The 288358-nt window shown below is 44.1% G+C and overlaps 10 protein-coding genes across 29 annotated transcripts; 6 read left to right on the forward strand and 4 right to left on the reverse strand.

Annotated features, from left to right (window-relative positions):
• Positions 1–1827: 1827 nt before the first annotated feature.
• On the forward strand, positions 1828–19672 carry THEMIS2 (thymocyte selection associated family member 2). Its single transcript, XM_060275719.2, has 6 exons — positions 1828–2033; positions 8032–8172; positions 12267–12497; positions 13998–15028; positions 16883–17054; positions 19549–19672. The coding sequence occupies exons 1-6, from the start codon at positions 1940–1942 to the stop codon at positions 19647–19649; spliced, it is 1770 nt and encodes a 589-aa protein (XP_060131702.1). The 5' UTR covers positions 1828–1939; the 3' UTR covers positions 19650–19672.
• Positions 19673–20932: 1260 nt separating this feature from the next.
• Positions 20933–30188, reverse strand: RPA2 (replication protein A2). The gene is made up of 9 exons (XM_035117965.3): positions 30066–30188; positions 28099–28190; positions 26242–26343; positions 25822–25935; positions 25173–25247; positions 23351–23464; positions 22934–23047; positions 21681–21775; positions 20933–21583 (listed from the first exon to the last, which is right to left on the reverse strand). Exons 1-9 carry the CDS (start codon positions 30082–30084, stop codon positions 21499–21501), a joined length of 810 nt encoding a protein of 269 aa, XP_034973856.1. The 5' UTR covers positions 30085–30188; the 3' UTR covers positions 20933–21498.
• A 9227-nt stretch (positions 30189–39415) lies between these two features.
• On the forward strand, positions 39416–52929 carry SMPDL3B (sphingomyelin phosphodiesterase acid like 3B). Of its 2 annotated transcripts, none has more exons than XM_035116880.3 (8): positions 39416–39624; positions 41560–41773; positions 42526–42623; positions 43727–43870; positions 45187–45359; positions 46876–47056; positions 48525–48658; positions 50390–52929. In XM_035116880.3, the coding sequence occupies exons 1-8, from the start codon at positions 39564–39566 to the stop codon at positions 50858–50860; spliced, it is 1476 nt and encodes a 491-aa protein (XP_034972771.1). In that variant the 5' UTR covers positions 39416–39563; the 3' UTR covers positions 50861–52929. The 2 variants fall into 2 exon arrangements, with proteins under 2 accessions (XP_034972771.1, XP_034972770.1); XM_035116879.3 differs by having other exon boundaries at positions 41557–41773; positions 50390–51341.
• Positions 52930–53912: 983 nt separating this feature from the next.
• On the forward strand, positions 53913–60123 carry XKR8 (XK related 8). The gene is made up of 3 exons (XM_035116878.3): positions 53913–55058; positions 56002–56192; positions 57838–60123. The coding sequence occupies exons 1-3, from the start codon at positions 54736–54738 to the stop codon at positions 58608–58610; spliced, it is 1287 nt and encodes a 428-aa protein (XP_034972769.2). The 5' UTR covers positions 53913–54735; the 3' UTR covers positions 58611–60123.
• Positions 60124–65215: 5092 nt separating this feature from the next.
• EYA3 (EYA transcriptional coactivator and phosphatase 3) lies at positions 65216–121585 on the reverse strand. 12 transcript variants are annotated; one of them, XM_035116872.3, is made up of 19 exons: positions 118679–118816; positions 100290–100384; positions 99575–100175; positions 96647–96690; positions 94584–94663; positions 92317–92383; positions 90459–90601; positions 86834–86971; positions 78335–78420; positions 77936–78119; positions 76638–76777; positions 75301–75384; positions 74009–74098; positions 73642–73700; positions 72776–72933; positions 71335–71449; positions 69266–69387; positions 68415–68515; positions 65216–67513 (listed from the first exon to the last, which is right to left on the reverse strand). In XM_035116872.3, exons 4-19 carry the CDS (start codon positions 96688–96690, stop codon positions 67433–67435), a joined length of 1692 nt encoding a protein of 563 aa, XP_034972763.2. In that variant the 5' UTR covers positions 99575–100175; positions 100290–100384; positions 118679–118816; the 3' UTR covers positions 65216–67432. The 12 variants fall into 12 exon arrangements, with proteins under 12 accessions (XP_034972763.2, XP_088527229.1, XP_088527230.1 ...); XM_088671103.1 differs by lacking the exon at positions 99575–100175 and adding an exon at positions 101495–101556 and having other exon boundaries at positions 118679–118806; XM_088671104.1 differs by lacking the exons at positions 99575–100175; positions 118679–118816 and adding exons at positions 101495–101556; positions 105611–105688.
• A 1589-nt stretch (positions 121586–123174) lies between these two features.
• PTAFR (platelet activating factor receptor) lies at positions 123175–139598 on the reverse strand. 2 transcript variants are annotated; one of them, XM_035116876.3, is made up of 3 exons: positions 139434–139598; positions 134159–134324; positions 123175–126079 (listed from the first exon to the last, which is right to left on the reverse strand). In XM_035116876.3, the coding sequence occupies exon 3, from the start codon at positions 126032–126034 to the stop codon at positions 124976–124978; it is 1059 nt and encodes a 352-aa protein (XP_034972767.2). In that variant the 5' UTR covers positions 126035–126079; positions 134159–134324; positions 139434–139598; the 3' UTR covers positions 123175–124975. The 2 variants fall into 2 exon arrangements, with proteins under 2 accessions (XP_034972767.2, XP_034972768.2); XM_035116877.3 differs by lacking the exon at positions 139434–139598 and adding an exon at positions 134457–134718.
• Positions 139599–145787: 6189 nt separating this feature from the next.
• DNAJC8 (DnaJ heat shock protein family (Hsp40) member C8) lies at positions 145788–161166 on the reverse strand. The gene is made up of 9 exons (XM_035120293.3): positions 161072–161166; positions 157513–157614; positions 155334–155390; positions 153876–153942; positions 153556–153650; positions 151691–151762; positions 150539–150630; positions 147317–147392; positions 145788–146569 (listed from the first exon to the last, which is right to left on the reverse strand). The coding sequence occupies exons 1-9, from the start codon at positions 161138–161140 to the stop codon at positions 146447–146449; spliced, it is 753 nt and encodes a 250-aa protein (XP_034976184.1). The 5' UTR covers positions 161141–161166; the 3' UTR covers positions 145788–146446.
• A 7428-nt stretch (positions 161167–168594) lies between these two features.
• On the forward strand, positions 168595–171221 carry ATP5IF1 (ATP synthase inhibitory factor subunit 1). The gene is made up of 3 exons (XM_035120890.3): positions 168595–168696; positions 168834–168946; positions 170961–171221. The coding sequence occupies exons 1-3, from the start codon at positions 168604–168606 to the stop codon at positions 171100–171102; spliced, it is 348 nt and encodes a 115-aa protein (XP_034976781.1). The 5' UTR covers positions 168595–168603; the 3' UTR covers positions 171103–171221.
• Positions 171222–176690: 5469 nt separating this feature from the next.
• HNRNPR (heterogeneous nuclear ribonucleoprotein R) lies at positions 176691–202135 on the forward strand. 6 transcript variants are annotated; one of them, XM_088671113.1, is made up of 11 exons: positions 176691–176778; positions 184086–184254; positions 186247–186365; positions 186855–186962; positions 188218–188331; positions 192341–192517; positions 194142–194277; positions 197176–197381; positions 198779–198928; positions 200564–200685; positions 200849–202135. In XM_088671113.1, exons 2-11 carry the CDS (start codon positions 184098–184100, stop codon positions 201456–201458), a joined length of 1899 nt encoding a protein of 632 aa, XP_088527239.1. In that variant the 5' UTR covers positions 176691–176778; positions 184086–184097; the 3' UTR covers positions 201459–202135. The 6 variants fall into 6 exon arrangements, with proteins under 6 accessions (XP_088527239.1, XP_060131701.1, XP_034974461.1 ...); XM_060275718.2 differs by having other exon boundaries at positions 176691–176774; XM_035118570.3 differs by having other exon boundaries at positions 176691–176774; positions 184089–184254.
• Positions 202136–266543: 64408 nt separating this feature from the next.
• HTR1D (5-hydroxytryptamine receptor 1D) lies at positions 266544–281364 on the forward strand. Of its 2 annotated transcripts, XM_088671114.1 has the most exons (4): positions 266545–267470; positions 276015–276056; positions 276560–276685; positions 279179–281364. In XM_088671114.1, the coding sequence occupies exon 4, from the start codon at positions 279315–279317 to the stop codon at positions 280446–280448; it is 1134 nt and encodes a 377-aa protein (XP_088527240.1). In that variant the 5' UTR covers positions 266545–267470; positions 276015–276056; positions 276560–276685; positions 279179–279314; the 3' UTR covers positions 280449–281364. The 2 variants fall into 2 exon arrangements, with proteins under 2 accessions (XP_034975504.1, XP_088527240.1); XM_035119613.3 differs by lacking the exon at positions 276015–276056 and having other exon boundaries at positions 266544–267470.
• The last annotated feature ends 6994 nt before the right edge of the window (positions 281365–288358 follow it).

Here is a 288358-nt window from a genome sequence, read left to right on the forward strand (position 1 = left end):
GGACCAGAGCACACCAGGCACTCCTGTCTTCATGTGTGCATATGTTTTGATTTTAAAGCTAAAGATTCCAACTGATTAATATTTCCTTCAGGTTAAGTATTTGTTGTTCTGAGCCTGCAGATCACTTCATCCTCTAGGACAGGCATCCCCAAACTGGGGCCCTCCAGATGTTTTGGCCTACAACTCCCATGATCTCTAGCTAAGAGGACCAGTGGTCAGGGATGGTGGGAATTGTAGTCCAAAACATCTGGAGGACCGAAGTTTGGGGATGCCTGCTCTAGGGAGTATTTGTTGTTTGAAAAGGTGCCTTGAGTGCATTTCTAAACATGACTTAGGTTGCATATGCACCATACATTTAAAGCACATCTCCCCCCACCCCAGTGTAAGGGGGAGAAGCATCATGAAGTTGAGGGGGAGAGTAGCCCTTCTTGCAGTGGTTTAGCAAGGCTTGGGGTGAGGGGGAATGACCTGTAAAGGGAGGGGGTTGGTCATCTGTAGGGGGAAGGGCAAAAGGGGAGGTGGGGTTAGCGAGAAGGGGAAACAGCCCCTAGTAACTGTATACCAGCATAAAAACCTTGCTAGATGTGCAAATGTTGGTTTGCAGCCAATGTGAACATAGGAAACTGCCTTATATCAGGTCAAGGCATTGGGCCACCCAGATGAAGATTGGCTCCTCTATAGGGGTGGAATGATCTGTCAATTTCAGTTCTCTTAATTTCTCATTTTTATGAATGTTGAATTCAGTTCTCCACATTTCTGCAGCAATTTTTTTTAAAAAAGACTTCATGTAAATTCTCCAGGACGTTAGTGCAGATTTCTCCTGATCAACACATTTTTGCATGCTGCTTTGATTAATGTACAGTACACAGTTTTGCAAGCAATTTCTCCTCCTAATAGATTGCATTCTTGTGTGTTACTCTCCACCACAGTATATACATTTGTATACATACTGTCCCCTAATAATATGCCTGTTTGTAAGCATTGTTTGGTTGGAAGAACTGCGTTGCAAAATTTGGATGGGTGTGGATTTTGAAAGGTGGCTGGCTGTGTTTCAGTTCTCTGGTTGTTTTTGTAAGGCGTGAGTTTCATAGACCTGCCTTTAAAAGTGAACTGAATCGAATTTCTCCCCTATCCCCGCTCCTCTGTGATTTCCCAAGGTCAGGCAGAAAACATCTTCCCCATCAGCTGCTACCTGATTCTTTTAACTGGAGAAACCAGGGACTGAATCTTGAACTTTCTGCACCCAAAGCAGACATGCGCTCTACCACTACATCATGATCCCGCCCTGAATCTGAGAACTTCCTAGTGCAAAACTGTGCGTTTCCTGCATGCCTGCTTCAAAAAGTGGAGGTGCAAAAGCACTCTTCTGCCACTTCCAACGGGGCGGTTTTGGTGGGTGATGTTGCCCTGTGTGCCCACTCACATCCATCCCATACATTTAAAGCACACTTCTACAGTCATGGTTCCCCAAAAAAATATCCTGGGAACTTTGCAAAAGGTGCTAACCTCACAGATCTACCATTTCCAACACGCTTAACAAACAACAGTTCCCAGGATTCCTCATGGCTGCTAACGTGATATAGGTAATAGTGCTTTAACTGTAGGCTGTGAACATGTCCCATGCCACCCAGGGACTGCATTATGATTTCCTGTCAGACTCAACTACAGTACTTTAAATGGCAATTTGGCCACCAGTAGCATAAGCTCAGGTGACACAGCCCATTTTTGTGGTGCACAATAAGCCACTACCTCTTGTCTGCGTTGCACTTCTTGTTAAGTGCCGAGCATTAAACCCAATCTTGGGAAGGCTACCCTTTTAAGACCACCCTTAAAAGAGGAAGTGAAAATCACAGCTGAACATCCACATACGCAGCACAGCTGTCCTGCAGAGCAGCAGAGTCTCCCACACACTGCAGCAGCACTGCCTGCAACAGGAGTTATGGATTCTGTTTCCTTCCACCAGTACATCTGCGATCTGGATCTTTGCTCCTTGCCTAGAGTGGTGAAGATCTGCTCTGGAGTCTACTTCCAAGGTGAGCATCACTGACTGATTCTCTCTTTGCCGCCAGCAGATTCATCCTAAAGTTGGGAGGCAGGAGGTGAAGACAAGCAAGGGAGCTATTTGAGCACGCTGATTGTAATTACGGCAAAGCTTGAGCTGCAATCTTAAGATTGGCCTGGGATGAGAGTCTTGTTCTTGGCAGGACGGCATAAGGCCAGCAAGCCCCTGGTGTCCCCCCCCCCCACCCTGACTTAGCCCTCCAAGTTCCGGTGCAAGTGTACCTGGCTGCTTCCCCTCTGCACAGACCTTCCCAAAGCTGTTACGATATGCCAGGATTGATTTGCATAGCCGTTGCGGGTGAGATGGCTGGTGTTCAGTGTTTGGGGAAGCAATGACTGTGTTGCTCACTGTGAAAGAGTTGTACGTGAGGACTCCTTTCACAACGATGTCAAAGTGGGGAAGTGGGAACAAGAGACGTTGCTGATCTCCCACCCTGCTTTTGGACTTGCCGAAGGCATCAAAGTATACCTTGAAATATTTGTTGCTGGCAAGCAAAATTGGGAGAAGGCTGTTGCTTTTGTGTGGCCTGTTTGTTGGCTTGCCAGAGGCATTTGGTTAGCCGTTGTGAAGAACAGAATGGTGGACTAGGGGGTGGCCAACTCCCAAGAGACTGAGATCTACTCACAGAGTTAAAAACTGGTGGTGATCTACCCCCTTTTGGGGGGTTCAGGTCAAAGTTGTTGAGCTTTTTTTTATGAAGGAAAGCCCTGTTTTTGTAGGGGTTCAGATCACAGTTGTTGAGCTTCTTTTAGGGAGGAGGAAAGCCACATTTTTAGGGGGTGCCGGGCAAAAATGTTGAGCTTTTTTTCAGGGGAGCCAAAGTTGTTGAGCCTCTTTGGGAGGGACACAGTGATCTGCCAGTGATCTACCACAGACTTCCAGTGTTCTACCGGTAGATCGCGATCTACCTGTTGGACATGCCTGGACTAGGTGAACCTTTCTTCTGGCTTCTGAGGGCTCTTCTTACCTTATGTGACTTGAGCAAGGCTGTTCCTGGATGTGATCAGAAGCCATGGTGCAGCATTTATGCAACTCATTTACTTGGAGGGATGGAAGGTTGTTAATTAATAGAGCTCTATTGCTAGCACTATAGAACAGGGGTCCCCAAGCCTTTTCCTTCCACGGACCACTTGCCATGGGCTGGCTAGATGCAGAGGAGGTGGTGGGAGGCAGCAACTGGGGGGAACCCCCAAGGGAAGAAGGCTCAGAGCCCAGGAATTGGTGGTGGGATGACAATGAGTGGCCAGAGAAAGAAGAGGGAGCCGACTGGGAGGAGGAGGTGTCGGAAGCTGAAGAGGTAACAGGGTTTAGTGAACAGAAAGAGTCTGTGACAGAGAGCAGTTCAGAATCAGAGGCAGAAGTGGAGGCTGGAGAGGAGGGCAATGAGTCAGGCTGGTTAAGAAGCTGGATCTTGAAGTGGCATGACATTATTTGATTTGATTTGTTTTATTTCTATGCCACTTTTCATTCACATAAATTGCAAAGTGGCTTACAAACAATAACATAATAGAACATCACAAATACAACACAAATCATATAAAATAATTAACAAATCATCAGTAAAACAATTACCGTCTATAAAACACTATTAACAAAACAACTAAAAAAAGCTAAACAGCACAATTACAACATTCAGAATGCACTAGCAGGGGTCCCCAAACTAAGGCCCAGGGGCCGGATGTGGCCCAATCACCTTCTAAATCCGACTCGCGGACGGTCCGGGAATCAGCATGTTTTACAGGAGTAGAATGTGTCCTTTTATTTAAAATGCATCTCTGGGTTATTTGTGGAGCATAGGAATTTGTTCATTTTTCTTCCTCTTCAAAATATAGTTTGCCCCCCTCCCAAGGTCTGAGGGACCCTGCTGAAAAAGTTTGCTGACCCCTGCACTACAGCATTCATAATCTACAAAACAATATTAACATTAACATAATAGCAACTAAAAAATAAGCTTAAGTTTTGTTGAATTCACACCCCCACACTCCCCACCCCCATGACTAATAATCTTCCACTCTATTCAGTTCGTGAAAAGACATCTGCAGATAATGCTCCTAGGGTTGGTTGGTGGGGGAAGGCAGGTGGAAAAACCCATTGCCAGATGGCCAGCACAAAGTCTTTCTCCTCCACATTTCAGGCTGTATATGTATACTAGGTAGAAAAATGGTGTTAAGACACCAAAAGCATCCAGTGAGCTTCTGCATGAACATTGCATTCTGGTGCCACAATTTGGGAAGAGGAGAATGAGCAACCTTTTAAAAAGATATATGTAATGATAATCTTCTTATCCTCAAAGTTTTATTGGAGTAAATTTGGAAAGTGAAATAAAACATTAAGAGATGGCTAAGATGGTGTTAAGAGGCTGTTTCGACTGAATAAAAGTTTTGCTATTATGACCAATGTTGTTAAGACACCTTTATAATTGACACAATTTTTAAAAATGAAAGTTTCTGTGTCACAACAATCACATGTGCATCAGTGTTTTGGAGAAAGTAAGAAAAATAAGAGCGTGAAGAAAGAAGCCTGTTTTCAACAAATATGTGTGAGCCTAGAGTGTGTGGGGATTCTAAGTGTATATTAGATTTGATTTGATTTTTAAATGGTGTGCGTTTGTGGCATGCATGTTATTTGAAACTGCTGCTCAGGGTTCCGCTTTATTGTTTCCTGCTGACTTGTTTACTTTGCCTGCTTTTTTATCAGAGCCTTTATCCGATCCTCCAGACCTTTGTGCTGAATGTGGATAGGGCTAAAGCAGAGATTGCCCATGATTGCCTTGCTGATGTTGCTGGACTACACTTCCCATCATCCCAGACCACTGGTCATGCTGGTTGTGGATGATGGGAGCTGTAGTCCAACAATCTCTGGAGGGCACTTCATTGACTATCCCTGGTCTAAAGTGGTACTCACGTGCGGAGACGTCGAGAGCAGGGCTTTGCTTCCCCACTTCATTCTCTCACACGTTGATCCAGCCAGGGCCTCTGTGTTGTCTCCTGCATTGAATCCTGTTTTATCTGTATGGGTGGGTAAATCTGTCAATTTTGGTTTCCCTCAGTTCTCTGTCTCTCTCTTTTTTTTCTTTTCATTCTTAAGTTCAGTCCTTCAAAGATCCAAATTGGTTTGAGATTTAACTTCTTTATTTTAAGTCCTTATGAAAATCATCAGCATTTTAGTGTGAATTTCTCCTATTCTACACAATAGTATGTCACTTTGCCCAATATGCACATTTTTGCAAAGCAATTTCTCCTTATACAATGCATTTTTGGATGTAATCGTCACTAATATGCACACTTCACCCATATGCTGCCTTGCGGGACCTCTTCGGGAAGAGAAAAGGCTAAGGAGTAAACCCTACTCAAATCCAGAATGGAGTCCCTAAGATGGCTGGATGGTGTCTGTACGCCTCCTTCAGCAACTTCTGCAGCCAGATTGGTGCTGCATCAGCAAGGCTGGGGGGGGGGTCATGTTGTCGAGGCAGCCCAGGACCTCCATATACACTGCCCAGATGTGTGCCTTGCAGAGTTCACTTTGGTTCTGCTAATGCAACATAAACAAAGTGAGAGGCAGATGTTACTGGTCTCTGCAGCCACGGCAAGCGCTGCGATTCTCCACTGATTTCACCTCGCCCCTGGAGGCAACACTCCATTGTATTTCCAGACAGATTCTAACAACCCATATGCATTTTTGCAAACATTACACGGCTGAAGAACTGCATTGCAATATTCTGTGAAGTATGCATTTCGAAAAAGGGCTGTTTCAGTTTTTGTATTGTTTCAAACACTGCAAATGTGCTAGTATGCATTTCAGATTATTTCTCCCCCATCCCTAATTGCATTAGGCTTTTTCTTTCTTTGGCCTGAGCATGGAAGCTATTGAGGGAAGCTATAAAGCAGAAGGGCTAAACTACACATATTGCGTCAGAGAAATTGAAAAGTGGGAACTGCTGCTGTTACCGGGAAGACAAAATAGATTGGGTATGGGAAATCAGGAAGTTCTCCTGGCAGATTGCAGAGCCTTGGGTTAAAGAAGGGCAAAGCTAAGCAGAACCCTTCACAGTAGCTTGTATGGGGGGGCAGCAGGGGGCTGGTTTTATTTCAGGCCCAGTGGGCTTCCCCTTTCTCTCCCTTACTAAAAGACAGCAGGAAATGGCATGAAGTGTGTGCATTGAAGAATGCTCAGAATAGAGAATACCAACTTGAGGATGGCATGTATACAAATTATGAACATGCAAATTGGAAAGGCTAAAAGAATCATAAAGAACTTGGAGGGTTTTAAACACACACACACACACACACACACACACACACACACACCCCAAGCAGTGTACAAATTTTATGAAATAGAGTGTGTGTGTGTGTGTGTGTGTGTGTGTGTGTGTGTGTGAGAGAGAGAGAGAGAGAGAGAGAGAGAGAGAGAGAGAGAGAGAGAGACATCTGCAAATGACTCAGATTTCATGACTCAGATTTAATTGGTCTCATGCAGGAGTCAGCAAACTTTTTCAGCAGGGGGCTGGTCCACTGTCCCTCAGACCTTGGGGAGGGGCAGACTATATGGGGGGGGGGGTAAACGAATTCCTATGCCCCACAAATAACCCAGAGATGCATTTTAAATAAAAGCACACATTCTACTCATGTAAAAACACACTGATTCCTGGACCATCTGTGGACTGGATTGAGAAGGCGGTTGGGCCAGATCCGGCCCCCGGGCCTTAGTTTGCCTACCCATGGTCTCATGCAGGGGTCAGCAAACTTTTTCAGCAGGGGGCCGGTCCACTGTCCCTTAGACCTTGTGGGGGGCCGGACTATATTTTGAAGAAAAAAATATGAACGAATTCCTATGCCCCACAAATAACCCAGAGATGCATTTTAAATAAAAGGACACATTTTGCTCATGTAAAAACACCAGGCAGGCCCCACAAATAACCCAGAGATGCATTTTAAATAAAAGGACACATTCTACTCATGTAAAAACATGCTGATTCCCAGACCGACCAGGGGCCGGATTGAGAAGGCAATTGGGCCGCATCCGGCCCCCGGGCCTTAGTTTGGGAACCCCTGCATGCTTTCAGGGATCATTTCCATAGTACCAAGCTAGGGAAGTCTACTTCAAAGCAATGGGGCCCATGACTGGTGGTTGGGGAAAAGGATATTGAGCAAAATGGGGCAAGGAAGAATGGAAAAAAAGAGATCTGAGAAAGAGTGGAAAGGTGTTGTGCTGGTTTTAGTCACTGGATTCTGGTCTGTTAGGGCAAGGGAGCACTGCCCCACTGACCCGAGTCATTGCCCACCTGTGTGGCTTTTTACTTCTATCCAATCCTGAATCTTGAGGCTGGCTCTGAGTCAGACACACACCTGTGCCTCCCCTTCCCTCATTTGGATTCTGCATGCACTTGATGAAGCAGATGTAGGCTACCTCTTTTCCAAGGGGCATTAAAAAGAGGAAGAAAGAATGCTATTTGAACAGATTCGTTTCCCACCCTCCCTCCCAAACAGGTACAAGGAACCTGTAAGGAAAAGTTGCTTTATGTCTCCCTACTTTACAGAGGACAGCCCTCAATTTAAAGGAGTCCTTTATTGAAAGGATAATAATAATAATAATAATAATAATAATAATAATAATAATAATCTGATTTAATAATAATAATAGTACTTAGTACAGTATTTGTAGAATGTTTTTCATTATTTTTTAAAATCTTTACAGCATCCCTGTAAGGTAGGACAATACTGTTATTCCCAACATTAGAGAAAAGAGAGGGGGCTCCCAAAACTGAGAGACAACAGCTCATCAAAGTCCCTCCCTGGATTTGGACTAGGAGCACTACAGCTCTGGTCCTACACTCTACCCACTAGACCATATTGTATTTTATAATCAGTTGTTGTTGTTATTTATGTTTTTACCATATTGTCTTTTTAACCACCCTGCTAGCAGTTTGTCTTCCTGTATATATACTAACTAAAGACCTCCACTTTATCCAGGATCTGTTTATGAAGTCTCTGGCAATGAATGCTGCTTATCAACAGGAGATCTGATGAAAATTATTGATATTCAGCTGCAGAACATCTCCTGCAAGAATGTGGAGAATGGGCACATATATGAGCTGCCGCTGGATTTTAAAGGTATGTGCATTGTTTGCTTGTTTGATTAAATTTCTACTCTGTCCTTCAGCTGAAAGTTCCCATGCTCTCAAGGCAGTTTACAATACAAAAAAGTGTTCTCTGCCCTTTTTAGTAGTGCCCACAGTGGAATTTTCACAGATCGCCTCCTGCACACTGAGATGAAACTATTTCCAGTGTGGGTCTAGCATGTGAACCTTCCTGCATGACTGGGGGGGATTTTTTAACGTTTCCTTTTACAGTGGACTTCTGTGTGGAACACATGACTCGTAAGCCTCTTCTGCTTCCTGTCTCACCTTATATAACGTAACATATATGATGTCATATATAATGTCAGGTGTTTTGGGCAGGTAGGCATGGTTTGGCTGAAATGGCATTTTGTTTAGTTAGTTATGACAGCATTTATAAAACCGCCCTCTTGTAGAATATTGAGGCTGTGTACAGCAATACAAAAACACCTTTTAAAAGCATGTTGGAAGCCGCCCAGAGTGGCTGGGGAAACCCAGCCAGATGGGCAGGGTATAAATAAATTATTATTATTATTATTATTATTAGCAATATGGAACAGTTATGAAAATGACTGGCTACTCAAGAAAATCTTAAACAAGGGCATAGTCCTGTCAGCAGGAAAAAGGAGTTTTCAAGAGACATCTTGAAGACTAAGGCAAGGATAGAAATTTAGTGACTCAGAAGGAAGGCACATATTAAGAGAACAGACATCAGGAAATGACTTGGCAGAAACAGTATCGAGACAGAGAAGAGGGACACGGGACTAGTGACACCAAATACTGTACCTGAATTCTGGTTAAGACAAGCTGCGGCTCTATAATGTGGGCAACAGCTGCCATCACTGCTCTGGTTGACCTCAGTGGATTTATATCCCACTGATATTATTATTATTATTATTATTATTATTATTATTATTATTATTATTATTATTATTATTGGTGGCCAGTGCAGATGTCTTAGCAGAGGTGTTGCATGCTGTCAGCCATCTGCCCTGATCTAGCTGTTGCACTCTGCCATACACTGGGCCGTAGTTCAGCGGTAAAGCTTTGCATTCAGGCCCCCATTTTCATCCCTGGCATCTCCAGGCCAAAGGACCGGGGCTTCTGGCACCATTAACTCTCTCCTCTTCAAACAATATGAATCACGTGGAAACAGAAGAGCATGGCACTTCCCCCGCCCCCAAGGAGTGAATATGTCACCTGTAAGAGCAGGATTTGCCAGTGGTATAAGCTTGGGGGTTTAGAAGACAAGGCAGGACCTGGCCCACAATCACTTTGTTAGACCAGGCTCAGGCTGCATATACACACCATACATTTAAGGCAAATAATATTAGGAGTTGTAATTTGTTGAGGGTGCTGGGACCAGGAGTAATTACAATTCCCACAATTCTCTGGAGGAAGCAATGTACTTTAAATGTACACTGGGCCCCTCCTGATGACCTGTTTATTCAGCATTCAATGTGATGTCCTTGCACAGAGTTTATACTTGGACACGGGTGCCGACATGCCCTACTTCCACTGGTGAGAGGCACTATTTAGTGGGCTGTTGCTGGGGCCTGACACCCACCCCCCACCCCCTCCAACTTTATTTTCTTAACCCTCCGTTTTGTGCAGGTTCGATATATCAGAAAACCTGTTTCCCCAAAATAATTGTTTCTCACTCACAGGTAAGCAAATAGTTGCAGTCATGCCCACAAGGGACTCGTTTCTAGAACTTAGGGAGGGTGGGCTACTGGTGGGAACAGGCACAACATGATGATGATGATGATGCTGCAGCAGCAGCAGCAGCAGCAGCAGCTTTATGCAAGTCTGGTTTGTCAGAAAACTTATACCCTATTAAAAAATTGGTCTACCTGCATGCACGGCCACAATGGACATTAGGTTCCTGGAATAGGGAGGGTGAGGAAGTACAGTACTAATTGTGGGAAGGAGACAAGAACACAGTGTGTGAATTCATCCCATCAAGAATCACCCACAAGTGTGAATGTGGGATACTGAGATACGAGTTCAACTGAAAGTGCTTGTGTGTGGGTGATGGTGCACAAAAGCCCATATGAAGCACATGTGAATTAACGCTTTGGCGTGTACACAGCTCTTGCCTTGTATTTTATTTTTTTGCTTTAGACTGAAACCATCAAGAAAAAGCTTGTAATGAAAGTTGGCATATAAAGGGCTGTCATGTGTCCTGCTTTACACTGAACAGTGCCAGGAACAGATGGGGCAGGACTCTCCTCCTGACACTGCCATCGCTGCTGCTGACCTGATGAGGCAAGGCAATGGTGAGGTTGGGGCAGTGCAGACCACCAGCCATACCTGCCAAGTTTTAGCCTGAGAAATAAGGGACCGGAAGTAGCAGACTGGAAGTAGCGCTGCCACCATTTTGGAACTGGGCGGAGCATGCTCAGAAGTGACTTTTGATGCTGCTGTGCCCAGTTCCAAAATGGCCACCGCGCCAGAATAAACCGGGGGAAAAATCGTTTTTTCGGCTTGGAACAGCTGGAAAAACGGGGGTTTCCCGGGGAATACGGGAGACTTGGCAGCTATGCCACCAGTGGAAGCACCCAACCAGTGGCGGAGGAACCCTCTCTGGCACCTGGGGCAGTGCAGCCTGTACGGACTGCACATGTGTGGCATCCCACGCGTGCGGACTCCATACGGGATGCCGCACATGCGCAGACTGTACGGGCTGCCTCTCACGCGCGGCAGCTGTACAGGCGGCATCCCATATGGACGGCGAGAGAGAGCGGCAGCCTGTATGGACGTCGTGCCTTCGGCCGCTCTAGAGCTGGGGGGAGGCAGGGGCCATCTTGTGGCCCCTCCCAGAGTGACACCCAAGGCAGCCTGCCCCCTCCGCCCCCCTTCCTACACTACTGCACCCAACTAGCTCTGCTGCTGCACCAGCCCTGCCTGCAACCTCGCCAGCAACCTCCTGCCCAGTCCAGGTAACCTGGCGTCAGGCAGGTGGCCACGACTCACCACACTGGCCATTCCTTTCTTTGAAGGGCTGTTCAGTCCAAGACTAGTTTAAAAATAAAGAGCCCTATGAAGAGAGGGCAGCATATACTGTGTGAATTGAAAATATGAATAATTATCCTTGGGATCGCCTGGAATGTGGTTAAAGACTCCTCAAATTACGGTATGGTCATCAGAGAAGCTGTCTTATTAGCGGCTGGAAACATGTCAATACACTTTTGAGTTATGACGCAGCTTTAATTCAGAGTCCGACATGGAGGAGACTATGCTGGCTCGAGATTAGTCAAAGGGGGGGAAGAGAGCCATAAATAAGACAATGGATGTGTGTTTATAGTTTTGATTTGGCAATTCTCCCCCTGGAAAGGCTATCTCGAGAAGCGATCTGGAGCGAAATACTACAGGAGTGTAAAGATCTGATTTATGGTGACTGCTCAAAGATGGCTGTTGCCGGCTGAGAGAAGGATTCTTGGACAGACTTGGCAAGATACCAGCGTGCGAAGAGATAGTGTTAATTTATAGAGGAATCATAGGCATAAATTCACGCAGATATATTTTGGTCAAACTTGCTTGCCTGAGAAAACTCAGGGGCTTGAAAGAAGATGAAAGGACTTTAATAGATTATTGGACAAGATCTGGACATTATTGATTAGAAAGCAGTGACAAGAGGAGGAAGGAACTTTCTGAGTCTGAAGCATGGGAAGTCAATTTTAAATTTGTATAATTTGGCAGCAGATTTGGATTAATTGTTTAAATGAAATTTGTATAATTTGTATAACTTGAGAATGAATTAGATGTTAAAATTGGAAAATCTAATAAAAATGTTTATTAAAAAAAGAAAAAAGAAGAGAGGGCAGCAGGCTTGGAGTTGCCCTTAGACAGAGTAGCTGCATGAGCCACCTGGTCTTTCCTGCTTTGGTGAGATCATACTGTATTCCTATTAAAGCAATAGGAATTACTTATACTGTAATTTGGCTTCTGTACATATAAATTAGCATATGAAGTTGTTATGCAAATTGGTGTCCTCTCCTCCACCCCCCCCCCTGGCAATTTGCAGGTGGCCCCTCTCAGGATATAGCTACTTAAAATAACAACTTTAATTTTGCATACCCCTCCCAGGTCTTTTTCAGCCCAGTTCAGAACTGCCGCGTGGAGCACAGAGGAAATCTTTCTCTCGGGGCTCTCCCTTCCCCAAGGACAAGTTTTTGGACTGCCAACAGCCACAGCGCTACACGATCCAGGAGGTCCTGCGGTCAGCAGTTATGCGGCAGAAGAGGCTAACCTGCCCGGAAATTGGCAAGAGTGAGGTCCAGCTCTACCCAACGTATAAAGTGAAAGCAATAATGCATTGTAAGTATAGACTGAGCTGCGGCTTCCTCAAGGCTGGGAAGACATGGTGGAGGGAAGAGCGTGATTCAAGGCGAGGTGCATGTGTACACATCTGCCAAATGTCTGCTCGGGGAACATACTTCCTGGTAGAGCGCCTGCTTTGCACACAGGATGTTCCAGGTTCAGACCCTGATATCTCCCTGCTTAAAGAATCTGATAGCAGGTGGTGATGGGAAAGCCCATGCCATTTAGGGGTTACAAAAATGGTAGCTGTGTGAAATTCAGTTCAGTTCCACCCTGAAAGGCAAACCTATCTAACTAGCACTCTCTGAAGAAGTAGGCAAACTGAAACACAACTGTCCTTCACACTGAAATTCAATAGGATTATTGAATAGGATTATTTGCCTATGCAACTGAAACCCCTTCTATACCCCCTAAATCTGTTCTGGGGGTTCCCCAACACACTGGAACGTATTTGGAGTGGGCAAAGAGAGAAGAGAGGGGACGTCCCACTACACTAGCAATTGTTGCACTGATGGCACATGGCAGAATACTGCCCAGTTTTCATGTCTCATCCTTTTAAAATAGAAGCCTGTGTGGTGCAAGGGAAGGGCTTTCGCCCATACAAAGCTCCTCCTGCCCCTGAAACTGCTACTGCATTTGGCACAGGAGGAAAGCTGCTGCAGTATGAAATCAAAACAGGGTTGGTAAACTGTGGCTCTCCAGATCTTGTTGGAATACAACTCCCATCAGCCCCAGCCAGCATGGCCAAGGGTCAAAGATGATGGGAGCTGTAGTCCGGCAACATCTGACCAGTTGCACAGGTTCTCCAGTCCTGAGTTAACGCTGCAGCCAGATTGTGGAACTGATTCCTTGCAATTTGCTTCTTTCTTGTGGCACTGCTAAGCCACCCTTGCCACAAAAGGATTTTATTTTCCCCGTGGAGGCATCAGACTGATGCCACTCTTTCCCCTTCCCTGCCCCCAATCCTTCATTTACACATTACCTCTTTGAGGTGTTTTATTCTGCCCTTCGCAACTGACTAAAACAACCTTACATTAGTAACACACTTTAAAAAAAATACTATCAAAACACACAAGAGGCACAGATAAAACAATAAATGGCAGGGGGAGAAAGCAGCAAAACAAGGAACTCAATAGAACAGTAAACTGGGCAAAGGGCGACAGCAGGAAACATCATTAAAGCAGTTGATAGGGAAACTGCGGCCCTCCAGTGATGGCAGTTAAAGTCCTGCAGGAGGGAGACAGGTTTACTACCTCTACATTAATGGTTTGAGATCAAGATTGGCTATCTGTGGAGTCTAGATGATAATGACGGCAACAGGTAGAAATGCCCAGGAGTTCCATTAAAATAAAATAAAAGTTAAGTCCTCTCTCCCTTAAGCCTCCCACCCAACTTTCAAAGACAGCTTCCACATGATTTCTCAACTGATGGGCAGGTTCCTGTTTGTGAGAATCTTTGCCAGGGCTCTTAATGACCATGTGGTGCTTATTTCCCCAGTTCGAAATGACGTTGTGCAGATCAACTCTACCCTGGATGTAGAGGTGGTCGACGTCACCAAGGAGTCCCAGCACATCCACTTTATTAAGCCGCTGATGCTCAGCGAGGTCCTGGCAATGGAGAAAGCGCTGCCAGTGGAGGCCGAGATCCTCGAGGCCCCAGAGAGCCTGCCGGTCTTCCAGAGTGACTGGTTCTCCCACCTACAGAAGGGCTGCCAGATTCACATCCACAGCAAGTCCTCGGCATGGAGGGTCCTGGCCTCTTCTCGCAAAGGCAAGACCCGGACCTGCTACTTCCTCCTCTCCAGCAGCTACGAAGGCCGCTTTCGCCGATGCCCACGCAGATTTAGCTGCACTTCGGAGCTGGCCCTCAGTTTAGCCACAGGCAAGAAACTGCAGGTCGTCGTCACCAAGGACTGTGAGAGCAGCGAAGGGGAATTTCCTTTGTTCAGTGTAGGAGACCGGCTAGAGGTGCTGTGGGTCGCGAGAGCCAGCAACCCTTCAGCCATGGACATGCTTGTGTGCTGCAGGGACAATGGAGATGAGGACAGAGAGCAAATCCATCTGCCCCTGTTCTTGGAAGCTGGCTTCGTAGAGGATGTCCGTGACAGCAGGAAATATACCATCTCTGAGGCAGTGGAGCACCTGCAGCTGCCCTGTGAGGTCAAGGTGCTTAGTACTGACTGTGCCTCAGATCCTCTAGGCTGCTCCTCTGTCCTGACCCTGGAGACCAGGATCGACTTGCAATTTCTCACTATCAGCCTGGCTAAGGAGCCAGCTCTCACCTTTGACATTCCTCCACAGTGGTTGGACATGTCTCTCTTCTTCACTGGAGGGCCAGCGAAGGCCACTCCTCCCACTTCCAGTCCCGCGGTGGAAGAGTTGACAGAGGCCTTTTATTATCATTTGCTAAAGATACTGCCCAGCAATGCATCAGCACCTCCGAGACCTCCAAAGCGAAAGGACTCCAAGTGCAACATGGACCTCAGAAAGGCCAAAGGAGGAGAGAAGAATGCAGCAGAAACATCCAAGGTAATAAGGAATACAGGAGAATTAGAGAAATATAGCAGGGGCAGGATGTGTTCGTGCAAAGCATTAAATACTAGGACTGGAATGGTTTAGTCAACTACAGTGGTACCTTGGTTTAAGAACAGCTTAGTTTATGAACAACTTGCATGAAGAACGCTGCAAACCCGGTAGTAGGTGTTTTGGTTTGTGAACTTTGCCTTGGAATAAGAACATGTTTCGCTTCCTGTTGAGTGTGTTCCATTTGTAAACTGAGTCCCCCGCTGCTATGGGAAAGCACGCCTTGGAATAAGAACGCTTTGGTTTAAGAATGGACTTCCGGAACGGATTAAGTTCGTAAACCAAGTACCACTGTAATGGATTTTCCAAAAATTCACTGATGAAAGAGGTGCCACTGCTTAATAAGCCAGCAAGTTTTTAAGCAAAGAATACTTATTTGTATTTTGTGGCCTTAAAAGTTTATAGATTGCAGGTATCTTAGAAGAAGCATTCTTTCATTCGGGAATGCTTCTTCTAAAATCGTGTCTGCTATGACACATGTAAACATAATCTAAAAATGAATAAAGATAACCCTCAGTCGTTCAGAACCGGTTTCATCATATTGAAAGGTTGGGAAAGCCGAATTGCGTGCTGTCCCTAGGAGCAGACAAAATAATACTGATTTAAGGGCAGAACTATCTCCAAACCTAGTTGTGTCTCCCAACAAGTAGTGCCTTTTGATTCCCCTCTTCCATGTGTTCAATTTCTGAATACCTTTTAAAAAATTGTATAGGTGGCCCATTTCATGACTTTGATGCACGAGTTGAATGAATGATTAATTCCTAACACAAGATGCTAACTTTGCATGCATGGAACTAATCACAATTGTGCTCGCCCCCCTGCCACCCACTGATTCATTGATTGGGCATGGATGTAATTTTTCCAGTGAATTAAGAAAGCAAAAGGAATGCTAGCAAATCATTGGCCATGCAGGTCTGAGTTGCCAACTTGACAAAATAAGATGAAATGTTTATGTTATTTATCTCAGATGTTGAGGGTATAGCTGAGTAGACAGAAGGTGGCAAGGAAGAGCACCATCTGGTTAAGACTTAGAATAATGGAATCATACAATCATAGAACCATAGAGTTGGAAGGGACAAAGAGAGATAAACTAGTCCAACCCCCCCCCCCAAAAAAAAACAATGCAGGAATCTCAACTAAAGCATTCATGACAATGTTCACCCAACCTCTGCTTAAAAACCTCCAAGGAAGGAGAGTCCACAACTTCCCAAGGGAGACCGTTCCACTGTCTTAACAGCGCTTACACTCAGAAAGTTCTTTCTGACTTTCTGGCAGTCAGAGGAGATGGCAGCGTAGATGGCCATGCCCCCACTCAACACAATAAACAGAAATGGTCCAACAAGTTATATAAAGTAATAACTTCAACCCCTGTAAGACCATTTGAAATCCAGGAAGTAATACACATTACTATCTTAAGCATCCACCTCTGATAAGACCATTCAGTTAAGTGCAAAATTAACTACCTACACAGGAGCCCCACCACCTTGCTCTGAGTCAGACACCCACTTCCCACTTCAGCACTCTAGGCAGGTACTTTCCACCAAATCCAGCTCTGCCAACTATTAACACACTGCTTAAAGATTCTTCTTAGCCTGCTAGACTCTGGTTATTTACTGTGCAGTAGCTTATCCCACTGGCTTCTGAAGTGAGCAGCTTAGTAATCAAATCGTTAAGTTTCCTTCTTAAAGACAGAAGTTTAGGTCTGGGTTTGGACTAAGTTTGTTAAGCTGGTCTTAGCATCTTCAGATAGAAGTTGCCTTCAGTGCGGGGAAAAATACTTGTTCTGTTTTCCTGTATCAGTTACCTTCTGGCAAGTCAAGCAGCACATCGAGAGAGCCTGCAAAACTTCACTTCTCTGGACCTAAGCAAACAGGCGCAAGTGGGAGTGTTCTGAACAATCTTAATGAGTACACCATGGAATGCGAATGTCAAAGATTCCAGGAGTGTTCTAAACCCGGGAAACAAACCACAGGTATAATTACTTTTTGCTTGTGAACAACTAGCAGCAGGGGTGGGGAACCTTGTTCAGCCCAAGGGCCAAAGGAAAAAGTGGGTGAAGCAATGAATACTTTGTAAAATACGTAAGCTAGTTTCTACATACATCCCTCTCTGTTCTCCATCCAAGAAAGCAAGAGTCATTTATCAGGGTTCAAGGGTACATTCCAGCCAAGCAAAAACACTCAAGGGCATGTGAAGCTAGCCTAGAGAGGGCTGTGGCATGGGTAGATTCCCCAGAGCCAGACAGTACGGCTTAGAGGGCTGCATTTGGCCCCTGGACCTGAGGTTCTCCAGCTCTGTATTAGTGAAGGCACTGAACATATCAAACCAATCAAATTCACCTTAGATCTCCCAAATCATTAGTTCAGTATTCTCTGGAAAGGGGAGCAAACAGGCTAAGTGGGAAAGGGACCATAACTCAGTGAAAAGAGCATATGCTCTTGTCAATCCCGGTTAAAAGGTAAAGGTAAAGGGACCCCTGACCATTAGGTCCAGTAGCAGACAACTCTGGGGTTGTGGCGCTCATCTCGCTTTATTGGCCGAGGAAGCCGACATACAGCTTCCAGGTCATGTGGCCAGCATGACTAAGCCACTTCTGGAGAACCAGGGCAGCGCACAGAAACACTATTTACCTTCCCACCAGAGCAGTACCTATTTATCTACTTGCACTTTGACGTGCTTTCGAACTGCTAGGTTGCCAGGAGCAGGGACCGAACAACAGGAGCTCACCCCGTCACGGGGATTCGAACCGCCGACCTTCTGATTGGCAAGCCCCAGGCTCTGTGGTTTAACCCAGTGCCACCCGTGTCCCATCAATCCCAGTTAGCTCCAGTTAAAAGATCACACAGCAGATGATGTGAAAGACCTTAGTCAGAATACATGGATTGGGAGCACAGGGATGCAGTTTGCCAGACTAGCATAGGAGATGTTGAGAGAATGAGGATAAGTCAAAGAAGAGGCTGAATGCTAGTACTTTTAATGATAAATATATTTGCAAGACTGAATCAATTAGATATGCAAATGCTTTAGAAGTTGAACCTATGAAATCAGAACATTGCGTCCAATAAATTATGAAAAGGATGGACAAATAGTCTGACCTGATGTAAGCACACACCTTAGCAAGTAAACTGTTCCAATTGCACCTATATTCAATAAGGGGAAACCTTGTGCATCAGGAAGAGATTAGAATGGAGTTTTTAATTATAATGTAGTTTAGCAACAAGGACTCCTAGAAATTAAGGGAATTAACAGTAGAGGTTTCCACCTGCAAGTCCCTGGACATCAACACTAGGACAACAGAATAAGTAGATAAAAATGATTTGCATTAATTGCATGACTCTCTTCATTGTTTTGATGGTAGAGCATGGGACATAGCCTGAAAGAGACTGGCCTTCAGATTTTTGCTGAGGCAACATCCTTCTTCACCTGCCTGTGTTATAAAATGAGGTAATTCACCTAAACCAGGCATCCCCAAACTCCGGCCCTCCAGATGTTTTGGACTACAATTCCCATCTTCCCCAACCACTGGTCCTGTTAGCTAGGGATCATGGGAGTTGTAGGCCAAAACATCTGGAGGGCCGCAGTTTGGGGATGCCTGACCTAAACGTATGCTGACCTGGGCTCCTTGCAGGGAATACTGAGTGAAGTTCCTGCTGCAGGAATCTGAAGGCCTAAATTCATGCTGGGTGTGCAGGTGTCAAACTCATTCTTTTAGGCTCATATGGCAAGTGATCCTTATACAGTGATACCTCGGTTTATGAACACCTCGGTTTATGAATTTTCGGTTTATGAACGCCGCGGACCCATCTGGAACGGATTAATTCACTTTCCATTACTTTTAATGGGAAAGTTCGCTTCAGTTTATGAACGCTTCAGTTTATGAACAGACTTCCGGAACCAATTACACCCATGTTTCAGTTTATGAACGCTTCAGTTTAAGTACTCCGCGGACCCGTCTGGAACGGATTAATCCACTTTCCATTACTTTCAATGGGAAAGTTCACTTCAGTTTATGAACGGTTACTCCGCGGACCGTCTGGAACGGATTAATCCACTTTCCATTACTTTCAATGGGAAAGTTCGCTTCAGTTTATGAACAGACTTCCGGAACCAATTGTGTTCATAAACCGAGGTACCACTGTATGCCTCTTTAAATCATGATCCAAGGACTTCCTGTCTTAACTGCCAACTAGCTAGGCTAGGCAAGACACAACCTTTTTCTACAGTGGTGCCTCCTTTGTGAAAATCTCACCTGACTCATCAAACAATCCTATTGTGCAGTTAATGCGGTACACTTGAGAATATAAATTGCCCTGCAATGACTTTTTTATATTTTCTTATGCTGCCTTCAGTAAATTGTTGCTTGATTTGAAATGTGTATTATTATTTTTATTATTTATGCTACCTTTCAGAATGCAAAAGTAGCAAAGTGGGATATAATAAAAAAAATTACACGAATTATTTTTCAGGCACAGCTTTCAGTGATGATTCGGATCATGACTATGAAGAAATTAACAATGAGGTTTATGGAATGACTTCCAAACTGCGAAGAACTGTTATTAAACATTGAGATACCTGTCTACAAAGCCACAATCCTAGGCTACATCTTTCCTTCCCTACTTCCATGGTCAGAGCCCTGTTCAGGAATGAGGAGAATTCTGTATTTTTAAGCAAACAGATCTACTTTGCACTTCCTGGACTAATACACCAATCAGAATGTCACACTGCACTTTGCTGAATTTATGCACCCTGAGCTCCAATGCGTACTTAAATATACACGTTCTTAAAAATTCAGAGGCTGATGCAGAAATGGGTTAAGAATGGACTTGCGAAAGAACACTTCTGAAATTACACCAGAAACAGATTTGTCCATCCCTAGGCCAGTATAACAAGCTGCTGGTTCTTTTCCCATTATTTTTGCCCAGCAGCAGCAGCCTTGCTTTTGAACCCAGGGCCAGGAGAGACTGTGTACGACTGTAATTAGCACTTCTAAGCCCCAAACTGGCAGGCCATGACAACTATCTCCACCCTGAAGAAAGCACAACGTATGAAATGTGGTCTTTAGAGCCTTGCATGTGCCCTTATGCTTTATGGTGGAGCCTGACCTAAAGGAAGTCGGGTTCCAAAAGTCACCAGCGCTGCAAGGAATCAACATTACCAAACACCCCCCCCCCCCGCAGGGTGAAGAAACTGCAATCTCATTTCAGGAGACTTAGCTTTGGCAACAAAGAGGGTTTTTAAGAGTACAATACTGCTGCCTGTCCCCACCCTTACAGTAAAACGAGGTTCTGAAGTTAGGCTAGAAGCAACCATGCCAAACACAATGCAGTACATAGAAACTATAAGGGGTCCCTCCTATCTGCGCTGCCAGACTCCCTTGGAGATGACATATTTCTGGGGCCTAAGAGCTACCATTAAAAAAAAGTGCTGAAGCATAAAATGATATGGGTCTGCAATTCAAATGAAGCTGGGTTTTTTATCATTTTGTTTTAACAAGATGTACTGGTACCAGTTACACAAATATGTTGCGGGTTTCAATGTAAGACTTCTGCCTATTTCAAAACTGCACAGTTGCATTTGCTAGTGTATTGACAACGGTCTATTTTTTAGCATAACTAAAATGCAAGTGGTGGTTAAATTTTGAGGGTTGGGTGACTTTTAAAAAAAATGTCACTGAACTACTTTTTATGCCACACTAAAAAAAAGGCCTAGCTTTAAGGCCTTATCAGTACTGCAGTAAAATATGGATTGCAGAGTCCCCCAGAAAGAAAAGGTCCCCACCCCTGTGTTAGCTACGGTATATATTGTAATTGCATAATCAAATATTCTCAACAAAAGAAAAAGAAACACTGATGCAAAATAAAAATAGCTTTATTGAGATAGGAAATGTTTCTTGAAAAAAGGCTACTTGGCATTCACAGTGCAGTGGGGAACAGATGTGTTCAGAATTTAAAAATATATAACAACTCTAAGCATTTTTCTTCTACCTATAGAGAAATCTGACGTGCCATTTCCAAACCATGGCAACCAGTTGAGGGTCACAGCTGGGTGGAGTTATCACTTCCAAAATTGCCCAAAATATAATATGAGCAAAGACTTATGAGTTTGTATGCTCTTACCATCAAGCCCATTTTTCTCTTCTGAAATACATGTACTTGCGTGTGTATCCTTATACTATTATTAATTTGTGCACTATTTATGTCTATCTAGAATAGTATGTTCACCATCAACAGATAAAGATACTACCTTCTATAGATGTACAGCTTGTTGTCACTTCTGCATTATAATCTGATGGTTGATCTGGGCAGAAACCACTCATTCCATAATAATCAAATTCAAAGGACACTTCAGCTCAGTTCAGATATGATGATCTTGGTCTAATAGTTTACTAGACGAAGGTATTATATCTAAACAAAGCATTAATCGGCATCTGTAGATTTAAAGTGCTCATCATCGATAGTGGAATAGATATGTCCCTCGCTGCTAAGAAATTCAACAGCTTTCCTGGAAAAGAGAACAAGACATAAAAGATCCAATTGGAAAATTGAGATCACTGGGTAAGTTCTCCTTTCAAAAGCCTAGGCTGCTTATATATACGTACTTCAGTGTTGGCAGATTAATACTACGCAACTGGGACTGCAGATCCTGAAGACTTATCCCCTCAGCAGATGTGGAGCTTTTAATCAAATTCAGAATCTTGAACAGAAAGAAATTAAACAGTGTTACCCAAACACAAATAGCAGTGCAGTATAGACTTACAAGACGAATATGCCATCTGCTTTAAGAAACACGTTCAATGCACATCATAATTATAATATGGAATGTTATTCCTCCTGTTGTCAGGATGAACATAACTGCTGAAATTCTAAACAGAGGTGTAGCAAAAGCAAATCAACTTTCAGCAGTGGAATATACTAAATTTAACTGATAATAAAGAGGTTAAACTACTACTGACGAAAACTACTTGCACATTTTTAGAGAGCAATTCAAGGCCTTCCTGTTCAGGAAGGTCTTTAGCAAGCTATGATCCAAACGGGATTTTATTCTGATATGATTCTTTTTGTACTATGATGGATGGTTTGGTATTTCATACTATTACTGTGTGTTTGTCACTGTCACATCAAATTACAACATTTTAGCTGATCATGTTCTTTTTATTTAGCTGCCTTGATTATTAACAAAAAGACAAAATAGAAACGATCAAAAATAAGTGTTGGAAATATGTATTTTTAAAAAATAATTTTGCAACAACAATTGGGGCATTTTGACAGAATTAATAATTCACATGCAGCTTTCTGTACTGGATCTCAGGGGAAGAACACAGCAAGAAGTGTCTTTACTCTACCCTAGCAATGTTTGCACACAAAAAGAAGAAGCAAGGCCCTAGCTTATGTGAATCTCCCCTGCTGCAATTCAGTTCGTTCTTAAGTTTTGGTTTTGCCATTCAGGCAAGTTACCCACTTTTTAAACAGCCAGCTGTCACTCCTAGAAGGCTGATTTAGTGTTTTATGTTGTTTGAGATCTAATGTTAGTCTAACTTGTGAGTAGACCTACTGAAAGGCCTATTCTTAGTATGGCTAGCATTGGTTATCACCCACTGCATTTATGACCTGACTGCATGGCAAATTCCCAAAGTACAATAAATTGTGCGCATGAGAGAAACTCAGAAGAGGCTGCCTCTGCAGATATAGGGGCTGAAAGCAATGGGTTCAAAGCTAGGAGTTTGTACTCTCATTAGAAAAGGCATCAAAAGTGACCCAACTCCTAAGACCTCAGACAAAGCAGTCACTGGAAGACCGAGAGACAAGGAATCTGACACTCTGCCCAGAATTGTCCTGTCATCCTTATGCATACCTGAGTCTGGTGTGCTGTGAGCCCACTCACTGGCAAGGCACCATTTCCTCCATAACTTGACGTGTTGCCCATCCCCATCAAACCAAGTGGTTGCGGCATCTTCATTGACATTGGCTAAGATACATGGAAAAGGAACAACCACCAACTTTGGTTAGTATATAATACTACAGGTGTGAAATTAGAAGTTTTAGAACTGGGGAAAACATGTGACAGGCAACTGCAAGATTCTAAAGGATAGTGATGTTGAGAGGTTCCTCTGTGCCACTGAAAAAGACCCAAGCCCGCCCTGGCTGTGCTAGTGCAAACCTCCTGCTTGCTAACACTTTCTGCGCTGCTCATTTTTCTTCACCAATCAAATGTTTCGAAGTTGTTTGCCCTCTGTGAAAAGGCTAGTGTGCACCTCGTTTCTACATGTACCATGTTGCCTTTTCTGAGGATCATATGGGCATTTACGACTTCAAGCAGGTGTGTGGTAAATTCGTTCATATCTTCAAGTGGCAGGATCTTGAATGCAACCAGGCTCTTCTTGTTCTATGATAAAGAAAACAAATGACATCTCATTGAACAGTTATTGCCCATGTATTATTTATTTATTTATTTATTTTATTTATTTATTTATTTATTTATTTATTTATTTCCTGCCTTTCTCCTGACAGGGACTCAAGGCAGCTTACGGATAAAATGTTAGCTTCTAATTTTTTTACGTTAGTGATAGGGGAAAACAAACTTTTTAAAAAAATGCAAATGTGCTCCCTGCTAAGTGGCATCTTAAAACAATGGCCGAGTGCATTTTCCTAATTATGTTCATGATCTTAAGAAACTTCCACTCTCCCTTTTAAAGTCAAAGTTCAAATTTTCAGTGTTTGGATGACTAGCCCCACATCTTAAAGAGCCTTCTGCATCCAAGAATACATTAGTAAATGAACCACTCCTAATCAGCATTTTCAAAGAATTACCATATTTTTCGCTCCATAACACGCACTTTTTTCCTCCGAAAAAGCAAGGGGAAATGTCTGTGAGTCTTACGGAGCGAATGCATGGTCCCTGGAGCCGAATTGCCCAGGGGCGAAAGGCAGATTGTGTGTTGTTTTTTTAAGAAAGAGCTGGAGGCTAACAAGAGGAAGAGTGTTGAAAGGACCTGCTCAGCAGCTGATTGCAAGAGATCGGGAGGGAGATAAGGGAGCTAGCTCCCGCCCCGTCCCCTTGCCCAGGCCTCAATTGTTGTCTGCAGAGGGAGGCTGCTTGTTTCCCCAGCAACATGTGACTGGCTGATTAGATTATCTGTCTGGAAACTGTAGAAATGGGTCCCTTTCCTTTCCTAGAGAAGCTGCAGAACTGTGAGTTGAACCCCATAAAAACAGGATTTTTTCCCCCTGTGCAAAGTAAGCTCAACAACTTTGAGCTGATCCTCAAAAATGGAGCTTTCCCCCTTTGCAAAAAGATGCCCAACTGTGAGCTGAGCACCCCAAAAAAACAGGGCTTTTCCCATTTGCAAAAAAGCTGCACATCTTTGAGCTGATCCTCAAAAAAATGGAGCTTTCCCCCTTTGCAAAAAAGATGCCCAACTGTGAGCTGAGCACCCCAAAAAAACAGGGCTTTTCCCATTTGCAAAAAAGCTGCACATCTTTGAGCTGATCCTCAAAAAAATGGAGCTTTCCCCCTTTGCAAAAGAAGCTTCCTCAAATATTTAATGGGGGGGGGGGCAAAGACACCTAGGTCTCTAGGAGTTGGCTACTATGCCTAGGACAATTCAAGAAAGCAAAATCTTTTTTTCCTTGTTTTCCTCCTATAAAAACTAGGTGCGTCCTATGGTCAGGTGCGTCCTATGGAGCGAAAAATGTGATATTATGAGTTTGATACATCATGCATTTATGAAAGTCATATTCTCTCTCTCTATGGAATATCGTTTTCACATATGCCAAATCCACTCATTCTGACACTATATTTTATACAGAGGTGAATAAAATGGAGGGGTGTATATTAGGCTTGGAAGCATGTTTCCCATCTCAGTGAACCTAGAGAGAGTACTAATAAACTAAATATAACCCAATACCCAACAGAGGAGGAACACATTTCAAATTAAGGATCAAGGACTGATTTCATAGGAGCACAGACCCTTCCTACTTAAGTAATTAATAGTCACACACAAAATGAACAGGACTCTTTATTGCAAGGATTAGTCCTTTTGGTGTGTGGGAGGGAAGAGTGGTATTAGTAATGGATAATCTTATCTTCTTACCTGGAAAGATCGCAGATGGCCTAGAACTTTCACATAGGTTTGAGGAGGCACCACAACATTCTCACTACCTGCCTCCTGTATAATAAAATTGAGAATAGAATGGTGGTTTCTTGGCCTTTACCAGCAATTTGGTAATCAAACTTGAGAAAAGTGTTTTAACAACCATCATATATAATACATGGAACAATATGGACAAAGCCATTCAAAACACAATTTTTCACTTTTCCATAATTATGGCACAGTTAGAGAGATGACAATAGTTTGCATAGTCCAATCAGAAGGGCTCCTCTTGTTTTTATGACTGCTTCCCTACAAGTTTTTCTGCTGCAATGTGTACAAGCAAGAATAAATCATTGCCTGATCACCTGTGGAACAATCATGGGCAGGGACTGGAAAGACACTAGGCCAAATTAAAAAATTATGCACCAAATGAAGTCAAATTCTGTTCAACTTGCATTAATAATTCAATCAAGCAAATTTGAACTATTTAGCTATTTTAAATTATGTATTCTACTTCTGCTACACAAGAAAAGGAGGGAGAGGTAAGATGCCAGGCAAGTCTCCTACCACCAAGTCTCCCCAGTTCTAGTTGGGCACTCTAACTATAACATTATGCTGGCTCTCTTAGTTTAGACAAACTGATATTTACATCTGCGTCGACCCACTGCCTGACATCCATCGGGGCTGCGGTCATGTCATCCACTTTGTAGAGAATGTTTGTTGGTGCTTTTTCTGCTTGCCTGATTATGCCAACAATAATGACCTGCAGAGAAACAGATGACATTTTTTACTGACACAACCTCTAGCTTCAAGTTGTATCACAAGCTTAGAAACTATCTCAAGAGCATTTAGTTAAATACTGTAACATTCTATATATTATTAACTACTGCCCACAAATCTATCCACCCCAAATGAATAATAGGTTGCCACAACCAGCAGAGATGTCTCATGATTGAGAAGAATGCTCGATTTAAGGAAGCAGGTAGGGAAATTCTGAGGAGTACTTTAGTAAAACAATCCAGGTGGCACATGACAGATTTCCTTAATCCCAGAACAATTTACATCTTACCTGCGAAAGCTCAACATCTCGGACCCTGAAAGCATCATCTACCTGTTCAGCAGAAAGTAACTGTGACACTGTACAGGGAACAATATTTTGTGATCTTGACCTCTGCAACGACAATATTTTAAAATGTTCATCTTCAGGAACTTGCTCTTTGAAAAGAAAAATATATATTGCAGAGTTCAATTAACAAGTTTTGTTGCAGCTTGAAAAAAAAATATGCACAGAACAGCAAGAATGCTTAGAGGAAGAAATGAGAAAATTTTATAAAAAATAAGCAAGAGTAGTAAAGGTGTTCTAATTAATTATCATTGTACTGCTATGGACCACTGCAAACAATTAAAATGAATGCATAACGAACTACAAAGCCTGTAAACAATTCCTTAAATATGATCCACAGATAAACCGCCACCAATAGAAATCACAGTTTTACCTCTTTCCTCATAAATTAAGACTGCCATTATCAAGTTTAAATGTTAAAATTTCAATTTCTAGCTTTGAGAGAATGGGATTTTTGTGGTGCTATTACTGTATAACTGTTATACACCAAGAAGCCAACTATTAAAACCTGCACAGAAAATAAACATGCTAATGAGTCATGAGGACCAGAACAGCAAAACTGGCCCACACATTTTGCTGCCCGAGGCAAAGAACAAGATGGTGCCCTACCCCATTCCAAATATAACCAATCAGACTAGCAATTGACTCTTACCAACAGTGGTGATGGAACAATGTCTGCACCACTATACCCAAGGGCAATAGGTTAGCTTAGGGGCAGGGAGGATAAAAATCAACGATTTTTTTTTAAAAAAAAAATTAAAAATCGGATTTTTTGAAATAAAATGCTTTTTGAGGAAAATATATTACCATCCAAAGGTTATTCCATCATGAAATAAAGATTAGTTTTTTAATTATGTAGAATAAGGTTGTATATGTTTAATTTTTTGGTAAATAAATTCCATTAATCCATTCACAATGTCATGCTCTTCCAGAGGTTTTTGTAAGATTGGGCAGTTTCTCTGCCTGCAAGATATTATCACAGATGCTTGGTTTACTTTTGCAGTTCTCAAAACTGAATTTGACTCAGCAGAGATCACATGCCTCTTCTTCACAGCAAAAATGTTATAACATGAACAGAGTTGAGAAAAAGACCTTAATCCTATTGTTCTACAAACCTATGAATACAGAATCAACCCCTCCAGTGCTAAGTTTCAAGAAGTTCAGTGAATAGAATACAGTAGAAACAATATTTTTCTGATTGTTTGGAGTGGACAGTATTTAAGTTTTTCATGTGTAGGCTGGGCTGACAGTCTTTAAGTTTCTTAAAATATATATATATTGTTTTTGTTTAGCCAAATTACTTAACAAACATGGATGTTTGTTTAAGCAAATAACATATGCTGTAATGTTATTGTTTCAGTTGAACAAATCTATTTAAATTGTTATTATTAAGGTAATGATTATTTTTCTCCTTCCTAAGTACAACAGAAAAGTTGTCCAAATACAGTACCGTATGAATGATTAACCTATTAAACTGGGGATAAAAAAACTAATTTGAAAAGTTGTTATTCTAAAAATCTTCATCTACCAGCATATTAAAGTTATACCAGCAAGAATTAGTCTTTATGTAGAAAACTATGATTTAAATCAAGCCTTACTGACTAGTGATTTAAATAGTGATTTAAATCAAATCCACCCTGCTTAGGGGCAGCAAATTCAGTTGTGATCCAAACATTATTTCTGTAACAAAGTGCATTTCATTCTATGAAACCAATATGACGACTCTTTGAGAAGGGAAGCAAATAATAATAATAAAATTTCAAATGTGTAACAGTCCTCACTTGTTACAGACAAGTTACATACCGATTTTCTTTCACCTTGGGTTGCTGAAGGTGATGCAAACCCTCCAGGTGATTGTGTATATCCACTACCACCATAACTATTGTCATAGCCACCTGGGAATGAGATCAGAATAAAATTAAGTTGCAGAGCTATTTTCACACTGTTAGGTCCCTGGACTTAAAAAGAGCAAAAGTCATCCAAGTGAATGGAGCAAAATCTATAAAAGAAGTTATAGAACACTTTAGGGAGAGTTGTGAGACACAAGGATCCTAGAAGCAATTAGTTGCAGCTTCCAAGAAACCCAAAAGAAGCCCACCACACTGTCCTGGTTCACTGATAATGATAAGCCATGGTCAGAAATAAACCACAGCTAAGCTGCATGGCCAGAGGCAGGTGACAAAACACCTGAGCAGAAGGGAAAGAGTTGGAGGCACGACCCACCAGTCATTTTAACCCACACCTCTGTCTTTGAGGATCACCCACAACACTCTCTTCCACACCCAAATACTTTACACACAGAGCTGCCCTCTCCCCACTTTGATACACCTTTTACCTCCATTTCCCCAATTAATTAAAATTCAATAAAATCATAGAGCTGGAAGGGACCCAAGGGTCATCTAGTCCAACCCCCCACAATGCTGGAATCTTAGCTAAAGCATCCATACAGATGGTCATCCAACCTCTGCTTAAAACCTGCAAGAAAGGAGAGTTCATACAATTTAATTCAAGTGATGATGAGAGTCCTACTGTGACATGGGGCGGTGACTGGATGGTTTATTGTCTTCCCCACTTCCCTCAACTTTGCCTGGCAAAGCTAAGCCAGCAGGTGCAGGAACTGAAAAGTGCCTCAAAAGTGTATGGAAGAAGGCAACCGAGGAAGAGGCCTCATCCAGAGTCATGCCATTAAGCCACCTAACTCAGTACAGCTCGCACTGACTGGCAACAGCAGCTCTCCCAGGTTTCAAGGCAGGGGACCTCTCCCAGCCCTACCTTGGAGGTGGCCAGAGACTGAACGTGGGACCTTCTGCACATCATAGCCTTTCCCCAAAGCCATCTCCCTACCTCACAGGCATAGCCACCCAGCTACTGCCAACGGAAACGAAAAGGCCCCTTTGGCCCTCCCGTCCCAGCACCAAGCATGCTGCAGTGTCAGTGGCCAGCTTCTCCAACAGTACAGCCCTCACCACTGCTCTCTGTAATGCGGGACATGCATTGGTGCTTTCTCTGGGCGAGAATCTAGCAACCCTGCCTAGTGGTTAGGGCAGCCCTGCATAGTCAAATGCTTTAAGCAGCCCCTTGGCAACTCGGTCGAGCCATGTTGAGTCTTTTACCCCAATGCACCTGCTCCTGTACCAATATTTGTGTACCTTTCCACCCCACTTTTACACTCTTCCCATTATGTTAAATGACTTCTCCAATAAAGAGTCTTCGTTCTTCCAGCAACCTTGTGACTCAATATCACTAGTTATCTGTGTTGCTCAACGTTTAACAGCTTGTTCCTTCTAGGATTAATAATGCAATTAATATTAATGCAATTAAAACAATACAATCTTAAAGACAAAGACAACGGAGACGGGAAGCTGCTGCACAAAGGGTTGTTTTTGTTTTGTTTTTGGTGGGGGAGGGAAGAGGCCTCCTAAAATGTGGGGACGCTGCCTACTAGTTTACCCATGATAGCCAGCCTTGGCTCAAGGGTACTGGCGCGCCGCCCCAAAACTGCCCCCCCTCTATGGACGCCGTAGCCAAGAGGGGGGGACAGGCCCCAAATCATTTTTTTAAATAACTCAATGAGGCAAGGCACGTCGAGGAGACTTGGACTGACTCCCAAACTCTGGGCTTGGAGAAGCGGGGCCCGAGGGCAGCAGAGGGAGGAGGATCCCGGAAACCCCCACCCCGGGAAAGAAGCTCCGCGACGTTCCTTGGCGCCAGCCGCCTTCGCGGAACCGGGGGTCTCCCCACAAGCACGCGCACCGCACACAGCCGCTCACCGGCACCGCCGAGCCACATGCCGCGAGGAGGAGGAGGAGGAGGAGCAGCGCGCGCCAAGAGGGACCGTTGCGGGAAAGCGGGTCCACGAGCTCTTCTCCCTCACCAAGCTCTTCCTCTCTCTCGCCCCGCCCCACCCTGAGCGCGCCAAACGAGCGCTCAGGATAGGCCAGCCTCCTCAAGCTGACCCGAGCGGGCCAATCGAGGAAAGGCAAAGGGGAGGTACTCGCGGGGGCGGGCCCTGTTGGAGCGCCGCGCGCGAAGCCTTGGGAGTATAGAGGGAAAGGGCTCGCGGAGAAGCGCGACGCTGTAGGTTCTCGTGCGAACGCCAAGGCTGGGTGATTCGGCTGGCGATGGCGGCGGGCTAAAGCTGTCCAAATCGGTGGCTGCCTCTTATGCGCACGCTAAAGTAATATTAAAGAACACCCCCAACCCAGATATATCTATGCAGTGTTTTTTCTCTCTCTGGGGGTACGCAGGGGTACGCATACACCAAAACATTTTGTGAATCTTTGTACTTTAGTCCATTTACTGTATTTTATTTTTCCCAATTTGAACTAAAAATTATGGTTTTCTTGAGTCAAAATGAAAGCACCCCTAAACATTTTTAAAGAAATAAAAAAAATCACTGTATCTACGTATATTAAAGCATGCTCCAAAGGGGGAAAAGTCAATATTAAAATACAGAAGATTAAAGGAATTGAAGACATCAAAACTATCCGAGCAAATCTATGTGTGTAATGCATAGATTGTTAATGGTTGCTGAGAGTTCTTAGAAGACCCCTATCCCCCCCCCACTAAGCTACAGTTCTCAGAATGGTTTAACAGACAATCCCTTTCCCCAGGGAACTGGGAATTGTATACTGTATATGTATGGTGAATTCTCCTTACCCTACAAGTGCCTTTTTGTAAAGGCTTCTTTTAAGAATGACTGCTTTCAGAGGCCATGAAGTCTACCAATAAGGGCAGTGCTATTTTTCTTCTAGAAAAAGAAGTGCTGGAACTCACCAGTTCAAATACTGTGCATGTATCGCCCAAGTCACCAGTGAAGCTCTTAACCATGCCAGTAGGTTACGATCAATAGCTAGTTCCCAGCTTGGCAGCCAATATAGATGGCAATGTTTTTTCTGTATCAGTGCAGGCTTGTCTGTTAGGCCAAATTGGGCACTGCCCCACCAACCCCAGTCTGCATCCAGCCCACCTCCACCTGCCTATCTACAACTAACCCAGAGGGTAGTAGCAGTTCCTGCCCACTTCCTCTTCCTTAATTTCATTATTATACCAGAGAGGAGGAGAGGGACGAAACTGGGATTAATCAGCTCTGTCTCTCATTGGCTCTGGGGCCACATACTGTTGGGCTCTACCAGCCACACTGGGCATATTATATCTTGTACTGTACATTAAATTTCCTCCTATGCATGACTATTCAAGCAGCAGGGGCCCTGCCCTTTCTCTTTTTCCATCTAGCCACTCCACCACCTTAGTACCACACAGTATTGTCTTTCTGGTGCCAGACAAAAGATTCACACACACATCCCAACTTCTTTAGGTGTTTAAAAGGCGCAGTCCTATACATATTGTTTACTCAAAAGTAAATGTCATTGAGTTTGATTACCCTTCCAGGTGAAAGATTGCACACCCACAATCTGTTGATTCTTTTATGTTGCTATGATCACTACGGCCCCAAATAACCTTTAATGGGAGTGAGTCCCATTGAACTCAGTGAGATTTACTTCTGAGTAGACATATGTCGTCCCCTTCTCCTAGTGCCCTCAATCTTTCCCAACATCAGGGTCTTTTCCAAGGATTCTTCTCTTCTCATGAGGTGGCCAAAGTATTGGAGCCTCAGCTTCACGATCTGTCCTTCCAGGGAGCACTCAGGGCTGATTTCCTTCAGAATGGATAGGTTTGATCTTCTTGCAGTCCATGGGACTCTCAAGAGTCTCCTCCAGCACCATAATTCAAAAGCATCAATTCTTCGGCGATCAGCCTTCTTTATGGTCCAGCTCTCACTTCCATACATCACTACTGGGAAAACCATAGCTTGGTTGGACATAGGTTGGACAGTGTTCTCGAAGCTACGAACATGAGTTTGACCAAACTGCAGAAGGCAGTGCAAGACAGGAGTGCCTGGCGTGCTATGGTCCATGGGGTCACGAAGAGTCGGACACGACTAAACGACTAAACAACAACAGACATATGTAGAACTGTTAGTGTTTATTATCAATTATTGTTCTTTTAAATTTTATTAATTTTATTCTGTTTTTATTTTATTATACTAGCTTTGTTATATTATCCTTTTATTTAAAAAAATAGAATTTGAAGTGTGATATGTAAATAATCTAAAATAAATAAATACGCATGTATACATCTCATTTTTCAAGGTGGCATTTATAGCATTCCCAGGCTCTCCACTATAGCACTGGCAAGGTCCAAACCTGCGGAATTTCAGGAATGCAGGTGCATCATATGCCTTCAGACCATCGCTCACCACAAATTTCAATGTAGGGGTGGGTGGGAGTTAGAAAGTTGCATTTGCACAACTCATAGCTGCCAAGTTTTCCCTTTTCTCATGAGGAAGCCTATTCAGCATAAGGGAATTTCCCTTTAAAAAAGGGATAACTTGGCAGCTATGACAACTGCACTCCACCCTGAGACTGCATTGGACTGATTGGCATGAGGCTTTATGACTCAAGAAATGTATGTGAGTAGAGTTTCTTGGAGCGCCTTTGCTTCTCCATTCAAACAAGCCAGGATTCAGCTATTAGCTATAGGTTTCCATTGCATTGCATTGCAAACTTAGATACTACGGTTAACGTCTGGCAAGCAAGTGGTGATATGAAACAATTGTATAGAGTCTTGTGGCTCTTTAAAAATTAACAAAATCTATTATGGCATGGCCCAGCTTTTGTGGGCTACAGTCCACCTCATCAGATGCATGAAGTGTTATCCTGGGGTGGAACTATAATCAGTAGGCTGTCTCCAGGGTTTGTCCTTTTCAGTGCAGACCCACTGAAATCAATCAACATGGCTGGCTTAAGTCCGTTCATTTCAATAGATCTACTCTGAGTAGTGTTCAGAGGTAAATGAAATTCAGAAAAGCACAGATAGTGATCATTACATACCGTAGTTAACAGCGGTAATTCACAAAGCTGTTGTTAACGTAGTTGTCCTCCTGATGTTGACAAACCAAGTAACACATATGAAGTGCTGAAACTCCTTTGTCTAGGTTCGGTCCACAAGTCAATCGAGCCTCCTGATTCAGTAGTTTCACTTTGCAGCCTCCTTTAGGAATTCCTTTGTTCCAGAATCGCCACTTTAAGACCACTTACGGAGTGTCCTGGGAGAATGAAATGTCTCCCACACTGCTTTTTTGGATATTATATATTTTTATTTATTAAATTTATATCCCACCCTGCCTCCCAAAAGGAGCCCAGGACAGCAAACAGTTCTGTAATTACACACACACACACACACACACACACACACACAATAAAATCTTATTTTAAACACCTGAAAGCTATTTAAAACATCTTAAAACACCTATATACAGCACAATAAAACATCTAATGCAGGCATGTCAAACCTGCGGCCCTCCAGATGTTTTGGACTACAATTCCCATCTTCCCCAACCACTGGTCCTGCTAGCTAGGGATCATGGGAGTTGTAGGCCAAAACATCTGGAGGGCCGCAGGTTTGACATGCCTGCTCTAATGCAAATTTGGGAACAGATGCATCCAAATCATCTGCCTGGGTCTGCCAAAAACAAAAGTTTTCAGCAGGTGTCTAGAAGAGTACAATAATGATGCCTGCCTTATATCAATGGGCAGGGAGTTTCAAAGTACAGGAACTGCTTCAATCGACTTCTTATAAACTTGCCAGATATTGTTATTCTCCCTGTTTCTTTTTATTGTTGTCTTCATAACAACCATGTAAGCAATAAACAGTAAGCATTAACTAGGTTGGGTACAATAACAACTACTAGATACCCCAGTCTCTTGCCTGCCGGTGAAGTTCACCCGAACTTGCACATTCTCGATGTAGAAGGGAAGGGTCACAAAGCTTGAACTTCTACTCTCTGCCAAGCCAAGCTGGCCTTGTTAATGTTTGTGTCAAGAAATTAGAACTGAGCCAACTCTGCTCTGCTGGGTCAGCAGTGTATTTCAGCAACTGAAGCCCCAGAGTAGGAGATTCTAAAGCGACACTACTTGAGCGCTGTTATGTACTGAGCTGAATCCTAGAACAATAGGATTCAGAAACAGCGGGAGCTACCCAATCCAACTCCAGGTGGAAGTGAATCCGCAACCTGATTGGCCTGCTGGAGCAGCCAATCAGGCGGCGGGCAGAAGTGAATCTGCTACCTGATTGGCCTGTAGGAGCAGCCAATCAGGCTGCAGGCAGAAGTCAATCCACAATATAATTGGCCCACAGGTGTAGCCCTGAAGTAGCCAATCACGCAAGGCCCATTGTGTAAATAATGTATATAAGCAGATGGTTTTGGGAAAAGAGCCATTCTTCTTCTCCTCTTCTCCTTGATGACTATGAGCTGAATAAAGAGCATGAAATTCACTCTCGACTCCGAGTACATTTCACTGGCGACGAGGATGGGATCCTGCTGAGCTGACCGCCACCACGCACTGCACCGCAGCACCGCCACCTGCTGCACCGCTGCATCGCACCGTGCATCCAGGCTTCAGCTCCAGGACCCAAGGAACCCAGAATGGCAACCGACAGCAGCTTCTCGCCATTCAAACCAGCATCAGGAGACTGGGAAGGGTACGCTGCCCGTTTCAACTTCCTCCTGCAAGCGAAAGAAGTCACCAACGATGCCATGAAGAGGGCGACATTCTTCAGCGTCTGTGGAGAGGAGACGTTTGAAATCGCCCGGGCTCTCCTTGCACCTAGAGATGTCGCTACCGTCTCGTACAAAACAATAATGGAACGGCTGAAGGAGCACTTCTCACCACAGCCCTCGGTGGTAGCTTGCCGAAATGCCTTCTACGCAAAGTGGCAAGCCCCGGGGGAAACCATAACTGGGTTTGTGACCTCCCTCCGCCAAGCCGCCCGGCTATGCAACTTCTCAGAGTTGGAGAACATGCTTCGTGACCGCCTCGTCGGTGGCCTGAGGGACGAGATGTTGCAACGACGCCTCTACGCTAAAAAAGACCTCACGTTCCAGATTGCTCTGGAGGAAGCCCTGGCAACCGAAGCCGCCGAGAGGTCAACGCAAGAGGCACGACCGGCCCCGCCATCCCAACCGAGGGTCTACCACGAAGACCTCACCGACGAATCCGAATCTGACAGGGAGGAAGTACACCGAGTACAGCGGCGCACTCAAGCAGCACACACACCACAGCAGCCTCGACGAGAAGGAGGGAACTGTGCAAGCTGCGGGGAGAACCACGAGAGGAGGACCTGTCGTTTCCGCAACGCAGAGTGCAGGCAGTGCAGAAAATTGGGACACATCGCCCGGGTGTGTCGGGCTCGACTCACCCGTCGACAAGCATCAGATGACCGACCCAGGAGCCCCAGGTCACATGGCACCATGCACCAAGGCAACTCGACGGAGATCACGGACTACCAGGTATTCCAGTTGCCCCATCCCAGCACAGAGAAAATTTATATAGAGGTACAGATAGAGGGAGCCCCATGCCGCATGGAGCTGGACACGGGTTCAACTCTATCCATAATCTCGGCCCGAACATTAAGGGAACTGTGCCCTAATGGGGGTCCCAAACTAAGGCCGGCCCCATTCACCCTCCGGGACTTCCAGAAACGTAAGGTCCCTACAATGGGGGTGGGGACCTTCAGGGTGCAATATCGAGGGCGAAAGCAACAATTGGACTTGCTGGTAGTTAAGGGCCCCTACGTTAGCTTACTGGGACTGGCATGGTTTGGACCTCTGGGGCTAGCCGTTACCGGGGTGAACCGCACTAGCTTACAAGTGGACGTGGACGCCATATGCAAAGAGTTTCCAGGGGTTTTCGATGGGGCATTGGGACGATATACAGGACCCCCCATTGCCCTACAGCTAGACCCCGCTGTACGACCCATCAGGCACAAGGCCCGCCGGGTCCCGTTCGCCCTGAAACCCCGCATAGACGAGGAATTGGACCGACTCGTGGAGCAAGGAGTGCTGGAGCCGGTGCCCAACGCCCCCTGGGAAACTCCAATTGTCACACCCGTCAAGCCTAACGGTTCGGTCCGCATCTGTGCAGACTACAAATGCACCATAAACAAGGCTCTCACGGCCCATGCATACCCAGTGCCAGTGGTCAGCCATGTCCTCGCCACCCTGGCTGGGTCAAAAATCTTTGGCAAACTGGACTTGGCCCAAGCGTATCAACAGTTGCCTGTGGACGAAGCCACAGCAGAGGCTCAGACGATTGTGACGCACAGAGGGGCATTCAGAGTAAAGCGGCTGCAATTTGGCGTTAGCGTGGCACCAGGCATATTCCAGAATCTAATGGACTCTCTCCTTAAAGGGATTCCTGGCGTCACCCCCTTCTTCGATGATGTACTGATCGCCGGGCCCACACCAGAGGAATTTGAGGACCGCCTCCGCTCCGTCCTGCACCGTTTCCAGACGGCGGGCCTCAAGGTGAAGCGGGAAAAGTGTTTACTGGGAGTGCCGCAGGTGGACTTTCTGGGATTTAAGGTGGACGCAGAAGGGGTCCATCCAACCGGTGACAAGGTACGGGCCATTTGTGAGGCCCCAGCGCCCAAGAGCAAGCCCGAACTTCAGTCATTCTTGGGACTATTGAACTTTTACCATGCCTTTCTTCCGCATAAGGCAGCGGTAGCGGAGCCCCTACACAGACTCCTAGATAAAAGGGCCCCTTGGGTGTGGGGCCAGCGACAAAGGGCCGCATTCCAGGCAGTCAAGGACTTGCTTGTCTCGAACTCGGTCTTGGCACACTTCGACGAGAGGCTGCCAGTGGTGCTGGCATGCGACGCCTCTCCCTATGGCATCGGCGCTGTCCTGGGACACCAACTCCCAGATGGAAGAGAGGTGCCGGTGGCATACTTCTCCCAGACGCTTGCTGCAGCCGAACGAAACTACTCACAGATTGACAAGGAGGGTCTGGCAATCGTGAAGGGCGTAAAAAAATTCCATGATTTCTTGTACGGGCGGCCCTTTACCATAGTGACTGACCACAAGCCGTTGCTTGGCCTGTTTGCCCCCGAGAAGCAGACCCCCCAAGTGTTGTCTCCACGTGTCCTCAGGTGGTCAATTTTCCTTGCCGGCTACCAGTATGCACTAATCCACCGCCCTGGGAAGGCGATGGGCCACGCAGACGCCCTCAGCAGGCTACCACTACCAGAAACAGGCCCCGACCCAGCGCCTGCGCAAGAGGTTATGACCCTGGAGCTGCTTCCCGACCGACCCATTCAGGCACAAGAAGTTGCGCACCATTCCACAAAAGATAGGGTCATCTCCCGGGTCCTGGACTGGGTGTGGCGAGGATGGCCCAGCAGCAGCCCCGGGCCAGAATTCGCTGGCTACACAAACCGCAAACATGAACTGTCGGCCCACAAGGGGTGCCTGTTATGGGGAAGCAGGGTTGTTGTTCCCCAGCCCCTCCGCAAAAGGGTCCTCACAGCCCTACACGAGACACACCCAGGGGTAGTGAGGATGAAGGCCCTTGCCAGGAGTTATGTGTGGTGGCCGGGGATTGACAGAGAGATAGAGGCCTGGGTCCAACACTGCCAGACCTGCCAAGAATCCCGCCCGGATCCCCCAAGGGCCCCAGTCCAGCCCTGGGAGTCCGCCCGACATCCATGGTCACGCTTGCACGTGGACTTCGCTGGACCCTTCCAGGGAAAAACATTCTTCATAGTGGTGGATTCCTACACCAAATGGCTGGAGGTCGCACTGGTACCGTCCACTTCTACGGCGGCAGCCATCCGGGTACTACGTAAGCTTTTTGCAACCCACGGGCTCCCTGACACCCTCGTCTCGGACAATGGAACCGCATTCACGTCAGAGGAGTTCCAGACCTTCACAGCGCAGAACGCCATCCGCCACATCCGCTCAGCACCATTCCACCCTGCCACCAATGGCCAAGCGGAGCGCATGGTGCGGACCACCAAGGACAGCCTCCGCCGCATGACACAAGGGGACTGGGAATACCGCCTTGCCGCATTTCTTCTAGCACAGCACAGCACCCCAAGCACAACGACGGGCCGGAGCCCAGCTGAACTACTAATGGGCCGGCGCCTTGCAACTAGACTGGACCGACTTCACCCCGACAGAGCTCAGGATGAGGTAGTGGTGGGGAAAGGCAGGAACCCCCGGACATTTGTGGCCCAGGACGCAGTGTACGCAAAGAATTTTGGGGCAGGCCCAGCATGGGTACCCGCCACAGTCACCAAGGTGACCGGTCCCGTGTCGTACGAGGTACTAACGGAAGGGGGGCAATGTTGGCGCCGCCACTGCGACCAGCTACGGCGACGATTCCCAGGAGGAACCCGGGAGGAGAGCGGGACAGAGGGGTCCCAAGGGGACAGCAGGGCAGTGAGGCCTGTAGAGCGAGAGGGGTGGGCAGGGGAAGCAGAAGCAGAAGCAGTAGGCACAGAGGGGCGCCCCGAGGCTGGAAGGACACCGGAACCAGAGCCACAACCTAGTGGTTCAGTGGCGCCAGACCAGACAGCCCCGGCACAGCCAGCAGCCTCGGAACACGAGCCAGAACCAGAACCCCTGACCAAGGAACACCCCAGGCCACAACGCACACGGAGGCGGCCAGCAGACCTTGGGGACTACGAATGCAACTTCCCGGGCAGGACTGGAACTTAGAGGGGAGGGGTGTTATGTACTGAGCTGAATCCTAGAACAATAGGATTCAGAAACAGCGGGAGCTACCCAATCCAACTCCAGGTGGAAGTGAATCCGCAACCTGATTGGCCTGCTGGAGCAGCCAATCAGGCGGCGGGCAGAAGTGAATCTGCTACCTGATTGGCCTGTAGGAGCAGCCAATCAGGCTGCAGGCAGAAGTCAATCCACAATATAATTGGCCCACAGGTGTAGCCCTGAAGTAGCCAATCACGCAAGGCCCATTGTGTAAATAATGTATATAAGCAGATGGTTTTGGGAAAAGAGCCATTCTTCTTCTCCTCTTCTCCTTGATGACTATGAGCTGAATAAAGAGCATGAAATTCACTCTCGACTCCGAGTACATTTCAAGCGCTTTTGGAGAGTTCCTTTGTAAGATGAGAGCAGGACCAACTACCAGCTAGCCAGCTGCCTTCTTCGGTGTCCTAGCATACACCTTTGGTAAAAGCCTGCAAGCCTCACACCCTTAAAAAAAAAGTATTACAACCCCTCTGCTAAACAGGAAGATGCAGTTCTGAATCAGAGCAGAGTTGCTGCAACAGCAAAAGGAGCCTGTGAGTCAGAGATCTGATAGAGGCAAGCCAAGCCTGAATTGGAACTGGCTAACTTTCCCCAAAGCTACGACTACAGGCGTGGAACTTCAGCCAGGGATCGCTGGCAGCGAAAGATGGATCTTTTGGGAGTCCTGTTGCTCTTGATGCACTGCAGAGCCACAACCGCTGCCTCAGGTAACTTACCCTTTTTGCTGCACAAGTTGGTTGAGAGGAAACAACTCAGCAGTGGGGGTTTAAGGGAAGAAGGTAGGTTGTTTGTTACACAGTTAGGCTGGACAGCCATGGCACTAGCTCATGGTTGCACAGAGCCAACCTATGAGGTTTTGCTGCTTGAGACCAAAGATCAGGTTGTGTCTCCTACCCCCATGTTTTGTGTAGAGATGGAGGGGGGGTGGAATTTGGTTTTGTTTGCGTTTTAATGAGAAATTGCCCAGTTCCCACTACCTCAAACTCACAAGTGAACTGAAACACAATTATCTTTTGAAATTCACACGCATCTGAATTTTACAATGCAGTTCTCCAACCCAATTCTGTATACAGTGGTACCTCGGGTTACAAACGCTTTGGGTTACAAACTCCACTAACCCGGAAGTAGTACCTTGGGTTGAGAACTTTGTCCCAGGGAATCGCGTGGTGGCGGCATGGCGGCAGCAGGAGGCCCCATTAGTGAAAGCACGCCTCGGGTTAAGAACGGACCTCCGGAACGAATTAAGTTCGTAACCCAAGGTACCACTGCACTGCATAAATATGCATCTGTTAGGGGAATGTGTGTATTCAAATGCATACATTAGTGAAAATAGCTTACAAAAATGTATTAATTTGGGGGAAATTGCTTGCAGAAATCTGTATATGAATCAAACCTGTGTAGATTAAAATTGTTTTAAATTCAGATAATTTATCATGGCCAAAGTTGATGGACATTGGATCCCTAACAGCATCAGAAGGGCGACAGGTCCCCCACCCCTAGTGTAGCAGCTAGTCTATTTCTTTTAATTGCTGTGTTGTTTTATTAAGGATTGGTTTATTGCATATTTTAATTATGGATGTTTATGTTTTAATGCATGTGTAACAGGGCTTTTAAAACTACCGTATTTAGAAGCCTATCATGGCATGATATATGCATTAATAAATAATAATAGTTTGCCCTCTGTACTTTGGTCTTCTTTCAGCAGATCTTGCAGAGGAAGGAGCTACAACTTGCTCCTTCCTCTGCAACTCAAAAGTTCCTCCCCTCCCCAGAACAGCTGATGGGGAGGGGAAGGATCTAGAGCAGGGGTCTCCAAACTAAGGTTCGGGGGCCAGATGTGGCCCAATCGCCTTCTAAATCCAGCCCACAGACGGTCCGGGAACCAGCATGTTTTTACATGAGTAGAATGTGTCCTTTTATTTAAAATGCATCTCTGGGTTATTTGTGGGGCATAGGAATTCATTCATATATTTTTTCCAAAATATAGTCCGGCCCCCCACAAGGTCTGAGGGACAGAGGACCGGCCCACAGCTGAAAAAGTTTGCTGACCCCTGATCTAGAGGGCTGGATGAAATCTGGTTGTGGGCTGTATAGGGCCCAGGAGTGCATACTCCTGCTCTGGATTTCACTAAGCACTTTCTAAAGCAAAAGCGGAACCATTTCATGAGGCTATCAATGGCTGGATCTACACTAATTAAAAAACGCTATACAAGCTCTCAGTGGAAAATCCTATTGGCAACAAATAACTGCTCTGTTTATAATGTGGTTGTTTGTTGTTTAGCCGTTTAGTCGTGTCCGACTCTTCGTGACCCCATGGACCAGAGCACGCCAGGCACCCCTGTCTTCCACTGCCTCCCGCAGTTTGGTCAGACTCATGTTCGTAGCTTCGGCGAGTGTAGCTGAGTCCAATGGCAAGCTATTAATCCTGATGGCAATATTCTGCCTCCACTGTTGGAGGCAGTAGGCTCCTGAATACCAGTTTCTGGAAATCATGGTGCAAAGTTCGGCTGTTGCTCTCAGGTCCCACAAGCACTTGGTTGCCCCTGTGAGAACAAGATGCTGGACTAGATGGGCCACTGGCGTGATCTTGCAGGGCTCTTGGGTCCCTTTTTTTTAAAAAAAAATCCTTTTGTCCTTAGCAGGTTATTTTTGGCACATCACAGACCTTCATCTGGACCCGCAGTACAAAGTGAGCTCAGACCCCTTGAAGGTGTGCCCATCTGCTGGCGCCCAACCAGTGGCCAATCCAGGGGCTTGGGGAAATTACTTGTGTGATGCTCCGTGGATTCTTGTCAACTCTTCTGTTTATGCTATGAAGCAGGTCCTCCCGAACCCAGACTTCCTTCTCTGGACTGGGTAAGGAAGCGCTTGTGCATTGTTGTCTTTTGCCGTGAACACAACAAATGCGACTTTCTTCTTTGCCACTTTATTCCCCACTCAGTTTGGCCAACCTTTGTATAAGCCAGGTGTGGGGATCCTTTGCCCTTCCAGATGTTGCTGAATTGCAACTCCCACCACTTTAACTCCCGCTTTAAACAGGCATGGCTTCCCCACAAAAAAAAAATCCTGGGAACTGTAATTTGTTAAGGGTGCAGAGAATTGTTAGGAGGCCCATATTCCTCTCACAGAGCTACAATGGTCAGAGTTCCTTGTGAAGAGGGATTGTTAAGCTGCTCTGAGAATTGTAGCTCTGTGAGGGAACTAGGGGTCTCCTAACAACTTTGTCCACCCTTAACAAACTACAGGCCCCAGAATTCTTTGGGGGAATCCATGACTGTTTAGAGTAGTGTCATTGTGCTTTAAATGTATGGTGGGAATGTGGCCTATTAGTTATGATGACTACATATTACCTTCAGGTATTACCAGTTGCTGGGGCTTATGAGTGGAGGAGCCCTCACCACCTGCTTATGGGCTTCCTGTAGGCATCTGTTTGGCAACAGAATAGACAAAATAAATTTAAAAAATAAAATAAAATAATGTTGGACCAGATGGGCCTTTGGGTTCATCTTTTGCTCTTGATTTATTAACTCTTCTACGTCTATCCAGGGATTTTACTTTTCCCAGTATCTTTGTCCCCGAACCAAATAGTATTTTGTGCTGTTTTCCAGAGACGACACTCCTCATGTACCTGATGAGAAACTGGGTGAAGATACTGTGCTGGAGATAATTGAAAAGCTAACCAACCTGATCAAACATGTATTTCCAGGTAGGGTGTGCCAGAACAATTGGGAAGTAAGAAGCCTGTGCCCAAAAAATAATAATCCAGAAACAGAAGCAATGGGTTTTCAATTGCAGGAAGGAAGATTTAAGGCTGGCGAATGTCTTCAGTCTCCTGTGTGTTTCAACAATGGAGCCAAACTGTGGAATGTAGTTCCTTGAAGAGTGTCAAGAACAGGCAGGGCTGACCCCATAAGTGTAGGTAGGGTTGTGTATTCTGTATTAGTAAAATTAATAAATTCAATACCAAATGATTCTATGATCCAGGTAGTTTTTTTTACAGGGGGAGGCACCTTTTTTTCTGTAGTGGTCTGCAATTCCTTTATAGGTAATCTGTTGCAGGTTGGCAGAGCCAAAAGTGAGTTGAGCCAGAGTAGGTCAAAGATCACCTGCAGCCCCAGGGCTCCTCCTTGACCACGCCTGTTTTACATAATGATATTTAGATCCCAGCTTGCTCCCATTAATTTCTTCCCACATCGGAGTGACAAGCAGGATATATGTAAGCCTTTCTTGCTGCACTCTTTCCTCACTTCCTGTAGCATAGCCGTGGCTCAGCTGAGTCGTCATGTCAAACCATGGTTTGTGCTAACCATTGTTATGAACCCATGTCGTGGTCTGAGCCTGCAGGCTCAGAGCTGCTTGTCTGCTTTCTTGTTCCATCTGCTCAGCCCCTTGCTTCAGAAGTTTATAAATGCAGTCCTGTGTCCAGGGTGCTCTTAATGGCCCTTAACCATGAATTCAGACAGATCTGTAAACCACGGTTGGCCCAAATTGTGATTTGTAAGCCAGCTTCAAACCATGGCTTGATATGCTGGTTTGGCAGCCCTCACACAAGCTGCCATTTGCCAGCTAAATCAAGTAGATACTGTATAGTGTTTGCCTCTGTTGCATTCTGCCTGACATTATGATTTTAGGACAATGTTGCAATGTTAATTGTTGTAAGCGACAACAAATCAGGTTCCAGTTAGTGATGCTAGTGCCAGCATTGAGTTGTTTGTTCTGCAGTCACCTCCAGCCTGTCTGGATGCAAAAACTCTTCTCTTCCTCTGCCTCTAAACCCACTGCACTGTTGTTTTCTTGTATCCCTTCCAGAAACTCAGGTCTATCCTGCAATGGGCAACCATGACTTCCACCCCAAAAATCAATTTCCAGTTAAAGAGAACAGGATCTACAATGAAACTGCAGACCTGTGGAGCTACTGGCTCAGCAACAGCTCTGTGCAAACATTCAGAGCAGGTGCGTGCTAGATCCAGTTGAGAAACTGATGCGGGTCATGGGAGGTTGAAGAGGGATCCAGTAGGCCGAAATGAAATGCATCCATCTGTGCAGGTGAGAAGAAAACTGAAAGATCACAAGCAGGGGGATGTCAGAAGCTGCTTTGTATCAGGCCAGATTATTGCCTGTCTAGCACAGTATGGTCTTCCCAAACTTCCCCAGGGCTTCCCAAACTTGGGTCTCCAGCTGTTTTTGGACTGCAGTTCCCACTATCTCTGACCACTGCTCCTGCTAGCAAGGGATGATGGGAGCTATCCAAAACAGCTGGCGACCCAAGTTTGGGAAACTCTGGTCTTCTCTGATTGCAAATGGTTTGGCATGATATTTATCTTCACCTGCTACCTGATCCTTTTAACTGAAGATGTCAGAGAAGTGTTGTAGCTCCATGGTAGAGCAGACCTGCTTTGCACACAGGAGGCCCCTAAGTTAAATTTCTAGCATCTCCAGGTACCGTAGGCCTCCTGGGAAAACCTCCAGATCTGAAATCTCAGATTGCCATTGCCAGTCTCTGTAGAAATACTGAGCCAGATGTGCCAATAGACTGATTTCAAATAAGGCAGCCTCCTACGGTATGTGTATGATTGAACCTGGCACCTTCTGCATGCAAAGGTCTGTGCAGCATTGAGCTATCACAGTTTTAATTCCATCATTTTTTTGTCCTGGTGGGAACAGGCCTGTTCTGGGTTGGACTACAATTCCTTTCATCCTTGAGCATTGCCTATGTTTACTGGGGCTAATGGGACATGGAGTCCAACAGCAGCCGGAGCACCACAGGTTCTCCATCCCTGAAAATCTAGAGCAGTGTTTCCCAAACTTGGGTCTCCAGCTGTTTTTTTGGACTACAACTTCCACCAGCCCTAGGTAGGTCAGGGATCATGGGAATTGTAGTCCAAAACAGTTGGGTACCCAAGTTTGGGAAACACTGATCTAGAGGGTAGCTTATCTTCGGTTCTGTATAGCTTCCATCTCTTTGTTTTGTGACTGATTCAGTTGGTTAGTATCTATTTGACAGTTCAGTAAGGCAAGGTGTTGGAAATTCTGTTCACTTGTTATAGACATGTGCTAATTGGTCCATTCTTCAAAAGAGAGATTGCTGGCTTTTCAGCAAAAGGAAGAATGAAAAAAGGCATTAGCTAAAAGAGTTCCAACATTATTTAGGGGAAGCCAATGCTGATTAAAGTGATCTGGTACTGCTTTAAATGTATAGTGCAAATGAGATAGCATGGGGAACACAATCGACCACAATGGATGGAACTGTGTTACTGGTTGTTTTGCAGGTGCTTTCTACAGTCAGATGCTATCTGGTCTTGGCCCACCAAGGCGAATGATTGTCCTCAACACAAACTTGTACTATGACAGTAATAATCAAACCAGCAGCCTGGAAGATCCAGGAGGCCAGTTCCTTTGGCTGGAAGACACGTTGACCAAGGCAGCAGAAGCAGGAGAAAAGGTTCCTTAAACCTGCCTTATTGTTTATGGACTAATAAGCTTACCCAGTTGAAAGCTGCATGACTGGTGAAGGCTTTACTACAGATTGGTCACAGAAACAGTATCAGAGTTTTTTTTGGGGGGGGGACAAGGTTGCATGATATCAGGTATTATGGACTGGGGTCAAGGGAAAGTATTAGGTGAAATGAAGCAGGCACCATTCTACTGGGCTGTGACATATATTCGGTAAAATCTGTGTGAAATATGAATTTCCATCACAGATACTTAGCACTGTGGCATGTGTCCGCCGTAGCGAGGCTGGCTCCAGGTTTCAGGGGTCTGTGAGCAAAATGACCTCTTAGTGGGCCCACCTGTCTGTTTGTGGGCCCTCTCAGGTTTATCTGGCGAGGGCAGGTGCCAGCACTTGAAGGAATACTACAGGCAAGGGCAGGTGGTTGTGTTTTGTCTCATCGTTATTTCCCACAATGCCTTGGAGTGGTGCTACTGCAGGGCATTGTGGGAGATGAATATGGTAGCTAGACTCAGCCAATCAGCAGAGCTTCTTGTGCTGAGGCGGCCATTTTTATAACAGAGGACCAAGGTAGGTGTAGCAGTAGGTCTTGTTTGGAGTGCCGATAGCTCCCCAAGGATGTCAGGTGTATTTTAGATAAACTGCTTTGAGATTTCTACTGTTGTTGTTTAGTCATTTAGTCATGTCTGACTCTTCGTGACCCCATGGACCAGAGCACGCCAGGCACTCCTGTCTTCCACTGTCTCCCGCAGTTTCGTCAGACTCAGTAGCTTTGAGAACACTGTCTAACCATCTCGTCCTCTGTCGTCCCCTTCTCCATGTGCCCTCAATCTTTCCCAACATCGGTGTCTTTTCCAGGGAGTCTTCTCTTCTCATGAGGTGGCCAAAGTATTGGAGCCTCAGCTTCAGGATCTGTCCTTCCAGTGAGCACTCAGGGCTGATTTCCTAAAGAATGGATAGGTTTGATCTTCTTGCAGTCCATGGGACTCTCAAGAGCAGGCATCCCCAAACTTCGGCCCTCCAGATGTTTTGGACTACAATTCCCATCTTCCCCGACCACTGGTCCTGTTAGCTAGGGATCATGGGAGTTGTAGGCCAAAACATCTGGAGGGCCGCAGTTTGGGGATGCCTGCTCAAGAGTCTCCTCCAGCACCATAATTCAAAAGCATCAATTCTTCGGCGATCAGCCTTCTTTATGGTCCAGCTCTCACTTCCATACACTTTCCACTACTGGGAAAACCATAGCTTTAACTATGCAGACCTTTGTCGGCAAGGTTATGTCTCTGCTTTTTAAGATGCTGTCTAGGTTTGTCATCGCTTTCATAGTAAAGCCGATCACTATATTTCCCATTGCACAGATGAGGCACTGAGGCTGGGAGGTTATTTATTAACCTATAGCTACCTGGTGGGTATTTGGGCTGTACACAAATGTATTGCCAAGCAGGCCCGACTGCCCTGTCCACTTGGACTTCAGCATGTTTTCCTCCTTCTCTCCTTCTCTTTACAGGTCTATATTATTGGGCACGTCCCTCCTGGCTTCTTTGAAAAGAAACGGGGCAAGCCTTGGTTCCGAGAACACTTTAACCAGAGATATACCGAAATAATTCAGAAGCATCATGGAGTGATCGTGGCACAGTTCTTTGGGCATCATCACACTGATAGCTTTAGGATGTTTTACAGTAACACAGGTACATCCCCCCCCCCCTGGTGCCATAGGAAGGGCCATAGCTCAGTGGTAGAGCATCTGGCTTGCCTGCAGAGGGTCCCAGGTTCAATCCTCGGCATATCCATATAGGACTTTGAGAGACTCCCATATGAAACCTTGGTGGGCCACTACCAGTCAGTGTAGGCAATACTGAGCTAGATAGACCAATGGTCTGACTCAATATACAGCAGCTTCCTATGCCTACAAGTTCAGAAATCCACTGTAGGCTGTCAGGTTGCTTTTACACTGCTTTTCAATAGAACCAGGACTGGGCTGGCATCAAAGGTCCAGCATGGTTTGGTGAAAGTCTGCTGTCCCCCCTTGGATCTGCTCCTTCTTTTCACCATTTTCTTTTCATTTATTTTATTTGTATTCCGCTTAACTGCAAATGAAACCTCTAAGCGGCTTACAAAAAAAATCAAATGATAACATATACATCAGAATAATCAGTATCAGCCAAAGTTAGAAGCAAGTTTTTAAAAATTCAAAATATAATTAAAACCAGCAGTTTAAAAAGTACAAATGATATTAATAATTTAATGACATTCCATGGACATTGCTATTGTGTTTTAAGCTGGAAGTGAAATAGCAACTCTGCTTCCGGACATCTGTAAACAAAAACAAAAACAACCTCTGTAACAAACTGGGCACTCCAGCCACAGATGCTGGAGAGGGCCAATTTTCTTTGGGACTGAAAAGGGTTAAATACTCCACCAAGCATGATAGCCCCACACAGCAGAGAGGGCAGAATGAATATAAGACAGTATTACTTGGGAATGAAAGGGTTAAGGTGATAGAGTTGTTTTGGAAAGAGGAGTAAAGGTAAAGGGACCCCTGACCATTAGGTCCAGTCGTGGATGACTCTGGGGTTGTGGTGCTCTTCTCGCTTTACTGGCTGAGGGAGCCAGTGTACAGCTTCCAGGTCATGTGGCCAGCATGACAAAGCAGCTTCTGGCGAACCAGAACAGCACACAGAAACGCCATTTACCTTCCCGCCAGAACGGTACCTATTTATCTACTTGCCCTTTTACGTGCTTTCGAACTGCTAGGTTGGCAGGAAGAGGAGTGGTAGACCATAAAGAAGGAAATGCCTACAGCACTATCTCTACAGGCAATTAACCCCCTGTATAGGCTGAAACAGCTGTACAATGGGGTTGTCTACACTTGGCAGAAATGGTTGCAGTTCTTCCATTGTGTAATAAAATGAAGTTGGAGCTCTGAGCAGGGAATACATGGCAGGAGGATCACTATATCCTGCTGCTACCTCATTAAGAGTGACCAGAACATGCCTGTTCCACCCCAAATACTCAGTTGTTGGAAAGCAGTCTAATTTAAGTTTAATATTGCCTTTTCTGGCAGTGCAAGACAGGAGTGCCTGGCGTGCTATGGTCCATGGGGTCACGAAGAGTCGGACACGACTAAACGACTAAACAAATTGCCTTTTCTTCCAGGTTCTCCCATCAGCGTCATGTTTTTAGCTCCAGGAGTAACACCATGGAAAACAACCTTACCGGGCGTGCACAATGGGGCCAACAACCCTGGCATCCGGGTCTTCACCTATGACCGTGACACCCTGCTGGTGAAGGTAGGGGGCACCGTCGTTTGCTTGCATTTGTCTCTAGTAAAGCAAGTGCTCATGTCGAGGGCGACATGAGGCCATGGAGGGAGAGCATTCTGGCAGAGTTATTAATCCTGCCCAGTAAAGACGAGAGAAGTGGATCAGCCTTCTGCAGAGATTGGCTGTGACTATCTTTGCCCTGGACTGCATTACATAGTGCCAACAAGGCAGTAGATGCCATGAAGACAGCCACAGCTGGCAAAGTCCTGCTCATGTGGGCTTTTATTTACCTTGTTTCTTGCATTAAAATGCTTAAGCCATTGTTTTTAATTACCTGTTTTTAAAAATGCACCTGCATGTTGCAGCAGACACCATCTTAGAAGAGGTAGTTGGCGTGTATATGTTCATTGAGCGAGACAGAGACAGGGAGATTTTTTATTGTATTTTATTGTAAAACATTTTAAAACAATAATGGCAGCCAGCTGTTGGTTTTTTTAGCATAAAGAACATACAAAGCAGCTTAGGATAAATAATAATAATAATAATAATAATAATAATAATAATAATAATAATAAATATATTTATACCCCCCATCTGGCTGGGTTTCCCCAACCACTCTGGGCGGCTTCCAACAGAAATATTAAAATACACTAATTTCTTAAAGATTAAAAGCTTCCCTAAACAGGGCTGCCTTCAGATGTCTTCTAAAAAGCCATGCTGCGCAGGCAGCGGCGCCGGAGCGATCTCCACGCCTCAGCGCCAGGGCGCCCGACCTGCTCGAGACTGCCCTGATCAAGGAGACAGGTGATTGGTTTCACTCATCCAAGCAGCCTGTCTACATCCTCGGAGGTAACAGATTGAAACTGATCCCATGCAATTTGACTAGACAGGAGTCTAGCACTCCCTCACCCTGGTCCTGCTCCCACAGTGGAGTCTACCTCTTCCTGAATCTGAGCGACTTTATCTGCAAAAAACTTTGCAAAATCATTGCAGGAGATCATGTGGCCCAAGCTGGGCCCCGATGGAGCAGGTGGTTCTGCTAAATTGCGAACCACATGAAAGAGTCTCCTGCTGCTGTTTTCTGCAGATGCAATAGAGGCGGTGAAGAAAGTCTTCTTCGCCGTCGCTACCACCACTTGGTAGGCTCAACATTGAGCTCTAACCCGTGTCCAGTCAGCTTCAGAAGGAGTTATCCGCCACCGGCGCTCTAGCCATCTCAGCGATTGTTTCATTGCCCTCAGATCCATGGAAAACCATGGAGCTGTCCGAGCTCCATGCAATCGGAGAGGGCTTTTCGGAGCCAGACAGTCAATAGCCCTGGTTAACTCCACATTCCAGCGGGCCACCAGGGAATCGGCTGAAAGGCCATCAACATGGGATAAAGCATCCCCTACCACTCTCTGGAAACCATTTGGATCCATTAAGTGGCGGGGGCGGACCATCCGAATTGGTCCCACCTCCCTGCAGAGGGGAAGGGTGGCTTTTGTTGTCATTTGTTTTTTGCAAGACTAACCCTAGTCCCTATAGTTCAGTAAGCCCTTCCAAAAGTTTCCATGAGTCTGGGGCGGGGAATACCTTTTCTAAAACAATGCCTGCTCATTGTATACGTTCTTGTGTTTTAAAGAGTTCTGCATTAGAAAACTAATTTACTGCCTGATTAATCTGCTGCACCGTTTTAGTCAGTCAAAATAAGTTAAAACCAAATGCTTCGTTCCTAGCACCCACCTTTGACTCACAGTGTCCTCTCTTCCATTTCAGGATATGGTAACTTATTATTTAAACCTCACACATGCTAACATGGGGGCCCCTGAATGGGAGAAAGAGTACAGCCTGACAGAAGCTTTCCAGGTCCCAGATGGTTCCGTCCGCTCCATGCAGCTGCTGGTGGAGAAGCTTGAGAAAGACCAAAGCCACTTACAGAAATACTACCGGTATAACTCAGTTCAATACGACCTTTCGGACTGTGACGACGCCTGCCAGACCGACCACATCTGTGCCATCAGGGAGGTCGATTTTGCAAAATACCACCAGTGTATTCAAGCCAGAAGTGCTGCAGCAGTGCCTTCAATCCCAGGGTTGGGTCTTCTGTTGTTTTGCTGCGTGATGGGGCTTGTTACTCAGTCTAGGCCTTTGAGAGCCTTGAATGAACCAAGATATGAGCATGGGCACCCGGCTTCTACACAGAAAAAGCACAGGATGCAACGACTGCCACAGGCCTCAGCATCCTAAGGAGATCACCCTTCTTGGGGTTTGGGTTTGTTTCGCTTTGGCAAACCTAGGCTTGAAAGTATGCATACAAATGGCTGGCTATTGTAGCTCACCTCCTTGCATGGGCTCTTGGACTGTCTGAGCACAGGATTATGACAACATCATTCCAGCATCAGGCAAGATCATTTTAGCAGAATAAGAAACAAAGCTTAGCGTGGTCTCCTCTCGCAAGGAGTTCCCAAAGGAGTTTTCCAACTGGGGGAATGGGCAGTAAAATGGCAAATGGAATTCAATGTAAACCAAGTGTAAAATGATGCACAGTGGGGCAAAAAATGTCTAATTTCACATGAATGCTTTTTTGCTCTGAACTGGCACTGAACAAGTGCTTGGGTCATAGTAGATAGCTCGATGAAGATGTCCTTGACCCAATCTGCAGCAGCTTGGGGGGGGGGGGAGTGAATTCCATGCAAGGGGTCATTAGGAAATAAAATTGCCAATATTATACTGTTGTCATACAAGTCTTGTGGTGTGACTGCCACTTGGAACGCTGCCTGGGGAAAGTTTGGAAAAGAGGAACTGAAATGATCACGGGAATGGATCTACGGTTACAGTATTTGGGGCTTTTTGGTTTAGAGAGAAGAGAAATAAGAGGTGACATGACAAAGGTGAATAAAACTATGCATAGTTGGGGGGGAGTGGGGGAAAAGGAAGAGAGGGGGGGGGACATCCAATGATGCTGAATGTTGGAAGATAACAGAAATAACTTCTTCACACAACTGTGTGATTTGCTCCCAGAAGATGTAGTGATGGCCACTAATGTGGATGACTTAAAAAAGAAGATTAGATGAACTCGTGAGTGATAAGGCTATCAATATCTACTAGCCAGAATGGCTATGTTCTACTTCCACGGTTTGGGGTGATACACCTCTGAATGCCAGTTGCTGGAAAACACAAGCGAGAAGAGTTGCTGTTGAACTCAGGCTTCACACAGGCATTTGGCTGGCCACTGTTAGAACAGTCTGCTGGATTAGATGGGTCTTGGCCAATCTAGCAGGGTTCTTATATTCTTAAATTTTTATGTGGGACACCTGTTTACTCTGTGGGGAGTATACTATGGTTCCCAGGATTTGGGGTGGGCAGGGAAGCTATGTGCATTAAGCCCAAGATGATGACCAAATATATGTCCTGAAGCGCCTAACAAAATTTGAGCTGCTGTGTCCTGTACTATCATTTGAAGTTTCTGAATACTTTTAATTCCTCTGGCCTTGAAATTATGCTGTGCACAACTATTCATCTGTTCCCTATTTATTTGTTTTTCCTGGATAACTAGATAATATCCTCTCCTAGCAGGCCCATAACACCATTAAGTCCAAAGTCTAAAATAACCTAATTGCACCACTGCCTTTGCAACAGGGGTGGGGAACTGCGTCTGCCTGGTGGGCTGGATTCTTATCTTTCCCTGCCCAGGCCAGGTTTGGCATATGGGTGGAGCTGCCCATCTGTAAATCACCTGGCGTCATGATTCCAGGTGACCTGTTTTTGTCCTCTGTGGTATGTGGTGCTTTGAAGCCCTGGCAAAAGAAACCTCCAGGCTTTAAGGCTGTATTCACACCGTACATTTAAAGAACATTTAAAGCACACAACTTCCCCCAAAGAATTCTGGGAATTGTAGTCTGCTAAGGGTGCTGAGGATTATAGTGAACTATGGTTCTCATGATTCTTGGAAGGGATGTGCTTTGAATTGGTCACTGTTCAGACCAGTATGCTGGACAAGTTGGGCCATTGGCCTGAACAAAAAAAAACACTTATTATGTTATGTTATCTTGTTCTAATGGTGTGTATGTAACTAACCTGGGAGTAGTCGGAACACAAGGAACAAGAGTGTGTAAGAAAATAAAATGCACATCTCCAAAAGCTAAATATTATTCTTTTTAGCAATGTCTGTAATATATATGAAAATCTGTATTTGTCTGGTAATTGAAACTAAGAAAACAAATACAAAGTAGAACAAGCGATGTCCTTGTTTCTAGGGAATGTATCAAGAGTGATTGGAACAGTTTGAATACAGGATGAATACCTTTTTGGTGTTACTTTCTGCTTTTACTTTACCCATGTGCTGCCTACTTTTCTAAGGGGTATATAATGTGATAGAAGGGTGTGGCATACAATGTAAAGGGGAATGTGCCACAGATTTTTTAAATAAAAAATTGATTCATTACTCTCTAATAACGAATGTAGTTGGTAAGTGCAAACACAAATGCAACCAAATCGGAACCATGAAGGAACAAGAGGGAGGTATCCAAATGCTCGTCACAGAGACTGCACGTTTAAAGTCCAAGCCACAGGGTATGTATTGTGACATCTTACCACATAGGCTTTTGCCTTCAGCTGTTTCCAAACCAGAGGAAGGGTTTTTCCTGCAGACAGAGCAGTGTAGCAATTAAACATTTGGGATTAGGACCCCAGAGACCCCAGGTTTCAAATGCCTCCTGGGTGACATTGATAAGCACTGCGGTATGGCTAGTCACATTTGATACCATACACACACACATATAACATTCAAGGAGTCTGTACACACGTGCTGGTGTTAATCTTTTCGCCTAAGCTGCCTCGCAGGGCTGTTATGAGGATAAAGCATGAAGGTATTGAGTATATGGGATAGCTCAGTTGGGTAGAGCATGAGACTCATAATCTCAGGGTTGTGGTTTTGAGCCCCACATGGGGCAAAAGATTCCTGCATTGCAGGGGGTTGGACTAGATGATCCCCGTGGTCCCTTCCAACTCTACAATTCTTTGAGTTTCCATGTACGCTACCCTCCGTAAAATCAAAATATATACTTAGAAAAAGTAGGGGGGGGGAATCATTGACGTTTCGTTCCAAGTACTGTACAACTTGATTTTTATTGCATTTTATTTTTTAGAGGTTGTAGCAATAATCTTTCTACAACCTCTAAAAAATAAAATGCAATAAAAATGAAGATATGCACATGAATGGGTCACATAACGGAATCTCAGCTAACGGAGCCATGACTTATCCATTTTTAGCTTGGTGTGTGTGATTTCCCCAAGGCCAGTTGCACAAGAACCAGCAAAGCAACCGACGTCTATTCAAGGCTAGACGGCGAGTGGGGCCCTGGAGAGAGAAGAAGGCCTGCCCTCTTGCTGGGCGGGTGATGGGCGTGCTCTGTCCCGCTTGCTATGCTGCCTCCCCGCCCAAGGAGGCTCGGCTCGGTTCGGCCCGGCCCAAGGAGGGCTTGGAAGCCGGTAGGAGGTGGAGGGAAACAGCCCGCTCCGTCTTGCAAAAGTTTCTGGTGGGCCTGCAGCGCGGGAAGAGACCAAAAGAGGAGGAGGAGGAAGGCGGGGTGACGGTGCCATGGAGATCGGCCGGCGACCAACCCAGAGCGAATCCCTTTCCGTCGTCGAGGAAGGAAGGATCCCGCGGGATCCAGGACTGAGGAGGAGGAGAACTGGGGAGCATGTAGGGTCAGCTAGTCGCGGGGAAGCAGTCGGAGGAGGCGGAGCAGGCCGGACATAGCGGCTCAGAGAGACGCCCTCGGAAGAGTCCAGGAAGGAAGGATTTCTTGGAAGTTGTAGGGGATTTTTTTTTAAATAAAGGGGGGGGTTGTCCCTGGAAAGACCCTTTTCCTGGACTCTATACCTCCCCCAAAAGAGACGACTGGGAGGGAGACCACCCACGTGAAAGGAGGAGACATTAAGCAAGCCTTAGTTAAGTTGCTCTCACTTCATTTTAGAATTTTTTTTGATGCAATTGAGGTGGGGGACCGGTGTCCCTTTTCTAGTGAATAGCAGCAGCGAGGTTGCAGCCCGCACACACACCCCGCCGGGGTTGGCACTAGAGGCTGCAGACCCACTTTGGACCTGTTGGCCCCAAAACCATGGCATGGTCCGGCTGTGGTCCCAGCTGCAACGCACCTTGGCCACCTCGCTACCGTTATTGGGACCTAGCCTTTGCCTTGATGGGCACGGCTGCATTTCTGGTGGACCTGGGCGCTGACGCATGGGTGGCCGCCAGCTACTTGAAGGCTGGGGACTACCACTGGGGTGGGCTGGTGTTGGGGCTGTTGGCTTTGTCGTCGCTGGCAACGCAGTTCTTCAGCTGCGCCTGGTACTGGAGTGACCCCCCAGAGCTGATGGAAGCACTGCCCACACGGCGGACCCTCCTTGTGTTACACATCCTACAGCTGGGCTACCTGTACAGGTAAGGACAATCAGGGATGCTGTGTCCCTTGCTGCAAGGTACTCGGGGAGCAAGTACCATGAAGTTCTGTGATCGGATGTGGGAGTCCTCTTTTCCTAGGACCAAAGCCCCCCGCCCCTCATTTAGGTCTGTTTTTAATTTATGGAACCCAGCAAAATAATCTGTGATTCTATACCAACATAAGTTTGGAGACTGGGCTACGCAAGGAGGATTGATCTTACCTCCTAGAATGTAGGGTGATTAGAGTGTTAATCAGACAAATACTACAAGTAAAATATTGGCAGGTGAGGCCTGCAACAAAATGCTGCAGTGTGGCGTGTCCTGCTCTGTGTTCCAGACAATTAGCTTTCCTTTCCTTCCCTGCCCAGTTTCCATTTCCCCCCAACAGTCAATCAGCATTCCATGCTCACTGAGTGTGATCATCCTTATTTAACTTATGTGGATAATAATAATAATAATTGTAGTTTTTATATGCCACCCATCTGACTGGATTGCCTCAGATCAAAAACCCTGAGAGTTGTTTTCACCTATGCAAATGTGTGTGTTTTTTTAAAAACCTTGGGATTCCCTTGAGTCTGCTGATAGCTCATACTTTTGTGTGGGTAGTGTCATTCCAAGGAAACTGAACCGTAGGTAAGTGTCTTGAATCTCTCGCTGCTTGAATCTCTCATCGCTCAGAGATTGGGGTGGCATGCAACATTTATTGCATTCTTATGGCCCGCCCTTCTCACGAAGATATTTCCTGTTTATTAGCCTCACAACAACCTTATGAGGTAGGTGAGGCAGAGAGAGAGAGAGAGAGAGACTACCCCAGGGTCACTCTACTGTATGGTTTGGGGCCTCGTGAGGATTTGAGCTGGAACAACAGCCTACCCGCCACCCCCACATTTGCTCTCCTTCATGAGCCACCCTAAGAATTTTGTGTTGCCTTCCCTTTGCGCAGGTGTTTCTATGTTCTGAAGGTGGGCTTCCGCGTGTGCCGGACGAAAGCAGACAAAGATATCGCTTATGCTGTTTTCCTGTCGCATGACATCAGCTTCTTGCGCCTCTTTGAGACCTTCCTGGAAAGTGCCCCTCAGCTTGTCCTGGGGCTCTACATTATCCTATGCACAAAGAAAGCAGAGATATTTCAGGGTGAGTGTCCGTCTAGAAGGGCGCAGGGTAAAGGACTGGTTTGTTTGGTTCCAGAAGTTTCCTTGTGTGGTTTGTGTAGCTCGTTTCAGTTTAAATCCAATAAAAAGACAAGAAAAGCCTTGTTGGATCAGGCTATTAAGTTCCCACTGGTCCAGCATCCAATCTCGCAGTGAGCAACCAGGTGCCTGTCTCAAACCATGGCCCAAGACATTTTGCTAGCTGAGGCGAAGAAGAAGATGGGTCTCTCCCATTTCATGTAGCTGGAGGAAAACAACGAACTGAGGGCAACAGACTAGTGTTTAAAGCCCTAAATGGCTCTGCCCCCCAATATCTGAAAGATTGCCTTCTTTCCTCTCAGATGTTAAGATCAGCAGAGAGTGAGCGCCCTCTTAGTAGTTCCTCCACCCTCTGGAGTTTGTGGTGGCTTAGTGGCAAGAGAGGGCATTCTCTGTGGCGGCCCCTGAGTTGTGGCATTCCCTCCCTGCAGAGGTGTGTTTGGCACCTTCATTATGCAGCTTTTGGCACTCGAGATGTATATTTTAGGACCCACCGTAATTGTGGTTCTGATTTGTTTTTAAATTGTTTTTACTGTTATATTTTATGTCATTATGGCCTGCGCTGAGACCTTATGGTGAAGGGCAGGTATTAAACCTAACAATGTATTTATTTAAAGATAAACAAATAAACAAAAACATTCCAATGAGGTCACCCCCACCCCCACCCACCCTGCTTTAACACCCCAACCCACTCTGCTGGGGGCAACCCAAGGCATTTTGCTGAGGCAGAGGACAAGGTGGCATCTCCCATTCCTTGTGGAGAAGCTGGATGGGTGGGCAGCTGAAGATTACTTCACCCCTGAGGGCAACAGACCAGTTTAAAAGGTACAGAGAAAATAGGACTACCCCAGGTGACTTGTATATATCACATGCACTAATAGCAAAATTATTAGTATTTATTAAATTTATATGCCGCCCTTCATAGGAAGATCAGAGGGTGGTTTACAGTAGAAAAAAACACAAAATGCATAACATAACAACAACAACAGCACCTCACTAATCCACCCCCCCAAAGGCTATTTTAAAGGCCATAAACATGCATTTGTTAGCCATTATTTTTGGCTACTTCTGCTAGTTCACACTGTCTATGAGATAAGGGCAGCATATTCTATTCTCTTCCATCTTATTTTTTTTTATCTTCACAACCACCCTGCAAGATGGGTCAGACTGAGAGACAGTTACCGACCCAACATCACATAGTTTGGTTCAGGGCACTAAAAACCTGCCCCAAGACTACAGGAGGTTATGGAAGTGGCCGTCTGTCATGGATGCTTTCGTTGAGATTCCTGCATTGCAGGGGGGTGGACTAGATGACCCACAGGTACCCCTTCCAGCTCTACAATTCTGTGGTTTTGTAAGTGCCCTCTGTACACTTTGTCACCCGCCCTGGCATCTCAGATATCGCCCATATAGTTTCAAATGCATGCTTTCAGTCTTAAGGACTGGCATCTTACTATTTTTACATGCAACTTGAGAATGTCAGCAGGCTGCATGTTCTTCCTAGTAGCACCAATGCCTGTCTTTGTGTTGGTCTCTTCCTCAGGCTGTTCCTTGTGCCTACTGCTCTCTCTCCCCTCCTCTCATTTCAGTACTTGGGATTTGCACCTCTTTCCTGTGTATCGCCTGGGCCCTCTTGGACTATCACCAAACCCTGCGCAGCTTCTTGCGGGAGAAGCACAAGCTGGGCCGCCGGTCCTCCACCATCTACTTCCTTTGGAACTTCCTGTTGGTGTGCCCTCGCATTCTGTGCCTGGCGCTCTTCGTGGTGGTCTTCCCGAACTACATTTCCCTCCATTTCCTGGCGGTCTGGTCTGCCATGTTTCTCTGGGTCACGTTGCAAGGTACAGACTTCATGGAATGCGCCGCCTTCGAGTGGCCTTATCGGGCTGTGGTGGCCGTCATTCTCTACTTCTGCTGGTTCAATGTGGCCGAGGGGAAGACATGCTACCGTTCTGCAATCTACTACACATTCCTCTTGGTTGACAGCGCCATCCTTGCTGTCTCATGGCTCTGGAACACCCTTCCCTTGAACTACGACTCCCACCATGTGGCCCATGCGCTCTACGCAGCCCTGCCCTGCTACGTAGCCGGGATCCTTTTGAGAAGCGTCTACTACAAATGTTTGCACCCTACTTTGCAGGCTGCAGTCCCGGTCACTGGTGATGAAATAGACAATAGAGAGCCAGCCGGCAAAGGCGTGCCAGCTTTCCGGCAGCTGGTTGTACGAGGTCATGGTGACCAAGAGGCTATACGGGGACATGTCAACCGTCGGGCATATGGACTTGCACAAAGCTTCTTTGCTGGCTCTTCAGAGATTGCACAGCATCAAGGAAATGGGACTCTTGGGGACAGCTGTTTGTGAGCCCAGCTATATGTTGTGTCCCACGTGGCCAAGACTTATTACTAGAGAGGCGAGAGGAGTTCTGGGGTGTGTGTGTGTACCCATATTTTGGTCTGTACCTGTCAAGATGACCCCAGGCCTGCCTTTGAACATTATTTTTTTAATGTAAGAGTATTTTCTAGCTTTGCAGGGACATCATACAGGGCAGTGGGATTGGAGGGGAGATGGTTGATCGCATCACCGTCGTTTATTTTTCCCATATGGTGTCCCTCTTACGGCTGGGGTAGACAACACGTTGCTCTCCAGATGTTATTAATCCCAGCAAACATGGCCAACAGAAGGAGTGATGGGAGTTGTAGCCAGCAACATCTCAAGGGCACTACGTTGGCTATCCCCGCTCTAAGGAATTCATGTCATCACATGCTGATCTTCACAGGAGTGTTGTTGGCCTCATTGCAACTCATGTATCACCTGGGTGGGGGCACAGGTACATGTTAAAGCTGCCTCCAGGATCACCAGCATGGGCTAAGCCTAGAAGATGAGGCCTGGAATGTGGTTTCCATGCTTCTTGGCCAGAGGTGGGTAACCTGTGGCCCACCAGATGTTTCTGGATTACAACTCTCAGCATCCTTGGCCATGCTGGCTGGAGCTGATGAGAGTTGGAGTCCACCAAAAACAAGACTGCTACAGGTTGCATCCACCCTTGCAGATGTTCATTTCAGATACAGGTTATGGTTGCTACAGCCCTTGGCGCACTCTTAGAAAAATGCACCCCATCCTGGGTTTTTTAAATCTCCTGTGACACCCCATATTGACTTGGAAGAGTTGTATGTGTGCAAGGCATCCCTCAACCTGTATACCTGTTGCATTCTTCATTGTGGCATTAAAGGAGAGGAAACTTTACAAGGGAAGACTGTGGCGCTGACCTCCTCGCTGTAGCCAATAGGCTTTATTTTGTCTTCAGGAGACAGCTCAAATAATTCTGTAAGCTTCATTGCTTTAGCTGTCCCTTGATTGAGTCAGGTGCTATCTATGCAAGATCATCTTAGCCATCCCTTGTTGGGCAACTGACACAGGATCCTAGAACCTGAACCTTGTTAGGCCATAGTTAATTAGTTTATAATGCACTTTTGGAGACTTTTATTCATTCCCTTGCTGTTTCCTCTCTCTTGTTCTGTTCTGACGTTCTTGTCCCATTGAGTGACTTAAACCCTTAGCTTCAATGAAGCTTCTACTTGCTGCTGGCTTTATGTCACCAAATGGCCCATTCTCAGAGCCTGTTCCATGAACAGCCTTACAAACTGGCACACCAGTCCCAGGTTCTTCTTTATAGGAGCCACAAACATGTGCCCCACATTTCTAGGTGGAATTGTTCTCCCTCCCCACTCACTTGATGTAGTTAAAGATAAAATGCTTCCGGTGTTGTTACAGCAATGTGTTTCAGATGTTCAAATTGTTGAGCCTGATTATTGTTATTAAAAAAAACCCCTGATCTAGGGCTCAAGTGCAAACAAATTTTTATTCAACTGGCACATTAATAGTCTCCTGTATTTTCTTTTTCGAGTGAAAGCAGCTGTGGGAGGCTGCAGGTTTGAGTGGAGGGATGGGGGGAGGGATAGTGAAAAAGAGAGAAAGCGGCTGCTTAATCCTTTCCTCTTCAGCTGTTTTTCTTCTCAAACTTTATCCCAACCTGCTTTTTCACTCATAGGGGAAAGGATATGAGTATTGTGCCACTGAACCTCCCTCTCGCATTCCTTCCCCCAGGTCACAGCCTCCTGCAACTATTTTTCATTAAAAATTGGATGTGCCCTTCCTGCATAACTTCAGCCATATTCCCGAGTTATTTGGGTATAAAGGGCACTCACATGTTGAAGTTGGAGCAGGGCTGTGTTGTGGTCCCACCCTCAACATAACATCCCCGGGGTAGCCCCCTACTCCCATGTCCTTGCAATCAACACAGTTGATTGATTGGCAAAGGAACCCTTATGCATGAACACCTGCTCGTGTTTAGTGGGTTGGTTTCAAGACACCCGTGCGCTGGGAGTGGGTGGATGGGGGGTTAATCTGGGGGTGCGCCATCAGGAGCAGGGGGCAAGCAGCACAGTCCCATTCCTTACCCACTGGAATGCCCAACGCATGAGCAGAGCTGTTGAGTTGGGCCTTCAGTTTAAAGCGAAAGGAGCCCAAACCCAAAGCATGCTAATTTGAAGGATTTTGAAGTGCTTCCACAAACCACAGTTTGAGTAGGCTTCCGTCTTCCTCCGTTCCTTAGGTAGCTGCCGGGTTTAGTGGATTTTCTTCAATTAGCCGCACCAGTTGTGAGATGTTTGACATGAGATTTATGGCCCTTGGGGCAGAACAGCAGCAGCCCACAAAAGTGGAGTCCACAGGCCTATAAATCACGCAGGCTTCTAGAGAGGCGTTCCCTTGCCTTTGCTTTACACATGCGCAGAAATGAAGCCACATAAGCAGAAGAGCAAAAGTAACTTCACAGGGACAGGCTTGAGGAAGAACAAAGCCATAGATTCCTCTATCAGCAAATTCCTCCACTTCTTCACAGACATCACAACTCTTTTACAACACCCAACACTGTCTTCATGCTTTGTTTTACTGCCTGTACACCTTAGGCTATCTAGGGATATGTACAGCAACACTTTTTCCACCATACAGGGATGACTTATTTTTATTTTAACTGGGAGCCCCACTAAAGCATTTCCCGCTACCCATTCATTCTCTCTGCTTTCAGTCACGTACAGCATGCATTAAATTGGCTGTATTACAATTGAATCCCTGCTTGCCTAACAGTGGTTCACCCAAATCGGCTGACACCATTTTCTTGTGGGTAGTGCTGTTTTGGCTATGTGAAGGCTCCATAATTGCAGAATGACTTCACCGTTAGTCTGTGCAGAATGTGGAGGGAATGAGCAGAGAATATTTTCTCTCAGAATACCAGAGCATGGGGTCTTCCTGTCATAAGAACATCAGATGAGGCCTTGCTGAGTCAGACCAGAGGCTGGCCTGTACTTACTTTTATCTGTCCTGAATCTTCCAACCTTTGGATGTCCATGAATTCTGGTGTCACGAGAGGGAGAAAAACTCCTCTCTATCTTATGCGGCTTAGGACCCTCGTACCTACGGGACCGCCTCTCCCGGTATGCCCCGCAGAGGACATTACGGTCCACAAATAATAACATATTGGAGATCCCGAGTCACAAGGTGGCTAGGCTGGCCTCGACCAGGACCAGGGCCTTCTCAGTACTGGCCCCGACCTGGTGGAACGCTCTGTCCCAGGAGACTAGGGCCCTGCGGGATTTGTCATCTTTTCGTAGGGCCTGCAAGACAGAGCTGTTTCGTTTGGCCTTCGGACTGACGCAGTCTGACCCCACGGTTACCCTCCCCTAAGGTTTTATTTATAATGGTTTTATCTTATTCGTAGATTTTTAATTTTAAAATTGAATTTTAACATTGTATTATTCTGTTGTTTTAACTGAAATGTTTCTTTTATATTTGTGTTGATATTATTTGTTGTTAGCCGCCCTGAGCCCGGTCTTGACTGGGAAGGGCGGGGTATAAATAAACATTATTATTATTATTATTATTATTATTATTATTATTATTATTATTATCCACTGTCTCCATGAAGGGAAGGCCACCAGCCAGTCACAAGCCCAATAGCATTCTGTCACTCCTGCCATTAAGCTGCCGCAGATCTAAAATACTAGAGAGAATGGAAACTTCTGACAGGAAGTTTGCTTCACACTGTGCATATACAGTAGAGCTTTATGGAAATCGTGCCTTGTCTCCAAAAGAGGAAGAAACCTTTTAATAGGACCTTCCTCTCTCCAGCTTTTCAACCCAACCGCAGTGTGATATAATATAGAATGTGCACCTGAGTTATCAAGTTCTTTGTGCAAATCAACAGTAGGTGATGCTGTCTGCTGCAAAGAACACACCCCGGGGAAACTTTATTACGCCTAAGAAGAATGAACTTGCCCTTTTCTCCCAGCACTTAGGCAGATGAATTCTTGAGGTCCTCATCTGCTCTGATAGTAAAGAGTCCTTAGATGAGTCATTTGAAAACAGACAAATGCCTATTTGTTTCAATTCAGCCAGCAAATGGTATTCCACAATTGGGTCATGCAAGATAAGGCTTTTTATCCTTATTCTGTTTGATTGAATTTGCATTATTGCTGGTGCCCTGAGCACCACTGAGTGGAACAGCAGGGTCCATAAATAGTTAACACAAAAGCCAATCAACCAGTTGAAAGCCCCTAGCATGATATCGTGAGCCTGTGGCACAGCTCATATAGGTTAGCACACTTAAGGGCTAAACTCCAGTTTCTATTAGCCATGTGTTTCAGCAAGTGTGCTTAACCTGGCTACTTTTATGTTGGAGCAAAAGCATTCCTGAGCTGAACCGGGACCTCGAACAGATTTCCTATTGAAACTCTCCTTCCCTCCCAGCTGTTTTTCCTGTACTTTCCTGCCCCGCCCAAGAAATTTGTTTGCTTCTGCTTTAAAACGAAACATCCAGAATAAACATGTGACTTAACGTCATGAATTTGACCTGAAAGATGGGGCCACTTTTGCAAACTTTTAAGCCCCAAAATGCAGTAGCAGCAGCCACTCATATAATCTGGGAGAGGCTGATGTTTTTTTTAAAGGCCTGGGAAACAAAGAACCTTATATGCCAAGAAGAAGGTAGGCCCAGGACAAGCCACTCCTGGCAGGCAATTCTAGAGTTGCTGCTCGCAGCACCTCAGTTCAGTGAGGGCATCTGATGAAGAATCTCCCAACAATCTCAGGAAATGGGCAGGCAGATGCAGAGATAGAAAGTACTCCCAAGCTCCTCCCTGAAAAGTGTCAATGTTGAAATAATACACGTTGGTTAGTGGGCGCAGCACATGGCATCTACATGGCATTACTGGGAACACTCCTTTTCCTTTGAAGCCGGGTCACCTGTGCTCATTTCTCAGGGTAGAGCAGCTCTCCTTCAAAGGAATTTTAAACCACTGCTCTAAATATTTTAGAGGCGGGGAGACATGTTGGCTTGGCGTGACTAATTGCTAAAAAAATGCAATGCAACTTTGCTATGAGGCTATGGACTGACAAGATTAGGAGTTCCTTACGTTTTGATTGTGAGCCCCACTAGTCTGGCTGTGCTTCGTATTTCGGGATTATCAGCCTCCTCCATGTCATACTGGTGGCAGCCGTTTCTCTGGGCTCGCAGGTCTCTGCATCGCGGCAGATAAGAGCTCTGACCCAAGGGCTCTGTCTGCCAGCCATGCTTTCCTTGGGCTGTCCCTTGCATTAAAACTACCCAGAGCATATGCATGTAACAGGAGCCACGTCTCACCAAGGGGATGTGGGGAACTGGTGGCCCTCCAGATGCTGTTGTTGGACCCCCCCAACTCCCATCAGCTCCAGCCAGGATGGTCAATAGGGATGATAGGAGCTGTAGTCTGGCAATATATGGAGGGCCACACATTACCCGTCCATGATGCACACTGTTTTGAGCAAATTGCAGGCAGTACAGGCCACAAACATTTGAGCTAAGGGCCACATTGATCCAGGGATAAGCTGGGGGTGGGGCATGTCAAAGTGGCCAACTTAGCCTTTTAAAAATAAAGGTTGTTGAGGTGAGGGTTAGGTGACACAAAGAGCTTATTATGGAATCACAGCAGGGGGGTGGTCAGTAAAAAAAGCGAGAGGATAAGGTCAAATTTTGGGGACCCACAAACAATCTTTTGGCATCATAGTATTACCTATGGGGTCTGTCATTAAATAAAATTTAAAAATAGGAAGAAAATATTGGGGGAGGGCACTTATCAGTGTCAATAAAAATGTTTTAAAGCCTTCCCTTCAAGTGGAAAATGTTTTGGAGGATCATGGCATCAAAGTGGGGGGAACCATAAAACCAGTATGGGGAAATGGGGGGGGGGGGGTAGGGAGCATAGGGGAGTTTTCCCCCCTTTCTAAAAAGGAATGACAAAATTTTGGAAGGGCACAAAAAAAATATCTCTTGGGCGTCTGGCTATATAAACAGTATGGCTTATAATTAACAAGGCTTGCAGCTTGCATGTGAGGTAAAAAGTCTCAATACATATGAATCCACACACACCAATTTTCCTTGCACCGAGTGTGAGCTTGGATCGAGTTTTCAGAAAGCAGGAATAGAACAACGGTTTTTTTATATAGAAAATAAAGACTTTATTTTTCCAGTTCACAAGGACAGTTCCCATTACACAGAACATGATGCTTGAGGAAACCGACAACCGTTAATGCCTTCTAATCATAACCATAAGCACAGCTGATGCCAATTCTGGACACCTGCAGGACTCTGAGGGTGAATTAGCATTTCTTATCTACACCAGCGCATGCAGTTGCCTCTGGTGCTTGGTGGGATTCAGACTGCAATGGAAACACAGGCAGAATTGCAGCTGAGAACACAAGACGCCCAAGCTCACTGCAGGGACGTAAAGGATGCGGAGAGCCCACGATTGCATTAGAAGGGAACTGGCTGATGCTTGAATGCTGAACAGTGAGAAAGAGTAGGAAGGGACAAGGAGCCAGTTTCCAAATACTGTATGAAGACCCAAGAGAAACGCAGCCAGTGAGTTCAATGATAACAAGAGCCAGGACAATCTTTATTAACGTTAACACAGAAAATGTACCATCCCCTGAGTGGGTTAGGAAACATCAGAGAGGACACTATATAAATATTGATATCTGATGCAAAAACAAAGCTTCACACACGTCAGCCAAAGGTCTTCTGAAATCTTGAAGGCATTCGAAACAGTTTCGCCAAGTAAAACAAAACTCAGGGCAACAGCGGTCAGTTTCCTGGTGGCTTAACAAATCCCTGCCCACTACACTTTCTGCAAACACTATCGTTAAATTAAATGGGGGCCGGGCAAGGTATTCCTCTACACAGTTGCTGACATATCCAAGAGTTGTAATGGAAGTTAAGGCACAGAGTTGATTCCAAAGTCAAGCACAGCCCACACCGATTCAGTAGGAGATGAATCAGAAACGGCTGCTCGGCTAGTGACCTTTCTGGCCTTCACAAAGGAGTAAAAAATTCGCAGAAAGCTGGAATTACAAGAACAGGGTCTTCTTTAGAAGTGAGTTTCCTTTCTGAGGGAGTGGGATGCATTTTCATCCCAAAAAATACTGTTATGTTGCCTTCTGTAAGCTTGCAATAAACATCAGGAAACAGCAGCTTTCTGGCACCCTGTACGGCTTTTTCTGTGGTGTATGTTCCTTTGCAAAATCTACCCATCTAGTATACACTATGTTCTTGCAGGGAAAGAAAACACAATGCTGCCTACCTAGCAAGAACTTATTCTCCGCCTGCTGGTATGAATGGAACTATGAGTCCCTACGGTGCCTGCCTTACTATTTAAGGAGTATGCAGATAAAGCACTGTCTGGTGGGTGATCAGCAGTAGGTACTGCACGGTACCAAATGCAATGGGGACTTTTCTTGGGAGATGAGTCTTTGACTGGGACTAAAAAACAAATGCATCTGCACCTGTCAAAGCCAGAAGCAATGAACTTGGCAGGGTCCCTAGCTTCAGCAACCCATTTTGGAATTCTGAATATTAAGTGGCATATGGTTGAAATAAAAAATAATGAAATAAATTGTTGGAGGTTCCCCCTTGAAACTTTCGGGGGTTTCCACCCCTATAGCCATTAGCATTTTGCACTTTCTGCTCTGCAAGTGAGTACAGGTGTACTCTCTTTCACTAAGCCAGTGCTTGAACCTGACACTATGGTAACTATCTCCTATTCTGAATTAAAGAAATGATTCACAGACCTGCAAGTTGCCAGACACTCCATTCTGCCCAACTCGCCCCCCCCCCCAGCACAAAAAAACTGCAGAGAAAAAACTGCATGCTTGATGCAAATGAGGAGGCTACAGTTCCTGCCAAGCTGGAATATTGCGTGCAAATTTGGCAGATCACACTAAAGTATTTGCAAAGGAGGTGTTTTCCTAGCTGGATTTTCTCTGCTGGCTGGGCAGCTCCCATCATTTCACACTGTGCTGCCTCTTGAGAAATCCTGCTTCTACTTATGCAAGTCAGCTGTCAAAAAGAAGGAAGAAATGGTGTCTTTCCCTTTTCTGTCACTCAGGTAATCTGACCTCACCTGCATCTAAATGTCATGCTGCTGTTTGGGAGTGGAGAGACAGAGAGACAGGTTCTTCAGACGAACTAGCCCCAGCCACCCCTTCTTGGTGTCAGGCACTGAGGGGATGGCTGCCTATAATCAGTACCCCAGCAGACACTGGGAGAACTTCCTCCACCCTCTCAACACAGAGAATTGTTTTGTGGCCTTTCCATGAAAATCTACAGCCCTTTCTGGCTTTGCAGGAAGGGAAATGTTTCTGGGCCCCTTTCTGTAAAAAAATAAACAATCAGTTCACTTCTCTTTATGTTCTGAAAGCTTGAGAGAGAGGCCTGGAGGTGACAAAGTACTCTACAAAAAAAAACAAAAAAGAAAAACCACAACCCACTGTTTTTTTCCTTTCCTTTTTTTTTTTAAAGAAAATGCATAATATTATACTACCAAAGGTTGCACAGTGGGTTAGGTCTGTACTGCTGGAGATTCCTAGCCAGGATGCTCTGTTTTGGGTCTCCTCCTCAAATTCCCGTCGCCCAAACGCAGACAGCAGTGAAAGGCTTGGGTGGCTCTCCTGGGGAAAACGACGCTGTGGCGCCTCCTACTGTACACTTCCGTTAGCTACATTGCTTTGTCTGGATGAAAAGGGAAGTCCCCAAGTCTGCTCTTGCCAAGATGGGGCTGTCGGGAGCTGTGCCGGACTGCCTGCTGCTCAGCTCCTCACAGAAAGTCCAGTTCGAGGGCCTGGTGGAGCGACACCAGATCGGCGTGATTTGTGATTCTCCAGAAGGGCATGTTGTGCTGCAAGACAAAAGAGGAATGGGTAGTACTCTGCAGGAATGGGTAGTACTCTGCAGGAGATGAGTGAACGCAGGCCTCACCCGTGAGGAAATGAAAAAAGAGTTAGGAAAGGTTAACAGGCAACCAGCCAATGTTGCTATTTTCAGAAGCGAAGCACACAGTTGACAGCAGCTGCTAAAGTACAGCTAGGCCACCCTACCTAGAGAAGGTGAGGCTTTCCCTGGGAGCATGTTCGAAATCCCCTTTGACACTGAGGTCCAGCTCTGAGGGCCTTCTGGTGGTTCCCTCACTGCGAGAAGTGAGGTTACAGGGAACCAGGCAGAGGGCCTTCTCAGTAGTGGCACCCGCCCTGTGGAATGCCCTCCCATCAGATGTCAAAGAGATAAACAACTAGCTGACTTTTATCCTGTTTTTAATATTCTGTTGGGAGCCGCCCAAAGTGGCTGGGGAAACCCAGCCAGATGGGCAGGGTATAAATAAAAAAATGTTGTTGTTGTTGTTGTTGTTGTTGTTGTTGTTGTTGTTGTTTATAAATAAAAACCGTTGTTGTTGTTGTTGTTGTTGTTGTTGTCGTCGTCGTCGTCGTCGTCGTCGTCGTCGTCGTCACCATCATCATCTGTGGAGCCACCCTCCCACCTTCTGAAGATCTCCATTTGGATATGCTGGGTCATCCACAGACACCCCAGGCAACCTCCAACAGAGAAATGAAATATACGCAACAAAAAAGAGGGCAAAGGATGCCCAAGGATGCTATGGCTGTGTTGTCTCTAAGCCAAACAGGCTCTGGCCATTTGGCAGCGCCTGCAGGAGGAAGGGAAGCAATGGGTTATTGTGGGGGTCCAAAAAGGGAGCCTGCTCTTCTCAGGAAGGGTGCTGCAAGACAAACGTAGTCAACAGTCACCTGTTTGGCTGCCATCTCTTCATCACGCCCATCTCCGATCACCACATATGTCACCTTCTTCCCAAACCGAGAGATAATCCTTTCAAAACAGCTCTCTTTACCTGTCAAGAGATTACAAACACACTTGTGCTTATGGTCAAAGGAAAGGTACAGGCCCCAGTGGGGCTGGGCTGGCATCAGTATGTGGTACCTGTGGACAGCTGTCTGGGCCCCAGCACCATGGCAGATCTCACTCCTCCCTTGAAAGGCTCAGCAACCTTTGGCTCGTCTCCAAATTGTTTCCATTCCTGCTGTTCACTACAAGATCTCTGTAATTTAGAATGCCTGAGCTTGCTTTTTTCCTATTCCCTCCCAGTTCTTTCTTTTTGCATTGTGTCTCTTAGTGAGACAGTGAGAAGGCAGGGGCTGTCTTCTCACTGATTTTTGCAAGCCATTCTGGAAGCCCTGTTTGGTGGAAGGGCAGGATAAAAATGCCAATACTACTAATGACCTTTGCAAATTGATCAACATTGTATGACACTTAAGAGACCTTGTTTAAGAAATAAACTGTAATAAATAAATAAAATTATGTAGCTGATAGGAGTACTAAAGCCCAGTTTATCCACCCACTATAAAGACTGTAACAGTATCTGAGAGCACAGCTTTGCTCCAAAAGGCTTTGAGCCAACACAGGTATTTTAAGGAGTCACGCAGAAAGTAGAACATGTGCTGCAGGGGTTGCTTTAATGCACTGAAGTCTCCCCCTCTTTCCAGGGGAGGTTGTACAAACCCAGGTTGTACAAAAGGGCCGTCTCCCTACCGCCACCCAAGACAACTGCCAAAGATAGTTGGAATTTGATGTCACCACCTACCTATTTTTGTTGCGCTATAAATATTTTCAATTGGGAACACGTCACCTAATCCATACAGCAGAACTTTGGCCAGAGCCGGCACCAGCTGAGTAGTCGTTATCAGAACATTCACACAATTCTTTCTAGAAGGTGGCAAGAGAAATGGGTCAGGGAGAGGAGCTTGCTTATACAAAGTTGAAAAAAGGTGGGATGCTGCCGGGCTCATATTTGCAAGCACTAATGGAAGGAACAAGAAATGACATGAAACTCAAGACTGGATCCTCCCCTTTCATGCATTACAGCAGGCATCCCCAAACTTTGGCCCTCCAGATGTTTTGGACTACAATTCCCATCTTCCCCGACCACTGGTCCTGTTAGCTAGGGATCATGGGAGTTGCAGGCCAAAACATCTGGAGGGCCGCAGTTTGGGGATGCCTGCATTACAGTATTTGTTATTCTTTGTACCTCTCATCCATATTTCAAGTGACCCTTGTTCTTTGGGGCTGACATTTGCAATGGTTCAGTGTTAAGGGTGGTTTTGGCTTCCAGTTATTCAAATGGTAATATTGTGAAAAGGGACACGTACAGAGCCTAGGGCTTGCGGATCAGAAGGTCGAATCCCCGCGACGGGGTGAGCTCCTGTTGTTCAGTCCCAGCTCCTGCCAACCTACAGGTCGAAAGCACGTCAAAGTGCAAGTAGATAAATAGGTACCGCTCTGACGAGAAGGTAAATGGCGTTTCCGTGTGCTGCCACTAAAGTGAGATGAGCGCCGCAACCCCAGAGTCGTCCGCGACTGGACTTAATGGTCTGGGGCCCTTTTTTAATATTGTGAAGCAGCAAATTAATTACAAAGAGTTTGCATGATAATGCACTACAGATCCATTTGAAACAATTAAATTAAGCACATAAAAATGCAGAGATAAAATCATGTTTAATATCTAGATGGGTATATCCAGTGCTTTTTTTTCAGGGGGTACTTAGGGGTATGCAGTACCTCTTTTGTTGTTGTTAAAAAGTGTGGTACTTACTGTAACAACTTCATAGCTTTGTACTGGCACCCATTTTTCCAGAAAAAAGCACTGGGTATATCTATATGTGTGTCTCTCGATCTAGCTAAATCTAAATATGTGTGTGTGGTGTATTTCTTTTAAATTTTTATATACCAGTCTGTTTCACTTGATTTCAGCATAGTGCTGAAGGCACGCATGGCAAACCCTCACCGTGATCAACTCCCACTCGGAAACCTATGTCCCCACTGTGGAAGGACGTGTGGATCCACAATTGGCCTCCACAGTCACTTACGGACTCATTGTTAAAACCGTGTTTATGGAAGACAATCTTACTCGGCTACAATGATCGCCAAAGAAGAAGAAGAGGAAGAGGAAGAGGAAGAGGAAGAGGAAGAGGAAGAGGAAGAAGAAGAAGAAGAAGAAGAAGAAGAAGAAGAAGAAGAAGACCTAAGCAGGGCACTGAAATTGCCCTCCTTCACTTCTGATGATGGGGCAACTGGCAAAAGGTATCAACGGATTACATTATTAAACACATAATAGGAAGCAGCTTGCTGGGTGGGGGCAGCAGTGCATATGCACTGGCAGAGCCAATCCAATACTCCTGCTGGTGCTTTTGCACTGTGCTAATCCCCCCACCTCACCCCTCTCCTCCTGTGTAAGCAATAATGACCCACCCACCAGGAAGCAAGTGTAGCAACGCCACTCTACTCAGTGAGCTGCTTCTGCATGTAATATAATATTGTGTGCATGTAGCATGTATTGCAATCAATAAAAATAATAATCTAACCTGACAAATGCATATTTCCTGTAAGTTTTAATGAGATGCAAATTATCCCATTTCGCTTGCCCACCTCCCCTGGCCTTTAAGTCTTTGATTGAATGAAAGGCAATGCAGCCGTGTGTTTGGGTACCTAGGCACAAGGATCTCCACTGAAACACTGTAGTTGCATCATAATTCAGACAAGATATTTCTACCCAATAGCATACAAGACAAATCACTGTAAAAATGCATAGCATGCACCACACTGCACTAGAACTGTAAATACGGCAGCTGGCAGAGCAGACACTTATCTCCATACCTTGACTGGATGAGCAGCAGGGACTTTAATGCTGTTCCCAACCAGGAATCTGTTAACATTTCTATGTCTTCCCTTAATCTCTGCAAAGCCTCCTTCTTTTCTGGGCCGAGAAGGGCTGCAGAATGCACACAAATTACATTTGTCAGAAAGCAGAAACGTAAGTATATCAAGTAACGGGTTGTATCCAAACTAAGTTCTGCTCAGAGAAGACCCACTGAAATTAATGGACCTAAGTTAGCCATTAATTTAAATAGATCTGCGTATGACTCACATTGGATACAACCCTATGTTACTGGCGCAATCAGAGCAAAGGCTTTGTGATTTCTGGATTCACTTCATTTGGAAGTGTTTCAGTACAGAAATGACATTATAAAAACGTCAAATGAAACATTTTCAACCCCAACATTTATTCATTTTAGAATTTATAGGTTGTTTTTCTGCGCTCAAGATGGTTTGCAAATGGTTACATATAAAACATTCCACATTGCACAAAAACAATCTTGCTCTCCATTCATGGAACTCATTTTTTAATTGGCCTCTCACAGATACATTTATGCTAAAATACAGGGATAAATAACCTATTGTAAAAACGTGAAAGGTCTCTGAGGGACACTTTTAATATTTAATAGATTATTTTAATATTCTGTTGGAAGCCACCCAGAGTGACTGGGGAAACCCAGCCAGATGAGCGGGGTATAAGTAATATATTATTATTATTATTATTATTATTATTATTATTATTATTATTATTATTATTATTGCCCTCTTCAGGCATTTCACCAGTGTGGGAATAGGTACTTTTTTAAAAATAAAACGGGGGATTTCACAGACATGGATTAGCTATCTCTTTTGCCTTCAATATGTCTTTCAGTTCCAGTCAATTCAGATGTCAAACTGTTAAGACAATCCAGTTTATCCAGTTTGGACAAAATGCTAAGCTGCAGTTTAGCATTATGAGGATGAGCTGCTGCAAACCTCGGGCCCCCATGTGCACGACTACAAGAAGTCTGCAATCTTTCCCTGATGTTTTAGATTAACCACAGCTACCTATGTTGTCCAAACTTGACAAACTGAGGTTAATTTTCACTATTGTTTGTTGAAAGAAGCCTACTTCAAACCATATTTTAAAGGGCCAGATCAGTTTAGCAAACCATAGATAAAATTAATCAGAGTTTGGTGTTTGGATGACATACTAAACTGTGGTTAATCAAAAACAGAAGCCCTGGAGTAGTGGGATGCAAGTCCCAGGCTCAGTGCAACTTGTCCTCATAACACTAAACCCTCCCTTAGCATTATATGTGAACCAAGCCAGTTACTACAATTTTCAGGGTTGGTTGGCTGATTGTGGCCCCACCTCTCCAACACGGAAGAGCTTAACAACGTCAGCATAGTGCCTATACCCTCAGGTTGCAGCAGGAACATGGATGCTGCTCACACTCACCTACTACGTTGCTTTTGTATTTGTCATAGACCTCGCGCACCTTCCGATAGCGGAAAGCCAGCTTCCTCATCCAATCCACTCCACCCTGGACTCCCGCTGAACCATGATTGGCGTTATTTCCTGAGCCACTGAAGCCATCCGTGGAAAAATTGTAGTTGCTGAGACAGAAAATGTTGTTTTTGTATTACACCTACTGGCAACTTCTACCTGCATCCTTGTTGGGTGGATGATTCAAGTCCTCTTGCATAACCCACAGCAGATCTCCCTGCACATGAAAATACTCAGCTCCATTCCCTGCTGATCTGCTGCTCAGAAACCTGAATACCAGTTCTAATTAGACTTTGTGTACTGAGGGTCTGATCACTGGAGGCCTTATCATTATCACCAGATCAGGGCAGGTCCACCCTGAGATCTACAGGCACAGGGCGGTATACAAATTTAATAAATAAAATAAATATAAATATATTGGGCTCAGTTTCCTCTGGAATCTTAAGTCCCGATAGCTGGGGGAAATGTGGGGTTCTTCATGGACAGGTTACCCTGGAATCTCTGTTAGCAAGTATTGTTTCTTGAGCTGCTTTCAGAAATGCCCCTATTCAAGAGGTCTATAAAGGAGAGACAGCAGCTCAGTGGTAGAGCAGATGTTATGCATGCAGTTCCAGTTCTAATACTTGGTGCCTCCAGGTTTTTTTTTAAAAAGTCTCAGGTTGCAGGTGAAGGGGGGGGGAGGCAGGAAGTCATTGTGACTGCTTCCTAGGTAGGGTGGACAAAAAGCCACCTGTTTGAAAGTCCCATAAAAACACTGTAAGGGGTCCTTTCTGTTGCCACATTTTAGACCTTGGAAGCAACCAATACAAATGTATCACCTTAAATCTTGCCCATTGTCATCTGATGCAACGTCTTCCACATGAACTTGGTCACACTCCTGCAATGAGAGAAAAATAAGTTTAGGAAGCTTCCTTATATACCAAGTTGCAGGGGGTTGGACTAGATGGCCCTTGGGGTCCCTTCCAACTCTACAATTCTGTGATTCTGAGTCAGACTTTGTGTCCATCCAGCCCAGTTATTGTCTGCCCCGTCAATAGGGAACTTGCCACTCTCCTAATGTTGCTAGACTCCAACTCCCAGCAGCCCCAGCCAGAATAGCTAGCAGCAAGGCATTATAGGAACTGTAGTCCAATAACCTTTGGAAAGTTCATGCATTAAAACTGGAATTTGGAAGAGAAAACATACCTCTAAGTCATTGAAAAATAAGTGTGTGTCGGCAACTTCAAAAATCATTTCTTCCATGGTCAAACCAGAGCTAATCACTAGAGTTGGATCCTAGAAGTTAGAATGGAAAAGAGAAAGAGGCCAGTATTAAACTGCATTAAAGTAAAATGGAATATTTTAGAACATGAAGCTCATTCCACAAGGTGTGACCAGAAAGATCGGTGAATGGTCACAGAAATCAGACAGTGAGAAATATCCGAACATACAATTGGCATCGGAAACCCACAAAATGCTCACAATTGTGTACGGAGATGAAGCTGTAACTCGAAAGACAGCGTTATGAGTGGTTTAAGTGTTTTCATGAAGGGTGGCAAGCCATCGAAGATGACCCTCGGTCTGGCAGACCGTCGACGAGCAGAACGGCGGCAAATGTCAACAGAGTTCATGAGTTATTGATGTGGGATCGGTGTTTGTCCGTCCAAATGATGGCGGAAGAATTGCATATTCCGTGTGAAATCGTTACTGAGGTTACTGAGTTGTCCCACCCTCCATATTCTCCCGACCCGGCCCCACTGAATTTCTTTCTTTTTCCAAAACTGAAATCTGCACTGAAATGGTGCAGATTTTCCAGCATTTCACACGCCCAAGCTGCTGTGACGAGGGAACAGAAAGCAGTATGAAAAGAGGACTTCTCCAGAAGTTTCAAACAGTTCTACAAATGTTGTCAATGGTACATTGTATCAGAGGGGGCCCACTTTGAAGGCCTATAAGGTGTGTATGTTCGAATATATTTCGTTGTCTGATTTCTGTGACCATTCACCAAACTTTTCAGTCACACCTTGTATTCAGAGCTGTCACTCAATGAAAGATACCCTACAGTGCACTCTTATGCATGTCCATGTAAATCCCAGCAAGTTCAATGGGACTTACTCCCAGGTCTATGGGACTGCAGCCATAGGCTTACCTAGGAGTAAGGCCAAGTCTGAAGCAGGGAAACCAAAAAGGAGAGAAAATGAGTGTGGATCTAAGGCATGTAAAAAAACGCTGATTCCCGGACCATCTGCGGGTTGGATTTAGAAGGCGACTGGGCCGGATCTGGCCCCGGGCCTTATTTGCCTACCCATGATCTAAGGGCATCCCATCTCTGTTACAGGGCCAGATAAAAAGTTTCTCATATTTCCTTCTGAGCACTATCCCTGATTCACTGCTACTAGAGTGCACACTTACTAGATTTGCAATTAGTATTTATTAGCTCAGAGCAAAGAGATCAAACAATTCAGAAGTTTTGCAGTAAAAGCAAAAACAGTAGTTACCTTCCCATATTTCTGGGCATATGATCCTGTTAGAAGAGAATGAAATATTATGATGGTCTCATCCAAGTCCCATAGGAACACTCGCTGAAGAAGAAAGGACAAACAGTCGAGGTTAGTTGCTTTTGTTCAACTGCCTAGCCTAGAAAGTCTCCCCACCTCCATTTTAGAAGCTTAAAGAGGACACCATAGATTAAGTGCTTTTGAAAAAGAATCTTAAATGTTGCCAAGGGGCGATCACCCAATGAAGCTCTACAATAGGAGATTCAGCAGAGTCAAAAAGAAGTGCTTCACACAACACATACACTATGGACTTACTTGCCACAAGGTAAAATATTTGCTACCAACTTGGACACCTTTAAAATGGGATTGGACAAATTCATGAAGAATAAGGCTACTAGTCATGGTGGCTATGTATTACATCCAGTTTCGGAGATAGCATGGCTCTGAATCCCAGTTTGTTGGAGAGGGCTATTGTGCTCATGTCCTGCTTGGGGGCAAATGGTCGGCCTTTGAGAGAACAGTATTCGGAACTAGACAGGCCTTTGATCCGAATCAGCAGGGCTTTTCTTATGTCCCTGTGAGGGTTTTGTGTCTTCTGTGCAGGAATGATGATCGATGACACTGCATCATGAATGTATAAATATGTTTATTAAGAGACACTGTCAAGGACTCTGGGGCTTGAAGTCAGAGGCTGAGGCCTACCATAGTAAACCACTGTGAGCTGGGGTGTGACCAAGTTACAAAGCTCTTTTCAGTTGCAGAAGGTAACATGTGTGGGAGAACATCAGCTCCTCTGACTGGCAGGCAGAATGCTGCTTTTCAATTGGCTAAAAAGTAGACGCCTGCCCTCTGCCTTTGCTTGGTCAGCAGAGTACCTTTACTGGGAGGTTTCTTTCATCACCACAGATGACTTCCAAGTCCTTCTAGTGCTACCATTTTGAAGTGGGATGAGTCTATAAGTTACTTACCGCCACTAAGCAGACAAGATAAAACCACACATTTTCTATTGGCAGTAATTTAGTTTTACATACTTCCATTTACATTTGTACAACTTCTATTTTATTTCATTTTAGCCATTTCAATATTTGTTAAGAGTAAGAATCACTTCTTTTTAAAGGGGCAATGTGTGATTTGCCAAGGAATTTCAGCATTCTAAGTTTGTATATGTTGTAGTTTAGTTGTGTCCAACTAACCTATCCTGTCTTACTTTTATATTGCTTTGCAATGGTCTATGGACTAGAAACACAGAAGTTTGAACTGATCTACAATACCAAACACACTGTTAAAGCTAGGGAGGGAAGGAGGGAGGGAATGTGTGATAATAGCTGGACACTAACTTCAAGCTCGTTATCCTGTGGTGAAGAAGCGTCTGCTTTCCTCTTCCCTCTGTTTTTCCCAGTCACGTTTTTCCTGGACTGCTCCTCTACATCTTTACTAGCTGTCGCTCTCAGCAATGATGGACTTGTAGATGGGTCTCCTGGAAAAAAGGGACAGCACAGACTCGTTATTTTATGCCTCAATATACCAACCCTCAATACATTGCATTTCTACAGCAGCTGGTGTAACATAAAGAATAGAACAGTGCAGAGTAATAAACATGGCACCCAAAACAACAAAGGAGGCAGCAGTATAACACACCTGGGAGTGATACATTTGTAGGTGATACGAAACATTTGTAGGTGATACAAAACATCAATGAGTTTTAAAAAGTCACAGTAGGCACCAGACCAGTATCCCAAATGTGAATCTCTCCCCACCCGCCATGTTTCAAATGGTGGAGAAACCAGCTAGAAGAGGGTCTTTGCAGGTGTGGCCTAAGTGTTCAGGCAGGTTGAGGTGAGATAGGTATTCCTTCAAGTATCTGTGTTTCAATCTGTATAGGCCTTTAGCTGTATAGGCCTTTAGATTTAATTCATGCTCTGGGTGCCCCTTTATTAGGGAGCAATCCTATGTGTCTCTGGTACATCTGGATGGCAATTCATTGGCTACTTGATGGAATTCACCGGTGTAAGATGTGCGGACGGCCACTCGCTTGGATGGCTTTAAAAGGGGATTAGACGAATTTGTGGTGGAGAAGGTGACCAATGCCTGCAAGTCACGGTGTCTGTATGCTACCCCCAGAATCAGAGGCTGCATGCTTCTGAATAACTGGTTCCTGGGTTCCGCAAGCAGAATAGTGATTTGCCCTTATGCTCTGCTTATGGGCTTTCCATGGACGCCTGGCTGACCACTGTGTGAAGCAGGAATCTGGATGCACTGCAGGGGGTTGGACTAGATGACCCTTGGGGTCCTTTCCATCTCTACAATTCTATAACTGTATGAAGAATATGTATGCCACCTTGTATACCTTGGGGGAAAGGTGTGATGTGCAAACAATTAAAAGATAAAGTGGAAGTTGAGACCTTCTGGGACTGAGGGTTGGGGCAGAAGGCAATCGGTAGAATAGCAAAAAGATAATTTCCCAGCGATAAAAGCCAAGTGCATTAACCAGACCAAGGTGCACTAAGACACAGCTCATGGTATAGGCGAGTCCTCCACTGTTTCACCCCAATATGCACACACATAAGCATTTCCATACAAGCAGCATGAACACATGGGGCAATCTGAAATCGTTATCCTTTTTCCATCATATTACCAGAGGAATGTCTCTGCGCTGTCTGAGTAGGCACCATGGCATTTGGTTTTTCAGAAGGATACGTGGTTGTTGCTAAGGTGGGACTCTCTGTGCTGCTGTCTGCTGGTGCTACAATTCCAAAGCTTGAACTGGAGTAATATGGCTGGTATTGACTTTGGCCAAGAATTGTATATGTAGGATACTCCTATTCAAAAATAAGAGGGAAAGGGACAACAAAACAAAATAAGTCTTATTGAACGTAGTGGTGTCCTACTTCCAAGTAAACATGGCTTACTATTGCACTGTTAGCATTCAAGCATACAGTCTGAAAAATAACAAAAGCTTTCTATCATTCAAAAATGAAAAGCATGGAGTAAAAAAAGTTTGATGCAGGCTTATTTCTATGGGAGGAAACCATACCTGTTGAGAGATGCTGGCTACTGTTGATGCTGAAATATTGACAGCAGGTGAGGTGGTGGAAACTGAGTTGGCGTTGGTACTTGAAGCTGTAAAAATCAAGCAGATGGCTATGTGTCAATCTGTTGGAAGTGCAAGCAGCAAGCCAAATGGCATTGGAGCAGGGAAACTGCAGTGCTGGCATTCTTAGCGTCAACTGTGCTTTCCTTAATCAAAGGTGGAGTTTGCAAAGACTGAGCAACAATGCTGCCCCACAGACATCCTTTTGCTAAACAGGATGGAAGTGTCCTCAGTTCTGGAAACAAGGCTTTTAGATTCTGCCAGATAGTTGTTGTTGTTGTTTTATTTTTTTAAAAAACCTACATGAAAAAGATTGTTCCTTCCATACATAAAAGCCGGGAAACTATAACTTCAACTGCACATTATTACTAACAACAGACTAAGTTATCTGCATTTACCTTTCAGGAAAACCAGTGTGAAAAATTAACCAACATATTGGTTTCAAGTGGTCCCAAGTGTGAATAACACTGTCTGGATCCAACCTAATCAATCATCATCTTCATCACTATAGAGAACTATGGTTGGATTGGAGCCAAAATAAGGCTACTGAATATGGATAGGATTGGAGCCAAAATAAGGCTACTGAAGAACATGCAAGTGATATCAGCGTGCTCCAGGGAAATCAGAGGTTTACAGAAACACAAGTCTTTATTAAAAAGAAGCAAAACCAGAAACAGCTCAAGGAGGACTGAGAACACTCAATAGTCTCAGAATGCTAAGTGTCAGCTGGAAAAGAAAAAAGGAAAGGCGAATAGATATTTGGAAAAAAATAAATTGAAGCAGATTCCAGAGGATAAAAGGAAGAAATTAAATGCCTTAGTGACGATACAAGAAATTCAAAATGCCATAAAAAGAATGAAACAAGGAAAGTCCCCAGGACCTGATGGGCTTTCAGCTAAATATTATAAGACTTTGAGTGGACAACTAACGCCGGTACTGGTAGAAGTGATGAATAGTATTTTAAAAGGAGGGAAGATTCCAAATACGTGGAAAGAGGCATATATAACATTAATTCCGAAGCAGGATACAGATGGCCTAGATGTCAAGAACTACAGACCAATATCGTTGTTGAATAATGACTATAAGCTTTTTGCTGATATTCTAGCAAACAGAGTTAAAGGGATTTTGAACGAGATAATCCATAAAGATCAAGCAGGATTCCTTCCTGGTCGACAGTTGAAAGACAATGTGAGACATATTATTGATATAATAGACTACCTGGAGACCAGGATCGATAAGCCTGCGGTGCTGATGTTTATTGATGCAGAAAAAGCTTTTGATAATATTTCTTGGCAGTTTATGAAGAAGACTTTGGAATTGATGAGAGTGGGGGGTCTTTTTATGAATGGAATTGATGCAATATATTCAGAACAAAAAGCAAGACTGATTGTAAATAATGTGTTAACAGATTATTTTGATATAACAAAAGGTACCAGGCAAGGCTGTCCACTCTCACCGTTATTATTCATTACGGTCCTGGAGGTACTTTTAATTAGATTGAGAGAAAGATCAGAAATTAGAGGTGTAAAAGTAGGTGCAAAAGAATTTAAATTGAAAGCCTTTGCGGATGATCTGGTTTTGACATTAGAAAATCCAGAGGAATCTGTTGCAGATGTGTTAAGCGAAATAGAGGAATTTGCACGTTTGGCAGGTTTTAAACTGAATAGAGTGAAAACGAAAATGGTGGTTAAAAATATGCAGAAGGAGAATAAAGAAGAATTACAGAGAAAATGTGGACTGATGATAGTAAAGAAAGTTAAATATTTAGGAATATGGTTGACAGCAAAAAATATAAATTTATTTAATGATAATTACGAACCTATGTGGAAAGAAGGATCTGGAGACTTGGAACAGATTGAAGTTGTCATTTTATGGAAGAATCGCAATGATTAAAATGATGTTATTCTTATTTCAGACAATTCCAATAATTAAGGGGACAGGACAATTCAGAGAGTAGCAGAGAGTAATTTCAAGATTCATCTGGCAAGGGAAGAAACCCAGGATCAAGTTTAAACTTCTAGTGGATAAAAAAGAAAGAGGTGGATTCTCTGTGCCAGATTTAAGACTATACTATGAAGCGTCCTGTCTCTGTTGGTTAAAAGAATGGATAACATTGGAAAATACTGATCTTTTAGATTTAGAAGGTTATGACAACAGATTCGGTTGGCATGCTTATCTCTGGTATGAGAAAGTTAGAGCACATAGAAGTTTCACAAATCATGTATTTAAAAGAGCATTATATGAAGTGTGGGAAAGAAATAAAGCGCTGTTGGAAAGAAAAACCCCATGGTGGATCTCGCCAGTGGAGGTTCTAACTGTTAAAAAATTAAATATGGAAGGGAGGAGAATCACATATGAAGATATTTTGATGAAATCAGATAAAGGATGGAAATTGAAAACATATGATGAAATCAGAGAAGGGTTAACAGGTTGGTTGCAATATCACCAAGTTAATTACGGTATGTTTTGTTGAAAGATAAAAAAGTAGGATTTGAAGACAAATGGTCCAAATTCCAGACAGAATTGATGGGAGGCAGAGTGAAATTGCTGTCAAAAATGTATAATCTTTTGTTAGAATGGTATACTAAAGACAAAATGACTAAAGAAGTGATGATAAAATGGGCAAAAGATTTTGGGCACAATATTGAGTATGACACGTGGTTGAAATTATGGAATGAAACAATGAAATTTACCGCATGTACCGCCCTGAAAGAAAATGTTATGAAAATGATGTATAGATGGTATTTAACACCAGTAAAATTATCCAAGATGTATAGGATAAGTAGTAGAGTATGCTGGAAATGTAAAAAGAAAGATGGACAATTTTATCATATGTGGTGGTCATGTGAGATAGTGAAAAGATTTTGGGAAAACTTATATAACGAGTTGAAAAAAATGTTTAAATATACTTTCACCAAAAAACCCGAGACATTTTTGTTGGGAGTAATGGGAGACGAGATTGCTAAGGGGGATCAGAGACTTTTTATGTATGCCACAACCGTGGCGAGAACTTTATTATCCCAAAAATGGAAAACACAAGAGGTTCCAACTATTGAGGAGTGGCAGACAAAAATGATTATGTTGAACTGGCAAAGTTGACCTGTGCGATCCGAAATCAGGGAGAGACAAAGTTCCAGAGAGAGTGGTGTAAATTTATTGACTATATGGAGAAAAACTGTACAATTATAAAGACACTTGCAGGACTAAAATAAATCCTACGAATTGAGAGCGAAGTTATAAGGAACTGTGAGATAAGTCTAAAACAACAAAGCCATGTGAAGGGAGGGAGGGAGGTCTCAGCTCGTAAGAGTAAAAAAGAGATGAGATGAAAAGGTTATGATGAGGATAATTGGTTTAATTGTTGTGTGTTTGTGTATGATGTTTTGTTTTGTTTTTGTAATGTGTAATTGGAAAATGAATAAAAAATTATTTTAAAAGAAAAAGGAAAAAGGAAAGGCAAGGGGAGTGGAAAGAAGTATCATAGAGCAGCTTCCTGGCTAGAAATAATAATAATAATAATAATAATAATAATAATAATAATAATTTGTTGATCTTCTTAAAAACTAACGCAAACACATAATTAGGCATGGTAAAGCCGACTGAAATCAAGGGGTTTACGCATGCCTCACTCTATGCCATATTTAAGCCTGGGTGCTGTGCAAATTCTCTTTGCAAGAGAATTTCCATATTAAACAAACTGGCCATGAGCTGAATGTGAGAGGGGGCTCTGTTACATGCCACAGCTGAACAGCAGCCATGACCTCCCTGCCAACTGGAGGCCCCTCCAACAGAACTGGAGGCCCCTCGACTGTCTTCGAGTCCAGTATTGGACCAATTCGATCAGATACTCCCTGCCAATGTAGACAGATTCCTCCGAGCTGGAAGGCCCACCACCTGCCCCCTTGACCCGTGCCCATCTTGGCTGATTAGAGCGTGTCCAGATGAGGTACGGGCCCCCCTGGGTGAGATCATCAACTTGTCCCTTGGCACAGGGACTTTCTTTTAGATTTGTCAGCAGCCTTCGATATGGTCGATCACGAACTTTTAGACCACCGCCTTGCCGACGTGGGGATTCAGGGCACAGTCCTGCAAGGCGCAATCCTTTCCCCGATGCTTTTTAATATCTTTATGCGCACCCTTGCCCAGATTGTCCGGAGTTTGGGGCTGGGTTGTCATCAATATGCTGATGACACCCAGATCTATCTGTTGATGGATGGCCTTGGCCCCAGACACACTGACCAGGTGCTTGGAAGTCGTGGCTGGATGACTATGTGGGAGCCGACTGAAGCTAAATCCTTCGAAGACAGAGGTCCTCTGGCTGGGTCGAGACAACTTGGGGCTGGGGGGCCAACTCCCATCTCTTACAGGGGCTCAATTAGTGCCAGCGCCTTCTGTCAAGAGCTTGGGTGTAACCTTCGACGCCTCCCTTTCCATGGAGGCACAGGTTGCATCCACAGCAAAGGTGGCATTTTTCCATCTCCGCCGTATCAAGCAGTTGGTCCCTTACCTCTCTCGCCCTGATCTGGCCACAGTGATCCATGCAACGGTCACCTCCAGGCTTCATTATTGTAACTCGCTTTACGCGGGGCTGCCCTTGAAGCTGACCCAGAAACTCCAGCGGGTGCAGAATGCCGCGGTAAGGCTCCTAACGGGGTCGCGGCTACGGGATCACATTCATCCAGTGCTTTACCAGCTGCACTGGCTCACGGTGGAGTACAGGATCAGGTTTAAGGTGCTGGTTTTGACCTTTAAAGCCCTATGCGGCTTGGGACCCTCGTATCTACGGGACTGCCTCTCCTGGTATGCCCCGCGGAGGACCTTAAGGTCCACAAACAACAATATTCTGGAGATCCCAAGCCATAAGGTGGCTAGATTGGCCTCTACTAGGGCCAGGGATTTTTCAGTATTGGCCCCAACTTGGTAGAACGCTCTTTCACAGGAGACCAGGGCCCTGCGGGATTTGTCATCTTTCAGCAGGGCCTGCAACACAGAGCTGTTCCGCCTGGCCTTTGGGTTGGACTTAGTCTGACCCCTGCGTTTTTCCTCCCTCATGGCTTGAATTTGACTACTCAAAATGAGGCTGCATTTTAAATTTTAATACTGTATTTTAATCTGTATTTTAATTAATTGCTTTTTATGTTTTACTGTAATTTTATTGGTGTGAGCCGCCCTGAGCCCGGTTCCGACTGGGGAGGGCGGGGTATAAATAAAAATTTATTATTATTATTATTAATATAGAGATGCTCTTAATGGAGTTGAAGCAAACAATTTAATCCCCCAGAGTGAATGACCTACTTCATCAAAGGCAATAGAAAATTACTTAATTTGAGGAAATCAGCTACATTAGCATTTGAAATCCTTCTGGGAGCTCCTTCCAGATTGTGTGCCTCTTGCTTTATAGTAGACTGTTTGTCTGATAAGCAGAAAGCTCTCAAAGCTAGTCCCCCCCCCCCCAGTGATGCTGTATTGCAGCTTACAATTCTTAATGCAACTGACAAAAAGAAAAGAAAAAGAAAGGTGCACTTAGGGATGACAGCATGCTGTTGTTTTCAGTCCAGATCTACCAGCTGCTTGGCTGTGGCTCTCCTCATCTTGCTTATGTGATATTGTTTTTGATCAATAAGCCTGCTATGCGTCACAAGGACATAAGATCTGGATGAAAAACACCAAATCTATCCCAGCAGTCTGCATTTCCATCTTATGGGCAAGCGGTTTGGTCTGCATTTCTTCCAAGGTCTGCTCAGTGATACCAAAAGTGAGTTTTTGAAATTCATGTACCCATAGTACACACAATGTGCCAGAGTCGAGGTTTGGTTTCTTGTTTTGGAGACAGCTGCATACTGGTAACCAGAACATTAAGATCACACTCTTCACTGCTGGGTTTTTTTTAATGAACCCCAAACCCTGTGAAATATGAGGATTCACACAAGGCCAGCTGGGTGAATACTAGATGTTTTCGAGCACAAAACAGAAGTTATTATACCTACTTGAATGTGCTATAAAATTAAGCGTTACTTCAAAATCAAATGTAGAGAGGCAGTATGATTCTGTTCATTTATATAAAATCTGGTTAGGGTCAAACTATATTTTACATTAGTTTAAATGCAGGCTTTTTGCACGCAAATGGCCAGTGTGAGGGGCCCAGTCCAAACAGGTGGGGGGGGGGAGCCTTGTGCCTGCAATTTACAGTGGAAAGAAAAACTCCCATTTACTAGAATGGGAGCACTTTTTCTTATACAAACTGCAGTGTGGGACCTGCTCCTCCCACCCCCACCCCTCCAAATCCAGTTCAGGAATATATAAAGGCAAAGAGTTAAAAAAATAAATTTCTTTCCCACTCCATGCTAGGGTGCTGACCTGGATCAGGGCCCCCACAGTGTGTGTGTGTGGGGGGGGGGGGGAATACCCTATACTTAAAAGAACAGAGATGTAACTAACATTAACATGTTCATTGGCTCCTAGCTTTAGTAGCTTGAGACCAGCAGCCCTCTTCCAGCTGAAGAGGAAGGAGGTGGCCAATTTGTATTCTAATTCAGGCACCCCCAAACTTGGCTCTCCAGATGTTTTGGGGCTACAACTCCCATCATCCCTAGCTAACAGGACCAGTGTTTAGGGATGATGGGAATTGTAGTGCCAAAACATCTGGAGGGCCAAGTTTGGGGGTGCCTGTTCTAATTGAACTGTTTGGAGTGCAACAAACCATGATTCCCAGTCTGAATAATAATACTAAGCCAGGGATAATTGTTTATTTCCCCTAAACATTTGCAGGGAGGAGCAAAGCAAACCCAAATTGATGAGTTCATGGTAATACGGAATATTGTGACATGCGAACAAGGTCAGTATTGGGGTGGAGCATAAACCATCACATGCAAATGTGGATGGGAACAGGTCACTTGCTGCATGTGTAACAGTTAAAACAGTTGTGTTTAGCAGCTCTAACAACATGGGGAGCTAATCATCTGTAAGTGAAATGAGCGTTAACCATATTCCCACCACAATCTGAGCAGGGGTGTAGCAAGGGGGTGCAATGGGAGCGGGCTGCCCTGGGTGCCGCCCTGGAGGGGGGTGACACTCGGGGTGCTGCTCGCGCAGCAGCCTATACAGCCGCCATGCACAAGCAGCAGCCCGTAAGGCCACTGCGCACGCGTGGGATGCCGCACATGCACAGTCCGTACGGGATGCCACTGGTGCATGGCAGCTGTAGTAGGCTGCAGCATGAGAGCCGCAGCCTGTAAGGCTATGGGGTGCCGCCACGTACCAGCGGCAACCCGTACGGACTGCGCATGTGTGGCATCCCACGCGTGCGCAGTCCGTACGGGCTGCCAAATATGCACGCAGTGGCCTTACATACGGTGGACGGAGGCACCCTGTACAGACTGCGCATGTGCGGCACCCCGTACGGAGTGTGCACGTGTGGGGTGCCGCACAGGCGCTGCACCGGGTACCGCCTGGGCTTGGTACGCCACTGAATCTGAGGAAGCAGCAAGTGGCTTAACTTGAGTCAGCCAAATACAGCATGAATGGGCTTTGGGCCCAGATACTCTCTGTTCTTCCCCCTTCCTTTGTGCACTCTGAGTCCCTGGCTTGCTTCCTGATTCACAACAATCAGAATTTGTTGTTACATCCAAACTGGCTAAGCTAAATGCCAACATAAAACAGATGGCCTGCAAACCATGGTTGGAACAGAGTTTCCAATTCTAGCTGAGAGGTAAATCGTGCTTTGCAGCAGTACTGGTAGCTACAGTTTGTTTAATTCAGAGGCAACAAGATACTATGGTTACTGCAAATCAGGCCATGAAGGAGGGAACTGGAGTGCATATGCAGCCATTGGCCACAAAATAAGCAGCTTGTAGGAGATTCTTCCCTGTCAAAAAGTACTCTTAACTGCCAGTTGACCAGGACTGCAGCAGTGTGGGGAGAAAGGACACGTTGATCTCTCTCACTAGCTAGAACAAGAGCTGTTGAATAGCCATTTTCTTTCTTAATTGTTGCAATCTGCCACAGAGACCATTTGATCAACAGGCGGGGTACAAATCTTTAAAATAAAGAAAGTAATAGTTGGTAGCTCTTAACAGCTAGGCCCCTATGCATTTTGATAGCTTAAGCCCAGTGATATTGGAAAACGAACACAGACATGCTGAACAGTGGCATGCATTTGATTTCTGTAACCCATTCCTCCCTTTCCCGAGCAGTCACCCTCCTGCGTCTGTGAGAGTTTCAGAAGCACGGCACAGTGAAATTCTCCTGTTACAGACAGCAGATCTTGGCAAATCAGTGAAAAAGGAAGGCTAATGGCAAGGTGGGAGGGATGGAGGGAACCATGACTCACAAAGCACAGAGAAGCATGCACAAAACAAAGACAAAACGTGCTGGCCTCTTCGCGGTTTCTAAACCGGGTTACAGGGAAGAGGTACGTAGATAAAAAACCATGCTGACCTTTACCTTGAATAGGATAAGAATAATGTGCTGGGCTGGATTGGCTTGTGGTTAACCCTGTAGTGCAGGTAAGAACACTGTGCTGACTTGGAGATGGAGTCTGAATTAAACCACTCTCAGGTTTCATACCTGGCCACAGTGCACCTGAATCAGATAAATTGCACCAGTTACAAACAAAATTGGTGGTGGTCAAGCCAGGCTTCCCACCGAGATCCTTTTTGCCTCCGAGTACAAGTGACAAAACCCATCACCTAAATATGGAAGGTGGTTAATGTGCAAATTTTGAGGCACAAGCCTAGAGAAAACAGCAAAGAGGAAGAAGATGGGGAGAAAAGCTAGCCAAAATTAAAAGAGGGAGAAGAGGTGTGGTAAGGTTAATTTCCAAGCCTTTGCAGGGGGAGAAATGTCCTGGCGTTTCTAATGAAACTCTTACTGGACTGATGTTAAGGAGCTGATCATCACCCTTTCAATTCCTGCACAGCACTACAGGGAGCTGGTTGTGTGGAGGATAATGTTACCAGCATTTGTTTCCGTTCTGAACTGTTTCTCTGGCACACTATTCACAGGAATATTCCACTGACACGTTCAATGATAATTACTGCATGATGCATTTAAGATCAATTACCAAGAATATACATGAGAGATAACACAAGAGAACAGCACACACACTTGATGAAATCAATTTGAAAAAAGGTATTTATTTTGCTCAAACTATCCTCTTGTCACGTACAAGAGCAGCTAGACCCGACTCTCTGCTACTGTGCTCATCTATAATCTTTTATCTATTGTCAACTACGTTTAAAATGACCCAGATCCGAGGTAACTATTCATTTGTCAGACCTTATCAGGTGTGTTGGGTAGAGAGGGAGACCACAGATCACTTTGTGCTTTGCACAGAGAAGATCCCAGGTATATTCCCTGGCATTAAACAGATCAAGTAGCAGTTAATGGGAAAGATCCTTCTCTGGAGAGATCCTGGAGAGCCACTGGCCATAATCACATGTGGCAATAAGCCAGATAACAATGACCAACATCCCAGGGAATCTGCGATGATTTCTGAGGCCTAATTTACAAAGCTGGTAAAAGGCACTCCTAGCTACCAGACACCTCCAGTGACAGAGCTTGATCTAAAAGTACCCCCAGACTATGTACCTGCCCTTGAGGATTCAAACTGAGCTTATTAGTCCCGATCAAGCCCAACACTGCATCCAGACACTGGTCCATGGCTTTCATAACCACTCCTGATGTTACAGAGAAATAGAGTTGGCTACCATCAACATACTGATGACACCTCACTCCTAATGACCGCTCCCAACATCTTAATATAGATTTAAAATAGCACCAGAGATACCATAATGTCCCGCAGCATCCCATAGCTCAAGGGCTAGGGGCCCAAGAAACACTCATCCAATACTGACTTCTGGAAAGAAGGTTAGAACTGCAGAACAGTGCCCCAATACCCAAGGTTGATGATATCAAAAGCTGATGAGAGATTGGGCTGAAACAGCAGGGACACTTCTCATCTTTTCCTGATAAAGGTCATCCATCCTGATTCACTCCTAAAGCCAGATCTGAACCCAGACTAGAAGGGGTTTAGATAATTCATAACCTCCAAGAATGCCTGAATTCTATTGTCATTTCTTTCTGTCTCAGAGTGTGCCTCTGAGGGTGTGGTCAAACTGCTGTGTTAGCACCAAAGGCTGCAAGCCTGCGCAGTGTCTATGGAAGTCTTGGGCACTAGACGACAAGACCCCCTCTTGGCCTCACTGAGGTAGTCCCAAGGATAGCAGCTTGGCTGCAGGAGTTGCCAGAAGAAGGCATACAAGGAGGCATCCAACTGCCTTAGGGACTCTACTCTGGATTTGTGCAGAGTTTACTCCTTGGCCTTTTCTTCTCTTGAATATATACCGCAAGGCAGCATAAGTTTAGGATCAGAGTTTTCCTTCTCCTAGATGGGCTACCTTCCTAGGTTGATAAGCCCTATCTGTGTTACTTTCTTGAGTACTGTGCCCCAAAAGAGGGTATTTAAGACTAAGCGGTAGTTGTTAAATAATCGGTTGGTTTTTTCCAAGAGAGGCTGCACCGCTTCCTCCTTAAAGGCAGCAGGCATCACCTCTTTATGCAAAGATCAATTTGTCACACTCTGGACCCATCCAGTTACAGTATGCCCCTTCACGCTGGCTAGCTTTAATCAGCCATGAAGGTTTGAGAGAGAATGTGGCTGGGCATAAACTTGCATGTCACTGGGTTGCAAAAACTGAAAATGATCCCGCAAAACAAGGCTTGATGGAACATTAGAAACCTGACTTGGAGCTGTGACAACCATGGCATCAAACTAACTATGGAGATGGATGACTTTGACCTCAAAGTGCTCATCACAGTGGGTCTCCCAAGGGTTCTGGGCTCTGCCTAAAGTTATAAATGTCAACAGCCAATGGGCCACTCTGAAGAGCTCCACTGGATGCTTACTTGAGGAGAAGATGAAGGCAGCAAAGTACGCTTTTACACCTTTGCTGCTTTCACCACAACCCACACTCCAGATGTCATCTGGCTTGTTTCTTAACAAGCAGCTCTCCAGTATACCAGGAGGCCAGTATACCAGGAGGCCAAACGCATTCTGCAGCACCAGAGACTCAGGAGCAATCATATCAATGCCATTCCACATCTTGCCATTCCAATGGAAAGCGAGAGCCTGGGAAGTATCACCAGCATCGAGAAAGGAGTATCAAGAACTCCATCAGAATCCAGAAGTATCCGGGATTGGGCCATCTTAATTGGTTCTCCACTCCTGTGGGGGGAAACTGGTACCATTAGCCCAAACTTCATCAAAAAGTGTCACAGAACCAGCTACCCACCTTATTTCCAGGCCACGAAACCTGCCACCAAGGGCAAAACCCAAACTGAGGGTGTACCCTTCACTATGTACTAGGTCGAAGACATCTTGAGACAGCTCCGTGGCTGACATTGAGGTCATGAAGTCTTGAGCCAGACCACTGAGAACAGCTTCAGCATGGATGTTGCAGTTACGCAGGACAATACTCCCAGGTTTCTCTAAAACCATGCCAGAGACCTCCTATATCAGTTTGGTAAAGAAGGCTGCTGGACAGCAGGTTGGGTGGTACTATCACAACAGTAACAGTACAGATAGTGCCCAGGTGAATTTCACCAAAGAAATTTTAAAAACTGCCATCAAATTACTGGAAAAGTTTCTGTGAGCAGCTTGGTAATCCATTATGATAAAGAGTGAGTACACTAGGGTTAACACACCCACACCCAAAATTAAGAATGCCAGATAGCTTTAGAAAATGCATGATGCTTTCACATTCAATAATTCAGGCAATGAAGCAAGTACAGTTTCTTATGTAAGACTCGTGTGTCAGCCATTCCAGAAACATGTGTGGCTTCTTGCATTATATATGTAAGAAGAGTTGCTGTTGCACTCAGGTCCTGCTTGTGAGTTTACCCTGGCATCTCGTTGGACATGGTGAGGAGGAGGAGGAGGAGGAGGCTGGACTAGATGGGCCTTTGGCCTGATCCACAGCAGGGCTCCTCTTAGGTTCTTATGAAGGAAAATAGTAATTTACATACAAAGTTTTACAAAACACCTTTTACTGTAAGAACTCTGGCTTACCAAAAGGAGGTAGTCCATAGGCTTGGGTTGTCTGAGGATAAACAGCATATGTCTGCGACTGCTGCAGTGCTTGGTACTGAGTCTGACCAGAATAAGAGGCCATCGTTTCCGATACAGGTACAGAAAGAATATGTGCATATGGCCTGGTTTAAAAAAAAAGAAAAATGTTGCCATTAAGGGATGTTAATAAGTAACTAGGCAATAGGGTTAGGTAAGGAAGGGAGTGAAGAGTTTCCCACTCCCAAGCTCAATCTGTCTATACTCCCTATAGTAGTATTACAGCAGAACGAGAGAGTCTGCTTGGGGTACATGGAATTGCCTCCCCTTCCTGGCTTCCTCCTGATAGCACAAGGCTGCCACAGGCTGCACACTTGCTCCTTTGGGGAGAGAGAGGAAACTGTTCCTCGTTTCAAAGCAACCTCGTCACAGCCAGGGAACTCAGGAGACAATGCTCATCTCTTATGACAGGCACGTCCAACACTGAGGAGGTTGTGATCTGTAATTCAGTACCAAAAACTGGCAGTGATCTACCACCCTCCAAAGTCATTAAACAAACAAACAAACAAATCTTTATTTCACAGTCAGAGCGTGCAGGGCTCTTCTCCCCCCCCCCCCAAAAGCAGCCCATTCTCTGAGATGACAGTCAGAGCACGCAGGGTCTCTCTCTCTCTCTCTCTCTCTCTCTCTCTCTCTCTCTCTCTCTCTCACACACACACACACACACACACACACACACACACACACACCATCCTCACTCACTCCACCTCCAGCTTTCCCTAACTGTTGCGTTAAAATGCAGCTGATGTCGTGTCAGCATCCCCAAGCCCTTACTCCACCTCTCTTTCCACTACTGTTGTGCGTTAAAGCCTTTCCCTCGCTCAAACTCATGGAGCGCTAAGGGGGCTTTCCCCATGTTTTGTTCTTTGCCTCCCTCGCTGTTTGTGGAGGGGGGCGGCTCCTTTCTTATTTATTTATTTGCTTTTGAACTAGCGGGTGAGCAGGCAAGGAGCTCTTTGTTCCCTGCCTCCCCCCATCCAGTTTGTCAAACATGCAGGCAATGCAGAGGGGGCAGCAAGGAAGGAAGGAAGGCAAGCCAGCTTTGGAAGGAGACTCAGCTGGAGGAGGAGGAACTCAGTCTTACATGAGACTGGCAGCAGCGGCTGCTGCTGCGTCTGGCTGCAGAGAAAGGCTTTCCTTTCTCAGCCTGCAATCAACAAAAATCAGTCTGCAGTCCCTGAGTTGATCACGATCAACGTCTTGGGCATGGGGGTCTTATGAGATTCATGGTCTCCTGTCTATTGCTCAAGTTGAGGCTTCTGGGGTGTATACACCCTCTAAAAGACAGGAGCATGTGGTCTCCAGAGTGCTACGTGCACTTCTGTCACACAGAAGGTGTACACAACAGGCAATGGAGGAAAATATATTTCTAGGTGCAATGCGTTCGCCCTCACAATTTAACAAGTATTTCTGACAGGGGAAGAAGGACTGTATGGTGTGCATTTTTTAAGGTAAACTCTTCCAAGGAGGGGGGAAAGGGCAGGGCAGGCCCATGGCTGACTGCTCCCCATTCCCCATGTGAGCACACAATCCTTTTCATTGCAAGGAGATGGTCTCTCCTGCCATTTAAAGTATTCTTTAGCTATGGGCAAAGTTGCTACTGATCTGAGACTGAACGCTGTGTTGTCAACGTAAAGTGTCTTAAGACAAAAACTGGGCCCACATCCCTTCACCTAGTAGTAGTATGTTGTGAAAACTGGGCCCACATTCCTTCACCTAGTAGTAGTATGTTGTGAAAGTGGAACCCTATTGAACACTATGGAGAAACAAACCATTAGTTGAGCCGAACTATTCAACTTACTTTGCAGAATACATCTGTGAGGTATATTCATTTGATGACCTTGAGATGTAATCAGTGCATGGCATAACTGGAAAATATATAGAGATCAATAAGTACATGTAAATTATTTAAGAGAACAATCATTTTGAACATAGCAGCGCAAACATCACAAAGTTGTAATGTTCATCGTTGTATTTAGAAGACATATGCATTCCAGTATAAGCGGGAGTTTTCACCCTCCTCTCTCATGAGGGAATAAGGAGACGAGGGGAGCAGTGCTAGAGCCTTGCTGTGACTCATTCACAATCTTCTAATGGCTTAGAAGGCATCTGGGTCCACCAGATGCTGTTGGACTCAACTCCCCTCAGACCCAGTCAGCATGGCTAATGGTCAGAGATGATGGGGCTTGTAGTCGAGCAACAGATACATGGCGAAAGGGTCTCCACTCCTGGGTTAAATGATTCTCTGAACTAGGCCAATATGGGAGAATTATTAAGCCAGAGAAGCATTACATAGAAAAGAAGGAATCACAGCAAGAGCTAATTCTAGCTGTGAAAATGTGTGTAGCAGCTCACTAAAATGAGCTACTTTGCCCAAGCTTTATGCCAGAGGAGGGTATTCAAGGACAGCTGTATGGTTACTTCCACGTGTTCTGCATGCTGTGCTTACAGAAGTAACTGTATACTCCTCCGAGAATACCCTCCTCCTATATTACACAGTGCTTATCTATAAGCAGGCAAGTCAGCAGGCAGTAGGGGTAAGTCCTAGAAATTACTTGTACAACTGCTTTGTATGATTAGAAGTCTTCAATATGCTACCATACACCCTTTTCCTTTTTGGGGCTGAGTATACACCATACATTTAAAGCACATCCCCCCCCCCAAGAATCCTGGGAACTGTGGTTTCTCTAGCACAGAGCTGCAATTCTCAGCACTACAATCTACAGTTCCCAGAATTCTTGGCGTGTATGTAGCCTTAGAGTCCTATGGCTCTTTTCCTATGTTAGGGAGAGAACAATCTGGCTAGTGTGATCGCATAGCACTTCAGTGATAGTATCTGAAACTCAGCACTTTCTCCCCAAGCTACCAGTTTGCAACTATACTTGCTATGGGGATGCTGTGCCCAGGACAAGATCCTTCCCTATAGGTTACCTAAAGTTTGGGTGGGTTTACTATAATTAGTTGTGTCCCATAGGAAGCTGCCTTGTTCTAAAGTCAGACTAAAGCCCATTAAGCTCAATATTATCACCGCTGATGGACTGTAGCTCTGTAGAGTTTCAGGCAGGATTCTTTCTCAGCCCTAACCTGGAGAAACCAGGGTCTGAACCTGAAAAACGTGTGCTCTACCACTCAGCTACAGCCCTTCCCACCACTGCCTTTAAGCTATGAGCAGTAGTCTCTTGGTTAGATACCCAGGTTAGGACCAAATGCCAGCTATGGCTGAACCAGCAGGAGAGAGCAAAAGGCAGTTTTGGTATGCTTCACCTGACAATGTATTGACTGTCACCAGAATGATCCAGTCAAACAATTAAAGGAGCAGAGAGATTTGAGAGAATACTGTGGTGGACAGCCCTTCTTAAGAAACAGAGTTAGCAGCTCATGGCTTTCGTTTTCAATATTAGCATCCTAAGTTCTCTCCTGTTGCAGCAGCCTCTTGATATCCTGGCTCAGCAGCCCCACGCGAACAATGGTGTGGGTGCCAACGTTATGCCAAACCTTCGCTTTACAAACCATGATTAGTGTTATGCCTGAATTTAGCCTTTGACAGACCTAGGAGATCTTCAGCCAGATGCTTTTACATCCCCAAGTGCATGAGGCAATGGGGCAAATACTACCCCCATCTAGTTCCTTTGTGGTTACAGAACAGAGAAAATAAAATTACGGGGAAGGGGCTGTAGCTCAGTGGTAGAGCATCTGCTCTGCCTGCAGAAGGTCCCAGGTTCAATCCCTGAAATCTTAAGAGTAGCCTAGACAATATTCAGTATATTGTCAGCATAGACAATATTGAGCCAAACGATCCGACTCAATATAAGGCAGCACCCTATGTTTCTATGACAGAGAGAGGTAGTACATTCCCTTCCCCATTTGGTTTCACTGACAGGCGAGTTCAAAGGAATAGCTTAATGCTATTCTGTGTGTGTGTGTGTGTGTGTGTGTGTGTGTGTGTGTGTGTGTCTAGATTCTCCTCAGAAACCTAAGGACTAAGTTCTAAGGACTTGTATATACAATTCAGGCACACAAACTTACCCAGTTCTTCTACTCAACTATAAAGATAAAGAAGCCACTTACTTTCATTGGACATGGACAGGTTTGAGCCAAGGCTTGAGGATTCAGGTTTCTGATCGCTATCGTCTGTGCTGTTCACTTGCCTGAAAGGATCAATAAGAAACAGGCGCTGTTGCTTATCTCTGCAGTACAGAAGCACTGGCTCAATTTCAACATCAGGTCAAAATATAGCTTGCTCTCTAAGCACAGTTAAGAAGACAAACCAGAAGGGATGAATCACTGCAAACTGAGTGTGGTGCCCTGCACAAATGGAGCTCCACTTGCACAAGGTGCCTCCACCCAATTTTGGGTTAACACTTCTCCTCTGATCGTCCCACATGGCCCATCCCACACCATGCAGGAGGATCTCATACCATCTAGAAAGAATTGAGGGGTGCGTGTTCGGGGGGGGGGAGTCCCTCTCCATGTTCTTCATTCCATCCCCAGTTTTCACAATTGAAACCGTTGTTAAGTTAAATATTCCTTATCCCAGTTCAAGACAGAGAGCCATGTTTAAAGCTGCAGTTCTGTGTGTGCAATGGAACTTCTTCCTCGCCTGTCCCCACAGCCACCCTCCACCCATCCATTTTGTGTTGTGTCTTTTAGACCTTGTTTTTAATCTGTGCACAGTGCTTAGTGGACATGAGGTGCTTCAGACATGATGATGATGATGGTGGTGGTGATACATTTTTATTAGCACAATGTACAGCCATGGTTTTATCCCTAAACAAAAGTTTTTGTAATATTTGGTAGGTTGTGGACTCTCCTTCCTTGGAGGTTTTTAAGCAGAGGTTGGATGGCCATCTGTCATGGATGCTTTAGCTGAGATTCCTGCATTGCAGGGGTTAGACTAGATGACCCCATGGGTCCCTTCTATCTCTATGATTCTATGAAAACATGTGCTTTAACTGGGATCTAGTAATCATTTGCCCACAGCTGAAAATTGTGTATGAAGCTTAATTGTAGCAAGTATGTTTTCCTAGTGAGAGGGTACACATATTTTCCCTTAACTAAAATTACTGAAATGACTATAAAAACTCCAATTTAGAGATGGGAAGGGTCACAGTAATAGAGCAACTGCTTGGCATGCGGAAACTCCTGGCTTTGATGCCTGAAGTGCTGGGGTGCCATTGCCAGGCAGCGTAGACAATACTAAGCTAGATAAACCAATGATCTGCCTTGGTAGAAGACTACTTTCTATGTTCTTATGTGTTGTTAGAGGCATTATTTGCACTCGATGTAATATGGAATTTGGGGGTTTCCCAGCTGCTAAGTAAAGTAATGCTTTCAATAATTTTCTTGAATGCTACATTACACACAAAAAGCATGTGGGATATAACATGCAGTGGGATCCTACAAACAGTTACGCAGGAGCTATCTGAAAAACATCATTTATTGTTATGAGAATGTGGAATTGCAAGCCTAAAGTGTTCATGGCTCCCTCTTCCCTCCCCCTGTGTGGGCAGAGACTGAAAACTTCCTACAGTTTGAAACAAACCACAGTTTTCCAATTCCGAATATGGGGAACTGTGGTTTGTGCAAACTATAGTTAGGATGCAAACTAGGATCAAACCATGGTGCAATATTCTGATTTTTTCAAACCAGCCTCCCATACTCAAATAAAATAGAAAGCTGCACTTCCTTGCAATCTCTTCCTCTTTCATGCAAAGAGGAAAGGGAGGTGGGGTGCACTAGCCTGAGGCTCAGAGATTCATAGACTCATAATAACCAACTAGGCTTTTTCTTGTACTGGGGCACTATACTCAATGGGACTTCTCCCCTCTCTGGATTTGGCTCCAATCCCTACTTCATGAAAGCCTTGAAAACAAATGGCTCTTTTTAAAGTTCCTGGTCACATCTGTGAAATGTTAATAACATTTAATATTAACATTTAATAAATGTTAATAACCTTTCACAGGGTTGTTGTAAAGATTAGTCAAGCAAGATTTGTAATGTCCAGCAGATACTAAAACGATGTACAAAGAAAAATATAAACAGAGTAATAGCTCTTTCTTTTAAACAAAATATACAAAACCCCCACAGAAATCTGACAAGTGCAGTTAAAAACAAATTCAAGAATGACATACCTTAACAGCTGTTCGCCTGATTCCTGCATCTTGGCTTTTTTCATCTGCAAAGAGGAATATATTCAGTGATATCAGGTTAGCCATGTCATTAATACAACAAAAATACTACAAAGAAAGGGCTGCATGCTGCTGGTAGTAAATCAATATATTTATGTTTGCCTAAATAGTGTAAGAGTCACAAAGGTTTGTCTCAAACATTACGGGGAACCACGATTAAGAAAGCAGCCAAAGTACCCTAGAGCTATTATCCAAAATATCTAGTTTTCATAAATTGGTTTTTCCTATTTTGTAAATATGGTGAGGAATATGTTAAAAACAGGATCTCCCATCCAAGTTTAGAGCTACTGGACCCTAACAAAGTGAGGCATATATGAGTAGTTTTACCCTCTTCTAGTGCCCTTACTGCCCTTTTCGCTTGTTGGTTTTCTTAGAATTTTGTAGATTCACACCTTCCTTGAGAGTTTTTGCCTGCCTGGGATATACTGTGATCAGGCCTTTTGCTTGCCACAATGGAGGACAGAGAAAGGTGTGAGAATGTGTTAAAACTTGCCTATTGCCTGAGGTAAAATTTACATTGCTCCACCCGCTTTTGCCTCTGCCACTACTAGCATGTGGCCTCCAAAAAGGGAATGTGGCCCTGAAAACAGTTCCCCACCCATGCCATTAATTATAGCTTGCCAATTCAGACTTCACGTTAGGACCCATGCTCAGGGGAATCAGCCAAAGTGAGCCTGTATCGTCTGCTTCTACCTTTCTCCTCTCTCTAGGGAAGTGACAACGAAAGACCAGACTCACATCTGGAAAGATCTGCCAATGCTTTGCCATTAAGCCGTGGGCTCTAACAAGTGCAGATAAGAAATTTTAATTTTCCTGCAAACCTGGCATGTGGCACACGTCTACAGCACTTGTAATAAGATCACTTAGCACGTTTTAACGATAGCCATCTGTGCTGAAATAACACTGGGAAGCGACATTAAATTATCAAGTCTGGGTTACTATGTCAATAAGAGGATACAATCTAACCTTTAATTTAGAGCACTTATATAAATGTTGCGCACAGCGCAGCCTAGAGGAGCAAGCGGAGCCTTTGTTTTCTTCCATCTTTCAGCCAAAACAGAACTAGCCACTTGAAGCTGATTTTAGTATAAAAAATTTCCTTCCTCAAATGCACCTCACTTGGGCAAGGGCCACAACTCAGTGGGAGAGGATCTGCCTTGCATGCAGAAGGTCCTAGGTTCAATCTCCAGCATTGGGTTAGGCATGCCCCCTGCCTGAAACTGCTGCCTATCGGTGTAGACAATAGGGACCAAAGTTCTGACTTGGTGTAAGGCAGTTTCTTGTGTTGAAACCACTGGAAGCCCAACAGTTTCCATGATCTGCTAACTCCCTACTGCAAATATTCTGAAAGCTGGAACTTTTTCAGTGAAAGTTTATCTTGTAAATCACCCTGCAATATTTGGATGAAGGGTGGTATGTTGTTGTTGTTGTTGTTGTTGTTGTTGTTGTTGTTGTTAAGGTGGTGGCGGCAGAAAAGCTAGCAATATTTTTCAGGGGGGATGCATACATTTTATGGCAAACAGGAGATTCAGTGGTAGCTGAAGAAGTTTGCCAAAAAGTGAAGAATGTCAATACATTACATGGTGTAAGGAAACATGACAATCTGGTGATCATTTGTTGTTGTTGTTGTTGTTGTTGTTACTGCTGCTGCTGCTGTTGTTGTTGCCATTGCATTAGATATGCTTTTATAACAGCAAGTCACTTTGAGACATTTTTGTCGTAAGTGGCAAATAAATGTAATAAGTAGTAGTAGTAGTAGTAGTACTCACTGAAGGATAGAAGATTTACATGTGAAAGCTCACAGTGTTAAATTGCTTTATTACTTAGTGTTAACATCTATTACTTTATTACTAATTGTTAAATTACTTTATGACTTTACTGAAAAGTGTTTGATAGCCACCTTTGTACCACATAAACTGCTTTGAGATTTTTTGTTGAAAAGCAGGATATAAATACTCTAAACAAATAAATGATACTAATTTCAAGTAATTATAATTTATTGATTTATATCCCACTGTTTTTACAAAAATATTGAGGAAGGGCCATAGCAGAACACATGACTGGCATACAAAATGCCCCAAGTCCAATCCCAGGTAAGGTTGGGAAAGAATCCGGCGTGAAACTCTGGAAAGCTGCTGCCAGCCAGTGTTGTCAGTACTGAGCAAATTGGACCAATGGCCTGGCTTGTTATATGGCAGCTTCCTAAGCTCCTCCCCGTGCAATAATAACAAGATTAACTGCATCAAAACAAAAGCACAATTTGCAATTTTAAAACATTTATTCATGGGTATTATTATTATTATTATTATTATTATTAACAATGATTCATTAATAGTCTCCTAAACATCATCCTATGTAATGCACCTCCCGGCACTCACATCTTTTGTCTCTACAGCCTTCTGTATCCCTTAGCTAAGATTCAGAATGTTTCTCTCATGCGCAAAAACTTCCCTCTCAGTTGTTATTAAATTATATGTTTCAGTTGGGAAAGAGCCATAGAATCATTGGGGGGGGGGATAGTAAGAGTAATTCATCGAAATATTTCATTTTGTTTCCTAACTTTTATTATTGAAAAAATAATCCAAATGCGTGTCCATAAAACAGAAGAAAAGTACTTAGAAAACACTGAGTTTCTGAGTATCTGCCAAGAAGAAAACATGATTCCCCAGTCCCTACAAAAATCTTCAGGTTCCCAAGTTTAATTTACAAAGGTCTATCTTGTTTGGAACCTCATTGTCTGACATGATACACCTTTGTAAGAATTAATATTCCTCCTATGGCTACTGCTAACATTGCCACATTTTGACATTGGCATGAGTGTTCTCCATAGAAATTTCATCCTTTAATATTTCTATACCTCCATTCTCTTACCTGTTCCAAATTAGGAACCTTCAGGAGACAGTATAAAGAAGTGATGGGATGAAGGTCAGATTGGGAAGCTATCTGAAGCTCTTGTGTTGTTGTTGTTGTTGTTGTTGTTGTTGTTGTTGTTGTTGTTGTTCACTGCGTTGAGCCCAGAGTTACACAAAATGCTTTAGGTAGCTGCCTCTTGCATTTCAGTTTGTGTACAAATGCAAAGAGCTATTTTTGAATGAAGAATTGCTCCAAAGCAGTATTTATGGAACAGAAGGTATAGAAATAACTGTGATGAATACTTGTTTAGATTTATTAGGCAAACGTTTTTTGCACGCATTTGTATGTCAGAAGTTCCCAAGTCAGAATTTCAGCTTCCAATCGCCAGCAAATAGTACACTCAAGAAAGCTACAGTTGAATTTTAAAACTTCCTTTTCCTGCAGCATCACAGAATATTGAGATGAAAAAATAATACTGAAATAACTGCTTCTAAAATTTCTTTTCTGGCAAAAATAAATTCATTAAAATATTATCAATGAACTCTATGGTGTTACAAATATCTTGCCTATTAGCCACTGGGTTCAGATATAAAATCCTCTACTTCTTTGTTTTCTATTCCTGCAAGCCAAATAGGACACAGAATCAATGTAACGCACTTCAGAAGACTCCCTCATTCATGTGAAACACAAATATGCTTGTCTATAGCCGCTGCAGTTTCTCTTATATACTCACAGGCTGTTCCGCTAAATCTTGTACCTCTTCCATGGATGTCTTTTCAAAATGCTCCAGTGGGCAGAATGTGTGTCTTCCTCTGCTGTCTTCAAAGTCTGGAACAAAAGATGGTCATAGCTTTATGTACTTTTGGAAGTGCTTATCATCTAGGCTATCAGTGACTACACTCATATCTAATGTGTCAGTTTTAAAAACAAAACAAAACAGGTGGGCTTGCCCAAAACAAAGAGACACCACATTCACGTAGGGGAAACAGCAAGGATTTACCATTAAGCCCCAAGGTACAATAGATACGGCAAGATAACAGAGACTAGTGTATGTGTGCACCCCGCGGCACGTGGCACATTTCCACAACATTTCCCTTGCAACGTAGCCTGCACAAAAGACAGCATTTTCAGTACTTCAGAAGAGCCACGTGTGGGGCACTTGCAGAAATACTTCAGGATTACCAGAGTTACATTAAAATGATAAAAGTCCAGGCCATGTTGTTAGTGAATGCTATGATACAATCTAACCTGCTTTAATGTAGAGCACTTACATAACCATCACACACACACATGCACAGGCACATATCATCAACACAAAACCAGGACAAAAGTTATAGTCGCAGCTGCACAAACAGGTAAATGCCACTAGTATAGATGGCTTTAAAGGAGGGGGCTAGACAAAAGTCTACCAATGGCTCTTAACAAATATGCTACTGAGAATCAGTTTGGGGCAAGGTGGTATTGTCTTCATGCCTTGCCAGCGGGTTTCCTGGAGGCATCAGGTGAACCACGCTGAGAAATGAGATGGATCCAGTTTCTTAATTTCTTGTTTATTTTATTTGCCACTTCTTTTTAGTTGCTCTAATTATTTTCCAAGAATAACAACACAAATAACACAAACAATAACAGAAAAAGACAACTATCAGTTTAGAAAGCCACCAACAGCTGAAAGTCAAAAGAGCACATCTTGCAATTTTTGTAAACAATCGTTCAAAACAGGGCCTTTTCAGTGGTGACGGCATGACTATACACCTCTGAGGAAATCCATCATGCCTCCTTTCTTGCAGTCTTTGGGTGTGTTTAAAATATTTCTGTCCCACAAAATATTTAAGGATAAATCCTTTTTGCCTCTGCAGTGGCTATTTGATTCTGGACCATTTTTAAATTTTTAAATTTTTCTATTTATTTCGACTACGTCAGACCAACACAACTACCTACCTGAACTTATATGGTTTTCATAGTTCTATAACTATGCTAGGATCTCTTGATAGGATTTTGGCCTTAAAGGCAGCATAAAATAAGATTTGTCTTAAAAAATGCACAGGTTGAATATACTTCAGTATAAAACGGACAGGAAAAAGTATTCTCTCTAGCCACAAATGATAAACAGAAACAATGTAAAGATGAATCAAAATTGCTGGACTAGTTCAATATAGTTTTATATAGTTATCTATTTATGCAAAATATTACTATACTGCTCTTCTTCAAGAACGGAAAAATATGCAACATAATATAAAAACAAAGAAAATGACAATAAAGAGTCACAATAATATCACGATAAGCCAGCAGATCACTTTGTCATAAGCAGAACTAAAATGCTTAAAATTCCTTGAAGAATAAAAATATTTTTGCCTGGAAAAGAAATGATGATCATGCAGACAAGCTCCACAGTTTATCCATAATTTCCCACAAACACCAGTTCTCTAGATGTCATACAACAAATTCATGACAAGAAGATTAAAAGAACAGTAAATTCCAAAGTCAGTACTGTACAAACAAATAAAACCAATACCAACCACAATTAGATTATTTAACTCAGAAGGAGAGAGAAAATTCAACCAATTCCCATTACTAGCAGAGACCAATACCGTGTTTCTCATATTATAAGACACGTCTTATATTTATTTTTTCCTCAAAAAAACACACTATGGCTTATTTTCAAGGGATGTCTTATTTTTTTCCTCCTCCTCCTGCCGTGGCCGGCATTGCTGCTGCTCCTATCACTATGTCTTATTTTCGGGGTATGGCTTATATTCCTTGAATGCTTAAAAATCCTGCTATGGCTTATTTTATGGGGATGCCTTAAAATATGAGAAACAGGGTATTACTTGGGGTGCCACCACAGAAAAGGTCCTCAGTCAAATGGCTATATGCTGTACCCTTGACAGGAAGGCACAGAGAGAAGGGCTCCAGCAGATGGCTAACAACAATTTCTTAAAATAAATGGTCAGAAGATAACATAAAACCCAACAGCAACTAAAAACTGCATTTGGTGCTGAAACTCTCCATGGAAAGGTTAAAATTTAAAAGCAAATGATTCTGCTAAACATAATGTTACTTGCTCTCTGCTCTCACTCTGTCTTTCTGCGGCTGCACTAGGATTTGTAAGATGGTTTATCGCCAATATGCCCCTGCACTAGGATTTATAAGATTGTTTATCAACAATAATGTCAAGTGTGCATTAGCATTAGTAAGATAGTTATCAACAGTTGGCTTTTAAAGGTTAACTCTTCCATGGAGAATTTCATGCATTTATTTTACAAAACGTTTGTGTATATATCATACGGAAAACATTTTTGCAACTTTGGCCTTTAATCTTTCTAAACTTCCTAAAGCAGACTTAGCTGCGCAATCCTGTATCAGCCTACTTACCGCTAAGGAATTGTGTATCTGATTGCAGCTTTACTTATGTGATGAGGAAACTAATTCAATCTATGAAGAAAAAATCTCGACCACACACAAATTTACTTAAATTAGGTATGTCATATACTGAAACCGTAAGTTCCAAAATGTTATTTATTCATATGTGTTGTTTACTGTATTATAATAGAAATGCAATCCTTTTTGCATTTATCTTCTTTTGTTTCTAATATTACAAAGGTTAATTTTCCAAAAAATAAAGATCCTAGGTAAGAAAATTTTAGGAGACAGGAGAAAATCTGACAGTGCCAGCCTCCAACAGTGTTGGCTATATTTTCTTAGGTTCCAGCATCACATTTTAACCTTCTCCAGCACTATTAATTAGGAACAAGTTAAATAAGCTTTAGATTTCTAAATGTTATGTATTACCACCAAAAAGTAAATATTTCTGAAGATTTTAATTCAGAACTGCAACACAAATGGACTAATAGCTCCAAACAAAAAAAATCAATTATAGGCAAGAAAAATCTGTTTTGCAGTTTAATGCCTTTATTCCTCATGATTTCCCCAAAAGAGACCCTTTTGCATAGGAAACTAAAAACACAGTCCAGAAAAGCAAAGCGCACATTTATTCTTAGAAATACTGAAATCCACAGTACATAATTCAATGCAAAATTACTGCAGTGTGATTTCAAGTCACATTTCCTCCAAGCAGTATAAAGTTGTGTCTGGGCTGCAAACTTCAATCATTTCCTCCCCTTTTTAAAAAGGGGGCTCACATGATTAAATGTTCCTTTTTTTAAAATCACATATTCCAAGGAGAAGGCTAGGCTAGGACCTTCTCCCTGCCACCCTGGTTTTCTACATGGAAAGCAGTTGTTAAATTATTTGAACCCTTGCAATCTGAAGTGGCACAGTCCATATACACTTACAATCTCATTGGCCAAATTTAGAAAATCCTTCACAGGATAATAAACCATGGCTTAATAAACTCCTCTTTCCAGTACACGATAAATATTGATCCATACAGATTTATGAACTTTTTTATTTCCCGCTCAGGATTTACCTTAGTCAGTCTATTTCATCACATATGCCACAACCTTTTTCAAAGAAAGCAGTAAGAAATACTGCGAATAAATGTGGGTGTCCCCCTCCCCCAAGTTATAGGAAACATTTCACACTAAAGGTACTAACAAGCTTGATACAAATTTGATATCTTACTTTGGAACAAGGGAACCCCTTTTAATTAACCCAACAAATGATATATATTTTGACAGTAAACATAATCAAAACCTGTTCTTCTGTTTATTTTAGATTTCACTAGTTTCTCCATATATTTTAATCTTAGGCCCCCAAAACAAAACATAAGTCAACAGTGGTGGGGTTACATCTCCCAAAATTAGCCATTTGATAAAAATATTTTAATGTCACAATATGATAGCTTGGTAAACACATTTTCTTTGAAATTTGGACTAATCATGGTGTGCATAATCTTATTCCAAATCCATTCCTCCAAATCTTTATAAAATATAACAGATAGTATGTCTTTCCTTTTTAAAGATACATTGTGTTCAAATCTAACAGCAAAGAATAAATATGCCCAAATCCAAAAACCCATGTTTAGACATTACCAGATTTTAATTTAACACCCACTTCATTCTTAGATGAAACAAAAACAGAATCATGTTGGTGCTCTGAAAACAAATCTTGATGATGCAAAACTAAGTGATTAGAAATATTGCTTTCAATATTTTTACTCTACCCAACTCTACAGTTGCATCCTTAAAACACAAATCATTTCATACAAACTAAAGGTAAATGTCTGTAATCTGAGAAATATTAAATACCAGCATCATTTGCACTCAAATCCTCACTGCATGTTTTAACCGCACTCCTGCCTATAACAAGGCTAAATGTGTCTGAACGTACGTTTTATTTTTAATTTTTGAAAAAGGCTAACATAATGCACTCCTGGAACAATGAAAAAAAGAGGCTAGCTTATAAAATTAAAGAAATTAGTAAGGAGATGTTGTAAGGGCAATACTGAAACATTAAATGCTTCAAGGGAGATCAAAACACTAAAAATAATCCCAGGGAGAATAAAGAAACAACAGCTTTATGTCCAAGTAGGCACTTCTGCAGAAGAGTTTTTGCTACAGATTATCTATACCTTATAAATCCAAACTAACTGTGTTGAAATCATTAATACCAGTTCTCCACAGGTGTGCGTATTCTAATATTATAGCAGGGGATTTGGTTCTGGCTACAGAATTCATCATAGCCCAAGAATCTCAGCTTTCCATTTGCAGAAAACGCCACATTTCTAGACCTGATGACTGCAACTTCCAGAGGGGTAGCGACCTTATCTGACACAGCAAAAACAGCAAAAAGCATTGCGGCATCTAACACATTTATTATGTCATACGCTTTCGTAGATTAGAGTGCATCAAATGAAACTTTATAGCTGAAATAATGGGCCTGAAAGTGTCTCCAACCTGGCTCTCTCCAATATTTTGGACTACAATTCCCACCTTCTCTGCTGATCTATGCAATACAAAGTATTGGGGGGGGGGGGGTTGTTGATTAACAGGATTTCCGGTAGCTGGGTGGTGGGGGTGGTGGAGTTCAGTCCCTTGCATAGCTTCTTAAACATCACCAGGACTATAAACACATAAAAGCATACAAACTACACACATTTACTTCATTTGCATATTCCATGCAGCAGACAGAAATCCCATTTCCCTGATGCAGTATTTGGGTTTTTTTTTCTTTTTCTTGTACAGCCGCCACAGCCCTCACCCACTAGATTTATCTGTCAACAGAAAAGAGTTTTAAACCAAGAACCACGAATAAGAACCATAATCTCCCTTTGATCCAAATAGTAATTTTGATACCACAGCTTCTTGGCGTGGTTGGTTCCATCTCACAGAAACCCTGAAAAATCAAAGAACCCAAAGGCCTCGTTCTTCAGATTTGCTACTTTTCAACAACTTTCTCTCTTTAAATGGCAGCTTTAATGAAGCCTGTGCCACCGTTTCCCAAACCCAACAACAATGTTGTATACATTTCCCTTGCTACAAAGTGTCATTTCCTATTGCTTAGCAACGTTTAATGCCCATGCCAATTGTTTTCTTAGATCTTCAAATTACTTAAATGCTAAACCCTCACAGCATCTACAAGCAGATGCATGTGAAACTGTGCAGAGCAAAAAAGCAAGCTTCATTAACCAACCTCTGGTTGCAAAAGCTTCCCCAGAAGCTTTACAGAAAGGACACAACAAGCAGAACGCGACAAATTACAAACGCATTATAGACTGCATTTCGCTTCATTTCATTTAACTCTGTCTTGAGACTCATTGAATCAAAAGGTGGCTATCAAACAAAAGATGCAATTTTTGTGCTTCTATATAAAGATACCATGACTCAACACTTGCGCTTCTTATTATTGTCATTAATAAAAATTCAAAGATGAGACCAACCTCACATTCTGTGTCAATCTGTGCTAAAATCAGTTAAGTGAAGATGATATAACTATTTGTCATAATCCATAGTCCCTTTATTATGGAAAACAGAAGCAGGTATTTTAAATTAATTTGAAGAATGAACAATCTATCAATATTATTAAAAGCCTTTATGGTACAAAGTTCTTTTTTAAAAAAATGCAATGAGGTTTGCCTTTTGCTTTTGAAAATAATCAAAGACACACATGTCTTCTCAATATATCAAGGACAATGACTACTTTGGGTACCAGTATCTGTCCCTTCTTCCCTTAGGCTTCAACAATTTCTTTTAGAAATGACATTGAGCAGATCCCTCCATCTGTAATAGAACTAACTGTCATACGAGCGAGCGTGCTTAGCACTGTAATCTAAGATGGGATAATGTTCCTTTTAAAGAAATGAAAAAGACAAAAACATTATCAAACTAGATAATAAAATATATAACATTTATCTATGCTTTTTAATATAAATCACACTGGTTTTGTTTCCACGCTGATTTTTTAGTTTACTTCCAAGACTCTGATAGTGTTTTATGGTTCCGATATCTAATAAATATATACTACAAATACATACTACAAAGAATGTTGGGTTTTTGCCTTAGACATCCCTTCCAAAATCTCCTTTTACAGTATACAGTACATTGTTTTATACATTAACGTTCTGTGCCATATACGTCTTCCCCAGTCTTCTTATAATGGGAGTTGTTGTGGTTTCCCTTCCCCTAGTTTCTGACCAACAGAAATGCAACAAGTAATGTTTAGTGTGACCACAATTTAGTACAATTGTACACAATTTAGTACAATTTCAGGTGCACAGATGTATGTGCAAACTGCTGAGTGTTTAGACTTCTTTTTCCAAACAGCCTCTTATATCCTGTAAAGCAGGAGTCTATGGCTATTCAGATATTGCTGCCCTTCAGCTCCCATCATCCCTGACCATTGGCTATGCTGCTTGGGGCTGACAGAAGTTGGAACACAACAGCATCTAGAGAGGCAGAGGTTAACCAGTGGAAAGTAGAGGGGAAGAGCCACAACTCAGTTCTAGACCATCTGTTTTGCATGCCATGTTAAATCCTTGGCATTGCATGTAGGGCTGAGAGAGATCTTTCCCTATTTAAAATGTTGGAAAGCCACTGCCAGTCCATGCAGTAGGTAATACTATAATCTAAATAGACCAATGGTAAAACTCAATATAAGGAAATTTCCTGTGTTCCTAAGTATACTAACAGCAAATTCTCCAAGCATGGATCCTTATATTGCCAAAGTGGTGCCACCAATGCACAAGAGGGAGGTGTCAGTAGGTTTGGGGAAAACTTCTTTTTTAATGCTCTTAGCATGCAGTTATTGCAAGGTAAATGGATACAGCAATCAAGAAGGAGCCATCCACAATGAGTAATATTTAAGCAGAGTACAATAATCCTTTGTGTCAGAATTGCGGCATTATGAATATATAAGAGCATCCCCAGTTTTGTTTGTGAAATGTCAGAGGGTATGCCTTCATGGCTGCAGTCTGCTCAAGCAACTGGTTGGTATGAGAAAGAGATTTCAAAAACAATCCAGCTTCTATGGTGTACTATAGTAAAGTTTAAGATGTTAAAAAACACCCCCTCACTGACTAAGAAACAAAACTGATGCCTTTTAAAGAAAAGAGTCTACTTGTAAGACTGGAAATGACAAACACATAACATAAATAAAAAGTGGAAAAAGATGCAGAAGTGAGGTAAAAACTAGGGCTGAACAAAAACAATCACCAGTAAGAAATTCTCTGTTCCATTTGCAAGGAACAAGGAGGGAAAGGGGATTCCAGCAATTTCATCCATCTGCAGCAGCAAAAAAATGGTTTGCAAAGAAAGCAAATAAAAGAAAACCACCACCCTTCTAATCACCCCTTTATTATTTATTGCACAGGATTTATATACCACTTAATCATCAGAACCTTAATAATCAGAAGTGATTTACATAAAATTTGTTTACAAAACCTCTTTTACATATAACCCTGAATATTTTGGTGAATATTTATGTATTTACTTACTGTATGTATTTATGTTTGCATTTATTTATTATTAATAAAGGGTGGTTCACAACAAAAAATAAAAAATGAGAACACAAAATTAATTAGCAGCCAGTGCAGTTGGGCCAGGATCAGTGTAATAGGCTCAAATCATCTTGCCATGGTTAGCAACCTGGCCACCAAATTCTGCACTAGCTGAAGCTTTTGAACCACCTTCAGGCAGTTATTCCCTATGTATACCAGAGCATAGATGGCAGAAGTTAGGCTATCCCTGTCCAAATAAGGGTGTAAGGCACTCAGCAAAGGATCCAGAAGTACCCCCAAACTACATATCCACTCCTTCAGAGGGAGTGTAACACCATCGAGAGCAGGCCACCTCCCATCCAACCATTAACAGTGTCTGGACGGAGCTTCAGTTTGTTGGCTCTCATCCAGTCCATTACCAGGGCAAAACAATGGTCCACCACATCCACAGCCACACCTGCAGATGTAAAGGAGAAGTAGAACTGTGTGTCATCAGAAAACTGCTGACAACATACTCCAAAACTCTGGATAACCCCATTCAGTAGTTTCATGTAGATGTTAAACAGCATGGGGGATAAAATCGAACCCCACATTGAAGGCTCCACAAGGCCAAAGAGCATTCCTCAAGCATCACCCTCTGGAAACAACCATCCAAGCACATCTGAGGGCTGGCTGAAAGGACAACCACCACTCCTCAGGTTGTAAGAAGGCTGGCACACAGCACAGTTGCTAACTGTCTGCATGCCGTGTGCCCCTCCTGCATACAATACCTCCCCTTGCACAAAACCACATCAATTGGGGTCATCCCTGCTCTCCCCAGCTCCTCTCTTCCCAGGCACATCTTAGGTCCCTTAATTTAAAAAAATCAACAAAACCCCCAATTTAAAAACACACACAAGTTAAAAAGCAGTTTAAAACAATTAAGGCAACAGTAACAGCAACAGAACCCCTGCCCTGCCTTCCTAGGCCAGGTAGAAAAGGCATGCAAGCCAGGAAGCATGTTCCCCAGGACTCGCAACCAAGGTGGTCTCTTGCACCCATGGAATGAACTGGAGCCAACCTTCGAAAAACCACATGGTAGAGTTGTCCCTGGTCTACGCCACTTAAGATGGTTGCCCCATTTAAAATAAAAATCCTTCCATTCAGAAAACTAGCCTCTTTCGCAAATGTGTAGAAAACTGACACACCGGGGTGAAAAGTATAGCACCATTCTCAAATAAAGCTAAAACAGAACGGCAGTATGTCTATTTTGGTTTAGGACAATGTGATAGGGACTTGTGCCTGTCTCCACTCCTTGGGATACTAGATCGCTGCAACAGGTATATTTACTTTCATTCCAAAAAGTAAGCATATGTCAGTACTAAAACATATATTTGATTCCTAGTGCCCTCCTCTTACTGTCAGAGTCCAGCCAAATTTACAGACCATGTTCAAGGAATCTTCCTTTCCCTTCCCAGGCAGCTTGTCTTAACACAACTGTCACATGCTAGGTGGTCTTTGCAGACTCACTTCTGGGTCAGCTGTCCTGGATAGCACTCCATCATGTCCTTGAATTAGGCACTCAGGAATTCTGCATCAACTTCCGTTTTCTCCTCCCCAAAGAGCCATTTAAGGTTCCAGCCACCACAGCTGTAGTACCGTATATTTAGTATGTGGCTTATCCTGCTTCCATTGAAACCCCACACCAATCACTCATCCCTTGTCTTTCTGACATGTATTACTGAACACTGCCAATCTTGGAAACACCATGATGGAGAGGCAGCTGGATTCTGCAATGGAAAATGAGATTGATTAGGAGTGGGGCGCTATATGAATGCCACTGGCGTTTAAGGAAGTGACTTTTTTTTTAATAGCATCATTATCTTCCCTGAACCCTTTGGCTGGATAGATGAGAAATAACAAAATTCAAGTAAGCATTCTCTTTATTAGCCTTCTTTGATGTTTAAGCAGCCGGATTTTAACTGTTTTATTCGTGATTTGTATTTTAACATTTTGCATTATATCAATTTGTATTGATTTTTATAGACCTGCATCATTTTATTGCTTTTTAATTGGGTTTTTAAAATTGATTTGCAGGTGTCTTTTTATTGTGAGCGGCCTCAAGTACACTTTGGCGTAGAAAAGTGGGAGAAGAGTCATTCAAATAATAAATGAATGAAAAGCACTTTAAAAAACAGTATGAGAAGCACTGTATAAATTGGGAGATGGTGATAATATAAAACTATTTAAAATACACCCAATGAAAATTCATGTATTTTGAAGCACAGCTGCCCCAGGAGACCTGCACTATTATGATGTTTTGTTTTCCCATTTAGTATTTATTTATTTATTTCTAATACTCCTAGATTGTCTATCAATAAATACGTTCATGCAATAGTTAACAAACAAATTAAAAATACAAGTATAAAATAAAGCTAATCAAAACCGTAGAAAAAATAATTAGTACTCATTCTGCAACTCTGAAGCAATTTAAGAAGAGGCCATACTCCTTGTTCCTTCACATCTCTGAGATGGGGGGGGTATGGTACTTGGGTTTATTTTAACTGTGCCAAACACCCCCAGAAGTGCAACAGTACAGTAATGGGAGTGTGCAAAAAAATGTTAAAGGAGAGACAATGAAAAGAAAAAGATGTTCCAGGTAACAAAATGCAGGAAACAACAAAACAATGAGAAGAGAATATATATCACTTTGTTAAGTTAAGACTGTTTTAAAAAAGAAAACCTAAACAGAACTCCAACACAGGTTGAGAAGGTGGGAATAGAACTACAAAATGAGACAAAACTCTGAAATGCTTCTCTACACTGCAAAAGACAGCATGCAGGCTGACTCCAATATTATGTGGTATACGTTTTCATGTTTTATAAATTCAAAAGCAAAGCACATATATAGAGAGGTTATTTGCTTCCATTCAGTGTCTTGAAACAATGGCTTTTCATTAATTCAAACACAGACAGAATACAGCATTTGGTTCAGTCTGCAGAAAAAACGGATTAAATGAGAACAGATCACCGAAAAATTGGCTGGTGGGGAAAAGCAGGGATTTCTGATGTCGCTTTCTCACTCTTATGCAACCACCTTAGATAATAAATACAATCAATTACTAAAGTAACAAAGAATAATATCTATTAAACAACTTGTAGCCTGATCTTAACCATGTTGACTCAGAAATAAATCCTGTTAGCATGCTTAACAATGCAGCTCGAGATTTTTCCCCCCTGGTCTTATAATTACATCATATGACCTAATTTTCCTGGAGGCGTCACAAACAAATTTTCAACAGCACTGCCTGTTGCTTTTCCGAAAAAAACCTTCATGTTTGGAACAAATCTAATACCCTTTAAAGCACAGTGTACTATATTTTATTTTGTAACAATACTCAATATGAAATCTTTTTTAAAAAAATTAAAATAATTCAGGCATTCTAGCTGTAAGCACAACTTCAAAGTGCTATAATTTATTTAAGATGAGCTTGCATTACAGAGCTGACTGCCTATGTTGCCGTTTTCAAAAATATTGTGAAGCCAGAATGAAGGAACCACAACATTTTAAAAAATTTATTAAGCAATAAATTGTTAAAATTACTATCACTAATCTAGCTATTATTCAACATGTCTTACATTTCCTATCACTGGGAAAGAGCCAAAAAATCACACAACTAGTTCCACATTCCCAAGGTAGCCCTGGATTTGAGAGCCAGAATACTGTAGTGGTTAAGAGTGGTTAAGAGTAAATCCCCATTTAGCCATGAAGCTCTCTATATCTTGCTGTGGGCCAGTTACTGTCTCTCGGCTGAACATAATGTAAACAGTGTTTTTGTGAGAATGAAATTGGATTTGGGGAACCACATACACCACTTTGAGCTCCTTAGGGGAAAAGTGAGAAATAAATGTAGTATCTTAAAGACTGATTGATTCCTCATGCTGCTACAACCTTGATCACTGACAACTTCTGATTGGGCACTTTTGGAAATCTCCCAAGCCACTGAGGTTTGGGCAGTCTTTCTCAGGAGCCAGCCAACCCTTTAGTGAGGCAGGCCCTGCCTTGTGGAACTCCTTGCCAACAGAAGTTCAGCAGGAGTCATCCCTGCTTTCTTTTAGGCATATTTTAAAAACTTTGCTTTCAGACATGCCTTTGGAATATATATATTTCTAATGCAATCAACCATAGATCATCTTCTGAGACCCTTCTTTGTGTGCCTCCTCCACGAGAGGTTCAAAGGGTGGCAACACACAAATGGGCCTTTTCTGCAGTGGAAGGAATGTTCTGCACTTGCAGAATGCTCTTCCCAGAGAGGTTCGACTGGTAGCTTCATTATACACTTTCAGGCATCAGGCAAAAACATTCCTATTTAACTAGGCCTTTGGCTGATTGACAGCTAATGCCCTTATAAAATGTGTTGTGGAAGGGGAGATTATGGGGTTGCCTCTGTTTTTGTTTTTATTATGTGTTTTGTGGTTTTTTTATGGTGCAATTTTATGTTGTAAACCACACTGAGATTTACCGTTATAGGGCGGTATACAAATTAAATAAATAATAATGATCTGATGGAGTCAGAAATCCAAATTCTGAAGCAGAATGCATTGTTTTTCATGCATAATCTAGCAGCAGAGGGCACAGACAACTGGGAATTCAGATGCCATGCAAATTATTGGGCACCCCAAAACCTCCAATTAAAAAGCAGCGTTTTGTGATTTATTATGTTCTTATAGAGCCTCTAGGTCCCACCCATCAATCCTGATCGATCAGTCGATCACGGGGTTGATCTGGGTCAATCGCCGGCCCAAGGCAGCCGGAGCACAGTACACTCCTCAATAGCGGGAGGGAGGGAGGGAGAAGTGTGTGCTGGGAGTGGGGGAGAGCATCGCCTGCGCAGGGGTGGAGGGAGGCAGGGTGAGAAGGCCGGATCGGCATCGCCCGCCCACTCTGCACCCATTTCTGCCCCCTCGATGGAAGCAGCCAGCGCCCACCTGCCCACCCTGCACCCACCCCTGCCCCCTTTGGGGAAAGCAGCCAGCAACTGCCCACCCACCCTGCTCCCATCCCTGCCCCTTTGGGAGAAGCAGCCAGCGGCGTGCACCCACCCACCCTGCACCCATCCCTGGGTGGTAGATCACTGCCAGTTTTTATATTGGATCGTAGATCACACTCTACTTCTTGTTGGACATGCCTGTTATAGAGGGCTTTAAAAGAGGACTGAAAGAATTCTTGGAATAGCAGGCCATCAATGGTTCTTAGTCAAGAAATCAATATGTCAGCTCCAAGTTCAGAAACTCAGTACAGGTTCCTGGGGAACATTCCAGGCTGCCAAACTGATTCACAATTTTAAAAATCCCACCAAAAAACAGATGTCAAGGTTTGTACACACACACCAAAAAAATGAGACCAAGACTTTGCCCTATTCCTTGTGTCAAAATTACATCTACAACATTTAGTCTATTACTTAGCCAGATAAACAAAATTTAAAACTTTTACATTGAGTATAAAGGAACTCCCATTTATCAGGCAGCAGATATACACAATTTCTTAGTACAAGTGCTTAAAAACTGCAGCATCTTAAATGAAGCATTCTTGTTTCCAATGAAAGATAAATGATCCTGCTTACTATGGTATATATGTGCATAATCTAAAAACACAGGAAGAATATCCCTGGCTTCAGAAATGTTGTTTTTACCCATTGACAGATGAACTGATCTGATCAACTAGTATTTATGAATAATCTGTTAAAATCTCTTATGAACACCTGCAACTACAGTACAGGATAATTAAAAGAAAAATAATCAGCTTTAAAGAAACACATTGGCCGCAATCTGACAAGGGAGGACTTACTTCCATGTAGACATGCACAGGATTGAGCTATTAGTGATGCAATCTAAGCATGTTCACTCAGAAGAAAGTCTTGTTCAGCAAGTGCACTGTGGATTGCAGCCTTAAGCTTTCTGTGTTGCTAGCAGTTGGCTGACAAAATCAAAGCACTAAACGAGAGTTGTATTTATTTAACTAAGGCTGCCATCAGTCTTAATTTAGTTATCTTGCTTCAATTGCCAGCAAGAGCCAAATGTTCCAAACGTGTGCAAGGCTTCAATATGTTGTTGGGTGGTGTGTGTTTTTTGTAAGTAATTTTTATTTGTTTTCATAGATGCGTAAGTAGACAATTAAAACATAACAGTTTCACATGTTGAGCACTGAAGGCCGCAAGATTCTGGCACATCCTGCCTGTATAGATCTCTAGCAAGATCTTTTATTTTTGTTTTCCAAAACATGTTTAGTGCTTTGCATTAGCCTATTCCTCTGACTAGAACACTGTTCAAAGCAAGAAGCAGCCATGCCATTTGGCAGTAAGCAACCAGGTTTAGTGCTTATGCTTTAGCAACCAGGTTACCATAGTAACAGGCTCAAAACAATGCAAATAAAAATAATTTTGAGAAAAATCAGAATTTTACTGAAATCTAATTTTCCTTTTAAGTTTTCTTTAAAAATCATATTGTCTCTTTTAAAAAACTGATATAAACTAAGATCTGAGTACTGTACAAGGCAAGTGTACACTCATAACCTCATGACTGTCTATCAGTGTCTCTCTCTGTTTAACAGTGAGTTAAAGCCTATTTTACTGTGGCCTGGAGAGAATCCTAGAGCCTCATTTGGTCCCATGCTCCCCCACCCCTGGCAAGCTCTTGTCCTACTCCCAAACCTGGAACTGGGGCAAAGAGCAAAGAACCCTCTTAGCAATTGCTCTTCAAATATTCTCTGAAGTTTGGACTGGCTTCAGAAACAAGGCCCTGCCACTCTGCCAAGTTGCTTGAGGAAGGGAACAATTCTGACTAAACATCAGGAATAACTTTCTGATAGCAAGAACTGTTTTGACAGTGGAATAGACTCCCTCGGGAGGTGGTGGACTCTCCTTCCTTGGAGGCTTTGAAGCAGAGGTTAGACAACCATCTGTCATGGATGCTTTAGCTGAGATTCCTGCATTGCAGGGGGTTGGACTAGATTAGCCTTGGGGTCCCTTCCAACTCCACAATTCTATAATGGGGTGGTTGTGTTTAACATTGTGACCATTTGTGTGAATGCTCCACTACAATCTCCTAGCTAACCCAGATTTCAAAGGAATCCAGGTTTGTCTATATAGCATGCAAGATCATGTACACAAATGGCCACCACGTCCATTACTCAGTTATTTTACCTGAGTCTTCATAGTTAGCTTTTGGGTCTTTCTTTCTGCTGCTGCAGGATCTATTTTCTTTTTGCTGTTGTTTTTATTAGAACCTCAAGATCCACCAACTGAAACCAGGTGTAAAAATATAGCCGAGGGGAGAAATATTCCTAGAATTAAGAAACAGGGTGCCTCTGGTTACATGCTCAGGACAGGAATTTGTTTTCAGTCCCATAACTGAGCTGTCCTTTCCCACAAAAACTACAAGTATACCTCAGAGAATATACTGTTGGTTCAGTTCTAGACCACTACAGTAAAGCAAATTTTTGCAGTAAAGTGAGTCACTACTTTTTTAGTTCGCCCTCGCAAGAAGATCAAACCTATCCATTCTTAAGGAAATCAACATTGAGTGCTCACTGGAAGGACAGATCCTGAAGCTCAGCCTCCAATACTTTGGCCACCTCAGGAGAAGAGAAGACTCCCTGGAAAAGACCGTGATGTTGGGAAAGATTGAGGGCACAAGGAGAAGGGGACGACAGAGGACGAGATGGTTGGACAGTATTCTCGAAGCTGCCAACATGAGTCTGACCAAACTGCGGGAAGCAGTGGAAGACAGAGGTGCCTGGCGTGCTCTGGGGTCATGAAGAGTCGGACACGACTAAACAACAACATGCATATAAAAGTTATGTTTTACCCATGGGACCACCTCTGCTGGTATGTACCACAAAGGACCTTACGGTCTTCAAATAAAAACATATTGGAGATCCCAGGCCACAGGGAGGTTAGGCTGGCCTCGACCAGAGCCAGGGCTTTTTCGACCAAAGCCCCAATCTGGTGGAACGCTCTGTCACAAGATACTAGGGCCCTGCGGGACTTGACATCTTTCCACAGGGCCTGCAAGACAGAGCTGTTCTGCCAGGCCTTTGGCCAAGGCAGTCTGACCCCTTCTCTCCTTCTGTAATCCTCATAGAACTCTAACCCAATGGTTGCTATTAATTTGATTCTGAGTTGATTTTAATTAATTGACTGTGATTTTATGTACACTGTGCTTTTTTTACTTGTTGTTAGCCGCTCTGAGCCCGGCTTTGGCTAGGGAGGGCGGGATACAAATAATAATAATACTGTAATTATCATTATCATTACACTATACTGCAGTCTATTAAACCAGGCACCCTCTGGGTGCAGGAGTTGGAGGAGGGAAACCCTAGCCAGTTCCTCTCCCATGGCCAAAAGAGGGGCAGCAAGGGGCTTCCTTCCCCTGGAAATGGCTGGGCTGCCTGCAATTGCACCCACACACAGTCTCACAAGGAGCAATATATGTGAAGAGCAATAAACTATGTATGCTTGTACCCCCAATCTTTATTTGTAGCCATTAGAGTTTAAAATTAGTTATTTTTTCCATTTTTCTGGTTCAGGTCTGACCTATGTACCTTTTTCTTCAAATAGCAATAGGAAGTTGGTTCAGCAACATGTATCATCTGTTTTGTATCCCTTCCTAGGGATGTCTTAATAATGTTTTGATATGCCAGTTATTTTTGAAATGTTATTCCTGGTATTAGTCCCATTGCAGTTCTGGATCCAATATAGTTGATTTAAAATAACATGTGGTGAAATACGATTGAGGGCACAAGGAGAAGGGGATGACAGAGGACGAGATGGTTGGACAGTGTTCTTGAAGCTACCAACATGAGTCTGACCAAGCTGTGGGAGGCAGTGGAAGACAGGAGTGCCTGGCGTGCTGTGGTCCATGGGGTCACGAAGAGTCGGACATGACTAAACGACTAAACAATTGGTGAAATACCAGTACTGTACAGTATTTTGCCACAACTGTCGTACCACTGCCCATTTGTGCCCGGGTTCAGGAATCTTTTCAACAATTTGAGATTCCCAGAGTCCACACAAGGGCAATCAAAGAACACACACCTGGGAGTTGAAATTAACTTGGGGTACATAAATGGCAAAACAGAACAAACACAGAACAAACAAATGGCAAAACAGAATCATGGACCATTCCTGTTTTGATTCCATTCACGTTTTTCAGCTTCACTTACCGGGTACTACTTCCAACCACCCCATAGCTGCCAAGTTATCCCTTATTTTAAGGGATTTTCCCTTATGCTGAATAGGCTTCCTCGCGAGAAAAGGGAAAACTTGGCAGCCATGCCACCCTCCTCCCCTTTCAAATCACCAGTGAACAAATAAAACTACAGACCACCAGAGAAAAGGCCCAACATCGGCATGACAGCTGAGCTGACATTTTATTTGTTATGAGTCCTATATTATTAGACTTGTATCTTCTTTTAAACAAGGGACCCAACTACCCCTCAGGGACCCAACTACCCCTATATAAGAGGTACTTCAAGATCAGTCCAAAATTCCTATCTAGCCCAGAATCCAGACTGGCCAACCAGATATGGCCAAGGGGGGTTGCACAAGCAGGACCTGAAAATAACAGCCCTTTCTCCACCTGGGTGCATCGCCACTGTCACATGGTATTCAGATACACTGCCTCTGAACATGGTGGCTCTATTTAAGCCACCAAAAATTACAATGCAAAGCAATGCCGTTGCTGTGTCCTCCCCCTCCTTTCAGAGGATCACACACCTTCTTCACCTTTGTGACTCTCCAAAAACCCCTATCAACCTTGTGACAATCGAAGTATGCTTTTAGATGCAGGAATGCGAAACCTGCGGCCCTCCAGACGTCATCAGCCTCCAATTCCCGCCAGACCGGCCAACGGTCACGGCTGCTGAGGAGCTGTAGCGCGACACCATATGCAGAGCCACAGCTTCTCTGCCCATGTTTTAAAGCCATCACACGCATGATGTGGCAGTGAGTTCCACAAGTCCGCCACGCCGTTCCTGGGAGCGAGCAGCTCTCCCTCCCACCGCTCTCCTTCCCTCCCTCCCTGCCCGGACTGACAAGGTAACCGGCGAGCGAGGGGGGAGGAGCCACGCCAACAGCTGCCCGGGCCACACCCACCGACCGCGAGCCGATCGCGCGAGAGGAAAAAGGAGCGGGTGAGGTGGGGGGAGTGCGGAGGAAAAGAGGCGGAGTAAGAGCTCTTTCCCCTCTCACCGTGACGAGTCGTTTGCGCGGCCGACCTCAGCACTGGGCGACATGGCAGCGGCGACGGACCGGACTCTCAAGGAAGAAAGGAAGAAAAAAAAGGAAGGGAGGGAAGGAAGGAACCGAGACCAGCTTCGGCAAACCTCGGCTAGGCTTCACACCCGGAAGCGGAAGTTCTATGCCGGAAGTGACGAGCGGGGGAAGCGGGGATTTGGTTGGCCGAATCTTTGCTATGGGCTTCTCTGAGGCGAGTCCTTCTCTCCCCCCCCCCCATGGCGCCTTGTTTCTGTCTTTCAAAGTGACCGTTGGTAGCCGGGGGCGGGGGAAAGAGAGGAGCATGAGGTTTGGGCTGCGTGACTGTCAAGCAGCGGCCCGCTTGGCCTCGTATGCCTTCGCTCCCCGCTGAAGAGGCTGGTCAATTGCAGCGCATGCGCCGCTTTTTTTGCGGACCCGACCTTCTCCAAAGGTTAGCAAAGGGCGGCGGGGAAGCAGCGGTCGTTCGCCTGCAGATGTGGCGGCGTCATTCGTCTCCGCCCCTAGGTGTCGCCCGCCGCAGCTGCTGCCTGCACGCCGTGCGATTAGAGCACGCGACTTCCCTCAAGGGAATCCTGGGAACTGTAGTTCAAGAGTGCTGGGAGGTAGAGAATCTAGTGTGAACTGCTGTTCCCAGGATTCCTTGTGGGAAGTCGTGCGCTTTCGATAGTTGGTGTGTACGCAGCCGATTGTACGAAACATAAATGCATGCATGTAATTTTTATTACGTTGTGCACTGCCCTGGTTTGCTTTAAGACACAGGGCAGTATATAAGAACTTTTATTTTTATCATTAGTCAGCCTAAACAAGCCATCCTGAAACCCCTTGGCAGGTTAGATTTTAAACTAGAGATGGAGGACCTGTGGCAGTCCAGAACCAGCTGGATTGCAGCCGAGACAGCATAATCGTTGGCCAGGAGTGATGGGAGTTACAGTCCCAACAACTGCAGGGCCACAGCAACCCCTGCCTTAATTGGAGCAGCTTTTCCAAGAACTGGGCAATGGGGTGCCCTATGCTAGCACACTCCTAAAATGAAGAAGTATCTGAAGAATTATAGGTATCTGAAGAAGTGTGCATGCACGCGAAAGCTCATACCTATGACAAACTTAGTTGGTCTCTAAGGTGCTGCTGGAAGGAATTTTTTTATTTTGTTCCTAAAATGAAGTATTTGGACCCATTGTCTATCGCAAGGGTTCAGCTTAGAAAGTGTTGAGTTTTTGTAACTTTCTACTTGTATACGTAATCCCTTCCTCTCTGAAGTTCAAAGCAGCCTTTTATCTTAAGCTAGGCTCTGAAATGGTGTCTTGCCCATAACATCTAAATCTGCTAATCTCCCTTACCCATACTAAAAGTATGCCAGTCTGGGCAAAGAAAAACTTAAGTGAGGTCAATTACATCTGAGGGGTTTTGGCTTTCCCAGTTTCCAGCTTTTCCTTAACTCACAAGATCTTAGAATGATGTGTGTGGAGTTGCCAGATTGCCTCTCTTCCAGTAATTGCCAGGATGGAGATTTGCCCATTGTTCCCTTACATGTGGCCTCATGTAACATATTTTCAGGCTTTATTGTAGAATCCATGCTTGTGTAAAAACAACCCATACTCAATGTGCATTTTTTTAAACTAAAGATTCAAATGCATTTTTTTTGTAAACTTAGTTTATTTATTTTAATACAATAAAGCCTTTCCACAGTCTTATTAGTCTTTTCCAATCTCTCTTGCCCTTAACATTTTTTACATTTATAACACATCACTATAGCGTCTCTGTAAGCCTAGGTACGACATCTGGCTGTAGAATCTAACCACTTATTTGTAGTCTTCACACTGTACAAAAACATTCCGTTTCTTTGCTGAATGGCTGTCACCATGATTTGAACTTTATAATACTAGGAAGTTTGAATAACTTTATAATGCTATGAATGTACAGTGGTGCCTCGCTAGACGAAATTAATTCGTTCCATGGGTCTTTTCTTATAGCGAAAAATTCGTCTAGCGAATCCCATAGGAATGCATTGAATTTTTTGAATTTCAATGCATTCCTATGGGAAACCGAGATTCGCTAGACGAATTTTTCGTAAAATGCATTCGTCTAGCGAGGCAACCTCCGCTCGAAAAATCCTTTCGTTAAGCGGAATTTTTGTTAAGCAGGGCATTCGTTAAGCGAGGCACCACTGTAATGTAAAAGGGTAGTGAACCAACAACAGAGTGTCTTGATAATTCTTCAGTTGCCACTAAAGCTACTTTAGAAGAAATAACATATTTTAAAAGGCATCCTCCCATTTTTGCACAGAAAACCACACAAGGATTGTTAGACACCCAGAAAAGAACTTAATAGCTGTAAGGTCCTATTGATCCCTACTTCCTAGTAATTAGGATTGCAGCTCTATTCAATCTACATTTACATGGCAGCAAGTCCCACTAGTTTCAGTGGAACTGACTTGCGAGTAATCATGCTCAGAACTGTAGCAGTTCTATTTTAAAGGAATAAGTACATCTAACATCTAGATGGGTTTGATTTTATTAGTGTGAGGCTACTGATGTGCTCTGATTAAGTATTAGGGTAGTAAGGCTTGTTCTGTAATAATACAGAAAGTTTATACGGGGAAAAAACCTTTCCCAAATAAAAAGTTTGAGAGCAAAACCCAAAACCCCTTTCTATTATGATATGGACATATTATACATACTTTCCCCATAGCTCTTGGGATGGAGAACATTTCTATCCTGTAGATTGCTGAAACCAAGATCAGAGGTCACCTCCTGAAATGGTCTTGTTGAACAGCAAAGGGTTAGATGAGGATGATGTTAAGTCCTGATTGCGTGTTCCTGAAGTAGCAACCACCATTTCCTCAGACACTCCCGGCAAGAACTGTCTCATCTTGCACCGCCTGACCTGCTATATTTGGCTCTTTGTTAAGAAAGTACTTGGCCCTTTGCCTGTGCAACAAACACATCTGTGGCTTTTTTAGCTTCCTTGTATTTGATTTTCTTGCCTGTGCTGCCCCCTTCTGGTTCTTATTTTCCTATCCTTCCATTCCCCTCTGCCTGGTTCAAATAAACCTATTGGTTTATTTAATAACACTTTACTTCTGAAAACACTCAAAGAATATATATAATAAAATGATGAGTAAATATGTTAAAATGTTAATGTGAGTTGCTACTCAGGTTCCACTTCCCTCCTTAGGGTTGATTTTACCCATTGAAGCTGCTGGGGTGTGCTTCGAATTGTTGACAATACATTGGAGGACAGGATCTTACCTCCTCCACGGGGACACGCTCCTCGCGGCAGGTAAGGGGGCGTGTATCGGCCCCCTGCTGCAGCCAATCCCTGCTGCCGTGCCAAGCCTCTGGCTGGCCAATAGGGCCGGCCTGGGGGCAGGCTTTACGGACATTTAAATCTGCGCGGCAGCAGGAGGCTAGGGCCATGGCACGACCCCCCCCGGTGACACCAGGGGGAGCTTTCAGTTGTATTTGCATCAACAGGCTCCTCCCTTGGGGTGGGGTCATGCTTGCTAGGGTGTCCAATGCCTAAGCCAATACCTCTCACTTGCTCTAACCAATAAAGTTGTGGCCTTATTTTACCCATTAACTCAAATCCATATGTCACTGTGTCTTCATTTCTCGCGGGGGCGGGTCCTCGAACCACAATAGTATACTGTTAACTTCAAGAATAATCACATTATTGGCTTTTAAGGCTTTTAAGACAAGTCATAATGGACAGTTTCAGCAAGCAGCATAGAGCACCAGTGTGTAATGTAGGGACATTGTAGTGGTAACCTTTATGTAGCACTATGAGTATGGCAATCATGTCTGTATTTCCATCTGTGAAATGTTAGAGGGTATGTATTTGGCTCTCCACTTTGTCTCCTTTCGTCATATGTTGGTGAGCCCCACCCCAACATCATTGGACAATTTTATATTCACAGAGGGTGTCTCCTTTAAGGGATTGAATTAACCAGGTCTCCTGACCATAGAGTTCCCTAGAACAGAGGTCAACAACCTATGGCCCTCCAAATTTTGGCTTCCTATAATCTCAGACCATTAGCCTTACTGGCTGGGATCAATTGGCATTGACATCTTAACAACATCTGGAGGACCACAAGTTCCCCATCCCTGCCCTACAATGTCATTCAGCCTTCCTGTTCTATTGAGGAAGCTTGGGTTTGGGTTTCAGCACTCAAATCTCCCTAGATTTGACAGCAGGAGGAAGTGTGAGGATTCATCCTCTAGTAGTGGACCCAGAAGTTGCAGTGTAGCTGTACAACATTCCAGACATTCTACTTGGTGGTCTTTTGTCTCCCATCCTGTTCATGTTTTTCTGCCCCTCTCTGGTCTCAGCCTATGGCTAAAAGTCCCTAGTCTAGAATCTGCTGTTCATTTCCAGACATCTGTACTAGCGTGACCCTCAATATGAACCTACACCAAAAAAATCTACAGACATGCCCACTGGGCTGAAAGTAGCAGTGCTGAATAGCTATAATGGTTAGAGCTGTCATTTTTATTAATGAAACTACAGACAAGCAACAGGTATACAACTTTTCAGGCTTTCCATGATAGTATGGTGTTAGCATAGTTTCTGTATATGCAGTGAATAAGCATGGTGTTTACAATGGCTTCTCACTTTTACTTCTGAGTGCCGTTTTATTGGTGCTATGGTTTGCCAAGCAGAAAAATGGATAATCTATTTGGGTAGGGACCAGCCCTCTATGATCTAGGGCTTTCTTCTACCCTCCTCACATCACAAAAGCAGTGATGTGGAAATATTTAAGATACATGTGAAGCAGTCTTATATCCAGTTCGAATATTAGCCATCACCTGCTATCTGAAATTTTCAGCTAGAGATGCTATGAATTTAACCTTGGTCCTTCTGCAAGAGAAGCAGCATTATTTTTTTATTACTTATTAAATTTGTATACCATCCTTCATCCAAAGATCACAGGGCAGTTCACAGCATAAAAATACAAAATGAGAACACTAACATAATAAAACAAAAACCAACCAACAACGCCCTCCTTCCCACAAAAACATTTAGAAGGCCATAGAACATTAATCAGCCAACAACCTGGTTATAGCAAAAGCATGTTGTCAACCCCTGAGCTACGGTCCATGCCTGAACCCATTCCTTTCTTCCCCTCAGTTCCTGAAATTTCTACCATGTGTACATTGAATGCACACCTGAGACCCATAGGTAAATTTATGCAAAATCTCTGCTCTCAGATTATGATGGTTTCTGGATGACAGCCTATGGTAGAGATTGTGAACATGGCCCTCCAGTTGTTGCTGGACTCAACTACCAGTCAGCATGACTAGTGATCAGGGACGATGGAAGATGTAATCTTGCAAAGTCTGGTGTGCTACAGGTTCCCCACCCCTGTTCTATGGTCACTGACTATTGCAATAGTCCCTGTTGCTTTTGAAGCCCAAATGGTATTAATTCAAGAGTGATTGGGAGAAGTGTGTATGTTTTAGGTTAGATGCCTTCAGTGGAGCCTCCTCCCTGACAGGCCCACCTTCTACATGCCACTGTCACCATTGCCAGTCAATTATCCTCTTTCTCTGGGTCAGGGTGACTGGTGCCCACTGGGTGAAAGTCAGGGAAACCAGCAGTAGGAGCCAGAGCCATCCCCTGGCCAGGTGTAAAAAAAGAAAGCAGGCAGGTGGGAACAGGCTCAAATTTGTGAGGTTGTGCCCCATTTGCCCTTATTGACCAGCTTTTCACTGCTGTAGGCCCAATCTGAATAGCTGCTCAAATGAGGAGGCTGAGCCGAGCCAACACTGATGTTCCTTTCCCTTGTTCCTATCACAGCTGAGATAGCTCAATCACTCTGGGGGAATAAGTAGAGAGCCAGGAGGCTCTAAGGGTTGGTAGTGGACTTTGAGATGAGAGACAAATCTCAGCAGGTGCCCAGGGATGCCCATGCCTGATGCCCAACCCTCTCCAGAGAGTTCTGAGCTAGCTTCAGGATGAAATTATGGAACTAAATGTCACTACAATCTGGATCTGAACCAGAAAATGAATGTAATGCCCATCTTTTTAAAAGACATCATAAGTGATTCCAAGCATTTCCCTTTTGTTACAACAACAAAGGACAACTTAGATAGTCTATGTTCTTCCTGAGTCACAGTGTTCTAGCTCTCCTAAGTGCATTTCAGTTCCTGCCGTTGCATCTAGGGAAGAGCTGGAAAGCTGTGTGCATCTGCCAGGCTCTTGGTGAAATGCAGAGAGTCTGTGCCAGTCACCAGCCTATATTTGCTGCTGCATAAGCAGAACAGAAGACTCTTAAGGTTTGATGGAGGCACAGAAGCCCTCTTCCATTGGCACCATCCCTTCCACAGTGGTCTCAGTTGTTTGTCTGGAACACTTTCGACTGTCCTTTATGCTTTTCAAGTTATCAGAAAGGTGTTTCCTGAACTTTTTGGTGAGGAAGCAGTAAATGACAGGATCCAGAACGCAGTTGGCACCCAGGAGGAACAGGGTCACCTGATGAATATGATCCCACCACCTTTTGCTCCTACAGCTTATATCCCATTTGCCCAGAACCATCAAGGTCCAGGGAAGGTCCACAATGTGGTGAGGCACGAAACATACCACAAACACAATCATGACAGTGCACACCAAATAGAGCGCCCTTTGCCTGATGTGGGCGCTCTTCCGAGCTTGAGGTTTCTGGGAGAGCAGTGTTCGGATAATGGACGCATTGCATACCACGACAAGCAGGAAGGTGATAAAGAAACAAACGCAAATGACGATGTGGGAGGCAAGGACAGGGATGTTACTGCTTTCTGGGTCGTAGCGCTCAAAACAGCGTGTCACATGCCCCTCTTGGGTAGTGCCGCTGCCAAACAGGAAGTATGAAGAAGGGCCTGCAATCAGGACCCAGATAGCTATTGTGACATAGATGCCCCTTCTTCGCGTGGTAGACTGAGCTGCCGAAATGGGCTTCGTGACTGCTTGGTACCGATTGTATGTTATGACCCCTAGGAAGGCAACTGAGCAGTATGTGTTCACAAAGAATAAGTAACCTGCCAAGTTGCACAAAAAGCTGGGCATGATCCAGTCTCCTCTGTAGTGGTAATATACGATCCACATTGGCAACGTGATCAGGAAGAGCAGATCGGCTGTCGTCAAGCTGACCATGAATATCTTTATTTCGTTTAGTTTCTTCGTAGCATAAACCCGTGTGAAAAGCCACAGGACGTAGCTGTTGGCTATAAAGCCCAGAATGAAAATGATGCTATAGTAGACAGTGAACAAGGTATATCTGAACTCGGAATCCACGTGGCAATCTTCCTTCGTGACGTGAAGCAACGAGAAGTTACTTTCACCCTTTTGGGACATGGTTATTCTTTTAACGAAGACTATTGTTGCTCTGTTTTTCTTATCCTGAAAAGAGAGAAGGAAATGAATAGTACAAGAAGGAGACAACATTTAGCAATGAAACACAATGCTTTGTATGCAGAAGTTCAATCCCTGACAGGGAGGTGGTTAACCCCCCTGTCCTGAGATGGGATGAATAAGCAAAGTGGCATTTCAGTTCCCATTTCCATTTTTGATGGACTTTAACATCCCTAGCTTTAAAAAAGGTTTTTGAAAAGTGGGGGAAGGGTAGGAGATCTGGGGCCCAAATGAAAGGACCTGGAGTTTGGGGCCCTAGACTAGCTCCTGCAATACCCCGGAATGGCACCACACCTGTTTCCGAACAGAAGAATCATTTGACTTTTTCAGACTACACAGCTTGATTGTTCAACAGCTTCATTGACACTTTGTAAAGCAGTGTGACTACTATGTTAAACTTCTTACTGCTTCCTAAGAGGAAGTGAAAGCTCTGTAGAGAAAAGAGACAACGGCAGAAGAGGATCTGTCCCTGTGAGATTGAGAAGTGCCCACAGGTCACATTAACCACAGAAAGAATTGTGTAATTTGCCAATGTGGTGTGGTAAAAATAATAATCCCCTGCTTAATTTGTGTGAGGGTGTTGTTGCGGCTACTCTTGAGTAAAGACGCCCAAGCCTGCTCTGTCTTTAAGAGTTTTATTGTGCATAGTATTTACAGTGCGGAGATAGCAGAAAACATTACCTCTCAGTCACTTGCAGAATCCGGGAGTGGACATTTCCGGCTACGGGACCAGCATAAGAGTTTGGGCACCCCGAAACGCCTCCTCCCAACCTTACTTTTGGTGGCGTGCCCTAATTCGGACGCCGGAAGTGCTGCCTGCTCCCAGTGGTGGAGCTTCATGCTCTGGCACCGGGGGCGGGGCTGGCGCCTGTTCTGGGGGCGGAGCACGCCTCCTGGAGGGCCGTGGCGCACATTCCAGGGCCGTGGTGCGCCTCCAGGGCCGGCTCTAAGGCAAGCCCAGGTGGCACAGGGCACCGGGCCGCCAGGGGGGCCCCACACGGCTGCGCCCGCCCACCACAGTGAGAAACGGGGCGGGGGGGCGCTGGAGCAATCATCGCACCACAGCGCCAGGGCGCCTGATATGCTTAAGACGGCCCTGCGTGCCTCACTCCCCATAAGGCTTGGTTTCCAGACCTTCTTATGGTGTACATAAGAAACTACTGTTTCTGGTCAAACAGATTTGGTTGTGTGCGTTTTTTGTATAGAACAAAAGCCTGCAAAACTCATTTTGCCAAGGGGCAGTAATCAGAAGCAACTAATCCACACTGGAGTTTAATGTGGATTTGAAGCTGCTTGTGTCTATATTTTTTTGCGTTGTCCACGTAATGTCCTCCTGACCTCCCTGTTAAAGTTAGATTTTCCCAATCTGCGGATAATCAGACCAGGAACAAAAATCTGATATAAACTTTAATGTTACGCAGCTGTGGACATACTGAAGTGAAGCATGCTGTGTGGACAGAGGATTTTTACATGTGTGGTGGCAATTCTGTTGTCACACACATCCTCTGCTTCCATTTTGCTTCCATCGGCCCAAAGGAAGGGATGTAGCCTGTCCTTTTCTACTAGTTGTTGCGGAGCTCTTTTGTGGAAAACTACCGTTTGCCAAAATATCTGCTTTGGAAATAAAAATAACATTTACTCATGCAACTACAGGATGTCAGAAAGGAAGAACAGAAGACAGAAAGTGGCGGCCTTCAATATAAGCAGCTCCAAATGCTTGCTTTATATTTATTTACTTATCTTTGACTGCTCTTTTGTGCAGATCTCATATATGGGAAAACATATTTTTTTAAAAAAAATGCGTAGTCACAGCTAAACAAATACCTGCATGCATGGCCAGCAGGCATCAACCAGGCATTGACTCCTGGGGCAGGGCACATTCTACCTGCTACCTAATGGCAGAGAAGGAGCTTAGCTATGGTACCTTAGGCAGGAGGAAGGAAGGGGAGGCAGGGAGGATGTAAAAAGCACCAGAGGGAGGGGAGAAGGGGAGGAAGCCTAGTGGAGACACAGGGAACAGGCTGGTCAAGCTGAATGCCTAAATTAGATACCTCCACAGAAATTAGGTGGTCCTGACATTGGAGGTCTTCTTCAGGCTGTTCCCTAAGCATCATGGGGTGTGGCCAAATGGGTGAGACCAGCAGCTCATGTTTATCTCGCCCCCCTGCCATAGCTGCCAAGTTTTCACTTTTCTCGCGAGGAAGCCTATTCAGCATAAGGGAAAATCCCTGTAAAAAAGGGATAACTTGGCAGCTATGCCCCCTGCATCCTGGGGAGGCATAGATCTCATAGAATCATAGAGTTTGGACCTTGAGGATCAACCCCCTGCAATGCAGGAATGTGCAGCTGTCCCTTACTGGGATCGAACCTGCAACGTTGATGTTGTCAGCACCACGGTCTAACCAACTGAGCTATTCTGTGAGACCTGGATTTAAGCGCTACCTAGAGAATTGATACAGAAGACCCCTGTCCACTTTGGGGAAGAGCCGCTCCTAGAATCCTGAGGCAGCTCTGGGTGGAACATGCCAGTCGGGCATGTGTCTCTGCCAGGGTCCTACTCAGGGTCCTAGGAGATCCTAACAGTTACATGGGCCCAAATCCTTATTCAGCTATTATGAAGATCTCATTGGTAGACTTGGGGCAAGTCTCTATCTATCTATCTATCTATCTATCTATCTATCTATCTATCTATCATCTATCTATCTATCTACAATCATCTCCTCAATCTACTTTGCAAGATTGGTGTTAGAATTTTAAAGAAAAAAAGGAAGGGGGAGACCCACAAACGCTTTCCTGTTCTCCTTAGAGGAAGGGTGGGAAGCAGGGCTGGCTCTAAGGCAAGGCTGGGTGGCGCAAGGTGCCAGGGCGCAGGGCCGCCAGGGGGGCGCTGTGCACAGCCAGACAGCTGCGCTGGGAAACGGGGGTGGGGGCGGGGGGGGCGGGATCTTCGCACCATGGCGCCAGATATGCTTAAGACGGCCCTGGTGGGAAGAGTAATAAGTAACTAAGTGGAAAATAGAGAAGTTTGTGCCCTTATTTGGCCCTGGCATGAAACATTTTCAATGTGTGTTTTGGGGTTGTTGGTTTTTGCTACTAAGCTCCTATTTCTTCAGTTCTGTTGCTTGGAAAGAGGAAGTGGAACCACAAACACCTTTTCTTTCTTAGAACTCTGAGCTTCCTCCTCCCACAGTTGTTTTTTACCGCTTTTTCCAGATAAGGTCATCTGCCCATTAACTTTGTGCCATGCTCTGGAAGCCTCTTTACACTTTGGGTGTCTCTTGTCCTTTAGAGCAGGGATGAGGAACCTTAGGCCTGAGCAAAGCAGACCAAGAAATTTTGCTGTCTGAGGCAAAGAGCAAAATGGCACTGACTAGGGATGGGAGGGGGAGAGTTAAATTTGGTGTGCATTTAAAGCCTAATCCAGGGGTCAGCAAACTTTTTCAGTAGGGGGCCGGTCCACTGTCCCTCAGACCTTGTGGGGGGCCGGACTATATTTTGGAAAAAAATATGAACGAATTCCTATGCCCCAGAAATAACCTAGAGATGCATTTTAAATAAAAGCACACATTCTACTCATGTAAAAACATGCTGATTCCCAGACCATCCGCGGGCCAGATTTAGAAGGTGATTGGGCCGCATCTGGCCCCCGGGCCTGGCCTAACCTTATAAAATCCACACTTTTCAAAACAATATAACAACCGAAACAGAGCTATCCTTCAATATTCACACTTAGCAGAATTTAGCAATTCAGTTCTCCAACCAAACAGTGTTTGCAAAAATGCATCTATTAGTGGAAACGTCTTGCAAAACTGTGTACATAAAGCAAAACTGCATATAAACTGTTTATTAGGAGAAACTCACACAAAAATGCTGTTTAATTTTCATGAGGATTAAAAAAAAATCACAAATAGCTGCAAAATGTAGAGAACTGAATTTAAGATTGGAAAAATGAGAAAATGAGAGAATTGAAATTGGCAGATCCTTCCATCCCTGGCACCCACACACCCATTCCATTTCATGTACAGCATACTTCCTTCAACACTGCACCCAAGTGCAGCAGTTCACATTTAAAGGTGAATCTCCTTAATATGCATTTTCCGAAATGATATGAGAACCAAAGCACAACCTTCTGTTGAAATTCACACTTTGCAACGCAATTCTCTCGTGAAGCGTTGTGTACAAAAATCCACAAACAAATATGTATTTATTGGGAGAAATATACCGTAGAAGGCTGGTGAGTTCTCATGGGAAGTTTTTTTTAAAAAAGTCACAAGCTGATGTGGATTTGTGGAGAACCAAACTTAAGAATGGGGGGACGGGACGGATAGAAACAAAAAATGATAGATTTGCACATCCCTGAATTCTGAGGGTGCTTCCCTACAAGCTAAGTCTATCCAAATAAATGGAACTTCAGGGGGGAAATGTTTAGTATGGGAGTGTGAATACAGCGTCATTTCTCTTTCAGAAGTCTTAAAATGAGAGACAAATCTTCCTTCCCTTCTCTGCTCTCTCCCCCCTTGTCCCATCATCACCACCATAATTGAACTTTGACCCTTCTCTTCCCACTCTAGAATTCATTCTCCAGGTGCTGTTAACTCCAGGTTGCCTCCACCCCCATCTCTCCCTTCTTCGAGTTATTTATCTTTAAACAAGGCTTGGACTGAACTTTTAAATGAAAGTTGGATAATAATAATAATAATAATAATAATAATAATAATAATAATAATAATAATATTTATACCCCGCTCATCTGGCTGAGTTTCCCCAGCCACTCTGGCTCCCAACAGAACATTAACATGCAATAATCTATTAAACATTAAAAACTTCCCTAAATGTTTGGGACATTGCTGAGGGGACTAGTCTGTCACATGCCCACCCACCTCAGTAGGTACAGCTCTGCAATACGTTGAATGGAAGTTTAAGCACCCTATCTGCAGACATACCAAACATTTCAACCGCATAACTTCCCCTTGCCCAAGAATCCTGGGAGCTCTATTTTGTCCCTCACAGAACTACAATTCCCAACACCCTTTACAAACTACAGTTCCCAGGATTCTTTGGCAAGGGGGAGTCATGTGTTTCAAATACGTTGTGTGCATGCAGCCTTCAGCTTATAGACGGAGCATAAATAGCCAGCATTCTCGGGCAGCAGATCTCAGTCAGGGCTCACCTTGACAATGCTATTGGGTTGTTGTTTGTAGCCCTCTCCCTGTGCTCCTGCCAGACCAGGTCTGGTATTACTTAACAGCAATGGCAGGTGGCTGAGAAGCCGCCATTTCAAAGTGCCCACAGTACTCCAAGCAGCTGTCTTGTCAGTGCATTGTGAGGACCCTCGTACTTACGGGACCGCCTCTCCTGGTATGTCCCGCAGAGGACCCTAAGATCCATGAATAAGTATAGCTTAAGGGTCCCAGGCCCTAAAGAAGCCAGATTATCCTCCACCAGGGCCAGGGCTTTTTCAGTGATGGCTCTGACCTGGTGGAATGCTCTCGTGGGACAGACTAGGGCCCTGCAGGACTTGATCCCCTTCCGCAGGGCCTGTAAGAGCTATTCCGCCTGGCCTTCCATTTGAATTAGCCTAATCCTCCATTAGGGGACCCAGGTGGCGCTGTGGGTTAAACCACTGAGCCTAGGGCTTGCTGATCAGAAGGTCGTCGGTTCGAATCCCTGTGATGGGGTGAGCTCCCGTTGCTTGGTCCCATCTCCTGCCAATCTAGCAGTTCGAAAGCACATCAAAATGCAAGTAGATAAATAGGAACCGCTACAGCGGGAAGGTAAACGGCATTTCCATGTGCTGCTCTGGTTTGCCAGATGCGGCTTTGTCATGCTGGCCACATGACCTGGAAGCTATACGCCGGCTCCCTCGGCCAATAAAGCGAGATGAGCGCTGCAACCCCAGAGTCAGTCACGACTGGACCTAATGGTCAGGGGTCCCTTTACCTTTATCTTTAATCCTCCATTACATTTCCCCTTTCCTTTTTCTATGAAGAAACCCTTCTGCGACCCCCACATTTAAACTCTTCCCTGGTCTCCTTGCTGGCCCTAGCAGGACCAACGTGGCCAGTTAGCCCTGGCAATTACTTGACGTTTACTGAACTGGGTTTCCCCCCAAAAAATGACCTTGAATTTTTTGAATTTTATTGACATGGGTGCTACATTTATGTTGTATTTTATGCTGTTTTAAAGTTGTTTTAATTAAAGTCAATTTTAATTAATGTTTCATATCTGCCGTTAGCTGCCCTGAGCCCGGTTTTTGCATCGGGAAGGGCGGGGTATAAATAAAATTATTTATTTATTTATTTATTTATTTTTTATTATTAGTATTATTATTATTATTGAGGGACCCAGGTGGCGCTGTGGTTAAACCACTGAGCCTAGGGCTTGCTGATCAGAAGGTCAGCGGTTCGAATCCCCGCAACGGGGTCAGCTCCTGTTGTTTGGTCCCAGCTCCTGCCAACCTAGCAGTTCGAAAGCATGTCAAAATGCAAGTAGATAAATAGGAACCGCTAGAGCGGGAAGGTAAACGGCGTTTCCATGTGCTGCTCTGGTTTGCCAGAAGCGGCTTTGTCATGCTGGCCACATGACCTGGAAGCTATACGCCGGCTCCCTCGGCCAATAATGCGAGATGAGCGCGCAACCCCAGAGTCGGTCACGACTGGACCTAATGGTCAGGGGTCCCTTTACCTTTACCTATTATTATTATTATTATTATTATTATTATTACAACAGTGGACAGTTCAGAGCTGTCCTCCACATATAATGGCGCTGCTGCTGTTGCATATCATTGCCTATGTGCTGGTTACCTGCAGTGGGTCATGCCTCATCATACTCACTGCTGACCCCTGACGTCTCATAGGAAGCTGCCTTAAACTGAGTCAAACCCTTGGTGCACTCGGCTCAGTATTGTCTACACTGATTGACAGTGGCTGTCCAGGGTTTCAGGCAGACGGCATGCACAGCCCTACCTGGTGATGCCTGAGAATGAACCTAGGACCTTCTACATGCAAAGCAGATGCTCTGTCCCTGAGACGTGGCCGGTCCCCTGCCCTCTCTTGGACTGAGTGAGTCACTATGTGAGCAGTGACAGGAACAACCTCAGGTCACCCCACTCGTTCTTTATGGACAGTTATTCAGACTGGGCCCAGAGGAAGAGGGCAATCTTAGGATCGCAGGGACAGTGGCAAAGAGGAGGGGAACAATCAGAGAGGGACCCCCTGAGTGCATCATCATTATCACTATTATTATTATTATTATTATTATTATTATTATTATTATTATTATTATTATATTCAAAACCTTTTACTTCTACCAGAAGAAGCATACCATATCAAAATGCACAACATTATTAACACACACACACACACACACACACACACACACACACACACACACACACACCATTTGGTGAAAATAATCTTGTATTTACACCTCAAGCACTATGATATTACACTTGACCTCTTTTAGCCATTGTAAGAGAAAGTACGGTAGTCCATTCAGCCTCTGGATATTTTCAGTTCCCTTTTTTATGTTACTGGTTAGTAAAAGCCATTTGCCAAGTTTCTATTGATGTTTTCCTCTGTTCTTTAACATAGTTGTTAATGTAATCAACTTTAATTTCTCACCATTTTCCCTCGTTATATCTGATTTGTATGGTTTATGGGCTTTAGCATACATCAACCTTGTAGTAGTTGCTGTGTAGGATTTGAATTTTAGCCTATATGTTTGTAATGGTTAATCCTTGACACAGTTTAAGAGACAAATTGAAGGGTCCAATGGAAGCCTGAGCTGAAAAATAATAATAATTACTTAAACATTATTTCTTCTGAACCAATTTTAATATTAAGTGCAGAAACAAGGTCTGAGACCTAGTGGTGAAGGGTAGGAAAGAAATCAAAATATAATCACAATCACAACAATAATTGTACTTGTTTTTCAATGGAAATGCAGTGTTGTGAGTGCAACCAAGCTCCTCTGAGCATTTTCGTAAGGGAACCTGGGCTGCCAAATCAGAAGATGTTCCCAGCAAATGCCCTAAAAATTGCATCTGTAAGAGCAGCCTCCACTTACCAGAGTCTAGAGGAAGGATATTCTCCACTGAATCCAAGTTGATGGAGGGAGTTCATCAATAGGCGAGTCTTGGGTACTTTTGAACGAGCCCTCTGCCAGCCTGAAGCTTGAGGCTCCTTGCCACGCTGCCAACTTCCACAAACCAGAAGGACCCCGCAAGAGGCACCTGCGTAGTCATTGGGAGTGAAGAAACAATGGGTGTCATCACTGCCGCCAAGGAAGCGCAATGTTGAGTAAGGCTAAGAGGAAGACAATTAACTGCAAGAGGGCAGGAGAGCCACGACAAGCCATTTCTAACCTAGATTTGCTTCTGAAATGCTCTTGTGACCGAGCCACGGTCTTTCTGCTACCAAAGCTCCAGGGAAAGAGCTTCTCGCTATCATTAGTCATAAACCTAATGACAACGTTTAATGACTTCCTTCCAGTAAGCACAGAAAGCCATCGCCCCAAAGCTGCACAGACTCCTTCATCTGGCCTTTGCAAGTGAAACGTCAGTTTGCAGCAGGCGAGCAGCAGGAGGAGAACCTCTCTCCCCACACCAGCTGCCACTGGAGTGGCACGCTTTCGCCTGCAACAACACGCTTTTCTCACAACAATCTCAGCCGCTTCAGAGGGAAGGATTCAAATGGAACCAGTAAAAAATGATGCAATGCCCGCAAGGCTTCCTGACAGATATTGGAGAGGGTCAGCAGGGCACATATCTACTGCACTGGATCATACCTCTCTGTACAGAGGATGTCAGCAACATTTTTCAGTCGCCTATTTTTTCAGTCTCAGGATCAGTTCTCCACATTTCAACATAAGTTTGAGATTTTCTGCTTTAAAGTCCTCACCAGCATTTAATTGCAAATTTCCCCAAATATACACATTTTTTGTATCAATACACATTTATGCAGGGCAATTTTCTTTAGTGTAATGCTCTTTTGAATGCTACTTTCACTAATATATGCATTTTTATGAACATTTTACCATAGTGTATGCATTTTTTTTACATATTACTTGACTGGATAAATTCATTGCCAATTCGAGGAAGTGCAAATTTAGAAGTTTGGCTCTGTTTCGGCCTATGTATTGTTTCAGAAAGTGTTCACCTTTAAATGCAAACGGAATCAAATTTCTCTCCCATCCCTGTTCAAGAATGGACAACATGTGGGTTTCTTGATGTTCTATTGGACCACAACTCCCATCATCCCTGCCAATTGGTCATGCTGGCTAAGGTTGGTGGGAGTTGTAGTCCAGCAACAAAGGGGCCAGCCCCCACAAAAAGTTAATGAGCACTGTCATTCAATTGGTGTGCATGTGCTACATATGCAGGGTGGGGCTTACCTGGGCCCCCAATATTTTATTCAAGATGGCACCCTTGCCCACTGCCCCATTTGCTGGTGATCAATACAACAGCAACATACCTTTTAAAGCCCTAAACAGCCTTACCCCTATATACCTGAAGGAGCGTCTCCACCCCCATCATTCAGCCTACACTGAGGTCCAGCTCCAAGGGCCTTCTGGCAGTTCCCTCATTGCGTGGAGTGAAGTTACAGAGAAACAGGCAGAGGGGCTTCTCAGCAGTGGTGCCCACCCTGTTGAACACCCTTGCAGCAGTTGTCAAGGAGATAAATAACTAGACAACTTTTAGAAGACATCTGAAGGCAGCCCTGTCTAGGGAAGTTTTTAATTTCTGGTGTTTCATTGTATTTTTTAATATTTTGTTGGAAGTAGCCCAGAGTGGCTGGGGAAACCTAGTCAGATGGGTGGGGTATAAGTAACATATTCATACTCATATTCATATTCATATTCATATCATCATCATCATTCCCCATGCCACCCAACAAACAGAATTCTGTGCTGTTTTGCATGAAAGTACAATGCTATGTGTTGTGAGAGCTACTAGGCCAAAGAACTATGGAGGATGAGAATGACCGTAATTTGACTTATGACTGAGTCTGGATGTGCTTGAAATTTCAGGGCGGCAGGATATGAAAACAGATCAAAACCTTAATACCACTGCTGAATAGGGCTCTGAAGCATCAGGAGACCTTGTTTCTGCAATTTCCTTCTGATCTCAACAAATCTGTTCACCCCACACAATCTGGCATCGACTAATTGCATCATACCTTCTCTCCGCACAAGAAAAAGTTGTATGATATAAATTACAGCATTGGCAATGGGGTGTAAAATGAAGGGTTAAGCAGGCATGAAGAGACCAGGGATGATAATTGGAAATAATAATAATAACAACAACAACCCCACCCATCTGGCTGGGTTTCCCCAGCCACTCTGGGTGGCTCCCAACAGAATATTAAAAACACGATAAAACATCAAACATTAAAACTTCCCTAAACTGGGCTGCCTTCAGGTGTCTTCTAAAAGTCAGACAGTTGTTTATTTCCTTGGCATCGGATGGGAGGGCGTTCCACATGGTGGGTGCCACTACCAAGAAGTCCCTCTGCATGGTTCCCTGTAACTTCGCTTCTTGGAGTGAGGGAACCGCCAGAAGGCGCTCAGAGCTGGATCTCTGTGTCCGGGCTGAATGATGGGGATGGAGATGCTCCTTTGGGTATATTGGGCCAAGGCCATTTAGGCCTTTAAAGGTCAACACCAACACTTTGAATTGTGCTCAGAAACGTATTGGGAGCCAATGTAGGTCTTTCAGGACCAGTCTTATATGGTCTCGGTGGCCACTCCCAGTCACCAGTCTAGCTGCACATTCTGGATTAGTTGTTTCTGGGTTACCTTCAAAGGTAGCTCCATATAGAGTGCATTGCAGTAGTCCAAGCTGGAGATAACTAGAGCATGCACCACTCTGGTGAGACAGTCTAAGGCTCCAAGGTGCATGAAGACAGGTGGTGGTGGTGGTAACTCTGCCTCGATTAGAGGTGCTAATGCAGGGGCAGGGAACCTGTGGCCCTCCAGATGTTGTTAGACCACAACCTCCATCAGCCTCACCCACCATGGCCAGTAGTGAGGGATGATGGGAGTTGTAGTCCCATGGAGAGCTCTAGGTTCCTCCACTCCTTCTCTAAATGTAACAGAGTCTAAAAGAAGAAAACCAATGATTTTGAATTCCATATGAAATAAATAAACACAAGGGAGTGGGTGAAATCACCTCCCCTTCCCCCAACACGATATATAGGGACCTCCAGCTTCCCAGATTATCCCTGTACCTCCTATTGAGTTAGGATAGACCAGGAAACATTTCTATCCAATTTATGTTCATCCTACAATGAACTACTTGGATATTTTTCTTACTCTACATAGATCACTGGGCATGACTGTGATTGCAACAAGTGAAAGTCTACTCTTTAAGGTTCACTCGCCAAATGTTGCTCATTCGGCATGCCAAAGGGGTTCAATAGGTAACTGACCCAGTTAATCGCAACAGGACCCATGGAAGGTGTCTTGCCTGAGGGCCCTCCAAAACATGGAGCTGCCACTGCTACTCATGTTCTATTTGAAATGCACACACACACACACACACACACACACACACACACACACAATTACATGTGGAAATAAGTGTCTCTGGGAGAGTAGTAATCATAATCAAGAAACATTGGAAGCCACCTTGTATTGAGTCAGGCCAATTGGTCCATTGAGCTATATATAGACTACCTTGACTGGCTATCCAAGGTTTCCAGTAAGGAGTCTTTCCCAGCCCTAGTTGGAGATGCCTGGAATTGAATCAGGAATCTTTTGCATGCAAAGCAGATTCTCTACCATATGAGAACAAAACATAGCCCTTCTTCAAAAACTATCCCAATTTTGTGATGCAGTTCTCCAATCAACATTTGCCAAAAATGCATATGTTCAGGAAAAATGCACATAAAATTTAACAAATTAAAATAATAGACAAAAATGCATTGCGTTAAGAAATTTCGTTTGCAAAAGTTGTGTATATATTAGTCAAAACAGCATACAAAAATGTGTTTCTTAGGATAATTTCTCACGAAAATGCTGATGAATTTTCATGAGGATTTTTTTTTAAAGCAAAGTGCAGCAGGAATGTAGAGAACTGAATTTAAGAATGGAAAAATGAGAAACAGAGAGAACCAAAATTGACAGTCTTCCATCCCTTCTGAGGAGGCGATTCTTCACATGTGACGTAAATAGTTCCTTGTGATGTTCAACATTATGCACATCCTGGCTTTTCACTGCTTGGCACATCTTATGCAAAGGCCAGGGGTCTCTGTGTGCAAGCTGGTTGTACCAGAACTTAAAAGAGTAAACTCAATAAAAGCCTTGAGTACAAAGTACAAAATGCTTTGTCTGTCCCAGCATCCTCCTCCCAAAACATTTGATAACTCTGAATTGGGGGTTTTAGAGTGAGGGAATAATAATAATTAGAAAAATCCTCTTTGCTCTCTTTGCATCATTATTTTTTTTTAAATACATTTTATTCCAATTTTCCAAATTCAACAAATTAACAAAACCAATCTTTTATACAAAATCTTATATTCACATCTTTTACCTTGCTCCGCCGAGCTATGACTTCCCCCCCCTCCCTTCATGCGGGTTTCTTGTTAATTCCTTTTTTTTGCAGATCCTTTTTTAACATATTGGTCAATTCGTAAGGTTTATTTTAGTCCTGCGAGAGTTTTTAATGATCTACAGTTTTTCTCCATATAGTCCACATATTTACTCCAGTCCTTTTGAAACCTTGTCTCCCCCTGGTCACGAATCTTGCATGTCAATCTAGCATGTTCAGCATAGTCCATCATTTTTATCTGCCACTCCACAATTGTAGGTAATTCCTGTAATTTCCGCTCTCTTTGCATCATTAACCATTTGAATCTCTGTCATGCCAGCAACTGATAGAGTAAGAAAACAGACCCCTTCAAGGAAGGAGGCCTCCACTACTAGCCCTCACAAATCTGAGACTCAGGAGGTGCCAGTGGAAACCATAAATTGCCTAAAGTTACACATAACAGCCCAGGAAGATGCCCCACTCAAGGGGGTTACAGATTTTAGGGCTCCATAACACTCTGACTGAGCCCACTTCCTACCTTCGGATCTTTCAAATTCATACAAATGTATTCCATCAGGGAACATTGCTCCTCACAAATGTGTCTATTTGGCAAAATTGCACGTGAATGTGTGCATATTAGGATAAATTGACACAGAGTGCTGATGAATGTTCATGAGGACTTAAAAATAAATAAATGAGGAAATGTGGAGATGGAACTTAAGGCTTGAAAAAAAGAGAAACCGAGGGAAAGTGGAACTGCCGGATTCACCCATCCCTATTTAGCTCCACCTCAAAACCAAGCAGAGGTCTTACCCCTTTCCACAGGATATAGATCAGCCCAGATCCTGGACCTTCTCCTCAGGCTGCTTCTCAGATCCTGCTCCACATTCTCCCACAGCTGAGGGAACGTCTTCCTTGGTAGGTGTCAGGATCTGACAGTAGGGCTTGGGTGGCTTTTACTGGACTTTCTTCCTGTCAGAGGTGCTCTGTGTGGCTTTTTACTTATTCGGGAAGGGAATAATCACTGGTTGAAAATCAAAGGGAAGCTTTCCCTGTGTGGAAAGAGTAGAGTGCCGGGAGCACCAAAACGCACACAATATCTCTCTGCGTGTTTACGGATTAAGCCCTGGGAAATCCCATCACGTCGGATGTGTTGCCCAACACATTTACTAGTAGTAATAGCAGGAAGCAAAAAAACAAAAAAGCCGCAGAGGGAGTGGACTCTCTGGTGAGTGAGTCACAGCCCTACAGCATGCTTCAGCAGGTCTCTGCTTCTCGTTTTACTCAGGCATCACCTACCTACCTAACAAATTCTGCATCCCATTTTAAAATAATCACTTACATTGTTATTTTCCAGCAACTCAGGACCTACAGTCCTATACAACACAATTTGAACAAGGACTCTTTCATCAGAAAAACAGCACACACCAGCTTCAGCTTTGGGGACCCCATGTGATGGTAGCCTATGCTTTAGGTAAAACAAACAGGTTAGACAGAAGGTAAAACAAACAGGTTATTATTTGCTACACTATCCACAAGTTGGCACACACCTTTGAGACTGGTCTTTCACTTTCCGGAATGTTTGTGTACGTAATAAAGTTCCAACATTCTCCATCCAAAGCATCCTTGTGTTTTATTCCTTTTGCTAATTTCAGTTTCTTGTTAATTTCCCCATGAGAGCTACATTATCTGCCATGCTTTCTTATACCAAGATGTTAGGATGGCTCCCTTGAAGTCCTTCCAAAACATGGTGATGATCATTATTACATCCTGCTACTTGCAGAAATCCAATTAGGACTTTGTCCTTCTGGTCCTGGTTTTACTTCAGAAACAAATTCAATAAAGCCAGCACTGGAGCTTCTGCTGCCGTATCTCATTTTTAAAGGAGGGAACTCCTCACAAAGAACCATACAGAGTGCTCAAATTAAACACTATCAAAAAATTAAAAAAAATAAATGAAAACCACCTTTGCTGCCCTGTCATGACACCCAAATCAACTCCCCAAGGTGGCCAATGGTTCATAACACTCTGCCTAATGGTAGGGCCGGCCCTGAGCCTTGTAGTGATTTGCGAAGTTGTGCTCCAGTTCTGTGTTACAAGCAAGCCTTCCCCTCAGAGAATGTACAAGTATATATTGAAAAGGCCCTGGAAGTGATCCACTGGACATAGCATGAAAGGGTAAGCCAACATGCAGTTGCCTAATCTTGGAATACACCCAGGACGCTTATCACAGCAAACGGCTTCCTTCTCTGCAGAAGAGTAACTGTGCAATAGCAATAAAAGCGACACCACCAAAGGTACTCTGTGTGTCATCCTGACACTTAAGCCCATGACATGAAAATTCAATAGAGACCAGTTAGGTGTTGGCTTCAGTCTTCTCAAGGCCACCAGGTCTGGCTCCAGCTTGAGCAGATCTTGATCAAAGTGCCTCTGTTGGGCTTGTTCCTCCTTGCAGACTTACCTTGCCCCCCCCCCAGCAGTGTTGGCTGGCCTAGATCTATGGAGTTATGGACTGCACTCCTTGCTGAAATATGGAAGGTCCCCTCTGTATTGACATTCCACCAGCTTCAGAAGACATTCTTCCCTTGGGGCTGCTGGCCCACAATAGAGCATAATGTGGATTTGCATTGGCCTCTTTACCATTAATATAGAGGCATCCCCATGGTGTTCTCCCCTATCCCACCACTGTCCTGTGCCTTTTCCTCTTTAAATGTGGCATTTTTTGATTGCTGGAAGAGTTTGTGCCAAGTAGAAGTCTACCATGGCAATCCAGCGCTCTTGGCTTCCACTTCCTGTGGTGGGTACATATTGCTGTTCTGGGGGCCAGCAGAGATCAGCTCTCAGTGCAATCCTCTTGAGATAGTGTTGACTAAGGAGCAGTGAGTGGATCAAGGCTCAACTGCAGTTTCTTTGGTGAAGTCCTTGAAATCTGAAGATGATGGTAATGTGATATTAGGTTGGGGAAATAGTGACAGAATGACATCCAACAGTCCTTCAGGTTCAGGGGCGCTGTAGTAATGGGGTCACCTGGGGTCTGCACTGAGACCGAATCCCTCTTCCATTTTTCATCTTTCTTGGCGCTTATGGCCTCATTCCTCAAGTATGGAGAGTTTGCCCCAGGAGCCCATGACACCAAGTCTCCTCAGACCCGGTCTAACATTCTAGCCTTGCTCTTATACCTTACACTCAACTGCTGTTACCAGTTTGATGAATCAGGGATTAATCTTAATTAAATGATGGATTTTCATCAACATTGCTGGTGGTCCACACCCTTCCGGTTAATGTGAAAAATGCATGTAAAGTGATAACATAAACAGGAGGATTTCCACACTTTCTGGTCAAATTGTACATTTTTCAAGCAATGCTGGATAGCGTGTGCAAATGGTCTGTGACATTCCCTATTGATGCTAAGAGTTGGTAGGCATTCTCAAAAGGTCAGCATTTCGAGAGATAAATCAGTTTAATGTGCTGGGATAGTATTCTGTTTTGATGGTTGTGTACGGAGATCTAATGCATTCCCCCCCCCTTTGGCATTATTTTGTATTGTTTTGCAATCAAAAGAGCTGTGTACATTCCCCATGATGACTTCTAGTTTTTTTAGGGTGGAGATGGAGAACCTGCAGCCCCCCAGATTCTGGACTCCAGTGTCCATCATTCCTGACCATTGACCTTGGGCTGATGGGAGTTGGCATCCAAGAACATCTGCATGACCAATGCTCAGGAATAATGGAAGTTATCAGCAAAAAATATCCAGAGGGCCACAGGCTAGACCTCACCTCTAGCAAATATCTTGCTGCAGGTCTGTGTTAAGAGCCCCAACCAGGGACTATCAGAGTAGGATGGGACAAGGGGAGGGCAGCAAGGCCATTTGGACTGGGGCTTCAAGCTCAAATTTAGACACTCGTTAATTTTTTTGGCATTGATAACTTTCACTGCTTGTTTTTATGCACATTGGACGAAAATCTCGCACACAGCTTAAATACTCTTGCAGCTTGGAACTGCAAATTTAAGCAAATAAGAGATGTGATTTGGCTGATTGGCATCTGTCTGTCTTGGGAGACAATGGAAGAGTGTGCCTTTGAGGATGAAGTCAAACCTTTGGAGAGTTAAGAGCCTGTTGTGGCTGTAGTTGTCAGGCGTCAGGGAATCCGATTCTCCCCCCACCACCGCCAGTAGGCAGCCAGGAATGGAAAGACAAGGGAAGCTCTTACCAAGGTCTTTTATTCAATATTCAGAGAGAGGGGCTTAGAAATGCCACTTCTTGGAGTAATGGCGTTGCTCCAAGTAATCTCCACCCCTTCTTTCCTCAATTGTCAACAGCACCACCCATCTTATGGTGGCCGCTTAGGGCCATTTGACTACTAGCCCTTTGCCATCCTACTTTCAATGCTTGCCAGGTTCTGGGAGAAGGGAGGTCTGGAATGCTTTCTAGTGATGTCAGCCAGCTGCTGCGGCTCTGCTTCCTCCTCGTTCCTTTCCCATTATTTCCCAACTCTGCTCTTCATCTACCTCTGAGCCATGACCTTCCTTGCTCTTCATCTACCTCTGAGCCATGACCTTCCTCAAGCCACTGTTGTAAATCTATGATACTGTCTTCCTCTTCTCTGGAAGGTTCAGGAGGGGGAGGCGGTCTCCACCATTCCTCCACTGTCCAGTCCCTGACATTGAGACTGATATGCAGTTAGGACAGATGAAGACATCTGGTTGTGCTGATGCAGATGAACCATGTTTCTTCTTTCTGAGCTCCTCCCAGTGATCATTCCTTCTCTGGTCACTGCTGTGCATACACAACTGGACTGTCTGTCTCTAGTCACTGTGGTCATCTATAAAGGATTCTCACATGGCGGGGTTAATGTTGTAGGTGACTAGGGAGAAGGGAGAGCAGCCTTCACTTGCCCTGCCCTGTTCTTCTGGACAGTGATGAAGACTGAAACAGAGCAGGCCTCTGGACACAGAGAGCATCTGACAAAAAGAGACACCCAACCACTAGGGTGGAGGGCCCCAGGGATGGCATTTTGCCTAGAAGCCCCCCAGGTGTAAAGCCAGCAACACTCCATTGGAACAAGAGCAGCACAGAAATAAAAGCAAAACACAATATTGAGCTGGAGATCTACCCCTTCCTCAATTATGATGAGGGAGATTGTACGGTACTTGTTCAAGCCTTTTTGTCCTTAAGGCTTCTCCAGGCAGATTCATACCATAAACCTGAAGCACATGACTTCTCCCAATGAATTCTAGGAACTGTAGTTTGTGAACAGTTCTGGAAATTGTAGCTCTGAGTAGGAAACTCCATTTCCCAGCATCATTTGGAGGAAAGTCGTGTGCTTTAAATGTGAGTTGGGGAACTGCCCTTCTTAGTTTCACATGGATGCTTCTTCTCCGGGCATTTGTGCTAATGTGTGGATTGCAGAAGTTCAGCAGGAGAGGGGTGGGTGGCCACTTTTGCTGCCAGCCCCATGGTGTTGCAACAAGAGCTCTCACATGTGCTCTGAAATCACCACAGTTGCTCAAGCTCTAGGGAGTTTCCCAAGACATTTGTAGCAAGCCAGCACATAAAAGTGTGCTGCTTTTTAAAGCTGGGATTTGTCAGAATGTTGCTGCTCGTACAACTCAATGAGATGTCATTAACGTAGCATCAAAGCAGCACTGTGGATTGGGGGGGGGGTACAGAAGCCCCCTCCCCCATCTCTCACACACACTTCAGCAAACCTAAATGGAGATAAGTCTGCTTTCGTTCCTTACTGCATTAAGGATGCTAGCAGCCAATTAGTCTGGACAAAGCAAGGAAGCTGGGTAATGATTTTTAAAGCAGAAGTTTTTGAACTACAATTCCTAGCATCCCTGAATAGGATGTGGTCCAAAGGAAAGGAAAGCAAGAGTTGTAAGCATGTGCTGTGTGAAGACAAACCTTCTTTTGCCTGCCCTGAATCTTCCAACATTCAGCTTCATTTGTTGTCCCCAAGTTCTACTGTCATGAGAAAGGGGGGGAAAGCTTTCCTTTATCCACTTTCTCCGTGCCACACATAATTTTATATGGTTCCATGTCTCCGCTTCTCTGAACTAAAAAGCTCCAATTTTCTTATTTTTTCCTTATAGGGGAAGCTAAACTAGAGGAACCTAAGCTGTGTAGAGATGACCAACTCCCTGGAGGGGAATGGTACATACTATAAGTGTACCTCTGCTTCTTCGCATGTTTGCTTATCAGGCATGGCCAAACTTGGCCCTTCGGCTGTTTTGGGACTACAATTCCCATCATCCCTGACCACTGGTCCTGTTAGCTAGGGATGATGGGAGTTGCCGTCCCAAAACAGCTAGAGAGCCAAGTTTGGCCATGATCGGCTTATATGAAAGATTGACTACCAGAATCAGAATAAGGAGTCAGCTGAAGGTGAAGTTACATCTCGGGAGGCTTGCTAAAGCTGCACCCTTCTTTTGAAATGTGCCCCTTTGTATAGTCTGGCCTAAAATGCCTTAGGGTGCTTCCACCGAGGACTTCCTGTAGCAACATTCATACTCAAAACTCATGCCTGCACTCATGCACTCAGGCATGAAGTAAGAGGGAAGATTTCTGATGAAAGTGCTTGGCTATACAACCATGGCTGACAGCATATAAGTGGCTGGTTGGGTGTTACCTGATGACTAAAATCCCCCACTAACAGCCCAATAACAAGAAGTGGTTTGCATGCTACAATCTTAGAATTTATTTCTTAAGAAATCACAATAACTTGCTGAATGGATGCACTCAGGACAGCTGCACTCTAGTATGCTTGTGAGCAGCTGAGCCACAACCCCGAATGGGCTAGATCTACTTATGTGCTACAACTATTTTTAGATGTCCTCTAGCGTGTGATTGTTGTTCTTGGGCGGAGCTGGAACGGCAGCCAACTGTCTGGTGTGTGAAACTTCCTCAGAAACCAGGGTTGAGGCCGCACTTGGCTGTGTTATATCTGAAAGGCACTGTCAGGCACTAGTTCCCCTAGCTAGGGGAGCAGTTTGGTAAGCCATTCGCTACACTGGGCAGTAGAGGCAACCTTCCACCAATGCAAGTTAAACAAATCAAATGTAGTTTCTTACAATAGCTTAAAGAGTGGTATGTGACTAAAAGAGATTAAATGTTATTAGAGCAGGCAAATCTCACATTTCAGGAGCAACTTGAACACCAAAAGGTTTTGGGTAAAAATTTATTTTACATACTGAACATTGCCACTAACTGAATATTCAATGCAAGACTTTTTATTTACAAGGGGCGGGGTCTGGTAGTCTAGTTGGCCAGTTAACTCATCTGCAATCCTGGAACAAAGGAGTTGCCAAGCTGCAAGTCAGAGCCGGGGCGTAAGTTCAGCTCCATGCAGCTGAGTTGGGAACTTTTGCGAAGTCCAGCTATCCATCTCCATGGCAGGCTCCAATTTTCACTACTGACAAGTGGAAACTGATGCAGACAGAAACATGACAACCAGCCTAGGTGAACAAGGGAGTCACCAGGCATCAGATTCTCCAGCATCTGCCTTAGCTGGAAACTCACAAGTTAGGCCTAACAACGATTTGAATAGCAACATCCTTGGAATACAGAACATTAAATTACAGGGACTACAAGGAAATGCAACAGCAGTTATGGTGGGGGGGTCTTCCTAAGTTAGCCAAGTGTTCTAAGTGCAGTAGGCTTGGCCCTGGACATCACATCATGAACCTCAGGGCAAATGGGCAGGAGACAGTAAATACCTTGACCAAGATGCATCATACTGAAAACAAAAAACCTACTGGAAAAGCAAGAAAGGGTTCAACGTGACGGTAATGGGATTGTCCGCTGGAGTCTGAAAAAGCCAGACTCATTCACGCTGCTCCATCTTCACCTTGGGGGGCCTCAAGAAGGTTCTGTTTTTCTTCTCTTTCTTCCCTTTTGTATTTGCCTGGAAATTTCTCCAGCTGTCCACACGTCCATCCCGACTTTCCTACATATGAGGAAGATGAGAGTGTAAACAAGAAGCAAGTGCCATGACGCCAGAGTGTTCTTTCCTGTTTATATCAAAAGGGAAACGTTTCCTGAGACGTCTTTCAAGGAGTGCAAGTCGCCAGAAGCAGGGAAAGGGCTTCAAAACACTAAAAGGGTGAGTTGATGGAAGAGATTTTGTAGTAGTCTGTCTTAGTAACAACAGGCAGGGCTTGCGGGAAAACAGAAAAGCCATATAATGAGCGGGAAAAATGTATGGGGAGGAACCGCAGCTCGGTGGCAGAGCACATGCTCTGGAGTCAAAGGCTCTAGTTTCAGTACATGCTATCTCAAGTTAACAGGATTTCAGCTACCAGGGATGGGAAAGGGACATCAGGCTAAGAGTTTGGAAAGCCACTGCCAGACATGACAGCTTCACAGCTTCAAATGCAAAAGTAAACTATACGATTTCTGAGGCACTCAGGTGGGTGTTCCTAGGCTTCCAGAATTAATATCTGAATTTGCAGGGAATGCTGGGTGTATCCAGAACAAAGCTGTGCACTTTGGTAAAAAGGGCAGGATATGTAGGCAGGCATACATACATACATACATACAATAACCCTTTCAACACGAATCTTGCAGCACAATCCTAAGAACATTTGCTCACAAGTCTGACTGAGTTCAGTGGGATTTACTAGAGAATAAGTGCGCTTTGAGATTAGACTGCTAAAATGCTGATGGGACAGCCAAAGCTGCAAATAACAATTACCTCAAAATTCTTCTGCCACTCTCGCTCACGCTTGGCTTTCTCTTGAGCCTCTATTTCTTCTTCTCTTTGCCGCTTCCTAGAATAAAAGCCAGGGAGAAAAAATAGCATTGCATTCTCTGTGAGTAAAATGGTACTTGGGAATGGGGGCCACAACTAGATTAAGGATCAGCATTGGTCAGCAAGGAGACAGGATGAGTTAAGGGAGATCAGCTGGATGTTTCCCTCGACAAGGATGCTGAAGACAGAACAGATGGGAGAAATCTGGTAAAGGAATCCTATTTGTGTATATGACTCCTATCATCCCTGGCCATTGGTGATGCTGGCTGGGGCTGATGGGAGTTGAGTGCCCAACATCATTTGGAGAGCCACAGATTCCTCAGTATATCCACAACTCTATGCTATGACCCTATGTGGGACAAGAAGCTACAGTTAGAACTGGATATGGAACAACTGATTGGTTCAAAATTGGGAAAGGAGTACGACAAGGTTGTATATTGTCTCCCTGCTTATTTAACTTATATGCAGAATTCATCATGCGAAAGGCTGGACTAGATGAATCCCAAGCCGGAATTAAGATTGCCGGAAGAAATATCAACAACCTCAGATATGCAGATGACAAACCTTGATGGCAGAAAGCGAGGAGGAATTAAAGAACCTTTTAATGAGGGTGAAAGAGAAGAGCGCAAAATATAGTCTGAAGCTCAACATCAAAAAAACCAAGATCATGGCCACTGGTCCCATCACCTCCTGGCAAATAGAAGGGGAAGAAATGGAGGCAGTGAGAGATTTTACTTTCTTGGGCTCCTTGATCACTGCAGATGGTGACAGCAGTCACGAAATTAAAAGACGCCTGCTTCTTGGGAGAAAAGCAATGACAAACCTAGACAGCATCTTAAAAAGCAGAGACATCACCTTGCCGACAAAGGTCCGTATAGTTAAAGCTATGGTTTTCCCAGTAGTGATGTATGGAAGTGAGAGCTGGACCATAAAGAAGGCTGATCGCCGAAGAATTGATGCTTTTGAATTATGGTGCTGGAGGAGACTCTTGAGAGTCCCATGGACTGCAAGAAGATCAAACCTATCCATTCTTAAGGAAATCAGCCCTGAGTGCTCCCTGGAAGGATAGATCATGAAGCTGAGGCTCCAATACTTTGGCCACCTCATGAGAAGAGAAGAATCCTTGGAAAAGACCCTGATGTTGGGAAAGATTGAGGGCACTAGGAGAAGGGGACGACAGAGGACGAGATGGTTGGACAGTGTTCTCGAAGCTACGAACATGAGTTTGACCAAACTGCGGGAGGCAGTGCAAGACAGGAGTGCCTGGCGTGCTATGGTCCATGGGGTCACGAAGAGTCGGACACGACTAAACGACTAAACAACAACATGCTATGACCATCCATGTATCTCCTCACACCACCTTTTAAATTTAAGTGTGCACCTCTGAAAAGGAAACAGCATATTAGCCATACCAAACCCTTGGCAGAGGACAGGGTACAAATTTAGCAAATATTACATTAGGCTTCTATATGGCAAGCCACCTACACACTGTCTTGGATAAACCCCTTTGGAGCAACTTGTTCCTGCTGTAAGATGACACTTTTGAAAATGGGTTGAAATCTGGCATATTTAACATTTGCTGCAATGAAGAGGGCCTTGGGTGCAGAGTGCTGGGGCCCAAAATAAAATGCAGGGCTTGGATCTGCCCAGAGGAGACACACTTAGTACAAAAATAAACCTGGCTTCAGAGCAAGCCTCGAAAACAAAGACTGCCACCTGGAGCTCCAATCTAGATATTACAATGTGAGAGCTCTTTTCTCATATACCTAAATTATGTATTTTCTCCTAGTCATCCTAGATTATTACTTTTTCCAGTACATGAAACACACTGCAATCCACCTCATCACCTTGTGAATAACTTATGTAGTGCAATACTCTTTCTCCTACAAACCTTAAGTTTGCGGTATAGTGGGCAGAGCACTGGTTTGGGGCATGTATTAGGTGAATTCAAATCCCTGGTCCACAATACAGCTCAGAGGGCTGCACAAGACAAGTATCAATTCCTTAATGTAACATACATCATGTGCTAAACAAAACATATTGTGGCAACTTAAATAATAAAGAGATTTATTGTGGTATAGGCTCATGCATACAGGCACAGAATTGTTTATTTTAATAGTGGGACAAATGCCTGTAAAAGACAAGAGTGCAAGTATGTGGTTACAAGTACAACTAAATCTATACAAGGTGCCACAGTCACCATCAGCAAGAGGTGAGAAAACGAATCCTAATCAAAACAATCTTCCTAGTTTTTGCATATTTTCTCTTGGAAGATTTATGAACCACTCACATTATAACATGCTACGCTATCACCTATTTACAGCTGTTCATAAATGGTCACCATGCCTGCCTTGTATACGCTTAAAGGTAAAGGTAAAGGGACCCCTGACCATTAGGTCCAGTCGTGACCGACTCTGGGGTTGCGCGCTCATCTCGCATTATTGGCCGAGGGAGCCGGCGTATAGCTTCCAGGTCATGTGGCCAGCATGACAAAGCCGCTTCTGGCAAACCAGAGCAGCACATAGAAACGCCGTTTACCTTCCCGCTGTAGCGGTTCCTATTTATCTACTTGCATTTTGACGTGCTTTCGAACTGCTAGGTTGGCAGGAGCTGGGACCAAGCAACGGGAGCTCACCCCGTCACAGGGATTCGAACCGCCGACCTTCTGATCAGCAAGCCCTAGGCTCAGTGGTTTAACCACAGCGCCACCTGGCTTTCTGAAAAATCGTGTTGTATTTCTTGGCCATTTTTTCCATTTCAAACGCAAAGGTAGGTGTATGTGTGTGATATATATTTATATACACACACAAGAAAAAAAATAAACTGAGGGTAACAGTTCATGCATCTGATGAAGTAGGTTCTAGACCACACATCCTTATTACACAACAATAAGATGTATTAGGGTTCTTTTTAAGGTGTCAAAAGCCTCTTTGTTATGTTTCTTGCAACAGATTTAACATAGCTGTCTCTCTGGGGAGCATGTGCAAAGCTGCTCATTGGGTTAAGCGTTATAAAAATGCTTAATAAAATAGCATTTCCCATAGGTTACATTAGGAAAACCCCAACAACTCAGATTTCAGATGCTGCCTACATGCTCCACAATTCCTAACTACATGGGCTTCAAGAAAAGCAACACCAAACACAATACCCCACTGCTCCTCATACCTTTCGTGCATTTCTTTTGCTTCTCTTTCTTTCCTTTTAATTTCGAGTTCTGCAAAGAGCTTCATTGTCTGTTTGTACACCGCTTGTTTGAACTGTAAGAAACACAGGTTTAGCACACATACCAAAGGCCCAGTTGCAATGTAACCTTTCATTTAATAACCCCTGGGCCTGGAGAAATGAAAAGCTTTATACAAAACTCTCTCTCTCTTTCTCCCTCCCCCCGGTAGGAGTGCATACACAAAGAAATGACAATGCAGCACACACTAGTTTGACACTTCAGAGGCCGGGACTTGAAATGCTACATCTTCTACCAACCCATCACACCACTAGCACATTCCAGAATAATCTTTCAAATGTTTATACAAGACACCACCCTGTAGTAAAGTTCTTAAGAATGGAATTGTTTTCGAGTTTGGGAAAGGTAACAGAGGCTGCAATCTCTGAGTAGACATGGTTAAGACTGCCCCGTAAAACTGCAGTGAAAAGCAGTAAATCTTGGCACACAACAGTAAAATGAGGACCAAATAATGAAAAGGAAGGGAGAGCGAGCAGGGAGTTCACAAATATATACATCTATTGGGAATACTTCCATATTACCTGCTAGCTGAGGTTTCCCAAGCAGGTCACAGTTTATTTAAAACATATTTAAAACATGGTAAAGCAGACCGGGCCCAGCATCAGCAGCCTGAGACAGCTGTGGCACCCAAGCAACCTGACAGTGTCTCCACATTCAAACCCTCCCCAGCACACCAAGTGGCTGCGTCTGAGTGAGTAGGTGGTAAGCATATTGACATTAACAGAATAATGGCAACTAGGCCATACATATCAGGCACCAGGTCTGGGAGTGCTGTCATTTAGATGTCCCCTCAAGTAGCACTGTGTGGGAATTTAAATAGCAACAGCCTGGCTGTCCAGCACTCATAAGAGTGATGTTGCATCCCACCACCTGTCAAGTCTACTGGGGGCCCACAAATGTAAGAGGGGACCCAAAAGGCACTCAAGAAGACGCTGAGGAGGTTTACAAGCCTCCAGCCTCAAGGCCTCAGATGTTCCAAGATGTGAATTGCTCCCAAATCATAAAGCAACGAGGTACATCCCAGGCCTGGGAGAATCCAACCCTGCAAACCAAGTATATCCTGCAAGTCAACTTACTACTTCTTGATCATCTTCTTCAATGTTGGTTGGCCTGCCTTCTTTCTTTAACTGTTTCTTTTTCTCTTTTGCCTAAAAAGGTATCACAGGTAAGGAGCACAGAAATCTTACAGAATCTGAATTGTACTAGGCCTTGGGCTTGTTGTCACTTCTGCGGCTCATTCTGACAGCCACAAGATCAATCAGCACAGGCACTGATGTCATGGGCCCCGAGTGAAATGTTTTCCAAATTTGTTTTACTTTTTAATGTCTGGATATCCAAGTTAAAAATATAAAAATGCAAGCGGAGTGGTAACTCTGGTTACGAACTTAATTCGTTCCGGAGGTCCGTTCTTAACCTGAGGTACCACTTTAGCTAATGGGGCCTCCCGCTGCCGCCGTGCGATTTCTGTTCTCATCCTGGGGCAAAGTTATTAACCCGAGGTACTACTTCCGGGTTAGCGGAATCTGTAACCCGAAGTGTTTGTAACCCGAGGTACCACTGTAAAAGGAGACATGATCAGTGATAATGCTACAGCTACTTCCAATATTATAGGGATTTTTTAAAAGAAATGTTTACAGTTATACTGGCTAAAAGGAGGCTAGCTAAAAAGACTGCAAGTTGAACAGAAGTTGGACACTCTGTAACTTTCTCCTACTTCCCACACATATGTCATTATGGTCAGGTCCTCTTAGAAGTCTATAGAGTCCTGGGCCACCTCCAGCTTTTGGGACCCCTAACCATATGTGGGGAGGGAGGTATAAAAAAGAGCCGGTGGTTGGTTGGCTTGATAGTCACCTGATCTTAAGAGAACATGCTGATCTGTCTAATCTTGTGCCATCAGAACTGTATCTTTTTATTCATATTTATAAGTTACAATTCTTAAACGTGGCAAAATCTTTACCAGTTAACAACCAAATCATGTCTTTTACTACATCTCATCTCTTATTTGATGCGTCTCTAAGCTGAGAGTGTGTCACATCTGTGTGTGATGCACAATAAAAAAAAATCCCGAACACCAAATAAATGAAAAGCATCTAAAATTCAGGCACGGGCCAAATGCACCCACCCACACCCTCCCCTCTGGATTCACCCTGATTATGATACAGGATTCAAGTTCAGTCCCAAACAGCTTCCCATTTGCTTTTAACAAAGCTCATTTTCTAGCTCTGCAATATTCTGCTTTGGGGGAGGGGGGAATATCCATGGTTGGAGACAAAGGAGAGGAGTGAGGAATTTAGACAAGGATAGAAAATTAGGCAGCATTCTAATCCCTCTCTAAGCTCCTCACCCATCACATACTTAAAGGTAAAGTGGCACAGCAAAAATTCAATCTAATTCAACAGCAAGAATGTGAGCAATGTGGGAGCAGAGAGCTCTGAAGGGATATGTCCTAGCCAAACTAAAGCACTGAACACATGAAAATGTTTAAACAATTTAACATAATCCACTCAAGCTTGTGATATATGGCAGAAAGTATCATAATAAATCAATCTTATCTCCCATCAGCAAAAAAAAAAAAGTTACATTTTTTCCCTAGCAGAATCTTTATTAAGACAGCTTCAAAATAAGTTTAAATTATCTATTAGATTTCATCTGCACAATAATTAACATTCATCAAATTCCAAGCACCAATAGTTACATTTGGTATGCCTCCCCATTCTCATTTCTAATATTTCAGTTCTAGTTATATTTGCAGAAAATCTTTATTAAAATCATGGTTGAATAAAATATAGAAAAGCTCTGTTCTAACCTGAACTATGATGAGGAAACACTTTAGTTCTCTACAAACAGAAAATTGCACCCCCTCCCTAGGCATCAAGCTCAGTCGCTTAATCCCCTCCCTCAAATCAGAGGCTAGCTGTCACACACCCACGGTACTTACAATGTGCTCTACATATTCCTTTCCAGCCTGTATCACGTCCAAGGCCCTCTTCTTTTGTTCCTGGTCCAGCAACAACTTGTATGCTTTGTCGACAGCTGACAAACCAAACATTTCTATCAGCACACTCACATAACTTGAATGGTCTACACTGCTTATGTGATCAGAGCTTGAGAAAACACTAAGCCATGTTTATTTCCAGAGATCCAACAGAGCAGCAGTAGGCAGCTCTCTTTCCAGCTCTAGCATCAAACCCAACCACATTCATTTGGTGCAAAGCTAGCATCTGGAGCTTTGGAAACACAGGAAAATCAGGGAGGTACCTTCAAATGCCTTCTGTGCCCTTTCAGGATCATCTTGGTTTTTGTCAGGATGCACCAATATGGATAACTGTAAAAGACAGAATAAAAATGTACTTTTATCAAAAACGTGTGCTGTTATCCCAGGGCTACCTATAACAGAATGCTCTGCATTGGCTTCTCTGCCTTGTTTATTAATAAAATGGCAACAAACATTCACCATTCATTCTCCTCTTTTTGGAATAAGCCCTTCATCTGGATTCCCAGGCCTCCCCAATCTCAGCAAAGCAGCTGAGTAGATCAACTGAAGAAACCCACCACAAATAACTACAGATTTGTGGACCTTAATACTGTGTATCTTTTTATAGATATTCAGTTAGGGCAAACTAATTTCCTAGAGGACCCTCAAATCTTGTTTCCCCTGCAATTTATTCAAACTGTGAATAAAAAACAACACCAAAGTCCTCACATTTGTGATTTTACAGTGCAAGACCAGGACTTGTTACCTGGTACAAAATTTTGCAATTTGGGAGTCTCAGCTTCAATTTCAAACAAAACAAAACAACACACACAGCTTCCATACTATGTACTTGGAAGAGAAAGTTTGCAAAAATGAGCAATCTCTGATGCGGCCTAAGTCAGAACTGAACTTACAGTGCTCAAGGAGTTAGAACGGTGGTGGGGATGGGGCTTCAGGATTACTTGCACTGTCCCAACCCATGACACATGGCACATCCCAAACTAATAGTAGTAAAAATAAATAAACTGTTAAATAACTAGTTCTCTAACAAATACTCTGGCTAGTCATGTGTATATGAACATACAGGCTACCTAGTAATCAGGAGGACATGAAACCAAATTTGGGTATAATTATGCCACCAAGTACATGGGATGCGGGTGGCGCTGTGGGTTAATCCACAGAGCCTAGGATTTGCCGATCAGAAGGTCGGCGGTTCGAATCCCCGCGACGGGGTGAGTTCCCATTGCTCGGTCCCAGCTCCTGCCAACCTAGCAGTTCGAAAGCACGTCAAAGTGCAAGTAGATAAATAGGTACCGCTGCAGCGGGAAGGTAAACAGCGTTTCCGTGCGCTGCTCTGGTTCACCAAAAGTGGCTTAGTCATGCTGGCCACATGACCTGGAAGCTGTACGCCGGCTCCCTCGGCCAATAACGCGAGATGAGCGTCGCAACCCCAGAGTCGGTCACGACTGGACCTAATGGTCAGGGGTCACTTTACCCTTTATGCCACCAAGTATACATTCTGGGAAAACAAACCCCATGTTCTTTTAAAGGAAGCTCATATCCACCTCAAAGCCATTATTGTTTCTCTGCAAATACTAGGGGAGAACACTTTTCCTCCTACTTCTGCCATATCCCTGCTAATATAGTAGCTACTGTCTTTGAAGGAGAAGTACTTTCCCCTCTCCTCACATGATTTGCTCCAAGGCTCTTTGTATTACAAAAATAACAACAAAGGCATGTACCTGACGGAATCTCTTCTTTATCTCCTCATCTGTAACTTCAGGGTCCAACTGCAATACCTGGAAGTGACCAAAGTAACATCATCAAAAGCAGCCACATTCTGAGCCTTTTTGGAATCCGGAAACTACATAAAACTTTCTTCAGCAAAAGGGTTGCACCCCAACAGGCAAGGTTGTGGCAACGTGTCATGTCAAAACTCATGCTCTTTCCCAAGCTTACATCTTTGGTTATGCAACTGGATCTAAAATGCTGCCTGTGTGTGTCAGGGGTCAGCCCACCAGAGGTCAGCAGAGAGCCCAGCGAGGTGGCGCAGGGGGTCAGCAGAGAGCTCAGCAAGGTGGTGTGGGCGGTCCCTGATGCTGAGAGCTCTGATGCCAGGGCAGTCCGAGAATGTCATACACCAGCGACAGGCAGGTACAGGGTCCCGCGAAGGAGGGGCACTCTGATGCTAGAGAGCCCGAGTGGCAACTGAGTCGCTCGGGAGGAGAGAGGGAAGTGGTGGCTCCTTCCCCCCAGCTGCGCAGAGGGCTCAAACGTAGGGAAGAAAGGAGGAGACTAGCCATGCCCAGGCTGATGTGTTGGAGGCATTCCCGTAGGATGCCACTTCCCGGATCTGAAAGTGATCGAATGGACATGAGAACTTTAGCTCTGTCTTGTACATTGCTGTATAATAAAACGCTGTAAATATGCACCCGTGGAGTCGGTAGTCGTTACTTGTGGAAAGCAGCACCAGCTCCCCTCACAGTGTGTGCCTAAATGAGCATTTCTTCTTTGGTACACAGACTGAGAAACTGACAGAAGTGGCCTCCTTGAAAGAGGACTGCCTCAGAAAATCCTATATACAAATAAACTCATTTTCCAGGTTATGACAGATATGTAGCCCACATCATCCATGTATAAGAGGTAGACACCAACAGGCTCAGAAAAAATATAAAACCTTGGGCCAGGGGGCTTAGGTGAAAAAGTCCAGTGACCACTGAATGTTCACTGGCTATGGGTGTGTGTGTGTGTGTGTGTGTGTGTGTGTCTGTGTGTAAAGCCAGGGCAGAGCGGAGAATGGAATGGAGTATCCTAGAAAACAGCTGGCAGGTGCAAAGAATAAGATGTAATCAAAAAATTAAAGGAATAAGAGTGGGACAGAGACAATATTAAATTAAAAGCATTTGCAGACGACGTGGTGATATCTGTAGAACCAAGAGTCAATTCCAAAAGTATTACAAGAGATTTTAAAAACTGGAGATGTAGCAAGTCTTAAGATTAATAAGGACAAAACCAAACTCATGGTAAAAAATAAGAATGATGAGAGTTAAAATAAATTACAAGATGTGTCAGGTCTAAAGACTGAACGGAAGGTTAAGTATCTAGGTGTTGTTGGGTCAGCCGGAGGCAAGAATGATCCCCAGGCATAATGCAGGAACAAATCCAGCCCGTCTCTCCCATCAGCGTTCAGCGTGCAGCTCTAGGGAGTTCTGACAGCCCTTTCCCGATGATTTATGACTCATGTCTTGGAGACACTGAGCACATTTTCAGAGTCCAGCAGAGATAAAACGCAGATGGAGCCAGGCTGAGGTTGTGTACTAAAAGCTACTTTATTAAGCGTAAGGCAGAACAAAAGGAAAACATGTCTCCTCTCCCTGAGAGAAGTCTGAAGAAGAAAGAAAACAAACAAATGAAAACAGAATACAGCAAACATCTGCTCCCGTGATTCCAACAATCTTTGCTGGAATGCATAACACAGGCATGTGACCTGAACAGTGAGAGGAATAGAAACCTAACAGGTGTATAGTTAACAGCAAATTATATAAATCTGTATAAAGATAATTATGTAAAAAACTGGGAATATATTAAAAGAAATTTGCAAATTTAGGACAGAAAGAGGAGGAAGTCGAGTTTTGAAATGTTAAAATGACTGTAAAACTATTGAAATGTGTATAACTGAAAATCATAAATAAAACATTTTTAAAAAGCATGGCTGGTGTTCTGAACAAGAGCACTCTACACTGCAACACTTTGTTGCAGGTACCCTTTGCAGGTGCAAACTGAAGAGACAAGTATGATATTGCAGCTTCCATCTGCCTTAAAGAAAGTGTTAGCTATGAACTCAGCATGACTGTCAATCACACAACAAACAAATTAACACCTGTAAAAAAATTATATTAATGCAAATGTGTTTGGACTTACCTCAAATGGATTCAGGTTGAAATAGGATGACCCAGGTCTAGTAAGCCTCTCAATCTGGTTTTTTGACGTTAGAACAGAGTCCCGCTTTTCTATTTGTTTCACCTGCAGAAATGAAACAGCCATCAATAATTAGAACTGTACATTATTAATACATATGTTGAAAGGAACACCTGTAAATAAAGGTTATCTTCAGAGCCCAAGAGCAAAAGCATAATTATGGGTTGGATTCAGAGATGCACTCAGAGGAGTGCTGCTCATGCTGGAAGGAGTGGGAAGCAGTTTTGACTGATCCCTCCTCCTCCAGCAAGCCCCTGCAGCCTGTACAGCTGCCCTAGAGGGTCAGAAGACCTTTGCAGCAACATGAGAGGCACTTCAGGGAAAACTGGTACAAACTGTCTTCCCTGTCCCCTTCCTCAAAAAAAAAATTACATTTCTGTAAAAAAATATTTTCCAGATGTGTGTATAATATATAGTGCATGCCAGAGCCATATTTGTAGTGCAACAGGTTTCAAAATAAAGGAGATAGATACTGGTTTGTGAATTCAGTGATCTACAGGAGTATAGGCTTTCTTTTCAGTGTATATATTATTATCATTATCAATATTTCATCCTGCTCTTAACCAGGTCCACCACACCTGCTTGGCTTCTGCAATGTGACAGCATTAGGTGCTGCCAAATGACTAACTGAACCAATTTACAATGAAGGCTGATATTCTTTGAATGATTATTTCTGTGCCCGATACCAGTTTCTGCATTTGCACATTGCAATCATATTGTACAATCCTGCACCAAGTAAGTGCCGGTACTCAAACATGTGGACTGGACTGTGAGATATTAAATTCCAGAGGGCACACACCTGCAGCTGCGTTAATTATTCCAGGTGTGCACCAACAGCATTTTCTTCTTTAAAACATTGTTAGTCACTTGAAAAACTTTACAGGGTGGATACATGGATTAAACAGATCAGTAGGGCTTGCTGTGAAGCTGAACGGTGCTCAGGACTGCCTTTCTTTCCCCAACAGTCTCATTTTAGTTTTTCCTTCTCAGTGCAACATAGTCCCACGACAATGTAGCAATTGTAACATTTTCATAGGCCAGCAGGAAACTCCTTTGGCTAACAACTATAGCACCCATGTAGGGTTTTTGTCAGAATGAAAGCATGTGCCAGCTTTAGGACCTTCACTTTAGTGATGAAGGGCAGACTAAAGTTGTACTGCTACTAATGTTACAAATGGGAAGATAGACATGAATTTAATTATTTCCAATTCCTCTCGGTAAAAAATCAGCTATATATAAAGTTTGCTCCTGCCTGGGCGACAACCATAGTGGCCCTTGACCCTTCAATAAAACTTCCACTGAATCATCAGCTTTTATTGTAAATTCTTACACTAAAGCTTGAACCCATTTTTCTTGTGCAGATATAATATTGGAAATACAATGTTTTACCAAATTTCTCAGTTAGTAGTAAACATATCCCTTCCTTTCCAGTGCCTAGGCCAGTGTGTGCAAATACAACTGAATACTTGCTTTAGTTACATCCTGGATGGACTACTGTAATGCGTTCTACATGGGGCTGCCTTTGAAGTGTGTTCAGAAGCTTCAGCTGCTCCAGATTGCTGCAGCCAGACTGCTGACTGGGGCAGGTTACAGCAGGCATACGTAGGCAAACTCGGCCCTCCAGAAGTTTTGGGACTACAATTCCCATCATCCCTGACCATTGGTCCTGTTAGCTAGGGATGATGGGAGTTGTAGTCCCAAAATATTTGGAGGGCTGAGTTTGCCTATGCCTGGGTTACAGGGAACATGTTACTCCCCTGTTAAAACAACTTCACTGGCTACTGGTCCATTTCCGGATACAACTCAAAATAATGGTTCTGACCTAAGCCCTATTGGGCTTGGGCTCCAGGCTGCAGTGCAGACTGTGCTGATCTCTAGGCTGCTGCCAGGCAAATAATATTTTAACTGCTGCCTTTACATACGCAGAGATGTATTTTAATTATCGGTTTCATGCAACAATGCTTTTAAATGTTGCAAACCGCCTCGGATCCCCCACTTGGGGAGAAAGGCAGGATGCAAAGAAATAACACCCAACAAGCCCCGCAGTGTGAGTCGATGTGTCTTATCCACAGGGCGGTGGGGTGGTGGTCCCAGATAAGCAGAAATAGGACTACTGTACAGTGGTGCCTCGCAAGACGAATTTAATTCGTTCCGTGAGTCAATTCGTTTTGCGAAAAAAATTTTCTTGCGAATCGTGGTTTCCCATAGGAATGCACTAAAATTTCTTTTTTTGCCCATAGGAATGCATTAATTAAATTTCAATGCATTCCTATGGGAAACCGCGATTCGCAAGACGAATTTTTCACAAAACGAATTCGTCTTGCGAGTCACCATCAGATCGCAAGACGCATTCGTCTTGCGAAAAATACGTCTTGCAAGATACCACTGTACAGCCTCTTAAGAAAGCCCTGTAGTTAACAAAGTATGTGATGGCCATGGTATGCCTTTTAAATGGGTTGTGGTTGCTGTTGTTATTTTGATTATGCACTTTGTAGTTTTATATTCTGTTTTTATCCTGTGAACAGCCCTGAGACCTGAGGGTATAGGGCGGTATATAAATTCAGTTAATAATAATAACTCCATGTACACAGTCCCGGATTTACGTATAAGCTAAGCAAGCTATACAGCTTAGGGCCCCACTCTCTTGGGGCCCCCAAAAATTTTAAAGAAAAAAATAATCTGGGTGTACATTTCCAAAATACAAGATAAAAAAACAAATAAAATAAAACCTACTGGTACATACAGCAACAGTCTTTTGTGTTGTGTAGGCTCCTATGATGCAAGTAATGGGCCCCGCTTGCTAACCTGATCCCTAAAATATCACTGGGTGCTCATTTCTATAAATAGGGTGACTACATTCTGCATGGACTGGTTTCATGTACAAATGGCTTTAGATACCTATTAGGTCCATAAATTACCATATAGCCTATATTCAACACAAAAAACAGCGACCATTTGTTGTTGAAAAAGGACTGCTGGACATATTAAGGGCCCCATTACCTTCAGTAGCTTAGGACCTCACCAAAACCTAAATCCAGCCCTGCATGCACACCAGATGAGGAATGGGTCGCTCTGCCCCCTCCTTCACCATTAAAGACCCTCCCCGGGGACACCGCCAAAGCACCAGATTGGCATCGCCATGCAGCCATAGCCAGGACAGTCCGGGGTGGGGGTGGGGGTGTCAAGAGAGGCCCTGAGGAGCCGCCGATGCTCTAGTCATGCACCCCGGAGTAACACCCGATAAATAGGCTTCTCCGCCCCAAGGAGGGGGGTGAGGTGGGAACGACTGAGGGAAAGGCGCGTCCCTGCCGCCCTGGCGGGTCAGGACAGAGTCGCAGGGAGCCTCCAGGCCCTCGGCCGGCTCCAAAGGAAGAGGCCAGGAGGGTAGGGAGCGCCTTGTTGATCTCCCCCCGCGGCCCAGCCAGCGCAAGGCCCGAGGAGGGCGAGGGAAAGCGGGGGGCTCGAAGCGCAAGGAGGGGAAAGGGGCCCAGGGACTCAGCACCTCCGTGTAGAAAGTGAGAAACGCCTCCTCGGCGCCGCGGCCCGCCTCTCGCTCCGCCGGGGTCGCCATCTCTCGCGCCACGTGACCCTCCGCTCGACCTTCCCACGTGATACGGACCACCTTTCCCCTCCCTCCCCGGCTGAAGCCGCCGACACGTGACCGGCAGCTGCCCGCCTTGCCTCGGAGGGGACGGTAGGGGCTCTTAAAGGGCCAGCGCGCGGTTCCAGCGGCTGCCACTGCCGTTTTATGTCGCAGGTCTCTTGCCACCTGACCGGCAGCAGGTGTGCTGTAGCAACCAACGGGGCTAAACGATATGGCAGCTTTCCCCCCCGCCCCCTCCACAAGGGATGTTGTTAGCCTGCCCTTCTGAGCTTATGGTCAGTTCTCCCTCTTTCCTTCCGCCTGCCTCACAACAACACTGTGAGGTGGGTTCCAAATCCTTATCAGGTCAATGCTACTGGTGCACACACACACACACATATTCCAAGTTTGGGGCAAGTACTCCTGGGTGAGAGAATCCCAGCAGAGAAAGTCACAAAATAGGCAGTGAAGTAGGGTGTGGAAATATAGACTGTTAGCCCTTGCAAGTGAGTTCTAAAATGTCCCTCTTCCCCCAGTGCAGGAAAAGGCCACACGTTTGGCAAGTTACAAATTGGTTTACTTACCAAACCCTTCAAAGGTCTGGTTCATGTGCTTTTCCATACTGTACATCAGTCAGAACCAGTAAAACCTTTTTTAGTTACAAAGTAGTGAAAGTTTCAAAATTATTGGTATAGGAACACAAGAATGGCTGGTGAGAGCAATGTGGCTGAGTTGGAGCAAACCAGCTCAAAGTTATTCATGAACTGAGTTTCTCGGGTAGACTAAGTGGGAGGACAACACAAATGCTTTATTTGCCTATTTGCTCCCACCAAGCTAAGGGGAAGTGACATAGATAAGCCTGGCAAGACAACTTACTCTATGGTACTAAAGGACCCCTGACTGTTATGTCAAGTCGCGGATGACTCTGGGGTTGCGGCACTCATCTCGCTTTACTGGCTGAGGGAGCTGGTGTTTGTCTGCAGACAGCTTCCAGGTCATGTGACCAGCATGACTAAGCTGCTTCTGGCGAACCAGAGCAGCGCACAGAAACGCTATTTACTTTCCCGCCGGAGCGGTACCTGTTTATCTACTTGCACTTTGACGTGCTTTCAAACTGCTAGGTGGGCAGGAGCTTGGACTGAAGAACAGGAGCTCACCCCGTCGCGGGGATTCAAATTGCCAACCTTCCGATCAGCAAGCCCTAAGAAGTTTGCTTCCATGAGAAGTAGTGATGGTTTCCAATTTGAACAGCTTAAAAAGAGGTTTAAACCAGTTCATGTCATCAGCGCCTTCTAGTCATGAAGGATGTACTACCTACAGATTGAATTGGCTTTTATGTTTCTGATTTACTCTGCTTTGGTCTATGGACTAATGCAATCTAGCTCTTTTTATGAATTGGCTTGCAACCTGCATTTTATATGCCTAGGTAAAGGTAAAGGGACCCCTGACCATTGGGTCCAGTCGCGGATGACTCTGGGGTTGTGGCACTCATCTCGCTTTACTAGCTGAGGGAGCCGGTGTACAGCTTCTGGGTCTTGTGGCCAGCATGACTGGCAAAACCAGAGCAGCGCTTGGAAACGCAGTTTACCTTCCCACCGGAGAGGTACCTATTTATCTACTTGCACTTTGACGTGCTTTCGAACTGCTAGGTGGGCAGGAGCTAGGGGATTCGAACCACCAACCTTCCAATTAGCAAGCCCTAGGCTCAGTGATTTAGACCACGGTGCCACCCGCGTCCAGTTTTATGTCTACTCATAAGTAAATTCCATTGAGGCCCACTCTACTCCCTGCTCAAGAATGGAAAGCAAAATACTGGTGAACAAGAGACTTAAAGCCACTCTCAAGACAAAAGAAAAGCAGTATAAGCACCAGAAATTGGGAAACACTGGCCTGTGAGTGCTCCAATTGCAGAATAGCTTCTACCCAAGGCATCATGGATTTTGAAGATGCATGAATATTGGACGAAAGGGAGAAATGAGCAAAGAGGAAGGCACGTCTGGCAAATCCTCACTGTGATCAGTTCCCACCTGGAAACCTACCGGTATGTCCCCACTGTGGAACGACATGTGGATCTGGAATTGGCCTCCAGTGTCATGTAGGGACACGTTGCTAAAACTGCATTCATGGAAGGCAATCTTACTCGCTCACGAGTGATTGCCAAGGATGCCTAGTACTACTGAGTTCAAGGCACGTGTGCTGGGGATGGCATTATGTCTATGTAACCCTAGTGCTTTTTTCTGGGGGTACGCATACCCCTAAACATTTTGTGAATCTAAGTTTGGCCTCATTGAGGGGCAGCATTTCAATATGAGTAGGAAAATGAGAGTATTCCTAAACTTTTTTAAGAAAAAAAAGCACCGTGCAACCCTATTGAGAACGAGTGCCTACTGAGTGTTGTTGTTGTTGTTTAGTCGTTTAGTCGTGTCCGACTCTTCGTGACCCCATGGACCAGAGCACGCCAGGCACTCCTGTCTTGCACTGCCTCCCGCAGTTTGGTCAAACTCATGTTCGTAGCTTCGAGAACACTGTCCAACCATCTCGTCCTCTGTCGTCCCCTTCTCCTAGTGCCCTCCATCTTTCCCAACATCAAGGTCTTTTCCAAAGATTCTTCTCTTCTCATGAGGTGGCCAAAGTATTGGAGCCTCAGCTTCACGATCTGTCCTTCCAGGAAGCACTCAGGGCTGATTTCCTGAGTGTTACTTCCAGATAAACGTGCACAGAACTGTAGCCTGAAGAGTCTCTCCTATCACTACATTCCTCCTTCAGCGAACTGGCCCGAAATAGCTTACACCAATGTTATGAAAAATGTACCCCAAAATGCGTTGCCTTTTAAGAAGGACAGACGTGGGTCGGAAGCTCCAAAATTTGCACTAAGTTCAGCTCCGCCGGGAAAATGACAGAGACCACACGATGCTGTCAGGAAAAACAAACTGATCCCTTTATTGCAGAATACAAAGCTACAGCTGTAGGGTCCCTGCCTCTGGAAAGAAGGAAGGAACCCCGGAAAATGGTAAAGTCCCCTTATATACCCTCCTGTCCCTGCATGGAAATCTCTGGACTGGGAGGGAGGGGGAGACAAGGGCGACGGGTGGGGGATCGGATTAGCTGGGTGCGGAGATGACTTTTCCTTTCAGATGGAGAGATGTAAATCGCTCTTCTCCTGTCGCTGATGGTGCTCCCTGTTGTTTGGCAGGAAGGGCAATCAGTCGAGATGGGTGCAGAGGTGGGGCAGTTCCTGGCGATTTCCGTGGGGTGGAAGTCCGCCCGGCAGGTGTTTTCCTCCAGGCCATGGAAGGGTGGGCTACGTTGAGGATGGCAATTTATTTGAATAAAGTTGTTCCAGCTAATCCCTCTATTGTCCGTGTGTCCTTGAATGGGTATAGGGTGGTAGTAGGGCAAGGTTCAGGTGGGTTGGGATCATACAGGGTTCATACAGAAAATATACCTGGAAAACATACCTAATACAGGGATTTCTAATTAAAAGGTAGCAGTCCTGACATATACAGTTCTAAGATATAAAACAGCAATTCTAATACAGAGAGATACTAGCAATTCTAATACAGAGGCAGCGGATAGAGATTTCATGGTAAGAGAACATATAATAGGCTGTATTATTAACTTGACCTGAAGGTGCTGCTGTGCAATGCCAGGTTGATGATGAATAAGACCACTGCCATTCACGACCTGATTGTGGATGGAGGATTTGACCTGGCATGTGTGACAGAGACCTGGTTGGATGAAGCCGATGGGCCCGTTCTTGGCGCTGCTTGTCCACCAGGTTTCTCTTATGCACAGCAACCCAGGCCATCTGGGCGGGGAGGGGGGGTTGCAGTGATTTTTAGGAAGTCATTAGTTTGCACCAGGCGTCCTATTGGTAAGACTGAGTTTTCTGAGTGCATGTTCTGGAAGTTGGGCAATAGGGGCAGTACAGGATTCCTTTTGGTGTACCGACCTCCCCGCTGCACCAAGGATTCCCTGCCCGAGCTGCTTCAGGTCGTGTCGGATGTGCTCCTGGAGACACCTAGCTTGGTTGTCTTAGGGGATTTTAACATCCATGCCGATACGACCTTACAAGGTGCCGCTCGGGACTTCGTGGAAAGCATGGCCACCATGGGGCTGTCCCTGAATAAGTCTGGCCCAACTCATAGCCGCGGACATGCCTTGGACTTGGTGTTTACCTCTATGGATGTTGGTGATCTGACATTAAGTAAAAGCGAAACAAAAGAAGTGCCATGGTCAGATCACTTTCTGGTGCAACTGGACTTCTCCACAACCCTTCCCCTCTGCAGGGAGGTGGGACCGATTCGGATGGTCCGCCCCCGCTACTTAATGGATCCAATTGGCTTCCAGAGAGTGGTAGGGGATGTTTTATCCCATGTCGATGGCCTTTCAGCTGATTCCCTGGTGGCCCGCTGGAATGCGGAGTTAACCAGCGCTATTGACTGTCTGGCTCCGAAGCGCCCTCTCAGATTGCATGGAGCCCGGACAGCCCCGTGGTTTTCCCCGGCGCTGAGGGCGATGAAACAGTCGTTGAGACGGCTAGAGCGCCGGTGGCGGAAAACTCATTTTGAATCAGACCGGACACGGGCTAGAGCTCAACTTCGAGCCTACCAAGTGGCAATGGCGACGGCGAAGAGGACCTTCTTCACCGTCTCCATCGCATCTGCAGAAAACAGCAGCAGGAGACTCTTCCAGGTGGTTCGCAATTTAGCGGAACCACCTGCTCCATCCGGGCCCAGTACGGGCCACATGATCTCCTGCAATGATTTTGCAAAGTTTTTTGCAGATAAAGTCGCTCAGATTCGGGAAGAGGTAGACTCCACCGTGGGAGCAGGGCCGGGGCGGGGGAGTGCTAGAGTCCTGTCTAGTCAAGTTTTGTGGGATCAATTTCAATCTGTTACCTCCGAGGATGTGGACAGGCTGCTTCGACGAGTGAAACCAACCACCTGTCTCCTTGATCCTTGCCCATCCTGGCTTATAAAAGCTAGCCGGGAAGGGCTGGGCGATGGGCTTCGCGGGTTGGTAAATGCTTCTCTCCATGAGGGAGCCTTCCCAGACCCGCTGAAAGAGGCGGTTATTAAACCGCTTCTTAAAAAACCATCTTTAGATCCGGCCAATATGGCCAACTATCGCCCAGTCTCAAATCTTCCATTCTTGGGCAAGGTGATTGAGCGAGTGGTTGCTGAACAACTTCAGGCATGCCTGGAAGAAGCGGACCATTTGGATCCCTTCCAGTCAGGATTCAGGCCTCATCATGGGACTGAAACTGCCTTGGTCGCACTGGTCGATGATCTCCGGCGGGCTAGGGACAAAGGTAAGAGCTGTTTCCTTGTTCTGCTGGATCTCTCAGCGGCTTTTGACACCATCGACCATAACATCCTTCTGGACCGTCTAGAGGGCTTGGGAGCTGGGGGCACTGTCATGCAGTGGTTCCGCTCCTTCCTCCTGGGCCGTGTTCAGAAAGTGGTGGTGGGGGATGAGTGTTCAGACCCCTGGGCTCTCACTTGTGGGGTGCCTCAGGGTTCTGTCCTCTCCCCCATGCTTTTTAACATCTATATGCAGCCGCTGGGAGAGATCATCAGGGGGTTTGGGCTGGGTGTCCATCAGTATGCTGATGATACCCAGCTCTACCTCTCTTTTAAATCAGAACCAGTGAAGGCGGTGAAGGTCCTGTGTGAGTGCTTGGAGGCGGTTGGAGGATGGATGGTGGCTAACAGATTGAGATTGAATCCTGACAAGACAGAAGTACTGTTTGTGGGGGACAGGAGGCGGGCGAGTGTGGAGGACTCCCTGGTCCTGAATGGGGTAACTGTGCCCCTGAAAGACCAGGTGCGCAGCCTGGGAGTCATCTTAGACTCACAGCTGTCCATGGAGGCACAGGTCAACTCTGTGTCCAGGGCAGCTGTTTATCAGCTCCATCTGGTACGCAGGCTGAGTCCCTACCTGCCCACTGACTGTCTCTCCAGAGTGGTGCATGCTCTAGTTATCTCTCGCTTGGACTACTGCAATGCGCTCTACGTGGGGCTACCTTTGAAGGTGACCCGGAAACTACAACTAATCCAGAATGCGGCAGCTAGACTGGTGACTGGGAGCGGCCGCCGAGACCACATAACACCGGTCCTGAAAGACCTACATTGGCTCCCAGTACGTTTCCGAGCACAATTCAAAGTGTTGGTGTTGACCTTTAAAGCCCTAAACGGCCTCGGTCCGGTATACCTGAAGGAGCGTCTCCACCTCCATCGTTCTGCCCGGACACTGAGGTCCAGCTCCGAGGGCCTTCTGGCGGTTCCCTCACTACGAGAAGCCAAGTTACAGGGAACCAGGCAGAGGGCCTTCTCGGTAGTGGCACCCACCCTGTGGAATGCCCTCCCACTAGAGGTCAAAGAGAACAACAATTACCAGACCTTTAGAAGGCATCTCAAGGCAGCCCTGTTTAGGGAAGCTTTTAATGTTTAATGGATTTTTGTATTTTAATGTTTGATGGATTTCTGTATTTTAGAATTTCTGTTTTGTTGGAAGCCGCCCAGAGTGGCTGGGGGAACCCGGCCAGATGGGCGGGGTATAAATAATAAATTATTATTATTATTATTATTATTATTATTATTATTATTACTTGAGTAGAAAAGTGTCACTTTGGATTTGGGCGGTTTCCCCCCCTCCTTCTTCTGGAAACATTGTTTTGTTCTGGGCGGAGGGGAGGTGGAGAGGGGAAATGTGTGAGTTTATGCTAACTGTTGTGCATATGCAGATCCTTAAGCCTTCCTTCAGGCAGGGTCGCGTCCTAGCGGGAGGGGTGGGGAGACAGGGAAGATGGCATTGAACAGGATTCTGGGTATTGCAGCTGTCAAATTCTGTCACCCCTCTCTGTTCATTAATAATGGTGTCCTGCAACCCCCCCCAAAATATGATTTTATAACAGTAACATGACAAAAAAAAAAACAAAAAACCCCAAGAAGCGAGCCTTTCAACCTGATGCCGAAAGTTCAGAATGTGAGCGTCCGTCGCCTTTCTTCCCCTCTAGTTTCATATCTGTTGGAAAATATCTGTTTCAAATCTGTTGGGAAAGATTGAGGGCACTAGGAGAAGGGAACGACAGAGGACGAGATGGTTGGACAGTGTTCTCGAAGCTACGAACATGAATTTGACCAAACTGCGGAGGCAGTGCAAGACAGGAGTGCCTGGCGTGCTATGGTCCATGGGGTCACGAAGAGTCGGACACGACTAAACGACTAAACGACAACAACAAGTTTCATATCTCTATGATTTCGCCTTCCTCCCTTTCCACTTCCGCATGACCTTCAGGGCGAAACATCGATTGGTCCGCTTTGTCTCGTTCCTTCGCCCTGATTGGCCTTTGCTTTATTTCCCCCTCATTTCCAGTTCCCAGGCAGGAAGGCGCGTCAGATTTTGCTGGGGCTGGTTTCACGCCCCTCGACAAGGTCAGACTTAAGATGGCTGCGGTGGGTTCCGTACTGAGGTACGGTTTTCGAGGAGCCCTGGCGTTGCCCCAGCAGCAGCGGGCATGGAGCTCTGGCGCCGACCAGGTACTGGGCTGGGGTGAGGTGGGCAGCGGAGGGCTTTGGGGCCGCAAAAGGCCTCGTCAGGCGCTGTTGGAAGAGGAAAGCGAATCTGGAGCCTGATCCTCCTTTGCTTCCCTTGTTTCCCCTCTTCCCTCCCTCAGCTGGGCGGGCTGGGCCAAGGTGCTGGGAAGGGCGGCGGCGGCGGCGGCAGCATCCGTGATGCTGGCGGGGCCTTTGGGAAGCGGGAAGCCGCCCTGGAGGAGCGCTATTTCAGGTACGTTGCCCCTTGCATGTCGACGTCTTCTTTCCTCCCTCTACCCCGGCTATCATATCTGCTGACTAAATGTACTAGTGGAAACGTCACGCCTATTTATGGGTCGTGCCTACGTAGTGGCTACTAAAAGACGGATCTGCAATTTATACTTGGATTTTTGGATATAGTTTTTGGGAGAGGAGGCGTTCCTAGGATTTGTTCAGCTCCCCTCTCTTTTGGCCTTGTGTGCCAAAATAAACTGGCGAATTGTTTTAGGTTAGTGGATTATTATTTTAGTGGATTGTGTTATTTACCTGAGTGTTTTGTGTTGATGTTTTTTGTGTGAATGCTTTGTTATAATGTTTTAAATACTGTATTGTTTAAAACTTACCATGTTTTTGCCACTTAAAATGCAGGACATACATTTGTTAAAAGAAATAACTGTCTCTTTCTTTCTTCCCTGCTTTTGGTGACTCGGTGGTGGAAGCAAACTAATGGCTTTTTTTTTTTACACTTTGCTTTATGTATTTTGAACTTTGCACAGAACTGCCATAGGCTCCAGTCCCTGAATTGTACAGACGTTTAACCCCATTGATCACATTTTTGCACACGCCTCCCCCGGATTGTGTGACCGAGCTACCTGCCCCCCCTCTATATTAAGAATAGCACTTCACTCATCTGATGCTGGATATAGATTATAAAAGCTTATACCACAATAAACAAATTTGGTTATTGTACTATTTTTTCCTTTTAGTTTTTGTTTGTTCTTTTCTTCTTAGAGTTAAATTGAAACATAAATCATGGTGGTTCACTTTCTCTTCTTCCCCTGCCCCAGCCTTTAAAAAGATGGGCAAGGAGGAAATGTGATTTGAGCAGAAAAACAGCAGAAGGGGGAAGATTGAGCCATTCTAATTTTTTTGTCTTCTCACAAAATTAATAATCATCTGTTCAGGGCTTTTATAACAGACAATTTATTGCAATATGTAGCTTGGCATGTGGCTGTAGTAGTTGCAAGCATCCTTAGAGGCCTACTTAACTCAGTGGAACTTGTTTAGAAGTAAATGTGGAAGGAATGCTTAGTCTGTTTATTCCATTGAAGATACTTAATGACAGGTAAGTTAACCAAAAGCCAGTGCAGTATACTGGTTATTGGACTAGGAAGACCCAGCACTATAATTTCTCAGCCTAGGGGGCAAGATTGTGATGGGAAAGACAACCATACATAGTGGCTTGAACTCCTTGAAGGAAAGGCAGAATATTAATGTAGTAATATTAAATATTACAGGAATCAAACTCCGTGGCAAACCTTGGAAAACAGCAGTTGCTTTTAATGGCTACCTTATGATTTGTTTTATGCCCTCTGAATGAACTGGATTTTTTTATTATATTGCTGTATCTGCTGACTGGGGTGTATGGGGTGTTAGAGGAGGGGTAGTACCTCTGGTGGGTGACACGCTGTGCTCCTTCTGGGGTAGGTTGTCCATCTTTGGTCCCCATCCTGCACTAAGTTATCTGTGGCTCCTATAAACTGTCAGCATGCGACAGCAGCCACGGCCCTGGAAACAGCGTCAACTGGCCAGCTAAACCAGGTGAGGGTAGCCGATGGGTCAAACCCTCAGTGGGTTAGTGACTTCCCCTGTATGTGAAAACAGGCTCTGGCAGATAGGGCATACGAGAGACGTTTAGACTCATCAGCAAGACCAAGAGGGAGGTTTTGTTGTCTGGGCAGCACAGGTTCTCCATACACACAGCCCAGGCTTCCGCCCTGGAGAAATCATGTTGGTGTTGCTTATGCAGTGCAATCCATTGTCTCTCAAGATAGACAGATGCCAACCAGAAATCTGCTGACTATGGGTGAAGGTGTGGAGTGGTGAGGCTGCACCTACAATTGTACACATCTAATAGCCTTGCTAAGGTTGCATGTTTGGATGGGGGATACACTGTACTGCCATATCTTTTGTGCATTGTCTTTAGCTGAAACTTGAATGATGAGCTGTGGTAGTCTGTACTATTAATTCATACCATACTATTGCAGGGAGAAAGGGAACGAACAGTTGGCAGAATTGAAAAAACATCATGAGGATGAAATATACCATCAGAAGAAAGAAATAGAGCGCCTGCAGAAGGAAATTGAACGTCATAAGTACAAGCTCAAGAAGCTTACTGGTGATGATTAAGTAAATTCAGGCCTTATTGGTGCGAGATGTATCTGGCATTGCTTTAAAAATGGTGTCTGCCGACATCCAAGGTCTTGCTCTTATCACAGTGTGAAATAAACTCATTCTCTTCCTGGCCAGTTTTTGTTTTTTTTACTATCAGCATATCTAGCCATAATTGTGTCTACTGAATCTCTCCACCCCCCGCCCCCCGGTGAGATGGCAGGGGGTTACATTGAAGATTGCTAGCAAAGTCTCACATTGAGGAGCAATTTGGGATGTAATGATTACATTACCAAACCATTTTTCTTACTGTTTTGTGCACTCTTTTCTTGTAATTGTTGGCAAATGTAACGTTCCTTTTCCCTCAGGGAGTAGTAATAACTAGTCACTTGCTACTACATCAGGAGTGGGAAACGTGCCTCTCCAGATGGTGTTGGACTTGAAACTCCCTTTACTTCCAGCCTGTGTGGCCAGAATGATGTGAGCTTACATCCAGCAACACAATCTGTGCCATAGAATGAATGTGGACTGTAAACACTAGTGAAATTATAGCTAAGACAAACCACTTTTATATCAGAATACAGTATTTCTCATCAAGCCCAAATAATTATTCCCAATAGAAGCATTTTGCCCAGTAAGCAGGGCCAGCATCAGAACCTGGCATCCTTGGACAGCTGCCTCAGAAGCCTGCTAGATGTCTGCTAAAGGCTCCCTTAAAAAAGAAGTTTTGCCTCAGAACCTATAATTTTTGGAGACTCAAAGAGCAGCATGGAGATGTTTGAAAAAGAATTTCAAAAACCCATGCTGCTCATTAAGTCCTAATAGTTGGGGCTTCAAAGTGCAGTGTCAGCTGCTTGATATTTTGGTGACTGCCCACCAGTGATCAGTAGCCAAGATGGGCATGGAACAAGCACAGGCAACACCAAATTGCTAAATTGAGTGTGAATAAACAACTGGAATAAATTCAATGAAATCAAAGAGAATGAAAAATCTGGACACATCCAAGTCAGAACAGATACAAACAGAAACCCTACAGAATTATATCAGCATGGCAAGTATGCCTACTGCGACGATCGTCCCACCGCTGCCACCAATTAAATGCGACGATCGTCCCACCGCTGCCACCAATTAAATGGCGACGAACCCGAGACGTTGTCACCAATTAATACGACAACCCCGGCGTTGTCACTAAACTTGAGATGATCCCACCTAATATGTGCGGATCCCACCAATGCGATGTGCCTCCCTTTTTATACCACTAGCAGAGTGTTGAAGGAAATTGTTTTTTTCACAAACAAGCCACCTATCCTTGTGCCCAAATAAACTGACTGTTTATTGTTTGGGGTCTGCTAGTAATCGAAGTGCAGTTCCAGTTCTCCCAATAACGTGGCGCCGTATCCCTTTTAACTCCCGGCAAGTGTATCAGGAACCACCTTGTGCTCACAGTAAGGATTCCCTTTTCCCTAAGGTTCACCTCCGCAGCCTGTTGCTACTTTGTGGCACCTTCTTCCTGGCACTTGTCTTCCCTGGGCTTGACCTTGAGGTTTTAAACTATTTTCCTGCTCCTCAGGTTAAGTTAACCTCTCTACAGTCACTACCCTTTTGAGTTAGGATACTTCACTGGAATAACAAGGCACATCCGTTTTTAATATAACATTTAAGAAAGCTTTATTAAACTAGACACTAGAGGACATGTAAAATGCGTAATGGTTTCATGCGTATAAGCTCTTAGATCATGTTCTTGGTTACAGATATCATTGGCTGAATAATATAGTTCTAATTAACTTCTCCAAAAACACTCTAATATCTCCTACCCACCCGCTCCCGCTCCCAAAACCCTTCTCAATTCTATCCACTCTAACCACTTATCAACTGAAATAACTGCTCCCCATTCCTTTTAAACTCATGGCAGTCCCGCCCCTTAGGAATGGAATGTGTCACTCAACAAGGAGGTTGGGGTTAACACTTTACACCCTGGGGTTCTATTGCCAGGCCGTGTTCAGAAAGTGGTGGTGGGGGATGAGTGTTCAGACCCCTGGGCTCTCACTTGTGGGGTGCCTCAGGGTTCTGTCCTCTCCCCCATGCTTTTTAACATCTATATGCAGCCGCTGGGAGAGATAATCAGGGGGTTTGGGCTGGGTGTCCATCAGTATGCTGATGATACCCAGCTCTACCTCTCTTTTAAATCAGAACCAGTGAAGGCGGTGAAGGTCCTGTGTGAGTGCCTGGAGGCGGTTGGAGGATGGATGGCGGCTAACAGATTGAGATTGAATCCTGACAAGACAGAAGTACTGTTTGTGGGGGACAGGAGGCGGGCGGGTGTGGAGGACTCCCTGGTCCTGAATGGGGTAACTGTGCCCCTGAAAGACCAGGTGCGCAGCCTGGGAGTCATCTTAGACTCACAGCTGTCCATGGGGGCACAGGTCAACTCTGTGTCCAAGGCAGCTGTTTATCAGCTCCATCTGGTACGCAGGCTGAGTCCCTACCTGCCCACTGACTGTCTCTCCAGAGTGGTGCATGCTCTAGTTATCTCTCGCTTGGACTACTGCAATGCGCTCTACGTGGGGCTACCTTTGAAGGTGACCCGGAAACTACAACTAATCCAGAATGCGGCAGCTAGACTGGTGACTGGGAGCGGCCGCCGAGACCACATAACACCGGTCCTGAAAGACCTACATTGGCTCCCAGTACGTTTCCGAGCACAATTCAAAGTGTTGGTGTTGACCTTTAAAGCCCTAAACGGCCTCGGTCCGGTATACCTGAAGGAGCGTCTCCACCTCCATCGTTCTGCCCGGACACTGAGGTCCAGCTCCGAGGGCCTTCTGGCGGTTCCCTCACTACGAGAAGCCAAGTTACAGGGAACCAGGCAGAGGGCCTTCTCGGTAGTGGCACCCACCCTGTGGAATGCCCTCCCACTAGAGGTCAAAGAGAACAACAATTACCAGACCTTTAGAAGGCATCTCAAGGCAGCCCTGTTTAGGGAAGCTTTTAATGTTTAATGGATTTCTGTATTTTAATGTTTGATGGATTTCTGTATTTTAGAATTTGTTTTGTTGGAAGCCGCCCAGAGTGGCTGGGGGAACCCGGCCAGATGGGCGGGGTATAAATAATAAATTATTATTATTATTATTATTATTATTCACCTACCAACCACATTTCAGACAGGATGTAATATAGCTTTATACAGTGCAAAGAAGGGAAGTGCTATGGTTTGCTGAAAGAGGGCATGCTTTGTATTCAAAGTTTCCAGGTTCAAACCTTGGCAATTCCAGATGGACCTGGGGAAAATACTTTCTGAAAGTCTAGTCCAGGGGTCCCCAAACTACGGCCCCCGGGCCGGATGCGGCCCAATCGGCCTTCCAATCCGGCCCGCGACGACCCCCGCCGCCCGCTGCCGCCGCCCGCTCTCACGGCGCGCGGCGCAGCGACAATCAAAAAAATCGGCAAAAAATCGCCGAAAATCCTTTGTGCGCATGCGTACAGGCCTCTCCCGACCCGGAAGAGGTCATTTCTGGTGCACTTCCGGGTCGGGGGAGGCCCATACGCATGCGCACAAGCGATTTTCGGCTATTTTTTCCGCCCGTGTGCGTGTGCGCATGCGCACGGGCGCGCACTCCCCCGCCCTCCGGCCCGCTGCGCGCGCACTCCCCTGCCGTCCGGCCCACCGCGCGGGCGGCGCGGCGGGCACCAGCCCGCCGCTCGGTAAGTCTGGGGACCCCTGGTCTAGTCAATGCATAGCAGATGATACTGAGCTAAATGAATCAATGGTCTGACTCGGTATAAGGCAGCTTGCTATATTTCTAAACACAAGTGTGCAACTAAGAATAACTTTGCCACCATTACGTTTGAAATGACAACCAAGCACCTTACTCTCAGCCTGCATGTACACCATGCATTTAAAGGACATTCAAAGTGTGGTCCAGTCTCTGAATCCTGGGAACTGTAGTTTGTTAAGGGTACTGGGAATTGTAGCTCTGTGAGGAGGTAAACTACAGTCCTCAGAATTCGTTTTTGTGGGAGACCATGCTTTAAATGTATTACGTGTACACAGCTAAAGTTGCATCTGTTGTGACATGCAGTTCAGGTGTGGTTTCCCTAATTAACGGAAACATTCCTTTAATTAAAAACGGCACTGGAGGAAGATGACAACCACAAAATGTAACGGGATATGTTCAAAATTAAATAAAAACCGATCATCAAGAAATATACAGTCAACAGGTTAAACACAAATAAAGCACATGCCTCTAGTCTTTACAAGAGTGTTTAAATGTTTAAAACTCAAAATAACTTCTAATACATTAGAATTACCGGTAAATAAGCAGTAATAGCACTAAGCATCCCACAATTGTTTATAATTTATGTTACACATAATATGTAATATAGTGTAACATATCATATAGTATAGAAAGTTGTAAATCCACAAATATACCAGTCAACATATTGTGCTGTCCTATGCATATCTGGCAAAGGTAAAGGGACCCCTGACCACTATGTCCAGTTGCAGACGACTCTGGGGTTGTGGCGTTCATCTCGCTTTACTGGCAGAGGGAGCCAGCGTACAGCTTCCGGGTCATGTGGCCAGCATGACTAAGCAGCTTCTGGCGAACCAGAGCAGCGCTCAGAAACGCCATTTACCTTCCTGCCGGAGGGGTACCTATTTATCTACTTGCACTTTGACGTGCTTTCGAACTGCTAGGTTGGCAGGAGCTGGGACTGAGCAACGGAAGCTCACCCCATCACGGGGATTCGAACCGCTGACCTGATCGGCACTGAGTTAAATTGGGGGTTGAAATCCAGTCCAACACAAAATCAACAAAATAATGCACTACAATATATATATATTTAAAGGGAAAGAAAAAAGGCCACAGTAATATAAAATGCTAATGCCCTATCTTCTTACCCCCCCCCTTTTGAATAGAAATGCTCCAATCCATTTATTAAAGGGAATTAAGAAAGGGTCCTAGTAGACAGGCGTCTTTGGGAAGAAAGGACTTGTGATTTAGAGGCTACAACCGAAAAGGTCCGACCACTGCCTCTGCTGCAGAAATACACCTGCACTCCCATAAAATGATGAGAAGGATAAATCCCTAAATCTAGGAGAGTAGTTGTCAGAAAGAGAGATTCTGTACTAAACTTCTTGCGAAACTATGCTTTGTTTTTGGTTTTTACTTATGAAAGGATTTCAAGAGGGAGCCTTCAAAGACGTCCAAGCTGAAGTACCGACAGATACCTCAACAGAGAGAGAGGCCTTTGCAAGGCTGAAAGAGCGAGGCGAACAACGAGCCTCCTTTGTCTGCAAAAGAACTACAAAAAGCGGGAATTGTCCGCTCCTTTTTTTAAGCGCTGGATTCCTTCCCTCTCTCCCCCCACCTCACCACCTCCCCCTCCTAACCCTACCGGCGCGCCATGGCTTTTCCAGCCGTGCGGATTGGCCGGGGCTCTCCTCGGGTTCTGATTGGCCGCGGGAGCCCTCCGCCTGCTCCCGCCTCCTGGCGCCGATAGAGTCTCCGGCCTGCCTCTCAGAAACGCCTCCCCCGGATTGGACGCCGGGGTGCAGTCCCTGGAAACAGTTCCGGGAAACCCCTCGCGTTGCCGGGGTCGCTCCCGCCGTCCATGAGGGGAGGGAAGAGGAGGAGCGCGCGCCATTTGCAGCCGCTGCCTCCAAGCCGCGTCGCGCAGGTCCCGCTCCGGTGAGTCTGTCCGCCAAGGCCGCCTGGCCGAGGAACCGGTGGCCGGGGGAGAGGAGGGATGTTGCGGGGTGGTTGAGAGGAGTGCGCGCTCTCGTAGTTGGCGGTGGCGCGCGCGCGCGCGGGGGGGGAGAGATGCCCAGGCCCGCGCTCTCCGAGGCGCCTTTTGTGGCCGCGGCGCGCCTGGCGGGATGCGTCTGGGCGGTGCAGGCCCCGCGCCGTTGACGTGGGGGCGGGGAAGGTAGGCCCGGCTGCGTGCGACCCCCCACCCTCCACCCCTTTAGGAGGGGCCTCCTCAGCTGAGTGCGGAGGGCCCTGATCCGCCGCAGTCCGGGAGAGGGAGAATGGGAAAGGAAGGAGGCCTAACCTCCGCTATCATGACCTGAGATGGGGAGGAAAGAAGGTGTGTGGGTGTTAAAACCAATGCGGCGATTCCTTTCGGGTTGCCTTTTTGAGCGCGTGGCGTGTTTGTAGGCGGTTTCCACTCCCGTAGAAATGGAAATTATTATGATTCCTGCCTCTCCTCCTCCTCCGGTTTGCGTATTGGCGCCTTGAATGTTGTGGTTCCTAAGGGGTGTTTGCTTGGAGAGTTGAGGCCGGCGGGCATAATGTTGCTCTCGAATAAGCCTTAGGCACCTTGAAATCCGGGAATGAGTCGCGTTGGAAGCTGGCAGGGCTTTTTAAAGTTGCGGGCGAAGCTGTAACTCGGGGATCGAGCTGCAGGGCTGCATTTCTGTGCATTGCTGGCCTGCGGGAATACAGCAGGGTTTTCACTTCCGAGCAAATGTGCCTTGAGTTACTGCCCTTAAAAACAAATTAAAAAAACACCGATATGCCAAATGTTCCTTCTCCTAAGGGGAGCCACGATTCATCCCCATTTTTTTGGCAAATGGAGCATATCCCTGCCCCGCCCCCGGTACCATTTAATTTGAAACTTATTGCAGTGGTTTTTCGTGGCCCTGTCAGAATCAGGTTTGATTGTGGTAAGGGTTCTTTATACTTTGTGAAAGACAGTGATCAATTGGGAATTCTGGTTCGTGAGAGTACCATAGGAGCTGTTGACAGCTGCTGATACTTTTAAAACTTTGATCGAAGAGGAAATCAAGTGGAATGTTTTAACTGTAACAGTACTACACTTCTAGTTACAGGTAGGTAGCTGTGTTGGTCTGCCGTAGTCGAAACAAAATTTAAAAATTCCGGTAGCACCTTAGAGACCAACTAAGTTTGTCATTGGTATGAGCTTTCGTGTGTATTTGTAGCACCATCCATGCGGCCAGTAGGCTAGCTAAGTTCTTTCTGCAGCATGTGCTTTTTTCAGGAATAGCTTCAATAGTCTGTTTAGGTATATGGTCCATCCTTGAGTGTGTGTGATAATACTTGGTTTACTCTACCAGATGACTTGTACGTAATAGTAGGTAAATATACCTATTTTACATATACAGAGACAGTGTAGAGTTTATTGTGAGTTCATCGTGACATATATAATCATTTGAGAGTTATGGCTTTCATTTTTAAGTTCAGAAAATAACTGGGTTATTTCTGAAACTCTCATTGAAATCTTGATGTGAGTTAGAAGGGATTTAAACACTCCACATACAAAGATTGCAGCTGTGCTGTGCTGTTAGCTTGTAAAAACATAGTAACTTGTTATGGAATGGGGAAAGTGCTGAATAACTTTTCAGTTGCAAAAAATATACACAAATAATTTTAATGTAGTTTGCTATACAGTTCTGTAGTCCGTAACATTTTTGTCATAGCATTTTGTAATACCTATAAGCTCTTTCAGAAGTTGTATAAGGGTGTCAGTAGTACTGCAGCGGTTTAAGTTATAATTTAGGTTCTATTCTAGAACATTATCTCTGGCTACAATCCTGCAATTCTGTACTGAACCACTTTCCTGGGAATAAGCCCCATTAAACTAAGTGGGACTTGCTTCTTTATAAAATTGCTCTTTACATGTCTCTCATTTCTCAAATTTCAGTGGAGTCTAATGGACTACTTTGGTAACAATAAATCTATTTTGCTTATTTGCCTTCTCTTGAAGTAGGATATAAAATTCCATTGTAAAAACAATGTTGTCCATTGGTTGTGTGCCCATTTTAATTGATTTTAACTATTGATTGAACTTTAGGATAACTTACTGTATTAAAATTTTTGCTTGGTTTAAAAATAGAAACACTAAAATAGAATAAAACTCACATTACTCTAGTGTAAAGAGTTATTCTAAACTCTTAGAATACCGTATTTTTCGCTCCATAAGACACACTTTTCCTCTCCTTAAAAGGAAGGGAAAATGTCTGTGCGTCTTATGGAGCGAAGGAACAGCTGCTGCTCCCTTTGGCGCCCCTTTGCTGCTGTTGGCGACTGCGGCAAAGGGTGAGAAGCCCACTTTTTCAGGTGCATCTTATGGAGCGGAAAATACGGTAAGATTATTTCTTATGTCAGGAAGCAACTGAGCTGGTTAGGGTCACAATTAAGGAAGTAACCCATGGTGAATATAGTGGGACTTGAGTGTAAACAAACTTGGGGTTGTTTTGGATGTGCCCTGCATTAGTGTGTCTGTAAGCCCTGTTCCTACACCAGTGCAATGAACTTGGGCAGCCCAGTTCAGCACATAGAACTATAAAGCTTTGCAGCAGTTCCATGTGGATAACAGTGTGTATAGGAGGCATAAAAATTAGTTGCCCCTCCTGCATAGGATGCCGGAATTGGGACCCTAACTGGCACTAGTGCAAGGCTACACTTTTGAAATGTGAATGATAACTAAATCCATTCAAGTGCAGGGGCCCATAGGATAAACAGCACATACACTTTGTTCTGCACATAAGAACTTGAAACATTCACTGTCGAAACAAGATTCTTCAGTATGTCTCATACAGCTGCCCTGTCCTGCTGTCATTCCACAAATCCTTGGTCTAAGACACTGGAGCAGGTTGCTAGAACATAGCATAGGGGAGCAAATATATCTCACAGGGGCATTACAAAAGCCAAGTACTAGTGCAAAGGAATATTTCATGGTAAAAGGGTAAAGTACCCCTTGTCCAGTCAGATTTGACTATGGGGTGCGGCACTCATCTCTGCTTTCAGGCCAAGGGAGCCAGTGTTTGTCCACAGACAGCTTTTCCAGGTCACATGGCCAGATTGATAAAACTGCTTTTGGTGCACCGTGCACGGAACACCATGACAAGTGCAAGAGTGCATGGAAACGCCGTTTGCCTTCCTGCTGCAACAGTACCTATTCACACTGATATGCTTTTGAACTGCTAGGTTGGCAGAAGCTGGGACAAAGCAGCAGGAGCTTACCCCATTTTACAACCGAGCTTGGACTCGGAGGTTTAGACCACAGTGCCACCCTTGTCCCTGCTCTTGCATGGAGTGATGACTGGAGCATAAGATGCAGGTTATTTAGGACAGGTGAAAGCAAAAAAGTGGTGTTTGGGAAGGAGTCCACAATTGTGGGGCTTTGGTAACCACCCATTATTTATGCTCACCTCTAACCTTGGCCTCACCCCTACCCCTCTGCACAGAGTGTCTATATGTGTATGCTCCATCTACTACACAGTGTCCTGCAGTGTAAGAGACTGAGCTTGGAATAAGGTTAATAGGTGGGAGGGTCTCACACTTGATTTCACACTGTGCCTTAGAGGCATTCTGAGTGCCTTTAGCCTGAGTTCCAGACTTGGGGCAGCGGGAGGTAGGGTCAGTCTTTTTATCTTGCTTTGGAAGTTTAGTGACTCGAAAGCGCTATGTGAAGTCAGAGTCTAGGGAAGAAGGGTGGTTGCCATGGTAACTGCGATGAGTGAATTTGTGGACCTCTGAGCATAGCATCAGGCTTTTAGTTATATGCATTGCTGTATTTGCAGCAACCTGTGCTTGGTGGTGGTAGTAATGTTAGAGCAGAAGGCTGAGAAGAATAGCCTGGTAAATACCCAGTTTCTGTAATTATTTGTGTAATGAGTTTGTTTAGTTTTTAAGTTTGCCATAGTTTGGTATGTTCAGAAGAAAAGAGAATCCTCTTGAATATCTTTATGGAAAGGCAGAACAGAAGCTTGATAAATCTGCATTTGTAAATTCAGTGCGAATGAGTCCATTATAATGAGTTGTGAAGGTAAAACTCAAAAACAGTACTAGGATTCTGTGAATTTTTTGATGGGTTTCGATTGCACAGTGACTGTTAGTTTATTTTTTGTTCTTCCTATCTTTCTACAGAAGGCCAGGGTGTCTTAATAGCAACTATAAAATACAAACACGATAAAGCAATTTAAACCATCAGCTGTCTGTATGAAGAACTAAAATGCCATGTAGTGAAAAATAAACAGTACTGTACAGTAAATATTTAGGCTCCATACCAACTGTGTTCCAAAAGCCTAGACCAATAAATGTTTTCAGTTTGGTGCCTGAAATTGGAGGGGGGGGGTACAATCACATTTCCTCCAGAAAGGATTTCCCTGGCCCCCAAAGCTTACTTAATGTCAAAGCTTGTATGCAGTTCTTTCACAGCTGCATGCAGAATAGAATTGTAAAATATGGAGACAAATCTTGAGTTTTGCTTGTTCTGACATTCTGCTTATACTGTATAAAATTTTCATACATGAATATTTGTTAAGTAATTCATGTAACATACTTAACTGTGGTGAAGGTGTCATTTCCTTGGTAAGATATTTAAGATATTTACTTATCTGTAAATATCTTAATCAACCAGTCATCTTTTTATCACTAAAACATTGATAGACATGCTTGTCTTCTGTATTCTTTTTCAAGCCCTTGAGAAATGTACTGAAGTGCATTGAGAATCTTTATAAATGTCAGCTATATGAACATCCTCTTGGAGGAGAATGCTTTGAAACTACAGTATTTAGAATAAGAAGTAAAGGTGGTGTTAATTTTTGTTTGGGTGCTACATATCCCCATATCCCTCAAGTTGTGTTTGCTTTGGTAGTGTTGGCATTTCATTGTTGGAGATAATCAAGCCCAACTTCCTGTGATCAGGCGAAGGGTCCCGTCTGCACCTTCTATTTTAAGCAGTATTATATCACTTTAAACAGTTACGGCTTCCTCCAATGAATCTTGGGAAGTGTACGTTGTTAAGGATGCTGAGAGTTGTTAGTAGACTTCTATTCCCTTTAAAGAGCCACAATTCACAGAGTTCTATGGGAAGAGAGGATGAATGGAGGTAGGAGCTCTGTGATAGTACCAGGGGGTCTCCTAAATACTCTCAGCACCCTTAATAAACTAGGAGTCTTAGGGTGAAGATGCTGTTTTTAGTGGTCTGATGCTGTTTTAAATATACAGTGGACCCTCTGGATACAGATTTAATTTGTTTCGGGGGTCCATGCGCACCCCAAAAAATCCGTAACCAGAGGTGCCACTTCTGCGCATGTGCGAGCGGCGAAACCTGGAAAAATACTTCCGGGTTTGCCGCTTTCGCAACCCAAAGATTACATATCCTGAGAGGTACGTAACCTAAGGGTCCACTGTATACGTAGTGCAGATGAGGTATCTAGAAACAATGAATCTCCCAAAGTGGTTACATTTGTCCCACTAGCCTTTCCTCGGATACAATTTTCACTAGAAAAATGACTTTGTGTGTGACGAACCTTCTTTTTTTGGTGTTGTGTTCCCTGCAAAGGAAGTAACACATGACAATGCAGAACTGGAACCCATAAAATGCTGCATGTAGTGTAGATGTAACACTTCTAAACATGCTTTCACTTGAGGGGGAAAAATGAGGTTTAATATAACCAGATTAACCACTGAGAAATTCTTTGGGGAAAACTTGTAGCATCATAAACCCGTGTTCAGGATGCAGTATTTGCTAAGAAGCAACTGGTCTTAATTCTGAGTGGGGTTTTGTCTCTTCATGCACCACTGCTGCTTTTCATGTAAGTGCAGGGGTATTAAGGAGCAAGCTCAATAAACTAGAAGGCCTTGGTTTTGTGGATCACCAAAACAGTTTTGTTCAGCTTGAAAGCATTTTGTACTTTTGGCCTTAAAGTAGGACATGTACTCAAAAACATGCAGTAGCAAAAATTTCAGGGATTTTATACAGTCTGTAGTAGAAAGGAGTGTGGTGGCAACTGCTACAAAAATGGAATAGTGTATCAGTTATTCTGCACAAGCTACAGAATGGTCATAGCCCATTGATTAAAGTACTCATTGACCTTGAACTAAAATGTTTTGATGGCAAAACGTTTCTGGAGTGGGACATCTTCTTTTGTCTTGTCTTGCTTTTGATACATTAATTGTATTGCATGCTTTTAATTGGATGATTATCTTAAAGTTGTATCTAGTATTTGAAGGACTAGTTTTAGTGTTCTGCACTTAAAACGTTTTAAAAAAAGCTTTGTTTCATATGTCTTACTGAGTTTTCTGGTGAAATCAAGATTGCTTTGTCTCTCTGCTAATATGGCACCGTCAACCAGCCCTCCTCTTTAAGTAGTTGTTTATATCACCTGTGCTGTCATGCCTGAGTATTAAGCACCAGTTTGTAATCAGACACATAAAATAAGTTGGCAAAATCCCACAGTATTTGTTTGAGAAGATAGTGCTACATTTTTTTATTCATATCTTTGCAGTCTTCTTATTGACTTTCACATCAAGTATTTCTCACTGATATGGAAAATTGAAGGTGCTGCCTTTCGTTTAAACCTTTCATTTAAACTCTAATAACTGGAATAACATGCTGTGCTATGATATGCAGAATTTAATACAAGTTCATCTTGCTGGTATGTGACATGCAATTCGTTTATCGATTGTTCCACTTGTGCAAAACCTAATGTGGCATGTTGTTGTTTATTTATTTTTTAAAAAGTGTTCTGGCAACTAGTGTACATTAAAGCAGCATGGCTTCTCTTATGTAACAGAATGTTGGATTTGAAGGAAGGTATGGAAATAAGCCAGAAAACTATGGGAAAGATGGAAAGCAAGTATTGACCTTTGCATATTAAGCTGCCCTGTGGACCTCTGTATTAAGCACATTGATTTAAAATCTTTTTGAGACCAGGGTAATAATGGCAGATGTTCATGCATTTCAGTATACCCCCCACCACTAAGATCACAGAAATTAATGCCAAAATAAAAAAATAGATCTGATGTACATGAAGTGCTTAAAATTGTGCGCTATTCCATGTACATGTTCCACAGTATTTAGAACTGTACTTATTTCATGTAGGTGAGCTGCATTCTAAAGGCTTTAAATAATAGGTTTAATTCAAGTCACTTGCAGCATGTTTACAAATTAGTTTAGATAAATGCATTGTCCTACAAATTAGTTATTACTGGCTTTATGTAATATAGCTCCTGAATTTTTTCCAGCAGCATAATAAAATGGCTAATCAGGTGAATGGTAATGCGGTACAGTTAAAAGAAGAGGAAGAACCAATGGATACTTCCAGTGTAACTCACACAGAACACTACAAGACACTGATAGAGGCAGGCCTCCCACAGAAGGTGGCAGAGAGACTTGATGAAATATTTCAGACAGGTATAATATGCATTTCTTGTTTCTGATTGGTTATGAAAGTGAAGGCAAAACGATTTTCAAATTTTTAGGTTTTAAAGTTGAAAAAATTTACTTGTGTTTTGTACTGTGTAGCTTTGAATGTACAGCTGCTTTCACTTCTTTGAGGTCAAATTGGGTTTGACATGTTGACAGTATCTTAGGTCATCAGGGCACTTAACTGTTTCATAGACACAAGTAAAAGTGGACATTCCAGCTTACTGAATTGTAAGTTTCCTCTATAAAATAATCATTTGTTTCTACCTTTCTATCATCACCAATTTATAGTTACTGTGTTAAACACTTGATATTTCAATAGGTGCTTGGCTTATTGAGGGAAATAGCTTGCTTGCTTGACTTAGGGCTACGTTTGAATTCCAGTCTGTAAGTGAATTTCATGTTTGTCCAGCTCCTAGTGAATATTTTGGTCCATATCAGTAATTACACTGATATGTTCAGATTAATAATTATTATTTGAATTACGTTTATCTTGCATGGAGCAAGTGGCTTATTGTGTATTCTAAAGAGAGAGAGAGAACACATGTGCTTAGGAAACACATATTTTTGGGGTGTGAAATAGAAACTTCCTCTTCCTCTTTAGTATGCGTGTTGTGAATATATTTAGAAATATAAATGGAGCTGCTTCATGCTCTTATCTCAAATATTTCAGTGGCAAGATCTGTTTTATCTTTCCCCCCTAAAATACTCCAAAAGTTATGTAAGTTTAAGGCAGTTCAAAACAATACCATATCTGTCTTCTTTATGTTGATATTTTGACTCATGTGGCTGATCTGTCTTGAATGACAATCCCAATGAGTGCCTGCCAGATAGCTTTTATTTCCTTAGAGAGACACTTCTCTAAGGCGGTGCTATATGATGATGTACACTTAGTGGCTTGAGTGTAGGTGTCTGAGAAATGCATGTACAGGATTTTAGAATGTGTTGCAACTGAGGTTGTGTCATGAGGAGTTTGACATTTATCTAAACTTGAAAGTGCATTAATGTTAAACATTTTACTACCTAGCATTCAACAGTAATTGTACAACGATCTTCACATGTTAAACTTGCCCCACTGGTGTCCGTTAGTAGTGTTCACTACAACTAATTTTATAATTAAACTTTGGGCTGAGCTTCATGACTTTTAAAACCTCTGCTGAGTTTTGTCCCAGTACAAAATTTGCCTTCCAGTATACAGGATCAATTCTGAAATGCAGTCTCTGTGCACTGCTATTCTGTGTGATAGAGAAGAAAGATGTTTTCAGTGCTCTTTAAAATCCTGAAGTATTCAAAACACTCTGGATAGTTATTGGAAGTTGGTACAAATATCTCAGCACCTTACCATTTAATACTGATGAATTAGAAATTTTCTACATTTTTCATAAACTTCTACTCACTTTAGATAATGTAAAAGAAAGTACTTTATGCTTCAGAACTGGTCCTACTGTATGTGGGTCTGCACCTGTAAGCATAATATTAGTGTACTTGATGTACATAACAGGGCTTGAAATAATGTCACTGGCTGGAAAGTTGTGGCAAAATTGTATTTATTTGTAGTAAAAAAACATTCATTGTAATCTGCTTTTTATAGAAATGGGAATAATTTTTCACTTTAGTTTTTTTTGAAGGGGAGAAGTTGGCTTTGTAGGTTGCTCAAATAGCTGCTGTAGCACAACTGTTGTTAGATTACGTAGTCTTTATGCATTGTTTGTAATGGCTCCATCTTAAAGAAATATCCTAAAAGGGAATGTGAGCCAGAGTTCATTGTTTCAAACCCTGATATGTAGTGTTGCTTTGTGCAGCAGAATATCCACAGAGTTTCTCAAACAATTGATATAACTTTTTAGTTTACCATAGTTACCTTTATATACTGAGCTCAAATTACTTCAGATTTAGCAAACTAAAATAGTGTTTTTGAATGAAATTGCCTCTGTATAATTAAATGGGAATCTGTAATTTTTTCTATTTTTAATTTTTTAGGATTGGTAGCTTATGTTGATCTTGATGAGAGAGCAATAGATGCTCTTAGAGAATTTAACGAAGAAGGAGCCCTCTCTGTATTACAGCAGTTTAAGGAAAGTGACCTGTCGCATGTACAGGTAAGGTAAGAGCTCCTGTGGTGTGCAGAAATAGGTTCACAAATGTAGCATTCTTTCTAACATGGCTATAACAAGCACCAACAAAGGTTGTCAAACGTTTTTCTGAACTATTCTGCAATGTGTCTTTTTGACAACTTTACCCCTCAAACACTGCATTTAGGCTGGAATCCTATGTTACCTTAGTTGGGAGGAAATCCCATTCAACTAAGTGGGGCTTACTTCTGAGTAGACATGTATAGGGCTGCACTGTCAAAGTCTAGATTTGTATGCATGTAAAAAGACTCTCATATTCAGAGTCCTTGGCCTGATGTGGTGCTCAATGGAGTGGTTGTTTGTGTTAAATGAGTTGTACAAAGTGATATATATATATATAAGCACACTACTTAGTTCTGTCAAATGTTGCAGCAGTTGAGTGTTATGCCAGGTTCAATGGCTTCAGGTTTCTTTTTATACCTTCCTTTTGAATGATGTCATAAATTGTATCTGCAGAACAAAAGTGCATTTTTATGTGGAGTTATGAAGACTTACAGACAGAGAGAGAAACAAGGAAGCAAAGTACAAGAATCAACAAAGGGGCCAGATGAAGCAAAGATTAAGGTAATGTATACATATGCTGAGTGTACAGGGGAACATAAAAGTTCTTCTGAACATCTATGCAGATATTTCTGTATTTAAGTAATCCGTTGCATTGTTCTGATGTTGCTTTAAGGACTTATTTAAATAAATAGTTAAAATCATGAGTGTTGTAAATGCATAATAGCAAAAGAGCCCTATGTATAGGAGAGAAATGTGCCTCAATTATTATATATTTATTAATTTATACCCCACCCTTTTCCCTGACAGGGACTCCATGGCTGCTGCTTTCCTCAGCTGCTTTAGCACGTGCAGGCTACCTCTTTCTCCTGGGAGGAAGAGGCAGCCCTCCCCCACCTGTCCATGCAAAGTCGGCAGCGGCTGATGCAGGCGCACGGACGGAGCATTTGTGGGCCTTCCTCAGTTGCCTTAGAACGTGTGGGAGCTGGAGGAGGAGGCGACTTCGCCCTGTTCCTCGCATGGCCGGGTTCCTTCCTCCATGCGCCGGGCGCTGGAAGAGGTGGCTGTGGTTCTGGAAGAGGCAGAAGCTGCGCACGGTGACGCTAATTGTCTCTGTGGCCGGCAACTGCCTTCTTCCTCCCCAGCTCCTTTCCAACATCGTAATATACCGCCATATCATGATGTTTAGCTGTTGGTGTATTACGATGATGGCAAGTAGGTATTACCCAGCCCTAGTCATTAATTTCAGTAAGCCTACTCTGAGTAGTACTTAGTTGGATACAACACCTAGTCTTTGTGGTCCCAATAAGCAGCAAGAGGAAGAGCACTTCATTTAGCTTGATGCAGCACCGAGTTGTTCTCGTGGCAACACGAGAATGGTCCTTCTCTGCAGTGGCTCCCCGTCTATGGAATGCTCTCCCCAGGGAAGTTCACCTGGCACCTTCATTATACACCTTTAGGTGCCATGCAAAAACGTTCCTTTTTAACCACGCCTTTGGTTGATCTTATTGACATCCAACAACCTTTTAGAATGTGGCATTTGGGGGGGTATTATTGGGTTACTGCTTTTGGTTTGATTTTATATGTTGTGGTCTTGTTGTGAACTGCCCTGAGACCTTGGGGTATAGGGTGGTGTATTAGATAGATAGATAGATAGATAGATAGATAGATAGATAGATAGATAGATAGATAGAACATCCCAGAGGTTCTGTGGATGGGGCTCCTTCTGGTTTGTTTTTCTGTCTTGGTAAAGAATGTGTTGTTGAATGCCACTTGTGCTATGAAAACTTCTACTTCTAATTCTTCCTCCTTTATTCAGGCTTTGCTAGAGAGGACTGGTTATACTTTGGACGTGACTACAGGGCAGCGGAAGTATGGTGGCCCCCCTCCAGATACGGTCTACTCAGGATCCCAGCCTGGCATCGGCACAGAGGTTTGTATGTACATACTGCTGCACATAAATTGCAGATGCATAAAGATTGTCCTTACCTAACAATGATAAAGTTAAGCCATGGTTACCTATTTAATCTAATACGACATAAAAACTAATATGATATCAGCAAGGAAGGAGGGGCCAGCAGAGAGTTCCAGCGGGAAACAGTCGAGGGGCGTCCTTTCAAATTCACCCCGGAACTGAGGCGATTAACGGCTTGCAAACGCAGGGGGAGGAGATTTGGGGTCCCCAAACTACTCTGCTGGGGGAGGAGCCGAAAAGCGCCATTGGGAGAATCTGATAGTACCGAGTAGACATGTTTTCATGAAGCTCTTGCCTTGTAAATAGCTTTCACAATAAAAGCACTAAAGACAAGATGGTTTGGAGTGTTGTTGCTTGAGGGTAGCCAGCAGCCGCCCTGACAACTAATTATTTAGTTTTAGCTATAATGAAAATAATTGTTAAGCTGAGTTTTCCAACCAAATTTTGACACTAAAGGAAAGTCGTGTATCCCACAGGAAACACTCTGAAAGCCTGTCTTTTAACTGCAGTAATATTCAGAGTTTTTGTTCATTTGGCTAACTTGCGGCCCTCCAGATGTTTATAGAAGCTAATAATAATAATAATAATAATAATAATAATAATAATAATAATAATATGTTATTTATACCCCGCCCCACTCTGGGTGGCTCCCAACAGAATAAAACATCAAACATTAAAAACTTCCCTAAACAGGACTGCCTTCAGATGTCTTCTCCTTGACATCTGATGGGAGGGCATTCCACAGGGCGGGCGCCACCACCAAGAAGGCCCCTTGGAGCTGGACCTCAGTGTCCGGGCAGAATGGTGGGGGTGGAGACGCTCCTTCATACTGGCCAGAGACTGTTTAGGGCTTTAAAGGTCAGCACCAACACTTTGAATTGTGCTCAGAAATATATTGGGAGCCAACGTAGGTCTTTCAGGACCGGTGTTATATGGTCTCAGCAGCCACTCATAGAATTGTATAGTTGGAAGGGGCCATGAGGGTCATCTAGTCCAGCCCCCGCTATGCAGGAATCTCTTTGTCCAATATGGGCAACAACCCACAACCCTGAGATAAAGAGTTTCATGTTCTACCATCTGAGTTATCAAGAAGGTGTTCTACATCTTCCATAATTCCTGGCAATTGACTATGCTAGCTGCGGCTGATGAGAGTTGTCGTTCAGCAACAACTGGAGGGCCACATCCCAGCTGTAAATGCTCTTGACAGCAATTTTTTCTTTGCAAGACGATCTCTTCATTTTAACATGCACTTTTGACTAGCTAACTCTCACTTGGCTTGTTGACATCTAATGTACTGTAGTTGATATTTGACATACTGAGAACACTCACTTCATCTGGTTTTTCTTTACTTGTCTTAACATTTTGTGCAAAGGCACATAGCTGATTCAACAGTTTTGAAGGATTTAGATCAGTACAGTGAATTCTCCCTATTTCTGTCATATTTTTGTCCAGTAAATATTATTACCATCCTTTTCCCCTGCAGGCTTAATTGTATCTCAGGCTGCATCTGCACTATACATTTAAAGCAGTGTTATACCTCTTAAACTGTCATGGCTTCCCCCAAATAATCCTGGGAAGTGTAGTTAGTTAATGGGGCTGAGAGTTGGTAAAAGACCCCTATTCCCCTCACATAGATAGTGTTTTATAGTTGGTCTCTGTTCCCAGGCAACTCTGGATTTATGCAAGACAAAAAAGGGTCCTTAACTTTAATGCTAAATTGGTACCGTAGCTTAGTATATTTGCTAGTGTATTAACATGCCTATACTTCCATATATTTCTCTCACCTGTCTGAATAAAAGTCCTAAAGTGCTGTTTGTTTTTTTAAGCACTTTCTCTTGCACTTAATATGTTTTAATAGAAGCCTATACCAGTGGTCTAAACCATTGAGCCTCTTGGGCTTGCCGATTGAATCCACGTCATGGAGTGAGCTCCCATTGCTCTGTCCCAGCTCCTGCCAACCTAGCAGTTCGAAAGCATGCCAGTGCAAGTAGATAAATAGGTACCGCTGCAGTGCTGCATTTCTGTGTGCTCTGGCACTTGTCATAATCCTCCGTGCGCCAGTAGCGGTTTGGTCATGCTGGCCACATGACCCAGAAAGCTGTCTGTGGACAAATGCCAGCTCCCTCGGCCTGAAAAGCGAGATGAGTGCCGCACCTCATAGTTGCTTTTGACTGGACTTAATCGTTCAGCGGTCCTTTACCTTTTTACCTTTACCTAAAAGAGATAATCAGATGGTTTGGATAATCATGTCTTAGTATCGACCTAATATATGCACAAGGCTTTTCCCTACATGCTTCAGTTCTCCTTTTTTATGAGAACTGCAACTAAACCAGGAAGCCTCTGATTAAACATAGTTTCTCCATTTTTATCAGTACCCAGCAACTATGGTTACCAGCTTTAGAGCAAGCCTGGATATTAAGCCATGATCTAAAGTTGGAGGTCAGCTGATTGGTTCAATTAATTTATTGCTTGATTCACTTTAAAACAGGTTTAATATTGTGGCTTGTCCCGAAGCTGGTAGCTGATATCTGGGTACTGATGAAATGGAAAAACTATTGTTTGAGCCCTCCTTGTTTAATTGCAGCTTGTGGAGAAGGGGCTGCATGCGCAGACAAAAGAGCTTGTGCATTTCTCAACTTAATAAGCCAAAATACCATTTTGGAACATGACCAATGAAAGTTACTTGCTCAACGATGAATATTATTAAACATACTCATTTTACAATATTCATTGTTAAACAAGGATATTTAACAATGAATAGTAAAATTACCTCTTAACATGCTTAAACTACCTGCATGCACTTGTAATTTGGATAGTTAAAAAGTGAGCTTGAGAGAGGTGGGTATTTAAAATGGCTTTAGTGACTAAATATAGAATTGGTAATGTGGTATGTAAAAAGAGGGAAATGTCATTGTGGTATAGCATTATAATACATGTTTAGCTTCTTTTCATAGTATATAAAGCTTAAAGGCACAATCGTGTGAATGGGAGCCACAGGTCAAAATTTTATGTCCTATAGGGGTTTCGATTTGTCTGTTCAATTCAGAAGGCCTTTGAATGTGGTGACTTACTTCAGGTGTAATAGAAAACAGTGGTTTAGTCACTGCAGCTTTGAGCTACGGTAAGCCATGAGCTCACATACTCTTCATCGCACCCCCCTGCAAATAGGAGATTGAAAACTTCTGCTTTCATTTTTAAACTAGCCTTGGTGCCCTGTGGCAGCCCAACTTGTAACTGTGATTTGTTTAAACTAGGGTTAGTAACAGCAAGTCAGGATCAAATTAGGTTTCAAATCCTGACTTGTTCACAAAGCAGCTGGGGAACAATTGCGGTCATTTGCCTCTCTTTTTCCAGCCCATAGGACTCTCCCCAGGCCACACCTCTCCCTGACCGTGTTCCATGCCCTCCCAAGTGTTTTTGCCTAGCTGGAATCAGTCCTTGAACTATGATTATGCCTCTTGTTTCCCTGGATGGGGATGGAGAAATGTGTGTGTAGAAACCTCTGACTTTTACCTGACTGGAATTTAGTCTGTTGTGAAGGTAAGAGTCCCATCAGTTGCACTGATAAGGTTGCTCAGAAAGGAATGTGGGTTAAATGACCAGAGTTCCACAAATTCTCCATCACAGGGAACTGCGGCTAGTTTAAAATTGAAAACAGAAGCTTTTGCTGTCCTTTTCGGTGGGAAGGAGAGGACGTGCATAAGCCAAAGGTTGTGTAGTGGGAAACCATCGTTCCCTGTTACATCTGAACTGAGCCAGTGATTAAAGAAAGGGTATTCCTAAAGTAGCTCTAGGTAGTGGCCCATGTGCTTAGAACGGAAGCTTCTCTGTTCTGAGTGTTTGAAAAGGAAGATCAAGCATTTTGAAATGTCACCTTACATAAATCTATTCCGTTTTTCTTAACAGAATTAAGATTTTTAAAAAAGTCATTTACTAACAAACAAAAAATATTTTTTTTCCTCATCAGGTTTTTGTTGGTAAAATTCCTAGGGATTTGTATGAAGATGAATTGGTACCACTATTTGAGAAGGCAGGCCCAATTTGGGACCTGCGGCTCATGATGGATCCCCTCTCTGGGCAGAACAGAGGCTACGCTTTCATCACTTTCTGTGGTAAAGATGCAGCACAAGAAGCTGTCAAATTAGTAAGTATTATGCCATGCTATATATGTTAGAGGATGGATTATCTTCGCTATAGTCACAACCTGTAACTCATGGATTCTTTGCAAGTGGGCTCCCATAGTATTCTAGATCACTCAGTAATGAGCTTATAAATTAGCAGTTAGTTAGTTATAAACAACTAGTTATAAATTGCTGCTACTTAAGGCACTTCTCAATTTAACCATGCCATCTGATGTTAATAAGGAAAATTGCAGGATGAATCTGACTTGAGTTCTCCTCTTTGACCTTGGAGACATAGTTATTATTGAGACCTTATTGATAGCTGTTTTTTCAGCCCATGTAAATTTTAGTTGAAAACATGAAATAGCAAGGCATCTGCAAAGGCTTGGTTAACATTGTTTGAATTATTTGCAGTTGTAGGTAAGGATGGTTGGTTCCTCATTGAAGCTCCTAAAGTTTGACAGAAAAGGGACAAAATGATGGATAAAACTGGCTAAAAAGGGCAAGGGGAAATTAACTGATAGTTTTCTGAGTACGAAGAAGTTTTCCAAGTACAGAGAAGGGTCCCCAAGGATCTATAATTGATCTGTAATTGGTGTTATTTATCTTTCATAAATTAACTGGAGGCACAGTTAATTGGTGAGTTAGCTAAGTGTGCAGATAATAGCAAATCAGGATTTTACCAATCGGGCACTAACACAATCCTATACTAGTCTACTCAGAAGTAAGTTCCTTTGAGTTCAGTAGGACTTACTCTCAGTAGGACCTACTCTCAAGTAAGGACCAGTCGGATTGTTCCATAAAAAGCTCTCTTCAAACAGAGCAGATAGGGCAACAGAACAGAAGCTGAAATGCTATGCAAGAGCATCTTGAGTGATGTACTAAGTGGGTAAATGGGAATACTAACTTCGCTTATACACTAATGGATTGTAAATTGTTGGTAACAGCCTAAAAAAAAACCTCCTTAAGGAGAAAGCTTACTGAAAATGTTAGTGTGTAGCAGCAGCGATAAAGGAAAATTCACACTTGGGAAATGGATTGAAAATAAAATGGAAGTATAATAGTGATGACTTTATATAAGTTCTGGGGTGTTCACTGTCATAAAAATCTCCCGAGTCCAGGCTGCTTGATCTGAAAAAGGATGTTTATCCATAGTGAAGTAACAGTAGATGATGTGCTTAGGAATGGAGCATCTTCCTTTTGAAGATAGCCTTCAGAGCTACATTACAGTGAATTATACTAACACACACAGCTCTTTAATAGATACATTTATGAATAACAATGACCATGATAGCTAAGAATCTAACCTCCATGTTCAGAATCAGCATACCCCTAAGTATCATGGGATGAAACAGGAGATTTGTGTATGTGAGCTTTTCAGACATCTAGCCTAAGGATGGATTGAGCATTCCTAACCTGAAAAGTCTCCATAGACAGTGTATTTTGAGCTGGCAAATATCTATTATTGGGAAATGAACTAGACTACTGGAAACCTTAAATCTTTCTTAGGTGGGATGCAGGTAGGAACCTTTTTTTGTAGTAGATAGCATTTTATTTTGAGATCTTCCCCATAGGAGCAGGTGGAGAGTTTGTTGATCTGTGTACCATTAACTTTAAGATGAGTGTTCAGCTTAACGTTCTTTTCAGTGTGACAACTATGAAATCCGTCCTGGTAAACACCTTGGCGTATGCATCTCTGTGGCAAACAACAGGCTGTTTGTTGGATCAATTCCAAAAAACAAGACCAAGGAAAACATACTAGAAGAGTTCAGCAAAGTTACAGGTAAGGAGTTCAGCATATGACATGTTGTAAGGTATTAGCGTTTCACTCATGAAACAAGCAGACGAGTGTTGATAATAAAAATGCCCGTTAAGACTCTGAATTTATTTAGTACAGTTATATCCCATCTTTCAGAATACAACCCCTTCTAAGGCACCAATTAAAATGCACACACCAAACAATATTAACCTATGAAACACCACCAGGTTCTTTTTCATAGGGCCTGAATGGTATCCAGCTTGGAGTGGCTGTGCAGTTAATTTGCATTTTACTTGAATTTCCGGTTGACATTTTGTAGGAGTCGCAGGCACTTGTTTGGACTTGGGAATTTCTGGGTGTTTGAAGTCTAATGAAAATTGCGCTGTTTGAGAGGGTTATAGGCTGGTCTTGCTTCTCTCTCTCTCTCTCTCTCTCTCTCTCTCTCTCTCTCTCTCTCTCTCTCTCTACCCTACGACCACTGGTAATTATTTAAAACAAGTTTGCTTCCCCCCTCCCCTTCTCGTCCATTGGCTTAAAATAACTGGGAAGGGAGAAGATGGCAAGGGGAGAATACATACAGTGGTAACTCGGTTTACGAACACCTCGGGTTACGAACTTTCGGTTTACGAACCATCGAAACCCGGAAGTAAGTAACCCGAGGTTTCCGAGGCCTATGGAGGCCTCCACGGAGGCATCGGAGCGTCCGCGACTGGGACGCAGCCACAGAAGCGCTCCGATGCCTTCGTCGTCGCGCTAATGTGGAGAGGCGTCGCAGGAGCGCGACGGCGAAGGCCCGCTTCTCTTGAGCCCTCCGCGAGGCCGGCTCAAGAGAAGCGGACCTTCGAGCTCCTGCGACGCCTCTCCACCTTCGCCGTCGCGCTAATGTGGAGAGGCGTCGCAGGAGCGCGACGGCGAAGGCCCGCTTCTCTTGAGACCTCCGCGAGGCCGGCTCAAGAGAAGCGGACCTTCGAGCTCCTGCGACGCCTCTCCACATTAGCGCGACGGCGAAGGTGGAGAGACGTCGCAGGAGCGCGACGCTGAAGGCCCGCTTCTCTTGAGCCCTTCGTGAGGCCGGCTCAAGAGAAGCGGACCTTCGAGCTCCTGCGACGTCTCTCCACCTTCGCCGCCGCGCTAATGTGGAGAGGCGTCGCAGGAGCGCGACGGCGAAGGCCCGCTTCTCTTGAGCCCTCCGCGAGGCCGGCTCAAGAGAAGCGGACCTTCGAGCTCCTGCGACGCCTCTCCACATTAGCGCGACGGCGAAGGTGGAGAGACGTCGCAGGAGCGCGATGGTGAAGGCCCGGCCTCGCGGAGGGGTCAAGAGAAGCGAGGCCGGGCCTTCACCGTTGCGCCCCTGCAGAGTGGAGAGGCTCGGGCTTGAGAGAAGCCGCCGCTGCTGCCGCCGCCGCCACTCCAACCAGAGCCAGGCGCACCGCGAGCCACCCCAGCCAGTCCTGGCGCCTGGTGGTGGTGGTGGCTGCTCTGAGGAGGAGAAAGGTCGCCCGGCTGGCACCACGTAGAGAGGGAAGGAGAGCTGCGAGCGCCACCGCCGCGCAGCCAAGCCTCTCACCGCTGTTTTCTATGCGCAAGGTAAGCGCTTCCAAAGGGACCCCCCCCCACCCGCTTTGAAAGAGACGCGACCGCAGCCGCAGGGCTCCTTTCCACACAGTTAGCCTCCGTGAAGGCATCGGAGCGCTTCTGTGGCTGCGTCCCAGTCGCGGACGCTCCGATGCCTCCGTGGAGGCCTCCATAGGCCTCGGAAACCTCTTGGCAGACAGTGAAATTCATGTTAAATTGAAGCTTTAGGGGGTGTTTTTCATCGTCTGGAACGGATTAATCCACTTTCCATTATTTTTAATGGGAATGTTTGCTTCGGTTTATGAACACTTCGGTTTATGAACAGACTTCTGGAACCAATTGTGTTCATAAACCGAGGTACCACTGTATACATTTGGGTGCCAGTGTTTCCCCACTTTTAGAGGAAGTGATGTGCTGTACCAGGTTCTTCTTTGCCTTCCTGTAATGGCCCCAAAGTGGTTTTGATGAGGTGGGGAAGCTTCCAAGTAGCAGAAGAGGGGTGAGAGTGTGCAAGAAGTGGGAGGTCGAACAGCCAAGCTCAAATCCAGTCAGGACTGATGATCCCTTGAATATATGTTGAGGTCCTCTACGGTAAAAATGAGTCCCAGTGGCAGCAAAATGAGAATGTCAGTGCCATTTGCAGGGCTGTCTTAAGCATATGCGACACCGGGCTGCAAAGATCTGCCCAGCGCTGCCCCCCCCTCCCGGTTGCCCAGTCCCAGGCGCACAGGAGGGCGGAGCCAGCCGGCCCACTGCCTCAGCATCTCACTGGCTCAGTTGCCCCCAAACTCGCGCCGCAGAGCCACCCGCAGCGGAACAGCCTGCCACCGTGCTCTGACCGACGGGCGGGCTCAACTCTTGGGCCCCGGACTCTTGGCCTGGCACCCCTGAGAGCCCAGTGCCCAGGTGCCCCGCACCCCTACCGCCTATGGGTACCGCCTATGGGTAAGATGGCCATGACCATTTGGAGCACTGCCATTTCATCTCCCTCCGCCCAGAAAGCATTAGATTTGGTTGGTGGTGTCACCTTTATGGTCATTGGTGCAGACCTTTCCACCTGGGAGGCCAGATAAAAGAAGAGGAATGGCAGCCCTGGATCAAATTTTGAGTGCTGGGCAAAGAAACATTACTTCTACCATCTCCTCGTGCTAAAAGTAAGTTTATGTTCAAAAGTCGATGGAGCCAGTGCCTAGAGAAGGGAGAACTTAATTATGTGTGTATGCTGGTACTGCATCATTTGAGTGTGCTGAAGACTTGATCTACTTATGCTGAAGCTTCTGCATTCCAATTAGCATTTCAACCTAGAAATAGGCTTCTATGTTACATCTGGGTGTCTTATTATTACAGAGGGTTTAGTGGATGTAATCTTGTATCACCAACCTGATGATAAAAAGAAGAATCGCGGATTCTGCTTCCTGGAATATGAGGATCACAAATCAGCCGCTCAAGCTCGGCGTCGGCTGATGAGTGGGAAAGTAAAAGTCTGGGGAAACGTCGTTACTGTGGAATGGGCTGACCCTGTAGAGGAACCAGATCCAGAAGTCATGGCAAAGGTAATAGAGCAAAGGCTGTACTGCTGAAGTGACTAACCCCAGATTGGGACACAGATCCCATCCCCCAAGGTCTCACTAAAAAGGAAAACAAAATAGACACTGTGCTAGGATGGGTGTCTATTTGGGATGGGCACCCTGATGGGGATACAAATTGCCTTCTCCCCAGTCATCAGATCAGTCATTTGATGAGCCCAGAGGGGCCAATAACACATCCCCCTAAGCTGATTGGCAAACATCAACTGAGGTGTGGGGGACCACACTCAACACTGACATGGACACCCCAGAGGTTTGACCAAGAATGAACATGAAGCCCTTGAGCCAAAACTAGTTTGCCATTGCAGTAGGGTGGCCATGTCTGCACTACTTTGCCTTTCCCCCTCCTTGGGAAGTAAGAATTACTGAAGTATACAATTCCAGGTACACCCATGCTTTTCATCCACCTGGCAGGGTTAATGTACCTATGCTGGTCAATGCCTTCCATTTCCTGGGAATATGAATATATATATATATATATATAATGTAGGCATTGCACACGTGGAGGTCACAGCCTTTCTTCGTAACTGCGGAACCACACCATTCAGTAGGCCACAAGCAAAAACAAACAAAATAGGGTCTTGCACCACGGGTGGTGGTGGTGGTGGTGGTGATCACAGGGATGAGGCACAACAAAGGGAGGGGGAACACATAGCCATGGGGGGGGGAACCCTGAGTCAGCCAAAGCAGTGGGGGGGTGGGACAGGAAAAACTGAGTAGGCCGCAACATTGCCCAGTAGGCCACAGGCAAAAACAAACTGAATATGGGGCTTTCACAACGGGGGGGGGGGTCATAGGGATGAGGCAAAACAAAGGGGGGGGAAACACATAGCCATGGGGGGGGAGGTAGGACCCTGAGTCAGCCAAAGTAGTGGGGGTTGGGGACATTTTCAGGAACACGCATGGGTGGGGGAGTCTTATTTTTGAAACTAACTGTAGGGAAGTCAGGGTTGGGACAGGGCATGTAAGGGTACTCTGAAGGGAGACTCTGAAGGTCAATTTAACAGAAAAGGGTCCATTTAACACAAAAACCCACAGCAACGTGTGGCCGGGCCAGCCAGTCTGTTATAAAAAAATAAGCAGCAAGAAAATGTTCCAGTATCTCTTAAATGAAAGCAAAAGGTGATGGAGGCCTAATCATTTATTCAGAAGCCAACACTGAAACAAGCTGTCAATGGTGCATGTTGTTAGCTGCTGTTTCAGTTTTAGAGATAAAATTAATGCCTCTTGTGATGCAGAGATAAATCCATCTTTTCATGGATAGTTATTTAGTGCACTCTTGCATCTGAGTAAGCATGTATTGTAAGAGTTACTGGAGTTCTGAAGCTGATGTCAAAATCCCACCCCACCCCTTTTTTTAACAGGTGAAAGTTTTATTTGTGAGAAACTTGGCCACAACGGTGACAGAAGAAATACTGGAGAAATCCTTTTCAGAGTTTGGAAAGCTGGAAAGAGTGAAGAAATTAAAAGACTATGCTTTTGTTCATTTTGAAGATAGGGGGGCAGCGGTCAAGGTGGGTATGCACAATTTCATTATCTGGGCCAGTGGGTGGGGAACAGTCCCTGATTATGCCTGGCAAGGATCCTATTTCGGCCTGTGAGGTTGTTTTCCCCCAAGCCATGCCCACCTGCCCAACACATGAGGTCATATATAACATTAAGTGCACTGTAGATGAAAACAAAGCTCCCAGCCAAAACTGGAGTTTGCTGTTCCTTTCCCTGTGCAGCTTGTTTTCAAACTGAATGGGCAAAGGAAAACTCTTCCTCTGATGTCGTGGTGATGCATACAGACCTACACTAGGAGGAGTTGTAAAAATTGTAGCAAGATGGTAGCTGCAGTCAGCTTTTGCAGTCAGCCTCTACCTGACTTCTCCCTCCTGCCTATAGCCTGTGCCCCACACCTCATGCCTTTCTTGAGCCTCTTTCCTAACCTTCAGGAGATTTTTTCAGGGCATACTGCGGACTCTATGGCAGGAAGGACTGCAAGCATGGTATTGGATGCAATCCAACGTATATGCTTTGAACCCCTTAGAAATGCTCTATAAATGCTGAATACTGTAATTGGTTCATCCAGTCTGATACTTTCCATTTAAATCTTCCTGCTCTCCCTCATCCCCCGTACGTTGGAAAGGTTTTACCAGTGCATTGTTCACATTGCATATGTTAAATAGCATATGCCACCTTGTAATTAAATAGTTCTAGAGGAAAATAATCTCTCTCCTCCCCCACTAAAGACCCCCAAACTTTTCCTCCCACTTCACCTACAGTGGTACCTTGGTTCTCAAACTTAATCTGTTCCAGAAGTCTGTTACAAAACCAGGGCGCGCTTTCCCATAGAAAGTAATGCAAAATGGCTCAATCAGTTCCAGACTTTTAAAAACAACCCCTAAAACAGCAATTTAACATGAGTTTTACCTTCTAACGAGACCATTGATCCATAAAATGAAAGCAATAAACAATGTACTGCAGTCACACAATCAATCAGTAGCTGAACTGGGTTCCACACAGTCACAAAAACAAAGAGCCGCATAAACAAAAATGCAAAATAAAGAGCAAAAACAGACAGACCTAAGTGTAACACTCAAAATGGAAGTGTGGCACTCAAATCGGAAGCGTAACATTCAAAATGGAGCATGTTTGGCTTCCAAAATAAGTTCACAAACTGGAACACTTACTTCCGGGTTTGCAGTGTTTGGGTTCCAAGTTGTTTGAGTACCCAGGCATTTGAGAACGAAGGTACCACTGTATTTACTTTCCAGACTTCTCCATCTTTAAAAGCAGCTCGAGCAAGAAAAAGTGTTTCTCACTGTGCAGCACTAATGGAGCCTGCTTTGTCTTGTCTTCCTTCCAGAAAGGGTGTTCAGCCTTCAGTCCAATGCCCTGTTTTAAAACAAATGGCTAGTAGTAGCTCTTCATTGTTACAGAAGTCTCACCTACACCAGAGTAGGCACACAGGTGTTCTGTGCTTGTCCCAGGCAAATTTAGAGTGATTTACGTCCTATAACATTTAGTATGAAAATATGCATTGTGTTGAAATGGAATTACTGTGGACATGAAAACATCAGGACTTAGAAGAGTGGAAAGGTGGGAAATCCTGAAGGATTCTTCTCTGTAGAATGGAATTTAAACTTCTTTCCCCTTCCAAACAGGCCATGAACGAAATGAATGGAAAAGAGATAGAGGGGGAAGAAATTGAAATAGTATTAGCTAAACCTCCAGATAAGAAAAGGAAAGAACGCCAGGCTGCCAGACAAGCCTCCAGAAGTACTGCGTGAGTGTTAACTTCATTAACTGTACCGTAGTTCAAAGACGGGAGTTTCTGTCTGATAGCAACATAATAAAAATCTACTTTAATCTGGCATGCTGAACTCCGCTTGAACTTTTAAATTGAGAGCAGCATGAACTAATGCCAGTGCTTTTTTCCTGCTCACTAGGTATGAAGATTATTATTACTATCCTCCACCTCGTATGCCACCTCCAATTAGAGGCCGAGGGCGTGGAGGGAGAGGCGGCTATGGCTATCCCCCAGATTACTATGGCTATGAAGATTATTATGATGATTACTATGGCTATGACTATCATGACTACCGTGGTGGCTATGAAGATCCTTACTACGGCTATGATGATGGCTATGCTATAAGAGGAAGAGGAGGAGGAAGGGGTGGGCGAGGAGCACCTCCACCACCTAGGGGGCGGGGAGCACCACCGCCAAGAGGTAGAGCTGGCTATTCCCAGAGGGGGGCACCAATGGGACCACCAAGAGGAGCCAGGGGTGGGAGAGGGGGTCCTGCCCAGCAGCAGAGAGGACGTGGTGCTCGTGGAGCCAGGGGCAACCGTGGGGGCAACGTGGGAGGCAAGAGAAAGGCTGATGGGTACAACCAACCGGATTCCAAGCGCCGCCAGACCAACAACCAGCAGAACTGGGGCTCCCAACCCATCGCTCAGCAGCCGCTTCAGCAAGGTGGTGACTATGCCGGTAACTATGGTTACAATAATGACAACCAGGAATTTTATCAGGATACATATGGGCAACAGTGGAAGTAAGACAAATAAGGAGGGCGTGGGAATATTGGAAAGATAGAATTTGGCTATAGCTCTACATCCTTCCAAAAATTGGCTTAATGTTTCATCCTTCAGTAGTGATTGGCTGCCATTTGTATTGGGCTGAAGAATCACTCTATTGTGTATATACTCAAGTCTTTTATTATTTTTTTCTTTTCTCATAAATGCACTTGGACATTACTGAGCTTGCAGAATTCCCAAACACAGTTTTGGGAGACAGTGCTTTTTATCGTTTTAGGCTTCATTTTAGCAGTTTATCAGCAGGATGGGCGACACTGTTAAATCATGATTTTGCAGACCTTCTGTTTTTGGACAGTTTCATTTTTTCCTTTTTCTTTTTTGGATTTGGGATAGACTACATAGGCATATGCTGTACATAAAGTAAAGCTAGTACTTTGTCTCCGTAGTTTTAAGAAATTAAAACAAAATTAAGTTTTCTTGTATTGAAAATAACATGACTGTATGTTTTGCATTCCTAGAAGTAGGTTAACTGTGTTTTTAAATTGTTATAACTTCACACCTTTTTGAAAATCTGCCCTACAAAATTTGTTTGGCCTAAACGTCAAATCCGTGGCAATTTGTTCCTTGATGTGATTGTATTTCCAATTTCTTCTTGTTCATGTAAGATTTCAATAAAACTCAAAAATCTATTCAAAACATTACCTATTTCAAATTCAATTGTGTCCTAAAACATTTTATTGGTAATTCTTGCAAGAAACATCTTTTTTATATTAAAAAAAACTGCCTATGTGAGTGATCAAATTCATGCAAATTTCTTGCAATTTCCAACATCTGGCACTTGTGGCATATGAGTCAGAGCTAGGTCTAATCATAGCATCAAACTGAAATTTAATAATTGTTAATCTAATCTAGTTGCATTTAACTTTCAATTGGTTGCTTTCTTAACAGCTTCAAGTACATTTGTAAACTTGTGCAAATTGTTTTTAGTCATATGATTTTAAGTCCCACTGTCTGGATATATGAGAAGTTTCATGTAGGAAGGCAGTCAATAAACTTAACCTGTTTTTATGTTACTAATATGGATAACATCTAATGACTTCAACTCAATTTGATAGTGTGCAAACATAAAAACAGACAATTATGTGCTCAATTTTTATGTTTTTGTTTGCTTTGAACAAAGATATGAGAATGGTTGTAAATTCTTACAAAGTACAGTGAAAATGTAAATAAATCCTTTATGCTCTAGATAACAGAATTGCTAATTTGATTATAATATTAGATTTTACACCCTTCTGAATGAATGATTTAAAGCTCAAATTTCCATTGATTTGATATTTCTTCAGAGTCTATAAAGAACTTTTTGTACAAACCCTATTTTTTGCCATATTTTTAATATTCATTTGACTCTCAATTTACGATGTTTTACCTGTTTGCATCTTTTGCACTGTGCTAAACTGCAGTGAAGTACATTTGCATTCTAGGAAATAAATCCAAAGGTCTTAAATTTACATATCAGATTGGCCAACTTGAACGTCCATAATAAATAATTAGCCCCTAATTTATGAGTTTGCCTTTGATTAGAACATAATGAAAAATAACAGTCATTGGGAGAGAACAAGCTGCTTGTCTGAACCTCCATTAGTATTATCTGTTTGACAGAATTACATTGTTGTGCGAACAGTGTTCGTTCTTCCTACAATTGTGTAGGATAATTTTCATGGGTTTGTAGCTCTTGACTCATTGAGGAAGGAAAACCTTATAAAAATGGCTTTTTCAGTCCAGCCAGATATTTGGGGTACTATGGTAACAGTAATTGACCATGGTTCTGATAAAAGAAAAAAATCCTGTAGCTCTTGGTCATATAATATGTCTTTGTTTTGTCTGAGTAAAGCTGCAGGATTTGTCTTGTGAAGCTCATCTGGCTTTTAGGTCTAGTAGAAGTGGCTGGCTTTCTAATACCTAAATCAACACTCACACACACTTTTCCAATTGCTTGACAATCAATTCCACAGCTTAACAGTATTTGGTGAAACTAAATTTGAGCTAATTTAAAATACTTGCCCATGTCCTAAAGTTATCCTTTATGATGGAGCATACACAAGGACTGCCAAGAGAGGTAAAAAGCAATTTTGTATTGATGTGAAAATGTCTATGTCAGAATCTAGAAAGATTTGGAAATGTAACACGCACATATGCTTGTGCATAATGAGGAATCTTGTGATGTGTTTGATAATCTTGCCCAAACGCCAAGTCTGTAAATGCTTATATCCAAAATGCAACAAAATTCTGGAAGTTCTTTCAAGTAGCAAATTCTGCATACAAAATTAGCAGTCCTACCTGTCCGCAAACATCTGTTTTAAATTCCATCTTTAAAGACAGCAGTATTGTCCAGATATCTTAGCGGTATGTATACGCTATGAAGAAGACAATTGTGTTTCAGATTAAGTACAGAACACAATCTAATTAGACATTCATGGCTTTAAGAAACTTTGCTTCACAAAAGAAATAATTAAATATTTAAAAAACCGCACTCCAAAATATACATTTTGCTTCACCTGTGCCTTGACCTTTTATTCAGCAAAGCAATTCAGAGGGACAAAAACCCTGTCATAGAAGAATATCAATCCTTTGTTCTTCAAGGTGGGGACGGAATCATGAAATGGAATTCAATATTTGATCACTCATTTATAGCAGTTGCTTCAATGTCTCTATTGATACAAAGGTGACTTTTGAAAAAATGATGCCAGAGTTTTGGTACTTCGGAAACCTATGTCAAAAGATTTCTACAAATTCCTAATTACATAGATCTAGCATTGCAGTGCAAGCCAGATTATATTTCTGAGTTAACCACTTAACTGAGAACTATTCCCATTTATGAAGGAAAATGTCTAAAACTTCTAGAGGTACAGTAATTGTTCTAGGCTTACAGTTCCTTCAGTAAGGTTTGTTTTTTCTAGCTGAAGATATCAATCTTCAATTGTAAAACTGTTTTAAAGCATTTTTTTCTGTTAAAATCCAAACGTATTGGAGGTATTAAGCTTAATAATCGGCTGTATGAATGACTGCATCATTTATCAAAGCCTGATTATATTTTCACCTTGTCTGCATCTGTATGCCATTATTTGAACCTCATTTGCATTTTGAACATTAAATAACATGCTTGTAATAAGGCTATTATGAGCAAAGTGAAGAAATGTATGAAAATATTTTGATAAAAGGAGTCCAAGGGGATCCTTGGAGTCCTTATGCAAGCAAATCTTGGAACTTCAATAGGGCTTTTTTTGCCTGGCCAAAGCATGAATTGGGTTCTTGCAACTCCTAATATACGAGCCAGATTTTTCAAACCTTGCACATAATCCTTTGGTTTAGATTGAAATATTTGTGTGAATGAGTATTTTGTGAAATACTGAAAGTGGGCACAAATAGATTTTCTGTGGTTAAAATGAAAACTTGAAGCCACTAAAGTTCTGTGGGCTTTATAAGATGAGAACTCTGAGCTGTATTTCCCATTTCTCTGAAAATGGGAGCTTCTGTTAACTTAGGGCTAAAATAAAAACTGCTTTTCTTGATGAATTTGATAACAAAATCCTACAAAGTACAAACTTGCTCACCAAGGTGCACCTGTTTAACTTTTGCAGCTGTTGGAATAGGGGGGAAAACCCTCAGTAGAAATGGGGTATTAATGCCTCTGATCTTCATTACACAATGAAGTTATATCATGATAAGTATCTGGGTATTGGTTAGAAACTGCCAAAAACTATTTTTGTTTCTGTTTAATTTTCTTCTGGATAAATATATATTTTAACACCTTGTAAGGCGGTTACCAGAAGCTCTGAATGACAGTTCGGAATATATTGCATTACATTTTCTGATGTTATCCAGAAATCTGCAAACGTAACTTCTATTTTAACTCCTTCCTTTTATTACCTGACTATCAGGGAAGCGTGGTTGAGGCTGCCCTGACCTGACATGTCACGATGTCGACTTGCTAGGTGGGGTTCGCAGGGGACAGTAACCATTGGAGTTATCGGTAAGAGAACTTCCTTTCTCATTTTTCTCGAAATAACATGAAACAACTGGCTTTCTTCTGGGTGGCGGGAGAATTATGCTATTTGCCTTCTCTCTCTTACTAAACTATTAATTGTTTTGGGTTTCTTCTTCAAAAAAGCCCTTCACTCTAGTAGAGGAGTTGACTGACTGTGGGAGGTGAGTTTTGAACGCAACCCTGTAGGTTTTCTGGAATTAATAGGTTCGAATTATATGGGAAGAAGATTGTTGAAGGTGTAAAAAAAAAAGCCTTCCGTAAAACATGGTTAGAAAAGCAGTTCATAGAGTCATAGACCCAAAAGTGCTTTCTGCTTGTGGTGGGACAGTTCTGCATCTCACCCTAGAGCAATTTAGTAAGGAAAGTGAAACAATTTCCAGATACATTAGGATGTATCCAGTACAAGCCTTGCTCAGAGGAGGCCCATTGAAATGAATGAACATTACTAAGTTAGGGCCATTAATTTCAGTGGACCCATTCTACGCAAAACCTAGTTGAATACAACCACAGCCTTTTGCACAGTTAAAAGCATGAGAACTGCTATTGGACCTACCTGCTATAACACTGCATGAACTCCTGCAAGCACTATTGGGTATTTTCCTTCTGCTCACAGTTCTTTGGAGCCAGGGCATAATTACTTGAACAAAGGAGGTTTGGAGCTTTGTTTCTTGAATTGTCCATCATGCTACTTGGCGAATGCCTCCCCCCCCCTACATTTTGTTACTTGTATAGTTACATTAAAAATTAGATAAGAAAATTAACTTCCAGAACCCAGACGTATCATTCCAATAAAAACACTTTCAACAAACCCAGCAGTCTTATATTTGTTTCTAACGAAATGAATTCTCCCCATTTAAGTGACTCCAGAGATGTTTAAACCACATGACTGTACTAGAATTTGATGGGCCTTTCTGGGTGGCTGTTCTTGCTGCTGCTAAAGAGTGCAAAATAAAGTCTCTGCATATGATACCTTGCTTATCTGATGGAAACATCTTCAATGTTTTTGACACATATCATTTTAACATTTTATTAATTTGTGAGTAGGCAGTACCTCCCATAATTTCCTGTTTGGGAATGAAACTGGCAAACCATCTTTCCCCCCCTCAAAAGCTGTTTGTAAGATGGCATGGTAGTGTGCTCTTAAAAATAAATTAAAAATATCTGGGTACACACAAGTCCCTGGACACCCTCAACTAGCTCTTTCAATTGGTTTGATGAAAATATAATCTGATTTCAAGGTAACGAAGTGTAACAAGGTAAATTTCTCAGTGCCTGCAGACCTATTGGAGCAAAGTTTTTGGTTAGGAAGAATGATCTCTCGGTTCCCTAAGAAGAATTGTGGTTTCATCACCAGACTTTAGTGGAAACTTGACCCTTACAGCATTGCTGTAGTTCAGCCTTCCCCAATCTGGTACCCTCCAGATGTTTTGGACTATAGCTGCCATCAGCTGTAGTCTGCATGGTTGTGCTTTGTGCGGATGATGGGAGTTGTAGTCCCAAAACATATGGAGGATACTAGGTGGGGGAAGGCTGCCACAGTTAAATCTAGAATGCTAATCCAGTTGGGGGTGGTGGTGGCCAGATTTCTAGCAACCAGGAATGCAGAACAGGATGTTTCCCAGATGGTTGGATGCAAAGAGAGAAGTTTTATACTGGAGTTCATATTGATGCTCTATCTCAAGCACTACGTTCTCTTTTGGCAACTCGTGCTTTCAAGGAGCTGTGTTTTGAACATGACACAGGTCGGCTTAAAAAGAGAAGCAACCGCCACATTAACAAGCTGTTTTTGAATTCAAATAAACTGAAGCTTTGCTGTAGAGTGTTTAACAATCACATATTCTCTGACTACTTCATTATAGCTTACTTTAAATGAATTATCTAAACATGCCAATAAATTTTCTTTGTGTTCCTTTGTTTTGGCACAGTTAACCTTTTCCCCCCTACCAATTTGAGCCTATTTCATCCTTGCCTTCCTAGGTTCCCTGATTTCTACTATATGTTTGGTATATGTTTGCGATTTCTCAATGTAAAGGGGATTTTACCTAGATTTCTGCTTAATACTGGAGTTCCTGGGTTCCTCTAGCTGTACTAAATTTTAGATGAGTGTGTATAAACAAAATACCTTCTTTCTAGTCATTGGCAAAGAACTTCTAACTTGGACAGAAAGGATCCAGTTTTTCTGCTAAGAAAATTGCTTAGGATATAGCCAAACCAAGTTTTTCTCTCTCCTTAAATGTCTTGTACCACATTCTTCCTGGGAATCTTCAAGGGCCCTTCAGAACTACTACACATTCTCATTCAACAATGGCATATACTCCAATGAGAGGTGGTGGACTCTCCTTCATTGGAGGTTTTTAAGCAGAGGTTGGATGGCCACCTGCATATATAGTTGAGATTACTTCTCTGCAGGGGGTTAGACTAGATGACCCTCTGGGTCCCTTCTAGCTCTACAATTCTATGATTCTAAGAATTCCCACAGACTTTAGACCAAGGCAGGATTTACCAAAGTGGCACTCTCCGTTTATTCTTGGATTACAACTCCCATCACCTGTGGCTGTTTGCCATGCTGGCTTACTTAGGTTGGTGGGAATTTGAGCCCAACTGACTCCGAAGGGCATCTCATTGAAGAGGTCTGGACTAAGACTAGCTCTTAACCTGAATGAAAGTTGTTTTTAATGGAAATAAGTAAGCAAGTACAGGTGACTTACACAGGGGTTATGTTCCAGGCTCCCTGCGTGCATAAGTGAAATCACATAAAGTGGGGAGCACCCTCTAAACTCCCTGTCTGCCACTCTCTCTTCAATCCATTCCAAAATACTGTATCCAAAAATATCTACAACAAGAATGGAAGCTCTAGGGCCGGCTGGAGGCTGGAGGACGTGCAGTAAAAGGGCTGCTGCACTACCTCGTGTGTCAGCTGCTAGGTGGGGAGGCTGAGCAGCCTATAGAAAGCCCTGCTGCACCTCCGGTCTATTTGGGGCTTCTTCCACCTTCAATCACATTCTCTTTGGGCTTCGGAGAGGGTCTCCTTACAAACCGCAAGGACTCTTACCACTCCCGCCATTTCCAGGTATGAATTGAATTAATGAATTATTTCCTGGTGCTGTGCATATACATAGTTGCGCGTGAGAAAATCACTTGTAAGTGGGGCGGCGGCGCCTGTATCAGTCAAATCAATTAACAAATTCTGTACAAGTAAAATCCAAATTTCTCATAAAATTGCAGGGTGACTTTGCTCTTTGGAATGCTTCAATCTTCTTATCCCCCCCAAAAAACTCTCTCAAATGTAACTACAGTACTTATTTTTGCCACTTCTGTAGTTTTACAATATCTTAGCTAACCAGTGCTTCAGAGCAGGTGGGTTCCGTACATTGTTTGCTTGGCACCAGGTTTTTTGCAGTAATTAAAACATTCTGTTTAATGATGATGTTCCAGTACTAATCTTATAACCAAGCATAACAAACAGTAGATCATGAGGAGCTGCCAGAAAGATCACCACATACCACAATTCATTCTCTCTCTCTCTCTCTCTCTCTCAAATATTTAATCAGATGGGGTAAGAAACTGTTGAATGGTATTTTATAACATTTCTGCTTAAGGTTTAACAAGGAAAGAAAGCTTTTAACTCAAATCATAAACTTTTTTAGTGGAAATAAGTGGCTGAAAATGTGTGGGCTGATAAATGTTGTGTATAAGGTAAAGGTAAAGGGACCCCTGACCATTAGGTCCAGTCGTGACCGACTCTGGGGTTGCGCGCTCATCTCGCATTATTGGCCGAGGGAGCCGGCGTACAGCTTCCAGGTCATGTGGCCAGCATGACAAAGCTGCTTCTGGCAAACCAGAGCAGCACATAGAAACACCGTCTACCTTCCCGCTGTAGCGGTTCCTATTTATCTACTTGCATTTTGACGTGCTTTCGAACAGCTAGGTTGGCAGGAGCTGGGACCAAGCAACGGGAGCTCACCCCGTCACAGGGATTCGAACCGCCGACCTTCTGATCAGCAAGCCCTAGGCTCAGTGGTTTAACCACAGTATTTCCGTATAAATTGCATATAGGTAGCTTCTCATTTCTAAATAGTTAATAAAACAGCGAAATATGAATGAAATAAAAGGGGAGGGGGAGGGGACTAAGATCTTCATAAAGACGGATGTGGGTAACTGCATTTAAAGGGGCGTGAGCTGTGTTAGGAAGTAGTGTGTTTGTGAGCTACACAGTCCTGAATACAGGAGCAGGGTGGACGTTTGGTTAGCTGAGAGAAGAGGAACACCTTTGTAGAGGACTGTGGCAGATCTTTTTGGAAATGGCCCTGCTTCCGTAAAAATATGCAAAAGCTCTGGTTGGCTTGTATTCCTAACTGCACAGTGTGTCACCTTTTGGTAGAATTATTTGAGCCAATTTTCTTGACAAAACCTTGCTAATTTTATAGGGGTGTTTAGAGCATTGCCTTCACATTTTTATTTTTTAGTATCCAGTGACAAGTCACTTCCTCCTCGTTAAATCGGTGCTCCTAACCTTTCTGGAGCTGATCCATCTGTCAAATGTTGAATTCCACTGGTATAGCTACTTTACATGGAACGCTTTATAGTAACAACTAGTTTCTGTCGATTGAGATGTGTTTGTAGAACCTGTTTCAGCTGCTGAAGAACTTGCAGAGAACATCGTAACTCCTGGTGTCCAGCTGCTCAAAGGTGCTGTCAATTTTCAAGAGGGAGAGATCACAGAGCAAAGGCGTGTGTACTGGAAATCAAAAGGTAAAAATTAAATAAAAAGCCACCATAAAGGGATCGTACTGAATTGGAACATGGGTTCAAATGGGGAGAATTGCTGTACATATAAAACAGGCATAGGCAAACTTGGCCCTCCAGAAGTTTTGGGACTACAATTCCCATCATCCCTGACCACTGGTCCTGTTAGCTATGGATTATGGGAGTTGTAGTCTCAAAACATCTGGAGGGCCTAGCTTGCCTATGCCTGATATAAAAGGTACCATTTTCCTTGGGCCGAACCTTTTAGACTGAGTGTTTATCCACACTTCTGCACATAGCTGCCAAGTTATCCCTTTTTTAAAGGGATTTCCCCTTATGCTTGTTCCCCGTACCTAGAAAACATGAGTCCAAGTGGTTTTCTGTTTGTCCCACCACTTTCCCAAGGGAAACCTGCTCTCTAGTGCTAAATCGGAGCAAACATCAAATCAGTTCTAAAGAATTGAGTATTCCTGGAGGGAAGCAGTGAGACAAGCGGATGAGCTCTGGGGACAAATATGCTGTCAATAGAACCAGGGCAAAATTAACTTTGGTTGGACTTTGTTTGAAGGAGTCCATTTGAGAATGTTAGCCTAGTTCTGGCTAGATGGCAAACTTCTCTTCCTTGCAGTCTTTTCATAACTCAAGGCTGGTATTCAAAATATGAGAGAGTATGAAGTTACTTTGCACAGTCAGTCCTTTGGTCCATTAAGCCCAGTACTGTCTATTCCCTGGCTGATGTGCCCCAGGGTCATGTGTTCTAGAGATAGCTTTCTTACTGGATGGGGAAGCATTTAATGAATGCATATCAATCGCTATGCCCAGCTGTCAAGAACTACACTGAGGCCTTCTGGATTCTAATGTTTTGAAAGACCCGATGGAATACTTTTTGTTTGTATAATAGTTTTTATTAATTTTCAATACAATTCCAATAAAAGCCACATTATCACATTACCAAATTACAATCCAATTAAAAAGAAGAATAAGAAAAGAGCCAATTATTCAAACACCAAATTAATCGATACTTTTTGCTAAATATATGTTAGATTGACAAGTATTCTCAATGACTTGCCCCTGTTGAACCTATTACTAAGTGAAATCTACTATCTTGTCATTTAGTAGATAGCAGAACTAATCTTAAGTCATGATGCTGTCTGAAAAAAATTGCCCAATTTGTGCCACAAACTACTGGTGTCTTCGTGGTAGAGCACTTGTTTTCCATGAAGAAGTTCTCTAATCCCTTTCATCTGGAGGCCACAGAAGTAGTTGCTGGAAACCGCAAAAAGGGAGAGTGTTCTTGTGCTCAGGTCCTCCTTGTGGGCTTACCACAGACATCTGATCGGCCACTATGAGAACAGGACACTGGCAGTGGCCTGATCCAACAGGCTCTTCTCGTGTTCTTGTCCCTAGCCAAAAGGATCTGTGAGACTGAAAAGTGCACCCATGCATGCACACACCTGTGACTCGGCCAGTCAGTTTAGACCAGGGGTGGGAAAAGTTTGCCCTCCCTGCCTAGATGCTCTTGGGATTACATCTCACATCAGCCCAGCCAACATAGCCAGGAGTCAGGGATGATGGGAGTTGTAGTCTGCCAACAGCTGAGAGCCAAAGGTTCCCTGTAAACTACTGAACTAACTAGGTCAGTGGTCTTAAAATTGTAGAAGGTGACCTTCATGTGCTCTTCCTATGTTCAAGCACCAGCCTGGAATTTATGAGCATTTTATGCTTAATGGTTGAAGTAAATAATCATTATTGCTTCCTGTTTCTCCATTAGGTATATTTTCCCCAAATATTTGACATCTGGAAGAGCTACATTTTACAGCAGGGCTGTTCTGCTAGTACCGTTAAAACTCTGACTGCAATTCAAAGAGTTTGGCTCATGCAGTGGGCTTGCAGAACTCTGGTGGGATTTTTTAAATTTCTTTCTTCAGTAAGTTTCAAAAGCAGTTTGCCACAAGGCATGGAAAGCTGCCGTTTGAGGAAAATTGGAAGCTTTTCAGCTTAGGCCACTGGCTTTACTGCTTATTGGATTCTGGCCAAAGTAATCCACTCTTAGTAGTAGTTACAGTTGTGGAAAATAAAAAAAATGGGCTAGTAATATTTTTTGCATGTGAGGTGCCCTGTGTTCAGGACTTAGATTATTTTAAAAAGATATTAAGGACAAAGACCTCAACATACTAGCAAATGCTGGTGCATCTGCATTTAATTCCAGGTCCTGTCATTGATTTTAAGTTGCACCTAAGGTTTTTTTCCCCTATGCAAAAGTAAGTACCTTCTCAAATTTTCCTTCCATTTAATCTAAACCAGCATCTTAGAACCTCTGTCCTCCTGAGCCTCTAAGGTAAGAGCTGTTCCCCTGTCCTTAATATACTTATCCTGCCATCTGCATTACTGGAAGGGGGGATAGAAGGGGTGAGTGCAAAATCCCTATTTCTGTACTATCCACAAAGACAGCTCAAGCCCACATATGAAGATGGTAAAGGCAGCTTACATTATTAATGAAATTTGTATATTTGTTGTTAAGTATTAAGAACATAAAATTCAGCAAGCAGCTTAAGCTCTAAATAAAAAAATTACAATGAGCAGCTCAATCCTGGAAGAATAAGCACATGAGAATAGCACCAGGATAAGGAGAAATAAACAATTAGAATATAACGGGTACCCAATGTAGGGTCCTGCAGATGTGGCTTTCAACTCTGTGCCAATTGGCTATGTTGACTGGAGCTGATGCAAGATGGGAGTCCCAACAACATCTGGAGGGCACCACAATGGCTGATCCTGAACTAGTGCAGTGGACACTGATTCAAGCGTACTTCAGATTCCCACACTCAGTAGCAAGCTTTCACTTAGCATGAATGAATCATTCCTTTAAAGAGGCTTGTGTCCTTCTCCCTGGAAGTATTTCAACTCAAGCAACCTGTAAAGCAGGGGTAAGGAACATGGGACCCTCTAGATATTGCTGAAATTCCCATCAGCCCCAGCCAGTGTAGCCAATGGTCAAGGATAATGGGAGTTGTAGTCTAACAACATCTGGAATGCCACAGGTTTCCCATACAAGGCTGTTTCCTCTCTCTTCCAGTGTTGAATGGGCAACAAAACCGCAGGTAAGTGCAAAGTGTTGCATATTCAATTTTTAAAATCCTGAGTAGCTCTGAATATAAATGAAAGTGGCTGTGACTATCAAGAGGGGAGATCTTGAGGTTATGATGGAGAACTCACTCAGAACCATCCTCGTGTTTGGAAGGGGATTGGAAATAACATGACAAGTATAATGCTACTGTATAAATCTATAGAAAGCCCAGGCATACACATTTAATGTTGCAAAGCTGGCAGAGGTAACAGCAGGCGACTTGGGAGTAAGTCAGGCTAGTTCAGTGGGGATTGCTCACAGATAAATTGGTGCAAAATTGCAGCCTAAGGGTTCAGATCACGTTTGCTGTGAGAAAAGGCAAACTTCATTTACAGCATTTTTTGGTGAGGGGGAATGACATACAATAAGAACTCAAAGCTCATTCAATTGGGATAACCTCTGGACTGACAAAAGAAGGTATTCTTTCACATACTGCATAGTTTCATAACTTGCTACCATGAGAAGTTAGTTGCTTATAAAGGAAGGAAGAACTTGGAGACTTTGCCAGAGGCTGTTCTGTTGGAGCCAACAGACTTCTCTCACTTGCTCAAGGGCTGAATCTGACTCCCTAAGGCAGAAAATCAGGAGTCAGCTAACTAGCTTTCAGTGTGGCAGAAAGGTATGTAAAACCAAAGAACAAAAGGCAACCAGAGGTATGCTTGCAGGATTGTCAACCTGGCTCTGAGGCTGTGGGTGCCATGCAGCGTGCATGGCCCTCGCACCAAAATTTGAGGGTGCCCGTGGGGAATTTTGTGGGTGCTTGGGCACCCAGGGCCCCAAGACTTGGCACATATGCATGCTTGTGAGTGGGTTCTGAAATGGATGGATTTGGTGGCATCACAACCCATGTGCTTTAGAGCCAATCAGAAGAGCTGCTTTTGCTTATTTAAAAACATTGTATGCCTTTAAAATTCAGAAAATTCTCAAGGCAGCTTACAACATGACTAGTGAGCCTGCTTATTATAGACTGTTCTTTCTACTGAGCAAAAAAAAACTGGTAGCAGGTCATATAAATAACTTACTGTAATATGGAATAAAATTTTAATTTTTAAAAAATAACTTATTGAGCATTCTGCTTTATGCTGGCTGGCTGGTCACTTAAACTAGAGCAAGATGAAAATGTACAAAGCATCCAGTATTTAGGGGGAGATATAGTTGTACCAGAAGAAAGATGAATATTCTGGAGTCTCTTTCTAGTTCAACAGGCATAGGTGTGTGCGTAACTTTGAATCCTGTACAAAAGCACTGACAATTGTAATAATAAAAAAGTGGACATAGAATTTAATTAACTGACTAAAGGTTTCTTTTTTAAAAAGTTTCTAGGCCTTATGACAACAACAGGATGTTTGAAAGTATGTGCGCAATAGAATTTCAGGAAGCTTGTTGCTGAATTTCCAGAGCCATGCATAGCATCTTTTCTCTTGGCTAGCAATCTAAATTATAAACGTGCTGCAGATTTAAAAGCAATAATAGGCACAGCCTCATCTACAGTACTTTATGCTTTCTGAAGGTTCTAATTAGCGATGCCCGATCAAAAGAGTTCTACTTTAAATGGTTGCATTTTCTTTTTGCCTATGGAAATTTTCCCATACGTGTCAGGTGCCTTTCATATAACTGCTTTGTCAAATTGGGATTTAAGTGCTTCCTTAACTTTTAGTGATTGGCCCAGTTTCTTAATCCACAGCATAGCTTACTGTGTCTTGTTTCATTTCCCTTTGTGGTCCAGTGCTGAACAATGGCCAAAGAGTTCATCAGTAAAGTAAGAGCAAACCTAACATGGAAGCTTAACTAGTTAAAGGTTGTGATTTATTTATCTTTAAAGAAGCCAGAGACTACATTGTCTGTAATTGGTTCCTTTTCCCCTACATGGTGTACCCACTTATCTTCCAACTAACTTTTTTTAAAACCTCAGCTGAGCTCAGACTTGCTTGTGTTTTCTGTAGCAACTAATCTAATCGACTGACTCCATTATAGGGAAAAGCAAGACCATCACATTTCTAAAATTAGTATCTATGTTCTTTTGTAATCAGATAGGCATGATAGATACTGGAGAACAAGCATTTATAGCTTTATATGTTGTCTGATCAGACATGCGTGAAACATGGGCAACTTGTATGGCTTAGAGAGAGGCTCCCCCTCCCTCTAAAAAATAATTGTGCTATATAGCACTTCATACTTATTTTAAGCAGAGGCTATATGGAAAACAAACCTTGTTAGACATTTCAGGTTTTGCTGAGCATCTGAAGGATCTTTGGAATTAAGTTCACTGACGCTGTACTAATGTGAAAAGAAAGTGCAACATTCCATTGCAAAATTGTTGTTTAAAATACTACTAGTATTTTTTTTTAATGGCGAGGGATTAAAGATATTACGTGGAAAATCCCAGATTTTATACATTGAAGTTGGCCCACTATGAAGCTGGTTTAAATATTCTTTCGTTTTGGGATTCCTCCACCATTGCCACCATTTCTTATGTGGACACAAATTATGAACATTCTGTTTTCAACTTTCCTAGCCTGTCTGGAAAACGGCTAGAATTTAATCAGTAAATAACTAGTAGAATTAAAGCAACAAATTAAAAGTACCGTGTTTCTCATATTATAAGACATGTCTTATATTTATCTTTTCCTCAAAAAAACACACTATGGCTTATTTTCAAGGGATGTCTTATTTTTTTCCTCCTCCTCCTGCCGCGGCCGGCATTGCTGCTGCGCCTATCACTATGTCTTATTTTCGGGGTATGGCTTATATTCCTTGAATGCTTAAAAATCCTGCTATGGCTTATTTTATGGGTATGTCTTAAAATATGAGAAACAGGGTAGTTAACTACCTTGTTTCCTTAAAGTGGCATGTATAGTTGAATAAAGACCGCAGATCAGGTTTGTTTGTATAATTGCAGCTATAATGAAAATATCTTGCTTATGCTGTGAAACCCTGAAATTTCAGAAGTGTCAAATGAGGAAGACAGAAAGGTCCCTTTGGGGACACTATGCTGCTATGATTCCTGTGATTCTGGAATGATGACACCACCCAGACCTGGGAAGACAAAAGGGGTGAGTTAGCTACTGGGTTGACTTCTCAGTGGGTGGAAGACCACCCATCCCAAATAGGGGAAGTAAGTGTTGGCAGGACCCCAAAGAACCAACGCAAAATGCATACCTGGGACAACCCTGATTCTTGGCTTTTGAGTACACATCTGATGTCAAAGTTAGGCATCATAGGGTATTGGCCAAGGCTCGGCAGGGGCCCACTGCCGGCTTCCCCAAGTGAGTAATGACAAGAGCAAGGAGGAGGAGCGGCAGTCTCTGCTCACATGCACACATTGTACAAACACAATTTACGCATCACATCAATTACCCACAACTGAATGGTGCCTAGCATCATTGATGTGATCCTGGGAGTCCCTGGATGTGAATATTGGGCCCCTCTGTGTAGCATAGGCTAGGATTTTCTTCCTGATTTGCTCATGTTTCATAGGCAGCGTTGCAATAATGAATTTCTACCCACCCTCAATCTTAGGTGATATGTTCCCAAAGGACAAATTATATGCTATTTTTCTGAAGGCGCACATCAGAAAAATGAGGTGTGCGTCCTAGAACAGTTGGAGAAGGTTTTACATCATTAGCCCAGCTCAGGTGCTCTTAGTCTCCCAGTTACCGTCACATGGACATAGTAGGTGGGTTGGTGCTCCCGGTTTCTGACAGTGCGTTCCCTGCTCCCCCTTTCCCCTAATCTTGTGCTGTGGAGGGTGGTGTTACACCTAAGAGGTGGGTGGCTGGGTGAATGAAGACCTGCTCATCCTACTGCAATGGTAATCATGTTGGTAGGAATGCCTGAATAGGGCTTCTGTGAAAATAAGAATTTGTTGCAATAAAAGTATCCATTTCTGAATCACTTCAAAATTGGGCATTGCTGAGTATTAACCACCCTTTTAAACATAGGCTATTAGGCTCACTAGTTTTATATATATATTTGAAGAATACAGGGTATTTTAATACAAGGATGGGTGGTGCAAAAAATAAATTTACATAGGACAGATTGCCTTGAAAGATACAACATCTTCCAATTGGGTTGTGGAGTTACTGCAAAGTGCAAGATGGGTATAGTACCTCCAGCAAAGGAGTAAGAATTAACTGGGGGAAAGAAATGTATATGCTGTGTTTCATTTGCCTCCCTAACTTTGTGTAAATGGCTTGTTTTCTTTAAATAAACACTTTTCCGAAGTGAGTGTGTTGTGGTCTTTTCCGAGAGTCTGCTTGTTCTTGCTCAGAGAACTTTACAAAGATACACAGTGCAGTTCTCTTGCTGGAGAGAAACAAGTTTGGTGTGGGAGACTGGGGAAAAATGTACATAAAACACTCAGCCCTTGGAGGAAGAACAGGATAGAAGTGAAGTACAGGTCACACTTTCTGTTGTTAGCATTTCCTTATTAACCAAGGGAAGGATAGAAAATTCTGCTTGCATTTTTGGGGCTGGCTGATGGATGCAGCGGCAGCAGCAGCTGCTCAGAGATATGGTCTGACATGTAGGAGAACAAGGCATGCTCTGTTAGTGCCATTGGAAGCCCCCCTACAACGGAAAAAAATCTGCTTCAGGCAGGTGCTTATATGCTCAGGATGTGGGTCTTAACATTTTGGGTTTAGTTACATCATTGGCTCAACTTGGTATCCCAGAAGTGGACAAAGGCTACTTAAGGCTCTGTATAAAAGCTGAGGCTCAAAAGTAATGCAAAGCAGCCATGTGTGCTTAAAGTGTCTATTTAAACAGTGTTTTTTTAATTAACACATCAATTGCTTTGCATATGTTTTATCATAACCACTTGTCCACATGATACTGCATTAGTTGTGCAGCTAGTTTGATTCCCCTCCCCTTTTTCATTTTCATAGAGACGACTTCAAGAGCTTTGAATGAATAAGCATAATAAATTACACACTTGCGTCACAAAAATCTTGAGTGTGGCAGCTTTCTGTCTCTTTCCACATACAGGAAGTTATATGGAAATGGTAGCTCATTCAGCTTAAAGTATTATTAGTCTACTTGAGTGGCAGCCTTTATCCAAACAGTTTAATTTCCAATAAGGTCATGAAAACGGTACCATTTTGCTCAAGGTAGATTGGAATTAAATTTGCTTTTCCTCCGGGGTATATTGCACTGCAGAGAAACATGATGCATTATTTCCAGTACAGTATTCTAGTAAAAAAAAAATTAATTTTTTTTTGCAATGCTGGTGATTCTCTTTAAACTGGAGTCCCCTTTAAAGAAAGGTTATTGAAATACTGTTTCTTACATGGCTGGCGTTTAAACACAAACATAACAAGGTGTACACGGGAGTGCGTCAAACCTGTAGTAACAGAAAAGAGAAAATTGAAGCTGGTTAAAAGTGCAAAGGGCCAGCTGAATTAGTTAAAAGGAGGTGGGAATCCAGCTGCATAATCCCTTTGGCCCACTAGATGGCGCCACAGTGCTAGTTAAATGCCGCTTTGTCTCCTGAAGGTAAGTTTGGCTTTTCGTAACATGGATCCACATCATTGATTTGGTACCTTTTCAGCCATTCAGCTGCATTCCTGCAGTTCATGGATTGGAGCATTTGTTGAGGAAAAACAAAAAGCCATTGGCTGTTTAAAGATGAGCATTCTATTATGGTTGATAAAGTTGTCCATTTTACTTAAAGACAGCAGCTGACACAGCTGTTAAGCTTCTATGCGCTACTTGCCAAACTGTTCCCTAATAATAGCTGCTCAGAGAGTGGGTGGGGGAAAGGCAAAGGTGTACTTCATCATAGAATCTCCATCATGGAATTGTAGCATTGGAAGGGACCCTGAGGATCATCTAGTCCAACCCCTTGTAATGCAGGAATATGCAGCTGTCCCATAGGGGGATCGAACCTGCAACCTTGGCATTATCAGCACCATGCTCAGTCTGACCAACTTGAGCTATTTAGGTTTATCCTCATTTCCTACCCAGCAGACTTACAGAGAGAGAACCTACCGGTACATATGACTTGAGACCACTGTACCCCAGATAGCAAATGGACTCAGCACATCTTTCAGTGTGTGGTGAAAACTGGCTTAGTGACATCTGCTTTCCAGATGAGATGGGCTGTACTCCAAATATTTCTATTTCACACAAACTAGCCTTTGCTTGCTTAGACAAGGAAGTTTGTTCAGTTTTACGCTGCCCCCCCCCCAAAAAAAGTCACTGACTTCCAAATCATTTATTTGCCGCTTTGGTTCCCTTAAATCAGGCATCCCTAAACTTCAGCCCTCCAGATGTTTTGGACTACAATTCCCATCATCCCTGACCACTGGTCCTGTTAGCTAAGGATGGTGGGAGTTGTAGGTCAAAACATCTGGAGGACCGCAGTTTGGGGATGCCTGCCTTAAATCGTCTTGCACAAAACAGGCCTTGAACACATCGTGCCGTCTGAAATGTTGGTGTAACTGCAAACAGGAAAAATCTTACACCAGGCATCCCCAAACTTCGGCCCTCCAGATGTTTTGGACTACAATTCCCATCTTCCCCAACCACTGGTCCTGGTAGCTAGGGATCATGGGAGTTGTAGGCCAAAACATCTGGAGGGCTGCAGTTTGGGGATGCCTGTCTTACACCCTCTAATGCAGCAGTGGGGAAAACCTTCAGCTTCACAGTTTCTGGAATAGACCTGCCATCTTTCCCGATCGCTGGCCATGGTAGCAGACAGGAGCTGTGGACTGCTGACCTCATCCCAAGAGCCACAGGTTCCCTATCCTTTCTCTTAACAGTTCACAGATAAAAATGGGGACGTGATTATATAATACCCTTACAGCCACCAAGGATTGTGGCTGAAGGTGACTCCATTACTCATCAGAAATTTGCCATGCAGAAAGCAGAGAAGACTTCCCCCTGTTCCTCCAGGGGGCAGGACTAGAACAGGTGAAAATGGCATAGAGGCAGATTTTGGCTACAGTTTGGGAGATGCTCCCTATACAGTAAGCGCTGCTTGACAGCGGAATGGAGACTGTCTTGAGATTGTGGGATCCCTTTGCTGGAGGTGAAGATGGGTGGCTGCAGGATTCCTATGTTGTCCAAGGGCTGAACTAAGACCATTGGAGCCTTTCATTCTATAGGGTTCTGTATTTCTTTTAGAATAACCTGCCCACCACTGTTTCAAATGGTTGCATTTTTCTGTTTCAAGATTTGGAAAAATAATGGCCCCATGTAATTTAATTGTTGTCCGCTGTTCAAAAATCAAACTTGCAGCCCTCTCAAATGGTAGACAAATACAGTATAGAGCAGTGTTTCTCAACCAGTGTGCCTCCAGATTTTTAGGACTACAACTCCCATCATCCCTAGCTAGCAAGACCAGTGGTCAGGAATGATGGGAGTTGTAGTCCCAAAACATCTGGAGGCACACTGGTTGAGAAACACTGGTATAGAGCACCTTAATGTGCAGGTGTATTGTTTTACGTCAGTGATTAGGAACCTTGGGCCTGGGGTGGGGGCTACATGAAGTCTCTAGACCTCTGCTTCTGATCCCTGGCACTCTTCCCCAAGCCAGACACCTTGTTGACCCTGCTTTCTGCCCTTCTCAAATAGTTTTGCCAGGCTAGAATGTTTCCTTGTCCCTGAAGGGTGATGATGCAAGCCTGGTGGGAGTGTGTGTGTTTAAAAACCTCTCTTTGCACGACCGGAATACAGCCTACTGGACAAAGGTAAGGGTCGAATTAATTGCTCTGCCTGCCGCTAGTGTGCAACCCCCAGGAAATTTGCTACAAGGAAATACAGCCCTTGGATTGAAAAAGACTCACTATCTTGGTCTACACAGATGTACATTAGCTGCGAAACGCATCCCTCTTCCCCTTTCTAGAGACGTAGAGGAGGAAGCTAGACCCTCAAGAAGAAGCACCTCAAGCAATCGGTATTGGTGAAAGTTGTATTGAGGCATTGCTAAAAAGGCAGAAGTAGGGACTTGAAATGTACGGAGAACCAGAAAATAAAAACTACCTGATAAATGGAGGCAGTTTGAGCATGTGGACACAATGGGGCCAATGAAAAAGAAATACGACTACTCTAGCATCCTTTCAAGGAGGATGCTATCTTCTTTCCCTTATCCCCCCCCCCCCCCGCATCCCTTCTGCTCCACAAAAATAGACCAAGGTTCTGTAGCATCCATTAAGAAGGGGGCAAATGCAGAATTGGTAGAAAGCCTATTTAACAGTGTTTGCTTGACAGCATTCGCTGGTTTTTATGTGGACACTGGATCTCTTATGTATATATAAGCCCTGTATAAGTGGGTAATAGATTTGGCATCGTGCCAAACTTGCCTGATCCTGTCTTCTGCAGCATGTGTTGTGGGTGAAGTGATTCGCAGAGGCTGATGCCTGGTAGGCTCTCATTCAGACTGCATTTAAGGATTCTACAGCAGCTTGGGTGTCACCTTCCTTATTCTTAGCCCACTATGCTCATCTTAAAAGAAGAGCCCGTTCCAGCATAACGCTGTACGTGTGATTTCTTCCTTCTTTAGTATATTAATCTTTGTGCCCACAATGTACATGCTTTGCTCACTGTGAGCGCAAGACATGCAGATGAATCCCCAAATTAAGCTGGTGATGTGTTCACAGGAACAAAGGCAAATTACAGAGAGTTCGCCTTTAAAAGGTTATTTGCAATGAAGTCTTCTAAAAAGAACGTCTTATTACTATCCTTTTTAAAAATAAAAATAATATTGCATTTTATTAATAATTCAACACAGGCAGACACCTTTTGAAAGCTCTGTGTGTTTCTCCTTAAAATGCAACTGTTGAGCAGACATTTTATTCTGAAGTTCAGAGAACAGTAACCACCAAAAACTTGTCAATCGGATCTATTGGTTTTTCAAAAGTGTCTGTGTGCATTCAGACTTTTCCGTTGCAGCAATGCGAACTATAATCTTGAAGGATTCTAAGGATTTGATCTGGTTTTTGCTGCTATTAGAAAGATCAGGGATGAGATGCAGTTGGACTAAAACTCACATCATTCCTGACCTTAATGGCTTGGGCTGATGGGAGTTGAAATGCCACAGGTCCCTACTCTTGGAACAGTCAAGATCATTGTGTTTGTACTCCCTGGATATTTCTCTTAATTTCAGGCACTGCTCTTTATAGTCGGATGCTTTTAGGATGGCAAGAGGGAGATAACCTCTGCCCCTGCCCCTGATAGCTAGAGCCCCTGAAAGCTGGTAAAGGGACCCCTGACCATTAGGTCCAGTCGTGACAGACTCTGGGGTTGCAGCACTCATCTCACTTTATTAGCCGAGGGAGCCGGCGTACAGCTTCCAGGTCATGTGGCCAGCATGACAAAGCCACTCCTGGTGAACCAGAGCAGCACACAGAAACCCCGTTTACCTTCCCGCTGTAGCAGAACCTATTTATCTACTTGCGCTTTGATGTGCTTTCAAACTGCTGGGTTGCCAGGAGCTGGGACCGAGCAACGGGAGCTCACCCCGTCGCGGGGATTCGAACCACCCACCTGATCGGCAAGCCCTAGGCTCTGGTTTAATCCACAGCACCAGCCGCGTCCCAGGTGGTACATTTGGGCAAATGGAGCAGTGCTCCACCAACCTCAAGCCTACCTCTGGCCTTTAAAATGTTTATTTATAAAAAGTATTTGTATACTGCTATTCACACAGACTCACACACACAAACAAAAGCGGTATACAACAAACATCCAGTGATACAATAAAAACCATGTAAAACTAAAGCCAGAGAACAACCACTTTGTATAGAATGATATTTTCTTTTTTCTCCTTTCTTCTGTTATAAGACTTTTTTATTATGATTTCCTCATAATACAGTCAGATTACAACTACAACAGAAAAACAAACAAAAGAGAAACAGAAAAAAGGGGCAACAGAAATAAAGGAAAAAGAGAAAGAGGGCAGAATAAAATAAAGAAAAAGAAACAGCAAAAAAATATACAAAAGAACTTCTGATTTTTCATCTGCCGGTAACATTAAAAAAAAAAAGATTACCGAATTAAAAACCTTTGGTCCATGCGAACATCCATCCTCTCCAGTTTCTGTTAAACAATATTTCTTTTAAGTCTAGGTGTCTCAGAATCATTCATTTATTTTTCCTAGGACTAAGATATTTCCTAGAAGGATATTTTCTTAACTGCTGGCTTACACTTGGTGGCATGAAGCATGAAACAGAAGGTGCTGGCTGAATATCTACAGGCAGAGCATTCCCTAGGACTGGGCTGATCATACGAAAGGCTCGTTTTCTTGTTGCTGTCAGATGAGCCTTGCCAACTTGGAGAAAGACCGCTGGTGCTCCTGCAGAGGGTATCGGTGACTTGATATGGGATATAAGGATTTAAGTGGTCCACAAAGTACCCTGGACATACAACCATTCAGAGCAGGTGTTGGGGGTCTAGGTGGTGCTGGCCCAGTAGGGCCAATTGGGGATGATGGGGGTTGTAGTCTGGCAACGTCTGAAGGACCAAAGGTTCCCTACAACTGAGTCACAGGGAGGGGGGCCTCTCCCTGTAATTGGTTCTGCCTCCACCTATTGTTGATCTCTCTAACTTCCAGCCCACCAGCACCAATGACCACTAGACACTACTATTCAGAGCTGCGCTGCCTGATGAATAGTTTCCGAGCAAGATTTTTGATGGCCTGCTCAAGGGTGAAGAGGCTATCTGGTGGTACCTAATCATCGAGGTGATTAGAGGTTCCCTTCTTGGTATGCAAATAAATGTTTAGACAGGAGTACAAATGACTCTTGAAATCACTGTCGGGTATGCTAATGAGCCCATGGGAGCAGAAAGCTTTGAAAGCTCATTTTCACACTCAGTTCTATACGCTCATCCTTGACATTCACCTCTGCATGACTATTCTCCGCACCAGAGCATGTTGAAACAGGGCTGAATATTAATGTTGCCGTTTCAGGCAAATCCCAGCTCCTGTCCTATTTTCAACGCTGTAACCTGCAAGCTAAACCTGAAAGGGGCCAAGCAACCTAAATTTTGTAATGTTTCATGTGGCGCCCTGATGACGTACAATGTGAAGGTGTTTTACCTAAAGGTAAAGGTACCCCTTACCATTAGGTCCAGCCGCAGACGACTCTGGGGTTTCGGCGCTCATCTCACTCTATAGGCTGAGGGAGCAGGCGTTTGTCCGCAGACAGCTTCTGGGTCATGTGGCCAGCATGACTAAGCCGCTTCTGGCGAACCAGAGTACTGCACGGAAATGCTGTTTACCTTCCCGCCGGAGCGGTACCTATTTATCTACTTGTACTTGACATGCTTTCGAACTGCTAGGTGGGTAATCCAATTAAGTAATCCATCTTGTTGAAGTCCTCTGTTTGATATCAATATGGAGTATTCAAATATACTGCCTTTGAATAGGGAGGTTCCATATAGAATTTTTGACAAATCCCCAGCATCGCCGAGTAGGGTTGGGAGAAAACCTTTCTAAAACCTTGAAGAGCTGCACCCAAGTCAGTGACAGCAGTACAGAGCTATATGAAACAAAGGCCTGCCACGGCATAAAGCATAACCTTAGAATCCCTCCCTTCCTGTTAGTTTCCTCCTTATTCTCCCTAGCTTTCAGAAGTGGGCTTTCCCCTTCCTTTCTGTGTCATTTCAGAATGACTAAAAGAGGCAATACTTCATTTCATAGAAGTATATTTACTCCCTGCTGCCCCCTCCCCCCACCAGTTGTGTGACTTGGGGAATAAATTCCTTTCATTTGTTTTCCAGGCTAGTGGCTAGCTGTATTGGTCTGTTCTACTATTTTTTTATTTTAACACATCTCTGCATACTTATTTGATAGCAGCCCCATTAAGACCAGTGAGGCTTAACTTCTGAGCAAATTTACAAAGGATTGGGAATTATAATCTGTGGCAGCCATGGCAAAAATTTGGTGCAGGGTGGCCTTTATGATGGATTGGTTAATCCAGAATACATTTGTCTCTGGCTCCACCATCATCAACTCTGGCCCCGCCTTCCATTGGCTTGCCCCTCCCCTGGTAGATTCGTTCCAAGGGATTTCAGCCCTCAGCAGGGAAAAGGGGGGGGGTCTTCACACTTTTTATATTATTATTGCACATTCCTGATTATTTTTACTCATGATTTTATTGTGGCAGTTATATATGATCTCATTTTCAATACTGTTTGCATCTGCAAGCATGTGTCTGATCTGCCACATCATTTCCAATCAGTGCATTTCTTGTAACTTCCTGATAAAAGCCTGGCAATTTTTACACCACCTGTATTCCAGTTCATTTCATTTCTACATTTGTTTGGTCTCGTTTTTGAGAGAAGCACTGCAGATCAACTGATAAAGTGGAGTCATATGTGAATGGCCCAGTATAACTCCACCACATTTGTGCTATTATTGTGTCAAGGACATGTTGCAAGATATACCTGCCCCCTCTCCAAAAATTAAACAGTCCAAGGTTCCCCATTAATTGTCCTTTCCTTTCCTTTTTTTAGCAACCATGCAACTCAACCAAAAAGATAACCACCTCTTAACTGGTCACGTTTTAGACAGCGTTTTCATATTATGCTATACTTTGCCCTACAACGCTGCCAGATTGAGTGACTTCTCATGCGTCCTCTGTGTCCTTCAGAGTAGGTTGCGATTGCTGCACGAGGCTGGATGTGTCTTTAACATGAAATATATGTGCCCCCCCCCAACTCTGCTTTTCTCTGCCCTGAATTTGTCTCCGCTCGTCTCAGGGACTTGCAACAACATTTCCTTCCCAAAAGGAGCCACCTCCGGACGGGCAATCTGTTGCCATAGGAATGTGACACTCCACAGCTCTGCAAAAATGAATCAATAAAGCCTTTGACTGACAGCCCAAGAGATGCAGCTGACAGGCGGGAGTTGCAAATGTTGTGGCAGTCGCTGTTGTGCCCTTGAGAGAAAGTTTGGAGAGTTGGAAGGAGACCGAGCTTGGGACTCTTAAAAGAGGCGGCTGCAGCAAAATGTCCGGGGAAGGACCATGGGTCAGTGGTACAGAGCATGCGTTATGTGCAGGAAGGGCCCAGGTATCATAGAGGGTAAAGATCTCAGCAGCCACTAGTCATGATCAGGAATGGGTGAATATGTCAATTTCAGTTTCTCATTTTCCCAGCCTTAAGTGTGGTTCTCCACAATTCCAATTCAGTTTGTGATATTGATAAACACACACACACACATACATTTTTGCAATGTATTCCCCTTAATAGAATGCATTTTCACTCATGCATGCACTTACATATGCATTTTAACCTGGCATGTGTATTTTTGTATGTTGTACAATTTTTGTATGTATGTTTTGTATGACCCTGATGTTGGGAAAGATTGAGGGCACTAGGAGAAGGGGATGACAGAGGACGAGATGGTTGGACAGTGTTCTCGAAGCCACCAACATGAGTCTGACCAAACTGAGGGAGGCAGTGGAAGACAGGCGTGCCTGGCGTGCTCTGGTCCATGGGTTCACGAAGAGTCGGACACGACTAAACGACTAAACAACAACAATGTATTTTTGTACACATTTCTTGGCTGAAGAACCACGTTGCAAAATTCTGAGGCATGGGAATTCTTCAGGACTCACCATGTGCTGGGCGCACAGAACAAAAACCTTCATACAAGTATGAAGTAGTAGTTAAAGGTAAAGCTAAAGGTAAAGGTACCCCTGACTATTAGGCTGTTTACCTTCCCGCCAGAGTTAGTTAATTATTTTTTTACTGATTCATTCTAACTAACAAATGCAGTGGTACAAACACCTCGGGTTACAAACACTTCAGGTTACAGACTCCGCTAACCCGGAAGTAGTACCTTGGGTTAAGAACTTTACCTCAGGATGAGAACAGAAATCGCACGCCGGCGGCAGTGGGAGGCCCCATTAGCTAAAGTGGTACCTCATGTTAAGAACAGTTTCAAGTTAAGAACGGACCTCTGGAACAAATTAAGTTTGTAACCAGAGGTACTACTGTAAACAAATGGGTTGCCAGGTCCAGACTGGGGAAATTTTGTTCAGCTCTTGTGCCCTTCTAGGCAATCTTCTGAGGGCTGCATATCTGTGATAGGTGGGGCCAGAGGCAAAAGTGGGCAGAACAATGTGAATTTTACCTTTGCACAGTATACTTTCTAGACACACTCACACACCCCTATTTATCTTCTTTCTGTGCAAGCAAAAGGCATGGTCTAAGTTCAAGGACACATTCCAGCCAGGCATAAACACTCCGTCAGGGTGTGAAGCAGGGCTGGTGAGGGTGTGTGGCCTGTGGAGAATTCCAAGGGCCAGGCAGGGAAGTCTGGAGGGCTGTATTCAGCTCCTGGCCCTGACTAGAGATGTGAAGGCCCGGAAAAAAACCAGAAAAATTTGGCGGGGGGGGGACGGTTTCCCCCCGTTTTTTTCCTGAAGCCTTTTTTGTTTTTCCCCGAAAAATTGAAAAAATAAAAAATAGATTATGGAATGTTTTAACATGATGAATAAAATATTTTAAGATAAGGGGTTCAAATGTTTTAAATAATTTTTAAAAAATGTGTATGGTATCAGATTATTCAAATTTATGTGAGGAAATTCTGGGCGGCTTCCAACAGAACATTAAAATACAATAATCTATTAAACATTAAAAGCTTCCCTAAACAGGGCTGCCTTCAGACGTCTTCTAAAAGTCTGGTAGTTGTTTTCTCTTTGACATCTGGTGGGAGGGCATTTCACAGGGTCGGTGCCACAACCGAGAAGGCCCTCTGCCTGGTTCCCTGTAACTTGGCTTCTTGCAGTGAGGGAACCACCAGAAGCCCCTTGGCACTGGACCTCAGTGTCTGGGCAGAACGATGGGGGTGGATATGCTCCTTCAGGTATACTGGACCGAGGCCGTTTAGGGCTTTAAAGGTCAGCACCAACCCTTTGAATTGCGCTCGGAAACGTACTGGGAGCCAATGTAGGTCTTTCAAGACCGGTGTTACGTGGTCTCGGTGGCCGCTCCCAGTCTAGCTGCCACATTCTGGATTAGTTGTAGTTTCTGGGTCACCTTCAAAGGTAGCCCCACGTAGAGCGCATTGCAGTAGTCCAAGCAAGAGATAATCAGAGCATGCACCACTCTGGCGAGACAGTCTGCAGGCAGGTAGGGTCTCAGCCTGCGTACCAGATGGAGCTGATAGGCAGCTGCCCTGGACACAGAATTGACCTGCGCCTCCATGGACAGCTGTGAGTCCAAAATGACTCCCAGGCTGCGTACCTGGTCCTTCAGGGACACAGTTACCCCATTCAGGACCAGGGAGTCCTCCACACCTGCCCGCCTCCTGGAGTTTTTTTTGTTCCACTTAAACCAGTAAACAGTTCAGGAGATTGTTGCTCCATTTGTTACAAATACAAATAAATATTATTTTAAAAGTAAATTCTGTTTGTAATAATTGTTTGGATACACTATATTTTAATATGCTAATTGTGATAATTTTATGCCCATTAAAATCCTTCATAGTTATATTTTATGTTTCTAAAGTAACAGAATGACTTTCAATCTGGGAAAAAAAGAAGTGCTAATGTAGCATTTTTTTTCAATTTTTCCGAAAATTTTCGTTTCCCCTCGGAAAAACCAGAAAAACCAGTTTTTTTCCAAGCTTCAAAATTTTCGGAAATTTTACATCTCTAGCCCTGACCTTTCCCTATTTTAAGAGTTCCATAGAAGGGGAAAACCCACTGACTGCAATCATCAGCATTTGCCACTGCAGATCTGTGGAGGGGGGAAAAACACACTGGGGTTTGGCATCCACAGTGATAACAGAACCTCTCTTTCACTTGGTCATTTTCAAGACCTTCTGAAGCAGAAGCATTTCTTTAGCTCTTGCATTCTGGTTTTGTTTTCTCCTTTCTGAAGAAGAAGAAGAAGAAGAAGAAGAAGAAGAAGAAGAAGAAGAAGAAGAAGAAGAAGAAGAAAGATTCAAGTGCCCTTAATCTGTCCTTCCTTCTGAGTTGTAAGGACAGGATCCATATCATTAAAGGCTTTACTTTCCTAGTGAAGGAACACGGTTACTGGTAGTTTATTGCCTGTTCCAGGCACTTCATTATTTGAAATGCCTCACCCCACAAATGCAATCTACCACTCCTTGAAAAAGCTGGTTCCACTGCATTAAATTCGACAACGAGGAAAACGCTGCTGTCATAAATTTCTCCCGGAGCCACTCAGATCAAGAAAGTTATTCAAATACCCATTTTCTCCCAATTGTACGATAACAATGACGAGTGGAATAGGCAGGGCACTTGGCTGCAAGGGTGTTTCGAGAAGGACACGGCTCAGTTGGTAGAGCATCTGCTTTGCATGCAGAAAGTCCCAGGTTCCACCAGTGGCGGAGCTTCATGCTCCGGCACCAGGGGGGCAGAGAGCAGGCGAGGGTGGGGCTGGTTCATGTCCTAGGGCGGGGCATGCCACCTGCAGGGGCACGCTGCCTGCAGGCGGCCGGGGGGCAGCCGCAATGGCACCCTGCCGGAATCGCGCTGCCAAGGGCAGTGTGCTCCCCCCGCACTCCTCTTCCTCCACCAGTGGGTTTAACTCCTGACGTGTCAAGTGGGGCTGGGGAAGTCTCCACCTGAAACCCTGCAGAAATGCTGCCAGTCAGAGTGGACAATACTGAGCTAGACAGACCGGTGGCCTCATTCAGTACAAGACAGCTTCTTTTGCTCTTGTGGCTGGTTGGTTTGCTAGTCAGAGCTGTTGTTTGTGGTGGTAGCCCAGGTAAAGAGATCGTACCTATAAAAAGAAAATTAGGGGAAGGCGTGCCATAGCTCTGTGGTCAAATATAAGCTTTGCATGGGTGGAGGCAGCAATGCTTCTGAGTACCAGCTGTTGGAAGCTGCAGGAGGGACTATTGCTCTTCTGCTCAAATCCTGCTTGCAGGTTTCCCACAGGCATCTACTTGGCCACTGTGGGATTGGGTGCTGGACTTGATCCAGCAGCCAGGCACTCCTTTTGTTCTTATGGAGACACACTAACAGTAGGCAATACGGAGTCAGGTAGATCAGTGATCTGACTTGCTATAAGGTAGCTTCCTATGTTCCTTCTATGCCAGCTAGGGATGTGGGAGTAGTTTTTAAGCAGGTTGCTAACTCTCCGCTTCAGTTCTAGCTCAGTATTGTCTACAATGAGTGGCAGTGGCTTTCCAGGGTGCCAACGGGAGGACATTCCCAGTCTCGCCTGAAGACATCAGGAATTGAACCCGGGACATTCTGCATGCAAACCAGATGTTCTGCTACCTTACCCTGTCTTTCTGGGTTTGAAGAAAAATAGATTTGGTTTTTCTGTCTCAATGGTGAGCCTAACCTAGGGAAGTGATGCCATTGCTTTGAATTGTCAGACAGTGAATCTCTCTCCCTCTCTCTCTCGCTCTCTCACACACACACTGCTTAATTATATTAAATTGAAATTAACATTGTTGCACACCAGCCCAATCTCTGAGCAGTGAAAGATTCCAAGGGTTCCGGGCACTTACCCAGGGTTCAGTATCCTCGGAATGAGGAACGTATAAACTTCTATAAATAAATCCAACTACAGAAGAGACTATTTGAAACTACAGTATTGTATCATTTGAACTACTATCTCGGATACATTAGGCTACTACAGTGGCCTGAGTTCTTGCCTTTGTACTATTTCTGTTGGATCTTCAGTCAAGAACTCCAACTTCTTTACTTAGTCTTTGTGATACATGGCTTATTTACACATATATACAACCTGAGCCTATGATGGAGGGGCTCACAGCATTAACACCCCAGAAAGTCTTGCTTCTCCCATAGCCACAGCCTTTGGATTCAAGCAGAAATCAAGCATATCTCTGCCTCTCAGGCTTCTGCCTACCTCTTCCTCCTGGCCAAATTCACACACACACACCCCTCTGGCCCTTGTCCTCCTCACCAACAGCCCTCTGGCACAGAGCCACTTCCTTTGTTAGTCTAAGACCCATACTTAGGGGGGCATTAACTCACCAAGAAGCTGGCCTGGCCATTCTAGCAATTGGCTCTTTGCTGATTCCAGGAATTAGGCCTAGCCTCTGCTCCCCACCCCAAAAACCCTCACAACAATATGATCCATCAAATGGTAACTAGCTGCAGGGGCATACCCAGAATCAAAACTGGGGGGGGGGCAAGCCATGGTCGTTTAGTTTGTGACATTTCAGCACGAAAAAGGCGAATGAAACCAAATTTTAAAGAAAATTATATATAATTATAGCAGTGCTTTATTACAGTAGTTATTATTTGCTTGATTTTTTTTTATTCTAGTTACATGTCTTATACTAATATCATTTTTCTTGGGTTTGAAGAAAACTTGTTCAAAACTTTCGTTTCAATCCTGTCCTGATTTTCCTTGAAGAATTTCCGATGGACGCTCATCAAACACACAACCCAGTCAGTCTGTCCTCTCCCATTGTACTTCTGAGCCAGGTCTTTACCCTTTAAAATTTAATTTTCTACAGAAATTACTTAACTTACCTTTTTGGAACCAGTTTCTTATATCCCTTTAGGCAGCCTCGATGTCTTCTAAATGTAAATAAGAAGGTAAACTAATAGCGGGCGGCTCAGTTTAGTGGCCGCGGCTCAGTTTAGTGACGCGGAACTCACTAGACCCCTCTAGAAGATTCCCTCTTCTCTCTGCTAGAGCCCGCTAGAGACCTCTCCCTCCCTTGAATCCCAATGGCTGGCTGACATAGATTCCTCTACCAGTCGCTAGGTGGCTCTAGATACTTCTCGGTTTTTACACCATTTCAATGTGGTAACCAACTGATTATTTGCCATCGCCCTACCTAATTTTGTTTCGTTTCATCACTTTATAACCATTTAAGTTTTTTGCTTCTGGGGGGGCCAGCTGCCCCCCTGCCCCTCGCTGGGTACGCCCATGACTAGCTGGCTACCATGCATGTTGACTTGGGCTATTCCTTATTGACAGTCAGAACAAAGGCAGTGAAATTTCTAACTTATGAGAAACTGGAATAATCTTTGCTGTGGTTTGTGCCCCTTGTTCCCACACATATCTGCCCACATCCCGCAAAAAGCTGTTAGGATGTTTTTTCTTGATGCTGACTGATGATAGCCAGAAGTGTATTAATGCATCTCTCTGACGCCCTCCACTAAAGGCAGTTTAAGCTTTCTGCAATTGGCATCTCAAAGAGAACTCAAAATAGGTTTCTTCAAATAATATAATTGTCTGAGTTACACAAGTGCTTCTGCGAGAACATTTCTTTTCCATGCTGAAAATTTCGACACCTTAATTGGTTGCCAGTCACCAGGACAGTCGTTTGTGGCCAATGAACTGTGGATCGGCATTCAACTGAAAGGATGGGCTCTGAGGGATCCCACAGCTGTAGGATCAGACTAATCACACCAGGACATACTTTCCTGCTGCTCTAGGGACCCCACTGAGATGCCATTCCTTTTTTATTACAACAGCTAAACAAAGCAAATACTGCCACCTGCTGGCAGAAAAAGAAAGAGGAACAAAAACACTGCAGTTCACTTTGGTGCCACCCATTTAAATCTTACCTTGGTTGTTTAAGGGTGTCTCTAGAGTCATGCACATACACACATAATTTAGGACTAACGACTACCACTTAGATAGAAATACAGTGCATCTTACCACAGTGGGCTAGCTTTGTGTCTGCCACCAGGGCTGGGGAACTGGTGTCCTATCAGATATTACTGGACTACAACTCCCATCAACCCTGACTGTTGGCTACGCTGGCTGGTAGGAGAGCTGGAGTCCATCAACATGTGGAAGGTGACTGGTCTCCACCCCTGCCACAAATGGTGGCCTATTGTGATGCTCCAGTGCATATAATCATAAATGTATAGATCCTAGGGATCTTTTGATGGCTCGTGTCACTTGAAACCAGTCTAATGTGTGTGGATTTCTCTGCCTGCATACCAATGCTCTACTACATGGATTCACTATATTCCAAAAGTTTGTTTTCACTCACAATTTGGGGCTTACAAAATTGCCACTACAGCCTGATTTAAATAAATCTGCAACCCGGAGTACCTTCTTCTCAGCCACCTCTATACTCTATACCTCCAAGCCATTCTAACAAGCTATTTCCCCATATAACACCACCTGGCTCTCAGCTACACAATTAGTTAAGGTTCAATAAGAAGCATGGCTGATTCAGTGCATGAAAACAGTCGGATAGGATAATTTGAGGCGCTCTTCTTGACTGTCTTCCTCCTGAGCAATTAATGTTTCAATGAATAACATGACAGCTGTGACACCTGAATGCAACACATCCCACCCTGACTGTGCATTTAAATACCTGGTAGGACTTTTAAAGCAGGGCAACCATATGCATCTTCACGCTGGTGTAAATCTAAGCTCAGTGGCGCTTCCTCCCTAGTAACTCAAGAGTAAACCTCACTGATCTCAGCACAGTCTCAGCCATGGCGGTTGGTGCCCACTGTGACTTGTGGGGTGGAAGGCAGGGAGCCCAAACAGTAGGTGGACCCAATAATACGCCATACAAGGAGAATATAGCAACCTGGCCTCCAACAATTATCAGAGTGCAAAATGGAGAAAACATCCTCCAGGGTTCTGGTGCTCAGTGACTGATTTTTGCTCTCTTTCCCCAAAGCTCGTATCACCTTGGTAACTGCCTCATTTTGCTTCTTTTTGCCAGGACACAGGAGCTCAGATCCTAAGTTGGAAGCAGAAGTGTTGTGGGGTGATTTTAGACTTCACTGGTCTTATGGGGCTTCCTCTTTAGAGTGTATCACTGTCATCACTTACATCAAGAGGCGCTCAGTCAGCCCTTCTGTGTTGGCTTTTTGGGGAAGGGGGGGGCTCCTGCTCATTTAGCTGAGTGGGTCTTTGGGCTTTTTCCCTAAAGTCCTGCTCTGATGGCACCGGTGCTTAGAAGGAACCTCAGCCTGGCTTTTCATCATACTTTCCTGAGACTCTGTTTCATCTTTTTCATTTCCTACTGAAGAAAGAGGAAGATGCACTCATTAGATATGATATGACTTTATTAGATGCTGCCTGAGCATGACTTTTAAACAAAGGGTGAACAACGCCTGGCTATTGGGGCCAAGCCCACTGCTTTGATCACAGGGTTGCCAACTTTTCAACTAGCCCCTGCAGCTATGCCTTTTAACTGTGGCCCTGGTGGCAAGATGCAGTGTGGATAATAATAATAATAATAATAATAATAATAATAATAATAATAATATATTATTATTTGGGCGGCTTCCAACAGAGATTAAAAATAAATCAAAACACCAATCATTAAAAACTTCCCTAAACAGTGCAGGAATTATCTGGTAATCTTGCTTACTTATCTCCATGCAGTAAAAAATCCCACCTGCTCACACTTGAAGATAAAACCTCCCCATCTTATCCTGTTAATGGCGCAGCTTTCAGGGGCCAATTAAAAAGTTGACAACCCTGCTTTATTTTTACACACACACACACACACAGGGAAATTTATTGTATACAGCCACTACATCTACACCAGGCACCCCCAAACTGCGGCCCTCCAGATGTTTTGGCCTACAACTCCCATGATCCCTAGCTAACAGGACCAGTGGTCGGGGAAGATAGGAATTGTAGTCCAAAACATCTGGAGGGCCGAAGTGTGGGGATGCCTGATCTACACTATATCTGAAGGGCTGTCGAACGGATGATGGAGCAAGCTTGTTTTCTGCTGCTCCAGTAGGCAAGGACCCAAAATAGTGGATTCGGATTACAAGAAAGGAGATTCTGAGTAAATAATTGGGAAGAACTTCCTGATGGTAAGAGCTGTTTGACCATGGAAGGGACTACCTCATAAGGTGATGGATTCTCCTTCATTGGAGAGTTTCAAACAGAGGTTGGAGGACCATCTGACCAGGGATTATTTAGCTGTGATTCCTACATTGCAGGTGGTTGGACTAGATGACCCTTAGGGGTACCTTCAAACGCAACACTCCCATGATTCTGTCCAATCCTATTTTATGGATTCCCCCCCCCCCCAATTGTCTCAACTGGATTGTAGCAACACAAGGGGCAAAACTGTCTCTTGCTTGGAGAAGCAGGAAAGAGACTCGCAGGTTGGGTCTGCTCCATCTCCCCCATCCAAATCTTCTCTGATATCCCACAGGGTACCCATTTGCCTCTCGGCTGCCTCCTCTGCAAAATAAAATTATCCACAAAGCAGATTCCCCGCTGCTGTTCCTTCCTTGAGAACAAACTATTCCCTTTTTGACTGACAAAAGTGCTTTGATTGTCTTCGCTGTCAGCCATCTCCTCTTTGAGCTCGCACAGTGCCTCGTATGTAGGATGGAAGTGTTCCCTTCATCTTGTGCCGAATAGGGCCAAGGTTACCAGTTTTAATCATCTCTTCCTCTTCATCCACACGGCATGAAATATACTCGGAGTCAAGAGTGAATTTCATGCTCTTTATTCAGCTCATAGTCATCAAGGAGGAGAAGAGAAGACGAATGGCTCTTTTCCCCAAACCATCTGCTTATATACATTATTTACACAATGGGCCTTGCGTGATTGGCTACTTCAGGGCTACACCTGTGGGCCAATTATATTATGGATTGACTTCTGCCTGCAGCCTGATTGGCTGCTCCTACAGGCCAATCAGGTAGCAGATTCACTTCTGCCAGCCGCCTGATTGGCTGCTCCAGCAGGCCAATCAGGTTGCGGATTCACTTCCACCTGGAGTTGGATTGGGTAGCTCCCGCTGATTCTGAATCCTATTGTTCTAGGATTCAGCTCAGTACATAACACCCCTCCCCTCTAAGTTCCAGTCCTGCCCGGGAAGTTGCATTCGTAGTCCCCAAGGTCTGCTGGCCGCCTCCGTGTGCGTTGTGGCCTGGGGTGTTCCTTGGTCAGGGGTTCTGGTTCTGGCTCGTGTTCCGAGGCTGCTGGCTGTGCCAGGGCTGTCTGGTCTGGCGCCACTGAACCACTAGGTTGTAGCTCTGGTTCCAGTGTCCTTCCAGCCTCGGGGCGCCCCTCTGTGCCTACTGCTTCTGCTTCCCCTGCCCACCCCTCTCGCTCTACAGGCCTCACTGCCCTGCTGTCCCCTTGGGACCCCTCTGTCCCGCTCTCCTCCCGGGTTCCTCCTGGGAATCGTCGCCGTAGCTGGTCGCAGTGGCGGCGCCAACATTGCCCCCCTTCCGTTAGTACCTCGTACGACACGGGACCGGTCACCTTGGTGACTGTGGCGGGTACCCATGCTGGGCCTGCCCCAAAATTCTTTGCATACACTGGGTCCTGGGCCACAAATGTCCGGGGGTTCCTGCCTTTCCCCACCACTACCTCATCCTGAGCTCTGTCGGGGTGAAGTCGGTCCAGTCTAGTTGCAAGGCGCCGGCCCATTAGTAATTCAGCTGGGCTCCGGCCCGTCGTTGTGCTTGGGGTGCTGTGCTGTGCTAGAAGAAATGCGGCAAGGCGGTATTCCCAGTCCCCTTGTGTCATGCGGCGGAGGCTGTCCTTGGTGGTCCGCACCATGCGCTCCGCTTGGCCATTGGTGGCAGGGTGGAATGGTGCTGAGCGGATGTGGCGGATGGCGTTCTGCGCTGTGAAGGTCTGGAACTCCTCTGACGTGAATGCGGTTCCATTGTCCGAGACGAGGGTGTCAGGGAGCCCGTGGGTCGCAAACAGCTTACGTAGTACCTGGATGGCTGCCGCCGTAGAAGTGGATGGTACCAGTGCGACCTCCAGCCATTTGGTGTAGGAATCCACCACTATGAAGAATGTTTTTCCCTGGAAGGGGCCAGCGAAGTCCACGTGCAAGCGTGACCATGGATGTCGGGCGGACTCCCAGGGCTGGACTGGGGCCCTTGGGGGATCCGGGCGGGATTCTTGGCAGGTCTGGCAGTGTTGGACCCAGGCCTCTATCTCTCTGTCAATCCCCGGCCACCACACATAACTCCTGGCAAGGGCCTTCATCCTCACTACCCCTGGGTGTGTCTCGTGTAGGGCTGTGAGGACCCTTTTGCGGAGGGGCTGGGGAACAACGACCCTGCTTCCCCATAACAGGCACCCCTTGTGGGCCGACAGTTCATGTTTGCGGTTTGTGTAGCCAGCGAATTCTGGCCCGGGGCTGCTGCTGGGCCATCCTCGCCACACCCAGTCCAGGACCCGGGAGATGACCCTATCTTTTGTGGAATGGTGCGCAACTTCTTGTGCCTGAATGGGTCGGTCGGGAAGCAGCTCCAGGGTCATAACCTCTTGCGCAGGCGCTGGGTCGGGGCCTGTTTCTGGTAGTGGTAGCCTGCTGAGGGCGTCTGCGTGGCCCATCGCCTTCCCAGGGCGGTGGATTAGTGCATACTGGTAGCCGGCAAGGAAAATTGACCACCTGAGGACACGTGGAGACAACACTTGGGGGGTCTGCTTCTCAGGGGCAAACAGGCCAAGCAACGGCTTGTGGTCAGTCACTATGGTAAAGGGCCGCCCGGTTATGCAACTTCTCAGAATTGGAGAACATGCTTTGTGACCGCCTCGTCGGTGGCCTGAGGGACGAGATGTTGCAACGACGCCTCTACGCCAAAAAAGACCTCACGTTCCAGATTGCTCTGGAGGAAGCCCTGGCAACCGAAGCCGCCGAGAGGTCAACGCAAGAGGCACGACCGGCCCCGCCATCCCATCCTCGTCGCCAGTGAAATATACTCGGAGTCAAGAGTGAATTTCATGCTCTTTATTCAGCTCATAGTCATCAAGGAGGAGAAGAGAAGACGAATGGCTCTTTTCCCCAAACCATCTGCTTATATACATTATTTACACAATGGGCCTTGCGTGATTGGCTACTTCAGGGCTACACCTGTGGGCCAATTATATTATGGATTGACTTCTGCCTGCAGCCTGATTGGCTGCTCCTACAGGCCAATCAGGTAGCAGATTCACTTCTGCCAGCCGCCTGATTGGCTGCTCCAGCAGGCCAATCAGGTTGCGGATTCACTTCCACCTGGAGTTGGATTGGGTAGCTCCCGCTGATTCTGAATCCTATTGTTCTAGGATTCAGCTCAGTACATAACACGGCATAAAAGAGATCCCATTGAGCGAACCACGGGGCTTGGCAGATAGATCCACTTCTTCCTGGATGACTCTAGCTAGGTAGGTGGAGAAAAGCCACAAACAGGAACAGCTGAGACAAAAAAAAATGGCAAGGAGGAAATCAAGGCATGCAGGATCACACCGCTCTCCAGAAAGAGTTTTTTTGTCACTTGAAAGTGGTTCTGCATCACTTGAGGGCTGGGCCTACCGATAGGCAGAGTGAGGTAGCAGATATTGTGGGAGCAGGGATGTGTGGTGAGATGAAGATAATAGAATCATAATATCATAACCATAGAGTGACCTGATCTATTTCAGCCCCCTACAATGAAGGAATCTCAACATGTGGTCTCCCATGCAATTTGAAACCATACTGGACCCTGCTTAGCTTTGCAAATGTGCTAGCAATGAAGGCCCAAGCTGCGTAGGCCATGCAGCTTGCCCTGCACTGCCTTAGCTAGCCTGTTAGGTGTGGTGGGGAATACTACCTTGAAACAAGTGTTAAACTAACATTCACCTGCTGGTCTGGTCAGTTTCTGTCTGTGCAATGGAAGGGATGCCATTTTGTCCTTCATGGGAACCAGCAAAATACCTTGAGCTGTCTTTGGCAACCAGCAAAATTGGAATAAAAGTTTTCCCCACTTGGCATGTGGAACGTCTGGCCACCTTGTTAACAGGAATAGGAATACTGTATATCCATCCCAAAATGCCCAGCAAAGAAACTGATTTGCTGGGTCAGACCAAAGGGTCATATAGTACTGTCTCCTACAGTGACAGGTAAGAGACCTCATGAAAATGCCACAAGCAGGCATGGTAGTGATATAGCTATCTTTAGTTGTCTCTTTCCAGCATCAGGTATACTATCTTTGAACATGAAAGCTGCATCAATAATGGTCTCAATTTTTTAAGAGCCAGTCCTTATAGAGCCAAACTGGCACTGACTACCGGTACTATATACAAGAGGAAGGTTTTGGCATGGTCAGGGAGACTCTGAGGTTTGCAGAAGTATGAAAAATCTTTAGGGGAACCCCCTAAATAGGTAGAAAAGGCTAAGCAAATTAATAAAATAAATCTGCACTATTTGTGGGCAGCGAAATAGGGGTGGGGCTGTTTTGCCAAATATTTTTGCAGGGAGGTAGAAGTGAAAATTTCCCAACATATTTATTAGGAATTATGAATAATGATATACCCCGAGATAAAGAAGTAATATATATATATGCAACAACAGCGGCGAGGATGCTAATTGCGAAAACCTGGAAAGAGCCAAGAATACCAACGAGAGGAGAATGGATTGATAAACTTTGCAAATACCTAGAACTAGCCAAATTAACAGACTTGATACGGAAAAAACCTAGAGATACAATAAAAAAACAGTGGGAATGCCTAAACGATTACTTAAGGAAAATAGGAGTGGGAAACAAAACGTGGCTGTGCTTAGAATAACTATGCAAGAATATGCACAAGAAATTTAGAAAGCTTTTTTTTCTTTTTCCTTGATAGAATTTATGATAATGTGACTATGATTTAGAGTAAGTGATTATGATAAAGTATAAGTGTCAAAGTGATTATGACGGGCAAACAGAGAACAATATGTATAAATATTGAAGTGTATAGTGTGGTGGAAGTGATAGAGGAGGTAATGAAGTTTGATAAGAGATGACTGTTGAGTCAGCCAACAAAACCTTGTCTTCTTTTTTCTTCCTTTTCTTTTCTTTTCTTTTCTTTTTCTTTTCTTCTTCTTTTCCTACTTTTTTTTTCTTTTTAATATTCCCTGTAATCTATTTTCTTTCTTTATTCTTCCCTCTCTAAACTTTTATTTTCCCATCTTGAAGATTAGATATGTTTCTTTGTATTTGAACTAAGAAGTAAAAAATTGAATGCATTATAAAATATAAGCTTTTTAGATACGTGGGATGTGGGTAAGGTATGTATGTGTATGTATTGTATGTGGGTAAGGTATGTTTGTGTGTGTATAAATCTTTGTCCATTCTATGTGTGATGTATGGCTTAATAGGTTTGTATGTAAATGTATCATTTTTGTATTATTTTTTTGTACAATAAAGATTTATTAAAAAATAAAATAAAAAAAAATTCCAACTGTTTTTCTCAGAAAACACTTTTCTGGTAAATTTCGTCTCACTCCGTGTTGAGTGAATCTCTATTATTATATCATATTGGTGGTTGAACGAAGCAAAGAACTAATAAGAGGGGACTGGAAGTGGCCAAGCAGCAATATTAAAATAATATTGAACAACAATATTAAAATTGGAAAGGTGAGGTAAATGTGAGAAATCAAATTGCTAAAGATGAGTTAAAGTGAAACTCAGAAGGAAGGGACTGAGGGAAGTCATTTAACATTGTTAAAGAAAATTAGAAGAGAAATAAGAATCTTTTTATGTTTTTGGTTTTTTGTATTTTGTTGTTGTTCATGTATTGTTATTTGTGTATGTGCGTATTTTTGTTTGTGTGAAAAGGAATAAAAATCAAATTAAAAAAAGGAAGTGGCCAAGCAGCAATATTAAAATAATATTGAACAACAATATTAAAATTGGATCCTGATAGGGACCAAGCCCAATACTTCCTGCAGCAATATTAAAATAATAGTAAACAATATTGCAATTGGATCTTCAGTTGCTCCCAACATTGATGGATGGTGAAATTGGGGAGACAATTTATCTGAGTGTCCTCCGGGAAGAATTGAAATTCTCCAGCAGTTCAAGAGGTAATCTCTTGAATATTCAAAAAAGAGAGAAAAAAAGTTTTGAAGATTTTTAAATTTTATTTTAGGGGAGGACATTTGAAAAAAGGGCGTATTCAAAAAATGGTTAGAAAGTTGTTTTCTGTTAATTTTTTCCTCAGTCTTGGGTGGAGGTGAAGGAAGAGGAATCAAAATGGCCTGAGGACTACTGAACATATTCAGTGGGCATAGAATGAGGACTGAGTGTTGGGAGAAATAAATGGAAGACTGGGAGGAAGGGAGCAAATCAAGTATCCTGTGCTGGTTGGGGAAGCTTGGAGCAGTAGCCCAAAACATCTAGAAGGCATCGGGTTGGCAAAAGCCAGTTGAATCCTTCATCTAATCCAAATCTTGAGGCAATGGAAATCCATCAATTATGCATTGCAGGGAAAAACACTTCAGTCCCAGACCTGCTGCCAACCTATCAATTTTACAGAGTGACCCCAAGTTCTAGTGTGCTTGAGAGAGAATAATTGCCCTCTCCATATTGTACACAGTGTTATTCATGCCAATCGAAGCCAAAGTACCACAGAATTGTGAAACTGGAGGAGACCGGGAGGCCTTCAGGTTTCCCCTATCTTCTTACTGTATGCCAGGAAGTGAAATTTCATAATTCCCATAACTGCTACCCACAGATATTTGGAATAATTTGCTTGATTTTTATTTTTTTGAAGAAAAAAAAAAACCTCCTTTCCTCTCAGAAATTGCTTATTGTGTCACCCACGCCTGCTAGCATCACCTTGCATCCTTCCCTCCCATGTCTTCTTTTGTCGAGAGATCTGCTTTTAACTCTGAAAGGAGTAAAAAGCTTTGATAGCTTCGTTTTTGAGAAGCCAAATAATGCACAATGGGGGGGGGGAGAGGGGAAGAGTAGGCACAAACAACTGAGGGCCGGCCCTACCGTTAGGCAGGAAGGAGGCGTGAAGTCCTGAGAATCGCCACCTGACATCTTTGTGACGTCAAGGGGGATGTGTGGTGGCGGGGAAGGACTGCACTGTAAGGAGATATAGGGAGTCCAGGGTACAGGAGGGGCAGAGCAATCCACCCCCCCACACACACACACTGTGAATAAATAATAGAATAAAAATAATAGCTAACTTTTGAGTAGAGGCTCACACTGCTAATGGATCCCTCACCACCATCACATGTATTTTATTTTGTTTTTGTAAACCAGGTTGTATAATAGACTGACAGTGTTATGTATTAGTGTATATAGTTTTCCCTCAGGTCCTTGACAGTTGTTTTAGGAGGGAACTTTGAATTATGTTTGATACATTGTTTGAGCCAGCCTCTATAAAAGCAGGCCAGCTCGGCAATGCAGTTCAGTTCTGTTCTGGCTTCTGAATAAAGAGCTTCTTGAAGAATCGCTGTGTTGTCTATTTAATAGGCAGGCAGATGTTTAATTTTACAATATGTTCAATTTGGCTTGTTGAAACAGTTTATACTACAGAAGTGTTTCCATTGCTGTTTTGTTTCATTGCTGTCCACTGCGGGTTGGGTTGGTTTTTTTTGTTTTTTGGTGGTGATGTTGATGTTTTTAATAAAACTTTACTAAGCTCCCTTGAATTCTGTGTATTGTGGCAGAAAGGTGGGTGGCATATGAAGCTTTCAAGCAATTGAAATACATGTGTGCGCATTAGACGAGATGCACCCACCCACATAACACTTGCGGGTTCAACTTCTTGGGACCCTGGGAAGTGGGGGCGGGGGGAGAGAAGGCTGGTTATAGATCTTTTGGAACGTTTCTTAAAGTCACCAATGAAGGGGCTATGCACAGTTCATGGCGTAAAAAATGGGGCCAACACTGGAAAGACCCAAACCTAGCCAGGGGCTTAATCTCTCTTACGGACTGGGTTTGTTTGCTTTTCTGCTGGGGAGTTTTAGAGAATGATGCACAATACCTGGATTGCAGCTCTACTGACACCTGTTGATGCGGCTGCGAACTGTCTCCCTCCCCAAAGCAGCGTTGCAGGAGCAGGTTGATAGGCACCACCATTGTTCAAGCATTTCTCGCTCCTCCGATTCTTTCCCCATCTATTCAAGGTTCTGCTTTTCTAATGGCTGTCATTGTCACAGCATTTGAACACCTTCCAACAAGCAATCTAACATCTGCATGTGTTACTCATTCTTTCTCTCTCTTTCATAATTCTCTGGCAAAAAACAAAACAAAACCCTGAGTGCAGTGTGTGTTTTCTTTAGAGATACCTTTGGAGCGGGAGGGGGTTGGTGGAAATTCTTAGCAAAGTCAGGATATATCTATATAAAGTGTGTTTTGCTAATAGCTGAAGACAGCAATACATCTTGGGTTGTTGTTTTTAATACCTTGCAATGTCAGCCTCAGCGAATGAGTGATGCCATTCCATATTTTGCAGGGGTGTTTGAAAACTGTAAGCCAGGGCTCTTGCTTGTTTGTTTAAAAACACAGGTTCCTAGTCCTCATGTTGGGGAAAGACTTTAGCATCCAGAGAGTTGGGGTTCCATTTTTGCCTGACTTCTAGTCGTATTTTCCTAGAGATCATATTATCCAGCTCCACCTCACTCCTTTTTTTGTACTTTCCTAGCCACACAAATCTTTGCTAAAAATTTTTTTATAGGTGCAGATGAAGAGGCAGCAACAGCAAGGAGGAGAAAAAAACAGGTCCGGGGTTGGGCAGTGGACATCCTCCTTTGGTGTGACCTTTGGCAGTTGCCTAACAATTGTCAACCTTTGTTGCTGGGCCCAATACATGATCTCTGAATGGCATCTGGGTGACTCCGTGAGCTAGAACATAGGAAGCAGCTCTTTACTGAGTGAGATCATTGGTCTATCTAATTTAATATTGTTTGTAGCTCTCCAGGAACACAAGCAGGGTTCTCTCCCAGCCACGCCTGGAGGATCAAACTTGGGATCTTTGTGCTCATACCTTGGACCAGCCATGACAGTCACAGGAAGTCACACAAACCATTAACATGTTCCTCAAGCAACTGTAAAGGGTTAAACAAAGTTTAGGGGGTAGAATGGAGAAGACCACACTTTGCATTGCTTAGTTACCATGGCAAACACCCACTGTGAGCACAGTTTTAAAAGCTTTTCTGCTCTTTTAGTAATGTAGAGAACAAGGGGGGAAGTAGGAGAGCATTGAGACTCTTTAAGAATTCACTAAGGCTTTCAGTTAATAACATTATCATTCCCTGTAGAAATGAAATAACCTGAAATTCAGAGCGTCAGGATAATACTCGCCATCCTTCGGGGATGTCTGCCTCGGTGCTCTCCAGTAAAACCGGTGAAAGCTAAACGCAGGATGGACAGAGAAGCAGCAGCAAATCTGGGCCATTTTAACAGGAGATTACCTCTCTGCATTTCCCACATTAGTGATTCAGAGGTAAAATCAAGATTGGGTTGGGATGCACATCCATGTTTATAATGAGTCTCTCTCTTACAGTTGTTCTTGCATGAACAGGACAAGCGACGCGTTCATTAGACTGAGGCCACAATCCTACTCATGCTTTCTGTGGAGTAAACCCCATTGTCCTCTGTTGGAATGTTCTTGAAAGTAAAAAACCAGTGTATGCTTAGCCTGCAGAGCTGCAACCCTGAACCTAAGGATTCAGTGGGTGACTTCCAATATATGCTACTTATAATTTAGTCATTCATTTTTGTGTTTGAAATACTTACATCCCACCTTGCACATCTGCAGAAAATCCAAGTTACTGGTAGCTAAACAATCATCGCTTAGAACAGGGGTCGGCAAGGTTTACCTCGCCTGAGCCGGTTCACTCCAGCAGAGATCCCTCAGTGGGCTGGATCGCACGCCCGAGATTTCCAGCATCTGTGCAGACACGATTTCTGGCACCACGGAAGCGAGTCACCGCCCCGGTTTAGTGCAGCACGCGGGGACTCGCCGAGCGGGCGGCTCAGTCCGGGGGGTGGCTCGTGGGCTGGTTAAACGACCCCTGTGGGCCGCTTGTGGCCCATGAGCTTTAGCTTGCAAACTCCTGGCTTAGAATAAGTACGGTAGTTTATTTTATGGTCTTTAAATAAACCAACAGCAGAAACAGATTGGCAACAACAGGAAGCCTTTGCTGGGCATCAAGATATGCAGTCACCAAAATGCCCTCCTAAAGAGCCATACCTTCTCTTTACCATATGATAAAAGGTCTGGGGAGAGGCCAGGACCAAGCTTTGCATATTGGTCTTGAATTCAAACCCTGGCATCTCTCATTAAAAGATTTGTGTAAGATGTGATGGGTCATTTCCTCAAACCCAGGCTAGCTAATCTGGGCCATGTTCATCCTTATAGTCTAGGCGCAGAAGCCGAATGCCGGTAATAGGTGCTCATTTTTTCCTGGGTGGTTTTAGCCTATTATCCTGTGTGGCAAATGACCTTTAAGCTCTTTAAGTATTTTCAGAAGCATGTGAGATGATTTGAAGGGCGATGTGTTTTAGAGAATGAGCTGTGTACGTGAAATAAGGGATGAGCCAGTGTGGAGGAGGTGTGATGGGAATGAGGACCGATGAGAGATTGGGACTGAACGATGGAACCACAAACTGTGCCAAATTGTCACTCATGCAATGCCCGCTTGAATCCACCGAGTCCCCTTTGCAACTTTAATGGATGAGACCATTGCATCTCGCTCACTGATCCTTTAATTAATGTTCTTGCAAGATCGAACGAATTTATCAGTAATTCCATCTTCAAGTGCAGGGCAGCCCAGTCTCACTTCTAAAGATTCACATAAGAAGGGGAACTGAAATATTTTTAACCCTGATTTGTGTGTGGGAGTGTTTCCTCAAAGAGGTTTGCAAAATAAAAGCATAAAGATAGTCACAGTGTGGTGTAGTTGGGACTAGGACCTGGCAGACCAGAATTCAAATCCCCATTTGGTCATGAAGCTCACTGGATGATCTTGGGCCAATCACTGCCTCTTAGGGTAGTTGTGAGGGTAAAATGGGGAGAAGGAGAACTCTGTATACCACCTTGAGCTCCTTGGAGCACAGATTAAAAAAACCAAGTAAAAGAAATGCAAAACAGAGTTGTATTTCAGTGCAAAACAGTGTGATACGCAATGGAAAAGAAGGATAAAATGACTGATGCAGGGTGGGAATCTAGCATCCTTCTAAAAACAGAAAGAGGGGGTGCTTTTTGAACCTCTCCAGAGAGAGATAATTTCACATCCGTGATGCCACCACCAATAAGGCCCTCTCTGTGGATCTTTCCTAATGATGGGCAAGAGAGAAGGGCTTTTGACACTGATCTCAAGGCCTTAGGGCAGATTCATATGGGTGAAGGTGGTCCTTGAGATAAACCTGGTCCAAAGCCAGGCCAGCAAGTAAAATCCTTTATGGCCAACGTAGATTCCTATCAGCATTGCAATATTTTAAATGCCATCCTATGCTTCTGGGAGAAATGTGTGGTCCCTGGAACCAGGTGCTACAAATAAGGTGGTTGGAGTTGATTGGGTGATCCTTCCCCTTGCACATGAAACTCTGCTAGGGATGCCAAATCTGTCAGTTTCAGTTTCCCTCAGTTTCTCATTTTTCCCCCAGTGTTGAATTCAGTTCTCCACATTTCTACGCCATTTTGTGATACCTTTTATAAAGTCCTCGTGAAATTTCATCAGCAGATTTATTGTAACATACAAGTGTTTGTATGCAATTCTGCCTTATGTGTAGATTTTTGCAAAGCAATTTGCCCTAATATAATACATTTTATTATATGCACAATTTACCCAAGTATGTACATTTTTGTTGCTTTGCATGGCTGAAGAATTGCACTGCAACCTGTAAATTTAAAAGGTTGGCTGTGCTTCGGATAGTGTACTGTTTCGGAAAAGGCAAATTTGGTAGGTTTGCCTTTGAATGCATACTGAATCAAACCCCCCCCCCATCCCTACACTCTATTAAGAAAGAGGGCACTGATTGAGTGGGAAAGACCTATGTGACTGGACCCTGTCCATGTGCTTAGAAAATGGATACACACACACTCTAGAATCCCTGGTATCACTCCGCAGAGAAGTGTCTCCCAAACTACTGGATACCGGTAATTGTGTGGAAGAGCCTTGGTAAACAAGCCATTTGTACCCACCCACTGATTGAAACTCATTGGCTTTTAAGCATGCCCACAAGAGCTTGACAATAATAACTTGATGCTTTTACTGATGTACTCATTATAGCCAGCCTTTAACACACATTCAAAAGGAGACAGCATAAAGTTTTTAAAAGATCTCTTCATCTTGTGTAAGTGTCAGAAACAGCTCACAATGTGCTCAAGGATATTGGAGTGCTTTGTGCTGCAGAAGGCTGCCAGTTTGTTGTAGGGGGGGCAGGGAGATCTGTTTAATTAGCTTCTTTCTTTCTTTCTTTCTTTCTTTCTTTCTTTCTTTCTTTCTTTCTTTCTTTCTTTCTTTCTTTCTTTCTTTCACACTTTCAGATGCTTTTCCATGCCAAAGGTGAAAAGAGAAAATTCTGTTATATCTCCAAGTAGTAATAATTAGAGCTGGTTCGTTAGCATCCGTCTGTCATAGGTGACAATGGAGGAGTGTACCTTTGCTGGTGAGGGCAAGCTGCTGGATGGTTGCAGCACCTTCTGTGGCTGTAGAAACCAATGTAGGAGAGACATGTTTGGCTGCAGCTGGGGCAGATGAAGTTTCAAAAACAGGTTTTAAAAGTATCGGGGGTATTTAAACAGCAGCCACCTAAGTAAAATATGTACTTGGTTGTAGCCAACTAAATTATACACACAGTAGACCCATTGAAATTAATGGACCTAAGTCATGCCCATTCATTTAAATAAGTTTACTTTCAGCAGGAGTAATGTTGAATACATAATGTGGCTCTTCCTGCCTCCCCCCCCCCATATATTTTGGATCTCTCTGGCAGCAGAGCTGGAAATATATTCCACCTTCAATGCATCAAAACTCTGCTTGAGTGCCAAACCAATGTTCTTATAAGAAAGTACGGTACTTCTTGACACAATGCATCATTAATTTATGGAATTTGCCTGCCCCAAGATCTGGCGATGAGCACTGTCTTAGATGGTTTTAAAAGGGGATTAGACAAAGCTGTGAAGAATAGATCCAGCTGCAGTTATTAGGCACGAGAGCAGAAAAAGAACTTCAACATTCAGAGAAAGAGCTGTATCCAATGCTGGTCCTACTCAGAGTAGACCCACTAACATTAATGGGCCTAAGATAGTCATGTCCCGGAATTTCAATGGATCTACTCTGAGTAGGGCTAACGTTGAATGCAACACAGTGTACATCTGAATATCAGATGATTTGGGGGGCATCCAGCAGGGAAGAGCTGTTGTTTTCATGCTCACTGGCCCCCCAAAATTGGCAGCATCTGATTTATACATTACACGGCGGCCTTCTGTACCTCTGGTTCAGCCTTCCCCAATCTAGTGCCATCCATAGCTTTTGGACTAAAAATTTCCATCAGGCTGCATAAAAACTGCCATCAGCCCGTGATGGTGATGGCTGGGGCTGATGGCAGTTGTAGTCCAAAATATCTGGAGCACACTGGGTTGGGGAAAGCTGGCTTTGTTAAAAATATAACACGACGATGATGATGTTCTGCTGGCTCCTTAACAGATTTTTCATGTAAATACCAGGGAAGCCCCCTGTTTCTTTCTTAGTACTTCAGCTGTGATGTTTATAGCTGGAGGGTTTGACGCCTGTGATATGTGGCAGGTAACCGTGTTTTTAAAGTCCCATTTCTCCCCAGGACTTCACTGCCCTTCATTAGGCCTTTTCCATCTGTGTTACAGCTACTATGACTGAAATGGTAAGAGATAGCAGTTTACTCGAACAAAGTGCATCTCCCGGACACAACTCATGGGCCCTCAAACACGGAGAACTAAGTTTTTATCTGAAGAAAGAAGCTTGGGGGGCAAGAGAAAAAGGGGTTAAGAACTCTGAAGCCTAAGAGTGAGTCCTAGTTGAATGCAGTAAACATGAACAAACATGCACAGGACTGTTCTGTTAATCTTCCCTCTCCAGTTTTCAGTGAGCGGGGGCTTCCATAGCAAATACAACTATCTTTTTAATGGTAATGATTGGCTGCTGCCCAGCTGAACTGCACCCATTACAGAGCTTCTGTGTGGCAGTTCCCCATTTGTGAAACACCCTCCCTGGTGAGATATATCAGTCTCCCTCATTATTAACATTTGGGAGGAATTTTAAAACCACCTTGTATACCCAGGAATTTGATGGCTGAAAGATACCGTTACTGCTAACTTCGAAATGCCTAGCTTTGAGGGTAATTTTAAAATGCTTTTAGATGTTTTTGATTACTTTAATTGGTGTGTTTTTTAAAATCTAATTGTTTTTAAATGATTTTTAAAGGTATCGTTCTACCTTTTTTGTGTTTTTACCCTGGGCAAGTTCGGTGGGAAATAAATGTAATCATAATAATAACAATAACAATAGCCCCCCAAAAAGTATTAAGGTATTTGAAGAGAAAGTGTTAGGCTACAGTTACCCTTCAGCTGGTTCCACTTGCAAGCTATAATAATTCATAAATACCCTGTTTCTCATATTTTAAGACATACCCATAAAATAAGCCATAGCAGGATTTTTAAGCATTCAAGGAATATAAGCCATACCCCAAAAATAAGAAATAGTGATAGGCGCAGCAGCAATGCCGGCCGCGGCAGGAGGAGGAGGAAGAAAAAAATAAGACATCCCTTGAAAATAAGCCATAGTGTGTTTTTTTGAGGAAAAAATAAATATAAGACGTGTCTTATAATATGAGAAACACGGTACTAAATGAAATTGAAAAGTGTAAGAAGAAGAATCCTGTTACATCAGATGGAAGGCTCATCATTATGTTCTTTTAGTGGCCCACCAGATGCCTATGGGAAGCCTGAAAAGTTTATTCCCACCTGATAGACTCCATTCAAAATTATTATGGGCACAGTAGTGGTAATTGACACTCACTGGGACTGATGGGTGGAAGGCAGAGAGACCAGTGGTAGGTGGAGGCAGAGCCAATGACAGGCGGAGATAACTAATGCTAGTTCTGCCCCCATCCTTCTCATTGCTGAAGATAGGGCTGCCATATTTCAAAAAGTAAAAACCAGGACACCCTGAAAGTTGTTGAGCTTTTTCTTACGAAAACTTTAAAAAAGTGCTATTTTGGGGTTTACTTGGTGAAGATCCAAGACAATCCACTGTCTTCCGGAATTCCCCCCCCCCCCCCGGACGTCACTTCCACCATTGGAATCCTGGGAGAATCTGGATGTATGGCAGCCCTAACAAAGACTAATTCTTAGTTCTACTAAGACTAAAGGAAAGGAAACTGCCCTGGTTGCAAACATGAAGGCAGGCTGGTGCTGGCTGAAGGCAGGCTGAGGTTGGTGGGGTAGTGCCCTCCTTGCCCAAATGGATCAGCCATCACTGAGCCACACACACACACACACACACACACAGAGAGAGAGAGAGAGAGAGAGAGAGAGAGAGAGAGAGAGAGAGAGATTGTAAAAGAAAGGGGGGAATTCTCTGCTTCCAGTTGCCTCCTGCAATTTAAAGGCAAAAGTAAAGGTACCCCTGACTGTTAGGTCGAGTCGCGGACGACTCAGGTTGCAGCACTCATCTCGCTCTATAGGCCAAGGGAGCCAGTGTTTGTCCACAGACAGCTTCCGGGTCATATGGCTAGCATGACTAAGCTGCTTCTGGCGAACCAGAGCAGCGCACGGAAACGCCGTTTACCTTCCCACCGGAGTGGTACCTATTTATATACTTGCACTTTGACGTGCTTTCGAACTGCTAGGTGGGCAGGATCTGGGACCGAACAATAGGAGCTCACCCCATCCCGGGGATTCAAACCGCCGACCTTCTGATCAGCAAGCCCTAGGCTCTGTGGTTTAGACCACAGCGCCACCCGTGTCCCTCCAATTTATTTATCATAAAACGAAACTCTAGCACCCTACCACCCCAATAATTCTTCACACGTGAAATTCTCCATGAGAAGGGAGAAACTGCTGAGTCTCTAATAGGTAAAAAGGTAGGTAAGGTAAAGGACCCCTGGACTGTTAAGTCCAGTCAAAGGTGACTATGGGGTGCTGCACTCATCTCGCTTCAGGCCAAGGGAGCTGGCGTTTGTCCACAGACAGCTTTCTGGGTCATGTGGCCAGCATGACTAAACTGCTACTGCTGCATGGTGGACCGTGACAAGTGCCAGAGTGCACGGAAACGCCATTTACGGTACCTTCCTGCCGCAGCAGTACCTATTTATCTACTTGCACTGGTATGCTTAATACAATTGTCCTGAAGCATGGCTGAAGAAATTTCCCTTCTCATGTTATATTCTCGGCTTGTTTAAAAATCCATACAGCTAGCTTAGCAAGCTGGTGCCCTCCTCCCTGAGGAGAAAACCTCAATGATAAAATCCTCTTAAAAGCAAATTGTCACAATGAATGGAAGGAAGGATCTGTGCTCCCTCTTGCTCCTTCTCTCCAATTGATAGTTCCATTCATTTGGTAAAGGCCATTGTGCCCATCGCTCCCATGATGGAAAGGAACGCTTGGGCTACTTTTCTATGATTCCCTGCTGTGTTCAAAACTAAATTAGAAACATGCCCCCAAATCATGACATCTCTGTAAAGTGATTTCTGTGCCATTAGAGGAGTTTTTAATGAATAGCACCCAGCAGACCACCACCTCTTTCTTCAGCAGCTAGGAATGACACATGCAACAATTTCAAACATATGAAATAATGCACACCCTTGGAGGAGAATCTGCGGACAAATATCGGCTCCCTCGGCCAGTAAAGCGAGATGAGCGCCGCAACCCCAGAGTTGTTCGTGACTGGACTTAACTGTCAGGGGTTGTTTACCTTTACATTTATACAGTAAGTAATCTCTTTTGTCTAGGCAATCCAACTGAGATTTATAAAGTACACACACACACACACACATTCAACTGCTGGTTTTATTTATTTTTAGAAAATAATCTGGAATGTGTCCAGAAGAGGGCAACGAAAATGGTCAAAGGCCTGGAAATGATGCCTTATGAGGAACGGCTTAGGGAGCTGGGTATGTTTAGCCTGGAGAAGAGAAGGTTAAGGGGTGATATGATAGCCATGTTCAAATATATAAAAGGATGTCATATAGAGGAGGGAGAAAGGTTGTTTTCTGCTGCTCCAGAGAAGCAGACACGGAGCAATGGATTCAAACTACAGGAAAGAAGATTCCACCTAAACATTAGAAAGAACTTCCTCACAGTAAGAGCTGTTCGGCAGTGGAATTTTCTACCAAGGAGTGTGGTGGAGTCTCCTTCTTTGGAGGTCTTTAAGCAGAGGCTTGACAGGCATATGTCAAGAATGCTTTGATGGTGTTTCCTGCTCGGCAGGGGGTTGGACTGGATGGCCCTTGTGGTCTCTTCCAACTCTACGATTCTATGATTCTAATCTAGGTCTACTTGTTTTTAAGCTTCTGGCTTTTTCCTGATAGTTTTAATTTATATTTTATGTAAAACCGGGGGGGGGGGGTGTTTTGTTTTTACAACTGAAGCCATATACAAATTCTGGCAATGAATTGATTAGTCGTACTGTAAGGCATCCAAAATTAGCCTGAAAAACATTCCCTTGTATAGTAATTACAACAAAACATAAAATTATCCAGAACAACAGAGTATTGATGATCAATTGCTTTGACACAATACAATACATTTTTCAAAACTTTTTTTACTGTTGCTTTCTAATCCCTCGGGAGGAAACTACACTCCCACATTGAGATACGTGTCATCTGTCAGGGCAGCCAAGGCTGCTTTGATCCTGAACTCAGGCCTGAAGTCAGATTGGAGTGGGTCAGCAGATGGCAGAGAGAAAGCCCTGTTGCTGTTTTATTTTAAATGTGTTTATTGATTTCCCCCCCAAAGAAAACAGCCTACAAGCAACATAAATTAATGCACAAAACAAGGGACAACGGCATGGTATATATAATATATTGCTTTTGGTACCCACTCAGAGGTTCTGCTTGGCTCCCATTAAATGTCAGAGGTTTTGTTTTGGTTGTTAGCGCTAGTCAGAAACTCTGAGTGGTTACAACTTTCAGACAAGAAAGACCCATCTTTCTTACATTCATTCAAACTAGCCACAATTTGATTTCCAACACTCAGGGTATGGTCTTTTTGAGGGGAACAGCCAATACATTCACCTTGATGTAAACACCATGACTCCTTGAGCCTATTAATGTTTGTATCATCATCATCATCATAATCATCATCATCATCATCACCACCACCACCACCACCTCACCTTTTTGCTAAGGAGCTCAAGGTGGCATACATCATATTTATTTCACCCATTTTATCCTTAAAGCAACGCTGTGAGATATTAGGTCTGGCCGAGTCACAGCGACTGGTCCAAGGTCACCAAGTTAGCTTCATGGCAGAGTAATCTCCTAGGCCCACACGCTAACCACCATACTGCACTGGGTTTCATCTTGGAATTGCTTCTATCTCATGTGTGTCATTTGTGAGATAACCACTTCATATAACCAACATACTTAAGTCTCAATTATGCATGAAGAGATTGAGACCATAACGTAAGCTGTCCTGCCAGGCTTAGTTTACCTTGGGAGGAACTACATAAATATATAATCAAGCCTTTGTTCCCCTCAGTCTATATGAGAAGCTCACTGTGTGAAGAGGGTTGAGCTGGTTGCTCCAGCTAAGACCGCATGGCTCTCACAAGCCACTTGAGTTCCTATACCAATAATTTAGGAGGTTTCACCATTTTGAAACTAAGCCAAGTTTTACTGCCTGTGCAACTTTCTGAGGCACATGAATATGACCTTTGAGGAGTTTGTAAGTAAACATTTTTAACTTACCAAACATGTGGTCCCGTCCCCCCCCCCATGCTGGGGAAAGAGGAAAGTTTTGGAAAGCACAAGGCATATTTTAAACATCTAACACCTTATACTTCATTGTTATACTTTGCTGCATATTTAATTATTTTAAATCTCTGTTGGAGTTCTCTCACCAAAGAGTAATTGCTCAAAACTTGGATCTTGACATCCAAGAATTCTTCTTTTCATAGCTATTTTCCCCTTGATCGAACATAACCATCCAGTGTCATTACTTTTGTGATAGCTGATGGATCTATGAAAGAGCTGGTGCTCTTAACCTTGTACACCTTTTGTTGGTGTTTAAAAATGTAACTTCTATCACTAGTGTAGCAAAGCTGCATCACTATGATGCAAAAAGAAGCATCTGTTGAATTTCTGCCTGCCATATGCAGAAATCAAACGTACTGAGCTGCTGCCAGGAAGGAAAAAAAAAGAAGAAGTGGTAACTCTTGACTGTGACTTGGCATCCCACACAATCATGAAAATGATATTCAAATGGTTTTAATTGCCTGTCGCTAAAATCAGCTGTGGGCCCTCATGTTCTGGATATGCATTGTGCAGTGAAAAACAGGTTGCTCACTCCTGTAAGGCAAGATAACTCAAGCTTACCCCCATCCGCTAGACAGAGCCACCTGGAATTTCCAGCATTTGCATATCTACCCAGTTTAATTTCCCGGTCTTATGCCGCTCAGTAATGTTCAATAAAGCAAATTACTCTGGAATTGATTTACATGTAAATAGCAATTGAAGGATAAAGTTAATGTTCTTATTCACGGGTAGAGGGTAACAAAGGACAGCTGTGCCCTACATTACCACTCGGTTTCCTGCATGACAGATGTGGGTTTTTCTTCCTCCATGAGGTCCACTTGCAGTGGGGTATTCCTGCCTCTTCAGCCTGCAGCGCAACCCACAAAATATTGGAAAGATCACGGACCCTCTTGTGTGTTAAAATCAGCAGAGGGGTCTCTCTTGGTAGTCCCACTACCCTCAGAAGTGTGGGGAATGGCACTCCAGGATAGAGCTTTCTCTGCAGCAGCCCCTAAATTGTAGAACTCCTTTCCCTGCAGAAGTGCATCTTAGCACCTTAGTTTTATAGCTATCATCATATTCTGAAGATGCACCTCTTTAACCCTGGCATTGGATGGTTATTTCATTTTGTGGCAGCAGCATTCTTGGTGGACTGATACTGTCCTGTTCTGGCTGGAACAGCTTTATTTGTTTTCATAATTGTGACTGTTATTCTAATTGTATATTATGTTGTTGTAACCCACCCTCGCATCTTATGGTGAAGGGTGGGTAAGAAAGAACTCTTACAAATAAATAGATGAATATGCTTTCAAACCCATGTTCTTACTAACACAGAGAGACTGCCAAGAAAATGTCTGCCATCGTAACTATATCACTCCTGTGACATTTCTATGATCAATTATCGTATGATTGCTTGCCTACTGTTCTCCTGAGCAGAATGTGCTTTCTTTTAGACGAAGGATCAAAACATATGGCTTCATTTGGTAATACTTGCTAACTAAGGAATAAGTTGCCTTTAGATCAGCAGAACTTATTTCTAGGGTGGCCGCATGACAGAGGGACATTCCTCTATTTAGGTCCAAGTCCTATGTAAAGATAAAGATTCACTGGCGCAATAGGTCAGTGGGTCTGGCTGTCAACCAGGTTGGTGGTTCAAACCTACCCAGGGATGCCTGTGGGCAGGATTCCTGCATTGCAAGGGGTTGGACTAGATGACTCTCAGGGTCCCTTCCAACTGTACAATTCTAGGATTCTAAGTAACGGGAGCTATGCACACACCATACATTCAAAGAACATTTAAAACACATGGCTTCCCTACAAAGAATCCTGGGAACTGAAGTTTTTTCCCCACAGGGCCACAACTCCCAGCATCCTTAACAAAGTAGAGTTCCCAGGATCCTTTGGGAGAAGGCACAAGCTTTAAACCCATGCCAAGAGCAAACCCCTTAAGTTGCTCTTCTATACTTAGCACCTGGACAACATATTGAGCAAGCACAAAGCAAAGTCTTCCCTGCCTTGGTGGTGAGGTGCATTGCACTTCAATTTCAATCATAGGAATTATTCCTAAATCCGCATCAATAGTTATACATTAGCATGTGCATATTTTATCCAGATCTGTGCCATCTTTGCTGGCGATGTGTGAGCAATTTATTGCTGAGCAAATGTTTAAAAATGTATGCAAAGACACTTCTTTTTTTATGTGTGTCACTGACCGTCTCTGGGATGACTTAAACCCATTCCTTGTTTTTTTTAGTATTGGTTTGTTTGTTCAGTTGCACCCCATACCTTCAGCCCACCAAGCTCCCAAGGTGGTGAATGAGACATATAAAAAGCACTCACAATTAATTAATAACAGCCAATAACATGACAAACAACAGCAAATAAAACCAAGCTAATGAATATGTAAGCAAGATGTATCCATTAGTGCTATATCTCTTTTGCTTTATTATCCTGCCTTGTTAATTTACCCCAGTTCCTCAAGTGGGAATCTGAAAGATGTTTAGGGTAATAGAACCTCACTGCCCAGGCCTATTAGTTGTAATGAATTGTACACTGTAATATACAAGCCTTCTCTTATACAAGTAGAGAGAATGCTGAGGAAGAGTTGTTATTGCTAAAACCAAGATGCTTGTCTGTACCTTTTTTGTCCAGGGAGACATAACACGGTGTGAGAAGAAAGGCAGAATTTACAAGCTGAAAGTTAAAGCAAATTAGATTATCTCCAGCAGCAAGCATGAAGTACCTCCAGAGAACTGTTGCTGAAAATTGGGTTCAACTGAGTAAGCTCACGGAACCAGAATTGAGGAGTATCCAGAGCCAGTGGCATGGGGCAAAGCTGAAAATCGGGGCCAGAGTACCTGTGAACTCTGACAAATCAGAAGGCAATACCCAAGAGCAAGCCAGAAGCATGATCAGAGAACAGCCAAAGGTTACACTGCAGGTGCGACAAACCTTTGGTGCTCTAGCGGTTGATGAACTACAACTCCCATAAGCCCTGGCCATTGAGGCTTCTACACATGTGGTATGTAGACACAATTCCTGTTGCTTGGAAATAATTGTACAGTTCTTCCTGTCCAGGGGGATACAACTACCATTTGCCCAAGCAACAATCCTATGTTTATGTTATGTTATGGTTTATATGCTGTGTTCTGGCCCAAAGGCCCCCAAACAGGTGAACAGGATTGTGTTCAGGCAGGAGTGCCTGGCGTGCTATGGTCCATGGGGTCACGAAGAGTCGGACACGACTAAACGACTAAACAAACAAAAAAGGTCAATCGTTTAAATAATAAAAGATAGCGAAAGCAAAATATCCAATAATGTACTGCGTACAGAGTGAACCGGCCAAAAGACGATAGTGATTGACTAACCTAGGACTGCTAGTTCCCGCTTCCCTGTTACAAGACCCTGACAATCCATTTTCCCAACAATAGACAACAAAAGATTATATCAGTATAAAAATCTGTAATGTCATGTTAGCATTCTAGCATGCTAGCACATTTGGAAGCCAGGTTAATTTTTGGATTTTTCTATTCTTAGGATCACTTCCTCACATGTCCACTTCGGTTTGTGGTTTAAGTCCTCGTGACAATTCGCCAATACTTTTGTGTGAATTTTTCCTAATCTCTTCAAATTCATATGTAATTTTGCCTAGCACACAGGTTTGCAAAGCACTTTCCGCTAGTAGGATGCATTTCTATGCACATTTCTTAGCTGGAGAACGGTATTGCAAAATTGGGAGAAGTGCAAATTATGAAGGACAGCTGTGTTTGGGGTAGCATACTGGTTTGGAAAGAGAATTTGGTTTGCCTTTAAATGCGAACTGGATTAAATTTATCCCACCTCCCATGCCTACACGTACTCAACGAGATACGGTTACATGATAACATCTGGAGCCAAACAGAGTTGGGGGGAAAGCTCCCTGTTCTATCTTGAATATTTCTTCCTGGGGGAAATGCTAAAGTTCAAGAAGATCTGGAAGAGGAGATGCAAATGGCACTTCGGAACTTCTGAGCTACTGGAGGGAAACTGGAGGGAACAAGAGAACAAACTAGAAAAATAAGAAAAAATGCAAAAGTTGATTAGGATGTTGAAAGAACGCTGGCCCAAAGCCAGTTCTCAATGCTATGGGAAATGAAGGACTTCTGAAACCCAGACAAAGGTTTAGCAAGAGAAAAGGGGATTATACTCTGAAAAGAACAAATTGTCCTTCTAAAATCACTGAGACCAACTATCCTGGGAAAGATTCATATAGGACGTTTTGTCACAGTATCATGCAAACAAAGAGAAGCATGTGAAGTACAGTGGTACCTCGGTTTAAGTACACAATTGGTTCCGGAAGTCTGTACTTAACCTGAAGCATACTTAACCTGAAGCAAACTTTCCCACTGAAAGTAATGGAAAGTGGATTAATCCATTCCAGATGGTCCGCGGAGTACTTAAACTGAAGCGTACTTAACCTGAAGCGAACTTTCCCATTGAAAGTAATGGAAAGTGGATTAATCCGTTCCAGCTCGGTCTGCGGAGTACTTAAACTGAAGCGTACTTAACCCGAAGTATGAGTGTAATTGGTTCTGGAAGTCCATACTTAACCTAAAGCGTACTTAACCTGAAGCAAACTTTCCCATTGAAAGTAATGGAAAGTGGATTAATCCGTTCCAGACGGGTCCACGGAGTACTTAAACTGAAAGTACTCAAACCGAAGTGTACTCAAACCGAGGTATGACTGTATATGATATTGGCCTGGCATGAGTGCTCAGATAGAACATAATGATATCCAGGTGTTCCATGTTTGAAATACAGTACCAAGAAGAGCTAATAACAGTTGGAGCCTTCCCTTCCATGACATGGCTGCAAATTTAATCAGATCTGTTCACATGGGATCAGAAACATAACTTGTTGATAATGATAAATTGGTGATAACTCATGGATTAGAAGTGAAACTACAGTTTGGTGTGATGTCTGAATTGACAAACAATTATTTGCAATCAGCCAGAATCAGAAACCATGGTCTACAATGTATTTCCAAAGCATCGTTTGTACTAACTATGGTTTGGTGTGATATCTCAACTGACAGATCCTACAGTCATACCTTGGTTCTTGAACGCCTTGGTATTCCTACATTTTGGCTCCCGAATGCCGAAAACCTGGAAGTGTTCCGGTTTTCTAATGTTTTTTGGAAGTCGAACATCCAACATGACTTCCGCTTGAGTGCAGGAAGCTCCTGCAGCCAATTGAAAGCTGTGCCTTGGTTTTCAAATGCTTCCGGAAGTCGAACGGACTTCCGGAACGGATTACCGTACGTTTGAGAACCAAGGTACGACTGTATTTAGCTATCTGTCTGTCACCACAGGCTTCTAAACTATAGAGGAAGGTGTGAACCTATGAAGCTGAGTGCTGAGAAGAGGGGAAATGAAAGCCGATGAGCCCTTCTCAACCATGGTTTGCCCATTGTACCTTTGGAAACTGAAGCTCTGGAATGCATTCTCAACTACAATTTGCACAGATCATGGTTTGGCATGGTCTGGAGCGGGACTAACTAAATGACCATGGTGTGATCTCTTATATAAGGCAAAATTTACTTCATCAGATGTGTGAGCTACACTTCTATAAGACAGGTAATTCATGTCTTTAATATATAATAAGAGCTCTCCAGATCAGGCTACAGATTCATCTGGACCAGCAGCAGTCTGTTTCCCACAGAGGCCAAGCATATGCACCCACGAAACAACAAACACCTGTTGTTACAGGAAATATGCATGCTTCTAAGATACACAGAATTCTTCATTTGGCAGAATTCTGCCCAGTGTAACTCAAATGCTTGTATACTGCTACATCTATAGGATGATGAAAAAATAATCTCACCCAGTTAAATAAATAATCTCACCTAGTAGGAATGCCCTTGGAGTTGGATTGCATTTGTAGTGGTTAAGGAGAAGTTACTGCTATTCTCTGTTAATATAAATGATGAGATACGGAGAGAGGGGGAGAGAAGGAGAGAGTAAGGGTTTAAGGCTTACAGGCTTGATGTGTTGCAGCTGTTTATATTTTGAACCATCAAGCACATACTTCCCAGGAATCTTAATTCCACAATGCTTTGAATTTTGGTGTCACACTTGTCAAAACAAATCATTATGGCCATAGCTATGGTTGACAGACGTCACCATTTTGTCAATAAAATCAAAGAGCATTGTTTCCCAGGATTTTGTATTTTTTGGTTGAGATTCCACTCACATATTTAATTGCAACCTAGGCTGCAAGGCACCAGAGTGCCAGAACGAGGGGAACAAAACTATCACTTTTAATCAGGAACAAAAATATTGAGGCACGCACATTGAAATGAGCTGCTCCCGGGAGCCATGAAGAATAGTCCCTGTATAATGGAGGTCAATATCATTCAGAAAATCAAATTCTGTTTAGGACTGTAGCAAAGCAAAAGTTATTTGCTTAACAGTATTTGCTTAATTGTCTACAGGACACTCATAGGGTTTTTGGGGGGATGGGAGGGGGACTTTGTCAAGTGGTAGGAGACCTTAGGACCACCATACAGGGCTGGCCAATGGGGTGCCCTCCAAATACTTATCGGACTACATTTCCCATCATACCTGAACACTGGCCATTCTGGCTGGACTGATGAGAACTGGATTCCAACAACATCTGGAGAGCTCAAGGTATTGTCTACCCCCACAATATTAGCAGGTAAATTTTATCTAGAGAGGTACCATATGATGATTTTGTAGTGATTTATTTATGCATGTATAAGCTACTTTCATCTTTCCATCTTTCTTTGTGCAACCTGTGCAAGACAAAAATTGACCCACAAGAGAATTGTGTGTAACTGCAGAAGCCTCTGATATGTCACATGAGTTGATGACCTGATCTACTGCAGAGTGGGAGGCTTCATGCAAGAACCATGAAGATCTGGGAGATCCCACCCGATGCCCCACTGTCCGTATAAGGACTGGTTGGGCTTAGCAACAGTCCTTGGGCACATCATATGGTGATGCACCTTCCATTTGCTTTCCTCCTCCTGAGTCAGGTGGTGATGATGCTTGCATGTTGCTGGCATGTTGTCTCAACAGGTCACCTTCTCCCAACCATTTCCATTTGAAAAGACCCCTGACCAAGCAAGTAGGTAGGCAGAGGAACAGATGAGACCACATGGTCCAGTGCTTGCTCTGCTCACATCCTGCATGCTGGCACCCACCAGCAGCACTGTGCTTTTGCAGCATTTGTTTGGAAGGGCAATCAATGAGCAGGTGCCAGACAGAGCGAGGTGTTAGAGGAAATGCGGTCTGTACTGTGCTCCCTAAGCTGTGTTCCCTCAGGTTTGATGAAGGGTGCTGTCCCTTCCCTAACTAAGATTCAGCTGCCTGTCTAATCAGCATCTGTACATGGAAAAATAAGGGTGAGGGTGTCCTTTGTTTCAATCTGCAAAATGTCTTGGATTCAGTAGTGTTTGTTTCCAACCTTTGAGTGGTGGCTAGTGTCCATTGGGACTGGTAGGGCAGAAGGCAGGGAGCCCAGCAGTAGGTGGAGCCACAGCTAATGACAGGCACAAATGCAGCCAATGACAGGCAGAGCCAACTCATTTTAGCTCCCCCCCCCATCCTCTTACCTGTTGAGTTCTACATGGGCAACAATGAGATGGAGGAGGCAGAGCAGCCAGGACCAACTCCAGGATTGGTTGCAAGCAGGCAAATGAGGTCTGACTGAGGTTGATGAGGCAGCGCCCCATTCACCCTAATGAACCTGCCTCCACTCTTGGCACATTTTGTACCAGCCTGATAGGTAAGGAGATGGAATAGCACCTTCTTGTTACCTTATACAGTACAGGGAAGCATGAGGGGACCTGGGGGGCCTGCAGGGAGGCTACTCAGCTATCCCCAGCTGCTACGGTGGTAGGAGATAAAAGGGAGTGAGGGTAGGAGATCTAAAGAGGAGTGAGAGGACAAGGGGGGGGAGCAACAGGAAGCCATTCAGGATGGGCTTACCTGCAACTCCAAGCAGCCAGTCATGAGGTGGTGAGTTACCCTTGCTTGAAGTGCCATCTGCAGAGCAAAGTGTAAACACAGGACATTTGGCTTGCAATGCCAGAGCTGTATCCTTTGGAAAAACATATGGGAGCAAGCCTCCAAGCAGCATGAAGCGGCGTGGGCAATTTATTTTAGATCATTCCTGGTTGTGCAACTTCCCCTCCCCTCTTCTGCCAGCCTGAGGGTTATTCCCATTTTCTACAAAGCACAGCTAGGGACAATTAGTGCTTTGTCGTAATTACCGAAGACTCTTTTCTTACACACCTTCATCTTCAGACCAAGCTCCAGCCTTGTTAAGTTTTGTTTCCACCTTTTACATGTTTTTAGGTGACCTCTGACCGAAGTACATGGTTTCTCCCCCCCCCACTCCCATCCTGCTATTTTAGGACCTGCGCCTATCCCAGGATCTGAAACATCAATGTAAACCACAACAACCTTGTCAAAATCCCGTGTCAACTCCAGTTGGGAGTGTTGTTCAGGCCAGCTTCAAGCCATCAAAAGATTTCTGTCAGAAATCCATCCAGCATACTTCATCTGATCTATCTTTAGAAAGGTGCAGCAACAGAGCTAGCATTTGGAACAAAAGCCCAGCAAAAATATGCAAAGCCTATAAAAAAGACTGATAATTTCTGAGCACTAGGCCCATGCAAACAGTAGCATTTGCTAGCAGGGTGTAGCGATTAGAAGAGAAGTGTCAATTCCAGTGGCGGGTGGAAAGGAAGCACAGCTCCAGGACTTGCTTTTAGAGCAGGAATGATGATCTTGCATGTAACAGTGAGGTTTCCAAGGTTCTTGGGTGTGTGGCAGATTAGCATAGAAAAGGAGTGAGGGATTTTTTTCAGCTTGAAGGCCACATTCTCATCATAGCAACCTTCCAGGAGCCAAGTGCCGGTGGTGGACAAAAGGCACACAGAACAATAAATATAAATTTTAGACAGCAGGCAAGTTTCTGCACACAGTCACATATTCCTCTCTATCTTTCACTGGGGCAAGGAAGAGGCATTATCAGATTCGCAGGACTTACTCCAGCCAAACAAAAACACCTCAAGGGTAATCTAGTCCAACCCCCTGCAATGCAGGAATCTTCTGCGCAATGTGGGGCTTGAACCCACGACCCTGAGATTAAGAGTCTCACGCTCCGCCGAAAAGTCCCAAAGGGCCTGACAGAGAGGCCTAGAGCGACACATATGGTGTCTCGGTATGAGGTTCCCTACCTGTGACATACAGGACGTCAAGAGAATGGGGGAAAATAATCGAACAGAAACTGGGTCCTCCCTGCCCCCCATGCTTCGACTGGTTCCTCCTATTTCACACTAGCAGTTTAAAGCAGGCATAGGCAAACTCGGCCCTCCAGATGTTTTGGGACTACAACTCCCATCATCCCTGACCACTGGTCCTGTTAGCTAGGGATGATGGGAGTTGTAGTCCCAAAACATCTGGAGGGCCGAGTTTGCCTATGCCTGGTTTAAAGGGTAACACTTCTTTGCAAGATTGTTTGCACTGCTATTTAAAAGCTAAAGGTTGCATTTCCGCTGGCTGGAGATCTTTTGCTAAAGCTCAATATGTTATTCAAGTTGAGTTTATTCTGTAAAAATCCTGTCACGTGATCCTAATAAACCGGGTTTTATTTTACTGCCGCTCTCTTTTTTTGCAGGGAGTGCATGTGTGTGTGTGTGTATCAACACATTTGCCTGCATTGATGGGTGGTGTACATATTATGCTGGCATTATTCTGTGAGAGCTTCGTGTCCCTTAGGTGCAGATGTTTGGGCTTGCAATATTGATTTTGGGTTTTTACTAGAACCCTGAAAGCCACAAACCAGAGCAATATGCAAAAAATAAAATAAATAGTGGCTGTGGTGCTCTGGGAATGATAAGAAGTGGAATCCAATGGTATCTAAAGGGCCAAATAGGTCCGTTCCTCCCCTCTTGTTGGACAAGGTGGATCCTTGCTCCAATAGGGGTCTTCCCTTAGAACAGTGGTCAGCAAACTTTTTCAGTTGTGGGCCGGTCCACTGTCCCTCAGACCTTGTGGGGAGATGGACTATTTTTTGGGGGGGGGGATGAACAAATTCCTATGCCCCACAAATAACCCAGAGATGCATTTTAAATAAAAGCACACATTCTACTCATGTAAAAACATCAGGCAGGCCCCACAAATAACCCAGAGATGCATTTTAAATAAAAGGACACATTCTACTCATGTAAAAACATGCTGATTCCCGGACCGTCTGCAGGCCGGATTGAGAAGGTGATTGGTCCGGATCCTGCCCCCGGGTCTTAGTTTGCCTACCCATACCTTAAAACTTCCCTCAGGAGATCATCAAACAGGAGTATTAAGCAACGTCTTCATGCTTTCATAAGGAAAAGTTCTTCTTCTTTCCCAGGTGCTTTTAAATAACAAATCTGTCACTAAAAAACAATCTGTGGGGTGGAGGGGACCCTCTAAGGTATTTGTCTCATCTTCTGGAATCCTTGTATGCTATGACTCATCGGCTTTTCGAAAGACGGTGTCGGCTTCTCACATTCATAACTTCAACTCTTCCTATGAATTTCCTGCTGTGCGTCTTCCTTTCATCTAAACAATCTTTCTTTTATGGCCGCCCTCAGGAGCAAGGAAATTAAAACCGGTGAGGTTAACATCTCCTTCCGCACTCGCTGCATTCTATCAGTAATTTAATCTTTTGGTTTAAAACCTGTGTTTTGGAATGTGCTTGATGGCGCATTAATAAGGTAAGCAACATTTGGTCTCTTCTGCCTTGCGGAACACACGTTTTCACGGCCAGGCATAAACAAAGGAGGAAATTAAAATTCACTTATGCTCCCATTTCTGATTCTTTTTGGTGTGAGGAATGTTGTAGCAGAATTATTAAATTACTGGGTCAGACTTGAGGCGTCAATAACATGATCTTGCATTGAGCTTGCATTGACTAGAAGGATTTAGCGGGGTTCCACATGCCAGGCTGGGCCAACTGCACATTGTGTGTGTCCTTCGCTCTCTAATGTCCTATTCAACTGGCCTGAAAAATTGCCCCAGGTAGTGCTATTTTTCTATTTAAAATTTTTTTTAGAGGTACTCTCATTTTGACTCAAGAAAATCACCATTTTATAGTTCAAATTGGGAAAAATAAATACAGTAAATGGACAAAAATACAGAGTCGTCATTAACTTTACACTTCTTTGCTGGCTGTGATGATGAAAAATAGTTAGTGATTTTCCTACTCATATTGAACTGTACTGCCCCTCAATGAGGCCCAACTTCCACCAGTAAAACACCACACATCCACATTCCACACTGCTTCACATACTAAAGGCTCACTTCCATCTGAGACTCAGGAAACACTGGGAAAGGAAAGGAAGCTGCCATTGGAGGTGGTAACAACGAAACTGACCGATCACTGTGCTAGATTCCAACTCCTACTTCACACATTAAACGCTCGCTTCTGTCTGAGACTTAGGAAACACCGTGACAGGAAATGAGGCCCCCATTGGGGGTGGCAACAGAACTGACGATTCACCGTGCTAGAGAAGAAACTATCTTAAAAAAATTTTTTAGTTTCTTCTCCCATTAGATTTACAAAATGTTTAGGGGTACTTCTACGTACCCCCAGAGAAAAAGCACTGGGAACAACTAATGCCTCTTCAAAGTACATCTAAAGCAGATCTAAAACACTTGGCTTCTCTTAAACAATCCTGGGAACTGCAGTTTATTAAAGGTGCTGGGAACTGTAGCTCTGTGCAGGGTTCCCAGGGTTCTTTGGGGAAAGTCATGTGCTTTAAATACATGATGTGGAAGTGATTGGGGAAACTAGCAAAAGACAGAACTTTTTCTAGCATAAATATGCAAATGGTGGAGACTAAATCTAAATCTGACTGGGAGAAGGTCTGTGTGGACTCATAGGGGAAGTACCCTTCTCAATGCTACAGTTGAGATCCTTCTAAGCAAAGATGCAAATGACAGGCAATGCAATTGTATAACATATCTACTCAGAAGTAAGCTCCAGTTGAGTTCAGTGGTACTTACTACTTCCGGTATGGTATTGTAGCCTGAATTTGGGCCCTTCTGCATGTTTGCTTGATCACTGAGCTCTGGGCCTTTCCCAGTTTTTCTCTTGATCGTCCTCACTCAGAAGGGTTTTAGTCTCTCCCCGCTGGAAATGAGGGACAATTTAAATGCATCATCTTTCATATTCTCCACTTCCAACGAAGCGATTCCCCTGATAGCAAGTATGCATAGCTGCCAAGTTATCCCTTTTTTAAAGGGATTTTCCCTTATGCTGAATAGGCTTCCTCGTGAGAAAAGGGAAAACTTGGCAGCTATGCAAGTATGGCACAACAACCAACAATCTTTTGCTCAGGAGGAATGTGCTTATCCGAAACCAGTAAGTGATTTCTACAGTCCTTCCCTTGTGATGGTCTCCACAACTACTGCACAAATCCTTCTAGTCATCCTTGAATTTGGCATAGAATAATGCATCCATATGTTGGGGGTGCTTCTAAAGGAAATCAACAAGTTATACTGTCATATTAAGACTCCCTTTCTTGTCCTTCACCTTTTCCTTTTTACTCCATTATAATCCCCCCGCCGAATTTCCCAGATACAAGAATGGGAATGGGAAGCGGCGCACACATACAAATGAACTCCCCTCCACCGTTTTGCAAAGGAAATTCATAGGTAGGTAGGTTTAAGCAGAAATTTCATTTGAAAAACAGTCAACACGTCCCATTTTTTAAGAGAGGGTTTTTAATCAACAACAGTGATAAATTATAGACGAAGGGCATTTTTATTTCCCTTTAAACATGCATTGCAACGATTGCTGGATTTTTAACGGGCTGGAATCAGTAAACATTGGGGGTGGGGGGTTTGCATGGAAGAAGAAACCAGCTTGAACGGGTCTCGCACTCCCGCTTCTCCCTCCCTCCCTCCCTTGCTCAGCGAATTACTCGGGGGGGGGGGAGTTCCATATGAAATCTAGGAGGTCTCAGAGGATCGGACAGCCGATCCCTCCATCGGCACACCTTTAATGCTGTGACCCGCTGCCGCCACCACCTGAATGAAACAAACATCCCTCAGTTCAGGCAGCCGAGCCCTCTCCGGAGAGCTGCTGCTGCTAAACGTTTTGATTCCGCCGTCGGGGAATTCGCAGCTCCCTGGGCAGAGGCGCCTTTAAAAGAGTTTTTGAAAGGGCTCCCAGTCCTGCGCAGGGACGGAGGCGGTGACGCTTCCATGTCCGGACCGGAGTGAGAACTGTGCACTTCAGGCGTCAGCAGAGACCCGAGGGGGGGGGGTACCTTTTGACCCGGCCGGACCGCAGTGAGAACCGCCGCGTTCGGAGGAGCCCGCCACGTGGAGGAGGAGCAGCGACGGCGGAGGAGGAGGAAAGGAAGGACGGGCCCTTTCGCGCTCCTTAATCGCAACGTCTGATCCTCTTTCTCTGCAGCAGCCCCTCGCGGGGCTTGGCGGGACTGGTCTGGACCGACTGCGAAACTCAGCAGTAAAGGTGGTCTTCTCTCCGCGTCTGCCGTAAGTCGTGCGAATGTGCGTGTACACGCGTGTGCCGGGGGGATCGGGGCGAAAGAGGATGGCTCCGGGAGGGACATATTCAGCAAAAGCCGCTTCAGCTGCCTGGTCCAACTTGGGACACTTGGAGCTCAGGATTATGTCTGTGGGCAGTGGCGATCCACGCCACGAGCCACTAGGGCTACACGGCTTGGCATTTCCCTCCGTGCTGTGAGACGCCACCACCTTGAAATCACCACTTTGGGAACTGAAAGGAGGTTTGTGCGTAAGGGCTACTCGCGTGCGTGCGTTTCTTTACGGAGGAAACGGCGGCTGCTCAGCAAAGATTAGGTGAAAAAAACTACTTGGAAGAAGAGATAAAGCGATCGGTAGCGTGGGGTAACGGTGTCATATGTAGACGGAGAACTTGCTTCGACTAAATGTAGTGTTTGATGGGCGATCATCTGATTAAGTCCAAGCTACACTGTAAGAGATCTAGGAGCTGCGGCTTGCAGTTTTGCCTTTCCAAATCAAGGTAGAAATAGAGTTGGTGAGCTGATTCGCCTTCTGACTAATCCAGCCTGATTGGAAAGAAAATTCCATGAGATTTCACTTTGCAGACTAGGTCTGGACCTCAAATCTTGATGCTTTAAGACATCGCTTTGCCCAAAGAGCAGGTCCGCATAAAATCATTGATCTGGTTTGTACAGCTGTGGATCCAAGCTAATCTCCTGCTTAAGCTGAACAGAAACAAGGGCTGGGGAAGGGGAAGAAAGAGTCCCGTGACACCTTGAAACTTATTTATTGTGCCAATCAGCTTTCATAGGCTAGAGCCCGCACCTGAAAAAGTGGGTTCCCTGACCCACAAAAGCTTCCACTGCAATCAGCTTGTTAGTTTTTAAGTTGGCACAGGACTCTTTGTAGGTTTTGCTGCGATAGTTTATGCCACTATTGGTTGCAGTGGGAGAGAAGCAGGGACAATCTTCCAGTTGCCTCATGCAAAAAAATTGCCACTTGCTGCATTACTATTATTATTAATAATAATTTGTCCTCCTGCTACGTGCTCAAGGATTGCATTAGCCAATTCTGCCATGCACACGGAGCTAGGGTCAGGCTAGCCTCTTTTAAGCTTAATTGTGCACTGCCAACTGAGCTCAGTGAGACTTACTGCCAAGTAATAGTGTATAAGAACACAGCCTTAAGCAAAAAATAATGTTCCAGCATTATTCCAGCAGATCTGATTAGGGCTGCTTAATGATGAATTAATGGATGAATTCTATTGATATCAGTGGGGTTTTAGCCTTTGACTGTTGTTTACCTCTAGCTGACTTGGTGACAGATTTTTTTATCTCTGCTATCAGAATGTCGCCCTTGGAGTCAGTTTTTAAGCCTGAGTTTTCCTCCTCTGTATCCCCCTTGATATGATGGCTGTGATTATTCTTCACTCATATCCTGCTCTAACTGTATCTAGGATTTCTAGCCCTCCAACCCATGAGGCAAGGTCAGGTAACTGCCTCAGATAACCACTATGCCAGGAACTCTTTCTCAGCACACCTACTGATCTCTATCTCTTCCAACAAATCCCCCCCCCCTCAAAATCATAGGGAAGGGGTTGTTGCTCAGTGGTAGAAAGAAAGCAAACAACAGTAAGCTGGGAATCGTAATAGGCTCTATACAAAGACTCACTGATAAGTATGTACAGGATTACAACCTGAATCTGTTAGTTTTAAAGACCCTAACAAGGGATCCCATAAATTTTGAGACCTATGGGAAATTTTGAGACCTTCCCTAGTTTATTCATTTCTATATCTCTCCCCCCCCCCCCCCGAATTTAGAATAAGGTGAAGGGATGTTAACTGGACTTGGGTGTTCAGGATTAAATTTGTTATGGAACTTATTGTGAGTCCTTAGACCAGTCACTGTCTCTCATCCTCACCTACCTCACATGGATAACATGGAGAAATGGAAAACTATGTGTGCCACCTTTGAAGGAAGGGGGATTTAATGTTACTGAGAAGATCTACAGGTTGTCCACCCCTGATCCTTAAGGGGCATCAGGCAAGGTTTGAAATAATACAAGAACAAACCTAAAAATCAAAAAGACTCTGGGACACAATGCAGTTCAGACTTTACATGCAGGTTCATGGCAAATCCAGTGTGCTGGGACAGGATTGCCTGGATTTGGAAATGCAAGTGTCCAGTCCTTTTACCTATTGAAGTTTGCAGGCATTAAAAGCATGCACTCATTTAACACTCAGGCAGTTCTTTGATCCTAAGAGAGATGGATGTGTGGTGCCATTGGCTCAGTCTGTGGGCGAATTCAGGTACCATAAAACAAATGACTAAGGGCTGAACTAGATGTGATGTTAATTGTATAAATGCAATTAACATAAAAAAAATGTAATAGTAGCCACATAGGGGGCAGGCAGCTAAGCTGTATTGGGACCATATGGGTGGGACAGAGTGACCATCCCCCCCAGTTGTGGTACGTACTTAATAACATGCCCCAGCTGCTACTTTTATCTGGAAGAAAACAGTGGTGGGTGGGTGGGTGTGTTAAACTCTCCCCCTCCTCCTGCAGTCTCGATGTTTCACAATTAACATCATGTCCACTGTGGCCCTTATATGAAGTAGATTACCTTAATGGACTAGTAACTTCTGAGGAATTGTATGCAAGACAGTGGCACAGAACCAACTGAATTCAAAGCTGAAAGCAGGCAAGTTTGACATACCTGGCCCCCACAAGCTGTTACTGGTCTGGGCTGAGTATCTCCTTCAACAGGGCTCTAGTTCCAGAAATGTAACAGGCAGGATTATTCTACTACAAGTCCTCTTCCATAGTCCTCCTCCATTACACTGCTTATTCCACAGATGCCCTCCAGATGTTGTGCTGCAACGTCATCCTCAACCATTCCCCATCCTGGCTGAGGCTGATGGGAATTGCAGTTCAAAACATCTGGAGTACACCCTGCCAACTATTCCTGCTCTAGGAGCCTGGGGAGAGTTTTCCCCAGCCTTGCTGTAGATCCTTTGGGGCTGGACATGGGACCATTTGCACACAAATCATTTGCTCTGTCACTGAGCAATTGCTCTTCCCCTGATGTGCTATGGAAAATATCAGCAGGACTGTGCAATGACATTTCAACCCCCATCTAAAGAGAAACACATGTGAAAAGGTTGCACTGGAATGCCAGATTTACAGGAAAGGCCTATGAACAGGAGCAGACAAGAACAGGTGGGTCTTGCCAGCACCCCATATCACCTATCGGTAATGGATTTTACATTCCAGCATTTGTTTCTCATAGCTATTTTCCCATAGAGGCAAATCATTACGGTAAATGAGAATCCATGCTTAACAGCTTGCCTAGGAGATCTGCTTTCTCCTTCATCTAGCTTTCGCTGCCAAAGCTGAAAGCGAATGCTGGGGTGCCCCCTAACGTCAAATCCTAGCCAAACGCAGAGAAACATGTGCACTTGGATTGTGGACACATTATAGACCAGTGGTCAGCAAACTTTTTCAGCAGGGGGCCGGGCCACTGGCCCTCAGACCTTGGGGGGGGGCGCGGACTATATTTTGAAAAAAATATATGAATTCCTATGCCCCATAAATAACCCAGAGATGCATTTTAAATAAAAGAACATATTCTACTCATGTAAAAACATGCTGATTCCTGGCCTGTCCGCGGGCCGGATTGAGAAGGCGATTGGGCCGCATCCGGCCCCCGGGCCTTAGTTTGGGGTCCCCTGTTATAGACCAATGATCTTCAGTCTTTCTTTTTGGACTCTGCGCACACATCATTAACCACAGTCTAGAACCTGCTTTCAATTCTTTGTATGGGGATATACAAAATTAGAATAAAGCATTTAACAAGAAAAATGCAGATAAAACTATCTAGAAACACACAACTGAAACATATAGCACCAGGTAAGAGAAATAGGACACAGGTGGCGCTGTGGGTTAAACCACTGAGCCTAGGGCTTGCTGATCAGAAGGTCAGCGGTTCGAATCCCTGTGACGGGGTGAGCTTCCGCTGCTTGGTCCCAGCTCCTGCCAACCTAGCAGTTCGAAAGCACGTCAAAATGCAAGTAGATAAATAGGGACCGCTACAGCAGGAAGGTAAATGGTGTTTCCATGTGCTGCTCTGGTTTGCCAGAAGCTGCTTTGTCATGCTGGCCACATGACCTTGAAGCTGGACGCCGGCTCCCTTGGCCAATAATGCGAGATGAGCACGCAACCCCAGAGTCGGTCACGACTGGACCTAATGGTCAGGGGTCCCTTTACCTTTACCTAAGAGAAATAGCAGCAGCAACTGGGCAGTGATTTAAAAGGGCCGTTCATTTTTAACTTGGGAAATTCATTGCCACCAGTCCATAGAATCATAGAATTGTGGAGTTGGAAGGGAACCCAAGGGTCATCTAGTCTAACCCACTGCAATGCAGGAATCTCTACTAAAGCATCTATGACAGAAGCTATCCAATCTCTGCTTAAAAACCTTCACCCATGAAGGAGAGTTCGCCACCTTGCAAGGGAGTCTGTTCCACTGTTGAACAGCTCTTACCGTCAGAAAGTTCTTCCTGATTTAGTCAGAATTGCCTTTCTTGTAACTTGAAGCCATTGGTTCAGGTCCTACCCTCCGGAGGAGAAAACAAACTTGCTCTATCTTCCATGCAACAGTCCTTTAGATACTTGAAGATGGTTATCATATCTCCTCTCGGTCTCTTTTCTAGGCTAAACATTCTCAACCCCTTCAACCATTCCTCATAAGGCTTGGTTTCCAGATTCTTGATCATCTTGGTTGCCATCCTCTGTGAATGTTCCTGCTTGTCAATAGCCTTCTTAAACTGTGGTGCCCAGAACTGGACACAGTACTCCAGGTGTGGTAGTACAAGGCAGAATATAGCAGTCCTATTACTTCCCTTGGTCTAGAAACATTATTCTTCTGTTGATGCAGCCTAGAATAGCATTAGCTCTAGATCCTTTTCATATGTAGATCCTTTTCATATGTACTATAGGCAAGCCAGATGTCCCCCATCTTATATTTGAGCAGCTGGTTCTTCCTGTCTAAGTGCAGAACCTTACATTTGTCCCTACTGAAATTCATCTTGATAGTCTTGGCCCAGTTCTCCAATTTGTTAAGTCCATCTTGAATCCTGATTTGATCTTCTGCAGGCATTAGCTCCCCTTTCCAGTTTGATGTCATCTGCAATTTTGATGAGCATCCCCTCAACTCAATTTATCCAAGTTGCCTCTAAGCTAGAGATGGTTGTAAGAGAGGATTAGACAAATTAGTTTTCCTTGTTTGACCTGAAAGAGCAGAGATAAGGAACATGTGGCCTTCAGGGCCGGTGCTTCAATATAGGCAGACTAGGCAGCTGCCTAGGGCACCAGAATCCAGGGGCACTGCGCTGCCTGGAGCCGCCTCCTGCGTCTGCAGGGGGGCGTAGTCGCCCCTTCCAGCACGGCTTCTGATTGGCCGCACCCGAGAAGACATTTCCAGGCACGTGCCTCCAGCCCGGCTCCCTTGGGGGCGACGGGGCCTTCGGGAGTGCCCTTCCCCGCCAGGGCCTTCGGGAGCTGTGCGCTGGTCCTCGCAGAACTATACAAATGTGTGTGCGGGCGGCAACACTTCTCAGACGAATAATAGAATCATAGAGTTGGAAGAGACCACAAGGGCCATCCAGTCCAACCCCCTTGCCAAGCAGGAAACTCTTTGCCAAGAGTGGGGCACATTTCCTGTCTTTGTATTTATTTCTTCTTCAGAAGCAAACAAGCAGGGGCAGGAAAAAGTCTGGAATGACAAACACATCCAGAGTATCTGGGTATCTGCAGAGCCTCTGCGCCCAGTTGTTAGGCAGATGGGTTAAAAAAAAAAGAAAAGGAAAAAAGAGTGTGCAGCCTTCGGGGCGGGGCAGCGGAGGACACACTCCACACTCCAGGCTCCTTCCCTCATGCGCCTCCTTGGCCAATCGCCAGACCGGGGGGGGGGGCAGAAGGTGATCTCGCCTAGGGCACAAAAAACCCTAGCACTGGCCCTGGTGGCCTTCCAGATGTTGCTTGACTACAACTCCCATAATCCCATACCATTCCATGCTAGCTGGGACTGATGGGCATTGAAGTCTAACAACATATGGAGGACCAAAGGTTTCCCATCCCTGCTAAAATGAGACAGGACTTTTTGTAAGATGGTACCCTATTTTGCAACACTCTCACTGGAGCTAACCAGCTGATTGGTTCCAGGTGTGTACAGTGTGCTTTGTGCAGTCATTTAACCGCCAGGTGCTTTACTTGACTAATGCTGATGTCTGCCTTTTGAAATTCTGTTGGCATTGATGTTGCTTCGCTTATGGTTTGATTGGTTGTTTTAGATTTATAATTAGACTTTTTGCTTGTTTTCGTAAACTGCCTTGGACTGAGATGTGGGGGGGGGGGGGACAGGCTATAAAAATAAAGCTAACATGGAGTAGTGGTTCAGTGTGTTAAACTAGGACCTGGGGTGGGGGCTGGGTTCAAATTTACACACTTAAGCGCAGAAGCTTTCTGTGTGATTTTGGATCTGTAATTTTCTGTAATTGGATCTGTAATAGTCTGAGGGTAATTGGATCTGTAATAGTCTGAGGGTAACATGGCGGCAGCAAGAGAGAGATTGAAACTTGTACATTGCTCTGAACTCTGTGGAGAAAAAGTGTCTTGTAAATAAAATAGGCACAGTGGTACCTCTACTTACGAATAACTCTACTTACGAATGTTTCTACTTGGTTCTCCGTCCGCCATCTTGGATGCGGTTTAGATAGGATTTTTTCTACTTATGAATTTTTAGATAGGGTTTCTTTGACTTACGAATTTTTTCTCCCAATGCATTCCTATGGGATTCGACTTACAATTTTTTCGACTTACAAATGTGCGTTCGGAACGCATTAAATTCGTAAGCAGAGGTACCACTGCATTTTAAAATAAATCAGCATGCATACATGAACAATTAGCTTTATATTATAGGGTTTATTTATATTATATTATCTTAATCTGGAACACAGGAAATTGACTTGTAATATTTGTCCATGTACCTATTCTGACTGGCGGCATCTCTTCTGGGTCTGAAACAAAGGTCTGTCCCTATCACCTGCTAACTAGAGATGGCAGGGATTAAACCTAGTACCTTCTACACATCATCTATCCTGCCAAAGATAACCAGATAGGACGACAGTGAGAAATTAAAATGGTTGCTAGACACAGCTGCCTGTCACTATTTGGACTAAAGCTAAAGGACCCCTGGACAGTTATGTCCAGTCAAAGGCGACTATGGGGTTGCGGCACTCATCTCGCTTTCAGGCTGAGGGAGCCTGCGTTTGACCACAGACAGCTTTCTGGGTCATGTGGCCAGCATGACTAAACTGCTTCTGGCGCAACGGAACACCATGACGGAAACCAGAGCGCACAGAAACGCCGTTTACCTTCCTGCTGCAGCTGGCATGCTTTCAAACTGCTAGGTTGGCAGGAGCTGGGACAGAGCAACGGGAGCTCACCCTGTCGTGGGGATTTGAACCGCCAACCTTCTGATCGGCAAGCCCAAGAGGCTCAGTGGTTTAGACCACAGCGCCACCTGCTATGACCCACCGACAGGGGAAAGGACCTCACCAAAGGCTTTTTGCCCAGGGCCCCTTCAAACTCAGAACTAGACCTGAGGACTTATTTATAACACTATAATATATGGCATTTCAGTGTTGGCCATTTATGGAAGTGAGAAGTCTAGTCACTTAACAAAAAAAAGGCAGGGTTTGGTCAGGATACCGTCTTAGATTTTGGCTGAACAATTTCCTTTTTTTATCATTGCCTTGGAATCTGAGTTGCAGTGACAGCAATTTTTATAGACTATTGAGTCTAGAATCTTACAAAATCCTGGATTGCTTTCTCCCAAATGTCAACAGAACAGGGAAGCATGACTCTGTTTTCCACTGTTGCTGAAATAACTAGTCCATGACTGTTCATACTGATAGCAGCCTCAGATGAGTTATTTCATCCCTCTTGCAGAACTCATGACATATTCAATGGGAACCATTTAATCCAGGGTGATTGCCTGACTACCAGAGGCCTGGGAAAAAGCCATTTAATTGGCAACCTTTAACCTTGCAAAAATCAAGTTACTGCATTTTTCTCCATATACGTACACATGTAACATAAAAATATCCTTTTGACGTGAACTGTAAACAAAGCTGATTGTAAGCATGGCACTGATAAAATGCCAAACATAATACAAAGCACTGTTTTTGGAAGTGAAACTGTTTTGATGGCATGATATCCAAAACAGCAATTTTCCAACAATGTTATAGTACAGGCTATCATTTAGATTTGCTTGTCCTTTGTAGGACACACCATTATTTTTTAAAGTCACGATGGCTCATTGAAAACTTTCCAAATTCAGCTCCTTCTGTACTAGAAGCCTGAACAATGGGAACTACTAAAGATAAAAATAAAAAGGAAAGCTTACCCCTAGAAGAATTAAGGGTGCTCCCATCCTTAGTATAGCGAAGCTTTTAAATTTATGTTTCCAACCATTCATTTTCCACCCTCAGATGGTTCACCTTGTTGATGTGGGTCCGCGTCTCTAAGGCCAGGTAAGAATGTGCTTTTGTCATTGCTCTCCTGTCATCAGCTTAATGGGTGACTCACTGGGCAATGTTAAATTAACCACATGGCTCTATGTCTTAATAATGGAACCTTTTAGCAACCAAAAGTGTGCCCAGAGTCATTCAGAAACAAGGTCGTTCTTGGTAATTGGAGAGCTGCCCTGACAGCAACACAATTTAAAAGTGTTATGGTTGGGGATTCCTATGGATTTGAGGTTTGGACTAGCCTCGGAGTCTCAGGCTCATTCTGGCTGACTTTAGCCTACTCCTCCATGAGAGACTAGGCCACAGCCTGAGTCTGGGCCACAATCCTCCAAAGTGCAGATGGGCCCCAATGCCACGGGATGGTCCGTACCTTCTAAATAAAAGTAGAATAAATGAATAGCACAGGAGCTTCGGTCGTGGACTGAGGAACTCTTGCTAGTTGTGATTCTACCACTGCTCCACTTACAATATATTCCTGGGCTAACATGCTCTGTTTCTTCCTTTAGATCCATTCCCAGAATAATGAGCAGGGTCAGCTAGTCAAGGTCTTTCTCTGCTCCGGGATCCCTGTGTGGCTTTGCAGTTAAGAATAATAAAGCATCCTCTGCCTGATCATGAACTATTTGCAAAAGGTAAGATTGAAGAACCTGCAGAGACCTTCGTCCATGCATGGCGGTAGGTGGCAGCTCAGCAAAATGACATTGTTGCAGCGAACAGACAATGATGAGGGAGAGAGAAAGCCTTGCAGATTTAATGTGGTGTGGAGAAAGTGGGTAGAGATAGAGGGGAAGATACCTAAGGAAATACGGTACTCTCTGTTCTGAAGCAGTATGCTATTGGAATACCAGGTGCTTGGGAGGCGCTAAGTGTCCTAGGATAGCCCTCTCCTCCTTGAATTTGTCTTATGCTCTTTTAACACCATGTGGGTTGGTGGCCATCACTGCCTTCTGAGGAAGCAAGTCCCATGCACTGTTAAAAAAAATCTTTTATCTGTCCTAAATCTTCCTACATCCAGCATTGTTGAATGTCCACAAGTTCTAGTGTTATGAGAGAGCTGCAGTTGCCTCCCTGTGCTGCTTGTGGACATCTCAGAGGCTTCTGGAAGGTGACTGTGTGCAACAGTAGGCCTACAGGATTGTAGACTAGATAGACCCTTGCTCTGATCTAGAAGAGCTCTTTTTGTTCTCTTCAGGTATCACAAAGACTTGGGGTATGTGCCTTGGCATTTAAAACTGAATTTGTTTTTCTATCTATATAGTTCAGTATTTATTCAGATATATAGATTTCCTAAAGGGTTCAAGAAAGTTGCCCAAGTTTCTACAATTATATACTGAAAGGGAAAGGGGGGGAGTATTTTTCCCCTGAAGGCCTTGCAATTTAATGGTGCTTAGCAGTGGAAAATAAGATATTCGAAAACGATTTAACGCTTTTGCGAACAGCATTCCTTTTGGACTTTCTGTCTTGACTCATTGCAAAATGCTAGTACAAACTTTTCTGTGCTAAGCATAGATGTCAAGTTCTCCCCTTTTTAAAGGGAAATTCCCTTATGCTGAATAGGCTTCCTCAAGAGGAAAGGGAAAACTTGACAGCTATGGTGCTAAGGGAGCAATTGCTTTTGACAGCCTGAGCAGCACCAGTTGCTAGATTGGCCTTTGTTACTGTCCTTCCCTCCTTCCTTGGGCAGCTCTACTTGTTTAACTCTGGAACTCTGGAAATGTAATGCCTGAGGGCGGAGGAGCGATGGTTTGCTGAGAACAGTTGGGTAGGTAAATCACTACAGTGATGATGGGACACTTTCCTTTCTCATTCTTGGATGAGAATCTAAGCACAAAGTGCATGCTATTGGAGGTTTTTTGCTAATTGAAAATACAACTCACAAACACAAGAATATCCAAGGTTTGGGTTTGTTTGCTTTCTTAAGTCGGTTTAAGAGAAGAGTTCAGGAGCTTACAGAGAAACTCATGGAAATTGTATATTGAAGTGTCTGCCTTAACTCCCATGCCATCTAAGCAGTAAATGCATTCCTGAACATTCTGCAGCATTAACTTTTGCAAACAGGAGCTACATGGGAGTTGCATTTGCTGAACTCTGGATCCAACCAGTATCTACGGCAGAGCTAGCTATTGTGGTGCCCTCCAGTTCTTGATGGACTGCAGTTATAATCATCCCTGACATTGGCCATGCTGACTTAGGTTGAGGAGAGCTGAAGTCCAACAACAGCTTGAAGGTGCCATGTTGGCTACTCCAGATTTAGGGAGTATGTTCCAGTGAACATAGTAAAGCCTAGATTTGGGGGCAAACTAGAAGGTGCGTGACACATATGTGAATGTAAAGAGTCAACTCTTCTCTGCACCCACCACTGCAGTCCATACAAAAATCCCCTCCTCCCCCAAGCTGCTGTTTGACCCAGGAAAGAAACTGTTATTTGTACAAATAGCAGCTTTCATCCTGGGTGAAATAAGAGCAATTTTTGGTTGGACTTCAGCACAGCATGGAAGTATTAACACAGAGACATACACATGCCATGGTTCTGGTCCTGATTCTGCCTCCAGCAGCTGGTGTGTGTGTGTGTGTGTTGTGAGAGAGAGAGAGAGAGAGAGAGAGAGAGAGAGACCTACAGACAGAGAGATGCCATTACATATTTCACATACTGTCTAGTTTGGCTCTTTCTTTTGAGTGAACACGGTTAGAATTGCAGTAGAAACTATATTATTACTGTTGATTGTATAGCCTGTGTTAATATGCCCCTGAGGGTTAGCTGCTGGAGTCATAGCACAGGTATGTAGGGCTGTGTGAATGGTGCACACTCACTGGGCGCCGAGCAAAGCTCTGGGAAGGAAGTGTGAGGTTCTGACAGGGTGCTAGAGTCCCCCCACCTCCTTCCCAAAGCCTAGTTAGCACTTTCCCAGCTTTGGGACGGAGGGCTGTAGGACCCTGCCAGAGCCTCATGACTCTTTCCAAAGCCGGCCACCTCCGTACTCACCTTTGGGAAGGCAGCACGAGGGCTGGGGGAGTCCACCAGATTTTGGCCTTGCACTGGGCTCCATAGTACCAAAGTCTGCATTACAAAGCACACTGTAGTTAATGCTTGGTTAATGCTTCCGTTATTGTCTTTGCTTTCACAGTGGCGTGCTTTTTTTTACCAACTTCGAAGATCTAGTTCAGAAAACCTGGTTTTGTTAAAGACCGAGACAGACATTAACAAGTATATGTAAAGGATTAAGTTCAAAAGAGGAGGGGAGGAATCCAACACAGCCAAGAATGACCCAGTACAACTGGTCTGCAAAGTCTGTTCTCCTCAGCATGTCAAACAGGTCTCTCAACGCCAGTGAAATGCCAGAGGAGTGGGACGAGGGGACTCTGCTAGGCCTGAAGGTTTCACTTGCCGCCATCTTGGCTGTGATCACTCTGGCGACGATGCTCTTCAATATGTTTGTGATCATCACAATCATTCTGACCAGGAAACTCCACACTCCTGCAAATTACCTCATTGGCTCTTTGGCCGCCACAGACCTTTTAGTGTCCATCCTGGTCATGCCAATCAGCATTGCTTACACCATTAGCCACGAATGGAACTTTGGCCAAATCATGTGCGACATCTGGTTGTCCTCAGACATCACCTGCTGCACGGCCTCCATCTTGCACCTTTGCGTGATTGCCTTGGACCGGTACTGGGCCATCACAGATGCTCTCGAATATACCAAGCGCCGGACTGCCAGCAGAGCCGCCTTGATGATCACTGTGGTTTGGGTCATTTCCATCTGCATCTCCATGCCGCCCCTTTTCTGGAGGCAGGCCAAAGCTCACGAAGAAATGGTGCACTGCGTCGTGAATACGGATCAGATCTCCTACACCATTTACTCCACCTGCGGCGCCTTCTATATCCCAACGGTGCTGCTCATCATCCTCTATGGTAGGATTTATGTGGCCGCTCGATCCCGGATTCTTAAGCCGCCATCGCTGTATGGGAAGCGATTTACCACAGCCCACCTGATCACTGGCTCAGCAGGCTCCTCCCTCTGCTCCATCAGCTCAAACCTTCAGGAAGGGCATTCTCATTCCAGCAGCTCCCCGGTATTCATCAACCACGTAAGGATCAAAGTCGCCGATAGCGTCCTGGAGAGGAAACGGATTTCGGCGGCCCGGGAAAGAAAAGCCACAAAAACTCTGGGGATTATTTTAGGGGCGTTCATTTTCTGCTGGCTCCCGTTCTTTGTGGTGTCTTTAGTCCTGCCTATCTGTCACAAAGCTTGCTGGTCCCATCCCATTCTGCTTGACATTTTCACATGGCTGGGCTACCTGAACTCACTGATCAACCCTGTTATATATACTGCCTTTAACGAAGACTTCAAACAGGCTTTTCAGAAAATGATTCGGTTTAAGAAGTGCTCCTAGTCCCAAAACTCCTTCTGGGTTTGACACCGCTGCCAGTGCATAAACTGTACCCCCCTTGCACTCATAGTTTCCTATGGGGTAGGTGATGGTGGTCTCATTGACTCTATTCAGCTGATTATAACTTGTCTTAATGAGGCTTTTTGGCAACTTGCATGCAGCCCCTCTATTCTCCTCTCCGGCTGAACAAACTAGGAAGTATTGCATTAACAGAATGGAAGTCTTCCATTTCATCTCAACCAGGAAACTATGGTTAATGTCTGCAGAACAAACCAGTATGTATGATTTTGTGGTTTGAAGATACCCTACAGTGCAGCCTTATGCAGGAGTAATACCCATTAATTTCAGTGGGGCTTATTCCCACGTGAGCAGGTGTAGGATTGCAGCCCTAGCTTGTTCTGAAGCCATTGGCCATAGTTTCCTGGTTCAGTTGAAACAGGAAACCATAGTTATTTTCAGGGTTACCTTGTCTGTTCATCCTCTTGCAAAAGGAGGTGGAAAGGGGCTGCATACACAATGCTCATCTAAATCTTATTAAGCAAATGTGGTGGAGCAAACCAGTCTATTGTTGCGTGTGACTTTTCACTGTCTTCTCTTTTGTTCTCTGTGATAAAGATAACTTTTAAGACTTACTAGTCTGTGCATTGAATACATGTATCTGCAAAACCAGGAGAAGATTTCGAAACAAGCAGAATGAAATAAATAATGAGGGGTTGTCATGAACTGTGTCACACAACACAATCTTTTCATTCTTGCTTTACTACAAGTTAACAAATCTGTATTATTTGTCTCAGATTTCTCACCTACCCACTTTTGTAATTTGGGAATGAAACACTGGCTGAATCTTCAGAGTTTATTTTCTAAGGATTATGGAGCAAATTAAATGAAGTGCTTTTGAGCATTTGGGCAAAGAACTATATATTATTATTATTATTATTATTATTATTATTATTATTATTATTGCTGCTGCTGCTGCTGCTGCTCTTGTTATTTCATTGTGCAAATTACGAGAAGAAATTGTACATTGTTGGTTGTAGGAAGATTACAGTGCGAGAAATGGGTATAAAGCTTTACCCCTGGCTATCCCAAATTCTCTTTTCCTCCAACGCAGCTTCAAACAATTTTCACCATTCATGATTTTGTGAGCTATTCAGCAAAAGTGTCGGGTTCCCAGAATCCTGTGGGAAGATTTGCACAAAAGATCCATCAATAATACTACTAATAATATTGTTGCACCCCTCCCCAATCTCTGAAATTCCAGAGCAGGCATCCCCAAACTTCAGCCCTCCAGAAGTTTTGGACTACAATTCCCACCACCCCTGACCACTGGTCCTCTTAGCTAGGGATCATGGGAGTTGTAGGCCAAAACATCTGGAGGGCCGCAGTTTAGGGAAAACCAGGCCTCATGTTTCCTTTGAAATGAGATACAGCAAGGTGGTGTCTTTTAAGATAAATGGTTTATTTACACACATATTCAACCTGTGCCTATGATGGTGGGTTCACAACATTAACGCTCCAAAAGGACCTTGCTTCTCTGACTCCCTGGCTTCTCAGCTTGTCACTTTGCCTCCAGCTTCTGACTCACATAACTCAACTCTCGCCTTTGTCTTTCTAACTACCAACCAGAGCCATCCCTTTGTTTCCTTCATGGCCCATTAGCTCAGCAGTAAGCCTGGCTATTCCAGGAATTAGAAAGGGGGCCCAGGCATACATCCTAATCACCCCCCAACTCATAAGAATATATTTATGTCACCAAGCCAGAATAGCCTGATGGATCAGGCCAATAACCTATCTAGCCCAGCATCCTGTTCTCACAGTGGTCAACCAGATACCAGTGGGGAACAAGGGAACAGAACATGAGCACAAGAGCCCTCTCTCCCCTCCTGTTGTTGTTGTTTAGTTGTTTAGTCGTGTCCGACTCTTCGTGACCCCATGGACCCCTCCTGTGCTTTCCAGCAACTGGCATTTAGAAGCATTGCTGCCTCCAAAGCATTACAGGCACACCAGGCACACTGGTGGCATAAGCATTCCAGGGTGTTTCACAGGCAGAGAGGTCTTTCCATCACCTCATATCAAGGATTAGAACCTGGAGCCTTTTACAAACAAACCATGTGTTGTGCTCCTGAGCCATGGTCTTTCCCCTATGACCCACAGCTGCTGTATGTTGTACAGGTGTATAGAAGGTGGAATCTTGGCAGGTGCAGCTTGCTGTGTCGAGGCCACAAAAGCCATCCCTTTCCCTTTATCATAAAATATATGTCTCGCCTCTCCCCAATTGTTGATTTCATTTTGTGAACGAACAACACTAGTCACAATGCTGTTTGCATACATATGGCAGACAGAAGATAAGGTCAGGTGCCCTATTGCAAAGTAGTATGCTATCATTAGCAACCCCTCCAAATCAAATCATATTCAGATATCCCCTCCAGAAGGTCACCTGGGTTAGCAGAGGTGGACGTGCCTCCTTGTTTTTATTCATAAAGCAGAGAAATGAATGCCATGCTCTTATCAGATTGGTCATGCTTTTCATCGCCTTTTTATCACCCTCTCTGGCGAGGGGTGAGGTGTTCAGATAGATAGGGCTATAGCCCAAACACTGTTTAGCCACCCCTCCCCAGAGGGCTTTTTACCGACCTCCAGCATTCACCAACTTTTATTCTTGCAGCAGCCAGGAATAGTGAAAGCAGCTCTTTACTCGCATTAGATTATTAGAATTGGTACCTGGTGACAGCAATTTGAGCCCTGGAGTTGATGCTTGGCAAGTAATATTGGCAATTTAACCAAATTATCAATTCCCAAAATGTTGCCACTTTGGGGCGCATGTTAAAAATGTCCTTGTAGCATTGCATACTCATCAGCAAAAGGGAAAGATGGGCATATTGATCTAAGATAGCCTCCAGGGAGTCCAATGCCAGTGAAGAAGTGTCTTCAGAGATACTTCCTGGACCCTGGCAGATGTGGTTTTCAGCAGAGGTTTAGACAATATTGTATTCAACACAGTGTCATCCATTTGTACTCCCAAATTCCCATACCTCTTAGAAACCTTTAGAATCTCCCATAGCCTTCCCAGTAAGCAGTTACGGTAATTTATTTCTGAGGCAATGACTCCCATCTGACTATGAGATCCAGTTCATAAATTTTCAACTAGTACTCTGTCTCTAAAGTTTAGTTTCATTTCTGTATTTCTTGTGTAGCATAATAAAATGGCTTAAGAGAGTCATACCTGATAAAATTTATTATTCCAACTATTCAGCATTAGGGATGAGGGAGTTCTGTTCAGTTTGCATTTAGAGCTGGATTTACCCAATTCAAATTTTCAGAAACAATGTCCGAAAAGAAACACAGCCACCCTTTGAAATCCACACTTTCCCAAATCTTGCAATGCAGTTCTTCAGCCAACTAATGCGCACAAAAATGCACAATAGTGCATGTAAAATGCATATGTAATTGGAATAATATGGGAAAACGCTTTGCATAATCATGTGTATTAGGATAAATTTATGCTAAAGTGTGAATTAATTTTCATGAGGACCTCTTTAAAATCACAAACAGACATAGAAATGCTGAGAATTGAAGGCTGGAAAAATGAGAAACCAAGAGAAATGCATTGTATTAGGGGATAATTGCTTTGCAAAATTGTGCATGTTAGACAAAAATGGATGCGCGTTATATATATATACACATATATATGCATGAGGAAATTTACAGTAAAATGCTGACCGTTTTTCATCAGGACTCTAAGCAAATAGATTCCCAAACTGATGTGGAAATATGGAAAACTGAACCTAAGATTGGAAAATTAGAAACTGAGAAACCAGAACTGATAGGTTCAACCATCCCTCTTTATTAAACATACATGAGCCCTGCATTCGTATGCCTTTGATCCCATGTGAAATATGCTTTTACAAGTGGTGCTGATAAGACCACAGTTGCAGGTTTCCTGCATTGCAGGGAGTTGGACTAGGTGATCCTCGGGGTCCCTTCCAACTCTACAATTCTATGATTCTGTGAAACAGAAAACAAAATACTGTACACTGAGAAAATAAGTTACTGCCAGTTAACGCAGTAATAGTCGTGTGTCAGGAGAGGGCGGTATACACATGCATTTTGAGTACTGGGCTTCCTTTGTTCAACAAGCTGTGGGAAAAGAATGTTACCAAGATTAAAAGGACAAAAAGAAAAGAAAAATGAAACCAACCAAATTGCTCTTCCTCTGCATGAAGCCGGGGTGCCCCACTGAGAAACAGAGATAACAAAATTGAAGACAGTTAATAGATCCTTTTTCTGCCATTTATCTTTCAAAGATACAGCGAGGCATGTCTGCCTCACAAAGCAAGCCAAGGTCAAACGGGGTATCATGCTTAACCCAAGCTGTGTGCACGCTAACACGTTCGTAGCACAAAAATGCAGTTTTTCCTCCATCCGGAATTGTTCAAGCTCGCCCTCAACATGCTGCTCTTAATCTAGATTGATTCTAGATACCGCTGTCCAAAGAAGGGTGGGTGTGGTTGTTTGGTACGTGTTTGAAAGCCCGCACCTTGATTCGATTATGCATGCCTTTTCTTCCCTACACGTGCGCCAGGTGAGAGAAGGAGGAAGTGGCGGTTGCAATAATCGTGGTACAGTACGCGTCCACCCACAATGTCATTGGGCAGGCGTGGAAACGCCTCTCATTACTGGGACCGCCTTTGTGTGTGTTCATCTCCCCCCCCCCCTTCTTATTCAAATAGACACACTGTGAGGAAATGCAGAATCAATCTGCAATGAGCTTTTATTTTTTTGAATAAAACCAGTTTTTCAAGAAGTGCTTTTCAGGGGCAATAGATACTGTATATGCAATGGATCTAGATTGTGTGTGGACTACTAGAAAACAGAAGTCTCCATTCTTTCCCAATTATTCTCCAGCTTTCATTGATTCTGAAATAAAATGTTGTGTGTGAACAGCCACATATATGAATATATATTTCTCACTGAAAGTGGACATGTGGCGGGGGGGGAGGGGGGGCTTTACAACATACTTTCTAGTGCAGCTCCTTCTTTTAAATACAACAACAAACAACAACAACAAATAGTAATAATAATTTTAAATTTATATCACGCCTATCTTGCTGGGTTTCCCCAGCCACTCTGGGCAGCTTACAACATATATAAAAACACAACAAGCACCAAACATTAAAAAAACAAAATACGAGCAAAAAACAAACCAATTAATCAATGGATAGCAATAACAAGAAGAATAACAAGTATAAACAGTTTACAGTTAAACCCAAATTAAAATAATCACCAACCCCAACTAAACATTTAACCAACATCAACCCGACAAAAACAAAACACAGGAACCAAAATTAGAAGCATTTAAAACATTTTTTTGTGTTGCCCCAACCCAAGAGTTGTTCCAGCAATATCCATCCGGCCTCCCAGGAACCTCTTTTAGGTAGGACAGTGGCACCTGGTGATCTTACTTTGATGGAGGATGAAAGTGACCGTGCTATGAACAGTTTTGAGATGCTGAGTCTAGCTACTATTTATATTTCCCATAATACCCTGGAGCGATGCTGTATTGTCGCATTGTAGGAAATTAAAATCTCAGGCTCTTGGCACTGCTTGGAAAGGGTGGAGGCAGGGCAGGCAACATCAGTGGGTGATGTCAGGGTGCAGGGGCCCAGCAATTGCCCAAGGATGTCAGGTTCTGGCTCTGAAGCCACAGAACCCTGTCTTTGATCAGTATGCAATCTGCCACCTGAGGCAACTGGTTCAAGATGGATAATACCGGTAGGAGGGCTGGCCCTGCTTTGCTACAGGGGGAACAATAGTTCAGTGGTGGTACAGCATGTGCTTTGCATACAGACGGAGCCTAGTTCAACTCCAGGTATCGCCAGTTTAAAAGGATGACCATCAGGCAAAGAGCAAGCGATCTGAGACCCTGGAGAGTCACTGCTAGTCAGATGATATGGGGCTCAGTGGACAGTCTTGTTTTGGCATAAAGCACTTTCCAATCTGCTATTGCATGCATCTTAAATTGTATATGTGCACACCTGTGTTTTAAAATTATAGAGAGATGATGATGATGATGATTTATATGCCGCCCACCTGGCGGGTTTCCCCAGCCACTCTGGGCGGCTTCCAGCAAAATATTAAAATACAATAATTAATCAAATATTAAAAGCTTCCCTAAACAGGGCTGCCTTCAGATGTCTTCCAAAAGTCAGATAGTTGTTTATTTCTTTGACATCTGGTGAGAGGGCGTTCTACAGGGTGGGCGCCATTGCCGAGAAGGCCCTCTGCCTGGTTCCCTGTAACTTCGCTTCTCACAGCGAGGGAACCGCCAGAAGGCTGAATAAAAGTGAATGAGGAGATTCTTTTACTGAGCAGCTTGTACTGGTGAAAGAATTATCTACACAGCATGCCTGTATTAATCTTGCCTTGGGAATTAGAGGTGGGACTGGGAGAGGTTGTCCAGAGTTTCAGGGTTCAGTGTCACCAGTACGATGATGACACCCGGTTCTATTTTTCCTTTCCACCTAAATCAAAGGAAGCTGCAGTATCTTGATATACTCTGAACCAGTGTTTGTCACCAGTAATTTATTTATTTATTATTTATTTAATTTCTATACTGCACCATATATTAAAAACATACGGTCGGTACCTAAGTGGTGAACAAAAAACTGAAGCAACAACCCAACCTGGATGGCCAGGTTTCTGCAGTGGCCAGGAGTGCATTTGCACACTTAAATCTAGTGCGCCAGCTGCGCCTTTTCCTTGAGATGTCTGATTTGGCCACAGTGACACACGCCTTAGTTACATCCTGTTTGGATTACTGTAACGTGCTCTATGTGGGGTTGCTTTTGAAAAGTGCTCAGAAACTTCAGCTGGGCTCAAAGAGCTACAGACAGATTGCTGACCCTTGTCAGAACAGCTCCACCAGTCTGTTTCTGGGCTGGTTGGTTATGACCTATAAAGCCCTACATGGTCCAAGCTATCTGAAAGATCATATTCCCTCATATGAACCCGCTGGGGTTTTGAGATCTTTACAGGAGGCACTTCTCTAAGTGCTGTCACCCACACAGGCCCACTTGGTGGGGATGTGGGAAAAGGCCTTCTCAGTGGCTGCTCCCAGTCTCTGGAACTCCCTACCTGGAGAAGCTTGACTGTCTCTCTCCTTGTCCTTCCACGGGCAGGTGAGGATCTTCTTCTCCAAGAAGCTTTGAAAATTGACCGCTTTTAATGAAAGGGCTGGTGCCATGCTGTTTTTATTGTAATTATCTGTACGTTTCAAACAGATATTATATATGTAAATAGTTTTCATTCTATTAATGTTTGTTTGTTTTTAATGGGTTTTTTTTCTATGTTTTTAGTGGTTCTTGTTTTTATTTGTAAGCTGCCTTGAGTCCTGTCAAGGAAAAAGGCAGGGCAAACAACATTAACAACAACAACAACAACAACAACAACAACAACAACAACAACAACAACAACGTAACCAAGTAAGGAGAATGTAGAACTGCTGAAGACCTGCAACTTTGCAAAACATCAGTAAATCCAACATGAGTCATTTTCTGAGAGCTTTGCTAGATGTGCACTTCATTCGGCTATTTAGATAATTTCACATCTCTGTACTTTACTGTCTGCTTACCTTACCCGGTCCAAGTCAACCATCATAAATGCCACACAGCCATTTTATCTGAGCAAGAATAAAGATGCAAACTGATTTGTACCATCCAGCCCAATCCCATTACAGTCATACCTCGGTTTAAGTACGCCTCGGTTTGAGTATTTTCAGTTTAAGTACTCTGCAGACCTGTCTGGAATGGATTAATCCACTTTCCATCACTTTCAATGGGAAAGTTTGCTTCAGGTTAAGTATGCTTCAGGTTAAGTACGGACTTCCAGAACCAATTACACTCATACCTCGGGTT

This window comes from Zootoca vivipara, chromosome 6 (genome assembly GCF_965207765.1).
Source record: "Zootoca vivipara chromosome 6, rZooViv2.hap1.1, whole genome shotgun sequence".
NCBI lineage: Eukaryota > Metazoa > Chordata > Lepidosauria > Squamata > Lacertidae > Zootoca > Zootoca vivipara.

Bases quoted from the DNA above. Each gene is read 5' to 3' on its own strand.
- RPA2 (XM_035117965.3), bottom strand. The intron at 25,248-25,821 runs GTAAATATCAGT...TTTATTATACAG, and splicing joins GGCAGTGGGTCGACGCAGAT to GAGGCAGGTAGTGAGAATGT. The intron at 23,048-23,350 runs GTACATGTAGAA...CATGTATCTTAG, and splicing joins TCCTCAGAAAAGGCAACATG to CCAATGTCAATGAAGATGCC.
- THEMIS2 (XM_060275719.2), top strand. From the start codon at position 1,940: ATGGATTCTGTTTCCTTCCACCAGTACATCTGCGATCTGGATCTTTGC. The intron at 2,034-8,031 runs GTGAGCATCACT...CACTTTATCCAG, and splicing joins CTCTGGAGTCTACTTCCAAG to GATCTGTTTATGAAGTCTCT. The intron at 17,055-19,548 runs GTATAATTACTT...ATTATTTTTCAG, and splicing joins ACCCGGGAAACAAACCACAG to GCACAGCTTTCAGTGATGAT.
- HTR1D (XM_035119613.3), top strand. From the start codon at position 279,315: ATGACCCAGTACAACTGGTCTGCAAAGTCTGTTCTCCTCAGCATGTCA.
- XKR8 (XM_035116878.3), top strand. From the start codon at position 54,736: ATGGCATGGTCCGGCTGTGGTCCCAGCTGCAACGCACCTTGGCCACCT. The intron at 55,059-56,001 runs GTAAGGACAATC...CCCTTTGCGCAG, and splicing joins CAGCTGGGCTACCTGTACAG to GTGTTTCTATGTTCTGAAGG. The intron at 56,193-57,837 runs GTGAGTGTCCGT...CTCTCATTTCAG, and splicing joins GAAAGCAGAGATATTTCAGG to TACTTGGGATTTGCACCTCT.
- HNRNPR (XM_088671113.1), top strand. From the start codon at position 184,098: ATGGCTAATCAGGTGAATGGTAATGCGGTACAGTTAAAAGAAGAGGAA. The intron at 184,255-186,246 runs GTATAATATGCA...TTAATTTTTTAG, and splicing joins TGATGAAATATTTCAGACAG to GATTGGTAGCTTATGTTGAT. The intron at 186,963-188,217 runs GTAATGTATACA...TCCTTTATTCAG, and splicing joins CAGATGAAGCAAAGATTAAG to GCTTTGCTAGAGAGGACTGG.
- DNAJC8 (XM_035120293.3), bottom strand. From the start codon at position 161,140: ATGGCGACCCCGGCGGAGCGAGAGGCGGGCCGCGGCGCCGAGGAGGCG. The intron at 151,763-153,555 runs GTAAGTACCGTG...ATACCTTTTTAG, and splicing joins AGGAATATGTAGAGCACATT to GCAAAAGAGAAAAAGAAACA. The intron at 147,393-150,538 runs GTATGAGGAGCA...CTTTTATTCTAG, and splicing joins GCAAAAGAAATGCACGAAAG to GAAGCGGCAAAGAGAAGAAG.
- PTAFR (XM_035116876.3), bottom strand. From the start codon at position 126,034: ATGTCCCAAAAGGGTGAAAGTAACTTCTCGTTGCTTCACGTCACGAAG.
- EYA3 (XM_035116871.3), bottom strand. From the start codon at position 100,322: ATGGAAGAGGTACAAGATTTAGCGGAACAGCCT. The intron at 75,385-76,637 runs GTTAGTGTCCAG...TTTCTTCTTCAG, and splicing joins CACAGGATAACGAGCTTGAA to CGAGTGTTCCTATGGGACTT. The intron at 69,388-71,334 runs GTATGGAGATAA...GCCACCTTCTAG, and splicing joins CTGCTGCTCATCCAGTCAAG to AAAGAATTGTGTGAATGTTC.
- SMPDL3B (XM_035116879.3), top strand. From the start codon at position 39,564: ATGGATCTTTTGGGAGTCCTGTTGCTCTTGATGCACTGCAGAGCCACA. The intron at 42,624-43,726 runs GTAGGGTGTGCC...TATCCCTTCCAG, and splicing joins GATCAAACATGTATTTCCAG to AAACTCAGGTCTATCCTGCA. The intron at 45,360-46,875 runs GTTCCTTAAACC...TTCTCTTTACAG, and splicing joins CAGCAGAAGCAGGAGAAAAG to GTCTATATTATTGGGCACGT.
- ATP5IF1 (XM_035120890.3), top strand. From the start codon at position 168,604: ATGGCTGCGGTGGGTTCCGTACTGAGGTACGGTTTTCGAGGAGCCCTG. The intron at 168,697-168,833 runs GTACTGGGCTGG...TCCCTCCCTCAG, and splicing joins GGAGCTCTGGCGCCGACCAG to CTGGGCGGGCTGGGCCAAGG. The intron at 168,947-170,960 runs GTACGTTGCCCC...ATACTATTGCAG, and splicing joins CTGGAGGAGCGCTATTTCAG to GGAGAAAGGGAACGAACAGT.